Genomic DNA, 245980 nt, shown 5'->3' with positions numbered 1-245980 from the left:
CTGTCTAGTATTTGCTCCTCTCCACATACTATAGTTAACTTAATGAAGCAAGCTGCCAGCCCAGAGGTGACAAGTGTTTTGTATATTAGACAATACAAAAGACTATTTTCTTCCTTTTCTAGTGTCCCCTCTTGCCTTTGAGTATCTGCTTGTGAAGTGCAGAAGTCTCTATGTGGGATTTCAAAGTAGTCAGTGGGTTTAGATACCAACGACCTTTTACTCTTTACTTCTCTCTGCAAGTTTCAAGGAAACCATGGTGCTTTTCCTATTAGGGGGTTCTTGAAAGTCATTCACATGTGCTTTTTAGAGCACTCAGCCCCATGGGGTTAGAGACTTGGCCAATCTGACAAACACCGAAATAAAAGGGAATTTGCTTTAAACTAGCAATGTAGGCATCTTCCCTGCTGATGTCAAGAGGAGACAAGTCAGTGCTGTGAGCCAGTGTCTCCATGGGAGCTTCAGTTCTGCACCCACTCCTGTGGCAGGTAAGACTTTTTTTCTTTTCCTTTTGCCCATTAGCCACCTTTCTGCTGACTTCTCCCTGTCCTGAGTGGTGTTGCAAAAGGACTGGGGCAGTTTGTGCGGGGCTGGCAGCATGTAGGACGGATCCCTTGTGAGTCTGAGTTACTGACTCCTACAGGGTTAAAAGGGAGGGAGTCCCAGCCAAGAGGGTCTGTCTTTGAGGCATCAGAAAGGTGGGGAGGAAGGAAAAGTGCCCTTCAGAGGCTCCACTTCCACCTCCCAGTGTGATCCTCCTTGGGCATCTTGGCTCTGGTCCTACTCTTGGAACATGCTTTTGCCTTTGCTCTTTCCATAGGGTTGCTCTCCAGTAGGACAGTGGCAGAAGCAGCTAATTTGACTGGTTCCAGTTGTTGTAGGTTCTGGGAGATGCTGAAAAATCTGTCACTTCTTCAGAAGGACACCTGAGCTGCTGCAGAGGTGACAGAACCACCAGCTAGTGGGAGTTACTCTCTGTGCTGTGTTGGGAGAACTCATTTGAAGGCAGAAGGGAACAAGAGACCAAGAGCTTTGTGTCAGCCTGCAGTCTCTGCTCCTTCAGGCCTGTTGTGTGAAGCCTTGTCACTCTTGTCTGGCTGTGATAAATTGGTTTCTGCACATATTCCAATACTTTAGCCCAGAGAATTGTTGGTGCTCTAACCAGAAAACTACAACTGGGCATCACAATCAATCTTTGCAGCAAAATATCAGCAGAACTTTACCCATGCACTGCCCAAGAGAGAAGCCAGTCCTCAAAAGCCTCTGAAAGAGCTGGTTTTTACTAGTGTGTTTTCTCTGTTGTCATTGTGACAAATAGCACTAATTTTGATCTAGATTCTTGGACTTTCCCTGATTGCCTTGTTCCAATGGAGAGCAACCTTCTTTAGGCAGCTGTGGTGGTTCTGGGCTGGACACCTGAGCTCTGTGCCCTTCCACTTCTTGGCCTCCCCATGGAGGGCTGTGAGACAGACTTGTGTCTGCTAAAAATTGACTGAAACAGGCATTGAAAGGTGGCAGTCACAATAAATTCCATTGGGAGACTTGAAAATATGCTTAAAACAAAGTGTGTGTACTTTGCTGGATAAAAGCTGATTCTGGTCAGACTAAAGTAAGCAGACATTTATCATATTTTCTTAACCCATGCATAATACAAGTGGTCATGCACAATGCAAATGACTGTGGCAGAGGGAAAGGAAGATAGATTTGCTAATTATTATTTCTTATAAATTTTTTTAAAAGGTGTGCTTAGTCCGTGCATAGAATTGCTTAAAAACATTGATCTGTCCCTTTTTCTGGGTTCAGTGCTGGATGCATTTTGCCACTTTGTCTTGTATTAAAGTGAACGTGTTTGAAAGGTTGCTGGGCAGCTGAGGGTAATGTTCACATTCTCCTGGCATTGCTCAGTGATTAGAAGTATTCAGCATGCAAATAGCTTGTTCAACTTCAGCAAGTACATCATCTCCCTCCTGCCAGCCTTGCTTGGGGTGAGCTAATGGACTTTTAACATTATACAGCTTAGAGAGCACTGTCTCTAATAGCTCCTGATTGAGCTCTCCAGAAAGGCAAATAACCATCATGGGGCAAAGGCTAAACCAGGGGAGGGGGGGAAAAGAACACCCTGGCCAAGGGACTCTTGCTGACATGTTTTGGGTTTAGGGACATTCAGCATTATATTTAGCACATTTTGGCTTTTGAGAACTGTCAAGTGAATCCAAATTTATTTCCTCTGAATGCTTTTAGAATAGTGATAAAATAGCCCTCACTCTCTTCTCCTCCCCTTTTGCCATTTATAATCTATTATTTTAGGACTGCTCTGAGGAACTATTGTGTTTTCCTATTATCATTGTCCCTGGCTCAGCACTGTGCTTCCAGGCTGAATGTAGGCTTTTGGGGGTTATTTTTATCTTACTGGCCTTCTGTGGTAGAGGAACACACTCCCATTCAGTCTCCAGACAGCCTGATTCACCAGGCAGAGATGTGGGTGCGTATCGGGGGCATCAGGCTCTCTTCAAACTGACTCAGCCTGTCTTTCCCTCAGTTTTTGTGTGTTAGGAATATCAGTATGACAGCCACGACTGAGGTCTTGCTAAGCACACAGAAGAGATGGTGTGTGGTTCTGAAGTCAAGCAAGCTTGAGTGCAAAGTGAAAACTGAGCCCAAAAAGCCACTTTTCTCCCTGATTCTCAACCCATCTGACTCCTTTGTTTTAGCTTTATTTTGGGGAGGTGGAGAGAGATGAGCTGCTTTTGTCCACTTCAGTGGGTACAAATCACAGCTGTGGCCAAGGACGTCAGGCACTTCGCTCATTAAAGGCTTTGTCTCCAGGTCTCCATTGCTTATGCCCTACCACGACATTGACAGGAGGGGAGAGGGTTTTATGATTTGTTCAGCATTGTGCAAAGAAAGGAATGGGCATTTTTCATGAAGGGCTGCTGACCTATTGTGTCCTTCTCCTGCTCCTGCATGCCAAGACTTACGCACACAGTTTATTAATTGCCACTTCTGTGGGCTGCAGCTGACCACAGAGGGAATGCCAAGGTGTTCCTGTGCAAACCAGTCTCCAACCTTCAGCATCCCTTGCAGGGTAAGTCTGCTCCTGACTGTAGTCTGTGCTCTCAGAGCAGACTTTGGTTGTGTTTGAAGGGTACAGGCTGGGTCTGCCTACACTGATGATGGCAGGCCAGATTCTCTACAGTTGACACATAAAGAGATAAATCCACTTGTCTGATCTGAAAGAACACAGAGAAGATAATCTTTCCTGCCAGGAGGCCACTGCAAAGTCTAACCTTTCCGGCACTGTGACTTTTGCAGTGACCAGGAGCAGTCTCCATGACTTGTGCCACCACAGAGGCACCCTTGTGTCTCAGAGCTTTGTGTGTCATGTAGCAGCCACAGCTGCTGGGGCTCTTCTGCCTTCTGCCCCGTGAGGGATGGGGACCAGAGCTGTCTCTGGTGGTTTCCATGTTTAGGCTCCAGAGCTCATCTGATCCACCTCCAGACCAACACTTTTCAACACCCTGTAACTGGCAAAAGAGCTGTAATGAAAAAAATTAAAGCTGCAACTTCATTGAGCTTCTCCAAGAGGTTTCCTCTGTTTGCTAATGGTTCTGCCTGATCTTGCTTGAGGTGCATAGTGCTCCTTAGTGCTCTGATTCATTAGATTATTTTGTTAGTCAGTGGTGGCAAAACTGGGATTGGAAAGTGTTGTACTTAACCCCTGGGCTGCTGTGGGTACACACAGATGTTATCTTGTGGAATTCTTGAGCTAGTTGCTCTAACATCATCTCTGCTACTGGTGGGAAGTCATTACAGAAGGTTTCTAGGAAAGAGCACAAGCCCACCAGTTAAAGGAGATTCTAGAAATGGAACTCAGCTGTTCTGGGTCCCACCAGCCCATTGGGACTCAGTCCACCAAGGCCTATGTTACTGGGTCAGTAGCACAAAACCAGTTCCTCAGTTGTTCTTTCCCCAAGGCATGGCTCTTTTCACAAAAACCCACTGGAGGCAGAATGTGAAAGCCAGTGCAGCAGGAGGTATGGAAAGAAATATGTCTCAACTGTTTCCTCTGGTCTGTTTTGCCACTGCACCCAGCCTGCCCCATTCCTCTCTCCATCTTTAAATAAACTCTCCAGAGGTGTTCTGCTATGCAGTAATGAACTGTAATGAAATAAAATTAAATTAAATGCTGCTGAATGGAGCTGCATAAATGCCTTGTCATATTTTGTTATAATCACCTACTGTGACTTCATCGTCTGTGTCATCTGTCTCTCCAGCTTACTCATGGAGCAGCACACACCATGGTGACTGGGCAGAAAAGGAAAGAAATGCAAGTTCATGTGAGTTGGAGTAAATAATTCAGAGGCACTGGTTGTTGTTCTGATACACAGAGCTGCCCAAGCTGCCAGGGCACACGGGTCCAGCACGCACAGAAATCACGCTTTCCCAAGGAAAAGCCAAATGTGGAGGAAACTGAGCAAAGCCTCCAGCCTGTGACCTTCCAGCTCATTGGGCAGGTGGAAACTCAGCAGTGTGGCTGTGTGGAGTGAGGCTGCAGGGTGTGGAAGCAGTACCTGCACACTGGCACCTGTGATTGCAGTACCGTGCTTCATTGTGAAACTGATTGAATACAGCCAGCGCTTCAGTTTGAAAGCCATTTCTGAATAATGGTTCAAGAAAAAGAGGGTGGGGAAAAAAACCCCAAAACACCTAAGAAGCAGTACATTGTACACAGCCCTTCCACAGAGTAAAGGCAAGAGTGAAAAGGAGCTTCACATGGTCAGTTTTAATGTTGTGGTAGGCTTGGATTTCCTGCCAGCTGTCCATTTTACATGCAGTATTTCAGCAAATGTCCACATTTGCCTACCTGAATTCAAAAGATGAAGCGAGGGGCGTGAGGATAGAACAGCATCATGAATTAATGAATGTGTTTGTAAAATAATCTCCTGTATGCATAACTCACTTTTAGTACATGATTTTCAGTCTAGTCACAGAGAGGCTATGTTGGTTTGCACTTCTGCAACCCCTGAAATTCCTTTGCAGTCAGTTAGTGCCAGGGTTTTCTGTTAAATATATATAGTACTGCTCCAGGTTCATTTAAAGAGAGTGATAATATATCATTGCTCCCAGTAGGGACATAGCTGCCTCATAGCTTATGTCTGCTGTCAGGCATTAAAGCTGGGCTTGAATGGTGCCAATCGATAGTGGAAATGCAGCAGCTGAAACTGTTAAGTGCAGCTTTAATGTTCCTTATGCAAATCCTGCCTCCCACCAGAGAGTGCACCTGCTCAAACAAGCAAAGAAACAGGACTGACTCCTCCGTTCCCTAAATAATTCCCAATATTTTCCCTATTTTTTGTGGTTTGTGTATCTTATTTTGGGGGGTGGGGGGGGGGAGAGAGTTTCTGAATCTGCAGAAAGTAGTAGCAGTGAAAATTAAGAAAAGAGCATCTCTTTTCTGGGACAAATGTCTGTTGCTCACACACTTGATGAACTCTCCTGGGCTATCTGCAAGCCTGTCAGGACAGGGTTCACTGGGTTCTGCCCCCTCGTCTGCTTAGTGCCTTCCAGTTCCTGTCTTGATTCTGACCAAAGCAGGTACATGTCCCTGACTCAGCTCTAGGCAGAACTAGTGCATGGCTGTTACATCCTCCCGTGCAGCCCCTGAGCCCCCACACTGCACCCAGCATTGCCACTACCCAGCCCTCAGCCTGGAGCTGGACCCAGCTGCCCCTGGAGCCAGAACCTGCTGCTCACAGCAGCTTAGCTGGAGCTGCATGCCCTCAGGAGAGGCTGCACATGGCATGTGCTCATGCTGGAAACCTTCGGTTCATCTGCTCTGAACACACAGCTGACACGTGGAGGGAGCCCAATGTTATGACAGGCAGGCCCTGAGGGTTTGGGATCACCATTTTATTCCATCTGTAAGCTGGAGCAATTGCAGTACTGACCTCTTCTCCCTCTGTCACACACAGCAAAGTAGATTAGAAGGAGAAAAAAATCCCTCAGTTTTCTTATTTCTTTCTGCAGGGCAGCCCTGACCCTTGTGGCACACCTGGCCGTGGCTGTGCCTGGGAAGGTTGATCCTTCCCGGCTGGAGCTGGTTCCAGCACAGGGAACTGATTGCTCAGCAAGGCTGGGCACAGGTGAGGGGCATCAGCAGCCATTAGGAGGGTTATAAAGTGGGAATGAGGGGCAGTAGGGGAGCCCTGTAGGGAGAGGTCTCTGTGCTCTGGAGGGGACTGGCTGGGGGCTGCACTCAGAGGAAGGTCAGTGGTGGATGGAGAAGCAAGTGAGTTTTGTTTTTTTTTTTTTTTTGGTGAACTGGTGTGGCTCTGTGCACAGTGTAAAAAGCAGCTCTGTGTCCTGAGTCTGGCTCCTGAGCTCCAGGCACACCCTGTGGTTATAAAGGGGACAGATCTTGAGCTGTGAAATGGTGGAAAAGGTGACCTCTCATTTTGGTGGAAGTATGTGCTTGCCTTTCCTACTTCTCCATTTCCTTTTATCTGGAGATTACAGCAAAGCTGTGAGCTGGAGGAAGTGGAAGGCCAGGGTTTGCTTGTGTATACCAGGAGCTGGGATGCCCAGAGAGCCTGAGGCAATGCTCTGGGAATTTGAAGTAGTAACTGTCCTGTTGCCTGCTCTTTCCCTAGGAAAGGATCAAGGAAAAAAAACAAGAAGTTACTGTGGCTGCCTTCCAGAGGTGCTCTCTGGAGGAGTCTGGTTTGGGCAGAGCTGAGCAGGAGAGAGTTGTTTACTCTTGAGGGCAAGAAGCCTTGGAAAGCCTGCTGAGCTTGAGCTGGCTGAAGCTGCTGGCTCCCTGTGTGGTACCACTGCCCAGCCTGCAGGCTTCCCAGAGGGGAATTGTGTGGCCAGACTGGAAAGAAGGGGCACATCCAGGCACAGTCAGCTTTCACCAGTAAGTTGGATGTTACCAGGTGCTTTAAATCCTTGTGAGGTGCCATGGAGAGAAGGTGAAGGGTTCCCCTGGCTTATGTTTCCAATTGCTGTGAAGGTGCATCCTTTGGCGGTGCAGTTGAGGGAGCCTGCCAAGTGCTGTGGTCCAGGTGCTTTGTGTTTGTGCTCCAGGGCTCAGCCAAGGCAGTGTGGGTGCAGGTGTGTCTGTGAGCCCTGTTTCTGCTCTCATGGGTGTTGGGCTGAGGGGCTGTTTTTTCCCTTGCAGGGTGCCTGCTGTGAAGCCCAGAGTTTGCCCAGCTGGGCCCTAAGATCTCTTGATCAAGTGAATTCAGTAGCTTGGCTATTTCCTTATTTGAGGAGTGTGCTGCCTGCAGGTTGGCCTAGGATTCCCCTGCCTGAAATGCAGGAATGACTTCACTGACCCAAGCAGTGTGAGAGGCCTCAGCAGAGCACAGGTGTAGGTTTTAATGGCAATGCACAAGTGTCCTAGGCTGTGTTATCAGAGCCCTTACTCACTCCTTGAAGTCTTCAGATCTCTAAAAGCAGAAACTGTGCTATACAGTCTGATTTTGGCTTGTTGTGTTTTAAAGGCTGTAAGTCCTCACCATGTTAAACTACCTCATTTCTCTACCTTTCTTAAAGAAAGAAAACAATGGCCTGGGAAAGCAAAGTTCTGTTCTGGAGAAGTGTTGTTTAGATCACAATTCCTATCCTGTTGTTACAGCTCTCCTTGCCTGTGAGCACAGATAAGGGGTCTAGTTATACTGTCTATCTCAGCTGGATCTAGACATGGAGATGAGCAGCTGCTCTCATTTCTTACTGAAACCCTCATGGGACTTAGCTTGAGGGTGTGGAGCCAAGGGACAGCTTCCCTATGGGTGACTTGTTAAAAATGCAAACCAAACTCCAAAGAAGCAAATCCACCAAGTGCTGGAGAGGCTTGTTCTGCTGACCCTGAAGTAAGAATTTCAGGCAGGTGTCTCAGCCAGGTGGTAGGTTCATTGTTGTTGCTCTCTGCATAGCCTGAGTAGTACATCAGTGGAAATGGGCAGAAATCAGAGTTCTCAATTTCAGAATTGTAATCACAGAATATGAAAACAAAAGCTGCTACCTTCTTTTGCCTCTGCAAAAGAGAGCCTCACAGCCCCCTTTCCTGTGAGGCTCCAACCACTGCCTTTACCTACCATTTTCCATTACAGATGGTAGAATGGGAGTTTCTCTTTTCTGTATTCCAGCCTCTAGTTGAATGTGAAAACCGAATGAGAAGGGTGTTTCTTTATCTACTTTTGTTTTACCTGGTGGGTATAAGTGCACGGTGAACACTGTCACCATAACTGTGCTCCCTTCTTGGTGTCTGACTCAGCCAGTTGCTGTTCTGTTTCCTATCCCTGATGCTTGGTGAATGAGGGCTGTTGATTTTTGTGTGGAGATGAGCTAAATCAGCAGTGATTCTCTAGATCTTGTGCATGTTTGTAATTGCTGGAGGATGTGGTTATCTTGGGTAAAGAGTCATCATCCCTCATGGGAGATAAGGTTGTTTCATGCAGCCATTTTTATTCTTGAAATGATAGCACCCTTTTACCTTTGAGATTTTTAACAATGCAAGGAGATAGTATTGCATGACCTTGCTTTTGGCAGTGAGTATGAACTGAAGGCAGCCAGCAATGTTTTCATTTGTTCTCAGCTCAACTTCTTCCTTCCCAGACCTCTTTTTCCTATTTGCCCTTGTAATTGGAGATAAGATGGACACACAGAGTTATGCAGCATCAGAAATGTAATCTAGGCATCTCTTCCATGAAGCACGTTTCTAATGTGCCCTTCAAACAAGTCAGATGCCTGCAGTCTATTTTCTGTGAGCTGCTTGGAAAAAATCTGAGCTGCAACTATTGAGGGATACATGTCTGAGGGACACCTGGAGGTGTCTGATATTCTCACAAAAGCAGCACAATACTTCACAGAAAAGCAGCTTTGCTCAAGGACAGCTTTATCCCCTTCCTAAAAGGAGATCAAACTCTTCATAGGAGGGCAGGCAGGGGCCACTAGGGACTTTGATAAGGTGATGAAAGGCTCTAAGTGTTTCATGTTTTGAGCAGAACAGGAGTTCAGGCTGTGCAGATCATCAGAAGAGATTTTAAAATACCCTCTCATGCTGTCTGTGAACAATGGAGGACTAGGTGAAAGATCAGGTTTGCTTTCTGTCTTTGTGCCCAATCCAGGCCATTTTGTTACTGAACAAAAGCCCTGCTTGCTGTGTGATGAGAGCTAAGCAAGATCAGATTCCCAAAGCTGGATCTTTTATTCAGAACATCACTGAGGTCCTGCCTTCTGTTCCAGATTGAGAAACTTGTAGAGCCATGGGGAGGAAAGTCTTGACTGAGAGGAAGCCGGACTGGGGATGAGCAATTACATGCTGATGATAAGCAAGAAATTTTGACAATTGTGATTTTGAAATGCTCCAAGTATAAGACCATTCTTATTTGCAGGATTTGTCCCTATCCTCAAGATCTTCCTCTTGGGAGGTTTCATGGCTGCCTACAAGCACATCTGTTATTGGGCAAGGCTAAGGCCAAGGAAATGGGAAGCCTGGAGGAGGGTGGAGGGAAGTATCCAGACCAAAAAAAGGTATTTGGGCAGTGCCATTGCTTTGAGACAAATGAAGCTGAATGTAGCTGCTCCTAACAGATGGGTTGAGAACTTGAGGTTTTATTAAAAACCCAAAGGTGTAGATTCTGAAGCCTGTAAATATATAGTGAGTTGTTCAGATAAGTGATTGCTCTGAAAATTCTGGTTGTGATGGTTCTGTGAGTTCTTGGAAACACACAAGTTATGCAAATACTACTGCATTTGATTGAAATTGTGATTATGTTCCTTAGGTTTCCCCTCTGCACAAGTCTCTAGGGTGTCTGAATCCTTTAAGTGGTGAAAACGAGATGTAAGGCTCTGGAATGCCCTGGCTGAGTGGTCAGTGAAATCCTGTGTTGTGAGGCCCAGTAATGCTGGGTTATCCAGATTAGACACTGCATCTGATTATCCTGCTGATAATCCTGCCCTCAGTAATTTAATCAGGATGGGGATTGCAAGGCCAGGATCAGGCAGAAATAATGGGTGATTGGCCCCTTGTACATCTGTAGCGGTGGGAACTCCTTGTTTGTGGCAATATCTGTAATGCATTTAAATAAATGAATATGTGTTGTTGTTGTGCTCTGTTGTCACTGGTATTGCAATGGCAGTCTCCTGGTGTTCCTCACAGTTTGTGAGAAGTTGGTTATCAAGTAGTTTGGGGACTACAGAGATTCCTGCATTTGTTCTCTTTTAATTCTCACAAAGTGCATGTGTGAGGGAGCTGTTATGTGATGCCAGCTTTAAACGATTTGGGATGGTAAAGAGAATGACCCAGTCCAGCAAGAGGAACAGATGGCTTCAGCTGAGGCAGGACTCCTTGCCTACTGCTACAGGAGAGCTGGCTGAAGTGATCCATGTCCTGATCCTGTCTCTGGCAAAGGCTCTCCCACTGTGGGTTGGGAAAGAAGCTGCCTGGACACGTGTTGGTAGTAGTGCCTAAAAGGGGGGCCGTGTGCTTGTAACTGAATTTGGGCCAAAAGGCAGGGATTTAGTTTCTGACACCTGGAGCACTAGGTCTGACAGAGGAGCTGGTACCCAGTTTGTTTAGCTCCCCAGGCAGAAATGAATTATTGTGGGAGCCACCTAAACATGTGCACATGGTAATAAGAACTGCTAAATGGAAAATAAAGAGACAACTTTTGCCATGTCCTGAATGAACCTGGCTCCAGTGGTTAAGCAGAGTCTCACTTGGGGATAATTGTGCCTTAGCATTTGGGATAATGGGTGTGCTTGGAGCAGCTCCATGCACAGCTGAGTGCCAGAATCTACACCGGGCTTTTACCGCGGTGCCTATATGGGATTTATCGGAAAGGCATTTGCGAAATGCCAATATCCATTTACGCTACTCCGAGAGGTATCAGCCCTGTATCATCCCGCGCAGCCCCGCGGCATCTCGAGGGCTGCTAAAGCGAGCCTGATGCTCGCTGGTGCGGGGCGGCCGCCGGCACCGGGAATTCCCCATCCCGCCGGGAGAGGGCGGCGGCGCCCGCGGGGAGCCCGGGGGAGCGGAGCCGGGAGCGGGGCACGGCGGGCGGGCTGCCCGGCCCGGAGCGGGGCACGGCGGGCGGGCTGCCCGGCCCGGAGCGGGGCAGCGGGGCACGGCGGGCGGGCTGCCCGGCCGGGAGCGGGCTGCCCGGCCCGGAGCGGGGCAGCGGGGCACGGCGGGCGGGCTGCCCGGCCCGGAGCGGGGCAGCGGGGCACGGCGGGCGGGCTGCCCGGCCCGGAGCGGGGCAGCGGGGCACGGCGGGCGGGCTGCCCGGCCCGGAGCGGGGCAGCGGGGCCGGGAGCGGGATGCCCGGCCCGGAGCGGGGCCGGGAGCGGGATGCCCGGCCCGGAGCGGGGCAGCCGCGGCCCCAGAGCGCTTCGCTGTGCCTGGGGACCCTGCAGCGGTGGAAAGCGCACGGGGAGCAGCAGTTGGGGAAAAAAAAACCCAAGAGGAGAGAATGGGCGTTGCGGGAAGGGGAGGGATAGCAGGTGGCAGCGGGCAGGGAGAGGAGCTTTGCCTTCGTGTGGCAAGCGTGGCTCGTGTCTGTGTGCAGCTGCCGGGATTGCAGCGCTTGGCGCACGTAGGAGGCCCGCACCGGGAGCGGGGGAAAGCTTGGCTGGGGCTCGCAGCCGGGGATCTGCTGGGAAGAGCCTGCACCACGGGCCCGGGAGCTCCGGTTCAGCGCCACTCCTACCTGGGCTGGCACCTTAGAGTGCAGCTCTGACCGCTGCACTGAGGATGCTGTTCTGTGGCTGACATACTCATGGTGTGGGAAATCTTCAGGATCAGGCATTGTTTCCAGCAAATGCTTTTAGTTTGGAGCCCTTCGACGGTGCTTTCTTGATGCTGACAGGAAAATGTCTTCCTCAGGAAAACAATTCCATTGCTTTTCTGCTTTTCCCACTTGCTGGCTTTTTTTTTTTTTTTTTTTCTCCCCCCCTGGTCCCCCCACTTGGCTGCACATCCCATCTCTTGGTGTTTCTACTGCTCTCAGCCTTGACAATGCATCTTCTTGTTTCCTTGCTGTCAGTCCTCTTGTTTGCTGCAGCTGATCTCATCCTGAACCTCTTGTCTTCTCCACTGCAATGTGGCACTTGTTGATTCCCAGTGCTTTTTCACTCTAACCTGGGCTTCTGCTCCTGTTACTTGGAGGGTCTCAGACTGTATTGCCATGCTGAGTGTGCGGAACTTTTTCAGTTTTGCCACCTTGCTGACTAAATAGTTTTCCTTCTCTAGCTTTCTTGTTGGCATGGGATTCAGTCACAACTGGCTTCCTGCCACCTTGAGTCAGTCCAAACCTTCCTCCTCTGCCTTCATTTCTTTTTCTGACCAAAATCTCTTCTACATTTAAAAAGAAATGCAAGATGATATGCTCTTCTTTCTTGTCCTTGTCTCTTGGCTGTGAGCACCAGCACCTTCTCCCATCTTCCAGACTCCCTATATCTATTCCTATCCATGCTGTTATTCTTTCCCTTCAGCCCACCCTCTCTTCTGGCAGCTCTTCCTTAAAAAACAAACTTGCTATTCAAGCCCCCACATGTTTCTCTAAATACTGCACCTTGACTTGCAAAGTGCCTTCATCAGCCAGCCCTTCTTTCCTCTCATGTCCTTACTCTTATCACTTGGGATGTTACTCCTCTGTTCTTCTCTTCTCTCCCTGGACTGTTATCCACAAAGTTCCTTGGAGGATGCTGTTTTTCCCTTTGGCCTTTTCCAATCTAAATTTGTTCAAGTGTCCTATATCACTCTGTCCTTGGGCTCTTTCTCTCCTCCCTTTACATCTTATTTGACTGATCTAATCCAAGCAGTAAATTGCCTTTGTGGCTGTCTTGTCCCCTCTCCTCAGTCTGAGAACAGGAGGGGAGAGGAAGATCTGGAAGATCCAAGTATTTGCTTCAACCATAACTCTCAGTGCCCCCTCACCTTCAGTCCATTCCTGCTTTTCCAGTGACAACTGCCATTGCTGTAAGGCCCTCAATGTGCATGTCACTTAACTTGAATATGGCACTGGATTCTCAGGTCACAGCTATTTTAATGCATGCTTCTCCCACACCACACAGATCTTCACTGGCACCTTTTTTCTTTTACTGACACAGTTTTTCTTTCTTGGTGAGAGTGATCCCAGGCTTCTTCTGTCTATGCTGAGTGTTGATTTCAAGGTGATCCCTTCCCTAGCCCAGAAGAAATATCTGGTGGAGTTGGTGTTCTACAAACCTGACCCCTAATGCAGCAAATACTGTAAACGTGCCCAAGGGATTGCTGGGTTTTTTTCCTCACCATTCAGTATCTGTGCAGCTGGTCCTCTGACACAGAGAGGAATGTCCTCTTAGCACTGTCTCCTGAAGCTGCTGCTTGGTTTTGAATTTAAGTTTTAAAGGGTAACCACTTTGACTAAGAAAGAGAAAGAAAGGGCTTTTTGCTCATCAGTCAGCTGAGAAATGCTGGGCAGAAAAGGCTAATTATGTGCAGTAGAAAATGAAATTCTGGGAAAGGGCAATAGTGATGCTATTTTGACCCTCCTGGAGCCAAAGGAGATCAGCTTTGGGCATGGCTGGGATGGGCAGGACTGTACTGCTGGGCACCCACTTAGCTGGCTAAACTGTTATGGCCAGCTCTGGTCTGCATGGCAGATGTGTGTAGCACTGACAGCTAAAAAATTCTGCTATTCCATGGCTTCTGGGCCATAGCAGGGCAAGGGTGGAAGATGGGTAGAGAAACAGGAGCCTTTCTGATCTCACCTAGGTGTTGAGTGCTTTCAGAACTTGGTTCTTGAAAATGTCTCTCAAACCCAGCTTGGACATCTCTCCTTGATGGGAAAATCAGCCCCTCACACTTGTTAAGCTCTGTAGAATAAAGGAAGACTCTTCCTAGGAGTGTGTGGCCCTTCCAAGTCAGGGCAACACTTGCTGCAGTCGATTTGAACATCTAACAGGCAGCAGGTTACAAATGCTGCCCATGATCTCAGTCTTGCTTCATCATTGCTGCAAGGCCTGCAACAGAGCAGAGATGGGGAACAGCTGTAGAGTGAACAAAATTGAAGTAACTTGCTGGCTGCACTGAGTGCAATTCCAGATTCTTTCTTGAGTCTCCACTATTTTCTACATTTGTATTTAGCTGTTACTTTGAAAATGCTGCTGCAATGTTTAGAAAGAGGAGAGTTGTACTCACTTGCTGAGCTCCTTCTAAGCAGTCATGCAAGGCTTGGGTTAAAGGCATGAGGTTTGGTTGTGCAGAACTCCCCAGTGAAGAGCTTCGCTCCTAAGGACTCTTCCTGCCATTCTTTCAGGTGACAGTGAGTTCAGTTAGGATTGCCCTCTGCTTTTGTCATTTTCCCTTCTTTGCTTGTCTTTGCCTTTTCGATTATGCATCTCACTTTTATTTGAATTTCATTTCTCATATTTGTCATGACACAGGCCAAGAGGAGTTTAAGCTCTGAACTGGTCTGGCCAAAAGGCTGTCAGTGGTGCTGGTGTCAAGCAGTGCTTATCTGTCTCTTGTATTTGAACAAACTGAGTTTCAGCCTGAAATATCACAGACATCCAAGTCCCTGAGGCATGGAAAAGCTGCACTATGAATACACTGATGATAATAGTCCTGGCTCTGCAGGTTTTATTGCATTTGTTATTTTCTAACATTCTGGAAAGCATAGCATTAAAATGAACAGGGTAAACACAGGCAAATGGAAGATGTTGGAGCTGGATAGGAGATGACTGTGCTCGAGGCTCTGTTGTCCCCTACATCAGGGTCACTGGAGCAGTCTGGCACATGCTTAGGATTTTGGGGGTTGTCAGTTGGCATTGAATAGCCATCTTAGGGGGTGTCTCAGGACTGTGGTGTCTGAGGGCAGAGATCCTTGTTCTAGAAATGGCTCTTATGGGGTAGGAATAAGGCAAAGAAATTGCTTTCTGGGCCTTGGCAGAGGTCAGCTTGCTGCGATTTTTTGAAATAGCAGATAAAGAATGTGAATGCTACTCAGCTGGTGGCTGTAGAATAGTGATGAGCTAATAGATTTTGTTTTAATTGTAGGAAATAGACATAGACAAATAGGATTTTAAGGTGAATAGTCTATTGTCTGCAAGCATTCAAGCCACCTGGCTCTTAGGAGGGCTGAGCTGAGAGCAGGAAGCTCTTTTCTGCCTCTGCCCTGTAAAGCTTTTTTATCTTGCATAAATTCCAAATGCAGGTAATTACCTCTTCCAATCAAGTCAAAAAGGGACTAGAGCTTAAGGGACTCCATTCAGCAGCTAATTTTCATGTTTTATCTACTTATATGAAATTCTTAAGCTTTTATAATGGTATTACAACCTGACTTCAGACACCTTCCTCTCTGTCCCCATCTGGTTGAGGATCTGAAGTTATTTACTCTACTGAGTAACCAGAAGCCTGCAGTGGTGCTCAGAGGGTCTGAGAGTTACCCCTGAAAACACAAAGCATTTTGCTGCAAGGACTGACAACAACATCCACCTTCTATAGGTTTTGGTGAGCTCAGGGTGCTCAATATCTCACAGAAAACTGAAATTGGCAGTTGAGCTGTCTACCATTAAAATAAACACCAATACTCTTGTAAATGGGTATATATAGATGTTTATGGAGAATAGTAGCAGAAGAAAGCTGGTGCTCAGAAGGAACTTCTGTGTAAATAACAGGATGGTTCCCCATCTAGGATTGTCTTCCACAGTAATTTTTTACTTTGTTGCAAGTAATTGCAAAACCTCTCCCTTGTATTGGTACTTTTGGGACATTAGTGTTTTTCCTTTATTAATAAAATACTGACTGATTAATCTCAACAACATTTAATGAATAATTTTATGTAATTAAACTGAGCTAGCTTGAAGGTTGTGGCTTTGGTCTTCATTTCACACATCAGCTCCTAATGCACTACTTCTGCTTCTAGCAACTACTTGTGTGATGTAAGGAGGTGACATCAGCTGATGATGTAGTAATCATTTGTGTTTTGTTCATAATCAGAACTTATGTACATCATTCTCAGGGTGACAGATTAAAGCTTGTAAAAATGTTTTTTGTATTTTACTCTAGCTATATTATTAAAGACTTATGGTCTCTGTTTACTCCTCTTTCCCTCCCTTCTGTGTTCTTTGCTTTCTCAGTGGTGTTAGAGGTCCTTCCTGCTGCTGCTGTGTCATGGCCTACTTTCTTGGAACCTGCTGCTCTGGCTTGTGCTTATCTGAGCCCAGCTCGTGGCACGTGGACATCTTCTGAGCATGATGTGGTACAGAGCTGATTTCTTTTTCTGTCCTTGAGGAATCTGCTCTGCTGGCTAATGATGGTAGCTAGCTAACAATGCCCATTGGTAGTTTTGGATGGATGCTTCAGAGGTCAAAAAAGGACTTTCAGAAGCACTTAGCTGATTCTTGCTTGCCATTGCAGCTGGCTTTGAGGTCAGACCCACTCTGAACCTCAAAGTTAGTTGTTACTTCTCCCTCTTGGCCAGAGCTCAGGGTAGTTCCTTTTTGATTGAGCTGTTCATTGCCTTAAGAAACATGGTCTTTAAACCTTGTGTAGGACAAGTGCTATTCTGCTGCCCGCAGTGAGAGCAGCTCTGTCTCTGGCTGGGAACTCTTACTTGGGTGCTGAAGTTGGCTTCTGGGCAGTTTGGGAACAGGCTGAAACATTCGTACCTCAATTTGCACTCTTGAAATGAAAGCAAAGCTGACTTGTGGCTGCTTTTGTGCAGAGCATCTAATAGAAGCCAGTAGGTCACCTGGCCCTTGAGACTGTGCCTTTTTGCCTTTGTTTCCATTTTGGATGGTCATCACCAGAAACTGGCACTGGGCAGGTGATATCCCCCCAGTGGCAATCTGCTCCCTCCTGGCACTTGCAGCCCCACGCAGAAGGAGCCCACGTCTGCATGGCAGCATGTGTGGCTATCTGCACAGCCCTGCAGGCTGGCTGGTGTCTCTGCCCCTGGAAATGGAGGTTCCCTCTTAGAGGAGGAGGCTCTGTGCCAGGGCAGCAGATGGGCAGGAGCAGCGGCAGCTGGGGCACCATGGATGGTCATCATGTGCACTTACAGCCTGCAGCAATGCCAAAATGGCCATTGCCTTTATCCTGTCTGTGGTCAGGGCTGTTTCTAAGCCAGCAGTTTATGGAAAGGTGCAAGGGCAGGCAATGAGCTCTGCCCAGCATTCACCATCAAGGTGGGGAGCAGCAGGTTCCTCAAGGGCTGAAGGCACAGGAAACATTTCTATTTCTGTGTGGAGCAGCCAAGCTGAGCCCTTGCTGTTCCCTCTCACCTGTACAGGCTGAGCTCTTTGTGAACCTTGCCTCCAGCAGTAGGACCTTGCATGTCCTGCCACCCCTGGGAAGAGGGGCACCTCTCTGCTCTTCAGAGTGAGTCAGTCTGGTGGAGAGGGCAGGCCTTCAGCAGCACAGGCTGAGCAAACAACAGGACAGGTGGCCATGAAGAAACCCCGTGTTTGCAGCCCCATAAAAACCACTCAGAACCAAGATCAAGAGGGAGCAACTCTGCCTTTCCCAAGTAGCCATGTCCTTGCCATGACAGGGGCCAAGGATATGCTGAGGCATTTTAGGAGAGCAGGGTCTGCACAAGGTGCTTTGTGCTTGGATTGAGCCACTTTGTTGACTGTACTGTGATTCCAGCTTACTCCCAAAGCTTGAGCATGTGAAGGAAGCAGCCGTGGCAGCCCTGTGGGCTCAGTACAGCACAGCAGGGCTTCAAAGGTGGCTCTGCCATCTTGGCTGAAGGGTGTGAGTAGGAAGGATTCCAGGCTCAGCACATCTGCACCTCCTGAGTGCTGCAATGCTTTCTCCTGCTGTGGTTTGGGGAAGAACTTGATGCACTACTGAGATGCCATTAATGTGTGTGGTGTTATTTGATGCTTGATACTTGCAAAGCCGGAGTAGGCTCAGACTTTCCTGAGGGACTAAAGGAGAAACAGTGATCTAACTTGAGCTGGTCCAGCTTGCTTGAAACTTTAATGCAGGATGTACTTTAATGTAGAATAAAGCACAGGCAATATCATATTTCTCTCCACTGATAAGTAATTTGAAAGATGACCTGTAAATGGCAAGGGAGGGAAAAGATTCACTGGAGTTATTCCCTTGAATTTGCTTCTTTGCATTGAGGAGAGAAGCCTTGAAGGAGCAAAGGGAGGGACTTCTCTCTTCAAGCTGGCTTTTTAAGAATGTGAATCTTAAGGCCTTGTGATGGTTTCATGATTTGGAAGAGACATCGCAATGTCCCAGATGTCACCCAGAAAGCTCTGATAAACTGTGATTGAAAATTGAATGTGTGAATTAGTGGGTTTGGATGTTCTGTTTAGATGTTCTATGTTTCTACCCTCTGTTACCTCAAAGGAAGAAAGGCTTCACCTCTCAAAAACAAAACACAATTTTGCCTTGCTCTCCAAAAGTGAGACCTCTGAGCAGCTAATTCACGTCCCCCTCCTTTGACAGCACCTCCACAAAAACCCCAAACCTCAACCTGCCTTTGCCAGTGGGGAGCATATTATGGCTGATCCTGTCAGGACTCTGGAAAAATACATTTCCTATATTTGAGAAACTTGGTCTTCATATTCTGCTGACAAGCAGTGGGGCTCAGCTTGATGCCTTCAGCTAGGAACTGTTGCCCAGCTTTCTCAGTGAAGCTGAGTTATTGATGGCTGTTAGCTTTCCAGGGAGTGCACAGCCTTGAAATGAGGCTCTTGGTTCATTGGTCCAATGCCTGCAATTACAAATGGTGCCTCAGATTGTGCTCTTGGTAAACAGCCTGGCTGTACCTTAAAAGTTACCGTGTTTCTGTGCCTTCTATCTGTTGAAAGTTGTTCTTGAACTTGGATGCCAGGAACTTCAATGTCCTTTGAGATTTTGCCTGATGTTTAAATCTGTGGGAGTTGATAATCTGAATCCAAGAGTTATAAAAAACTGGCTAAGGACTTGTGGAGCACTCTTGTGTATAATGTGATTGTATTTTGAAATGTTAGTGAGGACTAATAGACCTTGAATGAGTAATTGTTTCATTGCTTTTTCAGAAAAAGCACACAGATTGACCCTGGAAGTGTAGTTGAGTCAGTTTGGCATTGATGGTGGGTGAAGATATAGCAACAGGGAAATAGGATCCCACATCAGTCAAAGAAAGAATTGATGATTTGACTAGAAGGTCAAAGTAAATGTCTGTTGCATCTTCAGTTTCTAAGTCTGTTTCGTCAGCTCTCTATAGCACAGTTTGACTCACAGCTTGCCTACAGTACCTGACTATTCAGTCCTGAAATTAAAAAAACCCTAATGTCATTCTTCATGATAGTGTAGGACCTAACAAATGGATAGGAGCCAGTTAAAATGTGAATTTTATGTGCTGGGTCTTCATTCTGGGCTGTTTCTAACTTAAGTTCCCTGGCACATTGTGGGGTGGCACTGAGATTGGAGCAGGTGTTGCTGAACTGCCTGGGCTGTGTGCTAAGGGGGAATGATGTGTGCAGTGTTCACCTCCATAACCAAATTCAGGGTTTGGCTTTGGGGTGTGAATGCCCATAGGTAGTGTCTGCAGGATGGTTTGCAGTAGCTCAGAATGGGACCATGTAATTACTGAGTGTTTTGCCAGTCCTAGGTAAGAAGGGAAAATATAAACACCAGGATGTATACAGGAACAGCAAAAGACAGGAGTTAATGTTCCCTTATTTAGAAACTTACATTGTGCTGGAGCCATCTATCCTCTATCTGTGTAGCTCCCAGGATGCCATGAGCCGCTTTTTCAGTAGCACAAATCATAAACACAGATCTGGGGTTTACCATCCCCATTGCACAAAAGTTAAAAATTTGAAAAAAGCACTTAAGAGGTAATTCCAGTGCAGAGAAACTTTCTAACAGGGGTGAACTCTTTGTTCTCCAAAAAAAAGTGACTTGATCCTGGTATGAATGTTTTATCAACTTTATTAGCAGGGGACTGCTTATTTTATTAATGAGTTGGAGGATGAATGAAATCCAGGAGTGAAATCCAGTGGCTGGATGCAAAGGTGAAAAAGCATAAACTAGCCAAGAGGTGGATGTTCTATGAATCAGCATAATTAATCTTGAAACAACACATCCAGGGAAGGCCTGAACCGGAGACCGGGCATCTCCTGAGCGCTCCTCTCCGAGGCTGCAGGTGTGCGGGCTCAGCCTGGTGCAGGACCAGGGAGGCTGAGGGTGAGCGGAGCGCTCTCCCTGACCCGCCCGGTGTGGGAGTCGTGGTCTGGGGTTTGCGGAGCACCTGCGGGACCGGCCGCGCTCCTGCAGCAGCGGGGCTGTCGGCGCACGGCTGCGGGGTCCCGGCCCGGCCCGGCGGCTCCGCCGGCGCTGTCGGTGCCCGCGCTGAGCACCCGAGCGCTGCCGCTCTCCGTGCGCGCCCGGTGCCGGAGCCGCGCAGGGCGCGCGGCGCGGATCCCGCAGCCGGGCCCGGCGGTGCCGCGGTGCGGGGGCGGGGCGCGGGGCGCGGGCGGGGCGCGCATGCGGGCGGTGCCAGGCAGCGCGGCGGGCCGCGGAGCCACTCGCCCCCGCAGCACCGCTCGGCCAGGGACAGCTCCCGCCAGGTAACGCGCGCTCCCCCCGCGCCCAGCCCCGCTCCGCTCCCCGCGCCGCGGGGCCGGGGGGGCCCGGCCGCTCACGCCGTCCCCCCCGCCGCTTGCTTGCTTGCTTGCAGCTCCGGGGCTGTGACAGCGCCGTCCCCACCGCGGAGCGAGGCAGCGGCGGCCGGCTCTGCCCGCCGGGCTCTCGGCTGAGGAGGGTGCGCGTCTTCCCGCAACTTGCCGGCGCTCGCAAGGCTCCGCGATGGAAGGGAAAGGTGGGTCGGGCGCGGGGGGGCGGCGGCGGAAGGACCGCAGTGGCCGGGCTGGTGCGGGGCCGGGCGGCCGAGGCTGCCGCTGTGCTGGGGACATTGCAGCACCCGCGGGGAGCGTCCCTGCCGAGCCCGCGGGCTGCTCGGCCCGCTGCCGATGGAGCGAGGGGAGAGCTGGCTGGTTTTGTAAATTTATTTTCCTTTAGGGCGAGACAGATGTTAGTTAGTGATTTGTTTTCTTAATGCTAAGGATTTGCATAATAAATATGAGGTCTGTCCCATGATTTTTAGCCAGTCAGCAATGGGGAGGTTTTTAACAGATGAAAAGCATTTTATGATTAGAATGGGTTTAAAAAAATAAATCTCATTTTTCTTTTTTTCTAAAACGAGATCAGGGCTATAGAGCTCTGCCCTCGTTACATTGCATATTTAATACATCAGAACATCCTGATAGATTAGAAGAAATGCAATGAGTATTGTGCTATTGAACAGTCCACCCTAGAAAGAGAAGACAATTAAATCTTGCCTGGCTAGCTTGTGTGTTTGCATACAGAGATATCTCATCCATGTATATCCCTTCAGGTTGAGCATATGCGTTTTGTTTCCATACGTAGCTGTGTGGTCCTGCACACTTATTTACCTATCCACCTCTACAATTGCATTGGAAATCACACATTCAACTGGTACGTGAACTCAAAGCCTGTACGTGTTAATTGCCAATGAAGTACTGATGGTAAGTCAGTCCATGCAGAGGAAAGGCGAGTTGCCATTCCCACCCAACGTAGCTGCCAGCTCTCCTGTACAACACAAATCTGTGAGCAGTTTAATTGATAGTGATCAGGGCAGTGGGGCAATATGGACTATATTAATTCAAGGAAAATTATGGTAGACTTGTATAACACAATACTACATACCTTCCAGGGAGACGAGCAAGCTATATTTAAACCACAGGTTTATTTTTGTAACTATCTTGTCAATCAGGGCTATAGTTCTCCTGTGTGGGAATATCTGATTATATGCTGATTAAGGAAGGAAGCTATTTCAATCATAAGGAGGCAGTATGTCCTATAAAGTACAGTTTCTTGTGGGCAGTGATCAATAAACATACCAGGGCTTGGGGAACACGTAAGTACCTCTTAAGAAGGCGTATCTGCGAAGACTTTACTTAAATTAAAAAGCTCACAGCAGTCATGTTAGCCCTAGAGATATTTTTTGTACTCTCCATGCTGTTTTCACAGTTAACCTGAGATGGCCACCTTTGCCTTTTGAATGTCCTGTTGGTACTTGCCTTGATGAGAAACAAATGGACTGTGACTTTAGTATGACACTCTGTGTGCCTTGTCGTGCACTACAGGGGCAGGCAAAAGGCTCTCCGTGGAACTTCAGATGGAGCTCATGTAGCTGGAGGAGTTGTGCAGGGAGCAGGAAGGAAACAGCTGCCATAAAACAAGGATCCGGGTAGCTGATGGCAAAAGCACCTGCAGAAGGAGGGTTGCCCAACTCCTGTTCTGTGCAAACAGTGACTGTTATGCTGCAGTTGCTGCCTGAATTGGCTGTGAGTGTCTGCTGAGGCAGGTTTTGGGGCTGCTGGTACTTGTATTTATCAGCTCCACAGCAGTCCCTGTTTCTGGGTGCTTGGCTTTGGTGGAAGGGCTAGTGGGAATGAGGCATGGCCAAGAGTCAATACTCATTTTGATGCAAAAAAATTCTGAGCAGTTTGCTGTTACTGGAGATTTTCCTTCATGGGGTAGAGGAAGGGAACAAATACTCTCTGGGTTTCCTCTATCTATGTAAAAAGAAGGGCTGTTGAGAGCAACCCAGCAGAAATCAAGGTACTGAAATGAGACAGGTCCAAAGCAGGGATGATCTTAAAGGAAATATACAAGGAAGTTTGGCATCTCAATGAAGACGTGAGAAGGCAAAGGAAGTCTTCTCACTGCAGGGATCCAGTTGTGTTGGCACTGAAGTAGTTTTTGTGACTTGGATAGTGTTGGAGTGGCACAAGAAGGCCCGTGGTACACGGGTCTCACAGAGCAGTTTTGTGCAGGTGTACAGTGAGGCACAATGCAGGACACCTCCCCAGAGGAAAGGTATGAGCCAGACTAAACTCTTCACATCTTCAGCCTTTGAGGCTAATCCTGGATAGAATTGCAGCTGCATAGCCTGACTATGCACTGGTTTACATTTTGTTTTCATTACTAACCAGGCCTCTGCATTGCGAGTCCTCTGTTAGGAGACTGTTGCTTGCAGATGATGCTTCTCCAAAGTCATCTCTTGCTTTTTAAATGCTTCCTCCTGCAGCCTTTCTCCCACCTCTCCAGTCTTCCTCAGTGCAAATCTCAGAACATCTCCAACTCAGTGTTGTGCAGATACTGAGGAAGAGTGTGTGCTATATTAAGCAACATAAAGTCTGTTTAAGAAAACCTGCCGTCTGGTCCTTGAATTCAGCTATCCCTGATGAGTGCTGTGGACATTTCTGCACAGGATTTGCCATCAGTAGAACTTGGTTGTCTGAATATCGCTGGGGCTGGTGCTTTGCAAAGCCCGCAGTCTGCAGTAAAAAATGGGCTAAAGAACCATCTCTGGCACTGCTTAGAGCAGCCATAACTGATTTCACTGGTTGGGCTTACTCATGAGAATGAGGGGAGAAAGACATATCCTAGTTTTTGTGCAGTGGGATGTGGGACTAAGGACTTTACTGTTAGGAATGTAGCAGTAAGAGTACAAGCCAAGAGGGCTCTGTTGAGGTTTGAGGAGGTGGTGCAGCCTGTGCCATCTTCCAGCAGACAAAGCTGGCTAGAGCCAAACATCTCGATCTCCTCCGTGCCTAAAAGATAAATAACACTCCATGGAGCTGCAAAGTTACCAACACATCTTGGTGATCTAAAAGTAGCATTTGGCCTCATCTAACTTACAGCTTCTCTGACTCTGTTCTGCACATTCACTGTCTCCAAACCTTTTGCAGAAGTAAGGAGCTTAAAAGTTGTAGCTGTTCCCAAAGCTCATTAGGCAGTGGGGGATGCAGGGCACCGTGGGTGAGAGCTCTGTTTTGCATCTGCTACCTGATCCCTGTTCCCTGAATCTCGCCACTACAGCAGTTCCTGTGGGCTGCAGCAGTAAGCGATACCACACCAGGCATCCCGGGAGCTGGGCTTTGCCAAAGCTAACAATAGTTAATGTGGAGGTTAAAGAATACTTGGTCACTTGCCAGATTCTTCAGTCACAGTTAGAAAGATGCTTAGCAGAGGAAGGAACGTCATGCAGTGATGTTCAGACTGAGAGGCTGGAAAAGAAATCAGCTGAACAAGAGTCAAGCTGCACAGTGTGGAATCTCTGGGCTTCTGGATGGAGTAGAGAGGGACTGCAGGCTGGCCTTGCTGCAGGGACAGCTCCCCTCCTCTGAAGGTGCAGTATCCTTTTCTGTACTCCTGAAAACACAGAAATCACGTTCTCCCTCACTGCTAGAAAACGCAGATTACTAGTTTTATCTTGCCTGAAGATGGGGATTGGGGTCTTGATGTGTCAATGTTGTATGAGAGGCAGGGCCAGGCTGCCTGCCTGAGCCTTCCTTAGAGGCTCAGCCAGTTCTTGGTGCTCTCTGCTATCCCTGGAAGTCAGTGCTGGGCACTGGTGGCTCTGGGGTGGCTGGGCAGAATGCTGTTAGCTAGGAAATACAGCAGGACTTCTTCTTGTCAGCTGGTCTATGGGGACAGCAAAGCTAAGGCATGTTAGCTGAGATGTGGAGATGCTCTTGTCAGTCCCCTGAGCCATGGTCCTGCCCTGCTGGAGAGACATTCTCCATGCAGTAGGTCTGCCCACAGGACCCCTAGACTCGTGCTCAGGAGGCTGTGTGGGAGAAGCCAGGGAACCTGTCCTTCCAGCTCTCTTCTGCTCAGGGTCCCAAAGCAGCAGGGCTTTGAGGAGATGTCTGCAGAGGACATCTCTGCAGTGTGATTGTCCTAGGCAGATGCTGCCACAGTAGTGCTACCTGAGTCATGTTCTCTTCCCAGTCACAAAACTGGGAGCAGTATTTTTTCCTTTTTGTAGAAAAGCCACAATGCTGCTGTTCATAGACATGGGATGTTCAGGCCTTTAAGTGGAAGGCCTTAAGCAGTAAGATCCCATTTACTCAGGGCACGGAGTTCCCCTTCCTGGGACTGGCAAACAGGTTTGAGCTCTTTGCATTGTGCTGTCTTGTGGATATGAGAATGGGCAGAGTGGTTTGAACCATCTTGTCCCACCAGAGGTGGTCTGAAGCCTCCTTGTCCAGCCCCAGCGTTGTGGGCCTGATTCCTCTGTGCAGCTGCCTGCGTGCTATGCCTGTAAAGGACAGAATCTTCACCTTGAAGAACTTGCGATCAAAACCCAACAAGAGCCAGTGAATGTTAGGATTGAAGACAGACTTTGTGGACAAGGTGAGAGATGGTGGCAAGTGAGAACATGCAGTTCTGGAGGTTACTGTGCAATGTTCCCACCTCTGTGGCTTTCTTCAACAATCAAAGGAGAGATCTTAAAGATCCAAGACATAGTTCATGTCCTGACGCTGTCTGAGATGCCCACATCAAACTGTACCCCATAATACACCTTCCTGACCTGTCCTGTGTTTGTTGGAGGTGAGTCTGCAGCACATACTGTCATGTGTGTTGCAGTAGTGCAGATTGCTTTGGGAAAGTCTGTGTCCCACAAGACACCTTAGGAGCTTGTTTGTAATGCAAACAAAACAGTGGCACTGTTGCTTTTGTTACAAAAATGTTTTCTTTTTCGGGGAGTGCTTGCATCTCTGTCAAGATGGTCAGAGGCTTCTCTGAGCAGTGCATTTTGCACGGAGGAGGCAGCTCCATGTTCTCAGCCTTTGCAGTGATGTGCTGTGTGAGATCCAGGGCGTGTCACTGAGGCCAGCAGTTCTCAAACTGGCTGCTTGAAGTTTGACACAGGGAAGCATATTTGGGGAGGTAAATAAATGGCCTGATCTTTTTTTGCTCTCTCCCCCATGCCCCAGGCTGTGCATTTCAATGTAGGTACCAGCTTTGTGTATAGCAGGGGAGCACTTTGATTGCCTGGCCTTATCACCTTAGCCCTGAGGCTGGAGTGGGGTGCTGTGAAAGATTACTTTGGTGCTGTGCTTCAGACTCCACCAAAAGAGGAGTGGAATGTCAGGCACTAAGTTAGCACTGCAGTCTTGCTTTTCTGAAAGGGGAGAAGAAATGTCTGTTCCCTTTGCTTCAGAAATTACATTAAACTCAACACAAATATGACTTGTCCTGGGAGGGCTCAAAGATAATAGCTTGGGTTGCTGTGTGGCTCTGGCAAAATGAGCCAACCTTGGCTATTTGCTGCCACCTAGAAGAGCAGGTAGGAGTCCAATACCTTTATTAACCATCATGTAATAGCTGCTGAAATACTGTGGGTGGGCATCTGCAGCTTCTGAATGAGAAGGGTCATCCAAGCCAATCTGATGCTGAGGGAAGTATATGTGGTACCCCAGGAAGCATCTGTGCTCTAACAGACCTCTAACATGCTCAAGCAGGTAATTGGCAGGAAAAGTAAGGGCCATGCTCATGGTCCTCCATACCAACAAACCCACCATGTTACTAAACAAAGGTTTAGGAGGACCCTAATAATAGTCTTAAATCTTATAAAAATTGATGCAAGACTCGGTCATCAGTCTCTTATGAAAATACCCAAATCCTTCAACCCTTTTCCACAAGCTACGTGGGAACTGTGGATGTTGCTTTTGGACTGAATGAAATGCAAGAGTAATTGAAAGTAATTTTTTTTAAAGCATTCAGTTGTTCTGACATACCATTTATACCCAGAGTGGCTGGAAGCATAATCTGTGGGTACTTTGAGTAATGACCTGCATACAGCTGTTTCATCCCTAGGTCACACAGGGTCCAGAAATTTAAAAAAAATGTGATTTTTTTTTGGTGAGTTTTTTTTTTTGAGGCTTAGCTTACCAGAAGATTTTCCTTATTTGCTCTTATCTTTCCCTCTCTATCTACTCAGCTATTCAAATCTTGTCTGAATTGCACTCATTTTTAATGTGCCATAAAACTTGATATGCAAGAGCTAGTTATTTAGGGAGAATTGCAGAAACTATTTTAGTCTGTGTATTTTGACCTATAAATGAGGTAACATTATTAATTTTTACATGCAAATCGTGGTGTTTATTAGCATGGTAAAAGGCAATTTGACAATGAAAAATATTCCTGATGGGTATAGTAATTAATGCTTTCACTCAAATTGTAAAGACTTTAATAATGCTGTTATGCTTAAAATGATTGAAGAAAAAGTTGACTATTTTCCTGTCAGCGATACAAGGATGTTTCCTTTTAATATAACTCCTGTATCCCTGCCTTTTCAAAGAGTTCTTTATAGTCAATAAGACTACAAATCACCAGGCTAATTCATTGAGTTTCTTCTCCCAGGTCTCGGGTTTGGATGAACCTTATGATTCGATACTTCTGTGGGGGATGCACATTGAAAGCTCTGGCTTTTCTCTTCAGATTGAATTAAGCCATTTCTGGTGTCATCATGTTTCAGTAGGGATCTTGTGGCTGGAGATGATGGCTGCTCCGTGGAGCGCTCCTGCGGCGCGTCGCGGCCGAGGGAGGCTGCGTGTGCATCAGGATGTGCACTTGGAGAGGAGAACTAAGGCGTTTCTGCTTGCTATTTTTAATAGCATGTGCAAAGCAAGAAATCAGGGAAGCATGGAACAGCATTTCTAATTTGGAAAGCTGTGGTTTTTTTTTTTTCCTTGAGCTGTGCTTCTTCCTTCTGTGTTTCATCCCCCCACTGGAGGCTGGCTTAAGGCTGGCTTTATCTGCCATCAGCCTTCAATGGGTAAGGTTAATTTGCTGAATGTAGCTACTTGGATTTTCTTCATAAATCCTCCAGAAGTGCTGAATTTCTTATTGGTATAATGAGGGAAAGTTGCCTTCCTTCTCAGTCACTGGGAATGCATTATTAATGCGAAAACACTTTCCTGGCATTTAATGCTATTTCCAAAAGAGGCTGACAAGCAGGAAGACCTCTTCATGTTGACTGAGGCCCATCTGGCCACTGAGAGTTGTATGCAATGCTTACTCCAATGCAAAGGGCTATCATTGGTTATTTTTCTCTTCAAGTCCGGGCAGACAAGTTTATTGGGAGGAAGGGTGTGCTTAAGTGTGGTGATCCCACTATGCAAGCAAATATGGAACTAGAGACCCTGAGGGATCTTCACTTGATGTTGGTCTCTAACAAGACCCAACTGAGGAGCTTGAACTCTTTGGTTTCAGATTGTGGACCTTGCCTCTTCGCTCTGTCATTGACACTCTGGTCTCTACTTCTTATTTCTGTGTTTATCATTACTTGGGGTATTGAGGAGCAGGATCCAGATGTGGTGGTGGTTGTTTGGCTGTGATTTGTTTGGGGTGGAGTGGAATTACAGGTGTCTGTGCAGCTTGAAAGATCAAACCTGTATGAAATTGAGCAGAGTGAAATAAAGTTCTTTGAAGGACAGCCCTCAGAGCCTCATCCTTTATTGATGTGTAGTCCTGAATATATATTTTGGGGGAGCACTTCATTGAGTATGAAATTTGTTACGAATATTTTGCAGCAGTGGCTTTAAAAAGATAAGAAGCAAACTCCAACATATTCCAGATATGCAGAATTATCATTCCATCATAGATATTATTTTAAGATTCAGTTTAGTTTTCTGAATTTTTTCAAGGAGAGCACATAGAGTATGAGTTAATTCTCTGCTTGAGAATCTTTGCACACACTGTGCATGCTGTGATGCAGAAATGTTCATTTCTCTGCCCCTTTAGAATGGCTCTGAAGTCAGTCTTATACATGCTAGTGGCTCTACCATACTGTAAGTGACAGGGGAACAGCAGTAATGCCAAAATGAGGAAAAATGTAGAATCCAGCACCTTCCAGTAAATGGAGGGGGAAAAAAAGTTAATTATACATGAAGAGAGACTTGGATTTCCTAATTTGATACTTACAAGCCATTGCGGCATAACTGGGTTGACAGTAGAATAAGCTTCCTCAGCAAGACCTGCTTTTTATAGTATTTCCAGCTTATTTGATCTCTTTGAAGGCTGAATCTGAGCTTTTAAGATATTTTCTGGCCTTGAATTCACATTCCCTTTTAGTATTGACCAGCGCTCCTGGTATTCTGAGACTGCCCGTTAGCGGGTGCCATACATTATCAAATAATTGCATTGACAAAGTCATCTGTTAATTTTTAAACTTGTTATTCCTATCAGTGTGCCCCAGTGGAGAAATATCATACTGCAAATTATAACCATTTTGTTGCAATATGAGAAGTGCTGGGGGAGTCAGCAGAGAAGTTTAAAAATTACTGTCCTGAGTCTTCTCTTCCAGTCAAGATTTTAAATGAAGTACGTGGAGCTGTTCTTGGTTTGCAGTGGTGAGGTAAATGCCTCATTTGGTCAGTAGGTAAAGGCCAGGTCTCTAATGCCTTACTGAACTGAAAACAAAGAAATAACACTGATGATATGGTGTAAGACCTATTTAACTGCCTTTAGACCTCGACTATTAACTATTGAAGAAGTAAAGGCTTGAAGAAGTCATTTTGTGTGGTTCAAGAGGATGGTGAACTAACAAACATTTGTGGCTTATTTACCTTTTACTTTTTTCCAGCCACTTGGAAGGCAATTTACTTTATTGGTACAAATTATATAGCCTTGAGGCATTTGTGTTAGCAGCTGCTATTAAAATTGCTATGTGGTATCACTGAAGGGGTATTGGGGACAGCTAAAGGTGATACAGAGACTTTATCATCAGAAGGCATGAAAAGACACTTTATTATTAGAAATCTACAGTTTTTATAGAAACAATGGTGGACCTGAGACCTGATTGGCCTTTAGGAATCTTCTGTTACACTATTGGTGAACTGTGAATAGTACACTCTGGAGAACCATATCTGTAAACAATGGTTACAGAGATAATTGTTTGAATTATTTTTCTCTGTTTCCTACAGCTTCTACACAGCTTCCCAGGATTTTCCTGGGAGAACCATGTCTCTCCCCGTTCAGAGGATGTCATTACTACAATGTGGTATCTTCAAAAGTCAGATTATCCACCCCATCTTAAAAATGACTATGAATTGCACTTACAACAAGTGGCTCTGTGCTGAGACATGTCTCTGCCATTGCTACTAAACATAGTGCTGGATATCTAGATTTACCTGTCAGTTTTATTTGCATGATTCATCTCTCAGTAACATGCATTGCAGGCTCTCAAACCTAAATGGTGCTTTTAGTGCATTCCCCTCTCAAAAAATATCAACATCCAGGAACAGGAAGACTTTGTGGGGTTTTTTTTTGTTTGTTTCTTTCTTTAAAAAAGGGAAAATAAAGGCATTAGGGATGAATTTCTCACCCCCTTTGATTAGAAGGTTCCCAGAAATAGTGAGGACAAGCTGACATACTAAAGCATACAGCCGTGGGCAGTATACAGAGACAAAGAACAGAGCGTGTTTAAAATCTTAATTATTTATAGTAAGAAAATACTGGTTTTGGTTAAATTGTCCCTTCTGTGGCACCGCCCTAAGGTTGATGACAGCAGATCTGAGTGCAGAATTTAACCTCGTGCTCTTCTGTCTGTGAAATTGAGACCAGGGCATTGAGGCTGATGCTGAGCTTTGCATTCAGGGAGATCTTCTAGTGCAAGCAGTGCTCTGTGCTGTGCTAGTCAGCCAAACAGTGGGGACTTTTGGGTGGATGGCCCATTATAGACATTCTGCTGTATATATCAAAACACAGGCAGGTCCTTTTTTATTGAAAGGTTTTCAGGAGCAGTGAATCCAGAAGAGTCTTGCTGAGTCTCAGCGCTGTTAAAGCTGTCATTGCCACCACTGAAATGCATTTATGCTCATGTGAAGCATGAGTTTATGCTCAGTAATCTCCAAGGCAGGGCTGTTACTGTATTTCTGGAGTCAGCTTTATTACCCAGAAGCTGCATGGTGATTTGGTAATCCAAACCAAACAGAGCATGTCCTGACTGTGGCTCCAGCTGATTTTGAAAGTAGCTGTGGTGGGCAATTGGCTTTGAGAAAATTGAGACTGTGTAGGTGGATGTCTCCCACCTCAGTCCCTCCCTGGTACCTTCAGATCAGTTCTGTCAGTGTTCTAGCAAAGCCTAAGGCAGGACATTTGGGGCTGTTGTCTGTCTGTCAGGAACACTGAAGTTAAGCATCTACCTCTTCTCCCTTCTGTTTGCAATGGAGCTGCCTAAAAATCAGATCTATTTTGCAGAAAATCCAATTTTCTGAAATTTCTGTGCTGAACTGGATGAGACCCAATAGTTCCCTTACTATCCAAGCCAGTCAAGGGTTTCCTGGACTCTGCACTTTCTGGTGGATCTTGCCTGAGAGTCACAAGAGTTTGTCAGCACCTGTGGCAGTATCAACAGCACAAATGACAGTGAACTCATGTTTGCAAGATAAACAATTTTACTGTGTGCTGTTTTTGGAAGGAGGTATCACAATAGCCAGCTCTTACAGATTTCTGGGGGATTGGGGATTTCATGGGATGCTTTTAAGGCCTTTCCAGGTGGAGGTACATATGGACCATAAAGCTTTATCACTGTTTTTAGCTTTTGTACTATTTCCCTAATCAACTTTACACATCTTCTCTCTGTTGAAGTATGGAGCTTAAGTTTTTGGGAAAAATGGTTGTTTCCAGGTTTCCATTTCATCTTCCTTTGTAAAACAGACACAGTGCTATTTGCCAGAAAGGAGAGATACATCATCAGAAAAGCCTGTGTATTCTTCTCTTCAAAAATACTGATTTTAAGTTCTAAATAGCATGTTGGTTTGAAGTTGTTTGGAAATTACTTCCTTGGGGGAAAAATATTATTAATTACTGTTATATTACTGTTATTAATACTATGAACAAACAGTAATGAGTTATTGAAAGCTTTAAAACTTAGGTTTCCCAGGACAGTTAAACAGAACTGATCTCTAAATTTCAAGAGTTACAATTGACTATATCACATATTTCAGTGCAGAAGGTCCCTGCTGCAAATGTTCTGCCCATTGTTTGCCAATTGTTATTGGCTCAAATGTCATGCAAGGCCATGTGAAGTGGTTCGTTCCATGAAGATGTGACCTCATCTGGATAGATTGTCTTGTAGCTTTACCCGAAAAAGCACCATTCAAACCACATTGTGCTCTCTTGGTTTATGAACTATGTGGCTTTCACCCCATGTCCCAGAATAGCCCCAGCTGGCACTGATGGCTATGGACTCCATATATTTATAGTGATGCTGCTTGGCCCCAGAAATGGTGACCAAGGTGGCTATCAGCCAATGGCTGCTGCATGCCCTGAGTGTAATGAATTGAAAATCTCATGTACCTCCTTGAGGGGAAAATACAATCAGCTTGTCTCTAATTCTGACCCCAGATAATGATGGAGCAATCCAGAAATATCACAGCATGGGCAGTGAACTCAGTGAACTTGCTTGATATAAGACAAACCTGGATGGGTCTGATATTGGATCCTTCTTTTTTGCTGAAAGACATATTGGACTGTCAGTTCTGTTCCTGGAAGGGCTAATTACAGCTACATGAGGCAATAAATCAGCTCGTGCTCCTCTGAAAAGAAACCCCTTGGCTCTCAGCTCAACCCATGCTGGCAAAAAAGTGTGGGGATGGAGAGCCAGAGTTTTACACAGCTGTGCCAAGTTCAGTACACCAGTTTTTAAATCACTTGGGTTCAGCCCCTTATGTCTGTATTTCATAAAGAAAGAATGACTACAGAACTCTGGTTAGTGTGCATGGGGACTGACTTTGGCTCTGGACTTGGTCGCAGGCTGTCTGGACAGTACGTGTTGATGTGTGCTCTGCGGTTGAAGTCTTCATTTTCTTATGTAGGAGTAATGTCAGGAACCCAATGTGGCTTTAGTGCTAGATCAGTGCTGATCTGAGACCTTGCCTGGGCAGCATTTACAATTTGGGAGTGACTGGATCCAGCTCTTGATGTTGTGTTGTTGGCCAGAGAGCTCAGGGGGCTTTGGGAAAATCATCTTTATGGTCATAAGGAAGAGGATGGTACAGAGCAGCAGGACTCCTGGGTTAAATCCTGCCTCTGAATTGTAAAAATTGTTGAAATTGCTTTTAAATCTTCAGTGCTGCTCAGTGGAATGAAGATTGGTGCATAATGCAGCCCTGAAACCAGGGCACTGATGTTTTGTTTTCTCCTGCTAATCCAAGAGGCTTTGAGCCATTATACCACTAAAGCCCATGTTCACCCCCAGCCTGGTGGGGTGATGTTAGCTTCCCTCTGCACCTTTTTCTGAAGTTCATAGCTCACATCTGTTCTCTGAAACATCTCAGATGAGTTTAAACTGGAGAGATGCATCCCATGCCAGCTGCCATCATGACTAGCCAAGTTGAAGTTTACTAGTTATTTCTTAGATGATGAATCCCAATAGGTTTTCACCAGTTCAGCAACAGAGAGAGCAGTGTTCAGTAACTGTGGGTAAGATCATAGTGTTGGGCCTGGAGGCATTGCATAGGGCTGCAGCAGCCTACATGGTGGTTGAAGATTGTAGAAGAACCTGTTTTAGACAAGGAAACCTCTGTTCTGTTTTTTGGTTTTTGTTTTTTTGTCCTTCCAGGTGTTCACTATTGTAACATCTTGTATTCTGTGGGGTTTTTTTCTTACCTGTTATCAAGGGCTGTATGTTTAGGCAGTGCCCTGACGTGGGTCTCATAGGGTGGTAATGTCCCTGCTGTGCGTCAGCCCTAACCTTGTCCCTAGTAAAGATGGTGGTGCAGAGGCCCTAGGAAAACATGGGGTCTGAGAAGTGTTCCTGTAAGTTTGCTGTGTTCTCTAGGCTGATCTGGGCTCTCACAGAAGGACATCATTACAGAAACGCAGATGAAGGGACAGAAGTAGCAGTCCTCATAGTTGTCCCATTTCTGTTACAATTGCTAATCACCTGGTATTTCATAACATCTTTTTCTCCTCCTGTGCTGTCAACTCCAATACTTGCTGTACAGTCTTGCAGTCATTGGGATGGCAGAAGATTGCAGTCCCATAATTGTATTATAGCTGGTTTGCTGTGAGCCTGGCACATGAAAATTCCCTTGACTGGTAAATGAAGTTAGGAGTGCATGTGACCAAACGCTGAGTGCGTCACGTTTTATCCTCTTCGTGGTTTGTCCTGCACGCGTAACGTTTCCATTAACCAGGACTGAAGGACTTGTTCATTTGTTTGCACCATTTTTCAGGGTACACCAGACTTCTGTGTAAAAGACATTGCTAATATTTTTCCTACTAGAAAGAGCCAATTGATAGGCTCTTCCTGGTGGGACTGAAATCCTTGGGATAAGAGAGAGCTCCTCTAGCATAAAACATTTAATACTTTAAAATATCAGAGAATTTTTATAGAGCCATGAAAATGTTATGGATTGTGGATATAATCACTCTTAATTTTAAGATCTACATGTTTTATGAAATTATTATAGTGACCATATTTTAAGTTTTAAATAGTGTAGTTGGTTTGGCTTAATAATCTGTAAAGGTTCTGTGCACAGTAAATCTAATTTTTCATGCAGAAAAAGATTTTCAAAGACAAATATTTGAAGTAATAGAAAAGTTAACATAGAGAAATGATGTGGAAGAACATTATTCTTTGGGTAATTGTTTCCTTTCTTTTTCTTATGGCTCTTTGCTGGAGGTAAATACCCAGGGCTCTCTGTGGGTCTGTTCTAACAGGTGGCTATTTTTAATCACCTTTCTATGAAGGCAGGAGAAGAAGAGTTGTGCTGTTTTAATTTGAGGTGTCTCAGGTACTAGTTGGCTGTTTCTGTGGGTGATGGATGTATTTGGGACTGTTCAGAGAGGTCAGGGAGTCCATCTCACCAAACCCTGACAGGGCACACCACTCATAGTTACATAAAAGTGTAAAATGGCCATTGAGAGGCCCAAATCAATAAGCACTTGTATTGATGGGTGGTTTTCCTGTATTTTTGTCATGTTCCCTTTGACTTTTGCTGTCACCCCTGTCCTGGCACTCCCACCTGTGCCTGCAATAGAATTGGCACATCTCAAGTCAACATCTCAGGCTCTCATGCTTTTTATGCTGCTGGTGCTTAAGCCAAGGTACTGTAATGCTCCATTCCTGATACTGTCTGTTTGAATTATGTGGCTATTCAACACCAATACAGGGTAGAACCCAAAGAACCCAAAATCTTTTTCTGAAAATGATCCACTTTGTTCTGTTGCAAAGCCCGGTTAGGAACAAGCAAGGGCAGCTCCTTATGGTGGTGGTGCTGCTGCTCACCAAGTAACTGTCCTGGGAGTTAAGCAGAAACATTGGCAAAAGCAAAGCCTTTCAGCTCTGGTAGAGACTTGAATAACTTTTGAAATACCTATTTCCTAAAAAATTGAAATATTTCAATACTAGCAGTTGTCCAGACTAAGAAAAGATGGAATGGGGGATTTGTGGGACTTGAAGCCACTTCATCAGCACGGAATTGCTTTGTTTTGATTCTTCTGTTTAAACCTAGATCAGCATCTCAAGGGTGTTCAGGTGGCACGTGTTCATGTGACATTTCATGTTTTGTCAAAGGAGCCCAAAACTTCATTCTCATAGCTTTCAATATTTCTCCTAATGCCACATGGCTTCTGGAGCTGAGTCTGGCAGCTGGACTCCAATCTTTCCTCCCCTGAAATCAGCCTGCCTGGTGAAATGCCAGCCTTTGTGACTTACAACACTAAATTGTTGCATAGCTCTTTGCGTTTATGGGTATCAGTGCTACAAAAAGGAAGCCAAGAGCTTCATCAGTGTTACAAAGGAAAATGAGGCACAGAGTAGAGCCACTTACTCAAGGTCACCCTTGAAAGTGCTAGGAAAAGTCTCATTCTAGCACAGTTAGGAGTAAAACACCTTTTCCATGACACTCTGAGCTAGAACATCAGAAAATTCATATCTCTAATGAACGGCAGGGAGACTCCTTATTGCAATATGAAAGATGTAGTTCTCCAGGGACTTTCCCTTAATAAGAGAATGGGGGTGTGAACCACAAGTTTGAAGCAGTGTGTTAGTAGGGAAAGGCAGCTGAACTTACTAAAAATATTCTTCAGCTATTTTTGGGTTAGTTGAAGATGGCAGAACATTTTATTTGGCCCTGTATGATACTTCACTGCAGTCACCCAGATGAGACTGTCTCATTGTTGGAAATGCAGAGTTGTTCTTGCATAATTGGAGGGGTGGGGGTAGAAATCCAAAAGACAATTCTCAATAGTGGTAATAAAGAAAGTCGGGGGCTTGTTGAGGAAGCACCTGTGGCCCTGGTTCATATGCAGATGACCTCTCTGAGTGAGGATATTATCGCCCCTTTGGCATAAAGAAATGGAGCTGCAGTAAGTCAGCACAGTAATTATGCTTGCTTTTAGCACATATGATTCCTGGTTTAGGGAATCATTTAAGGAAATGTGATGTTTTCTGCTATTTACCCATATGTAAATATCTCAGTGGATATACAGAGATTAAAGGATGTGGTTTTTAGTCTTAAATGAAGGTTTTTGTGGAGTTCAGGGAAAGCTAGATCTCTAGGGTGTTCACTTTCTTTTTCTACCTGCCTGAGCATTCCCATAGGAGTACTGTGGTCCTTATAAATTGGAGTTCAGTGCCTGCAAGGGTTTTGATTTTCCTCCAAGCATCAGGCTTCCTGAAGGAGTAACACAAACTCAGAAGAGGGCTGCTCTGAGGACAGAGCAATGCCTTTGCTCAGGGTGGCGAGCATGGAGGCTGGGCTTTTGGAGGCATGGCCCATCCTTCAAAGATAGATAGCCTTTGAACTGCAACTTCAAAAACAAGTTACCTGCTGGAAAATCAGGGAGTACAGGGAAATGGTTACATAATGCAGATTTAAAGGTGTGTTTTTGCCAGAGGTGGGTGTGAACTGCTCAGAGATTGAGAGGTGAGTACACATTCATTAAGGTGTGCCTTTCAGTAAGGAGGGCCTTGGATCCTGAGAAATTAGTAGAAATGGAAATATGCAGAATTATCTATGTGTAGGTGATACTCCTGCCTGTTATAGAAAAGGAGATTTCAAATCACAGTGTTTATTTCTGTAGCCTACATGTAAGGATACTTTGTGAAAAGATAATACAGCTTTGCTGGTCCCCAGTTATTATGAAGTGTAATTTATTTGAAAGCCTACACTTAATTTAGAAAATAACAGATATATCTGAGCAGATTTAGTTTTTGCTTTTACTCTAAATTGAAACTGTTCACTCTCAGTGGTTCAGTGTCTCATGGTTGATTGCTCTGTATGGAAGATGGATATTTCTCAAAGATGTATGCACAGTGTTCACAACATCAGCTGCTGTCTAATCTCTGCTCAGATAGTATTGAAAAGCAACAAACAAATACTAAGACCCTTCTCAGAACTTGAAGGAAAAGGCTCAAGATAAGAACTGTTTTATAGTGTGTGCTTTCTTCAAAAAGCAATGTATGCCATAAGAAATTATTTCTTAGATTTGTGTAGATCTGTGCTGCTGGCTAGTTATCTTCAGTGCTTTTACCTGGGTGACAGGCTACTTCTTGTATAAGCCAGAAAAACCCTGGTTTTGTTAAATTCCACCTAGAAACCAGTCAGAAGCTTAGGGTAGACATGAGAGTGTTATTGTAGTACATTCCTGCATGGACTGTAGGTTGTCAGGACCATGGATAGAGTGTTAGGTTAAACCCTGGATACTTTCTCCATGGTGGTGTCTTAAAAGCAAAGGGTTGAGCTCCAGTCTGAGTGTGGGCAGTGGCCCTTTCTTCATGGGGGCAGCAGAAAAGCAAGTTTATTCTGGGCTACAAACTGAGCTACCTGAGTCAGTGCAGAGCTCCTGGGAGCTCCTGCTGCTGCAAAACCAGTCATGCAGCTGGTGCAATCTCACGTTTATTGTGGGCTTTTCCTAGCCCAGGGTCTCATGGGACAGTGGTCTGTACTGAGCTGCCCTGGAGGTGTTGCCCTGTGGCAGCTCCCCATTGCTCGTGGGAATGCCTGGTCAGGAGCCCCTGAGCAGAGGTTGGGGTGTGCAGGTGGGGCTGGGATGCTGGCCTGGTTGTGGAGTTTTTCTCCCTCCTGGCTGTGTGAGAGCCGCATGTGGGGCTGTGCTGGCAGGGTTTGCCTTCTCCCAGATCTGCAGTCCTGGTGGGACAAACCTGCTGCACAGAGCTGTGAGAGAAAAGCTATCAAAAGTGTCAGCTCTGTGACATGTGCTGTGGGACAGCAGAGTCTACTCCCACGGCTGCCTTGCCCTGTGCCAGCTCTACTTCTGGAAAGCTGTTTAACCATGTAGACACTGACTTTGTATCTGGCCCTGTGTGAATGACAGAAAAGTGTGCCAGCACTCCGAGTCACTGGGCACCAGCCTTACTGATTAATTTGCCTTCCCACTTTATTCTTGTTTTTGGATAGGAAACACTATGTATAGCTATTTATAGATTTGCCAGGCCTTTTCTGAAGCTCAACCAACAAGACAATTATGGATGTTTCTGTCATCAAGAAATTCCTTTCTCTGTTGGTTACTTGGGTTTATTGATTTATTTTGAACTATGCTTATTAGCATATTACACAGAAGGATTATATTGAAAAGTATCTGATGGATCTAGAGTTTCTTTCCTTTTAGTCTTTGCATAGTTACTTGAGAAAACAGGTGACAACCCAGACCTTCACTCCTCTGTAGGCCATCCTGCTTGCCAGGCAGTAACAGGGATGCCCAGTGGGACGCAGACACAGACATTTGGTATCCTTATCTGTCCCGTGCAGGATGGTTTCTTCCCAATTCCATCTTTATCAAAGTGTGGGGACAGCCAGAGATGGATGTTTGAGGGACCTGCAAATCACTGACCAAAGCCAAGCTGAGCTGAGGGCTGTAGTCAGTAGAAGGGACATTTCCTTTTGCTGAGCCTCTGCAGCCCCTCAGAGTAGCAGTGCCTTGTGTGTGTGTGTGTGGCTTTCCTTCCTATCCCTGCCTAAGAGAGGAGAAGGAACCACAGCAGATGCACCTGAGTGTCCCAAGGCATTCCCAGTGAGCTGCTGTTAAAATGCACTTGGTTTGAATGAAGAGAAGGGTCAAGTTTGGTTGTAAGGAGCACAAATTACTGCAATTTTATCGTAGGGATTTAGAGTGAGAAGGTCAAGCAGATGAGCACACAAGTCACTGCAGTTAATGGCACACTGGAAAAATTAAAAACCCCCATGCATTTGTGCTGTGCAGCTTGAGCACTCACGAGCTGCTCTTGGGTGCCTTTGGCCAGCAGAGTTTTACTGGAGAGCGAGAACAGCATCAGATCCCTGCCCTGAGTTTGAATTGCCCATAACATTTGTACGTCTTGGATCCTCCTTGGGTGCCTCAGAGCAGCTAAATGAATAATGTACAACCTTGAGGAGAGTAGCACTAATTGTTTAGGAATAACCCTTGCTAAAGCAAATATATTTTAAGTGGAGTCTCAAATGTCTGCCTCAGCAAGCAGTTTGCCTAAGACACCCTGATGGGCAGGTGCTGAGCTCCAGCAATTCTTCTGTGTGGTTATCATGAGATTGCTTAGGTCTGCTAAAATATGCAATATGGTGTGGTCAAAGAAATTACAAAATCATTGTTTGTCCTACAGAATATGGATCTGTGAAAGCCTATTTTCCAGCTAGGCACTTTGGAGAAGTTTTAATGTGGATCTAAGCACTGCCTTGGCATTGTATGTGTGTTTGTGTTTTTGCCCCCCACCGAGTCTCATTTGTCAAACAAATTAGTGTCCCACAGGTGACTCTTTAGAAAGTGAAGTCATCCTTGAGTGGTCAATACCAGCCAAATCTGCCCTGAAATAGGAAAAAAAAATGCCTTCCTTCTTGGATGCTTCAGAGTTGCTTCTCCTCAAGCCTTTTATGCTCTTTTGGAAAGTCCTAGAGACTAGGATACAACATTGTTGATGATGACAGCTTGTTTCTTGTCAGAAGAAGGGAAAATAATTTTTTAATTGATTTGTTAATTGCAGATCAGTGTCAAACACTGTGGAAAGTAATGGGCTTACGTTGATCTGATTCCATATTGGATAAGTGTCTCTCTTCTAGCATTATTGGCTCTGGCACCCCTGTGCTATGCAATGGAGCAGTGGCTTGGGGGAATGAAACAGGAGTTTCAGGCTGGGAGAGTGTGTGTGGGCAGTGCCCATTGCTGGGGGAGCACATGGTTCCTGCCCTGGAGGAAGGTCATGCACTTCAGTCAGGCAGGCTTTGGCAGCACAGGGTTCACAGGTTTCCAAGGTGTTGGTGGAGTTTGATTATCAGGCATAGGTGTTTGCTAAGCCTGGGCTGCTCTGATGTCAGGACAGGCAGTAGCTGTAGAGAGAAATATCAGGGGGATGGGGAGAGGTGATCAACTGATTCCCTGGTCTGAACTCCCAAAATAACCCTGAAATCTATTTTATTCCGCTCTGAAAGAATAATTTCCTTGCCTGGGAATTAACATAGCTGTGATGCTATTCTAGCACCATAAATGGGATTGAGAATGTGATGTTCCCTGCCCTGAAGAGTCACTGCCTCAGAAATTTGCTGGGGCTCTGCAATTGTCACTTGCACATTGTATCAGCATCCTCAGCCTCATCAGCGTTTCAGTTTGAAGCAGCATGGGCTTTTGATCGTAAACCATTTTACTTTTGGGACAGCATGAAGGAAAGTGTGTTATGCTTTGCCCAGAGAAGGGGAGGGAGGGGTCTGTGCCTGTGTGTATTTTTGCAGCACACTGAGCCAAAACCTTCTAATTTAATGGGACAGATTTGCAAATTCACACCTGCAGAGTTTGCCTTTGCAGGGTTTTCATGCACAAGCTTTTTATTCGTGCCCTAAGAGCAGCCTGCACCTGCTTCAGCTCGCCTGTGAGACCAGCAGCTCACATCTATTGACAGTTCACTCTCTCTGGTAATAAATAAATGCCTCATCCTGCAGCATGGACCCCCTTTAGAGGGTAGTAAGGCTCTCCCAGGTGAGCAAGGGCCAGAAACACAGCCCTGCCCATCTGTGCTGCAGATACTGCCCCAGCACAAGTGCAGAGGAACGTGGATGACACTGCTGCTGTCTAAGCCTGCAGATCTCCAGGCTGTCAAGAAACTTGTTTTTTTTTTTTGTGCTGGTGCCTGCATGTAAAACATCCAGAAGCTGTTCTACACAGCTGCCCAGAAGCCTGGCCTTGTTTCTGCTGCTTCCTAACAGTGGTTCATGCATTGCATTTTTCCCTGAGATGAGTAGCTCAGGCTCCCATAACCATGGAAACCTGGTTTGCCTTCCCTAATAGCTTCAGCTGAGCTCAACATCTGTCTGCCTGGGAGAAGGAAAGCTGCAAGCTACAGGTTAGTTGTGCACACCTCTGGGGTTGCTAAAAAACCCTTGAGCACCTCCAGCAGCACCCTGGTGCAGCAGGATGAAGCAAAAATGCTGAGCTAATGCTTGAGGGGCTTAGAAAAAATGTGCCAGGCAGGAGGGGAAAACAGGGAGTGAAAGAAGGCTCTCCTGAGGCAGGAAGGTGTTAGGAAGCTGCTTAAGAAGATACTGCATTATGGTTGTCTTGCTCTGTGTGTGTTGGCTTGACATGCTGGGTGTGTGGAGCATTCTGTTGTGACTTTTAAGCTTTAAAAAAGCCATTTTCCATTTTAAGTTAGAAACCCTTTAAACAGCTTGCTTGTAGCAGAGAAGGAAATCTGGGTATAAGCTCATGAGCATAAAATAAGCTTTGAGATGGGGTAAGTGCCTCTCTGTGGTAACAGCAGGGTTCCATGCAGCTTTTCACTTAGTTATTGGAAGAATGGTTGTTGATAAATGTGTCTCAGCTCTAACTTGGTGCTGGCAGTGTTGCTGGGCTAGTTAACATGGGGAGAAGTGGGGAGGAGTGTTTTTAAAAAAAGCTTAAACACTAATTCAGGAGGGTTCATTCTGCTGCATTTCTGCATAGATACACATGAATCTCCTAGGGGCTGCAATTTGAACTTTGAAGCACAGTTGCAGCCCTGAACTTCAGGCTTCCAGGAGCAGCCCTGATGGTTGCCAGCCTCTCAGAAAAGTCATTGTGGGAGCTGCCAAAGCTCCTTTCCTGATGTGCTGATCCTGTGTCTTTGTTAAATTAGGAGCAGGCCTGGTGCAAGCTTTTGGAAGTGTGTGGAGAAGTTCTGCCCACACCAGGGAGGTGCTTGGTGCAGGGACCTGTGCCAGGATGCTCTGTAAGCTGGAGCCAGAAGCAGAAACAGAATTAACATTGTCCACTGGCAAGTCACAGCCTCAGTGTGTCCATCTGTGAAAGGGAGGTCATAATGTTTCACTGTGGATGCCTTAAGGCTCAGTTAGTGTTTATGAAATGTTCTGAACTTTGGGACGGTGCCTGCTGTAGAGGGCACTTACAATGGTTCCCAGATGTCTGTGTTGACACAGCACATGCATAAAAACACTGGCATCTTCCTAGTGCATAGAACGAAGGCGCTGGAATTACTCTCAAGAAAGAAATCAGACACTTCTGAACCAAACATTTAATATTAATCTGACAGTTATCACCTGCAGGTGTTGTGAGAATGAAAAAGACAATACCAAGTAATGCCTAGTAAAATTCTGTGTTGAGATTAGTGCCTGAACAATAAAAGCTGTTTGGAAAATTCTTAATATATATATATTCTTAATATATAAATAGATATAGATATATATAGCTATTCTTTATACATAGATATTATTTATAGATTTCTTAATATATATATTCTTAATATATATTTTTTTCTTTCTTTCTGAATATATACTTAATATATATATATTCTTCCTATAGCTGTTGATGTTTTGCATCTAAGCACAGAGCCATCACACTTTCTCTGTGGACATGACAAGCATAAGTGTCTGCTTTCTCCATAGCAGCCTGGCAGGAGGGTTTTCATGCCAGTTGCTGCAGTGTTGGAAGCCCGGGCCAGATCAGGGAGCCAGTTCTCCAAAGCCCCCTCTCAGTGGGGACTCTGGCCAGCACAGCTATGCAAGATGCAGCCTGGCAATAACAATATGCTTCACAGAAACTGTTCTTGGATTTCTGGCTCCTTGGGTGTTTGGTGAGCAGGGAATCAAAAGCTGGTCTCTTGTCTGCTAAATTCAAGTTAAGATCTTGGGAATTATCTTGTGTTTCTGCAGCCATGTATACAGCAACTGCTGCAGGTTATGTTACTGGCAGTTTAAATTGAGTATTTTTTTTCCTCTGCTGCTTTTTCTTGCTAATAGATGCTTTCCCACTCCTTATTTACACAGGGAGAAATGGTCTGGATATCTGGATATAATCCATCTGTTCAGAGTACAAGTCTCTCTTTCTAACCTAGACCTGAGAAAACTTTTCCTCAAGTAAATTTAATCAAGATTGCTTCTTCTAATTAAGCTTCAATTAAAATGCATTTATGACCAAAAAACTTCTTTAAGAGCTGCCTGGGAGCATTTTTTTTCCCTTGGAGTCCTAGGAGCCAGCAGTTCCACATGTTGTCTGTGTCAAATGGCAGAAGTGCACCAGAAGTACACTGAGCTGCTTCAGTACTGTTGGCTGGTACCAGGTGTGCAGTTTTTTCCTCTTGTGTTATTAGGGTTTTCTCTGGTAGTACCAAACAGCAGCTCTCTTTGGCCAGTGACTATGGACAAGAACATACACACTCTGCATTTTTATGTTTGTGTCTATGCACAAGTACAAGAAATACCCATGCTTATTAACTGCAACAGCAGCTGTTTGTCACACTGTGTGCCGCTGATAGGAAGTAGTGATGGCAAATGTTACCTTAACTCTGGTAGCAAATTAGCTTATTTAGAGCTACACTGCAAATATTGGGTTTTGGCTTTTTTCTAAGTTGCTTCTAAAGTTCCACAAGTAAATTCAAAGCTAATCTCTCTATCAGCACTTTGGAACTGAGAGTGCAGCTCCAACAACATTCAGTTGATCTAGCATAGACATTGTGGGGTGTGAGAAATAACCTGACCTGGAAGCAGAAACAAAGTTGGAACTTCTGAGTTGTTCTAGAAAATAACTGTTCTGTCTACACTTGGGAGTTGGACAATGGCTTTAAGTTGGGTCTCAGCAATGGAGATGGGAAAATGAATGGAAGCATGTTGATGATGAACAAGTTGACATCAGGAGCTGGGCTGGTTATTCTTGTGCACTCATTGATTTGAAGTTGCCAGGGGTGACTTTGGTTTGCTGGGGGTAGTGATAGCTGCTGATTCTGTCTGCTGAATTACATTTTCCTGGTGACCTGTTTCTTGCCAACCCAAGTCTATTTTTGGATCAAATGGTGAATGAATGACTACTGTTTGGACTGTTTGTGGAGCTGAGCACCCAAAATGAATGTTGATGCAGAAGTGACAAATCATCCCATGGCTGCTGAGAAGAATATCTGATGATGACTGCAGCTGTGGTGCAGCTCCACTTATTGTTTACATTTCTGCATCAGTTAGATAGGTCTACAGAAATTACAGCCAAGGGTCATGTTCCGCAGGTAGGCAGCTGGTCAGGGAAGGAGAAAAAGCTCCTGGAAGGGTTTCAGGGCATGGTGGTAATAGTCTTGTCTGTCCACTTATTTGCTGTGACTCTTGATCAAGTTTTGTCCCTTTACCATACTTTTGATGTGCAGTCAGCTTTTTTTTATTTACCTGTTAAACTGCAAATGCTTGACAAGAGCTGTCCCTTTCGTATCTGTGTCTAATATGTGGTGCTTTCAGTCCAGGTTCCAGTCATCCCTTCAGGGCATTCCTGCTGAAGAGGATCAAGTGGCAGTTAGGGTCCATCAAGAAGCTGAATGTGACCATCTAGGGAAATTTTTCCCCTTTCAGGGAATATGTCTTTAGAGAGTTCAAAAATGGTTTATATGTTTCTGCAGTGTCTAATAATGAGCTCTCTAAAGCTGAGGGAAATCTGGAGGTGGTGGTTTGGTCTTACTGATGCATGAAATAGGGGAGCATACAAAACAATGGGGACAACTTAAACACCTTTAACTTCCAGAAGTGCTGCACGCTCTGTCCTCTTCATCCCTGTAGGCTGAGGCCAGGCAGAGGTGGCTGTGGCTCATTCAAAGCAGCTGGAAGCAGAAGTGGTTTGTAAAGCTCTGCACGTGGCCCAGCTCCTCCTTGCAGATGTGCAGCCTCCCTTCAGTGCCTCAGAGCTGCAGCACACCACTACACTGTGGCAGCCTCACAGCCTGGGCTCACTGGTCAGGTGTTTCTGGCTGTACTGAGTGACGGCCTCCTAAATCTTATGGAGAGCTTCTGGTGTAGTTACAGATGCTAAAGCAGGTGTGCCACATCTGAGCCACCTGCAGAGGGAGGTAAACTTGGTGCTGTCCCCATTGGAGGGTGAGGACTGCAGAGAGCTAAGCAGGCATTAACTTTGTAGGGGAGAAGGTAGTGCTGATCTCAGGATAATGAGATCAAAACACAGCTTTGCTTCAATATGGCCAACCCAGACATGCAGTGCTGTGCTTTGTGTGGTGCAGGTTAAACCCAATTACTGCAGCAGCTTCTCTTGGACTCTCAGGCTGAGAACTGACTGGCTTGGCTTCTGGTGTGTCATGGTATGCCCTGTCAGAGCAGCATGTGTGCAGGAATTACTGTGTCATCATGCTGTGATAAAGGAGCATCTCTGGTTTACCAGGAGCCCTTTAGCTGGATTCAGGATCTAGGTTTTCAAATGATGATGTAATCTTGATTCCAAACAAACCAGGGACAGACAGCTTAGCTGGTACAGCACACACGGAGAAAAGGCAAAGAGCTTCTCTACTCTTGCTGTTGGCTCTCTGCTCCCCCCTGGTTTGGAGCTCAGCTGGGCCTGAAGCTGTGCCTTTCCCAGGAGGGAGATGCCACCCATGGGCTCCTTGCCACTGGCAGGGGCGTGTGGCTCCTGGCTCTGGCAGCATGGCAAGGTTACATGCGCTGAGCAGATGCAAAAAAACTGCTTGTCTGAGCAGAGGGAGTCAGGGAGGGGACCAAATGGATCTGAGCTGTAATGCCAAATTTTTAGCTGTTCTCAGGTTTGAATTGTGCATAGATTCCAAATGTGGAGATCCTTTTTGTAAGGAAGGAGTCTGATGTGTCCTGTTTTTAAAAGTATTATGGATATCCCAATGGGATTACTTCTGGCATTGCTGCCCTGGGTGTGAAAATGTACATTGAAAAGCTGGCAAGGTATGGGCAGGAATTTTTTGGTGGTTGGGAAGTGTAGTGCCTCTTTGAAGAAATGAAGTTGACGATGCTTTGAAAGGTAACAGATTTGATAAATGATTGCACACTCTTTTAAATGCAATTAGAAGCCATATGAAGAGTCTCAAAGTCTCAATTTAAGGCATCCTCAATCACCAATCATTTCTGGAAAGTAAGTAATGTTTAATTTCTTTAGAAGTGCATACAGAGCTAGAGCTATGTAACTGAATCTGGAAAAGAGTCTGATAAAATCTCTATCACTCCCTCCCCAAATTCAAAAAAGACAGAAAAGCATCTCTAATTAAAAATTTAAAAGGTTTCTTGGCTGGCTGACTGCTTGTATGTTCTTTAAAATAATGCATTATTTTCATCTTCTTTTCTGAAAGATCTCTCACTGAATGCTCTGAGTACCTCCCTTGCTTTATGCTCCAAGATTCTTGATATAGGAGAGCCAAACCCTCATTTTCTTGTTTGACAAGGCTTCTACAGCAGCTGAAGTTAATAGAAGCGAAGATGATGTAAACCTAAGCCTATAGAGCTTCCACAGCTGGATAGAAGCTTTGAGCCTGTGCATTCTGAAGTCTGTTTTGATCATGTGCTTTTAGCTTCCAGTAGTTACACTGCACAAGGCAAAGCAGGCGCTGCCAGCCCTGGATGTGCATGGTTGGTGTGGAGGGCTCTGCTCAGAGCAGCACCCTGAGGTGCCAAGCATGCCTTGCAGGAAGGTCTCTCCTGTTCTCTGCAGCCCTGTGGGATGTGATAAGGTGTTGCTGACCTGCATGGGCACTGGGGTCAGTAGCAGGTGGAGTTGGGCTCCTCACTGCAGCTCTGTCCCTCATTTAATTTCTTCAGCTCAGGCTGGGACTAGGATCTGGTCTTTACTCCAATATAGAGGAGGGAAAGAATTGGCTCCAGCTGATCCAGCACAGTTTTCCTTGTCCATGGAGAGCTGAGGGTTGTGCTGTTTCAGATGACTAAAGGCTCACATGGACTGACTGCAGAAGCCAGAGCTCATGTGAGCATCTAGTGATGATGCTCCAGTTTTGTTTCCAGTTATTTATGTCTGCTCGTGCTTTGGAAACTTCTTTGTGGGTCTCAGCTACTATGGAGCCCTATCAAGGAGACAGGTTTAAGTCTAAAAATTCAAGGGCTCTAGAGACTGAAATCAACCTCTAAGGGGAAATGCAGTTTTCCTCAGCTTAAAATAACTTTGTAATGTCCTTTACTCTCCAAGGTCTCTTTGAAGGCTCTGCCTGGGTTTGATTTTTGACTTGTGCGGAGTCAGGCTCCTGTGAGAAAGGAGGGCCAGGAAATTCAGAAAAGGCAGCTGGGGAGGAGAAGGAAGGGGGAAATGCTGATAAGGGTGACGAACACTTTCACCTTCAGGAGTGATGAACTGTGGGAGAGTTGGCTGCATTGAGGGTCTGGCACAGCTTCAGCACATGCACGTGGGGATGGATCAGCTGAGAGAAATGACTGCATTTATTCAATGAATTTACATGAGGTGCCTGCCTTGCCAGAAAGGGATGGGCTCCCACCCCCTCCAAAACATCAGTGGCTCCATGCAGGAACGAGGAGTGGAGCAGCAGGCTCAGCAGAGGGACAGGGCTGGGAATTTTTCAGCAAAGCCTTTGCTGTGAAGGCTTCTTCATGATGCAGTTACATTCAGAAAGGAGTTCAGCTGTGCCCTGGGCTGCAGCTCTTATGAACTGAATTAATAAATAGTTAATTAATAAATGGCTACACACTGCCAGCCTGCTGCTGTTTGTTCTACAGGCTGCTTTTGCCTCTGGACAAACTCTCTCCCCTTCTCCCCTAGGCCCTCATTCCTAGAAATCCACCAGCAGCTTTTTGTACTTCTGATTTGAGGTATTAGGTTCTGTTCCGTAGTTGTTTCCCTTAAAAACAGTGCCTGAATGCTGTTTGTAGGGCAGGAAACACTGATTTGTACTTAGATGTAAGGGACAGAAGAGGAGGAATAGATTTGTACCAAAAGGTTGGAGCTGCAAATGCTTTCATAGAATGTGGTGACAGAACTGGGGCTTAATGTGGGGAGTCCAAGACCCCTCATGCATCCTTAGGGTTTCTCAGAGTGTAGGGCACTGCAGTGTAAGCCCTGAGGGTACAAACTCCTGGCACCCAGGAGTCAAAGAGCTTCTTAAGAAAACTGAAGAGCTTAAATTACCAGAGAGGTGGTGGAATGCCCATCCATGGATGTGTTCAAGATCAGGCTGGATTGGGTTCTGAGTAAGCTGCTCTAGAGGAAGGTGTTGCTTGGAACATCTTCCCCTGAACTAGATGGTCTTTGAGGTCCCTTACAACCCAAGCCCATTCCTCAGTGCTGCTGGGTTATTAACAAGGTGACTGTTGAACAGGCTGCCAGGCCTGTGGCTGGGGTGTTTTTATACTAAAGGCTCTCCTCAGTAAAACCAGCAGCAGCTGGGGGTCCTGCAGCTGATGCTCTGCTCCCTCAGCTTCCAGAGCCAAAGAACATTTGAAAGAATGGCACATCCCCCAGTCCTTCTAAAAACAACCCACAGTAAGCAATGAATATTTAATTTTAAAATGGGATGAAATAAGGATTGGATTCTTCACTTTATGCCTGTGTTATAGCTGTTACCTTACTGCATGGCTCAGGGGGCTGCAGGATGTGACCTGGGCTGAAGGTTCATGGACTTGAGGCTCCATGTGAATGTGCATGTTCTCTCCCAAACAGTCACATTTGTGGGAGATGCTGAGGGATGAGGTACTGTAATAAATACCAGCTTGGTGTGGGAATATTGGCCAGCTCATGGTACAGCAGAGAAGCTTCAGTCTTAAAACTTTAATTCCTGATAGATGCCAGAATGACAGAGCCTGTCCCTGGTGCACATCACAGTCCCTACCTTGGAGTGATGCTCCTGCTGTGGGGGCCTCAAGAGACACACAGGGCTGCTCATGTAAAGTCTGTGCTGTAAAATTCCCTGGCTTCTCTGACTTAATTCTTTTTTAGCTAGAAAGCTGCCTCTGAGTAGGGGGGAAAAAATCATGCCATCATGTTTTTCATGTGTGATTAAAAATCCATGACAGCTTTTACTGTTCTGCATTCAGTCTTACTGACAGGTATCCATACTGGTAATACTGTCAGCATCAGCTTTAACTGGTTAACCATCATAAACATATCTTGGTTTGGGCCTGAGTTTGTCTGAATTTTGTATTACCTCTTGTTAGACCAGATTTGCTAAAGGACAGAGCTCTTTGATCAAATTTCTGTTCCTTATGTAGGTACTTGCAAACTGTGATCAGATTGTCCTATTAACCTTCTCCCTTCATTAAGGAGAACAGATGGTGCTTCTGGAGCCTTTTTCTAAGCTGCCCTTTTGGTCCTTTAATCATCCTCTTGGAGGTTCTTTGCACTGGATTCAGTTTTTTCAATATTCCTCTTGAATTGCATGCATTAAAACTTACTATAATTTTGACAGTGCTAATGCCACATGCTGATTTATTTTTTTATTTTGAGCATCCCACATCCGAAGTTCTCTGAGCTTCCCTTGAGCAGAGGGCCATTCCAGCACAGTGTGCTCAGCTTCCCTAACTGCATGTTGACCATGAAGTTCCTGCCAAAATCAATGGCTCCACAGGAGGCTGCCCCACTGTTTGTGTTGCTGTGTGTGTGGGTGGCAGTACTGAAGTCTCTGCTGTGTTCTTTGGTGGAGGTTATTTAGCCATGTGGATCTGTTGTTCCCTTCTCAGTTATTTAGCAGTCCTACAATGTTTGCCATCCTCAGGCTTGCTAAGTAATGATTTTAGATTCTCTTCCACTCATGTACACCACGGAGCCAAGGAGCAGCCTCTGCCAAGTCCTCAATGGGAACATGCATGTATACCTGTGACTCTTCAGTCACCACTGCATGAAATGATTTTCATCCATTAATACACGTCATATTATTTCCTCATCTCAATCAAGTAATACTGTAGCATGAAGCTAAATTCTGTATGGACAGTCCACAATGTCGTTTTATTGGCTAAAATCACGTTGAAGTGTATTTTGTACTTTTAAAAAAATCTATAACACTAGGTACTGTGCATTCTGGAGAATTTCCAATTTATACAGATTAATTTTATCACACCCATTTATTGGAGATCATTCTTAGGCTTTTCTATTTAATTCTTAAAATACTTGGCACATCAGCGTGTTTTTTCGCAGCTACTGTGACTTCCATGTACCCATCATATTTAAAATTGATATCAATAATAGAGTGTTTCAGGATGTTCTTTTAAAACTGTGGTGCAAGTCATCCAAACCTGCTGAATTTAGGTTCTGTTTAATTAGCTGAACTTTCAGATTCTGCTTAGTTGGTAGTAGAATAAGGAGTGTGGAACTGATGATGTAACACATGCAGGCGCCACTTAACTGCTGCCACTCTGCAATGAAAAGCATTAAAAATATCTTATAATTTTTTTGACCCCTACCATGTGGAACTGATTGAAACAGCAGTGGAATAATCTTCAATTGCCTTAAACTCCACCTATATGGTTCTTAATTTTTCTAGCTAAATTTGCCTCTGAGCCTTCCTTTATTAAGCTTACAGTTGGTAGTTTTTGGTCCCCTGTCATCACCTTTCCCTTTCTCCAGGGAGTTTAATCCTGTGCTTCCAAGTGGCTGATTGTTGGATACAGCAATTTTGAATTAGTGCATTGTCATCTGGGTGGTGGTGATAATGTTTGGAGGGCATTTTGGTGGCAGCCATGTGGGACCTCCAGGTTTTCTATGCTGAAATCCCCTGCAGTATCTCAGGTTTTATTCTCTATCCATTCCTGATGATTGTTAAAGAACAAGAGTAAAATCTCAGCTTTATCTTTTATCTGAGCTATCATTGACTCAAGGAGAGTTGTTCCATTTCTTCTGTATTTGCCATTCAGAAATACATTAAGGCCATTTATGGCACTGCTGACGAGTGGAGTTTCAGAAATGAGCAATTCTGGCTTCTCTGGTATGTTGTAGTCTTCTGCTGCCTAGACAGATGAAACTGATTAATTTTAACCATATGAGAGACAGAGAGGAAACAATTCTGAGGTTTATTTACTTCATTCTATGCTTTGCTGTTGTTTTCCAGTGAGAAATCAAAAAAACCCTTTCCTGTACCAAATTGTACATCAGACTCTAACAGCTGGTGGAGCATCATTGCACAAAGTGGATGTTCTCTGTGCCCCACAGGGTTCCCTGGTGGAGCACTTGTTAGCTGAGAAAGATAGATATGTTTGAAAAAGAGAGATGTTACCTTCCAGTGAACTGCTCAGATGTGGCTGTATGCAGTGAAGCACTATTAGGCCCTTGGGATATTTGCCAGCAAGCTTCAGAAGCCCTGAAATTTTCCTCTTGTCCTGGATCTGACAGGACAGCAGGCTGTCCTGTTGTCTTGCCATCCTAAAGAACACTCCATGCAAGGTTTGAAAGCTGTTAGTGCAGAGGGCTTGTGGGGGTGAAAATTCCTCCCAAGTACATGCATTATGAAAGCACCATGCATAGTTAATAGCTAAAGACAGATTTCACATGGACAGAATAGTGTATTATTCCCAAAATATGTAGCTTGAGCTCACCTGTATGCACAAGTCAGTGCAGTGCATAGTGAGAAAATCAGCTAATCCACAGCATCTGAGTGCAGAGCATTGGGGCAGGGGAGCAAATGCAAAGCAACTCGGGCATGCTTAGCTTCCTTTCACTGAAAGATTAAATTATTCAAGTTTTTTTTTGTGTTGGGCTTGAGTTTAGGGCTTCCTCAGCTTAGTGTAAACAGGGTTCCTTGTTTGTCTTGTGCCTCATTTGTCTTATTCTTTAAACTGTGAAGGAATTCTTTGATGATTTGTGTGGCACTCAATTAATGGGATTTTTATAACTAGAGTCAGCTGATTTGCAGAAACAAATAAAGGAAATATTTTTAAAAGGCTTCCTTTGTGAAAACCACGTCTAAGGGTTGTGGATGACCTTGATATCGAAACAACAGACGCATCACACAGCTTCTAAGTTAGTCTTTCTGAAATCTCATCCATACTCTACCTTTGAAGCAGTTCTTATAAGGATTATCTCCTCTACCCTCAGCCTCTATCCTCCATAATTGAAAGTTTATACAGCAGCCATGTGATTTCAATAAGGGCTGCTGGCAAATGTGACTTCTTTAATTCTCTCCCTGTGCCACGATGTGATGGGAATGATGATGGGAGTTGTTACACTTGATAAAACTGCAAATACTGTTAATGTTGTTGCCAGACCAAACAAGTGTTCAAAATTGTATGGATTTTTTTTCCCCTTTTAATTTTGACCCTCCCATCTCAATTGAGATGTGATGAGCTCGGATCTACCAGCTTGATGCTGCAGAAGATGCTCTGTAAGTCCATGCCCCACACTGGGCAGGTTTGTTAGGTCTGTATTATTGGTATGTTCTGTGTTACTGGATATCCTGTATTATAGGTATGTCTGCCTTCTGCACTCTGCTGTAATGTAGCTGTTAGTCACTAAAAACACACAGAATGAAATGTGGGCCTTGTCAATGCTACTACTGAGGTGCACTCGCAAGTCAGAACCCTTGAGAGCAGCTGCAGGTGTTGCCAAGCACACACTGTACCTGCAAGAGGGAAGATGTCCTTTGGAGAACACAGTCTCAGGTTGTGGGTGGTTAGGAACTAATGCTTTAAATTGTAGCTTTGTGCAGATGGCAATAACAAACAGCATTTTTTACCCTTTTGCTTTACAGTGGTTTTTTTCCTGTGCTGTAAGTCTGCTTCATCTGAATGTACCCTAAATTTCCAAAGCAGTAGTTGGAGAGGGCAGCCTCAATTGTCCGGCTGGCCATGAGCTGGAGATACTGAGCCTCTATTAATTAGAGAAGTGTGGCAGGACCTTTTCATTCCCTGAATAGTGGCATGCACAGTACTACGCTGCTGGAAAATTTTCTTCTACCAAAGACACATCTATATGCTTTAAACTTAATGTAGCAAGCCCAAGACTTTAAAGATGCCTCAGAGGTCTCATTTGTTATTGCAGATGGTGCGTCTGCTGTGTAATGATTTATGAGAGATGGCTCCTGTCTGCTTTGGAGAAAGTACTCTGTGCCCATAAGCAAGTCTCTCTGACACCCTGTTGGCAGTGGGGTGTGAATTCATTGCAGGGGAGATGTTATTTGAGTCACCTCCGAAGTGACTTATGGTAAATGATCCAGGTTGCCTTCAAGAGCTGTATTTTTGCTATGCTTAATGTTCAAGGCTTGAGATCAGATTTTTGGGATGTTTCCTGCTGGAGCAGGATGGAGGCTGAGTGTTGTGTACAAGACATGGTCAGGGGCAGATCAGACACAGTTGACACTGGGATTCTGCCCATCTTCAGCAGGAAGCTGGAGCGTTTGTTCCTGGGGCTCGGTCCCAAAGCCACTGTGTGCTTGATGTCACAAAGCCACCCAGCAGTAGGTTCAAGGAACTCTTGTTGCTAGAGCAGCTGTTGGCTCCAAGGCTGTGGATCCTGTCAGCAGAGCAGGTGACTTTGGGTGGTGCAGGTCTGTAGTCCCCCAGACAGAGTGGGTGTCTCTGAGCATCACCAGGCTCTTGCTGCAGACCTGTGCTGACTGTGGCCAGAACCTTCACTCCCACATCTCCTCTGTGCTTCTAAATCCTTGATACTACAGGTGGCTTTGGAGATGAGATCCTGGCCTGAGGTTGTTCTGGGAAATGGTTCAGGGAGGAAATTCCTCTGAGATACCCTGCTTGGGGTGTGGGCTCCCCTGTGGGGGTGATGTGGTGGTGGCTGCATCCATCCCAGGGCAGCTGCACTTGTCAAAGGAGAGGTGAATGGGATTAGTGAACACTGAGCTCCCTGAGTGTTATCAAAGCACAGAATCAGTGGTTCAGGACACGCTAAAAAGTGTAAAATCATCAGTGAATATAAGATTATGTGGCAGTAGCTAATATGTGGTGTGTACCTAGATCCCTCTCCCTGCTAGTACCCTGTAGAAACAGGATACTGATCTATCTGCCCATCTTTATGCTGAGAATGGAGAAATCTAAACAAACTGGAGCTGTTTGTGACAGTTCATGTTAAATTTCAAGTTCCTCATGTGCTAAACATTAAATCAAATACCATGATGCCAACAATGTATTTTTATTTTAAGCATTTTAATATCTCAGCTGCTTCTTTGCTGTTCTCTCTTGTTCAGAAAGACAGTTCTTGGCATAGAAGATAAAATGTATTTGTTTTCACTGTTAATAAACATCCAGTTAGATTCATTGACAGGACAATGAATCAGTGCAGCAATATGCCAAGTCTGCTGAGGCCGCTTCAGGAATGTGGTGCTGCAGTTCCCTGCAGACCAGGCACGAGGTTCTCATGGGTCTGTTGTTTTCTGCTGTCCACCTCAGAGAAAATTAATTGCAGAACATGGGAACTTTTTCACATGCTGCATATGCTGTGAGCAGAGATGAATGGAAAAGGATTTTGAAAATACCTGAGTCCTCATTTTGGAAAAGGTGGAAAAATGATCTATTCATCCCTGGTGGGATTCTGCCAGTGTGGAGTAAATCACAAGACAGATTTGTTGTCCCTATAGTGTTATCTTTCTGTAACAGCACAAACTTGCTTATTTGGTGGATAGAAAAGGTTTTACAGCTTAGTTATTAAAGAAGTGAGAACCCATCTGGCTGCACTATGAAAGAGATGTGCTAATGTGATTTCAGTGTGAAATGGTCCCAGACACTGTGCTCCTTGAAAAGCTTTTAATGTTTGGAAATAGTTTCTAGTTTTAGAGTTTGGGAGGAAAAAGTGATTTGATTTTTTTTTCCCCCACTTAGCTTTTTCTTTCTTTTTTTTTTTTTTCACTTTACATTTGAACTAGAATGTAGGAGAAATTAAACTGTTTTGCTTTAGTTGACAAAGGCAAAATTTTCCCTTCTGTTTTGTAATAGATTTTGTTTTTTGTTTCTAGTAATTATATTCATTTATTTTTGTCTCCAAGCTAAAAATATTTTCCTGTCCTCATCCCTGTAGTTGAACATAGGTCTTGGAGTCTGTCTCTTGTGTTTTTCAGCTTTTTCCACGTGAGCAGGCTTTAGCATCAATAGGGCTTTTTTCCACCGAGCTACTTTGATCTACAACACAGGTAATGATATCCAGGGCTCACTCCCTTCTAAACTGGAGCATCTCTCTTCACAGGAAAGAATCTAAAGAATTACTTGTAGCAAGGAAATAAATTCAGCATGGAGTTTCATATCTGATTTCAGCCATGAGAACTGTTATCTTGGCTAAAGGGAATATACTTTGTTCTTAAAAACAATTACTTCAATTATTTTTGCTATGCTGCACTCTGCTGATGGCATGTGTGGCCACTGGGACTTACTTAAAATATGTAAGTTCTTAATATCAGCTCAGAAAGAAAGCTATCTCAGCTGGAAAAAAGTTAATGTAATGGAAAAAATTAGATTATTTTTCCATCTGACCTTGCCTCTACTTAGTTATCGCACATTTTGATGTTGAATTTACAGATTAATAATTGTAGCTGCTTGAGCAAAGTCAGGGCAGAGAACAATTACAACTGTAAACAAATCCCTCTTCAACTCTGCCTTTTCCTCATTTGGAGAGCAGTGTCTACAGCAGTGCTGTAACTGTGCATACAATTACTCACTTTCCTAATAACTCTGGGAAAACTAATTACTTTTTCAGAGCCATTTCTGGCCAAAGGAGAGTTTTCTGCTGCTGGTGCAGCGGAGGGTCTGGGTTTATCCTGCATCATCATGATGCTCCATCACCATGTAGCAGCAGCAGCTCAGAGCCTGCTTAGGGCCACAAAGGGTTTTTCAGGCTGGTTTTGTTAAGTCTGTGCTGAGCTTTACTCAGTCCTTGCTGAACCTGCTGTGTCCCTAGTTCAGTGCTTTGAGGCTCACTTGCCTGGCTCTGATGCATCCCCAGGCAGGCTCTTGGTGCTGTGTGGGGCACATCTTGCTGTGCCTGGGCTGCTCCAGCTGTGGTCAGTCACTGAGCTTTGCTTTGGTCCTTCACAGGTAACCTTTAGAGCCTGGAGTCAGAGATGCTGCAGTGCCTGTGGCTGTGTCAGAGCTGTAAGGGTCAGGGCCACCTGCCCCCCAGCAGCTGTGGCGTGTGACTGCAGGTGTGGCTTCCTGAAGGTGCTGTGGCAGGCACGCCTTGCAGTGTCTTCAGAGCACACTCTGTTCTTGGAAACCAGACCTGAAACTGGCTGTGCCTTCAGGGGTTTGTAGTGGAACAGCCTGTTACAGCTTAACTACCTGAATTTTGGACTTGGAAAGACTCTTAATCATCTCATAAATCTAATCAGTGCTGTAATTTTTGGAAAACTCGGGATTCAGCTTGGAGTTGAAGCCAAGTGTTCTTGGAGAAGATCTAAATCTGTTGGGGAAGGTGGATCCTTGAGTTAGGAGCGTGATATAGAACAGACACCTGTCCTCACTGCTGCTGACAGAATTGAAGAGCTGCTGGTGTCCATGCTAAGCAGGTTTTATTTTGCATCTGTAGGTTTGATGGTGCTTTTAACCCAGAGCAGTGCTCACCAGATCAAAAACATGATTAGAAAATTAAATGTTTAATTATTGTCTCATTAGATATACGGACCTGCTGTACAGAGCTTCCCTGTCCTGCCTCTGAAGTTGTTTCTAAAGCTTAAATCTTTAAATGTAGGGGCTTTCTGTCTACTCTAAGGCTTTTTTTAGGATTAAAGACCAACTGATTTGCCTGTAATTTGTAGCCCAGCTCTCTGTTGGATGCTAGCGGAGTTTGAGAGCTGACTTAGTGCTCTGTCCAAGTGAGAATGAGCCCCTCTCTGGGAAAGGGGAGCTCTCATGAGTCTTTCATGCCTCCCTCACTTCATCTCTGCCTGGATTTCCATGACTGTGAAATGACTGATGAACTGTGGAGCTGTGAAGGTGCAAATAACTGCAGTGCTCTGGGAACCTTTCCTGTGAAGTGGTAGTGAGAAGCAGTTTTATGGCTATTGCTCCTTTTGTGCTTCGTGCACACCAGCCACAATCACCACGACACCACAGGTAGCTGCAGTGCTTCTATAACTAGCTGATGGCATGGGGAGCACTGCTGAAGTAAACTTTCCTTGGGAATACACCAGCCACTTACCCAATCATATACTGGAAGGGGCCCTTTGAGTCACAACTAGCACTATTTCACATGTTCTGTATGTGAAAGGAATTAGGTTTTCTAATCTAATGTTACAGCCAACTGACTGCCTCACTAAGAGAGCAGAAGGGCATTAAAGTGCTGAATTTAAAGCAGCATTTAAAAATATTTTTGACTAATAAATCATTCCAGGAGCTGGATTTTGCCATATGCCCATGTTCCTGTTCCCACCAGCAGCCTGTTTGATCTCACATGTGGTTTTGCACCATGTCATATCCTGTCACAAAGTTCTCCCCTCTCCCTACCCAGTCCTATCACTGACTTCAATGTTGCTCCATTCAAGTGTGAATGACTCAACATGGAGGAAGTCTGGGATCTGGGGACAAAGCCTGAGCAGAAGGATCCTCCCTCTCCTCTCCCTACTGCTAGCCAAGCCATCAGAGGAGCTAAATCCATTTTTCTTTCCCTCCCTATTTGCTGTGAGTTTGCCTGCAGTGTTTCATAGGCTGAGCACTGCCTGCATCTCACCTTGTGCTGTTGGCTGTGTGGGGTTTTGGGGCAGTAGAAATAAGCAAGCTTGGAGGCTGGAGGGAGGCTGGTGGTTCAGGAGGCTACAAAGGTGATGTCAGCCCTGAGCATCCCAGCTCTGTGCTCCTTGGGGCCTGAAGGCTTCCCCACAGCCCTGTCCTCTTGACCAAAATGGGCCCTAGGCAGGGCAGCAGGAGATGTGCCAGCCCCTTGACTGAGGGTCTGAGGGCAGAAGTAAGTGTGAGATTTTGGTGGGGAATCCCACAAGTGCTCACAGGGCAGTTAGTGTGGCAACTTGCACCCAAAAAAACCCTTAATATTCATTTTGGTTTGCTTCAAAAGTTGCATCAGGATATCTTCTGACATGAAACTGGGGATTGAATTCCATCTCTGTCAGGAGCTGCTCAGTTCTGAGGTACCTGTTTGTGTAGCTTCCAGAAGCCCCAGCAAAGGCAGGAGTGTGGGATGCAGGAGAGGTCCTTGTGTTGACAAGCTGGTGAAACACTTGAGTAAACACTTGTTCCTTTGTATGGTCCAGGGGAATCTCTAATTTAAATGCTGGTGGATGCAGAAAAGATGCTAATGAAGCAAACCTAGCAGCCTCATTTACCCACATGAAATCACTATCAGTGGATAACTCGTTCTCCTGGAAAACACAATAATAGTAATGTAGTATACAGAACACAATGCTGCCCTCTAATAAGTCTGACAGGCAGATTGCAGTGTATATTTAGACTGTATCAGCCAGCCAGAGATTTCAAATGCTTTTATGTGCAGACCCTTTTGTTCCTCAACTCCTGCTCTTTGCTGGTTGAGCTAAACTAAGGAAAGAAAAATGTACTATAGCTGAGAAGTCTGGAAAAGCTAAAAGCAGGCTTTCTAAACAAAATAAGCCTCCTAAATGAACAGCTTTCAGTACTTTTTGCAGATATGAAAGTTTATTTGTTGTTCTTTGGGAATGGACAAGGATATGATGCTGTGTTTTGTTCAGTATCTTGGGTTCATCAATATGTACCTATTTTTGCAGACTGTAAGCACTCATAAAGACCTGCACTACCTGGCTCTTTTGCTCTTACAACGTGAAGTGACAGTTCTGTTGAGACAAAAGTCATGTAGTGGTGCATGATATATGGCCTGCAGCCTCTGAGCAGCAGCACTTCTGGTGTGTGTTTAAAGGTTTAGAGCTCATTGTGACTGAAGTGTGCAGTGCCTGAGGGCTGCCTGCATACGCTCCTTAGGGCCTGTGAGCTGTGCAGGGCTCTCCTGCTCCTCCCTCGGTGTGCGTGCAAAGCGCTGCCCCTCTGCTTCGGCTGCCACAGGACATCTGTGTCCTTGGGGGCTGCAGTGCGAATAGCTCCCACCTCAGGGCTGGAGTGCTGCTTGGGATCTGCTGAGTAAATGTGTCAGGGCTTTTGTGAGGGGGGTGTTACAGTAAAATAGCTGCCAGGTGCTGTGGAGCTGCATTTAAAGGGTGCTGGTGGGTTTGAAGGCCTTACAGCTATGGGAGATAAGTTCCACAGGACATCCTCTCCTCACTTGCACAGCTCCACGGCACCAGATATAGTTGAGTTTGGGGTCTGTGCATTGAATTGCTCAGTAAAAGGCACCATCTGGATCAGTCTATTGGTGAAAGATGGTCATGGTCTCACTGGTGTACCCACATACCTCAAGGAGTCCTTTCCATGTCCTGTGCTATTCCATGGGTTGGAACAGAATCCAAAAATCCCAATTTCATCTGTTTTTATGAAGATAGCTTGTTTCTTTCTGGAATATTTTCTTCTGAAGAGCAGATTAGCTTTCTGAAGCAGTGAACTTATGCATTTGTCTCTCCAGACTGCAGACACTGCATGTAGCCAGGACTGGCCTGATGTTTGTTCATCTGGGTTAAACTCTGCAGAGAGACTTGGGCAGGCTCAGGCTCCCTCCTGGCCTGTCTGAATTTAACTTGAGTAGCCTGTTCTTATCTTCCTGATGGTGAAAATTGGCCCAGAGTAGGAAAACTTGATCTGTGCATGTAATGTAGAGGCAGTATCTGCCTTGAAGTAGAAATGTAGGAGCTGCAGTGCTCAGCCTGTTCCCTCTGCTGCCGGAGTTTGGAGGATGCGCTTGGCGTTCGAAGAAATACTGGCACACTGTGCTGTTGAACACTGGCCCACTTCAGCTGCTGATGGAAAGATAAAATACATTTTGCTCTTGGCTGGCTTCCTTGCTTGCTGATGCTAATAACATCACGAGCTAAGCATTTCAGGGGTCATCTTGAGAGAAGCACAGACCTGAATCCCCCGATCACACCTTCCTGATGTTGTTGCCATTTCAGGGAAACGTTGTCGGGTCAGAGATCAGTGTTTGCACGTCAGCACAGTGGGTGCCAGGTGACTCCAAGGGCTGCTGTGCAATTGGAGTCTTGATCCAAAGCAGGATGGTGGTGATTCTCCCGACTGGCAGGTTTCTCCATGCCCACCTCTTAATTTTTGCACTTGTACAAAGGTCAGACTGAAGACCTGCAGGACTGCAGCTTTCACAACCACCTTTATGGGATGCAAGGCTGAGGAATACCTGGTCATGTATGTACATCTTTATTGTCCTCTAGGAAGTTTTCTAATCTCTTCAACATTTTGTAGCACCCCAGGGAGCTTTTCTGTCTCTGCCAATTAATTTGCTGTGGTTATTTCAATTTTGTTCACAACCTGCTCAACAAAAACTCCTTAAAGCTAGACTCTTCACATCGAGGGAGGAAAAACACAGAGCTGGTCTGGATCACAAGTAACAGTAGGAGACATAATGCTTAGCCATAAAAATTGCATACATGCTTATAAGCTGATGCCTTGAAAATGCAAGTGCTTCCTCAGCTGCCTGCCACTATGAATTTTAAAGATGATAGAAATAAACTTTAATTTGTTCATTAGTGTGAAAATCAAACAACTGCAAAGCCAGCTTTTATTATGCCTCACTCAGAGGGGTTTTGTGACAACTACTTAGTGCCTGTTATTTCTTGATCTGTCATTGTCCCAGACAGTCATCACTTTTCTTTCTTCTAGACTGATAGTGGGAATTTATGCTTTTGGCACCTGATTATGGAGACTTTGGCTTCGCCTGGACACCCAAGAAAGATGGAAGAGAAGAGGAAGCACATGGTGTCATCAGTCACTAGTTCTAGAAACATTTAATTGTGAAATGAACATTCAGAGTATTGTTTAAATGTTCCACTAGATATGTCCACTGTCTCCCTTTTCCCCACAAAAGGAGAGAAGGATTTTCCAGGATTGCTTGTGATTTCCATGTGCATGCTGCTTCAGTGCAGAGCTTGGCAGGTAGTGGAGGGCTGCTGTGCAGTGCTCTGGCTTAACTCAGGGAGGCTGTGCCATCTCCCCTGCTCATGCTGTCAGGCAAGCTTTGACTCATGGATGTTAATTAACCCCAAATAGTTTTTCAGCCTCTACTGTGGAATTTTTCTTCTCAGCACTGAGGCTTCTGCATGAAATTGGCTTATTTATCCCACATTCCCCCAGAGTGGAGAATTGTAATTCTGTAAGCACCAAATGTCTCTTTCTTCCTCTACACAAGACTTTTTATTGGCCTGCTGCTGCAGATCAGTTATTAGCTACAGAAGGGATGTTTGCAATACTATTTTCTACCTGGGAATGTTGCAGGAGGTGCAGGGTGGCAGGAGCTCAGCCAGTCCATAAGGAGACGCCTGATTGCCAGCCCTGCTCCTGTTTGTGCTCCATCTCCTGGCAGCTTTCTCTAAGGGTGCTGCATAATTGCTCTGCTGGAGGTATTTTCATTAATAATGGAATTTAAGTTTTTAATGTGCCATTAACTAGATTTCCCTCCCTTAGGCTGATGTTAGCTGTGGTGGTTTATGGGGCTTTTCATGTGCACACAGATGGAATTGTGTGCACAATTTGGACCTGTCACTCAGGGTGATGGGTCCCAGGGCTGTCAGTGAAATTTGCCAAATGACCTGAGGTGAGGCACTCGGATCCTGTGAATGTGAGTTTTTCAGGAAGGCTTCATGTTACTGAACTTATAAATGCTGGAGGCTGCTCTGGGACAGGGAGGATGTCCTGTGCCTCAGTTTTCTCTAGTAATTTTAGTCTAGCTGATAAAATAACTCTGATTGCCCGGAGCCTTGATGCTTCAAGCAGTTTAAAATGGTGTTGCCTCTGTTGAGGATTTACTGCCGTACAAACATCAGGAAGCTCATGTGCCCTCAAGAAAGATGGCTTGATAGAGCTTCCCCTTGCAGATGTGAGGATGCCCACAGAATCCAGAGGTACTTCATGCCCCTTCCTGGAACAGTGGCAATAGGGACTGTCCATGTCCCATCTCAGCTGCTTGGCACAATCCCATGAGGAACTTGGTGTTTTCTTGAAGAGCTGAAAGCCAAGTCAGATATGCTTATCTGGAAAGGAATTTTGACTGGTTTCAGGTTCCTTATATTTATTAAAGTCTTTTTTTCTTCTCCTGGTTATAAATTAAGGCAGTGCTTTCAAAACTCTTTAACTGGGACTGTAACAAGGCTCATCATATCTGGCAATGATGAATAAAGGGTTTGACTGGAGCATATGTTAATGCACAGAGAACAATGACGCTTAAGATAAATGTCCCCAAAGTGCCATATTTGGCAGTGGCTGCAGGAAATCTGTAGTAAATGATGCAGTGCTGCTGTTGTGGTAGTGAAGGGACCACAGCAGTTTCTGGCTGGTTCAAGGATTTCATTCTGCTGAGCTCCTGTTTGGCCAACAACCTGCAGTGAGTGTCTTGCAAGGAGGTTTTCAAAAGTAGCCCCTGGTCTGAGCTGTGTAAGAGGTTTGTTGTCATTCCCTCTGCAAAAGGCTGTGAGAATGCAAGGCACCTCCAGCACCAGCTGCAGGGACTTTGGTGTTCTGGGGGCTCAGTGGGTTTGAAATATGGGCTGGAATTTGATTATTTATTTAAGGTTTCTAGGCTGCATGTAGTCAAGGTGCTGAGTGTCTACTTCTGGAATACAGATCTCTCTGCCTCTGTTACAAGATGCCATCTACCAAAAGGTGGCCCTGCATGTTTATTTGCATTTGTGCTATGTAGCCTAAATCACTTGGATGTAAGAGCAAAGTGCCATTTGCTCTAAGACACAGCTTTTGCACTGCTCTGGTGTTTGTGTCTCAAGCAGAGCTATTTAAGCATAATATAAGCCACTTTCTTTTGCAAAATTGATCTTTTTCCTCTTTTACTCTTATGCTTACTGCCTTAGCATGTAACTGAAACGAAAAAAGCACCTCTTATTTATCACTTACAAGGGTTTTAGTGGTGGCAGTATGATGGCCCTGGAAAGGCACGTATTAAAAAGCTTGGGGGGGTTGTAAGCTTTCTGATTAGTAAGAGATTTATTTCTCATCTGTGGGCACAAAATTTCTGTTACACATCAATTCATTAAGCAGATTAAATAAAGCCAACCAAGTTGGCTGTGAGCTGTGAGCATAGTGGCATTCTCACATGAAACAAGAAGGGATGCACAGACAATTAATTTATCGTATATTAGGCAGTAAAGTTCAGATCAAGCTTAATGCCTCCCACCACTGCTTTCATTTTAGGGGACAGAAAATCTGAAAGCAAAGTCTGTAACCCTGTGTTTCCAGAAAGGGGGTTAATGCAGAGGAAAGGGCAGCACAAGGTAGAGAATGGGGCTGATTGAAGGGTTCTGCTCCAAGAGGCTGCAGCCACCTTGGAGGCTTCCCAGGAATTCATCTGGAAGCTGAGCAAGGTGAGGGGAAGGAGAGGGAAGCACTTGAGTGGGGGTCAGTGTTTGCAGTCAGTTCTGCTGTTCCAGAAGGGTTCCATAAGTGTTTGCACCTGACCCAGGCTTGTGCTGGGCTGGCCACGGGCGCTGGAGCAGCTCCAGCACCCCATGGGATGTGGGACAGCGTGTCCCTGGGTGCTGCGGCTGGGCCAGGGTCCCATCCTGCCAGGGAAATAAATGCTGCAAACTGCCTGCCTGGCTTAAACCCAGCCTGCCCAGAGCCTGGGACTATAGGCAGGTTTTTCACCTGACCCTGCAGGGCCAGCTGCATTTTTCAAGCAGGCATCTCCAAGCCCTGTGGCAGGAGCAAAAAGTGTGGCAATGTTTTTTTCTCTCTGACAAAGTAGGGCTGCTGCAGATGCCACAGAGAAGATCAGTGTTAGACAGCTTGTAGCAACACCCTTGTCACAGCTAGGAGTGGACTAGGGAAAGCTGAGTGGGAGAATTATCTGCATGCCTGTGCCAGGACGATCTTTTGCTTTAAAGATTCAGGAGACTTTTTAGCTGCAATGGCTACAGATATAAACTTGGAGTTATGGAAGCAATTTGTATCATTGCCCTAAAGAACTGTGGTTGAGAGTAATGGGGATGTAGGATACTGTGAATAATAGAAAGAAAGAAACCCCATTAAATAAAAAACAACAAAAATCCCCCAGAACCCCCCTCTCCAAGCAAAATAAAAGACCCTGGCTGCTAGAGGGCTTCCAAACCTCAGCTGGTTGCTTTTGCACTGTGTTTCTTGTTGTTCCATGTTCTGGGAGGGCTTATTAAATCAGCACAGTACTGAGGATCTGGCTGACAGATCAGATTTTCCTGGACCTGCTAAGTCAGGGCAGAAGTCCTGGCAGTTGTGACAAACCCTGCTAGGTGTGAACCAAGCCTCCCAAAAAGGAGTTTTGGGGATTGTGGTGCCACTGATCTGCACTGGGGAACCGGCCCAGGGCAGAGTTTGGGCTCCTCTGGCAGAGCTGTGCAGACACCAAGGAGACAGAGGTGCTCTCACTAACAATGATCTAGAAAAAGAGAGTTGTTTTCCTCTTTTCTGAAAATAGATATTGCCTAAATAAACTCCCAGGTCTTTAAAGAACACCTGACAACCAGCCTGGCTTTTACAGCACGCTGGGATTCGATGCTGAGTGAAGGCTTGGTTCACTTTCAGTGGTTGCTTTCTCATTAGGATTGTGCTAGGGAAATGCACTGTCAGTTCAGCAGGGAGGGAAATTAGACTAATCCTTTGGGGATTTTCTTGTTCTTACTCCAGATATTGCTTCATTAATGAAACAGAGGAAAATAGGGGATTTCAGACTTTTTTCCTTCACCAAAAAAAAGTGATAAAATGAGCTTGTAACAACTTGTAACTTTGAATGAAGAGCTGATATGAATTAACCAAAGTATTTGTTAAATTGTCTTGATTTTTTGATCACTGTGGGAAAAGTAACAAGCATGGATCTACACTAAGACCAGAAACCTGAGCTGGAAAATCACCTTAAGGCAAACCCAATTTGCTGCCCAAGTTACAGCTTCCAACCCACCAAGGCTACTTACACAGAAACATGAATTTGTGTTTGTCCTCACCCACCCAGTTGCCACTGATCTGTAGGTATGACATCTGCTCCCAGTCACTGGAAGCCAAAATCTCTGCTTTTCCTCATGCTGTTTCTGTCATGTAGCTCTAAGCAGGCTTCACTGGAGATTAACATGTTTAAAAGCTTGTCCTGTAAATTATCTTCAGCTGTATTAATTGACAAGTTCTTTAGTTCTTGCTAGTGTTTCACTGAGCCTGAGCTGCCTAAGAGGGAAATAAATGTCACTGCCTTCTCTAGGACAGCAGGACTTCGTGAGCTTGCAGTTGAACTGAGCCATCCCTTGGGATTGCCTTACAGGCAGAAAAAGTCCTGCAGACTGCATATTAAACTTCCTATTTTTAACTTTATGTCAGGTTTAGAGAGCATAGCAAGACAACCCGATTTTCCCCTGAGGATTCAAGCAGAAATATCACTGTCATTTCAGTTCATTTCTTGGGGATAATTAATTACCGCTGAGGACAGCTAATCGTTTTAAGGATTTTTTTTTTTTCTTGAGAAGGGCAGGAACAAAAACGGGGTAGAAGTCTCTGGCTGACCCCACATTAGGCCAAGCCAAGGCACATGATATATAAAATATAGTAATCATTTGCAGCCCTGAGCCCTGGGGATTCAGAGCAGGTTTGGTGGAGTTTGGGTTCCTTGGTCCTGTCCTTGATGGGTGAAACCACAACTCAGTTGACCTGGACAGTTTGTTCAGTAGTGGTTCTTGATTTCAGGGGACTGTGGAGAAAGTTCTGCCTGTGGCAAGGGCCAGAAGGGCTCAAAACTATATAAATGAGTTGTTCATTGGGCTGCTTGGGCAGTTGAGGATGTAAAGGGCCTTGAGCTTCCTGGCTTTCTTTTCCATCAGGCCAGCACCACAAGCCCATCCCGGAGATGTGACAGCAGCTGAAAATCTTTTGCTGTGGGTGTGATGGCCCAGGACTGAAAGATCTCAGAGTGCTTAAACCTCTCTGATACCAGCTGGTGCTCTCCTACCTATCATCCCATCTCATACTGATTGCTGGATACTCTCTGTGTTGCAGAGCCAGCCTCCTAAGGACATGGTAAAAAAGGAGCTTGATATGAGCTGCCTTTTGCCAAGTTCAGCTGTGTTCACTCTGTGGTCCTGGCAGGCCTCATTGCTGTGATAAACATATCCACAACTTCATGAAAAACAAGGTGATTCTTCTTCCAGGACTCTCAGGCGTGTCACAGGTTTACTGGATGGAAACACCAATGTTCAGAGACCCTGTCCCTTCCCCACACCATCCCTGAATGTATCTTGACAAAAGCATCTTTCTGCTGGTGCTACTGGTACCAGTTTGCAGGCTTGTGGTGGCAGAGTCCTTGTAATCTGATGGTGGTTTTGAACCCTGACAATCCTCCTAAATGTCACATGTGAACTTTAGATCATGTTGGCAGAGCAGGGGCACGCTGAACCAGAGGGAACACGTGTTCTTGGCTTCAGACTCTTTCCTGTGAGCTCAGGACCACCTGCTCAGGTCCTGATGCTGTTGGGCATCAGCAAAGTTTTCTCCCAGTTGTTCTTTCAAATACCTACCAGGGTTTTTGAACATGCTTGCCATTGCTTCTGTACTGACAGCTAGGGAAGTTTGGAAAAATTTTCTGAAGGAGGAGAAGCAAAAGTCCGTTCCTAATGCAGCCAAAGAGACTTACGTTTCAAGAGGTAAAAGTAGAAACAGATGGAAGGTTTTCCTGAACTCTGATAACTCTAGCTCTCCAACAGGATGTTAGAAGACATCTATTTTCCTGTTTAATTGTTGCATTTTATGAGCCCATAAAAACCACAAAAGCATTTAGGGTTTCTCAAGCTCTGTTTCACAAAACGCTGTAACCACCAGAGGTGGTGCAGTGGCAGATGTTGGGGGACTGTTGCTGAGACAATCCTTTCCTGCCAGTACAGGTAGCCAGCACTAGCACTGCTGGTGAGCCTGGGGATGAGGAAAGGGGGTGATAGACATGTTTAGTGTGCCCAAAGAGACCTGTCAGGGTCAGATACTGCCCTTGAGTCATCATGGTGCACATCCTAGGCAATCTCACTGGCTTAATGGAGGATTTATTCAAGGGGTGATGTAAACCCAGACTTTTTTCTTCATTGCACATCTGTCTTCTCTGACCTACTTGTTCTTACAGCATCAAGAGCTATGGTGTGTCCATAGGACAAAGGGGAAAAGCAAAGGGTCAGTGAAGCCAATTGTATAAAGACTTGTTTTGTAAAGTAATACTGTAATTATATAATGTTTAGATAACTGGCCCAGTTGAGGATGGGTCTGATCCAGCACTGCATGTGCAGCCTTTCAGTGCATGGCTGAACCATCATATTGTGAGCTCATCCCAGGGCTCCTGCTGAGGAAACATAATGCCCTTCAGGTGGGAGAAACCAGGTACAGCTGGTGCTTACTCAACAGGCTTATCATGCCCGTGGTTACTTCTCTTTTTCTCCTTAGGCCATGATGTAGGTGTTAATGTAAAGCCACGAATCTCTCGATGTGTTTGATATTGTGACTTCCATAGATATGTACAGGGCAATTACATGGATTGATTTCCAATAAACAGACACTTCAGAGCTAAGTGGAACATATTCTGGTAATGTCATATCAAGAATGCTTTATAAATAAGTCATAGCTGTGATACGTGGTGTGAGAGTATCTTATGAATAAGTTAGACTGCCTGGGGTCAAGCATGCTTTCTTTTGGTCCTTGTAAATGTGACAGAAAAGTCAGTTTTCTGCCTGTACTGTGACTTGCCCAGGGAAGTGGGACAGACTGGATGGTGGGAAGAAACACAAGCTAATGGTAGAAAAACCAAATAATGTTGCCTGGACACTTTTCCAGAAAAAATCTCTCTCCATACTGAATAAGTGATACTTTAATTTCTCAGCAGAAATCCTAAATACACTTCTTTCTTGGTTTACTCTGTCCCCAGTTAACCTGGCTTTGTCCCAGTCTGACTTCTCTGAAGGAGAGTCATGATGGAGTAACCCCGTGGTTTTCAATGTTCAGCCCCTTGTGCAGCAAGCTCATCTGCAATGGATTTTGAGATCCAGGCATTTGGAATCATTTCCCAAGGAAGCACAGAGAATAATCCTATTATGAAATTGTGTCTCCAAGTGGAAGATTCCTTATTTTGCAAGCACTTAAGTAGAAAATATGACCACGTGTGTACCTAGCCTTTGGTCACGTACCATCCCGCTTGGGGTCCTCTCCTGCCTGGGGAGTTCTTGCTAGACTAAAGTGGTACTTTAGAATTTGACCTGAGTTAGAGGTAATTGCTCCATGGGCAGGGACTGTGTCATGGCTGGGTCTCTGCTTCATTCTTGCAGCAAAAGGTTGTTGCAGGTGCTTTTGCTGCAGATGAGTTCCTCAGTCGTGGCTGCTTTGCTGCTGGCTGCCTGAATTTTGTCCAGAGTCTGCAAATACTGCCAACAGATGCAGTAGCTATTTTTTTCCCCTGCATAGGATTGAGGACAGCAGAGCTTTTACATAAGTCAGGTTTATTCCTGCATGCATGTCTCCAGTACTGGCTTGTACTTGCAGCTGGTTCTAGCCCTCCATTAAACAAATTCCTGAGTTCCTTGTTTGTTCTTATTCCTGTCAAACCTGTGCTGAGCTGATTGAGCATTTAGCAAGAGTAAATCTGTAAGAAACACTAATTGAGAGCAGCTGTTATTATCTTGAGAAAAACATCAATGTGAATCTTCCCTCAAGGTATTTGTATTTCAAAACCAAGAGAAAATGTTTAGACAGTGTCTGGGCCATAGGGGGGGAAAAGGAAACACATTAATAAAGAGGGGTCTGATTAAAATCCCCCTACATCTTCACAACCTGCCATTATGCCAGCCAAGGAGGGGCAAAGACCTTCCTGGCCAGCTGCCCTTTCTTTCTCCACTTGCTGAAAACCTCATTGTACACCATGTTCATGAACTTCAAGTGCCCTCTTAAAATCCATATTCCTGCTGGGAACCTGCTTTGAAGCCATCTTGTGCTGATCAAACCTTGCTTATTTCTAGGTTATGTGTATTCTTGGCCATATTTATCTGCACTGGGCTCCAGTGCTGTCCTATAAATACCTCAGGGAGGATGATATTCCCTCTTGCATTCTTCTTTGCTGAGTTTAAGTGGGCCAAGCTGCTTTAGTCTCTGTTGTGCAGAGCTCTGCTTGCAGCTGACCCTGCTCTGCTCCTGCTCCAGATGGGCTCTATCTCACCCCAATGCTGCAATGCAAGAAAGCCACTTCTTTAAATATAAAAGTCTTTCAGGTTGATAGGCTTAAAGATCAACATCTTGTCTGGCATAAGGCTGGAGTCTGCAACTTCAGCATTTGGACTTAAATAGTTTTTCATTTTTCACACATTTTAAAAAAATTGCAGTATACACAGTAAACAGATGATGCTCAGCAGGGCACTGCATAAGCAGCTTTCTGTTGTGTATTGCTCTCATAGATGGATGAAATTAGGCTTCAAGAGTTACTGGCAACCCTTTCCCAGATCTGTAGCAGGGGATGTTTTTTGGTGATTTCATTTTCGACTCTTGCGCCATCACTTCTTGAAGTGCTTGTTTAGCTCTGCCAACCTTCACAGAGGCTGAGGAATGTAGGAACACTTGGATCCAAATGCCTTAAAGGGTTTATGAAGTTCAGATCCAGCTATGAGTCTGGCAAGTGCCAACTAATGGAAGCTGTCACAGTAGCTGAGATTTATGGTTGGTTTTGTCCATTATCTCTCTGGCCGTGTCCAAGGGCCAGTGCCTCACCAGACCTCTCACAAAGCAGCCACAGCTCAACGGTTCTGTAGGAAAAGTGTCTTCCCAACCTCCAATACTTGGCTTATTCCCTAAAGCAGGAGTGTTATTCTTCATAAAATGTGTCAGCCAGTACCTTTGGATGTTTTTTCTTATAAATAGATGATCCTTTGTGGATTCATGCCAGTCTCTTCCAATATAAGGCACTATTACACTGAGTTTCAAAGGTTGTTATAGGTGAATCGTGCAAGGAGAAAATAGAGTGAATTTTGGAAATGCTGTGATCCAGTTATAAGTCAGACTTCTTTAAATTTATGAATTTTTATTGAAAAACATAGTTGCACATAGTATTGTGCAAAACATTCAATGAAGGCTGAGATTTTTGTAATATGACTTTTTCTTTTGTCGTTTAATATACAACCAGAATTACATGAATTTATTAAGACTTATGTTAATATCCTTAGTTCCACTTTGTTACTGAACCTTAAATTAAGCTTAAATAATTGGTAGAATAAAAGATTTGCTAGGAACACGGGAGTTAAATGATTTCTGATACTTGTGTGGAATGAGTGAATGTGAACGAAGCAGCAGAGCAGCAGATTTGAGGTGACTGCTTTCCCAAGCTGGTGTAAGCATGCTGTTAATTAACATTTTGCAGTGCTTTGAAAATGTAAATTGCTCCAGGAATGTTAAGTATCATTATTATGGCAGGCTTGAAAAGTAATAGCTTAATCTATGAAATTGAGTCCATTCTTTAGAATTACAAGTGGGACCATGATGTGGCTGCTAGAGTAGCAAGCTCCAATTCAGGACATTTGGTTCAGCTCTTGGGGCTTCTTGTGGGGTCTGTCTGAGGTCAGTTTGTGACTGTTTACTGCTCAGTATGAGTGACCTGGAGGAAGGGTAAGGAGGATGAGGACAGGTCTCTGATGGAGAGCCATGGAGTTGCTCAGAGAATTAGCACAAGGAGTGGTATGAAGAGTGTTACTTGCAAAAGCAGGATTTGGACGCAGAGAGCTGAGAGGGTGGCCTGTTTATGGGAGCAGAAAGTATGCAAAGGCACAGAGGGCTCTGCTTCACCTGACTTCACTCACTAGTCAGGTGAGGCAGAGCCCTCAGGACTTGACCTGAAGGCTGTGTTCCCATCCCTTGTGCCTGTGGTAGGGCAGTGATGCTGCTGCCCCAGCAGCCGAGTCCAGCCCAGGGAGCTCTGTGCTGGGAGCTGAGCACAGCAAATGCTGTCTGTGGGAGGGCAGGCACAGAAATCTGGAGAAGTAGGAAGGTGAATATGTTTTCTCCGAAATTAGCACTGGTGAGATCTCTTGTAAAATACCTGAGGCAGTTTCTGATACCTGTAATTAGAAAAAAAGATACTGAGGGAAAAAACATACCAGAGAGAAGTCAGAGAATAGCATGTGAATGATCATAAGGCATGACTTATAATGAGAAGCTGCAGCAATTTGATTAATTGAAGACTGATTTGATCTGTCTGGTATCTAGATGGAGAATAGTTTTTAATGTACTGCAAGATCCAGTGGTTGAAATGAAAGGTGGGCACATTCTGACCAGAAATAAAATGAGGTTTAACTGTGCACCTAATTAGCCATGGGAACTGTATCTGATGCTGAGGATTATGGTGACATCTTCATCTCTAGAAATGTTAAAATGAAGATTGTATGCTTTTCTAATCCAGCTTTCATCAAAATTGATTCAGGACTATGTGTAAGGTACATGACCCAAACAGATAACAACAATGGCTTTATTCATTCACTGTTTTGGGCAGGTTTAATGGGGGGTGTTGTAATTTTAAGTGCTATCAATGAAGTTGAAGCTCATGGGGTTGTTCAAAGGCAAAATTATGACCGAAATTGCCAGGGTTAAGGTTTCTCTGATGCTGACTTTTAAGAATGTTGAATCCTCCAAAGTCTCTTCATTTCAACTGGAGTTTGCTCAGCAGCTGTGAAAATACAGCAGTCAGCTGGAAAAATTAGTGTCTCCAAAACAGGAGGTCAAGAAGAACCGTGCCTCCAAACCCACATCTACAAATTTTGCCTTCCCCTTGCTGTGAGGACAAGTTTAGGTTCCTGTGAAATGAGAGTTCATGTTGACTATGATCTCCCAAGGACTCCTGTGTGACCTCATGAGCTTTTGGAACAAGTCTCACGGGAGGGTGGCTGCGTTGTGCCCGTCCCCTGGTGCTGCCGGTGTCTGACGCTCGCAGTGCTGCCTGACACTGGCAGAGCTGCTGAGCTGATCTGCTCTCTGCCCAGGGAACACCAGGGCTGTCTTGCAAAAAGGAAAAAAAACCCCAAACACTCAGGATCTGGTGTGTGTTGTCTGTAAATGCTTCTGTGTAAAAACCTGAGGAGAGGATGTGTGAGTGCTGCATCCGAGCACTTCTCCAAGCTGGGCAGAGCAGGACTCTGAACACGCAATGCTGCAGAAGGAGACTCAAGCATCACTTCTTCCTATTTTCTTGGAATTTTTTTTTTTTTTTTTTTTTTTGGTTTGGTTGTTGTTGTTGTTGTGGGTTTTTGTTGTTTTTTTTTTTTTTCTTCTTTGTGGCTTTTTGTTTTTGTCTGTGTGTTTTGTTTAAAATGTGAGCTCTGTTTCTAACAGCAATTCCACTGAAACAGCTTAGTGTGAATGAGCTAGTGTTTTGCAACAGGGACATTTTTACCTAAGTGAGTCTTGGCAGCACCAGAATGGTCCCTGGTCCAGGAGGGAGACCCTTTGGAGTCTGCAGCCTCTGACAGGGAGGGAGAGGGTTTGAGGCAGGCCAGCTGTGTAGGGATGGGAAGGTGTTCCTTGCTTTAGTGTGTTCCCCAGTGCACAGTGAGAGGATAAAGGGGATTTGTGTTCTGGAGGTTCTTCTGGTTTGCCTGAACTCGCCTCTCTCATCAGGGTGTCTGCTAAGTGAGGGACAGGGCTGTTAGTGCTCTCTGCTGTGGTGCAGCAGACAAAGAGCTAGTTGTCACCAAAAGGTGACAGTATCAAAATGAGACCCCGTGTGCACAAAGTGCTTTTATTTGCATACAAAATGCCTAACCCAATATTAATGGATACATCTTGCATATATGGGAACCTAAGCATGACCAGTCACTCCAAATGCACAGGCATCAAAATTTGACCTATTCAAAGTCACACGTTGAAGCAGGAAGCAAAAGCCAAGAATAGATTCAGGGTCCTGAACTTCCCCAACCTCTAGAATGGGAGCCAAATTTCATCTCTCACTTGTAATTATGGTCAAAGCCTGGGCTGGAAATGAGAGGCACTGATTTCTGTTTCTGCTCTGCAGTAGATTTACTGTATGACCTTGGAGGAAAATGTGTCCTTCTGTGTCTCAGTTTACCTCCCACTAATGGCAACAACTACACAGTAAGCTTTAATGGACTCTGTTGCTGCACCTACTGAATTTAATGGCTCTTCTTGCAGTGGGAGGAAGACCAGATGCACTGTTTGAAGTGTCTGGATGAAGGGATGTTGCAGAAGGGAGACAGATACTCTTTGTTTAAACATATGGGCCCAGGTACAAGCCACATATGCTCAAGAGTGGATGGCTCACGTGGACAGTCAGGGATCACAATTCAGCTGCAGCACAGCAGCTGTCTTGACCCTCCTTGAGCTGCTGCTGTGTGTGTGTATATGGTCTCACCTGGTCCAGGTGCTGCTGGAGCACCCCATCAAGGTGGGAGTAGGGGAGTGGAATTTGTAAGAAATCCAAGACCCAAATTCATCAAAAATTCACTGAGACAGGTGAGTGCTACACCTTGATGCGATGTGTGTTTGAGCAAATATAGTATGTGGAGAGTTCCTGGCTGAGCAGGGTTCTGTCCTGTGCCTTGTTTCCCTCATGCATTCCTCCAAGCTAGCTGTTTTTTAAGTATGTAGAAACTACTTGCAAAGATAAAGCTGAACACTGACTCACCATGGTTCATAACGCTGAGCTAGAGGAGTTATCAGTCTCAGCACCATGGAAATGAGTGCAGCACCTCTGGCTGCTCTGCATTGCCTCCTGTGCATTGCAGTGGTCTGGCTGGCTCTTCTGGAAAGGTAAGCTAATGTTGCAAAGTTTATCTGATGTGTTTTGTGGTAACTGGTGTCACCAAGTGGAGTATTTCTGGCAAGTGGAATCACGTTTCTCTATTCTGTTAGTAGATTAGGTCTAAGCACTACTATCAGCTTACACCTTTTGTGCTGATTCTTTGTTTCCTAGGCCAAGGGGTAATAAATCACCATCTGATCTGCTGACCAACCAAAAGTCTGTTCAAGTAAATTATCCCACAAAGACTATTGCTGTGCATTTTACTTTCCAGTTTTTCTAAACCTGATTAGGAAGTCCCTGTTTTGGAGTATCGAGGTTGGTCAGGTCTCAGTGCATCAATACCTCCTCACTTCTAGCATTGAGGTCTCTAGAGCCTTCACTTATTGATGAATTGTTGGTCTCCATGCTCAGCAGGGGACTTGTGGTGCCTGATAGAGACATGCAGCTACATCCAAACCTGTGTTACTGCTCAGGTTTGTCAGAAACTGAAATAGATTCCATTGATTTTACCAGGTGCATAATTGCATGCTAAAGACATCCTTCATCCCAAAAAGCTTATGACTTGGAGAGGGCAAAGGGAGGTTTAAGCCTCCAAAGTTCATGTGTCAGGTGGCAGTTAATGTGTTCCTCTCCTCCTATCCAGGAGGAAGGATGGGATTGTTCCTTTGCCATTATGAGGCTTTACACATTCCCATACACCCTCACCATCACTTTTTTTAAATTCTAAAATGATTTTCTTATAAAATTGCCCTTGATCTCCAGCCTTGAGACACTGATGCATATTTATAACCTGTCCTCTGTACTTTCTCCTCCCTTGACTTAACCAAATCCCAGTCCTTGCCTGAGCTGGGGATACAAAGCACAAGCTGCAGCCTAAGTGGGCTTGAGGACTGGAAGGCCTCTCTTGCTCTGCTTTTACTCTGTTCTGCTTTGAGTTCCAGATGTATAAAGGGGCACTGTTTTGCTGCCTGCTAAGGAAGGCATTCAGTGGGATGAAACCTGTTCTTGTTCAAATCCCTCCGGCTCCAGGACACCTGGCTGTCACTGCACAGTTATCTGAGGTCTTCTGTGAGCAAACAAGTGCATGGCTAAGTCCCCCAACAGGAGGGGGGCTGCCTCCACATTCTTTCCAGAGGTCTACTCTTAAGAGACTCCAGAGCAGAGGCCAACTCTCAGCCAGTGTTGACTGTCACAGCTCCATCATCCCCTGGCTCAGTTGCCCTCACAAAGGGCTCATGCTCACTGTTTGGCAAGGAACGAGAACCTGGGGTTTGTCAGACAGTTCCCAGTGTCTGGATCACACTGGAGAAATTGCAATCGTGCACCCCCAGTCAGTGAGCAAAGCCTGCACAATGTCTGAGGCTCAGGCTGTGGCAGTGAGGGTGCTGACAGCCTCACAGCTTCCTTTGGAAAGGTCTCTCTTCTCTCTGAGAAGCCGAGCACAGAGCAGGACAGCATCTCAATGCCAAGCCTTGGGTTATAATTCAGCAATTCCTGCACCATAATCCCAGGGGCTACAAAAACTGTGCATTGGGTTGGTGGGAGGCTGTTAGGAAGAGCTGTAAAAGCATGTTTTACACTCTGCCCTTGGATGCAAAATCCGTATTCTAAGGGTAGTGAGCATTTGTATTCAGATGATTTCCCAAGCTCTGGTGTTGAACGCTGTGGAAGAAAGTGATTGCTGTTGTTTTTTCAGACAGAGATGAAGTGCAGGGTGGTCTAGTGAGCTGCTTGCTGAAGGCTTCTCTTAGAGATGTGTTTATTGGGTTCTTTTGCTTGTTCTCTGCTTGTATAGAGACAGTCCGAGTATTCTGCTTTCTTTCACCTGCTGTTGGTGCAAGATAAAACCCAATTCCCTGCACAGGTCTCAGTGAAAGGCCTGGTTATGATTTGGCAGGTGGATTTCTGCCTGCTGGTCTTTGTAAATTCTTCTGGTGTCTACTAGATATGAAGCATATTCACACAGAGAAACACTGCCTGCCTTCAAGAGTGTCTGGGTTTTGAGGTTTTTTTGGTGGTGTTTTTTGCTGCTGTTCATTTTGGGTTTTCTCACTGCAAAACAGGGCTTTGCTGTGGCTTGGACAGGGGCATGCCTTTTTCTTTTCTGTCTGACCTGTCCATGTCAGGGCCTTGGCTTCCTCTCTGGTGGGGATGAAAGAAAAACGTCCCTCATGAGCTGTGCTGCAGAGCTGTCAGCCAAGAGTTGCTACATGGGTGTCCTCTGCTCTGCATCTTTGCATTGCACTGTGATGGTGCTTCAGTGGAGCTTCTCATCCTGGCAAGGCTTCTCAGGAGATGCTGAAAGGGCAGGGTGGCCTCTGAAGGCATGGAGGGCTCTGCATCGTGGGCTTCATCCACTGACACAACACACCTTTTGATGGTGCAGGGGGAGTTCAGACCTGGTGCTGAATGGGACACTCCAGCTGGTGCCAGGGATCAGCTGCAGAGTGCTGGCTGAGCACACTTAGGGCCATCCCACTGAGTTCACCAGCTGTGCCAGCTGAATGCTGGCTGCACGCTTCATCAGGTGCCACAGCCTTCTGGAAGCCACAGAAGTGATCATCTCCACTGGGAAGGCAATTTCTGAGCTGCTCCTGTGGAGCAGGTGTGAACTGTGTAGAAGTGGGGTCATCTTTAGTTAAGTGCCCTCAGCATCAATCAGTTACCAATATTTCATCTCCCTTCCCTGGTGCCTTTGGAGGCATCCGACATCCATCAGATGAAGCAGTCTCCAGATGGCCCCAGCATATGGCCCATGTCTCGGAATAGCTGAAATCTAAATGCTTGCCTCCTTGGGAAGCTGCAGCCCCTTGCTGAGTCTCAGCATCCAAGGGAGATGCCTGCTGCTTTAATCAATGTGTGTTCCATTTTTTTTTCTGCTTTGTCATAGTCATAATAATAAGCAAGTCTCACTTCAGCATCCCTGGCTGCAAGAGCCTTTCTGTGCTTGAAATAATAAATGCGTGTCAGTCTCTTTCTTTCTTCTTGTCTTTTCCCTCCTCACTAGGACCCTACTGATCTTCTGAATCCTCACAGCACTAATTACCCTCCTCTTCCCTCCTGCTACTGCTGCTCTTCTTGCCTTCCTTCTTCTAATCTCTTATTTGTATAAATCACCAAGGGTGAAGGCAGAGTAAATATCAATAAAGCAATTCAAGCCACTCATGATGTTTCTAAGGCTGCCCAAGGGGAATGGCAATTAGTGACAGCTGTTATTGGTCTGTCCCACTTCATACCCAAGTTTGTCTCAGTCTGTCATCTCTTCATTCCTTTGTCCTCACTCTGCTAAGCATTGTGAAAGAGCAAACCAATTCCTGAGCCTCCTGGGGTAGGCCTCCAAATTTGTACTCCTTTATATATTCTGTCTGATTTGATGCTGTAGTCCTACTGTGTCTAGGAGTACTACCAGCATAAGTACTGGGAGTTGGGCAGCACCCAAGGAAAAGTAGTCTTGAGCCTATAATGACCATTTCCCTTGTCCCTGTTGAAATCTGTTTGGAGGGAGAGCCTCCAGGGGAAGACACACTTGCTCCCCATCAAAGCAACAAGTCTTTCAAAAATAATTCTGAAAAATAAGTTAAATTATTGGAGTTGGACAGAAAAAAAAAGTCTCTGCACAAGAACTTCAGGTGGAAATCTTCCACTAATTCAGTAAATATATCAGGAAAAAATGTGTGCCTTTAAAAGTGGCACATATGACTAAACACATCACATATCACTGCATTTAGGGAATGTAAGTAGTTATGTCATGATATTACTGCATTTAGGGAATGTAAGTAGTTATGATTTGTACATATTTGCTTTGTGTGCGGAAGTATTTGGTCAAGACTTACCTAAATGAAAACTGCAGTTAAAATTCTCATTGAAAATGGCCCATCTCTGCCAGTCCAAACCCTGAAGAGTTGTTTGTGCTGCAATAGATCTCTCTAAACTTCATAAAGTTTACCTTGTGAGTGATGTAACTCTGGCAGATATCAGAGGCTGAACAACCTGAGACTCGTGTCCTGGTCCATAATGGCCTCGACCTGCTGAGCTCTGCACAGATTTGTTATTGCTGAATTCACACACCCTCCAGATGCTGATACTGCCCCTTCAATGGTGCAATCTGCTGGGATGAGATCTGGCCTCGTGTACTTACTTGTCTGTGTAATCTGTGGCTCAATTAATTTAGCTAGTGGCATCCACTCAGAAGCCCATTGCTGTTTATCTGGCTTGTGATAGTTCTCTGCCCTGTGTTTGAAATCAAGGCAACTGCTCCCTAGACTGTACCTGAGATTTTAAAGGTTTTCAAAGTGGAGAGCAGAATGAGATTCTGCAATGTGAGAAGGAGTTACTGATACCTTGGTTTCTCTTTAATTTTCCATGAAACTTCATGCTTTTTGGAGCCACAAAGTCAAGGAAAAATGTCTCACTTATTACAATCCAGGCTAGTCATGGCTGCACAGAGACATGGGATTGAAAGTCCTGATGCTTCATGTTCCACCACTGTGACACCAGACTGCCAGAGGTGATGTGCAGCCTTTGTCTGGGCTGTCTTTTGGGGTGAGACCTTGCTTTTTTATACCTGTTTGCTGATGCTTGTCCTCTCTGCTGCAGCTGCCAGCAGGGACTCCTGTTAGCACCCACTGCTCTGGTTGGTTTAGCTGGATATATCCAGTTTGTTACCTAAGTCACCAAAGAGCCACCACATAGCAGCAGCTTCCCAGCATGACCCTAGAGCTGTTCCCATCTCACCTTCTCCCTTCCCCAGAGGTGCCAATACATTCATGAGTGCTGTGGAGTGAGCAGTTCCCTTGTGTGCAGATGGCAGCCTATTCATGTCTCTTGTAAATTATTTACAAGTCTTGATAATTATGTGCAGGAAGTATTGTGTCAGTGTTGGGATTACATTAAGGAATTTAGTCTTGAAGTTACAAAAGAGTTCACGATGAGAGAAAGGGCAGGGCAGCCTCCTCCTTGGCTGTGTGAGGCGGAGAGGATTGGTGGGGCAGCAGCTGAAACAGGCCAGGAAAGTGTCTGCAGAGTCTCTGCATCCCCAGTCCCCTGTTTTTCCTCTGCCTAAATCCCTGCTCAATTCCCTCTGCTGCTCCCAAAATCCCCATCCCTTCCATTTCCCCCCTTCCCTACCCCAGTCACCTGTCCCTCCCCACATCTCACTGCCTGCAGCAGAGTTGTTTAAATAGATCCCTTGCCATGTGCTGGTGTCCTCAGTGAGCAATGGGAATTGCAGGAAGCACCATCAGCCTGGAGCCTTCCCTGCACCCCAGCACAGCAGTTCCAGCTCTTTTTGTCACCAAGGGCCTTTTATAATTGCTGCTGATAATGGCTGTAAGGCACGTCCTCTACAAGATGTGAGGGGGTACTTAGCAGAAGGAGAGAAAACTTTTCCAAACCATATGGTTGTATCAGCACTTGTTTGATGCCAAGCTTGGCTCTTGGTTAAATTGGGATCCCACTTTGCATGCCTACGTCTGCTGAAGGAAAAAAAGTTTGAGTTGGGGCCATGAGATGATTAACTTTTTTCATGTTTATTCCCATGCTTTCTTTCTACATGTAAAGCATACAGCTTACAAAAACAACTAGAGGTGTAGGATTTTGGACTGTGGTATTGTACTAAGGTGAGTCAATTCTGTCTCCACTGAGAAGTAGGAAGAAAATCTCTGTGGCTGTCATGCTCTATCACCTTTCCTAATTGCTTTGCACATACATTTCTGAAGATGCCCTCCCCATTGTCTCACACACCAAATGATTTATACTGTGCTTTGAAGACCACCACTGGTGTAAGGGAGTGCACCACATCTCTGGAAGGCACTTAGGAAGGTTTCAAGGGTGGCAAGCTCCTTATTTCTGTGGCTACTCTCTGTGCATTTATATGGTATGTTGATGGGTACAAATAAAAGCTTGTGGTTTTTCATTGAGACCTTGTTTGGTCTGCTCAGGAAGATGAAAGAGCAACCTTTGTTCTTTTAAGATCACCCTTGAATAAGAAAACACAATAAAATTGTTGCTTGTACAAACAGATACTGAAAAAAAAAAACCTGTTCTGGAAAACCTCCTGAAGTAAAACTGAGACCTAGGGAAAAGGAGGGGTGGGAGGTGTGAAGGGAATGTTAACACAGTTTGTTCATGTAGATGTGGGGTCTGGGACTGTGAATACAGGAGGTGTTTTCTATGGGTGCTCTGGGTCAGTTTTATGCCCACCATGTGGTTTGCCAGGCTGACTTAGTGGCTTGAGGGGTCAGAGGTTAAACTGTGAGTCACATTTCAAGTGTTGCAGAGCCTTGTGCCTGTGTTTGAGACTGTGTTCAACTGTATGGATGTAGCTGGTGCGTTTTGTCCCCAGAATTTTGATTTAAGTCTTTCTCTATCCCACTTTCTCTTTAAAATGCTCATTTACAAAGCTTCATATCATAGTTTTTACCAGTTTGAAAGTTATAATTAAATCAGCCAGAAAAAGAAGAGACTGAACACTCAGCATATCTGAGATGGGATCAATTTAAGACAAAAAGGTTTTTAATGCATTAGAAGAGCTTTGGGTGTCATCTCTCTCAGCCTGTGCCTTCCCCACTGCCTGATGTGAATGCATTGGAGCTGCTGTTGAAAGCACACTCACAGCATGATGTTATTGTGGAACCTGGAGTGTGCACACTAAACTCGACAGATAGAATTGTGAATTGGATTTTTTTTTCCTTCTGATGTTTTATATCTTCATTAAAAACTAGAATCATACCTAATATCCCCAAATAGCAAATGTGTGAATCAGAAGCTTATAGATACGACATTTTGAGGATACTGCATTTCTTATGCAGCATTTAATCTGAAATACCATAAGAAAATCCTGTATTATCTCCTCTCAGAATTTGCAAGCAGGGCTTTGAACAGAAATAGAGTTTTAGTAGAGGCAAGTATCAGTTCTCCAGGTAATCTGATCAGTCCTTTCTTGTTACACCACATGCTCTGCAAATGCTTTTTTTTCTCACACAGTTTTTTTTTTTTCCTCTAGTAGGGAATGTGAACATTTTTCCCTATCCAACCAAACTACTGTACTTCTTCCAAGCTGGTGGGGAGGAACCCAGGCCCAATGGCATATTTTTGTAGGGAGTGGCATAATGAAACAAAGATTGTGAAGTCCTTAGCACTTCACTGTTAGCCTGACACAAGGCTTTTAGTAGGAGCACAAGTGTATGCTGGCAAAATGGCTTCAGTTGCATGTGGACTGCCTGAAGGCAAGAACAGGCCTGTCCAGAAAGACCTTCATGGTGAAGTTCAGTTGCCAAGCACTGATGTTTTGTGCCATTTCACTCTCCCCAAGAAATGCAGGATGTTTGTGTGGGCAGATGGAGCACCAGTGGAAGCAGGGCTAGTACAGCCTGCAGACCAACCAACATGAGTGAAACCTGAGTCTAGGACTGGATATTAAGTTGGTGGTAAGAATTTTACTTGGAGAATCTTTATTTGCACAGTGGTGCAAAAGTGCAAGGGCTAAAATAGCTGTAAAGGCTCTCTTCTTGCTGTGTGTTTTGTGACTTTTCTGGCTGGGTAACTTCCATTATGATGAGATTTTAGTTTTAGAGGACTCCCAAAGAGCTCACAGTGCCAGTCTCTGGCTGTGTGATTTGTCCATGGCTGCTGGTCCACATGGGCAGGTGTGCTTAGCTGTGTGTGCCAATGTTTGCAGGACAAGACAAGGGGTGTATAGGACAGGTATGATGTCCAAGAGTTCCGTGTACTGTACTGCTGCTGGGTTTTATCTTTACTAAGGCTTGTTCTAAACCCTTTTTGTGTAAAATCCTGCTGTCTGAGTCACCCAGACAGGCTCCATGAGAACACGATCTAACCACCGTTAGCAGACTTTTGCTTTTATTATCCTGTGGTCCAGATTTCACATAGCTCTCACTAATTCAGATCTGAATATGAATGCCTTTGTCTTCCCACAGCACTTCTGTGCAACTTCTGTCATGCAAACTTGAGTTTAACTCTTGACTTTCTGTTGATTTGATCATCTTTCCATGCTTACTATTGATTATCCACTTTCACCCTGCAAGAACTAAAAGACTAGGAAAAACCAGGCTTCTAAGGGTGGATGTTTCTTGAGTGAGAAACCACAGATAGCTTTTGTCTTTGTAATTTTTTGTTTGCTTATTAGGACATTGTCAATATCTCTCTTGTCTCATGTCTCTGTGCCCCCAGAAATCTGGTCCAAGCTTGTTCTGTAAAATTGCCAGTCAGTTGTGCAATAACACGTGCTCCATCTTCTATAGAAAGGGAGAATTTTGCCAAGAAAGGGCGTCTGCTGGGCAAGGAGGACTTATTAATGTACAAGCACCTTCTGGCCCCTGTCCCTGCCTTCAGGGCTTGACGCAATGTCGTGAAGAAGTCAGGAGCAGCAAGGCTGGGAAAGGCTCGGGACCTCCTAGCTGGCTTTCTTGTTCCCGGGGCAAAATGTTTGTCAGGCTGCTTTCCATCTCTGTGGTAATTGTATGTTTGTGTAGACATGTCAGTATGGGGAAGGTCGTTACCTTAATTGCATTCAGTCATTACAAGACTGTCAATGAGGAGCTGTAACTACTCAGGAGTTTTAATTATGCCCTGACGTGACGATATTGTCCTGGCCTTGCACACTTCTGTGGGTGTATTTCTGAAGGAGGTGGCTTTTGTTGCTCCAAGCAGATGACTCCTCTCAAGAAGTTGTTCTCTCCATCAAGGTGACATTCTGGAATGACAGGGTGACACGTCACTGAGGAGGAGGAGAAGTGCTTAACAAGGAACTGCGACTTCAATGTGATGTTTCCCCATATTGCCAGTCTTTTGCAAAGGGGAATGTTTGTGATTCTCCAGGGTTTCCTGTGGCATCACTCCTAATAACCATCCTTTTAATCATGAAGAGAAGTTGTATCCTCATAACAGCTGTACCTTCAAACAGACTGAGAAAGGGCCTGTTTTAGCTCCTTGTCTTGTCCCAGGATGTCTCAGACTGCAGGTCAAGGAGAACTTGGTTGAATGATCTGTAATAACAGATTAATTTATATTAAATGTCCAGACATATTGGACAGACGGGGAATCTCAAACTGAGATACCTATGCTCTGACTACCCCATCAAGGATGCTCAATGCTTCCAAAATATGTTGTCCCTTTGAGGTCTTCTGACCCTGCTCCAAGATAATGCAAATACCTTTATATATTGGGTACTTTCTTTAGGAAGGTCTGTAAACAGATCTTGCCCAGACTGTGCTCTTGTGCTGAGCGTCTGCTGCTTCACATTTGTAATTCGTGCAGAGGCTGTAATGGAGGAGTGAGCTGCTGGGCTGGATTTAAAGGATGCCACAGATTTTTCATAGCACTACAAGAGGGTGATGTTTCTGGCACGTTTAGCTTTGGTGTCTGTTTTGAGGAGCCTGTGAACAAAGGTGTCTACTGTTGGTGGGGCAGGACTGATAAACAAGTGCTGTACAGAGGCAGAAGCTTTTCCCCAGAATGGGAAGTCTGCAAGAACCTTTCCTCTACCTCCCATTGCTTCCTGACAATGTGGCTGGTCTTCAGGTCTGGCACAGCACCTGGGCAGAGCAAGTGGGATAGTCCAATTAGGAGTACAGTTTGTGGGAAATGTATTTAGTGACTTTCACCTATCTGTTATAGGGACTGAAAGCAGCTGCACTGAACAGATACAACTTAATCAGTGCTAAGTGTCAGCTGCACTACAGTGTTAACCTACAGGGTAAGACATCCCTGTAATAAATAAATAGGATGGATCAGGGAAGGTTAGTTTGTTGTATATTTTAGCAATAGGCAGATACCAAAGGCTTTGTCGTTTAGGGGCTGGAGGATTTCTTTGCGCTTAGGTCTAAGTGAACGGAAATTTTCAACTCTGCAAGTGCAGCTGGATGAATAATTTGTAGTGAATAATATATCTCAAGGCTTTCACTGCATTTGGGATTGACAGAAAACACATCAAAATTTTAATTATTGGGAATGATTTGCTGAAATATTCAGGAGTTATTTTTGGTTCCTGCAGACTGTTCATGAAAAAGTTAGCTATTTAAAAGCCAGACTCTTGTCCCCCCCACCTCCTCCCCTGTGCTACTGTCTGGTGTCCTTTCCCCATATAAGCTTCCCAGAGCAGGGCAGCAGGACTCTCTGCATCCTGGCTTGAGACTTAACACACAGGAACCCTAAAATAATAATAAAAAAGTTATTGGAAATCTTCCTACTCTTAGACTCAGCAGAGGGCATGAGGAGGGATCAGGATGAGGTTGGTTTATTGGCTGCTTGAGGTACTTGTGGAGCTGAGAGCTTTCAGTGTGACTGGAGTGGGAATCTGCAAAGTGCAGAATGGAGACTTTTGGAGAGGCAAGGAAGGCATTACGAAAATATTATGTCTCTTCCTCTCCTGTACTTGTAACAGCTTTGAAACAACCAAAACCTCAGGACTGGCCATCAGCAATGGCCAGAGTGTTATCTGAACACTGTACTAGCAAGGATGTTGGGGTAATCCAGACTCCTGATGTGGGGAGCTACTGGTGTAACCAGTTTCCTGAAACTGCTGGAAACAGCTTTTTGCCCTCCTGACCCTCCTCCCCTCCTCTTGCCTCCCCAAGGGTGGTACCCCACTGCTGAACCATAGGCCATCCCCACAGGACACGGCTTGCTGCCCACTACTGCAGGGGAGAGCTGGCTGGGGAGGGATGCAGACACTATGAAGAAAATCAGGGAGAAACCAGCTTCTTTCAGGGAGAAGGGTAGGAATAATTGAAATATAAATTTGCCTTCTCATCTGTGAAGAAAGCAAGGCAGCAATTGAAAATGGAATGGATAGGCATGAATTAAATTGTAATTTTCCTGAATAACTGAAATAGCAACCAGAAAGTGAGGAGGGAGAAGCAGGTACAGATCAGGCTGCTTTGCCTGGGCCTCTGTCAGCTGCTCTCTAAAATGCTTTGCTACCCTCTGGTGGCTTCCTGAGGATCTGTGCAGTCTCGTTTCTGTTCCTTGTACAGTCCCCTGCCAACTTTTTGAGCTGCATTGAGGAATCCAGATCTGCTGATGGAGGTTTATATTTTCTCTGATTCCAAAGCAGCAGTACAATAATAATGAAACAGCAGTTTTGTGGTTTGGTGTTTTTTTGTTGGATTTCTAGTTTGGGTTGTGTGGGTTTTTTTCCCCTGTTGTTTGTATGCGCTCTCTTTTGGTCTGCAGTTATAATCTCAAAGGTAGCTTGGTTGGGATGTTCAAATGAAAGAATAATAGCTTTGTAGCTTGGTTGTCTGTGTAGTGGGGCTGTTCAGAGTTTGGGAGTGACATGGGTTTTGTAGTCCTGCAGAATGCCAACCCTTGTCCTCTATTACGGGCAGAGGACACGAGTACCAGTGGAATCAGTAACAGCCAACATCCCATGATCTCCAGGAGTTCAGAACAGGTCCTGCTCAGCTGGTGCAGGAGCAGTGTTCAAACCTCCATCATCCTTCACTGTGCCTTCACCAGTCAGTAGCTTCTTGGTTTTTTTTTTTTCCTTTTCCCTGTTCTTTAATTGATTTTCCATTTGGCTTCATAGCAGAGAAGCTGTAGGTAGGGATTTAAAGGGCAGTGGTTTGACAGATTTTACAAGAAACTCCTCCCAGGTATTAATTCCTGGGTTATGGGGTCAGAGAGGCTCTTGTGATCTTTCAGTCTGACCTCCTGTAGAGTGCAGGTCACAGGACTGCCCTCAATTGACTCCTGCTTGAAGTGCAGTGCTGAATAAAGAAAACATCATCCCCTCTTGCTTTAGAACTTTCCAGTGATGGAAGACTCACCTTAAATTGTTCCAATGCTTTATCACCTTCAACATTAGATACTTCTGAACTTTGCTTTGTTTAGTTTCAGCTTCTAGCTTTGGGCTTCTTTCTTTTTTTTTTTTTTTTTTTTTTTTTTTTTTTTTTTTGGTTGCTTTGTGCATTTGGGAAGCCATGTGTTGCCATAACTCTGTCCTGTGTGGGACTCATGGTCTTGATAGAGTTGCAACCAGGTGCAGCTCTGGGAGGCACCTTGGTTGTAAGAAGTGAAAAGCTGTTACTGTTATTGACTGGGTAGGTGTGGGGTGGGATGTGAAATCACAGACTCATCACCCAGAATGAAAAAAGCAATACAAGGGCATGAGGTGTGTGTGCTTTTCCCCAGTGTTTGTCTGCACTGGGTGTTTCTAGTGTTTACATACTTAAAGCAAACACTTAAGAATGATTTATGCAAGTTTTCAAATGAGATCTTATAGAAAAAGTCTTGCAGAGGTTTAGTTTTATGGGAAATTTCTTGAATTACAAAAACATTTGTTGTTTTGAGTGCATTTTTTTTTTTGTAAATCAGCTGTGCTGAGGTCCTTTGGGACATGAGCTGCTATGTTCAGCACAACAATTGCTGTTAGCTTCTTACACTGTTCCAATTTATGATACATTTTATAAGCAGCTCCATCTATCTCACAACTTGGCAGAGGTTTGGAGTGGAGAGCAGCCAGTGCCTTTTGTGCTGGATTAGCCTGAGAGAGAGCATGACCACAAGCCTGGCGGGCAGTAAGCCCAGCTATAAGGCCATCTTCAAGCAAAACAGCTTCTTGTGGTTCAGGCACAGGACAGGGATGCAGTAGATTTGGGATACTTCAACCACAGAATGTGCTGTGACAGCAGATAACCAAACTTTTTCTGTGGCTTGACCTCCATCAAGCACAACTTGCTGTTTTTAAAGCCACTGGACACCCCACAGGAGATGGTGGGAAGTCAGAGGTGTGGGACAGCCTTTTAGGTTTCAGAGTGTTGCCTCTTGGCAGGGCACTGAACCCAGCACATGGCACCAACGTCAAGTCCTCAGTGCAAAGCCTCTTGTAATACAGCTCCTTCCAGGCCTTGTGGGCTGCTTGTGTGAGGCTCTGGGAGCTGCTCATTGCAGTCCTGCTGCAATATCCGTGCCTGTGAAGTGGGGACAGAAATGCCAACCTCAGCGTCTGTGCCAAGGCGGGCTGTGAGGATTTGTGAACGTACACAGCTGCTGTGGGAACAGCTCTGCTGCTGATGTTCAGCACACCCAGTCTATCTTCTGGCATTGATGCTTTCTAAACCAAAGAAGTGTTTTGAGCTGATGCCAGTAGTCATGGGTATGTCTTACAAGATCTTTTGCAGCCAGATGCAAACTTGTCTGGGCTGTGTTTTGGGCTGGCTGGACTCAGTCTGCTTCAAGACTGCAGGCTGTGTAATTACACAGCTGGGGTGTCTGAGCTGATAAATCCAGCCTCCCAGCAGACCTAAGTGGCCAAGTGTGGTTCTTTGCTGACATGGTTACAAGGCTTTGGGCTGGAGACAGTTTACATCCCTCCCTCTTAGGGAAACTTGTCACTTGACAGTAAAAGAGTTGAACACTTTTGAAAAGAAAGCATGTGCCCCAGCTTTTGAAAGCCCTGTACCCCCTTCCCAGGAAGACTAAGGGGATGGTATGGAGTATGAAACTGAGAAGGCTTCAACTGAAGTGTCTTACACTTCAAAATCACTTTTCAATGTCCATCTTGATCTTGTCAGACCACAGCTAGTTCTGAGGAAGACAAGATGCAGACTGACAGCCTCTAAATCAGGCAGTAAGGGAGGTCACAAGGTATGAATGTGATCATCTCTGCAGAGGAGACCCCAGACTGCTGCATTCCCCCTGATACAGCCTCTCTGTGTAGTGACAGATGATTTTCCTGCAGGACATCATGAGTATTTCAGGAAATCAGTATTTCTGGCAGTTCAGCAAGAAAGCACTCTGCAAGCTGAGGATGAGGGTATATCTGTGATCACTGGGACTTCCTGAAAGCTGTTTCTTCCCCAGCTGCCTGTATAAGACAGCATCAATAATGGAGGTGTGAAAAAGTAGAGACAGAAGCAATGAATCACCCACCACTTCAAAAGGATAGGGAAAGAGACAAAGGGAGAAGAGCCTTCCCAGGTCCTTAAAAACCAGTCTTTCCCATCAGTTTTAGAAACAAAACTGGCAATGGTTAGGAAAGAACAATCTCATCTACAAAATTCACCAGTGGGGTTTGGCTTCTTAGTGTTGAGGGAAAAAATGCACTTTGCAAGCTGGATTCCTCTGTTTTCCAGGGCACTGCACCCTCTGGCTGCAAGTGCATCAGACAACTTTCCCAAAAAGGCACTTTGGGGATGTAGCCTACATCTCTGGAAGGAATTGAATGGGGAGTGTGTCTCTGCTAATGAAAGCTGCAGCCAGAAATAAGAGTTCTGGAGGTTGAAAACTAGGTTAAAAGCAGTCAGCAATGGAAAGCAGCTGAAGATGGAGTGGGTTAAAGAGCTCTTGAGCATTAGACAGTGGATGGTTTAGCTTCACTCCCAACTCCTGGGTAATGCAGTCCTGGCAGATTGACAGGGCTTCTGGGGTGAGTTGTCACTAGATGCTTCAGCTTGTTGGATTTTTCCCCTTAGATTTTTATTTTTAGTTGAATTCTCCCACTTAACACACACTAGAGTGACCCCTACTGCTGGCAATAGTCAAGGACCATTTCAGTACAACCATGAAACTATGGGAAGGTATTGCTTGTAGTCCTAAAAACAGATAGTATGCAGAAAGGCTGCTGCTAAACTCCACACCACCAAAGAGGAAAGCTTCTGTAAACCCTTGTGATGCTTAGACTGTGTATACAGTGTTTGTGTAAAGAATACAAATCAGCCAAAGCCTTCAGAATAAACCTATTCTCCCTTTTCCAAAAAAGACTGGGGAGGCATACTGACTAGTTAAGCCTCCCACGTGGCAAAACTGCTGTACTGCAGCACACGCAGAAACAGCGTCCTTGCGTTCCTGCTTGGTCCCAGCCACCAGGAATCTCCTATTTTTCAAAAGCAGTTGTGGGGTAGGAAAATCCTGACAGCAATAAGAATATGAAGGGTTGTTCAAGGCTACTGCCCTTAGGAAAGTGGATGGCAGCTGCTCTGTCTTCTGTAATGCCTTGTGATGTGTTAAGAGAAGAGCCTCATACTGGTCTGCACACAGCATTTCATGTCTGTGTTAGCTACCCTGACCCTGGGCTGAACCATTTGAGCTCTCTTTCCAGCAGGATTTTTCTGGTGTGTAAAATCTTAGTAGAGACATAAGGATCTTAACAGGACTTACAAAGAGATGGTGAGGAAATATGAAACTTGTAACCTAGAATAAAAGGAAGTTTGAAAAGTTGGAGTATTAGATGTAAAATAGCAGGGTCTCAGTGAAGTGCAGTGCAAACACAGCTGCTATGTGGCAGGATGGCCAAGTGCCCATTTCCATCAATCCTAATTTGTGTAAACACCCATAGGGAAAATTATAATTGGCCTCAGCACGCATCTTCCATGAAACCTTCTTTGGTGAGAGTGCCACTGTGGAAGAAAAATTATGGGGTACCAGAGACATGGCCCAACAGTTTCTAGAAGGCGAGTACCTAACTGGTAAAGCAAGTTGTGGAAGAGCAGAACAATACTTTAAAATGAGAGTATCCAAGCACTGTTGCCAGCATCCCTGACAGACCAGAGCAGGCTTTCCCCTATGAGTTGTTTCCCAGGAATTGCTTTGTTCCAGTTTTAGCAGCTCAGACTATGCCATAGGCTGGAGCAGATGTCAGCTCTGAGGTTGTACCTGATTGTTAATTTACTTTGTGTTAATGTAGCCCATTTCCAGCTGCTTGCCCCAGTGGTGTACAAGTAAAGCTGTTGTCTGTTCTAGCTCATCAAAAGCACTGCAAGTTTTACCTGGAGACTGGGCCTGCCAGGTCTTCTGTGCTCATTGAGAATTGGGCTGGATAAATGGGCAGAGAGACAGTCCAGGTGCCCTGCCTGAGCCCAGGGGAGCTCTGCCAAGGGGCAGGGGGGAGAGGGTGGAGGTGGCCAAGCACCAGGAGGGATCCCTGGCTCTCCCTGTGAGTGAGGCCTGCTCCTCTGCATGGACAGTCTGACCCATGGCCATGCTGTGTCCAGTGCACATCCATGGGCTCTGGCAGCAAAGCTCTTCTCCCCAGCTGCCAGATTTAGTGATGCCTCGGGCCTGGGGAAAGGCAGCTGAGTTACTGCAGCTGTGTGGAGAGCCAGGAGTCCCACTTATGCACTCTTTCAGAAGTTATCTTTGACCATCTGTCCTCTGAGAGCATCATCCTGAGATGGATCCTTCCGCCTGCTTGCCTTCGTGCAGCTGGCTGCTGACATGAACCACCTTGGGCATTTGTGGCCTTGCCTGACAGCTCTTGCTGCACCCAGGGTGGTGACTGAGGGAGCAGGCTGAGGAGCAAGGCTTTTCTGTGCCCTGCCTTGCTCTCACTTGCTACTGCTGCAGTTCTGGGAGCTAAGTGTATAAAAATGGGGAGCATTTTGGTATCAGACTCTCCTTCTTCCTGCAACACTGCACACTATGGCATACAGCTCTGCAGAGCTGAGCCAGAGTGCCTTTGTGCACTGCTGAGTGGTGCTGGATTCCTTATGGCTTCATTATGGCTTGACACTGAGCACTGGGGAATGAAAAATAGATGATGTGGCTGTGACACTTGCTGTAACTCAGCAGGGAAAAGGAAAAGACACCACCTTGGGAGCCCCCCTTCCCATTCCTCACAGCTTCCAGTGTCGTGTGCTGCTCACAGAGTGCCTGGCGCTGACCTCAGGAGCTCTGGGGCTCTGCTGTCATGAAAAGCAAATAGCTAAACTTGTGTTTTACAACAAGCTGCTCCTGTGAGACTTAAGCAAGGACAAGTTGGGGCTGTGACAGAGGGAAGCAGCAGGAGGTCCCACAGAGTTGGGTCTGTTTTTCCTCAGAAAGCAGCCATTGCTTCCCTTTCCCTTGTGCAGAACCTCCAATCCTGACCCAAGGACCTTCTGGAGACAGGCAGTGATTGCTCTATAGCAGGAAAATGTTGAGCTGTCATTCCCTGGTTCTGAGTCATCCTGCTAAATCTGTGCACAGCAGCTGGCTGAGAAGGGGAGTGGGAGATGGAAAATCCCCTTTGGGATCAGGATAACAGTCAAGGAACCAAAGTGATGGAGAAAAAATAAGTCAAGCCTCTGAGTGTAGGGATTTGAAAGTGGGGCTGGCCTTCAAGATATCTAGATAGTGCAAATGAAATCCTCACTGCTGGGATGTAACATCTAAGGAGGGTTTATGTGAAACTGAATGCTGCATAGTTGAGGTTGCCTCTCTGTTGGGAGTTTAAGCAAATGCCAGCTGAAAGGAAATAATTTTGTCAGTGGACTGAGGATGTGGATGCATGACACATGAGAACTGGCTCAGAACAGCTGTGCTTTAATTGGACATTTTTCCCCATTGTAACTACTGTTCCACTGCTGAGTTGCAGGATGCAGCTTTTTGGGAGTGAAAAAGAATGGCTGTGGTTCCATTCACTTGTGAGCCCCCTGTACCTGGTAGGATCCTTTGTGCAGGGACAGAAATGGTGTGTGGGGCTAAGGCAGCACTGGGGACTTGGGACAACTCAAGCCTGCAGTTGTGTTTTTTGATTCTTCAGAGGCTTTCTCATTTGAGGGAAATTCCCAAAATTTATTGCTGCCATTGGGTGACACTTGTTTAGATAATATTTGTGACTGTCCCAGTGTAAACAGGCAGAGGGCTAATGCAGGTCTGGCTGGAGGTCAAACATGTCCTGTAGCAGAGCCAGTGCAGTGGCTCTGCCAACAGCCTGGCACACAACACTCTGTAGTGACTTTTCTCAAGTAGCTGGAAAAGGCATCCTGGCCACATGCCATTCACAAGTTAAGGTGAGAATTAGAAAAGGTGTGTTTTAGTGACTCATAAATAGCTCAGCACATGCTGACAGAGCAGCAGCTCAGCTTTATGATTTCAGCTTTGCATCCCTAAAGTGCCTGTTGGGAAAAAAATAAAGTATCAGTGCCTGAAATGTATGGGCTAAACTCAGACCTCCTGGAGCAGTATCAGTTATAGCAGATAGGAATCTAGCCCCATCTCTCTAACATTATTGGAAAATCCTCTGCACCCACCCCTGTCTCCTCTAACCCCTCCTCAGTCCATTCTGTGGTTGCAGTTACAGCTTTAGCTTGTGCTGAGCTGCATTTTGTGCTGTGCCAGGTCCATCACATGTGCCATGTGTGGTGTGGTCCAGGTTTTAAGCTTTGCCTTAAGGTAGTGGGAAGTAGACAATCAGTGCAGTGCTTCACCTTCAAGGCCTCTGGTAATGCCTGATAAAGAAATGCCTAGTTGATTTATCTGCTCACACACAGAAGCATTTTCCTCCTGTATTTTACTCCTCTTTTGAAATTCCACCCATTGCTCATCCATCTTTTGTGATTTCCTCTTTCTTGCCGTGCTCCACAGCAATAATCACATAAATAGTGCTTCATCTTTGACTAGAATACTTCTTATTCCTCCCTGATTTGCCAGATTATGCATGTTTTGGAATGGGATTTGCTAGAATCTTTATTCCATCTTAAGTGAAATATCTTCAGCTGCTGAGGAAAGCAGGATTTTTATGTTCTTATAGGGGAGCAGAGTTCTCCAGAGGCTGATCATCACTCTGAGCTGCCTGTGGGCTGGCACTGCTGTGCTTTCAGCAAAAGCAGGGTAAGGCCATTACTGAGTATGTCACATGTCAGCAATGATTCCTGTCCCTGGGAGCCAGCCATGTTACCTGTCACTGATGTGGTTATTGCAAACTGGTGTTGCTAACTTTTAGAAGATTTGGGGCCTTTCTTGAATCCCTGAGCCATTATGTAAGAATGGTAACTTGGCATATTTAGATTTCCTGGTTCTAATGGCTGCAGAGAAAAGCTAACAATAGAAACCTTTAAACATGCTGGTCTATGAGTCAAATGCAAAAAAAGAACCTAAAATGTGTTACGCAGGTTTGGATTTTCTCTTACAACAGAGGGTAGAGAAAGTTATTCTGCCTTGTAGCTCATAGGGTCTGATCCTGGTCATACCAACTGCCTTCACCATTTGTCCTGAAACTTTGAATAGCAAAAAATCTTCTCTATCCCATGAAGCTGGTGTATGGTATATGGATATCCATGTGCAGGGGGCTGCAGAGCAGAGGGGGACTCGTGGGCTAATGGGGAACAAGTCAAGTTCTTCTCTGTTCACACCACTGTCAGCCAAGCACTCCTGGTATTCCTCAGTTGTCTGACGGTTGAGAATCTTACAGAAATGTTTTATTTTGATGAGGTCAAAGCCATTCCTTGCAATTTTGTTTTCATAATATTGCTAAAATACTACAGCAAAGTTGAGATACTTTAGAAAAATGTCATTTTAAGGAAAATAACCTGTTAATTTTTTTTTTACAACTTCCCCAAAGTAATAGTGTACTCTTAGAAAGAGACAGATTTTTTTTCTTAGCTCTCTTGCATTCTGGTGAGGACTACATGATATGAGTCTCAGAGAAGGAAATTTTCCAGACAGGAAGTCTTAACTTCACCTGGAAAAAAAAACGTATCCAGTAGGAAGTCCTGTCCTAACAACCCAGGATTTCAAGGGTGGCTCTTATAAAGGTCTTGTAAATCCTGTCTTCAAATCTCTTGAAACATTAATTTTCTTTTGCCTACATAGACCCTTTATAACTGTGCTGTAATATTATTATTTAATACCTGGCTTTTGTCATTTTCTTCCTTTCAGAACCAGCAGGGTCAAGACTGTGTGTAGGTCTGATAAAGAGCCGTAGCTGTGGTACACTGCAGGCACTGGGAATTGCATGTTCCAGAATAGTGGTCTTTCTAGAGAAATCTGTTTCAGATATCTCTCTGTGTACTCTTTAGCCATGGTGGCCACTTAATGAGTGAGGGTCTGATCTGTGTTGTCCTGATAGTGGCTTTTCTGTCATTGGAGCAGCTGTGAATTGGAGCAGAAAGCATTTCTTGTACCGTCATTCCCAAGGCAGGCAGTTAGGCAAGTACTTGCTTGTCTTGATGAGGCTGTGCCACATGTGTTGTATTAGCATGCCAGAATAAATACACTTCAGGTCTAGACAACAGTAAAAGGCTCTGTAAGTGTCACTGAAAGTAGGCAGATGGGGAGGCTTGTGCTTCTACAGATGCTGCTCCCAACCTCAGATGCCCTCTGGAACATTAGGAGTGAGTTTGCTGGAGGGGAAGGGGAGATGGCTTTTTGCATGGTTGGTCTATTGTACTTTTACCCTTAGAAAATCCCCTTTATTAAGCCTGACAACTTTTCCCTGTGAGGTGGATGGATTGGTTGCACTCCTAGATGAGGAAAGCAGCCTGCCAGTTGTTCATGTTTCACGCAGGTTGCTGGGGGGAAAGCCAAGAGCACATCCTGAATTTGGAAGCTGCACCTATTCCAGCTCTGGCTTTGCCTTGGTGGCTGCCTGCTGAAAGCAGAGGAGCCAAGGGGCTGTTGGTGGGCAGAGCCCAGGAGCACTGCTGGCCAGCAGGCTGGCTTGCTGCCTGCCTCCAAACCCTGGCTCAGCTGTGATCTGCTGCCCTCACAACTTGGGTCATGCCTCAGGCAAAGCCATCATTACCTACTGTGGATTAATAACCTCAATTACTGGAGCCCTGTGGGTCAGATCTTCCTGTGCTGGCTGCATTACAGCCCTTTAATCTGCTTTCCTCTCTCATAACCTCTGAGCCTGGAGGGACTGGCAGGCGGGCGAGATCTTCTGCCTTCCAGCGTGTTTTACCTTGGAAGGGCTGCAGATGTGGAACAGCAACCACAGCTGGCAGGGGACTTGAACCCAATAGAGAGGTGCACTTAGAAGGTGCTTCTGCAGCTCTTGGGTTTAAAGGACAAATGTGGCAATATCTGGAGGTTTGCCATGAACTACATCTGCAAAAAATCACAGCAGCCATCCTGTGGGGAGTCAATTTTGGTCTTCTGGGTAAGGGGCTGCATGCCTCTTGGGGGAGGAACATCCCCCTAAATTCCTTAATGTTCCCTGAGCAGCTGGGTAAAGGTGAGACACAAGTCTGGATTTCTAAGATGACTCCTCACTGGGTGTTTTCCCTAAAGAAAAAAGGGCAGGTCTCATCAGTGGGGAAATTGCCAGTGAAGATGGACTGAGCTGTGCAGTCCTGGCCATGCTCTTAAATGATCTTGAAGAGTGAGGGGATGAAGAAGAGACAAAATCTTTGAAGTAAGATAAACAGAAGTGGACATAAAAGAGCTGCAGAAGGAGCATCTGATATGGAGCATCTGCTGGACTAACAACAGTAGAAACTGGGGAGGAGTGCTGCATAATTCACCCATTGATGAAACCCAAATATATGGGGTGTGTATATATCTATTATGGTAAGGGTAAGGGGTGCTACTGGGGTCCATTTCCTCACTGGAAAAAGACCACAGAGAAAGTCAATCTCTCTAGAAGTGCTAGCTCAGCAGATGCAAGTAGAAATGATTGGAAAAGGTACAGAAAGCAAATAGGAGCTATCATCCTGCTGTGCTAAAAATCTCTGGAGCACTCGCACCTTGAGTACTGTGTGCAGCTCCAGTTATCCTGTCTCAGAAAAGATGTGATAGAACTAGAAAGGTACAGGAAACAATGACAAGGTCAGTGGAGCGTGAAGAGTAGCTGCTGCCCAGGGAATGATGGAACAGATTAGGCATTTTCAGGTGCCTTCAGAAATGAAACAATTGAAGAAGGAAATACGACAGAAGTGTATAAAACCATGACTGTTATGGAGAACATAAAATTACTATTTCACAATATAATCTTATAATGCTCACCTTAACTTATAAGGTGAGCATTAAATGATTAAATGGAGCTATTGAGAAGGAGTTTTAAACTAATAAAAGCTTTTCCCTGCCACATGATTAACCTGTGGAACTCCTTGCCAAAAGATGGTTAGGAGGCCAGTGGTATTACTGGTTTTCAAAAATGAGTATAAAAAGTAGTTGGGGAGAAACCCATCAAGGGTTCTTAAACATGTCGTGAGACATCCTGTAGATGAGGGCATCTGCTGGGCAGTGGAAGTGGGTGGAAGGAACAGTGTCTGGCTGCCTCTTTTTCCAGAGTATCTGTTCTGTACTGCTCATACTACTGCCAAAATGTTTGGAGATGCCCTAGAAGTTCAGGTTCTGAGGAAGTGTCACTGTACTGAAAAATATTCAGAACAACCACTTCTCCCTAATTCAGACTGGAGACACAAAGCCTTCTTTACATGTAATATTAGATTTCTTCTTAATGTCAGGAAATTCAGCTCCTGAGTGCTCATTACTATAAGCTCTTTATGTGTCTAAGGATAAACCTATTAAATGATCAAGGCTGTGGGACATCTTTTCTTTTGCTCTGGAACCCACTTTGGTGAGCTCAGAAAGGGCTGAGATTTCACCAAGCCAGTCTCTCCAGCAAGACTTGGAGTTGGTGGTTTCTGTTCACTCTTGTTCAGAAAAGCAACCAAGAAATTAATCTTTCTTGTCTAATGTATGAAATCAAGCTCTTTTTTTTTTTTGCACCTTCTATTTGCTCTCAGAAGGTGTGTGATATATATACTTTATCCATGGTAGAGTTTTCAGAAGAATCTTTCTTTGCCTTAGTGCAGGTTTATACTGATAAGGAAGAGGCTAATTCTCTCATTAAATCACCAGAATGAGGACTGACAGATGATTCCCTACTTGTCCACAAATTTCTTGTGTGACGTTCAGCAAACCTCTCAACTTTGTGCTGCAGTTCCCACTGTCCCTGGTGTGATTGTGCTGTGCTTTGGTAGAGCTGAGTGCAGTAGGAGCTGTATGTGGCTGTTATGTCCCTTGCCAGCTTCATCAAGAAGGGGAAAAGGGTAAGCAGAAATAGCCAGAGAGCACAATGATGACAGTGGTTTGCACGGAAAAGAGCTTGGCCCGTTTTGCTAGATTTTGCTCTTGCAAGGAGAGGTCTTGTGGAGTGTTTCTCTGCCACCACTGAAGAATATGCAGTCACTGGTCACATATCAACCCGTGGAGTGAGCTTGGAGAAATGAGCACCAAGTGCCAGGAGTTTTGTAAATTTACAGAGAGAGGGACAAGGTGCAAGCTCTGCGTCAGCACCAGCTTGGACAAAGCTGTTAAGGTTAATGGGCCCTTTCTCATCATATCCGCCCGTGTTTGGCCAGAAAATGCAACAAGGGCAGAGACTTGCAACAAAACCCAAACCAACCAACCAGAAATAACACACCTGCACAAGCTGTTTGTCTGTGCACCCATCACAATGTTCAAAGAATGACCAGTCAGTGTGGCTGACAACAGAACAGCATAGACCCAGCACCCTGAAAGATTATTACTGCCTGTGGATGAACACAAGGAAATTAGCTTTTCTGGCTAGTCTCTTCTTGGAGCTTTTGTAGATTTTCTTTCAGCTTTTGTAACTGGTGAACTCATACACATTATGCTATTTTAATACCTAGCAAAGAGCCTTGTCGGCTAAATCACCTTCTTTTTCTCTGATCAGAGTGCAGTACATTCCTCTTTTTAGCAGAAGGTATTAATTTAAATTCCATAATCCTAAACATATTCTCGTTTCTGTTCGGTGCTTCAGAAGGCCAATGGCAATTTAATTTAATAAGGGAGAAACACACATGACACTGTGTTCCCTGTAAATGTCTTCTGACCTCAATGAGGCTTTCACAGCTTTCTTTGTGTTCCAGCAAATGCAATTGCTGCTTTTATTCAAGCACACTATCGTTTCTAACACCTGTGTTCTACCAGTGGCTAAAAATTTAAATATCTCTAGCATTTTCACAGTAACTTTTGAGATGTTATTAGCATTATTATTTAGTAGTGTGAGCTCATCAATGGAGCCATAGTGAGATTTATGCACCACTGTATCCCATTGAAGTATTGTTTGGGTACATGCTGTCTCTCTGCACTGAAGTAAATTTTATTTTGGTTTACCTTGTTTTCAGATTAAAATGAGTTAACACATCTAGCAATGTCTTGATTTATGTCAGCTCCATTTATCTTTTCAAATTCTTTAAGCTTTGTTTAGTGGGCTAAGATTTACCTAATTGGGTACATGATATTACTGAGTATTTTGTAGCATGTAAACACTTGAGTCATATGCATCACAGTTCTTCCTTTACCATTTTTATGCTTCCATTTTGCTGTCTAAACTTACTTAAACCTACTCAGTTTGAAAGAGCATGTGCTTGTTGCAGTCCTTAAGGCCCTTCTTTGGAAATGTGAGGTAGTAGTCATTCTTTTCACTGGTTTGAGTCTGCCCTCTTTTCCTCTAATGTGACTCAGGAACTGACCCCTTAGAGTGTGCCCCACAAAGGCTGGATTATCATCCTTGCTGCAAGGTGATGGAAATTCCCCAAAGAAATGGGGGTTGTTTTATTAGTAGATTTTATGGGTTATTTTGAGTAGATTTTCCAGGAACAACTCTATTTAGTTTAATGAACAGTGGTCTCAAAATTCAGCTACCTGTTGCATTTTCAGTTTTTATTCTAACAAACATCTGTATCATGTTCAAGACACTTGGCCTTGCATGTTCATGGGATAAATCTGCCCATTTCTATGCTAGGTTGATACATACAACATCTAAGTGCAACTCTTCCCTCTTACCTAGTGCTGCACTTCAGTCCTGGCCTCCCTAAATGAGAGCCCCTCATTTACAGCTCCATGTTGGCTGCTAAGCAAGGAGGGCACCTTGACTCTGGATCTCACTGTACTGTCCTTCATCAGGCAGATCCAGAATTGTTCTCATCTCAAACATGCTGCTGAAGCATTTGCAGAAAGAGGACTATTATTTTTTTATGTTATTACTGAAGTACTGGAGAACCACCAGTTCTGTTTTAGGGCTTCACTGTGCACACTCCTTCTGGCCTTGTTCCAGCAGGGCTGCAGGCTTGTTGTCTGGTGATCAGAAGTAGCAGAGGACTGAAGGACAGCTCTGGGAGAAGGGTGAGGTAACCACTGTAGTCTCAGTTGGGTATGTGCCCTGACATGGCACCGTAGCCTTTCATGATGGCTGTGGAGCAGGAATTGCTGAGGAGTGTGATGGAGCAATGATCCTGGGTAAATGGGGGCATGGGGAAGGGCAGTTTCATTCAGCTTTTTGCTATGACTTGGTGCATGTGCATGGTCCTGTCTAAAATAGCTTATAAATTAAGACAGAGTGATGATTTTTCAGCCTAAGTCATAGCAGACAACAAAAACTGAGTTTAGCATGAATCCCAGGGATGTTCATAACATCTTCCATCCTTCTAACAGTCCTGAACTGTATGCTACTGGCTTTGCTTCGAGATAAGTGCTGTTTTTCAGCATATGAAATGGAAAATAAGAGCTACCATTTCATGTTTAGCATTTTAACTGGTTTTTTTTCCCCTCTTCTACTCAAGAGTAAAACTGAAACTGTGGAGTATTTTATTGAGGGCATGAAAGACTCCAGATGTGTGTCCAGATGCTCTCAAAAATATTCAGTTTTGCCACACGTGCTTGATAGATTCTCACATCTAAAAAGCATTTATTTTGTTATGCCTGGTCTATGTGCCTTAGTACTCTGATCTAGATGTTAACATCTAAGTTTGTATCCCCACTCTTTCATCCTGCTGAAGTGCTGGCCAGAAGCTTGTTACATCCTAGAGTGCAATCTCTGGAAAAATATCCATCTCATGGTCTGGTTAGAGACACCTGGTCACTTCTTCCAGGTATAAAGGGAAACAAAAGCAGAGAAGGCTTTGAAAGCTGGTGTGTGAGTAGGTAACCCTTCTTGAGCACAAGGTAACTCAGTTGAATGTTCACCCTTTTGCTGGGTTCCTATTTGTCCCAGAGGGAGCTGCTTTTTAGTGCACTATTAGAGTTCATTCAGGTGAAAGAGTTCTTTTGAACAGCTTTTATATATGACAGTACTGTTTTGTCGAAGGAGTTTTTCTGTGCTCCTGTCCTTTCTAGCCTTGTATTGTGGGGTTTGTGTAATTTCATGGATTGGAGACAGTTCTGGTTAGTTTCCCTTACCATCTTTGCATGTGAAATATGTGCCCTACCTTTCTCTGTGCAGCGCCAACACTGAGACTTGAGTCTGCAGCGCTCTAACAGCGACAGTTTAAAAACGGGTAAAAAAGAAGGTACTTTGAGTTTCAATGGAGCACCCTTTGCAGGAGGCTGGTGCCTTGGGGCAGGCGGAAAGACGGGGAGGCTCCCTCGTTTACAGCGTGCTCATCAGGGAGCCCTCCGGTCTGGGCATCCGCAAGCACCGGAGCTTTAAGACCAGAGGTGTCTCTTCTTCCCGGCCCCGCTGCCGGCCCGTGGTTCGAGCCCCGGGAGCCCCGGCAGGGCCGCGCTCGGTGCCCCCGCGCTCGGTGCCTTCTGTGGCTGGGGCACCGCGGGCACGAGCCCTGCCAGGCCCCGCACGGCGGCCCGGCGCTGCTGGGGCGGGCGGCGGGGCTGTCTCCTCCCTTCCTCCCTCCCCGCCGGGACTGGCAGAACTCGAGCACGGCGGGACTGGGTCCCCGGTGGCGGGGGAAAGCGGCAGAGCCCCCGCCCGAGGAGCGGAGCGGAGCGGCCGAGCCCGGCGGCGGGGAGGTCCCGGCGGCGCGGCCCGGCCCGGCCCGGCCCGGCGGGGGCTGTGCCGGCAGGGGGCAGGGCTGGGAGCCGGCCGCGCGTGTTTCTAGGGCTTGACGTCCTTCCAGCCAGCCCGCCCCGCTTCCCGGCACGGCCGGCCCTCCGCCGGCGGACAAGTCCTGAGAAGTGGCGGCGGGGTCCCCCTTCCTCTCCGGGGCGCGGCGGGGCCGCGGCGATGGGCCGGGAAGTTTGGCGGCGAGGGGGCCCGGCGCCCCGCCGCTGAGAGCCGGCCGCTCCGGGGCCGGTCCCTTTTCCGAGGAGCGGGAGGGCGCCACAAAGTGAAATCCATGAGGATTCTCGGGCTTCTCCTGGAGAAAGGCTCGCATATGCTGCAGTGTCTCTGTGGAAGGCGCCTGAGATCCAGCCACAGCCCAGGTGGGGAGCGCGCGTCCTTGTCCCCGCCGCCCTCGCCTCCCCGCCCGGGCGCTGCTCGGCCCGGGCTGGCCCCGTTTCCTCGCCGCCCTGCCTCCCTCCCCTGCGCCTCCGTCTCGCCGGCGCCGCGCACAGGTGGCCGGGATGGGCCGGGCGCTGTCCGCGGTGCTGACCCCGCCGCGCATCCCAGGACCGAGTCCCCTTAATTCGGCATCCCCACACCCGGGTCCCCTCCGCATCCCCACCCGCTGATTCCGAACCCGGCCCCTCTCTACCTGGTCTGGCCCCCACCCCACCCTGTGCGTAATCCCGCCTGGAGCCCCCACCCACACAGAGCCCCCACGTGTGTCCTTTGTCCTCACAGAGATTCCTGCCTCACACATGACCCTCATTATTGTTCCCCGTCCCACCTGCAGCCCACTCAGGTCCTTTTTCTTCATATGGGACCCCTGTATTTCTCACCTCACCTGGAACCCCCAACTGTGCTTTCTGTTACTACCTGGCCAATATTGGGGATAACCTTCCCCAGAGTGCCAGTGGCCCCACACAAATCTAGGGCTGGCCCCTGTGTGAGAGCTCTCTACACTTTGTGCTTCTGGTAGTAGTAATGTCGCAGTGGTTTTCTGGTGGAAGGTGCTGAATGAGTTTTTGAATGGCAGTATACTTACAAGCAAAGAGAAATCCCTGCCTGCTCCTGATGGGGGGCCTGAGGAAACTCCCAACTCCTCTCTCAGCTCTTAGCCTGATGGAGAGAGAGCATTTCACTGGGATGGGAAGGAAGTGCAGTGGGGTGAATTTCTGAACAGTATTTGTGATCCCTAAACACTTCCCCATAGCACTTCTTGAAGGGGGGAATAAGTGCATGAGTGCCTTGGTTTGGTGTGGTACTACCCCTGAGTTTTAGGATCATCTTGTTGAAGCTTTTAAAGTGGAGTTTCTACAATTTCTTCTCTGCTACATGTGTTTCTTCCATGAATCTGACTTTCCCTCTCTAGAACACTGAGTAAATGCCTCTGGAATGAAATCCTGTGTTATTGTTATTATTAACATCTGTAGGAACTACTAGTTGGATGCTTATGAGGGTGTCTCTTAGAGTATTCTTTCCTAATGCTTGTGTCAGGGTTTTTTGTGGGATCTTGGTCCTAGAAGAAAAAAACGTCCATGCCTCCAGTGCAAATTCTTGGTGCTCTCTTGAAGAGAAAGGCAGTTCTTAGGGGAACAGTGTTGCTGAGGTAGCCTGGATTCCCTTATGGCCTTGCTAAGGAAAAGCTGTTAATGGTTATAGCCACCTGTTTATGCCTCAGTAGCCTCTTCCCTCCCATGCCACTCTTGTGTGCAAGTTGCTGTCTGTGACAAGCTCACGGCAACAGGGGAATCTTTGGGAGAGAACGCTGGACTCCCTTCAAAGCACGTTCTGCCTTTCTTTGAAGAATATGATAAATAAATAGAATAAATTGTGGCTGCATGTGGAAGCCATACACACTCTAGTTTCTTTTCAGTGAAAAGCTATAGTGGAGTTTTCACTGTGGTGCTATGTGTGAATGTTTGGTTTGTGTCTTTTGGAAGAGCAGTAAAGAGAACAATAAGCTACTGGTAGAAGTGAGGTGGACTCAAGCCATGAAGGATGCTAGGCTGTAACTTTAGAGAACTAGAAGTCAATGATAGTGTCCTAATAGTTTCCTGGCTGAGCTGGTTTGGCTTTACAGGTGGATCCTATACTGGAGTGTGCTTGATGCATATATGGTGCTTGAATCTTTTCTTACATTCCCTGTTCTGAGAAATGATACTGAACATTGAGTATTCTTTGTATTTCCTGATGTTGTGCTGTAAGGAGACAGACTATGGGAATGATGTCCTATTGTTATCTCCAACTGGGCTTATTTTCCAGGTACTAGCCCCATGCCACCATGAGCCTGACCACTCCAGATGGGATCTGTTGCTTTGAATCAGCATGCTAAAATACATTCTCTCTCCTTGGCTGTGCTTTTTCATTTTCTGTTAAGGTTGGGGATTATGTTCTTGAACAATGCACAATAAAAAGGAAAACTTCCACTCATAAAAGAGTCAGTGTGGGGTGGGCCTGCTGGGGGATAAATCTCCTTGCTAACTTCTTCAAAAGCTGAGCATGCCCCAGGAGACAGGTGTATACTCTGGCAACAACCCTAAAGGTGTAGTGCTGTGCCCAGTGTGGCACTGTGGGGCCAAGCCAGTCAGTGATGTAAACCAGCAAAAGGATTATAAAATTATGGGAGTGGAAGGACTGTAGAAACATCAACTACAACAGCGGTGGCACAGAATGTTGTGAGCTACCTCGGTGTCCTTGATCCTCTGATCTGAAGTTATTCTGACGGATTGGCCAAGCCTTTTGCCTTCCTCATATCTGTGTTTTCTTTAATGCAAACAGCTCATAAGGATGTAAGCACACGTTTAAAGTCAGATTCATATTTGTGTGTTGTGCTGACTCAGAGCCTTAGACCACTCCTGATTCATACAGAAGTTAATGCATGACACTTCAAAGAGAAACAGTGAAATATTGAAGGTAGTTGTATAGTACTGTACAGCTCTATTGTGATGTTTGCAAAAATATTAGCAAGATATTTTTATTGTTATGCAAAGACCTCTCACCTCTTTACTTCAGCTAACTCTAGCCTGTTGTTTTCTTATGCTCCACTTCCAAGGTGTGCAGATCTAGTCTTAAGGGCAGGCTGTGGTTGTTTGAATAGTACCTTACAAAATGGGGCTTAATGGGTCTCCAGGCCTCCACAAAAGTGCAAGTAATTCATAGCAATGCAGAGTAAGAGATATATCCTCTTCCTTTGTGAATTTCTTTACAAGTGTTTTAGCACAGCAACATCCTGTATCATCTTTCAGGTGCTTCACTTGTTATCTTAGTTTCAGACTTTGCAAGCTGATTATATTGCATGGGCAGAGATATTTCCCATTGCAATGGTGCAACCACAGTTAATTTTGTTAAGTGTTTTTTCCTTTAATTTATTTTCTCTGCTAACACTCTTTTCCCCTTTGCTTAGGAGATGTGGTTTGCCAGTCCAGATTTTTTTTTGTTTTGCTTTTGTCTTCCTAGCCAAAATGATGAAATAGATAGCTACTACACTGTTAAGTTCAAGGTAAACATTAAATAATGACTGCATTGTTGTTGTAGCTGTGAATAGAGTTGTCAAAAACTATTTTGGTGACCTGTACCTGGTTTGTAGCCACTTTGATGTAAAAGGCCCTGTACCCATAGACTGCATGTCTGTTAGTGAATGTGTTTTAGTCTTCCTCCATAAGGATTTCTTACTTGGCTCTATGAGTGGTTCTGTCTCGTGCCTGTCCTCCCCTTGGCTCTGGCCAGACTCTCCTGTGGGATGCATCATTGCTAAAACCACAGATACTTCTCACATCAACCAGCAACAGCATTCAGCATCAGTGCATTTTCAGCTTGTATTTTCAGTAGTAGAGGTTTAGTTGTATCCAGAGACTGATCTATTCTCAAACATTCACAAGAGTACTTCTCAGTTTAAGTCCCTATTTTTCAAATTGATGCCTTCAGTACAAATTAAACTCATATTGAAAGTAAATCCTGAACTTGGCTTCCATGGGAGTCTCACACTGGTGAAATTTGGAGATGCTCCTGGAAATATATTGATTGATGCTGGCTTTATGGCGAATTAAAATGATGTCTGGCACACAGTAGGTCTTCATATTTCTCCAGGCATCACAACACTAAGTTTGATATTTGGGGCAACAGGAACAAGCATTCTGTCTAGGTAGGCAGGGTCAGGCTGTGCCTCTGCCATTAATTAGCCAGTCTGTTGCTGCCCATATACATCTTTGCATTTTCCCTGAGACTATTTAGGGCACTGTCATAACGTGTCTGCATGTGCAAGACATCTTCAGATGCAAATGGAATCACACACATAGGAGGTACAATTGCATATTCAGGAATAGCATTTGGCTTATGAGCAGAACAGGCGCTCCTTTGTTTGCTTGTGCAGTCATCTGTGCATCCATCTACATTTTATTTACATACACTAGTTCTTGAAAATTTTCCCACTGCTGCTTATTCAAGTAAACAGCAAGTTACAGTGTGCAGCAAATATTGCACAGTTCAGCTTCAAATTACTGGAAGCAGCAGCTCTGTGTATGTAAGTGACAGATAGTGGAACCTGCAGTTCCTTGCTGAGTTCAGGGAGCACAGAGAGGCTTTGATCTGTGGCAGCTCAGAGTGTGGATATGCAGTGCTGCTGGGAGATGGGAATGTTGGCTTAGTGGGGCTGAGCTGGAGCTGGGAGTGGGTCACAAGGCTGAGAAGGACCGGCATCTGGCTGGGAGTCATCAGTACATTTTCCTTCTCACACCAAGTGTCTTGCCTGCCATTCTCTGCCACTGTTGTGGCACATATTTTGTTCAGGCTCCCTCTTCCTGTTTTGTGTTTTTGGAAAAGTAACACTTGCTGACCAGTGGAAGTTAAGTACATGTGCTGTTCTGGGATAATGCCTATTGTTGACACTCATATGCTAGTGGAAAGAATACCTTTGTCTGATTTAGTTTAATTCACCTGGGAAATGAATTAAACAAAACTCTGAAAAGTCATCTTTATTATAACAGGAGCACTCCTCTGGGGTATTATTCAAGAATAGCTATAGCATTTTAAATCCACACTTTCCTTTATTCTGAAGTAACCCTCTCAAGCAGATACTGGCTAAGCATCTCTCCTGGAAGCCCACAGTGCTTGTGCATCTCTGTAAAAAAATCTGTTCTAGAAATGACTAATTTTTTAGCATTTTTTTTTGGTGAAATGACTTGGTTTCTATCATACAAGAATTCCAGAGATACAAATGATAATGAACTTAGTTATATGCATATAACTTTTTTAAGCGCTTGCAGCCAGTTCTGTGTAGTTATGCAAAGGAAAGTCTTTGATATTATGCAGGATTTTAGTTTTCAGTTTGCAATAAAGTATTTCATAAATCTTCAAAAGAAATGCAGGTCCAGGAACTCTCTGGGTGTAAAGTGGCTTAGCAATGCAGAGCTGTCAGCCAGCTGTCTGAGGTTACAGAGCTGGGCGTCTGGAATTGCTGTATCTTAACTCAGTCCCCTGAGTATTGAAACTTGTCTGGGTCCTACCAGAGTGTCACTGATATTGAATCATATTTGAAAAACGTTTTACTTTCTGTGAATGAGCAAATGTAAGCAAAATAAGAGTCATTTGAATTTTCTTAAGTACCTGTAATCAGGATGATAAACAGTACTTTGAAGCAGAGGTTGGCTGGTTTATGGCACTTCTCACCTAAAGGTTTGCATGGTTTTGCAGAGGAATTAAGCTTAACTTCCTTCATTTCCCTGTCTTGGCCAAGAAAAGAGGTGTCTGAGGTGTACAATTGTGATGCATTATAAACGGAAACATTTATGGGAAATCTTAGCTAACAAGATAATGAAATTTTTTTTCAGCTTTTCCATTTGTTTTCCTGAATGACTGTGTGTATAAAATTCTGTATTCCTGTTTTTCCACTTGAAGTGTAACTAAAGAATGCAGGGTCAAAGGGAGATATTTAAAGTTGATGACTTTCAGAGCAGATGCTTTCAGCTTAAGAGCTGTGTGACTGTCATTAGGTCGTGTCCATCGAAGACCAAGGAGCATTTCCGGAGACAAGTCTCAGCTCACTGAACCATCTGAGTGCATATTTAACTCTATTCATGCACCTAGTCCCAACCAGAGCCATAATTGAACCATTTGATTAGCGGTATGTATCATCCCTAAAATTCTTCTTATTTGCCCTGTCCACAGAGCATTGACAGTAGGCTTGTTTTCTGCCTCCAGCAGATCCCTCTGGAGGTATTTCACAGCCATCAGTTCCCAGATGGAAAGCCCTGTTCATTAAAGAAATTGAAATCTTCCTACTTTGTTTGTGAGAGTGATCTGCTTCTGGCTCACTGAACTTTGTCTCAAGCCGCTTTTCTTGCCATAGCCCTTTCTGTTGCTTTCCAGAAGTAACCTGTTTAATTTTTTACCAAACTGATGATAGTTTTAAATTTTTTAGTCCAGGTTGTACATTTATCATCAAAAGTGCAGCATGGTTTGGAAACTAGATAAGATTTCTTGTAGGATATAGAATTTTTCAGTTGTAAAAGACCTCTAAGATTATTGAGTACAACTGTTAACCCAGCACTACAAAATCCACCACTAAGTGCCACATCTGCGTGTCTTAAATACCTCAAGGGATGGTGACTCCACCACTTCCCTGGGCAGCCTTTTCTAATGCTTAGCAACTCTTGCAGTGAAGAAATTTTTCCTAATATACAACGTAAAGCTCCCCTGATGCAATTTGAGCCCATTTCCTCTTGTCCTGTCACTTGCTGCTTAAAGAGACTGACCCTTACCTTGCCACGGCCTTCTGTCAGGGAGTTGTAGAGAGCAATAAGGTCCCCTCTGATTCTCCCTTTCTCCAGGTTAAACACTCCCAGTTCCCTCAGCCACTCCTCATAGGACTTGTTCTCTAGACTCTTCCCCAACTCTTTTCTGGAGCTGGACGTATCGCCTCAGTGTCTTTCTTGAAGTTAGGTGCCCAAAACTGGATACAGGAATTGAGCTGTGGCCTCATAAGATGATTGTAATGGATACCGGATGCATTGGTAGTGTGCAAAGCTTTCAATTATGTGAATAAATGTTTGATTAATAGGCCTTTAAATAATTCTTCTTCCCCTTGGAGGAAAAGAGATGTGTAATATTTAATAATAAAAATAGTGTTTCTTCCCATAGCCTGAAATGGCATGGAAGGAGGTAATCATGTTTTGTATGGCAAAGCATTTTTCTAAATGGCATGTTTATGCCTTTCTAGCATGGTGGCTGCAATTGGCTGCTGGGCTGATTTGCATGTGCTAAATTGCAGTCCTGGGGATCTGTGAAAACAACCCAGCAAAGCCAATCTCAGCTGGGAGCATGGAAGCTGCTGCTAAATTTGTGATGAGCCACCCCCAGGCCCAGCGTGAGTCATTATCATTGTTTTGTTTTCCAGAAGTTGGTACCAAGGATCCAAAGCATGGATTATCTCTGGATTGTATTTGTTCCCTCAAAGCTTTGTTTGTTCCAGATAAGAGGAAAGAATAGGAAAGAAATCTGTTTTCAAAAAAATGGAATAATTGTTTCCTTATTAGTGTTCTCTTCCTGCTTTTAATGTGCACTCACAGCCATTTGTTCACTTGCAAACCCACTTGTGCATGGCCCAGCAGTTGCTGCTTGGTCCTGATCAGTTTGCTTTGTGCTGCCAAGGCGATGTGGGGGCAAGAGTAAGTACAGTAGGATGAGGCAATTTGACTGAAGTCATTGTTCGGCTCTGGCAGAGCTGAGGTGGGGAGTTTTTGCTGTCCCTTCTTCTATTTGCCTTGCTGGTTTCTCAGTGAGTGTTTTTATGAAGCCACGGCTATGTTTGGGACCAGCTGGGGCATCCATTTGCTGTAGGTCAGGAGTCTTTGATCTGTGGAGTGCACTGGCCTGATCCCCAGGGTCTTACCCCTGATACCCACTTGCTGTAGTTGCTGATCCTTGGGCAGGTGGGACGAGGTGTTGAGAGAACAAAAGCCCCTGCCCTGTGCTAGGACTGGGACAAACAGTCCATTTGTTCCCAATTTTTAACCCTTGTTTCAGGTTGTCTTCTGAAATAGACTTCTTTGATGTGCTGTGGACCATGCAAGTGTACCTGCAGGGACTGTGGGTGGGATGCAGAGGAAATGGTGGGTCCTGCAGAGGAAAGGTCCAGGAGTAGGAAAATGCATGTGTGTGGGCATACAGAAGCATATAGAAGTGATTAAAATTCAAAACTTCAACATACAGTGGGTGGAAAAGACATGGACACAGTGGGAGGCCTACATGAGCATGGGAGTGGAATAAGGAGCTGAGAGCACTGAAAAAGAGGAAGAGACAAAGGGGAACTTCTAGTGAAACTGGTTTTAAAATGTACTTAAACATGCTGTGCTTGCTTTGTGGACAGGAGTACCCAATCTGGTGTTCCCTCCTCTGCATTACTGATTTTCAGGGTGGGGAAGTCTGCTGGGAGGTTCCAAAGTATGTTTGGAGGGAGGGGCAGGCGAAGCAATCTTCCTTATGGGGCTGAGGGTGAAGCTGGACGCACTTGCACAGAGCATTCAAACTGGAAAAGCACAAGGATCAAAAGTGTCCATGACACTTCACAAGGCTCAAGCCTCTCTATGATGTTGCTGTGTCTACAGAGAACCCTTGGAATGGTATTGCACTTTCCTCCATGCTGCAAGTTCCTTCTCAAGCTCTGGATTTCTTCTTTTGTTGAAATGTGACATGAAAACCAAACCAAAGAAAATAATGATTCTAATGCTGATGGGACTGGACAGCCAACGTGCTGCCACTGCTTTTCTGAGATCCTGTGACTTAGTGTTGCCATTGTGTATCCTCTTCTGTGGCTTTTTGGTGGTGGAGAGAGGGGCACGTGAGCCTATGCTGAATCGCAGCAGTGAAATTCAAGCGCAGACTCCTTTCCTGTGTCCCAGTGTGTTGTGCTCCCCTTGCCCTCAGTTCTGTGGGCCCAAGCCCTTTATTTCCCTGCTGCTTCAGTTTAGCAATAGCATGGGTGTATCCTGGGTGGTGTATTTGTGAGGCTGGAGGGAGTCTTAGGTGGTGTTTTTGAAAGGCTGATTTCCCCAGGTATTTATGCTCAGTGCAAGCAGGGTATAATCTCTTAAATATTCAGTTGGTTGATCAGACAAACATGTATATAATTATTCACATATGGCTTAATGTTCTGTGGCTGTGCTTGGCTGTTCCTCTCCAATAACTCTAATTTACCTTTAACAGATAAGACAAAGAAACCTGGTTTGCTTTTTCGTCCGTTTCTGCATTTGCGGGAGTTTCTGTGATGAATCCTTTACTGTGCTCACCCTTAACCTGAAGAGGCAGTTGTGGGAATATAAATCATGCTCCCAGATGCTTGCAGGCTGCTCAGCAACGAAATGCACTTTCCCTGCCCCACCTTTCCTGCTAAATGGCTGACACACATCTTAAAGCATCTTGCTGGAGATCTGTTTCTGCCCTGCAGCTCGTTTACAGCACCTTGGCTGAGAAGGTGATGCGACTGTGTTTTAGGGTTGGTTTGGGGCTTTGTTTTTGAGGTTAGAAAAGGTTAGAGTTAGAACAATGAAATTTGCTCAGATGGTGTGTGAATCATGAATAAGGAGGGCAATTAAATGGGAGCATGTCCTTTCCTGAGGAAACACTTTAGTGAATGAATTTCACACTTGTTTGGCACTTCGGCAAGTGGTGGGTCTTGCTGAGAGTGCTCCCATGAGAGCTTCTCTCCTACTCATCCACAGCTCATGCCCTTTGGGTCAATACTTCTCTGTCTAACATGCTGTTTGGCAGGGAATGCCTCCACTTCCCAGAGAAGGTCAGGCAATACACGTTCTAAGTGATAGTCTGCTAAGTATAAAAATCCAAACCAGAGGCTTTTCTTTGTTAGTTGTGAGAAAAAAACTAACTCCAAATTGGCAGAAAGATCCAGACAGACACACTGCTTTGTGAAATAGCCATGGATACCTCTTGGGGACTATGCTAAGGGCTGTCCTGGTATAAGGCTGTGTCTACTCAATGGGAAGAGTTTATTGCTTATGTGCATGACCACTGAAGAAAAGTGTTTCAATGAGAAAGTCAAGTTTTGACAAAGGACTGGCAGGGTGCAGAAAGACAAATGCAGAGCCTGGAAGTGTTCTGGCAAGATACTTACGGGTCTAATCCCCACCCAGAGCAGGGACCAAGGACTTGTAAATCCTGCTCACTCAGCCCAAAGGCATCACTTCTCTTTCTCTCCTGTCACCCTGTTCACTCATGTGAGCTCCAGACTCACTGCAAGTTTCAGACTCAACAGATTTTCCCTGATGCTTCTTTGCTCCTGGTGTGTAGAAGGGGAGGACAGCACAGTGCTGGGGAGGAGAGAAGCATTGAATCTCTATTATTTATGGGAATGTTGTTCATTTGGCTGGTAAAACGCTGCTGGGATTAAATGTTAGAGGAATGATGTGCTTGTTACTCAGTGAGCACATGTTGCCCCCTGAACTGCCAAAGGACAATCGTCTGTTTTAGCACTTCTATAATCGCTTCTTAAGCTTTGAGACTAAGAGTGAATATGTCTTGCTCCCTACTTCATTTCTGCTTTATCCACAATGGTGTTGTGTTATAGAGGCAGATCTTCACTGGGTTTAGTCTAGCCTGGAAAGAATTGTTTGGAAAAAAATGAAGGAAACCTCTGAAAAAGTCACCAATAGAAAGATATAGGGAAGTAGCATCAATTAACAGAAAAATATGAGAGCAATTAATCTGGGCCAGAATAAAGCGTCCATCTAGTCCAATAGCCTTCCTCCATCCACATCAAACAGGAAAAAGTAAGAAAATATTATCTGTCCCCCAAATGCTCTCCCAGCTGCTAGCTATTTTCAGCTTAGAAAATTATCTGAGTCAGACGTGGTTCAATGTATGTAAGAGTTCTCAGTGGATGTTTCTCTGTTGTACTTGACCAGTCTCCTCTTGAGTTCATGTATATTTTTAGCATCATAGTGTCCTGTGGAAAGGATTTCCCCTGACCTGTTACATGAAGAAGCCTGTCTTTCATTTGTTTTCAACTTGATTCCTGCTAGCTTGGGTTAATGCTTTCCAGAGACCAGTACTGAATGAGATAGCGAATAACAGACCCCATCCTCCTCTCATGCTACTTGTGATTGCAGAGACCACAAGCATACTCCTGCTAAGCTGTTTCTCACAGTTTGAAGTGTCTTGGATCTTACTGCTGCCTCTCTAAACCATTCCCAGTTCTAATAAATGCTTGTTGCAATGAGAGGAGCACAACATCACAGGCTTGCCTCAAGTAAGGCATTGCTTTTCTTTATGCCCAAGGGTTCAAAACCAATGGGGTCAATTCAGCTGGAGAGACAGTAGTTGTCATGTGGGGTACAGAAAGGAAAGCAGGCTGGTGAGTAGGCTGTTATGGCCAAATGATGAGTTCTGTAGCTGTCAGTCCCTACAAGCTTGTGATCAAAGTGGCATCTCAAGCTGTGGGTGGACACAGCCTCGGCGAGCCGTTGAGCCGCGTCAGGAGATGAGGATGGCCGTGCCGGAAGCTCTGTGTGTGACAAAGCGTGGGGGATCACCTTGAGACACGACTTCAGCTCTGGGACGCTTTGAGCTCCGTTCTGCCTGGTGAGCTGTGCTGGCAGCTGCTGCCCATGGACCAGAGCAAGAGGGGGGAGCTGGTTCCACTCTGATATGAGATGCTGCCCCTCATATCCAGAGGAGAGAAACCAGGATACCTGGGGTGGAACTGAGCTCTGTTCGTAGCATATCCTGATTTGGAAGGGACCCACAAGGACCGTGGAAGTCCAACTTCTGTTTTAGTATACATCTGCATGGTAAGATGAGCTGCAGCTTAAACCCCATTGATTGTGTTGGCAAGATCTCCACCAAGTGTAGGTGAAGCCAGGGAGAGTTGCTTAGTCTGACATTTAGGCTGTGGGTACCTGCACATAACTCCACCCTGGGTTCCAACACACCTTCTTCTGCCTTATTGCATGTTTGTATGTGGAGACAATGCTGCCTTCTTTGCAAAGTACCTGTGTGACTAACCTAGGATCTGTGTGACAACAGAAGGACTCTGAGTCTCAAAGCTCTTTAATATTACTCTGTCTGTACACTGGAACTAGAGAAAGGGGGTAGGATTTTAGTTATTTAAAACAAAATGCACCATGAGAATTTTAGAGTACAGTTGAAATTCCTCATTTGTGCTTTAAGAGGCATTTGAGACTTCCAGCCATTCAGTAAACTTGCATTAAAAGGACATGCATTACAAATTTCTCATGTAAAAGTATTTAATGTTCAGTAGGAGTGCAGCTTGCCGGGAGAATATGCTGGCTGCCTATTAAGAGAAACAGATGAAGGCAATTGCTTTCTAAGGGTTAAGTATGACCTGGTAAGCCAAGGCCTGCAGCGTTAGCAAGTGCCAGCCAGCAGCTGGAATAGCTCTGTGATGGATAACAAGTGCCCTGTCCTTCCATTCCTCCAAAGAAAGCCTTGCTCAGTGAAGGTTTCTAACACTGAATCAGCAACAGCCCTGGCTCTCTGAAGGGCTCAGAGTTAATGGCTTCTGCATACTAAAGGTTAATGGTGCTATCTCAGGAGGTAGATTTCAGAGGAAAAAGGTTTTTTTCATTGTTGTTTGGGGTTTGCTTATCCTCTCCATATTACCTGCAGCAGTGTCCTAATGCATAGGCAAAGTGGGCTGTGACCTCAATCAGCTAGTTAATTTTAAGCCCATGCTTAAGTGATTTGCTAAAACTGTGCTTATTCAGAGAAAGAAAGCTGATTGTATTTTCATTGCTCAAGCTAGGTGAATTATAACATCTAAGTGATTTTAATGATGAAGGGGCATGTTATGCTTTGAAACAATTGTTTACGTTCCCATGAAGAACATTAGTATCAGTCAGTATGTCTGATGATTGATAGCCATGCTCATACTTGCTAACAACCCCCTCAAAGCTATTTGAAATACTGAATTGTGCACTCACATTTTTATCTCTGTAATTTTAAGATGAGCAGAGCTCATTAAACCAAAGTATTTTTATGTCTTATGTCAGTAGAAAATCTTCTTTTAAATGTTCAGAAGGAATTGGTTACAGAAGTATGGGAAAGAGAGGGAAGAGATTGTTTTCCTTTCGTGTTCAGTACATTCTTCATCCTTTTGCTTTTTGATGACTAAACTGTTCTGTATTTGCAATTGAAAACTGTTGATTGGAAATTCTTGTGAGACTAACATAAATGGGGCTTGATTTTGAAAAATACATTCATGATCATTTGCCTAATTTGTGTGTGCAATTAGTGTGATTGCCACTGGAAATGGCCATCTGAGAACAGACTGTTGGAGACTTACATCTTTTTCTGATCTGTTTTCTCTCTCTCCTCCTTAAGGTGCCAACTCCTATGATGTCTAAATATTACCCATGGAAGTTTAATTTGGTAATATGTTTATTGATATCCTTTCATCTCTTACCTCTCCACTTTCGGGTGTTTGTTAAAAGGCTGAGAATGATTATTGCCTTCTGCTTCCTTCTCGAGTCCGCTTGACACAATGTAGAAGAGGTTCTTTCATCTAAGTTGTTGATCTTGCAACTTGGAGAGTCAGATCTCACTGGCAACTCTGTAGACTCTTACATGGCCATTTAACTAGTTTCCAGATGTGCGCAAAAGATTACAGCTCTCATCTGTCAGGTCTCTTATACCCTCCTGAGGAAAACTGCTCACAAGGGACATTTATTGGTGACAGGGTGGAATTGTTTCATTTTGCTTTGTTTTAAGCATGTGATGAATTAAAAGTGTAAGATAAATGAGTCTCTATAGTATTCCTTTCAGTGAAGCTGCGAAACCTGGTTCGGTTTAGGGATTTGAAGAGCATATCAGCTCAATACATCTTTGAGCTGACTTGGAGTCCTTTTTGTAGGAGCATGGTATCAAGGCTGCAGTTCCTCAGTGGTTTCACTGATGGGTAAGAGAAAGGAATGAGCTTGTGAACCCAACCTCTGGGGGCAGTACTCTTATTCCCTCCAATGCTGGTGCTGGGGATTAAACCAGTGGGAAATTACCCTGTTCTTACTATTGGTATTTTAAAAATGTATTGCTTTTAATCAAACCAGCCTTACTTGAATCATCGTGGCTACACAAGTGCTGCTGCTATCGGGAGGGAATCAGCAAGAAAGGTGTAGCCTGAGGAAGGGAGAGGAATGGGTGGAATTGCCCCTGTTTGCAGCTACTCCCACGTACCTGGGTTTGAAGCAATGGGCACAGCCCCACTGCTGGTGACGTTCACATTGCATTCATTGCTCCTGAAATGTTCTCCATCCTGAGGTACAACTAAGATCTAAAGATTAGGTGTACCTTTCAGTCTGGGGTGTGACTCAGCCCTACAGCTGCAGAGGTGGGAGAGCTGTGGCAGTGTGCAGAAAGACAAATATCCCCTGGCTCATTAATGATGGGATGGAGAGCACATACTGCCTGATTGCTTATTGCCTGTGGCCTTTCATTAAGAGTAAACTCAATTTTCCCAGTATTGACAGCTGCCTGGTGGAGGGGTCATGCTACGTGGCAGACACTGAACTGTCAAGAACAAGCACCCAGATACAACAGTATGTCAGGAATTATACAGACAGTGTGTATTTTGTTCTTGTCTCCTGTGCTCTATCTTCTTGTTGAGAAGAAACAGTTTCTAGGGATGAGACATTAAATATGTCAATCCTGGCCTGTCTGCTAGCTAGGAAATGCTGGAAAGCTAATGAATTTAAGTGGGGAAGATGGTTCTTGTTTGTACTTGCTTGTTCCTGGCCTGGGTTGAGACTCATTTAATTAAAGGAGTGTAGTATCCTTTCCAAAAAGGCCCCCAAGCCAATCAAAACCTTTGGTTTTTTTCCTGCACAGTCTTTCTGATCCTTCCCAAAGCACATTTATTGTGCTGTGAGGGAGAACTTTGGAAAGGAAAAAGCAGACCATGTTTTGCCAGGGAGCATCAGTTTCTGCTGGCCCTAGCACTGCTCTGCCCCCCTGCTCTGTCCAACCAAAGGCCCTCTCCATTAGCACAGCTCACTCAAGCATCTTCCCTCCTCATTCTGAGAGCTGCTCCAGCCCCTTCCAAACATATAATTATAGGCATGAAAAAAATAAATTTGTTCTTATTCAGCACCTGATAAAATGGTGACTCAGGCATTTTCATTTTCCATTGGAAATGCAAGTTCTCACGCATTGGACGCGCTCACCCACACGCAGCCTGAATCTTAAAGCAAACTCTGTCTGCCCCCTAGAAGGGCAAAATAGTTACAAATGCAGAATGCCAGGTGGAGGCTCTCTCAAGTAGCTTCATCTGGCCACATGGTGAAGCAAACCAAGGTCACTTACTTGTCTCTGCCCTTACCCCTGCAGTGTAGTTATCCCTGCAAAACCCCAACCTACACCCAGCAGTGGGCTATGGAGACCTGGCCAGCCTGGTAGCCTGGAGCTTTCTGGCCACTGGGACTGCATGATCAGCCTGGCATTTGAGACAAATGGTGGAGTAAAGGCATCTGATCAGGTTTAGGATGGCCCTTGTGGAAAGGGTGACGACACTCTGTTCCTAAAATAAACATGTTTCTGTGCTGTGTCAGGAGATGGCTCATACACAGGCTGGAAGGAAGCAAGATACTTGCTGAAAGGCATAAATCTTTCTAACCACCTTCAGTGGTTATTTTTAAGCTCAGGGCATGCAGTGCTATGAATCCCATCCCATTAAGGCTGGAAAAGTGTTAGTCAGGAAGATGGGTGCTCTGGAGCATGAGAGTCCTCTTCCTCCTGCCCACATGACCCTGTGCCTTCCAAAGCAAACTCCTGGATTTGTGACAAGACTGAAAGCATGTTGTTTGATTTTAGTTTAAAGTGAATTCATTCAATGGTGTTTTATTGTATTCTTCCAGAGCAGCCAGAGTTGTAGGATAAATATTTATATGGAACAGCTGCTGAGTTAAGAAAAGGTGCATCAGAAGTACAAATATATGTTTTTGCCTTTGCTTCTACCTGAAGGTCCCTGAGGACTTAATTCAATGATTCCTGTGGGTCCCTTCCAACTCAAAATACTCTACACTTTTATGGCTTTCTTGGAATCAATTATTTCTTATACCCCTTCTGGACATGGTTTTTTGTTTTTTTTTTTGTTTTTGTTTTCATGTTGTTCAGGAAACAAATGCAAATGAGGTAAAATACAAGTCCATGAGTGCTTCTCCTTTTTTTTGTGGCCAACCTATGCCCAAACTCACCATGGCCTGGCAGCTTTTCACAGGAGTATACTGGACCAAACCCAAATTAGTGTCTAGTCCCTCTTTCTCCAAGCATTTACACTTGCATCAGTTACTGATATAGCTTAGTAAACAGGACCCCTTGTGGGAAGGACTGCAACATCTCTGAACATGAGCCAAAATCCTTTAATCATAAAGAGATAATCCACTAAATAATTTGAGCCCAGCAGTCTGCAGGGCATGGGGGCTGTTTTCTGGCTTTGCTTCCAAAGATTCAAAAAGTTCTTCAGAAATGGCTGCCCTAGCGCACGATGCAGCAAGGAGAGCTGGGAGAAGACAACATTTCGATTTCTGTTTGGTTTTTTTTTCCCCATGACAACATAACTTCCTAAATGAAAAAAATAAAAAAGGATCAACATCTTGGTGTGTTTGGGAAAAGGTGTCATTTCTTCTGAAAAAAGAAGGATCTTTCCACGGGGTATTTTTAACATCTAATTCTCCTCTGGCAAAATGTGGGTGCATTTTTACTCATGGAAAAAGCTTCTCCATAAATGTTTGAGGATGTAGAAGCAGTGGTGCTTTACAAATTGCACTCTGTCAGGAAATGAATGGCAGGTGAGTGTGCATGTATTTGTTCATGTGTTCCCAGTGCCTGGGGTGAGCTCTCTGGCTGTGTCATAAGCCTGGTAGCATCAGCAGAAAGGCCTCCCCAGCTTGGGCAGGGGTGGGATATGCTTTGGAAAGACAGGAGTGCAGGATATCTGTTGAGAGGTGCAGTCCTTTGAGCAGCACACAGAACACAGGAGAGGTTTGTCAGTGCCCCAGGAGCAGCATGTTTGTCAGACCTGCAGCTCTTGGCGACTGTCTGGAGTCCTTTGAACCATGGACAAGGGGCTGATAATGGGAGAACAGACCTGGGATGGTGCTGTGGTGGGGTAGGAACTCCCCTGACCCTGAGTGGTCCCGTTAGGAGGGCAGGGCATGTTTGTTGCCTGAGGGCTACCTGGGAGTTTTGGCCCCTTGTGGTTGCAAGAGAGACTTTGCTGTTGCCTCGTCAGTTGTGGTGATTGCACCTCTCTCTGTTTAAGTCTTGTTGCATTATGCTGCTTTGGGTGATCGTAGGTCAGCAGTTACAGCCTCCTTGGAGTCTCAGACCTGACAAGTCCCTCATACTGCAGAGCTTGGAGCTCCAGCTTAGGGCTCTGTGTCACCTCTGTCCCCTCCTTGGGTGAGTCACCTTTGTGAGTAACATCTCTTAGTGATGCTGCCTCTTGGAGTGGGCATTAGCAATCACTGGACTGGTAACTCTCCCCACCTTTCTTGTAGTAGTAGTCTTCTTTTTTCCCTTTAGGATGCTTGTAGTGAACCTGAGGATTTGAAGAGCAGAGATTTGCATATTTTCTTTAATCTAGCTAGGTCCAGCAGCAGTAACAGTGTTGGTATGTTCATCACATAAGCACATACCCAGAGCAGCCAGTGTGCTGGTATAAATGATTCTGCAGTTCAAGCATTTTGATTTTTTTTCTGCTATTTTTGTCATTCACAATAAATAGATCATTGTTAGGTTTGCCTGCTAATAGCTCAAATATACCTTCAGTGAGGTTCAGTAACATTCCATCTCAAACCATACCCCATGGGACTTTGCAGGTAAACTTACATACCATAAGAAACACAAGGATTACTCCTGACTTGGACTATAGTTAGTATTCTTCCAGTTAATGTGATCATCCCTAGAATAGAAAAATTTTGAGCACCCTGCTATTTTCAGCCAAGCCCCTGACGTGCCCAGCTTCTACCACTTGAAGGGAATGTCAGATATTTTCACATGACAGAAAAGCGTGGCCAAATTCTGTTCTGTAAAATATTCTTAACTTTGGGGTTACTGTTTCTTTACTGGATTTCAATTTCTGTTTATTCTTGGAACTTGCAAGAGATACATAACCAAATCTGCTAGATAGTTTTACAAATTACAGCCTAGTTTAGATGCATGTGTAGGCCTTTTCCTTTAATGATAACCTTCAGCTAGCTTGAAAATTAGTGATACAGACTGACAGATACACCTGGAGGCATCCACAGCCTTAAAATATCAGCCCATGTTTCCACCTTTTATTTACTTGCTGGTTTTTGCTTGTACTGTAATATTCATGGAGTGAAACAAAATAAGGAACTGAAAAGAGCATTTTTATGTAATTTTGTGATCCCTGTTAAAGTGCTTTGTGTGTTTTATCAAAATGAATCACTTGTGCAAAATTCTGTGTCCTTTTTGCTTCTCCTGACACTGTGAAATATCTACATATCAGTGTAGGGAATGAAAGTACATGCAATATGGATAGCAGAGATGCAGGTGGGGAGTATTTGTGGTGAATTCCTGTGATGATCAGGAAAAGAGAAGCCCATGAAGCCAGCTTTGAAGAATGTCCTGTGACAGCCAGACTGAACTGGAATGTGTCCTGGTATATTTCCATAATGAAACAGAAAATCCTGCAGCGAGGCAGTCGATCAAATGCCGCCAGCTCAGTCCATGCAGGAGCAGCCTCCTCACCTCCCGCCAGCAAACGGGGTCTGAGCAGGGTGGCAGCAGCCGTGGCTTTAAAACATTCCTTGCCATATGTCACAGTGCTACCTGAGCTCGCCAGCCTGACCTGCAGCCATGTGCAACACAAACAAAATCCGTGTCCAAAAGAGGTGTGCCAGGCAGAGCAGGTGTTCCTTTTCTCTCTGCTCTCCAGAATAGTCACTGTGCTTTTTTCCTCTGTAGCTTGCAGTTTTTCATCACCTGCAAGTCACTGGTGTTTTCTGAAGGCTGGAAATTGAAAAAGAAATGCACCATTCACCTTCTGACTGCTGTCTGTGCTGTGTCTGCCAGCACCACGCAGGTCCCCCGTAGGCATTAAGGCCAATGCCACCCACATCATTACCCAGCTGGGAGGCAGCTGCTGGCAGAGACAGCCACTTTCTGTGGAAGCAGGGAAAGACTGAGGCTTTTCACAGAGTGCACAGATGCTTTCCACGAACATATGCTTAATTAAGAGGCAAACTCACCACCTGCTCTGCAGCGTGGGTATCCAGGCTCCTTTCAGGCAGGTATTTGCTTTGTTGTGTGCTTATGCTTTTACAGGGGTCTGGAAGTGCTTTTGGTAGTGTTTGTGCAGCTGTGCCTGAAACCCCAGGCATCAGGTGCTGTTAGCATGCAGAGCTGCCAGCTTCATTAAGGTAATTGTGCCCAAGGCCTTTCCTTCCTTCTCCTGGTTTGATGAGGAGCCACAGCATCCCCTCGATGCTTCCAGTGGCTGCAGGGAGCTGCACGTGGGTGGGAACTGGAGTGGGTTTGCCCTCTGCCCCTACAGCCTCTGGGGCTCCTGCCATCACCCACAAAGCCCAGCACTGGGCAGGGAAGGTGAGCTCCTAAAGGCAGATTTTGATGCTTAAATTAGAATCTTATATTTTAAAGATGCAAAGAAATTCATTGCTCCTGTTAGAACACTTGCTTCTGCTAGAATGTTGCACAGGTTTGGAGCCCCTCATGAGCCCTTGCCTAAGCCTCAGACTCTGAGTCTGCAGCCAAATCCCCAGCAGAGCTGGCAGCGCTGCAGCAGCCCAGGCAGGGATAAATGGGCCATGCACTCTGCAGCCTTGGTGGCAGGGACAGATTAACCCTCTTTTGCAGAACCAGTGCAGTGATGGCAGCTGGTGGGTGGCTGAGAGTCCCCTCTCCCTGGGGTGCCCTGAAAATGGGTGTGTGGCTCAGCACAAATACCTGTGCTGAAACAGAAGTCAATATATCTGCTAAGCTCGGCCTGTTTTCTTTCTTTGGACTGTTCTCTCTTCACCCATCTCAAAAATGCCTTTTCCACAGGTAAATGCATTTTCTGTGCCTAGTTTGTGCTGCATATGGCATCTTCAGTGAAAATGAACATTTCTTCTGCAGCATTTTCAGGCTTCTGAGTCCCAAAAGGAGATAATGCACAGGGATTTCAACCTGCAGCCACAGAATCTCTACCAAGGAGCATGTGCAGAAATGCAAAATGCACATCTGTGCTCCAATCACGGAGTCATGTTCTTGTGCCCAGCAGGTTTCCAGCCTTTTCATTCATTAAAGATGATTCAGGATGAGGACAATTAATTATTCACTAAGAGTCATTTTGAATTTTCACTGGCTGCAAGAAAGTGCCTGTGGGACAGCAGGAAAACAAATATGGCAGATGAGACAGGGGCTTGCTCCATGCTGGAGCACGGGGTCAGAGCCCCCCAAGAGCCTGTCAGAGTGGCAGCTCCTGCCAGGCCAGGTACCCCACTCACCACGGAGGAGGCAGCACTGGAGGGAGCTGGAGCACTGTGCCAGCCTGCCATGAGCTCACAGAGGCAAGGAGCACAGAGCATGAACCTCCAGGGACCCCCAGAGCCTGCCTGGGTTGCTGCACTGTGTTGCAAAAAGCTCTCCTGGACCCATGTTTTTCCAGCTGTGCAGACATACAGATGAACCAAGGGTTTATTGCTCTGCAGGATACGTTTTTCCCTGCTGTGAGACAGAAACCATCAGCTCAGGTATTGTAAGGTGAGAGGAGGAGCGGGAAGCCCACAGCCAGGTTGTATTCAAGATACTGCTGTGGTTCCTACCTGAATGAGTCCTAGGAAGGCTGGTTTGAGCTACGCCTGCAGTCCTGCTGCTGAGGTGACACTGGCACAGGGGGCCATGCCCAGCTGCAGGCTGGGTGCTGGGGCTGTCACTGGTCCCTGGTGAGTGCACAGGAGCTCACAGCACTGGGGCTGTCAGCCCCAGACACAGCAGCAGCAGCAGAAGTGTGAGTGGGGGTTGGCTTGCTGCTGGCAGCCCCTCTCCAAGCCCGAGGTGATTGCCCAGATTGCTGTGTGAGTAGGAACAGCATTTGCACCTCTTGCTTTTGGTGGGGTATCGTGTGCCTGAGCCAGGGTCTAGCTCCAGGCAAAAGTGGCTGTACTTCATGTTGTTCACGGTGTAAAAGGCATTGCCTGGGAATGCTTTGTAATTAGTACCAAGAAAATGGGAAGAATCTTCTAAAATGTAGCTATCCCATAGAAAGCTTTTTCTTCTCCTAGCATAAGTAACAAGGTGGAATGCTAGCGATGTTCTTTTGGAGTCTTTTTTTCCAAATGGAGTCAGTCTTACACCTGTGCTGTGCCTGGGGCTGTGCTGCAGATGCATAGGAGGCTGTTCTGGCTGTTCTGCCACCTTGTTTAAAGCAAAACCTACTGGAACAATTGCTAAGAGGAGAGCTTGGTGTTGGCCCACTGAGACTTTGTAGCATCCTGTGTGTACTTATTATTTGCTGTGATCAATGGCACTGCAAAGGCTGTTTCCCAGGGTAGGAAATGCCTTATTATATAAACAGGCTATACTGGGAAGGAAAATAGTACCCAGGAGAGAAAGCAGTGATGCATTAGAAGTAATGGGCTCTATCAGTATGATTTTGTTGGGCAAGGTAACCTCAAAGATTTATTTAAATAGGGCAGAGATATGAGTGACTGTTACATTCTCACTTTGTAATGCATTTGCCAGTCAGAGAGCAGATAGCAGTAAAGGCATTGCTTTTTACAACACAAGTTCATTTAAATTGAAGCTGTGCAGTACCTGTTCCGTGGTGAGCTAAAGCAATACCTAACACCTTTCTCTGAGTAGGAAAAGTGGGTATTCAGACAGGAATAGCTGCACTTGTGAGTTTTAAAGATCATCTTTAAATACTGAAGAAACTAATACTGACTAGATCTGTTTCCTGAGGGGAAAAAAAATAACAACTTCAGAGATTTTCACCTGTGATCTATTCTCAGTTCTTGCTGTGGGGTCAGGATGTGGGACCAAGGGAACCATGGAAATTTCCTTTTCCTAGGTGAGCAACTAGCCAGTACAGCAAAACCCATTTTATTCCGTTAAAATGGAATACAGTGCTTGACATAAATGCTGTGGTGGAAAGCTGTATGCAGCCTCTTTCCTACGTTAATTTCCTATTTTATAGGAGAGATTACAAATGTTGGGCTTGCATGACTGGCAGAGCAAGAACTGCTCAAGGCAACATAAACAAATAGCTAGGAATAACAGATCTAGGAGTAGACAAATGAACACAACTTGCTTGCAGACAAATGAACAAGCAGTACTGCTAAGGCCAAGCTAGTTAGCTAATGTTTTTCTTTGTAATCTGTGCACCTACATTACCCTGCAGGTGGTAATATCCAGAGCTGATGTGTTAGTACATTGGTGTGATTGGTGTCCCTTACAGCTTGGCTGTATATGCAGAGATGCTCCCCGGATTTTGCTGGATGTACATTCAGGCAGCTTAAGTGCAGAACCTAAGCTTCCCCTCTCTCATCTTTGTATAGGATGACTGTGCTAAAACAGATGGGAAAGGGGTAAAACCTGCCTCCCTTGTAAATTTTGTGTGTGAAAAAACTGCAGGTCCAGGTTTAGGCAGCTGCCTCCTGCTTCTGAGTGAGTTCTGGCTTGCAGTGACCAGGACCGGTCAGGAAAGGAAGGAAGTTTGTAAGGGGTGGAAAAAAGCATTGAACCCATTTGTCCTCTCACATTATCTGTGGACCAAAGCCAAGGTGTTTAATGATGCCCACTCCAAGGCTCTGGTCAGTTTCTGACTTGGCTGCCTCTGGCTGCTCCAAAGTCCCCATCTCCTTCGCACTGCTGTCCCCTGGCCAGTGTGGCAGGCACTCTGCAGGGTGCTGCTCTGTGCTGTTACACAGGTGATTTGTTCTGCCTGTTGCTGGTTGCATTTTCAGCAGGGAGTGAAGGTGACCTTAATGTGCACTCAAATTTTTGAGATCTGTAAAGCAGAGCAAGATATGTGGAAGCAAGTGGGCATTTACAGTGTCAGCTATAGACCTTTACATTTATCAGCAAGCAATTCTAGCACTTGGATTTGCTAGGTACAGAGCACAAAGGCTGCATGGTACAAAGGGGAATGCCAGTTTAATTTGGCTCCGGGAGAACAACATATCTGGGGGTTTGTGCGGTGCCAAAAAGTTTGGAGAAAAGGCATGAGATTTGTCACACTTAGTCCAAAACTCCAACAGAAAAAAATACACTAGGTTTTTAACTTGTTGAAAAGACTTAGAATAAAGCTTTGTGAATAAAAGAACAGGCAGACTTTTGACTTGCAGAGAAATAAATTTCCTTTCTTTTCAGTTTTTCCAAGTTTTTTTTTTTTAACTAGCACTGTAAATTATCACAAATGCAACAGACTGGTCAAACCACATGCAGGTGTGGGTTTTTTTTTTTGTTTTGTTTTTGTTTTGTTTTTTTTTTTAACGTGGAGATAATGAAACAGGTAATTTCATTGACCTGTCACCTGCAGCACAGGGCACCTGCGCTTCTTTGGCAGAGCTTCCGCGAGTGCAAAGGCTTGTGACATGAAGGGGAAGGCCCTACGAAGGGCTGTCACATTTCACTGGGAGCAAGCGGCGCCCCCCCTGGAGAAACCCTTGTCTTTGAGAAGGGTTTGGGCACGGATGGGTGCGGGCCCGGGCCGGTACCGGCCGCAGACGGGAGGCAGGCCGGGCTGCTGTGGCCCGGGCGGCTGTGAGCGTGTCCCTGAGCGCCAGGTGGCACTGCTGCCGCGGGTACACAGTGCTGCCGCGGGGACAGGGCGCTGCCGCGGGGACACAGGGCGGCCGCGGGGACAGGGCGCTGCCGGGGACACAGAGCGCTGCCGCGGGGACACAGCGCTGCCGCGGGGATACAGCGCTGCCGCGGGGATACAGGGCGTTGCCGGGAGGACAGGGCGCTGCCGCGGGGACACAGGGCGCTGCCGCGGGGACACAGGGCGCTGCCGCGGGGACACAGGGCGCTGCCGCGGGGATACAGGGCGCTGCCGGGGACACAGGGCGCTGCCGCGGGGACACAGGGCGCTGCCGCGGGGATACAGGGCGCTGCCGCGGGGACACAGCGCTGCCGCGGGGACACAGTGCGGCCGCGGGGATACAGGGCGCTGCCGCGGGGACACAGTGCGGCCGCAGGGACACAGTGCTGCCGCGGGGACACAGTGCTGCCGCGGGGACAGGGCGCTGCCGGGGGACACAGGGCGCTGCCGCGGGGACACAGCGCTGCCGCGGGAGCACAGGGCGCTGCTGGGGACACAGGGCGCTGCTGGGGACACAGGGCGCTGCCGCGGGGATACAGGGCGCTGCCGCGGGGATACAGGGCGCTGCCGCGGGGGCACAGGGCGCTGCCGCGGGGACAGGGCACTGCTGGGGGGACAGAGCGCTGCCGCGGGGACCCAGGGCGCTGCCGCCTGCGGAGCGCTGGGGCGCTGGCAGCGCCCTGCGCGGCCAAACCCCTCCGCCCCTCTTCTCTGAGCGCTGAGCATCCTTCTTTCACCCGTTTCTAGGCCACGCGTATTTTCCAAGTGTGAGCCGAAATAACGTATTCCAAATTTCTGTTGAGCAGAGAGCCTCACCCTGGAGCCCTGTTTGTCCCTGTTTTATCGCACAGAGGCGTCTGAGGCTGCGGATCTGCGGGTGGGAGCTGGTCCGGCCCGCTGCCTCTAGACGCTGGTGTTCAGAGGAGCATCTCGGGCTGCCAGCAGCTGCATTTCCCTCCAGCTGAGCCTGCAGCAGGTCCCGGCCCCGGTACAATCTCCCGGGGCAGCTTTGGTGCATCCGGGAGCCCCAGCTCCCTGCCCTGCCGGCGCGGAGGGATGCCCGGCTCAGCACAAGGGGAGCGCTCCCACTGTGCCTTCTGAGAGGGCTGGTGTGTGCAGAAGTCCTGCTTTATTAATGCAGGCCTTTCAGGTCCTTGTAAAAAAAAAAATCCTCTGTGTTTATACTCTAAGGTTTGAGTTTTCATTTATTTTCCTTCTCTTTTCCTTACTCCACTTTTATCACTCTTTTCCCCCTTCCCCCTTGTTCTTCCCCCTTTATTTCTTCCCCCTTCCCCTCATATTTCTTCTTTTCCTTCCTATTTTTTTCTTCTTTTTCCATTCCTTTTTCTTCCCTCCCCCCTCCTTTTTCTCCCTTTTTCCCCCCTTTCCCCCCCTTTTCCCCTTTTTCTCCCTTCCCTGCCTCTTTTCCTTTTTTCTTCCCTTTTGCTTCTCTTTTCCTCTTCTTTGTTTCTCCCTTTTTTCTTCCTTTTTTTTTCTTCCTTTTTTTCTTCCTTCCTTTTATATATTTTCGTTTCCGTCCTTACCTTTCTTTAATTTCTTTTTCTTTTGGGTTTTCCCCCCGTTTTTCCCGCTCCCTGCTCTCCGGAGCCGGGGGTCGGTGCCGGTGCCGTGCCCGCGGTGAGCGCGCTGCTCGGGCACCGCTGGGCGGCGCTGCCGCTCCGCCGCCGCCGGCCCGTGCGGGGAGCGCCTGCCCGGGGCTCGCCTGTGCTGCTCGGGGATCGGGGCCTTGGGGCGAGCGCTCGCAGGCCTTCAAAATGAAAAGGAAATACAGAAAGGGAGGCAGAGCGGCGCTAAAGAAAGGCCTAGGTTAAGATAAGAGTCGGTAGCGGTGTCCTTCCCATGTAAATTCAGGGGTGCACACCCAGTCTGGACTGATTTAAGTAGGCAGTGAATTTCATCCTAATTTTCTTAATTCCCTATGGGTTTGGATGAGAACCTCCTGCGTCTCTTACAGCACAAAGAGTGCACGTTCCTGCATAGGGTATGGCTACCTGTGCCTCAAGGTAGATGGCCAGCCCCAGAGGGGGACTGCATTGTAACTTGATGAAAAGAAACTCAAAGTTGGTTTTTTTTCTCATTTCATTGGTGATTCTTGTATTGTGTCTCAGTTTCAGCAGCAGTTCAGGTATGGTCACCTTGCATGGCAGTGCTCTCCCTTTCTAGTTCCCATACTCGGCTGCTGTCCCCCTCTGCTGTGGGTCAGTCTGGGGATCCTTGTGCCCTGGGATTGTTCCCCTTCATTATAACAGGGGTTAATTGAGTCCCTTCCAATCCCAGTTGTAAGCACCTCGTCCAAACTATTCCACATGCAAAAATAAAAGAATTGGCTTGCTCTAATCCACAGGCCTTTGGAAACAAAACTGGGAAAGCTTTGGCCTAGGTGCAGCAGTGACCAGGATACCCTCAAACAAAAATCAGTGTTGGATTTAAAGGCAAATTGAGGTATTTTTCCAATGTTAGAACCACTCCCACCTTCCCCCAAAAATAAATTAATAGTCTAGGGAGCTTTACCTTCTTCCAAGTCGTTATCTAATTGCATTTCCAATTTTTCCATGAGAGACATATTCCAAGACATTTTGTAATTCCCCCACCCCTCAAAAAGAGGGGAAAGTTTACAACCTTCTGAGGTTTCCTCAAGACTAATTATTCAATGGTTAAATAATGTAGGAAAGAAACAAGATTAATTTAACATAAAATAAAATAGTCCTGTGACCTCAGTATTGTTTTCCATTTTTTAAAAATTCATTGTAGGAAACGAGGAAACTTGGTGCAATACTGTATTTTACTATTTTTCACTCTACTCACAGGCATAAAAAAAGCCTGGAAATTTTCTGAAATTGCGTGCACTGAGAGCTGTAATCCCATAACCCTGTGAGGCACAGTCACTCTAGTCATGCTGCTGTAGCTGGATTCCTCCCTTATTTACTCAGGATGGAAAAGGATCTGAGTGGGAAACATCCTTGTGAAGCTCTGATGTTTCCCCAGAGCAGGATGGAGGCTGCAGGACTAATCTCTGTTTTGCACACTGGAAAGACAGGGCTTCTGTCATGCCTATGAGTCTCTTACCAGTGAAAATGGTTTTGTTGGTGCAGCCCTGGGGAAGTGTGGGCTTGGCTGGGATTAGTGGGTCCCTACTGCTTCCCCGGTGGCACCTCCATCTCCCCTGCCTCTGGGCTGCTGAGCTCATGGTTCTAGGGGCAGAAGGATTGTGGGTTTGAAAAATAAAGTCCTGGTGAAGCAAGGTGACAACCTTGTCATTTATTGCAGTGCAAATACAGGGATTCTGTTAACATGCTGGAAGAGCTGCTGAGGGGGGCAAGAGTGGCTGGGGGGCCAAGGCTGCTCTGCAGCAGCTGTGCCCAGCTCTCTCTCTATGGCCTCACAGGGGGGAGTGAGGGCTGGTGGGGTCTCTGCTCGAGCTGTGGAGAAGTTGAGCTGGAGGCAGAGGGGATGCTGGCAGAGGTGTCAGCTGAAGAGTGTCAGTCCCTTCCGAAAGGGGAGCCCTTCCTGACAGCTCCATCTGTGCAAGCATGGGGAAAGCTGGGACCCCTCCATCAGCATCTCTTGCCTGCACTGCGTGAAAAATCCCACCCTGAAATCCATCTGCCCCCCAGGGACGTGTGTTTGCGAGCTTTCCCTTGGAGGAGGCTCACAAAAGCAGTATCATCACCCTGATTTCATGGATGGAGGCAGGGTGGGGAGGAGGGCACGCACCTGCGGTCACTCCATGGTCTGGTGGCAGGCAGAGAGAAGTTGGTCAGGCTGGTGCTTTCTCTTGGCATTGAGGGTGATCTGCAGTGTTTGTGTCTCAAATGCTTCAGTGCTGTGCTTGTGAATCAAGCAGAAAGGCTGCTTTAAAAGCAGGCAGTCTAGTTTTAGAGCCGGCATAATGATAATTCCTACACCACTAGGAGCAGGGAGGAGGAGCAGATAAAAATCAGAAAATTAGAATTTTTTTACAATAAAAGCCAAAGTGCTAGAAGCCAAAACTGTCATTGTAATGTGAGCTCTTTTTTGATAGTGTCCTATTACATCATGTAAGAGGTTGAACACGCGTACAAATATCTTGGTTGGTAATTATCTGATTTGTGATATGTAGCTAATGTGAATTTGTTGTTCTGTACATTATGCAGCAGCAATTCATTTCTGAACAACATTAACTGGCACTATGGCAGTTCAGTGCAGAAATTACAGGCATAAACATATGTTTCACTTAGGCTGAGTAGTGGCTAAGTCGAGACACCAGCCATCTTGGTCAGGGGAGATGTGGGGTGAAGAGCTGAGAGTACATCTGTTCCTAACTCACCTTGGCAACAGAATCCTCCTCTCCCAGATGATGCTGGGTATCCTCAAATTATCCAGCAAGCAGAAAAGATCTGTACAGACAGATGTGGGTACCAGCTGGCTAGGGGACCCCACAAGTGGGAGATAACATCTTCCCTATTCTGGAATGAGTTTGTGGAGAGTGGTGTCTCTGCAGGCTGCACCAATCAATAGCAAAGATCTGCAGGAGTGGCTTTCAAATTAGATAAGCTTTGGAGCTGATGTCTGAATGATGGTAACAATATAAACACTTAACTGAATGCACTCCTGTCACTGCATCCCTAACTACTCTTAGATAAGACCATTTGTATTTTATGGGATCTTATTTGCTTTCACTTTATTTAATGACACCACTAAATAAAAACACTCAATAATTGTTGTTGCTTACTTTAATTCATCAATTAAATGTGCAAGGCTATTAGTATAGATATATTTTAAGATGGGTCAATGAGCAAAGGTTAAATAAAACACCCTACTGAATGTACATCAACTGTCTCCCCATTCTTAGAGTATTAAAAAAGACATTTTTTGAAAGACTGAAAGTATTAGTGCTACAGATCAGAGAAAGGGTCTCTTGGCTCATGTTATTGCAGACTGTGTCACATAATTTTTTCACAAATGTGTACAAAAAGCCTCCTTGGAACAGAAGGAACAGAATGAGAGCAGCAATGTGCCCACTGGTCCTGTTGGAAGTGTCTTACTCCTCTGATTGCTAGAAACCATGTCTAATTTCTAGTCTAAATTTATTCTTGGCCGGTTTCTACCCATTTCCTCTTGTGCCAGCATTGTCCTTCAGCTTATCTGTCCTCTGACTGCTGTTATTTATGCCCTGTTTACATTTCTTTCTGCCTGGGCAATGAAGATCTATGAAACATGTGCATTCTGCTTTAGTTTGTAGGCAGTTTCACTTGCTTAATTGCTCTAGTGCCAGGGTTTCAAACAACACAAGGGAGCATCCTTTGTTTTAAGAAGAAAAGCTTTCATTGAAGCTGCACAATATTGTGGGCATATTTCCTGTTTGACCAAGGGTTTATGAATTCTCTATAAGCTTTTCAATTTTTATTTTCCCCATAAAACTGCAAAGCTGTGGTCAAATTTAAGCTGACAGAGTCCATATCAAATGATAAATAAAAAAAAGAAAGACTTTTCAGACCCTACATTGTGCCAGGAGTCAAGGAAGAAAAGTGAGAGAATTGCAATGAATGCTGGAGCTATCCATGTGCAAATAATAATAAGGCTGGGAGTAGCATGTATCCTTTTCTAGAACAAATGCCTGGTGTCTACCTCTTATGTCAGCTGTTTTTTGGCAAGATGAACTTTGCGGGAGTCAGTCTGGCATGTTTAACTGGGGTGAGAGCTGGTGCCTGCTGCACAGGGATTTCTTACACACCCCACACAGAGCATTGGTAGTGTAAGGGGTGGATGGTGGAGCTTATGGGGAGCATCAGTGAGATCTGTCAGTTTGTTTCATTTATGTAGACTTTGATAATCCCAGCTTACGTTCTTTTTGGCTCATGACAGCTAAGACTTGCTGATGAATAAGCAAGGACCTCAAAGTTATTGAAGGTAATGAAGTGTCCATGAATTATGCTCTTTCACAAGGACATGTTTGTGTTGCATATGCTCCTTTTACTGCTACTGTCTTCAAGCTTCTTTACCTGCATCTGTAATGAGGAGACAGACACTGCCCTGGTAGCTACAGATCTACACACTTAATTTCCTAAGTGCCCGACTTCAGCAGTGCACACTTAAAAGTAGCTCTGAGTCACTGCCCTGTCAAATCTGTTCTTTGATCTGAGGGCACCTTCTTGCACCCCACATTTACAGCATTTGAGGTGGGCTGAAGTGGATATTAGAGGTACTAGAAGTATCTAGTTTAGTATCTGAGTTTCTAGAAGTATCTACAGTAATGGACTGAAGAAATAATAGATTTGCTTCTTAACACTAAGAAGGGAACTTGTATTATTTGCATTCTTCAGTAAACAGAAGGGTTCCCAAAGCCAAGCAAATGAGTGACAGAGCTTGCATTGGGCTTATGAAAATGAGTTAGGGGAGAGAGAGCATCCTTGCAACAAGATCAGAACTACCCTGCCCATAAGTCAAGCATAAGTTAACGCTCCTCCAGGCTGGAACTGCCCAGCATGTTTTGCTTCACTTCCTTTGTATGGGGAGGTTGCCCAGGAACACAGAACCTCTGAAGGTGAAACAGAGCCTCTGGAAGACAGAAACACCAGTGGGGCCTAACTCTGCAGAGGAAGAGCTACCTCAGGAACTAGGCAGTTCCATGAAAATAATTTTGTGCCTCCTTTTCCCTGGTGCAGAAAATCTGAGACTGTGAGAATATTAGGATTTCAGCCCCTTTGGTGCTCTGGCCCTCTTTCAAGACTGAAGGATGCTTTTTGGGCAGAAAATCCTAACATGCCTCTGCAGCTACTTGGTCACCTCTCCATGGAGTGCTGAGGATCTCTGTTGCCATATTGCTACCTGTACCCAGCATAAAGCCATGTTCTCCTTAATTACTGACAAAAATGTCTCTTCAGAAGCCTCCCAATAATTACTCAAGTACCCACTTAAGTGGCTTTTAATTCAGGCTCCTCACCCCCACACGTGTGCATTTTCCAATTGCCAAGCACAGCTAGTCTTATGTATAAGCATCTGCCAAAAGAAAATGCTAATACTCTGCCCCCTGGTTTATACTACCTTGCATGAGCTTCAGTGAGCCCATAGCATCTCAGGAGATGGTCTTTCCAACAGGCTAGAGCAGGAGCATTCAATCATAATGAAAGATGAAAGCTTTTATTGTGAGTTACCCTACATCTGACAACACTTGGCAGATCTACAGCATCTTTTGTTGGACTGCTGCTGGCTGCTTTGCCAGCTCCTCTCGTTATTGGAGGCTGCCCCTTTCCCCTGCTCTGGGGCAGGAGTGCCCATGGGCTCCTGTAAAAGCTCTGGGGGCAGGTGGCAAGGATGAGCCATAGACATCGTGCTGGGTGCCACAGCTGGCAGCTGACACTGCCCATAGGGTGGTGGTAGGGCAGCATTTCCAACTTTGCTGTCTTCTTTGTGGGAATAGAAAGGGAAGCTCAGGGGATCCTGTCCTCTCATCCTATAGGACCCAGCAGCATTCAACAGGGAATGCTTTAGATCATGACTATATGGGTAAGCAGGGTCTGTAGCCTGTTTCTCCATGACTCACAGAAGGAATTGCTCTCTCTGCTTAATTCCACTGTTTTACTGCGGTAGTCTCCAGACACCAGGTCCAATCAGTGACCTGTTTGTAGCAGGCTCCAGCAGCCTTTTAGCAGAATGTTTTTTTCCTGTTTGTGATGGAGACCAAAGGAACACTAACTCTGTCCCTGAAGTGAGAAAAGGAATGTGCATGTGAAGGGGGAGGGCAGGCAAGCATGGCCAGAGAGGAAGATCAGAATTCCTTGTATAGGAATTCCATGTCCAAGATAGAAGCTGTAGAGGGGTCATGAATAAAGGATGCAAGGAAAAAGGGTTGTCCATGTCCAAAAGCTGTTCTTGCAAAGTCCTAGAAGAGCCATAGAAAGTGGTCAGAACAGCTATTGGATCTTCTGCTTTAGGCATTTCAGGAGTTCAGCAGTCTGAGAGCAGAAAAGGCAAGAACTGTAATTCATGTCAGAGAGACACATGTGAGCAGTATAGGCTGGAAGGCTGTGATGGATGCATCAAGAAGGAGTAGCCAAACAATCAGTAGAGGTGCTTTTTTCCATTGAAAAATGCCACTTTGTCAACACTGTGCAATGGAGAAAGGAAATAGTCATTTCAGAAGAGCATGTTGTGCAGGGATTTCAGTGCCAAGTTTCATGCTACTGCTCTGCCTACTGCAGAGGCAGAGACTGGGTCTGAACAGTGGTGAGACCACCACTTCTACCACATCAGTGTGCTTTCCTCTCTTCTAGCATTTCATAATGAGCTCCAAAAGGTCTCATTTTCATTTCATGTGGGGAAGAAACACAACTTTGAATGCAAGATTTTCTGCAGAGTAGATTTCTGTTCATCTTAGCTCTAATACTGACTGATGCTGGATGAGTGTCAGAAGCCAGGGAGAAGGGACCAGTTGTGATTATGAGTCTGGTCTCCACCATGACTCAAATCAGGACTGCACCAGGCAAGCCCAGTAAGTCTTGTGTGGCAGGCATAATGAATAGGGCAAGAAACTTGTAGCTAAGTGGGATTTGGACTAGATGTTAGAAGTAGCCTTTCTCAGCTGATGGTGGTAGAGCCACATTCCCACGGGAGCTGTGGGGTTTATAGCGCTGCAGGTGCCTGATCAGAGACCAGACCATCGGACAAGCCTTGTCAGGGATGATGGAGGTACTGCTGGCTCAGTACATGGGTGACTTCTCCAGAGTCCTTTGTGCCCTGTGCCCTGTGATATCAGCTCATCTATTTTTGAAAGAGGTTGGCTTTTAGGGTGAAATGATAGCAAATCCATCACAACTCTTGCCATGTTGTTCTCTTGATGGATTACCTTTGATGTTAACAATAAACATGAGCCTTGCCTTGACTTACTGCCTCCAGATTTCACTCTGACTTTGCTGGATTGAGACAGTCCCTCCTTTCAAAAATGTTCTTACTGAGACATGAGAGATTTATCAGTCAGGGCTAAGTTTTCTCTGTCGTTTACTTGGATATCAAGGCTCTCAACCATTTATCTTTTGTGGCCAGATTTTCAGCAACACCAAACTATTAGTGGGCACAGTATTAACAGGCTAAATACAGGTGATTACCAAGAGCATTTTCAAGCGTGGCCCCATGTAGAATGCCTGTGGATGTGCTATTACTGCAATCAAGAGACCAAACTGCTCATGTCTTTCACTATATCCATATTCTTTGTTGTCCTCAGACCATCTTTTTTTTGCCACTTCTGAAGTGTGGTAACCAGACTTCATGACTTGTGATACTGGTGTTTGCTGCACTGGTACAAGTGTATTTGTACAAATTTGGTAAAATGAGCATTGCTCATTTTTCTCCCTATTGGTCCATCCATGTGTGCATGGGCTTGGGCTCTCCTAGCTGCAGTTCTGTGCAGAAAGCTCCTCTTAGCTGTATCTCTCTCATGGTTCCCAATTCTCAGAGTCACTGCTTTCTGAGGAAAAAAATTGCCCAGTCTTGAAGTAATACAGACTGCACAATTTATCCCCAGAGATTTGATCTGTCTGTGTTAAAAGGAAACTTGTTTCTATGAACTCAGTTTCTGTGTCAGTTCAGTTTATTCTCTTCACCAGACTTACTGCGATCATTAATTACTACTGCATTAGTCTTTGTATCCTTGGCAAACTTAGATTTCCTTCCAGACCACTGATATCTTTATTGGTGTCTGGATTGCAGCAGCTCTCAGAGTCCAGGGAAAGAGGACATGGGATTTCATTTTGCTGGAGAGATAGAGGAGTTGATTTATTGCTGGAGAGGGAAATAAATTACAATGCAAATAGCAAGAGGTGTGCTTGTAAGCCAGGGGTTTGTGGGAGAACCAATGCATTCACCCAGATCCTTTTTACCCAGCACTTTAGGTCATCAGGGGATGCGGGAGTCTTCAAACCTTGTCCTGGCTGCATGACAGCTGTAATCTCACCTTTCCTTTTAGTGTTGAATATGCTCTTGCAGTATGCAGGAGAAATAAGCAAGTTTTGTTAAGTAAGATACAATCTGAATGTATGTAACTTCAGAGGCATCCTTAGGGCAGGATTAATGTCCCAGCACTCCTGGACTGCAGAGCTGGATGGTAGTGGGAGTACCAGGTCTTGGCAGAGACTTGCTGCTTTTCTTTCAAGCTCTCCAGACTGGAAGAGCAGAGTGGCAGAGGAGTGGGCTGCCCCAGTGAAGCATTGCTCTGCTGACCCAGCAAGATTTGAGATTTGATCTAGCTCAGGCTGCAAATCCTGGCCTTGTGGATTTGGAGGCTGGATGAAGGGACAAGCAAAGTTTGGGTTTAGGGAACTTTCCATGGCTTTTTTAGGTCTGTCAGAATCCATTGTGTGCATATAGACAGATTTACAGGTCTGGAGGAAGTTTGATATTTCTCTTGACAGCTTCTGGCCCTTCGTCCCCCTCCTGACCTATGCCAGTGCTACAAAGGTGCATTAAGGAGGTGGATCTTCAGTCTCCAAGCTTTGACTTGCTGTGGAGCAGATGGTCCCACAGCCCTGCTGGAGGAGCACAATAGGGGTTTCACTCTCCCTCCCTCCTTTTTAACATTCTCAATCACATAATCGGGTTGGTTTGCCTCAGCCAAGATCTAATCAGGAAGGATCTCTTTGACTTTCAGCAAAGTCAGCTTGATGGAAACTTTAAATTGAAAGGCTTTTCCTGACATACTTGAAAATGGTTTTGGTTGAAATTGGTGTCTGGCTGCATGGTTATATGAGGAGTTTTCCTTCCTCCCAGGGAGAGAGAAATGTTTGGGCAGCCTCTCAAACCTCCTGAACCCAGGGGCTTGGGGGCCCTGGGCCTGGAGCTGCACTGTGGGGTTTCACCCCCCTCTCTACCCAGACCACACCACCTTCATGCAGGCAACATGTAAATCCAGTCACAACCATGTTCAGTGTCCATGGGACCTGGGCATCTCTGGCATTATTGAAACTGTAGGCCAAAGTGAGCTACAGGTTGTCATCAAATAGGATGTACAGAGAACAGGGGGGATGGCTGACCTCTCCTAGGGAGAAGAGTGGGAATTGTCTGTTCCTAAAAGCGCTGCTATCTTGAGGTGGGGACTGAGTCTCTGCTCTAGATAGTGTGTGTCTTCAGGCTCACAAGTGGGGTTGTTCAGTGGTGGCTATTCCACCTATTTCACTTCAAGCTTCTGCTCTGCATTGAAAGCACAAGGGATGTGGTCTTTTTCTAACACACTGTGAATGCAGATGCAAGACCTGGAGTGAAAAGTCAAGTCCACACTTTCCCCTTCTGGGTTCCTGTGGCTTAAGGCTATTTGACAGGTAGGCATAGGTGAAAAATTCCTAAGGATGTGGATGGGAGAACCCCAGTGAGGAAGAGGAGGTAGAGGGAGGAAGAAAGGAAGAGAGGCAGCTGTCTGTCATGTCTTTTAAATTCTCCAGCACAGGCAAGAAGATACTTGAGTTTTCTTTCCAGATGCGTAGGTGGGTGTTTCTAAGCCTGCAGCAGCTGCTTGTCTGTGTGCCAATGGCTCAGCAAGGGTGGGCTCTTGGCTCTGCCTTGCACAAGGTGACCTGCAAGCAGAGTGTCCACCCTTCATTACTCCTTGATGGGAGATCCTTCAGCAAGGCCTCATTCCTGCACTGCCCTGCACTGCACTGACTGAAGTGCTGTGTGGGAGCTGTCACTGGGCAGGTGTTTGCAGGCCTTTTCTCTTGGACTCCTGCCACTTAGGAAGGCACAACTGAAGTGTATCACTGCAAGGACAACAGTTTTTCATGTCCCGATCCCATTGGGGAAGGCAATGACAGAATTGTTGATGAACAGGACTGTTGGGCTGAGGTGATAAAAACAGATTTGTGATGAGCCCACCTTGAACAAGCCCCAGGTCTGGCTCTGGCATGTGGGACAGGCACTGACCTGTCTGCAGGGAGGTCTCTGTATGTGGGAACAGTTTGAGATGCTCCCTGCTACTGCTCCTTTTCAGGCTTCATTTCAGGGAAATGATCCCAGCAGGTTTTTCCAGAACCCTGGAGACAAAAGTCTATTCATCCATACAGGAGGCTTCTTAAAGAAAAATGCTTCACAACACTTTCATTTCTAGACAGCCACAGTTCCCTTCAGTGAGGTGGAGCTTTCTTGTGTTGCCCTGCTGGCATCTCATATAGGCAACCAGTCAACAAGGAGAAATAAAAGCTTCTGCTAAGTAGAAAACCTTCTCTTAAAAGGGGGGAAAAATGAATTTATAAAATCCTAGTAGAATTATTTATTTTTCTAGCTACAGTTGGTTTTGTTGTATTGGTACTGCTTGTGGCCTGCTTTTTGCAGTAGTGGTTTCATTCTGCAGTGTGTACCTGCCCCTCGCTTTAACACCTAGACAGGCCCAACTTCTCCCCAGGCTGGAGCTGGATTGAAAGACACCAGCTAAACTAATAAATACTTCTTGTGATGAGTTGCAAATTTTGTTTAATTGAATCTTTGAAGGCAAAAAAGGGAGTGAAGGGCCCATTAAATGAATTATTTCAATATAGCAATCAGGTGATGCAGGCTTTTTTGTGTTTATTAAAAGGCCAAGTCAGCTCTAAGCTCAGCTGTGCGAGAACAGCCCAGAAAGCTGGCCAGTTCTTGTACTCTGCTGCTGTTTAAGGGCCAGATCTCTCTCCCTGAATAGCATATTTAAAGTGGCCATGTGAATTCTTATTAGGCATCCAAACATAGATACAAACTCATGCATTGTAAACAGAATTACCCTGCACAGAAACCGAGCAAAATGCAGTAAGGTCTTGTCTTTTCTTTATCAGGTTACCCAGGCATGTTTTTTTTTCAAAAAGTCCGCCCACGCAGAGAGACTGGGGAATGCCAAAGCTGCATGAATTTTAATTATGCTAGACATGCAACAAGGGGCTACCTTATAAAGAATAAAGTTAATAAAACATGGATATGGGCTTAATTCTGCTTAATAAGCAGCCCTGGCAATGCACATTTTAGATGTAATTTACACAGCGTGGAAATTTGGTACAATTCTTAAGAGGTGTCTGCATGCAGACTTTCAAACTCAACAGTGCCTTCCTATTGGAAGAGATTTGTTGCTATGCTGCTGTAAAATGGTGAATTAGGCCATTCATAATTATTGGCCAGAGATGGGAGTCTTTCTTTTTTTCCCATTCAACTACAGCAACGTGCACACACATTTTAAAGTGGTATTAAATGTAAATCTCTTCCTTAATTTTCATTTATGCATTTTCAGTAGCTCTGCAGATAAAATAGCAAAAATAACCCTGCATATGTTTGTATCTGTAGTTAGCTCTATATGTACAGAATTAGTAAAGCAGAGATATGCCTAATGACTGAATCTACAGAACACAGCCCATGGCTTTTGAAGGCTCTATGAAAAATAAACAGGATATTCGGTTAGCAACCCTGCGGGAATTATTGCACTTCACTAAGGAAAGATGCCAATAACCTCCGTTTTGACCTAGATAGATCATTCTGTTTAGGAAGGTAAGGGAATGCAATTCTAGATCTCTTCTCTGCTCAAGTCACCTAAGCCCTGAAATTCATCCAGGCTTTCATGATAAACCTCAGCATTAAGGACAGAAGAGTTTATTTATCAAGAGAGTGAAACCTCAAAAATGGTAGTGTCTTGAAATATTGATATTGGTCATGCAGAGGCTCCTATATGTTTGGGGTGGGGATATTTGGTGAGCACAGTGAGTCTGACCCTCTGCCCGTTCCTCTGTGCCAGATGGGGTCCTTCTCCACTGCAGGAGGAGCACCGGCATATCTCTCTAATGTCATCAAAACAGTCTGTCTTGGTTATTTGATGAATTGATGCTACTCTTGCATTCTGTTTTTCATAAGGTGCACTGTGCAGCTTTGCAGACCAGTACTGAAGTGAGGAGGAAGCCAAAGAGAAGGGGCATGCCAGAAAAATTGCCATAACTATATAATATAGATATTATTTTATATAAAAATATGTTTTAAAATTATGTTCCTTAAGGAAAAATGCCATATTGGCCCAGTTTGCTCAAACAATTCAGCTTCCATTGGTAGTAATGAGGGAGACAGCCTGTGGATCTCACAGGGGCGAGTTGGTTTGGAACAGTGTAGGCTGCACAACCCTCAAAGAGGAGTAGGTGATACAGATGAAAATGGAAGATGTTTTGAGCCCTGTTTACCCAAATGGAAGTTGAAGGAGAGACCTTTCACTGTTAGAGATGAAAGCAACATGGAGGCTTTTCTGTTTCACTGGGCAGCCCACTAAAGGTAATGTTTCACTAGTGAGAATGACAGTGGAGGAGCATGATAAGACTGGCCTTCCATTCTCCAGCTCAAGACCACTCTGGGCTTCCTTGGTGTTTATAAAAGCTTGGGCTCTTCAGAAAGTTTTGTGAAGCTGGGGCATGATTTGACCAGTGCAGATGTACATGTCAGTAATGTCACCAGGAGCTCATGGCACTGTGCCCATGTTCAGAACCAAACCCTATGGACTCTTTGGCCATCTGTAGATAAAGGCAGACCTGCGTGTTGGCAAATGCAACACTACATTCAGTTTCACAAGCTTTGGCTTAATTTTATTCAGTCACTGCAGAAGCAGGACAGACCTGGGAGAAGCCTTTCTTCCTAAGAGTTGCAGCAACTCTCTTTTCAGATCCACAAATCATCAGGAAAAAGAATACTGTGACCGACTTTATCACTGATTAGGATCATTTTTAAGTGCAGAGCTGCTGCTCTGAGTTTACAGCTACACAACAAAACAAATTAGTTGCACATCAAAATATCTGGAACTTATATAACGTGGGGTGGATAAACTGGCATTTTTTCACCAGACTTGAAGACTATAGGCAAAAAAAGTATCTTTATATATGGATGGAAAATCTCTTTCTTGAGAAGATATGAAGATATGCTCATATCCTTTGAAGATGAAGCTTTGGATAATTCACTGGCATTTCAGACAGTGATTCTCTGATTGCAAACAGCTTTCTTTAGGCCATGCCTGTACCTTGTACTGCAATAATTCTTTGATGTCAAGTGAAATAATCCAATAGAGAAAATTAAAATCTGAAGCATTTTAGCTACCAGAAAGGGAAGAAAAATCTTTATTGATTGGGATGGTGAAATCTGCTTAAAAAAAGTTGGCAGTAGTTAAAAAGAGATCAACAGCCTGGAGAACCTGATTCCACCTTGTTTTGGTATGCATAGAGACTAAGAGTAAAAATCAGGAGGTAATGCCAGAGTTTAGTTAATCATTATGGACATAGTGGGTGGTTGTTTCAGTAGTCTTTTCCTCCCAATACATTAAAATAATTTAGAGCTGAAGTCTAGAGGTGAAGAATTCAGCAAATTTTTAGAACTTAGAAGTGAAGTAGTTAAAAAGATTATTTTGCTAAATCTGGTAATTCCTAGGGTGTGTCACCAACTGGTCTAAAATGCTCTTGTCAGCTGCAAACATGCATCACCCGTACACCTTCAGGGCTGGCTTAATCCTGTCCTGCCATTGTTACTCGCCAAAGGGTAGCAGTGTCCTCTCTTCCCAGCCGAGATCCCCTCTCCCTCCACCCCGATGACTGTGCGCTCCCCTAGGGGTCCTGCTCGTCACCTAACTAACCTGACAGCTACCATCGCTACCTGTTACTTGAACCTGAAATCTGGAGAGCACCGTCCTTGTGCAGCAGCAGTTACTTCTCTGGATAACCGGAGATATCTCTCCACCTTCAGTTTTTTTCGGTGCGGTTTTGTGGCTGGAGACGTGCGGGAGCCTGCCCAGCACCTGCTGATGGCGGTGTGTGGTGGGACCGCTGTGGCAGGGGCAGCCCAGCAGTGCCCACGGCCGCTGGAGCCGCCCGCCCGCTCCCCGGCCGAGGGACCGGCCCCCGGCAGGGCAGCCCTCGGGATGCCGGGGTTGCCCCTTCTCTCTGCTTCCACGGAGAGGCAGGAAAAGGCACGGACACGCTCGGCTGCCGAGGCTGGGTGCTCGGGCGTCGACAGCAGTGGCCAGGGAGGCAGCCGGGGTGGCTGCACGAGTGGCAGGCGGCTCCGCCGGGGGGCTGCGGTCCCGGGGAAGCCCGGCTGCCGGCGGGGGCGGCGGGTCTGCCCGGGCGGAGGGGCAGAGCCGCCGCGGAGCTGCAATCGCCTCGCTTTGCCTGCGCGATATTTCTCATCCAAACCTCGATCACGTAGGATTGCGTAGAAGAGGGCGAGCGGGAGCAGCTGCAATTCTCTCTGAGCCCGAAGCCCGGAGCCCGGCTCCTGCCCCGCCACCGCGGAGCTGCGGGGCTCCCCGCCGCCTTGGCAACAGCCCTGCGCAGCGTGGGCGTCCGGGGGGGCTTCCCCGGCCCCTCCCTCCCCTCGCCTCCCCCCTCCTCTCCTCGCCTCCCCCCTCCCAGCTCGGGCAGGAGGATGCAGGCGGGAAGCGGGCGCGGCTCGGCTCCTCCTCGCCCCGCCGCCGTCGGGCGGCACCGCGGAGCATCCTGAGCCCCGCACGGAGCAGCAGCAGCAGTGGCAGCCGCACCCCCCCGCCCTTCTCCTCCTCCACCTCCTCCCCGCCTTGCATCGCTCCTCCCGCCGCCGTCCCCGCCGCGGCAGCCGGGCCCGGGGCCGCCCCGGTGCCGAGTGCTCGGCGGCCGCCCGGTCGGCCGGACGATGTGGGTTGCTGCCGTCGGGGAGAGCCGGTGCCGGGGCAGAGGCGGCGAGCAGGGCAGGAGAAGCTGCGCCAGCCATGGCGCTGTGAGCCCGGGGCGCCGAGCTGCGGCGATGTGAGCCCGCACTCGCGGCCGGGCGCTTTTTTTTTTAAGAATTTAATTTTTTCGCCTTCTTTTTAATTTGTTTGTTGGCCTGCTGCTTTTTCCCGTGGCTGCTTTTTCCTTCCCCTCCCGCCCTCTCTGAGAGCAGAGTGGGTAGGGGGGGAGAGGAGAAAGAGGAGGAGTGCGAACAGAAATGCAGCGCGGCTCTCCCTGAGCCCGGCCGCGGAGCCGCGTCCATGTGCGCGCCCTGCCGCGCAGCGCCTCGGAGCCACCGCGCCGGGGCCGGGGCTGCCCGCGGCCCGAGGGGTCTCTGACTCATCCCGCAGCCCCTCGCCGGAGGGCGGCCGGAGGGAGGAAGCGCCGCCGCCTGCGCCCGGGCGGAGCGGAGCGGCACAGCGCCGCAGGGACCCGCGGATCGTCCGCGTCCCCCTATCCTTTGGACACAGCGGACCTTGGCCAGCGGGGCGGCCGCTCCCGGATCTACGCGGCGCTACCAGCCCGGCCGGGGGTCTCGCCGGCGGCCGCCCGCGCCGGGATTTGCGCTCCCCGGGGACAGACCCATGGGCGGCGGGGTCCGGCGTCCAGCCATGGTTGTTAGCCCGGGCGCCCTGCTCCGCCTGGCCGGCTGAGCCCTCCCCGGCGCCGGGACTCGGGGCTGCAGCGCGTTCAGCGGGTCGTTCCCGTCCCCGGTCCCCGCGGGGCGCGGCGGCGGCTCGGCCCCAGCGCGCCCGGGCGGCGCACCCCGGAGCGGAGCGGCGCGGGGGGCCCATGAGCGGCGATGGCAGCGGCTATCGCCAGCTCGCTGATCCGGCAGAAGCGGCAAGCGAGGGAGTCCAACAGCGACCGGGTGTCCGCCTCCAAGCGCCGCTCCAGCCCCAGCAAGGACGGGCGCTCCCTATGCGAGAGGCATGTCCTGGGGGTCTTCAGCAAAGTGCGCTTCTGCAGCGGCAGGAAAAGGCCGGTGAGGAGGAGACCGGGTGAGTACGGCGGGCCGGGGCCGTGGGAACCCGCTTCGCGGGGAGAGCAGCCCCGCACCCGCCGGGATGGCTGCCCCGGGGCGCTCCGGCACCGCCGGCTACCGCCTGGGGACGAGGCTTGCTCCGAGCTGAACTTTGGCCTGGGTCCTGGCCGATCTCCCCTGGTCTGATGGGATGGGTGGGCAGTGACCTGCTGCCAGCATCCCTTCACGACTGTCCGAAAAGTGTGAGCACAGAGGGTCCTCTGGTAAGAGTGGCCCAGCGGTTTCATCTGTCGAAGCTTCACCCAGAATTGTATTTTTCCACTTCCTCGTAGATAAGTTTTTTAAATAGTCTCTCATTTTCTGCATGGAGACAAGGAAATCGATAAACTGAGGATCAGTTAAAATTGTGGCCATTTGATTACTAAATCCATCAAGTGCTACTTCAAGAGCTGAGTTGTACAGGGAATTTCATTAGCTTAGAAAGCTTTCTTGATGGCAGCTGCACGATGGTTACACCTGATACTGAGTTTGTGAGGACCTAGAAATGCTCTTTAGGATAGTTCTTTTTGACTTGTTTCTTTTCATACTTTTATCCTTGTGTGTGCTCAGTCTTGGTTCCTTGTGAAGAACTTCACCCTAGTGTACACCCTGGTGCTCGCATTCCCACGATGAAGTCCCACCACCCACAGTTTCAGTTCTGAGCATTGCTTTGGGCTCTCAGCTGTCCTTGGTAGGCGTGAGAACTCAGCACCTGACAAGAATAGGCCCTCCATAATTTCTGAGTGGAATTACGAGTTTTTTTTTTACTGCTATAAGTCACCATAAAGGTAAGAAAACAGAGATTGGTTTGAGAAGCTGTGGTGAAGATGCAGTTTTCTCAGATGTTCTTCAGTATAATGGTTAAAAAAGAGGGGAACTCATTCACTTAGCCATTCAGGATGTACCATTAACCTGTGTAACCCTCTTATGTTTTCCATAAACATTAGTATTGTGTTTATTTATCAGTCTCTTCATGAAACCCCTTCTCCACAACTGAGTTCTGTTGGTAATGACTTTCCACCAAGGTTTTGGAGGTAGCTAAGGCTGCTGTTCTTGTCTATAGGCTGATGTACATGACCTGGACTCATCTGAGCAAGGAAAGGAAATGGGACAAAGCCTCTCGCCATAGAAGGCCACTTCTGTCAGCACTGTTGTCAAACAAAGGGGAAAGAATATTTACTCTGGATTGCTGTCAGTGCTCCAGATTCACAGGCTGTGAGGCAGGGACCATACTTAGTTACAGGAATGTTTGAAGACTCAATGCATGAGTTAGGCTGTACAAACCCATTTCTTTAATGGTCTGCTTTAAAGCAGGTATCACAAGAGGCTGTAAAATACTTAAAATATAGCGTGACTTGAAATATTCAAAGGGGAAAAGTTACCTATCATTTTTTTCCTACTCATGATGAGTAGTGGCTTGCTGGACTATCCTATATATTAGTTAATCTGGGAGCCAAGACCAGAACACAGCTCTTGCCCAAAAAATGTTGGCGTTTTGTCTCGGGAATCACTCTTTGCAGGATCAAGAATGGGAACTGGGAGTCTTACTGGTGTAATTTTTTATATTCCTCTTTTCTCTCCATCTTACTCTGCTATTAAGTGCAGCTTCCTAAGGATTGAAAGGGCTGGGAAGTGTAGATCTGTTAGCTAGATTTCAAGATGCTTTGTCTCATGAAAGTTTTAGTGACTTCCAGCAGGATGTGGTTGGGAAGGCTTTTTATTGGTCCTACCCCAGTGCTCCCAGCTACAGAGGTCCAATTCTGCTTCCTTGGACTCGGTAAATGCCTATGAATAATCAATGAATTTTAAGAATTCCCTCAACTTTCATGGCCTTTCATGCTGAGGAACATTTTTGATAACTTACAGGCAAGAGTGATTTTAGGGAATCTTTTTATTGACTTAGAAGGAGGATCAGTGCAACTCAGTGTTGTAAAAATAGAGCTGCTCAATCTTCAGAGCTGTCAGTCAATCGCTTGTAACCAGTACTGTATTCGTCTTATAAAATCAAAGAACTAGAGGAATTAAGTTGCTATGAAAAAAAAATCTTGTGTCTTTTCCTAGGCTATGGACTGGGTCTTCTTTAGTTCCCAGCATCCATCTCTTAACTAGGGATTTATTCCACTGATACATTGTATTCCTGGTCTTGGGCTCTCTACAGACAGTCTGCTGCTGGCATTGTTTATTCAGGGGAGTGTATTGTGCCCAGATAACTTGCTCATTTCAGGATCCAGGTTCTGCGCAGAAAATGACATGCAAATGAATTGAAAGTGGTTTAAAGAAATGTGCATACATTGTGCAGTGACCCACAACCCCAGTGATTATGTGTACTTAATGATATGCTGGTTCAGTAGTTTGCAAGTCACTGAAGGGAATGAGAGAAACATCCCTGTTCAAGAGGTACAGTTGTATTTGGAGATGATACAGTGCCAGGGGATCTCTCCTTACCTTTTTAAACATAACCTTGTCCTATGACTATGGGGAGTAACTGTCAAAATACTTCGAATTTACAGAGTGGTTTTCATCTATAGCACTCAACAAGCTCTACCAAATGGAGAGGATTCTTCCCATGTTACAGAAGATGAGACCAACTCCAGCTATGGAGCAGTTACCTGACACAGAGACCTAATTCCCAATGCTGGGACCAGCAAGCCCCACTTTGGGCCCTGCTGCCACTGAGCTCAGGATGCAGCAGCGGTGGAGCTGCAGCTTGCACATTACACAGATACAACTCTGGTGGAGGTTCATGTTCCCTTTGCTCTTTGCTTCTGCAAAGTAACTGTGTGAGCTTACATTGATTAAGCTGTTTAATACATGTTTTAATATGCAAACAGTGCTGTAACTAAAATATTCAGTAAAGACGTGAGTGAGCTGAGTTACTTGGCACTGGTTGGCACCTTGTGCTCCACTTTGCAGCCTGTGTGAAGTGAGAGTGACATACTCCTGCTCTTGTATGGGAAGGGAGAATTTGCACCCCAGAGCAGCTGAGTCTCGCATACTGGGCTTGAGTAGTCAGAGGTTTTGGCAAGCTATGGGGAACCAGATCCATGCAGAGATATCTTGTGTAATCAAAGCTATCTGCTCCTGGGGAAAACAGACTGCAGAAGCATCTCATTTGTTGGTTGCAATAGGGACTGTGTTGTAAAATGAGAACTAATTTTGTCTGTCTTTTCAATGGGCAAAAGCAGCTGTCTCACATACACACTGTGTTCTTTTAGAGCTCTTGGATGTGTTTTGCTCCAAGATGACTTACTAGTTTAAGATAGGCCAAATAAGGACACTGAGTGCTGTGGACTAAGCTGAACATTTGGACACATGGGCTTAATCCCATTATTGTGAGTTAATACAGGTCATTTGCTGCAATTGTGCATCTATAAATTATATATTTTGCTCTAAACCATAGTGACTTGATAGAGGATTCAAAAGAAATTATTGTACGGTATGGCTTGTCAGTGCAGGTTCAAGAGGTGGATTCTTCCTCAGGGACTGATGGATCCAAGAGTTGAATGCAGGAGATGAGACAAGGAGCTCTCTCCATATGACTTCCCTGCCAACAAGGAGTTGAACCATGTACTTTCATTCCCTTTGCATCTGAATTAAAGCATCCAAGTGTATCCCTCCTTCAGCTGTTTTATAGCAGAATGGAAAGCCTGGGCTGGTGGGTTCAGCTTGTTTGTGAAAGCTGTCACTGTTGCTTCACCAGCCATCTTCTCAGACAGAGCTCACCCCAGAGGTGGCCTTCCATCATGCCATGGCCACTGAACAGCAAAGCTGAGCAGTTTGGCAGCCTTGCATGAAGGGAAACAGGCTAGAGCATCAGGTACAATATCTGTGGGGATTGCTAGAAATGTTATCCAAGTGAAGCCTGCTGAAAGTGTGTTATTGCTTGGGGAAATCATGTTTGAATGGTTTGGGTCAGGCGATGCCAGGCACTGTGTAGCATTGTCTCAGTCCTCTCAGATGTTGCTTTTATAAGCGAGTTACCAGCTCAGAATGCAGAGCTCATTCTCAAACAGGTTTTTCACCCCAGGGAAAAAAAAAGAAGTGTTTTTTTAATTCCCTTTTTTCCCTATCTGGTACATATTTTGTGCTCTTCTAGGGAAAGATGCTTTTCCTTAAGGATATATAAAGGCTTCTTCCAAAGTGAAGGAAATGGCTTGCACATAGGAAAAAAGCAGTAACTTATACCATGTTTTCCATTTGCTGTATTTCTCATTTTGAATAATAAATAGAGATTTGGAACTTAAAATATATGGATGTAGATATTTTTGCAGCAGTATAAGTAAAATATAAGGGCAACTTTAGTTGAAGGACACAGAAGGACTTTGTTCATTCAGAGATTCATTTAAAGCATTTGAGAAGTCTGTCATCTGCAAGCTGTTAAATTCCCCGACTTAAATCCTAAAGTCCTTTCTGATTTCATGCGGAGTGAAAATGATGATTGAAGCTCAGGGTAAAAACCACCTTTTTAGCTCATAGTCCGTGCTTGCTTTTGTGGAATAGTGCTTCTCAGAACAGCTGTAATACCTGCCCAACCTGTGGGATTTGTCCATTTTGTTGCTACTGTCCGAATGCTGGCTGCATTACCCAGGGCATAGCTGCTCCCTGCAGGAGAGAACTCCATCTGGATCCCAGCCCTCCTCTGTGTGTCCATGCATGTCTGGGTGTGTGCCCAACCAAGGGGGGTCCATCACATTCTTCTGCCTGCTCCTCTGCAGAATTTCGTGCTAGGTTCTCTAAGAAGTGGCTGACATGAATGGAAATGGCTGGAAATGTGACATCATGTGGACAGCAAGAGCTCCTAGAAGTGCTAGCTGAGATAAGGGCATGGATGCCAAGTCTCCAGCCAGACACGAGCCTGGATAACACCAAGGGGAAGGGCACAGCCGGGAGGGCATGCATCTTCCTTGGTGGGGCAGTGCTGTAAGCTCCTTCTGCACCACCCATGCTAATGAATGCCAGCATAACCAGGAGGGAGGAAGTGGCTCCCTGCTGCTGATGACAGCTCGGCTGATGGGTTTCATTTTACCCAGTTGATCCCTGGGGGTGGTGTCGCACACATTGGTCACTTGTGGATGTGATGGTGTCAGGGTGCGTGGCTGTGCTCCGTTACTGTGGTCAGATAGCAACTCTGAGCTCTCAGTGCCTAAAATCTGGGCAAGAGCTGCAGGTTCCTGGCTTTCTCCAGAGCATGGAAAACTGAGCTGCTAGCCTGCTTCCCAACACAGCTTATGGGCGAGCATGTCAGTCAGTAAGCCGCTTTGGACTAGTTCTGGACTGAGTATGGATGATGCCAAGAAAATCCGTGGAAGTTATCCAAGCTCTGAGAGGGATGGATATCTTCTGTCCCCATGGCCTCAGGGGTAGCTGTGCTTGTGAGAGCAGTGGAAATTGTTAGCCAGTAGAAGCTCACCATTAGATCAATACAAATGATTGATTCCTCCGTCACCAGCCAAATGGGAGAGTCAGGGCAAAAAGTGGTTTGTGAGTGATTATTTCCCTTCACCATAAAAGATCCATATAAATCAATTTATCGTTGACTGATGCAACTGTCGGGGTTTTTTGGGGGCCGAGATAATGGTGCTATTTCATTTAGAAGATTCTGATATGTGTATTTTTCTTTAACTTTCAGGTATTCTTCTAAATGAAACATTCCTTTGAAATATAAACCCAAAAGCTTGAGTTCCAAAAAAATACCAAAGTGGAGACAAGGTTTTCTTTCTTCCTTACTTGCTTGCTTTGCTGAATTCAACGCGAATTTAGAATAATTCCAGTAGACCAGATACTTCATATTTTAACAGATAAATTACCTATTAACCAAAACAGTCATCAGCTTGACTTGGGCAGTGAGGAGAGCAGAGCTGCCATGGGAGCTGATGAGGCTGTTTGAGAGACAAATATAATCCTGAGTCTCACTGTGGTGGGGAGCAAGTGCAAATGCAGTTGGGCTTATCTGCTTTTCTTCCTTCCCCTCCCCAAAAAGGACTACCATGAACCACAGCGCCCAGGTAGGTGTTTGTTTCATCCCCATTTGTGTCATTTTATCTATCCTTCTGAACAGTCGTGTGCATATTGCTTCTGAGATTTTTCTGCTCCTGCAGTTGAAACCAAGCTGTGATTTGTTATTAAAATCAAAGGAAGAATTTTCTCAAGCAAAACATGTAAGAGATTGATATCCCTTTCATATTTGCAAGCTCCATGGCTTGGCAGAAGGTGACCAAGAACACAGACAAGAACAGGTCAGAGAAAGCAGCTCCAAAGAACTAACTTTTAAATAAAGACTAATCATTGAATACAGATACGTTTCCATATGTTCTGTCATAGTGTCATTGCCATGACTGCATTATTGTTGTGTCTTGATCTTGGAAATGTCTTGAGAAGTGACCTGTACTGAAGTCATCTACTCTGCGCCTGGGCTGTACTTGCTGCAGTCTACTCTGTTACCCTGTTTTAATACATGGTTCATCTCTGTTCCCCAGCTAACACAAGATTCTTCATGTTAATGTATTATCCTTTCTGAGCATGGACTAAGCTACTACACCTATTTTATCTTCACCGTCTTCTTACATGTAGCAGAATCCTGAAATAACTAAGCCTTTCCAGAGGCTGGTTTTACTTTGCATCTCTCTTAGAAGCTGTGGGAGAACCATGGATGCACTCATGGGTGCCTCTCATCCAGCTTGCAGGAACTGGGGTTTTGTGCTTTGGGGGAGTCAATGCGGAAACTGAGTTTGTGCAGCATGGTCACAGGGCTGTAGGGCTACAGCTTCTTAACAGTACCTCTGAAAATAGCAGCTACAACACATTTCTAAAATGGTAAAGCAGAAGGCATCTTTCTTGAGAGCTGTGGAACACGACTGTGGGATTCACTGTTCAGGCAGACCACTCACTTTGGCTTTTCCAGCCCCCACGCTGCAGCTCAGACAAGTAACTTGTTCCTAGCACTGAAATGAGGCTTTCTGACACTCTGATGGAGCTTATGTGGCTGCTGAGAAAATGCACCTGGATGCAAGCTGGCACTTGTCAAACACCTCTTCTGTCCTGTGTTCATTGTAGAATGCCCTGGCTAAAGGTGACAGAGAGACAAGGCCACGAACCTGGAGGCAGGTGGTGACCTGAGTCCTGAGCCTTTCCAGGCTTCTGGGAGGAGCTGTGGCTGGTTGCTGCTGTGATGAAGCTCCATGCAGCACCTCCAGGCATTTCTGCTCTCTGCCCTTTCCCTGTGGAGTGGGCTGCACTGGGAGATGAAGGTTAATGCTGGAAGCAGCAGCATCACAGAAGGGGTCTGTGCAGCTGTGTTGCTGCATCTGCTCTGTGCTTTGGGTTTGTCATGAGGAGCTGACTGTTCCTCTGTGCTGGGGTACCACTGAGGAGATGCTGCTTGGACTTCTGCAGCTCTAGGCAGAACTCTGAGTTTGGAAGACTGTTGAGCTCTTGTGCTCATTAGCACGGGGGGAGGTAGCAGTAGCAGCTCCTCTCTTGTCTTGGCAGCATGTGCACCTGTTGTACCTGAAGTTTTGTGTGGAAGGTGGAATTTTGTGCAATCCTGTCTGACTTGCATCAGTGCCTCCTCCTCCCTCAGTGTTACCAAGCACAAAAACAAACTCAATTTCCAATGGTACTTGGCTGGCCCTGCTGTGTTCCTGAAGAGGAACCCTCAGCTATGGACCTCTGGCACTTCACTGGCAAGAAGGTGGGCAGCTGTGGTAAAAGGAGATGAGCAGGTATGCTGTAATCTGCCTGTGTTCCCCGTCTTTCTTCCTGGGACCTTTCCAGCACAATAGTTCTTGTTTGAAGTGTGCACCTTCAGTGATAGATGTCAGAAAATGGCTGGTTGCCTCTCATGGAGGGGGCTGTACGTGAGGGTGAAGATCCAGGGCTGGGTACAGCCATTACAGTGGTGGAGAGCGCAGAGTTTCTCTCACTTCCCACAGCAGCATCTGTGGAGTGCTCTGTGCGCTCCTGTCTCACCTTCCCTCCAGCAGCCTGCTCTGTTAAGGGCATGTGTTACATCCAGTGGACAGCTACATGCTGTGAACTGGCAAAATAACCACAGAGAGGCAATGTAATTCTGTTACTTGTGCCTCTTCCCCGGCTGAAACCTGATTGCAGTTATGATAAAGATAAAATCTCCCTCAAATGTTCTTTCTTGAGATACTTAAGCATTTTGGATTGGAATGAAGGAAGAAAAGAGAGGTCTTGGGGTTAATAGAACATGCTCACTTAATTGATATTTATCTAGAATAGCATCGTTGGCTGTCTGCTCCCTTGTTGGCTGCACAGATAGTTTCTTTGCTTAGCAGTTGCCACCCATGTTTCCTCAGCTGCCAAATAAATACATTTCATTCATCCCCCAAAGCAAAACTGTTTGCAAAAGGTCAAGTGGATGGGTCTGCTGCAAATGAAGCCAGGCTGCAAAAAGCCAGTCCACATTTTCCAGAACATTGAGAAGCAGTAGAAATTAGCAAAAAGACAGCTGGTTTTGGCTTCCAGCACCCAGCTTAGGGTTGGGTTGCTGAAGGGTTCCCTGGGGTCTTGGGAGCCACTGGGCTGCTGGAGATGCAGGGATCAGATGCTGGCAGGTGAGGGGCCTGGACCATCCACCTGCCCTGTAGCTGGTGGTTTTCTTGCACAGCTCCTGTAACTGGAGCTGGGGTGTGTCACTGGCTGTGTCTGGTATCGATCTGCAGCCGTCCCTGCGCTCATTCTGTGGTGATCAGCATCACACTCTGGCAGGGATTGTCTGTTACTGGGGCTGAAAGGGCTGGCAGAGCGTGGGGTGTAACCAGTAATTCTCTGCTGACCTTTACAGTTAGTGGTGCTCATCAGTATGGGCTCTGGCAGGTGCACAGCATCAGTACTGAAATATTTCTAAATGTTTCTTTTGGCTTTCATTTAATTTCATTCCGTGCCACTCCTACCCTCGTTGCTTCCATAAACATTTCTTCTTCTATTTTTCTTCCCGTTTCTTCTTCCACTCTCTATTAAATAAATTCTAAGATTTTAGAGCCACAGCCCCATAGCAGCTCTCGAATGATTAGCAAGCACCAAGTGAAGTTTTAAAGCTTTCTAAGCACTCCTGGGCAGCTGGGGGAGCAGGAGCTTTGTTCAGAAACCTGTTGGAGAGGCAGATTTTCTGTTTTCACTCCATCTGCACTGTGTCATCCTCAGCACACACATCCCTGGGGAGGGAGCTCACTGATTTCAGCTCTCTTCTGAGATGGCAGTTGGGTGGCAGGTGAACCTGCCTGTCTCACTGGAGTCCTGAGAGCTGCTTGATACCAGACATGAGGTGTTGGTAAAACATCGTTATTTAAAACAGAGCTTTAGACTGAACAAAGTGGATGATCACTTTCTCACACCCGGAGCGTTTTCATTAGTTTGAAGGAAACCTTTGGCTCTAATGGGAAATTAAAATCATTATGCAGATTAAAAAAGGTATATTTTCACAAAGCAAAAGGAAAGAACTTCAAGTCGTATGGTGGAATTTTGGCCATTTTTAGCGTGATCTTGCTCTTTGAAGTATAATGTTTCAGAATGGCACAAGCAGCACATTTTCATTATGCATTTGGGTGTTGTATAAGATTTGTTGAAATTTATCATGGTTTTGAGTTAAAAATGCTTCCAGAGTGCTACAGACATGCTTAAGCTGCACTAGTGCAATGAGCAAAAAATATTCTTGTAATACAACCCCACTGATTCAAGCTTTAATTTCTTCCACATCACAGGCTCATTACCTGTTAAATAAAGGAGTTTCACGTGCTCATCCCATTGGAAAATGCTGTCAGATTGCTTGAGGAATACTGTAGCAAAAGAGGATGTTATCACTTGGCACTATTTAAAGCTTGCAGAATGACACTGGGACCCAGATTTTTCCCTGAGTTGTTATCCAGTGATTATCCGGGGCTGTAGGGAGATAGAATATAAGAAAATAAAGATAGTGTAGAAAGTAATCTTACCCCTAAGGAGTTGCAGCTGGGCCAGTTATCAAAGATTAGGAACAGGCCTGACTTTAACAGGCCACAGCTGTAACCAATGAGAAGAAGAGTGCTATAAAAGAGTGGGGTGGCTGGTTAAGTAGGGAACTGGAGTCAGTTGGCTGCTTTATGAAGAAGAAAGAGTCAGTGCTCTGAGGGGCTGCCCATGAGAAACACCAAGGAGGTATGAAACTTCTGTGATAAGGAGACAACAGTATGGAGCCCCTGCAATCAGATGACAACATAGGGCACTTCTGTGAGCTGGTGTTGGTAGGACCAGGTACCTTCCCCAAGACTGATAGCATCTGAAGTGATTAATTTCTCCTCAGTGCTTGTTGGTAGTATGTTCTGTCCATTTTCTATTTTAATGAATTTACTATTCTAGGCATTCAGAGCAGAGTGGAATTTTGATGTGGTTGTTTCCATAATATGTTTTGTTTGTGTGAGGGACTTCTTGGTGTTTCTGCAGTATTTCAGTCCTGCTGGATTGATGGGGGAAGTGAAGAGATTTAGCATCTGAGAATAGCATAAATCTCAGCACTGTGGCAGGCCTGAACAGCAGGGATGGTGTCTGCCCTGCTCATGTGACCACTGTTAGTGATGAGGTGCCTTGCATTGGGCACTTCAAGGTGAGCAGAGATGGGGACTCTATCGTGGAGTCAGTCAAAAACTTGGAGTACAGAATGTGCTGATGCCACCAAGTCATGGTCACCCAGCAGCAGGGCTGAAAGGGACCCTTACTGTTGATTAGTCCAGCTTCAGTCCTATGCTGGTTCCAGATGTGCATTCCTTAGAAGGATATTCTTAAACTTGTTTTTTGCATCCTCCCACAGAGAAAATTCTGGGTAGGATGTCCTAATATCCAAACCACATCTCTGCAGGAAACCAGGAAGAAATCTGATAAATAGTGACAAAGTTTTATATTGCATTTTGGAGTCCAGAGAACAAAATAAAATCTTTCGAACTGTACACGTGGCAGAGCACTGCCACAACATTCCCCAGGATTTCTGAGCCATCAAACACGTCCTTAGGGTGGGTCTGCCGCATAGCTCTGTAGGAAACCTTCTCTCTGGGAAGCTGCAGGCCAAGAGGTGCTGCAAGCATGGCAAAGATGACATTGCTGCTTTTCAGTTTCTCCTCTTGTCAGCTTGAAGCAGCAAAGCAAGCAGCTTCTGCAGACATCTTCTGAGCTCTCCTTTCCACCTCTCTTAGCATAACATATGTGGGAATATACCCCTTCTTCTCTGGTATGAGCTTTGGGCTCAGTCATCCTGAAAGCTCTGCAGTGTGGGTGTTCCCATTTGTTAAATCCTCACGCAGCACTTGAGCTCCCATTGCTGGCATGGGGAGAATCAGGATTTTACTCCCCGTGTTTCCCCTTTGTGGGTGTTGGCTCAGGAGCTGGCACAGCCCAGGGGGCCAGGGAGAACCACACTTGGGTGGTTCCTGAGACACATCTGCACCCAGATGAAATGTGCTCGGTGGCTGTGGGCTCACACATAATATTTATGCTATCCTCTGTTTCACTCTTGGTGAATATGCTGTAATTTTGGCTAATTACACAATATGTCAGGAATAATTGCAGGGTGTTCCTCAAAATAAATAATACATTTTGTATGCTCTGCTAGCCATACTTATGAGCAGGCTTTAACCTTCAGTAGCCAAGGCATTGACTGTGCTGGAAAATGACAGCTTAGGAGCTGTAGCTACAACTTATTTTGCATTAAATTTCTAATTTTTTGAATTCCCTTACCTGAAAAACCTTATCCTGCATAAATTCTGGAACAGCACTACATCTCTTCTGTATGCCTTTTGTTCCTGCCTGGCTTTGGTTTTATCATCAGTGCTGGAGTCAATACAGGTGTAGAAAATTGCTCTTGAAAGGGAAATGTTTTGAAGTTTTGTCTGCTGCTAAAACACACTGGATCAACAAAGCAACATAAACCACATCCTGGGGGAGGCAAAGACAAATGTGGCAGTGAACTGTATGAAGAATTGGGTTTTTTTAGTTCTCTGGTCAAAGAAAAGAAGTTTCTGGGGAGAAGAGGATTCAGACTCAATGCAGTATTTCATTGTACTTAAAATGAAACTTTGGATTTAATCTCTGGCTCTGTTAACATTTTTTTCATTACATTTCCAAATAAAATACGAGGTCTAATGAAAAAAATGAAAACTTGCACTCTTTTCAGGTCTCTCTTTTTTTCTTGCACTCTTTTCAGGTCTCTCTTTTTTTCTTAGTGGGATGGAGTTTGTATATAGCTTTGCCTACTCCTACTCTGAACTTTTCAGTGAAATATTCAGCTAGACAGTTTTACTCAGAAGCAGTCAGCAATTCTGTGCCAAAATGCTTGGTCGCAGGTGGGCCATTGGTTCTCATCCACTTTTTGTCCCACTGTTTCACTTGCAGTGGTCTTTTGGTTCCTCTTTGGTCCTGCAGTGCTGTGATGGCTGTTTTGTCCTTGGTGTTTGTGCAGAGTGGATAGCTCATGTGTCGTGTACATTAGTTTGGTGTTTGTCTTCTGGGAAAATTCATCCACATCTTCATACCTCATTATCCTTGAGCTGTTGACCTTAGGTGGCTGTCACATGGGATCCAGATCTTGGAGAGTGGGTGGGCTGCAGGGTGACTTCTTTACTTTCTAACATCCATAGGCTGTCCTAAGACCATCCACAGAGATGTAGCAGTGATTCCATGTGGCACCCCTAGTTTTCAATGCTTTATATGACTAATTTCTCTGCCCCTTACCTCAGACTTGTATTAACATCCCTGTAAAGCTGATTCCTGGATATGGGAGGGCCTGCATAAATGCCATGGATGTGCAATCACATAATTTCCACCTACTCTACAAGTGAGAAATAAGACTTCCCTGGAGGGACTCAGCTTGGTTAGAGCAAAGCAGGCATCGTGAAGGGATGCAGGCGGGCAGCTGTGCTCCATGCTGGAGAGATAATTACTATTCCTCCTGGCAGGCTCCAGCACAGGAAAGGAAATCACTTCCGTGGATGCTCTTTTTGCCTACAAGGTGCCATTCTGCTCTAGTGGCTCAGTGACGGTGACAGGAGGCAATTGCACTGATGGTGCTGTCATCAACTTGAGCCCATCATCCCTCTGAGTTAGGGAAATGTCATTTTTGGAAGCATGTCCTTCAAACAGAGAGGCCATCCCTGCCAGCACAGCCCATTATTACATGTAATGCATCCTGGAAACACCAGTTGTTTCTCTGTAGTTACTAGCCCTGGGTGGGGATTCACACTTGAGATGAGTAAATACACGAGTGACCCATGCAGCTCTGTTGTCCCAGAGCCATCTTCTCCAGATGAATGCTTTGTAATTGGAGGGTGGCATTATCCCTGTAATCATGTTAAACTGAGGCTGGATATGGCCTTTGTTCTGCATCATTGGGAAAGGAGCTGGGATTGACTGTTTGATGCCCCCGTAGCCATGGACCTCATGAGTAAATCTTGATGTCAGTAAGTCTGTTTCCGTCTCTCCATCCTACTCACAGGCTCAGTGATGTGCCAGTGTGTTAAGCCAAATGACTGCATCTAAACTAGAGGGGTTCATGGCAGCTTTGCAAGGTGGGGCTGGATGCCTGGCTTTGCTACACAGCTCCCTCATGTTTGGGCAGCTGTTGTTACCCACCGTGACTGGACCTGTGTGCAGGTAACCTGAGGAGACATCCAGATAAACACAAATGCTCCCCTGTGTCACTCACTTCCCTTGGCTCTGCAGTTCTTTTGCTCTCTCCCTGCCTGTTACTCAGGATGCTACAGGCAGCATTGCCCAGGCCATCCTGGCCACCTGCTTGTAGGCTTCCTCAAGGAATACACGTCCTTCAGCTCCAAACAATTTTGCTGAGTTTAGTGACAGAAACTGGAAAGTACTGTGACACTGGGAAATAAACGTCTTGCCTCTGCCCGTGCACTTCTGTGCACTGAGTGACTCCCGAGGGAGCTGAAAACGCTCAGCACTTTGCAGCAGGATTTCCCACCTCCACACCTGCGTGACACAGTTGGAGTGTCCTCCAGGATCCCGCGTGTGGCTCACGATGCTCCGACCTGCTCCATGCGTGACTCACTGCAGGTGCAGCCGCAGCCAGCCATGTGCAGCATCTGCTGAACACCTACAGCCACAGTCACTGCATGGCAGAGTTAGGGTGTTTGGCCAGAGGAAACACTCTGGGTCTTCAAGGGCAGTAGCTCCTTTCACAGTTGCAAGTGATGTTATTCCTGAGCTTCCCAGTTTGGGTGGATTCAGTGAATCACTGTAGTGTGTTGAGCTATTAAACTTATGTCGATAGTGATGCATTTAATTTGAGACAGTCAAATTACTTCATCTTAACTCCAAACACCCTGGAGAATTTGGCAACTCCTGGCTGGGAAAACAACCCCAACATTTGTCTCCCTCAGCTTTTCATGCCCGAGTTCTGTGCTGATGCCTGTCACCATAGTAATCTGCATGGAGCTTGCTGATTCTTGTGCAGATTTATTACAAGCCTTTATTAATTCTGTACTTCTGAAGGAGGGATTTTGGTGCCCTTCTCTGTCTACAAAATTTGTGTTTGCAAAATTTGGCTTATCGAGTATTCTGGAACCCATCCTTTTTAGGGGAGGGGAACTGCGGTTTCTGCAGTGGCACTTAAAATGCAGAGTTAATCTAAGTAAATTAGGAGCAGTTTATGCTCTGACTTGCATGCTGGGCTTGGTGTGCTAAGGATTTGAGTGCTGGTTAGGTGAGTCATAAATCAGCCTCCCATTATGACAGCTGCAGCCTGAATGGGGGAAAATAAGAATAATGGAATGTGTAAATTCCAGGCTAAAATGTTTAATTGCAATAAACAAATGTTTGAAGAACATTTAGGTGAAATATGCTCCTGAGATGTATTACATTTCCCGTGTTTGCAGTCACATCCTCAGCAAAACTGTTGCACAGGCACAGAAGGGAATCAGCAGTGTGCTGGGTTGGTTCAGAGGAGAGCTGGAGATGCTTCCTCCCTCAGCAGACCAATGTCCTTAGGAGGTGCCAGAGGGACTGTTCTGGGAGCCTGCTGCTGGCATCTCTCACAGCCTTGCTCTGCTCAGACCAGACAGAGGCACTGAGCTGCAGTGAAAGAGGGCAAACAAATGGGCAAGTCTCCTGTGGAAATTCTGCAGTAGGTGCCTTCCTTGTACCTTATTGCAGGTTGCTGGATAGAAAATCGCTGCTTCCCATCTGAGCTTGCAGAGTCATCTGTTGTTTGACAGCTCGTTGTGCAGAGAGCAGTAAGCCCCTGAGCTTCAGAGTTTATGCCATAACCCACACTGAGTACCACTGGCACCCAGCACAGTAACTTCTGAAGTAGATTTAGAAGCAGTTCTGCACCAGTAACCTCAAGTGGAGGCTTGCGTGCCAACCAAGAGCATTGCTGTGCATTGCAAGAATCCTTGGAGCCAGTGGCTCAAATCCCTCAAAGGTCACTAAGCCCTTCATCTTTTTTAAGAGTTCATTGAAAAGTGGCTCCTCTGAGTTCTGTGCCATTGACTTGGAGAATTCAGATTGAGGTGACTTCTGTGAGTGTGGTTGTGTTGAGTCCTTTCATAATTCCCAGCCCGAGGCAAAGTGGGGACTGGCTTGCTGCAGCCCCAGGTCATGTGTTGCTGTAAGAAGGGGCATTCTGAGAGTCGAAAGAAATGAGACCATATCAGACTGCCTTCCATAGCAGAGCTGCAGCTGGAAGTTGGTGTTGTGCCCTGTTCTTTGCTGCTTCAGAGCAGGGTTTGGAGCAAATTGAGCTACCCTACAGCGATGATAAGAGAGTAGGGGTCCTCCCCCGGGGGTTTAGTGCTGCTGCTTTGCTGATGGAAATAAGCAGGAGTTGGTGCCTTCAGTGGGGCTTTGCTAAATGCTGCATTGATGCATAACTTCATAGCTCCTCTCTGCATTAAGGGGAGTTATTATACTTCTGTGTTCTCCATTTTCCATTTAAGGGGTGAGTTCCTTATTTACCTAAAATAGGAGAGCTAAATGAAAAGGTCATTAAAGAGTGATATTTCTGTCAGTGCTCTTGCTCTTTTCCCCATAGCACACAGCAGATATCTTCAGCAATGCCTGCAGCTTGAGGGTGAGGGACATGACTCTGCAGAGGAGCTGATTTAGCCATGATCCTTTGGCCTTCAGTGAGCATGCCCCTGGAGATCAAGCGAAGTGCATGTGAGCACCCTGCAACTATCATGTCCTTGGCAAGCCCCAGGAGGATGAAGATCACTGTGTAGCTGCATAATAAGGCAGGAAGCACAGCAGCTCATGGTGAACTGAGATGACTTTAAGGCTCAGCAGCAGGACAGCAGAAGTGAATAATGGCAGCATCACATTACCATTTAAGTAGAGACAGGAAGATTAGCAGTCAGATCATGATTTAGTTGGCCTCAGCTGTGCCAGAGGGCTCAGAAAGTTAAAAGCAGGGCAGGCAGAAGTGGTGAGTTTGGCCTGTGGAAAGGGTAACCAAGCAAGATGCCCTTCAGGGGATGTTCAGTGAGTTGTCAGTGGATGACTGCTCTAAGAAGGGGCATTAGGTGACAACTGTGTCTTCACTGAAGGTAAAGTGCCCAGTCTGACAGACGCTACACACTAGGAGAGTTAAAGCTTAGCTACTGCTCTGTGTTATTGTTCTGTTCTGCCCTCTGATGTTCCCATTGTGGTGCTTCCTGAGCATGATCTTCCTTTGCATCTTCCAGAATTGCCACATTGGAAGGAACTGAGCTTACTGCATCTGTATAAAGAGAGTCCACTGAGTTTTCTCCAGTACTCCCCAGCCCTCAACAGCTGTATATGAGCAGCTGGAGCAAGATCTTTAAAGTAAACATCCTGAAGTATAGTAGTATTGCTTATAAAGTGGGGATAAAAATATCCTTTTACATATTGCATGGGAAACCTGGTAGCATAGGGTCATGCACTGGGAGTAGAAGCTGCATGGAAATCTCTTCTGTTCAGTCAGTAGTTTGGGATTAAGGCAGCAAGAACATCTTTCTTAAATCCATTCTGAAGTGCTTGACTTTGTGTTTAGGGAGACACTAAGTTGGTGCTGAAGTCTTGTCCATGTTAGTTCAGTTCCATTTCTGCAGGGAAAGCTGCTTCTGTAGCAGAAGGGAAGTGCACATGGAGGAGCCTGAGGGGGAGGAATAGGTTTATCCCAAGTGTGTTATGCAGTATTGCACCTTTAAAAGCAAGAGGATTTGAGTCCCATTTGCTTTACAAGGCTGAGGCTAGAGAGTAGGTTTGTTTTGCGATAAATTCTAAGAATTACAGAAAAAAAAATGCTCATAGCAGAGTTTTTGCTTATCTGTGCTGCATTTTTCCCCTTTATTTTACCGTTTGATTCTTTCTCTTATTGACTATAGCCTGGAGCAGTACCACTGAAGGAAATACAGACAAAAGTATAGAGATTGTGGGGTTTTATTGTATTTTTCCCCCCAGTACTCCAGTAAGCACTGTCAATAATATCTGCTGGGAAGGGTGGTTCTCTTTTTATTGCAAACCTGGAAAGTTCTCAGTCTATTTCATTGTCTTTCTGTTCTGAGTTACCAGGGTGTCTCAGCATCCTTAATTGACAAGGAGACTTACTGGTTTTGAGGGTTTTTTTCTATAAACTGAGGTTTTCAGCACAAATGCTGCAGCATAAGGGTTAGCAGTGCTGGAAGACTGATAGATTTGCTCTGTAGATGAAAAGAAGTGATGTTAAAATATATGATATGACAAAAGTAGGTCTCTTAAAAGTCGCATGCAGCATTTTACCTCTGGGCTAGCAGCAAAATTCCTGTCCTCTGATGATACAATTTTCTCTTCTGGTAATAGTTCCACACTGAGAGGGGAAGATGAGTAAATCCTTGCTCCTTGTTAGAAGTTGTCTCCACCTAAAATTTTGTCTGTAGTCCTTCAGCCACACTGCTTACTGTATGAATGGCAAATCCCAGTACCTCACTTTATGCTCAGACATAAGACAAGATGTTCCCTGGTGGGAAGCAGCTACTCCAGCAGCTGTTGTCACCTGTGCCCCTGTTTGTGTTTGAGCTGCTTCCTTTGCAGGCACTGGAGAGATACTGGTGGTTTGGGGACCCTTTGAACCTGGCCTGGCCAGCCTGTGGGGGTTTGGGGATGTGAAGAGAGATCAGTTCAGGTGGAGAGAGGGTTGTACTGTGTGAGACAAATCACCCATTGCTCAGGCAACTCCTCAGCCCTCCTTGTGCTAGAGGAGAGAAATCAGTGCTGGTGTGCACCTCCTGGCTGCTTCTGTGTTTTGTTAAGGTTGCTAAAGGTACCTGAAAGTGCAGCTTCACTGCTGTAGAAAGAGACCCAAGGAAATGAACAAACCAGGGAAGGAGAGACCTGTGTGTCTCCAAAAGGCTCTCCAATCCTTTGGTGTCTGGAAGAGGCATTTTTTTGCTACAGGATATCCTAAATGAGTGTGGGCAGGGATGTTCCTGCAGAAGAGGATCTGTGCAGTGAGGAGAGACAGGAGCTCTGCTGCTTTCAGACTGTGTTAGGGCCAAGAGGAATGTGTTTTTTTGTATGGCTGAGAACTCTGCTTCACTCCCGTTGAGTTGTACTTTTGAGTTTTGGTGTGAGCTTCAAAGTTCAGCAAAACCAGGTCATGTAACACAAGATCTCCCCTCCACCTTGTCCCTAGGTAGGCAATGACTCAGAAACAGCTGGCATTATGAAGAGGGCAGTTGTTAAAGCTGATCAGGTGTCTGTCAGGTCAATAAGAGAAAGGAACCTGAAAGGGTTTATCCTGTATTTGCTATGGTGATACAGCCTTCTGGTGCAAGTGTTTGCATCTGTAGAAAGGAGGCATCAGGGGATCTTGGGTGCTATTCTGATAAACTCTGAAAATGTCATAAGTTATTAACAGCAAGCAGATTTGGTCAGTGTTTTACAGTGTATTTTGTAGAAGTGGGAGAGATTTTCCTGTTCCAAAATTATTTGCATGGTTGAAATATAGTTTGCATCCCTAAGAAGGAGGAAAAGTTGCTGTTCTAATTCTATCCTGTAGCTAAGTCATCTTCCAAAGTAAAGAGATAAGGTCAGGGTTGTTTTCTCTCCCCTCTTCAGAGAACTTTAAGACAAGACCTCCCCACTTCTCCAGCACACAGAAAACCTCAGACTGCAGGAGCATCTTGTAAATCTCTCCTTCTGGGAGCTCTTCCATTTCATGCAAAGTACTTCAACATTAAAATTTAACCAGTGAGTAAAATGAAGGCTAAGATTCATTCAGGGACTCAAATGTAGGTGTCTCATATCAAAGAGTGCCTATTAGTGCCTTTACTATTGTGGTATTAGATAAAAGGGAGGAAGGGGACAGACTTGAGGAGGATGATGCAGGCATCTGTGCCTGAGAATGCAGCTTTTCATTTCCTCTAGCTTTGATCTGCTTTTCTAACGAAGAGCAAGTTAAATCAAGCTTCTATATTCACCAAAACAGGTAATTCATTTAGGTAAGAAGAATGAGCTAAGTGTTTTGCTAGGTGTCATTTTGACCTATGTTGGCTTGACCAACACTAGCTCTTAGTAGATGACCAGTACAATTGTACTAATTTACTGTCCCAGCATTGAGAGTTGCTGGGAGAAAGCCTGACTGCAGCCTACGACACTCACTGCGCTGAAATCACTTCTTTTTTAAGGCAGCACAGAAACCATCTGATGTGATTTATTCAGTGGCTTTTGTAGCTGTGAGAAAGTACCTGACATTCCCCTGGCTAGGGTAGGGATTGCTGAAACTAAAATCCTTTGCACCTGCAGCCTATCTTCTTGTGAGATGCCTGCTGCTGTCAGTGCAGGAGAGCAGGGTGAGGGTTCCCCAAAGGGGAGTCGTGCAGGGATGCAGCGCGAGCGGGGCTCGGGATGGGAACATCAACACACAACGTGACCACGGTTATGTAACAACCATGGCTTATTAAACAGCCTCACCAGAGGCATGAAAGGCAGGAGCCTGACGAGATTTTGGTATGCTACGCTGGATTCTTTCCTGCCCATTGAGCCAGCAATAATTGGGGCTTATTTATTTACTTTTGGAGGGTGGTCACGTAAAACCACAAAGTCCTGTCGCACAAGGAGGATCTCCTCCATGCAGTGAGTGTGTCTGCTCACATGCAGTCAGCTCACTTGTGTTCCAGCAGCAATGCCTGTGACAAATTTTTAAACGTGCATGATTACAACTGAATTTGGTTTTGGCCACTTAGTTTGTGTTTGATTGGTAGGGTGACAAGGAGGCAGGTGGTAAAGCTGCACACCTCTGTCATGTGAAGTTCAAGCTGGTTTTACTTTTGTTCATGTTTTCTTTTTACCCTTCAGCAGGAAGGTATAAAATGTGGTAGAGGCAATAGGGAAGAGCCAGCTAGGGCATGGCTGGCTCCCGACACACAGGGACTGGGAAAGGTCCCTGTTGGAGACAAAGATTCTAATCTGCCAGAGTGTGTGGCACATGTTTTAGGAGGGGGGAAAACATGCAGGATTTTAAAACAGAGGTGGTCTGAGGTGCCCATAAATGTTTCAGAGGTCAGTTTTGGTAATGTCTTGTGTCTGTTCCTTTCCAAATTTTTCTCCCCAAATCCCACAGAGTTGCACTCACATGCAGCTCTGATTCAGCACTCAGTTGCTCTGGGTCTACACCACTGTAATACCAGTGATTTTAGTAGCTTTTCATTGGCATAAAACTGGCACTGCATGATAATGACTCAAGCATACAAAAAGCAAGGTGGTTGGCTTCAGAAGCAGAATAAGAAACAATGGGCACATTCTTTGCAACAGTGCTAGCAAATGCTCTTCTGAACAAGTGGCATATTCTAAATACATCAACTGTCTAAATACTTCCATTTGGTAGGTAACTTTCAGAGAATTGATGTTCCATAATCTGTTTCTACTGCACCAAGTATGCATTTCATTTTACCTGCTCATCTGATCTCAATTGTATTTGCCTGTCTGTGTATTATATGTGAATATTTTACAGCCATGCTTGAAAGGAATCACTGAAAGCAGTCTTACCTGCCAAGCACTTCTACATTTACTCAGGGCTTAATGGGGGACAAGCAAATTGGGTCTTGTGCTACTCAGTATATCTGGTAATAATTATTATTTTTATTTTGCAGAACCCCAGCTGAAAGGAATTGTGACAAGGTTATTCAGCCAGCAGGAATACTTCCTGCAGATGCACCCAGATGGTACAATTGATGGGACCAAGGACGAAAACAGTGACTACAGTAAGAAAAATTAGCCTGTTTTGCAACCCAATTACAATCAAATGCATCACCTAGTGGGTCTCACTTGTGCAACTTCATTTTTGAAAGGATCAAATTAGGAGGAAGACAGCTGTTTTCTGCATATTTTTTTCTCTCTATCTGTCCCCTTTAAATCTTGCCAGTATAATTTCATATGTTTCCTCTCCGATCTTCTTCCCTCCTGCCCCGATTCTGTAACTGCCATCTGGGTGGGGTGGAGAATAAAACCCATGATTTGAATTGCTGCCAGAAGAGAAAGGAGATTATATTTATACACATGCCACGTGGGTAAAGGATACGGGGAATTCTCTCTCCAAGGAGAAGAGGAGAAAATCGTTTTCACTATTTTAGCCTCAAAAATTCAGCAAGCATCAGGAATTTCTAGGCTGGAGAAAAGCAGCTGTTCACTGAAGTCTCGTGCTTTGAGGCTGGTGTAAGGGCTGAGGGTATCAAACGACCTTGTCAAAGGAGGTCATCTTCCAAAACTCTGTTCAAAAGGATTGGGTTTGTGCGGATGACAAAGGGCAGCAGAGCCACACAGTTTAAAAGCCATGGCCATGTGCAGGAGCCATACTGGTTTAAATGCATGCAAAGCAGTAGTCAATTTTCCTTTTGAAGAGGAAGTTTTGTCAATGCCAAAGCTCTTTAAAAGGTTTAAAAGGGTGTAGAATATTTTCTGCAGCATCTCTGCATTTCATAGGCATCAGAGTGCTGTCCATGAGTGGGCAGTTAAGCTCAGATCCTTGCTGCCACAAATTGCATCAACAGGGTAGGATTCAAGTCTTGCTTTTTCTTATCTGTGTTGGTTTGGAGCTCCCTGCACCACTGCTAAAGGGGTATTTAACCTGGCCAGCTTGGAATTTGGCTTCCCTGTCATTATTAGAGGTGAACAAATGTTAATCTGTGTGGTAGGGTTGATGGAAGCAGACTTCATGTGCTTTGTGAAAGGAGGAGCCTGCTCGATTTGCAGACAAATTTTGGTCTAATTCAAAGAAGCTCCTGGCTGGATTGAAGATGGCATTCCTCCAGGAAGGCAGGGCCTGGGCTGCAGGTGAGGGATATCTGTAGGGGTGCAGCATTGACATTGTGCTGTGGAGGTGCAGGGTGGCTGCAGCCCCACATCCTGGTGTGTACCCCATCCCCAGGAAACTTCAGGGTGCTGTAGTGAGGAGCATGCTGTGTTCTGGGGCTGCCCTGCTGCAGGCAGCTCAGGGCTGGGGGTCCATACAGGAGAGAGGAGCTGTGGGAAGATGGTGACTGAAATTGCAGGTGACTGGCAAAGCCCTTGTGGAATGACCCAAGAGGCTTCATCCACCAGAAATATGGCCTGTATCAAATGCAAATGCCAGGTTTTGGGCCTTTTTCATACACTCATATTGAACAAATTAAATATTGCAAATTGCAGTAAGACAACTTCTGACGTATGTGTGGAGCAGGAGAATCTGTGGACTTAGACACACACACACTTCTATGCTCAGAGACTCAGGAGGTCTCCTTCAAAAGAGTCTGGCCTTGAGATAATCTCAGACAGACACCAACACATGGGGTGAGTTCAGTGGGCTGTATTAGCTGCTTTTTAAAGGAAGAAGACCTGGGGTGTTCTTAAACTGCAGAAAATCCCATTGGAGGCCTATTTGTCAAAAACATGGGAAGATATGCTAGAGATGACAGAGATTAATTGCCCTCATCTATCATGGAGGACTGAACAACAAAGTAATGGGCTTAAATGGGAGCAGGGATGAATTAAGGTAAACAGCAGAGAAATGTAAGAGCAGTTCCGCAATATTTCAGAGTGACAGGGGAGATGAGGGAAGCTGCTGCACTCTCAGTGGTTGCAGGGAAACCTCCTGAGTTCCAGTGTCTGGGGTTGGGTCCCCATTGCCCAAAGAGCTGTGATTTATTTATCCCCCAGAAATGTCAGAGAGGAGTTTGGCCAGGTGCTGAGTACTTGAGAGCTGCTTCCACCCAGTGTTCTTAACTGGAAATAGATGGGCTGAAGTACAGTTCTAGAGTGTAAATTTATCTGGTGAGATGGCAGCCTTGCCTCAGCAGCTTGGTGGGACAGGAGGCATCTGACTGAAGTGTGCCAAGCCACTGGCTCAAAGTCAGAGACTATGCTGGAAAGTTTAGGCAAGTTTTTGAGAGAAGACTGAAGCCAAAGAATTCCCCATCTTCTGATCTCAGGGGATCTCAGGGAAAGAATCCAACCTGATAATATTTGGCTTCTGAAAATGAAATAAGGACTATGCTTTATTCAATTTTACATAACTTTTTACCACATGATCTCATCAATAAAGCTTCCGTGTGAATGAACATCTTAGAATATATAAAGCTTCCAGTTACAGCTTTGAAACGAAATCGCATTTTGCACTTTGGAAGTGCCAAAATAAAGCTGATTTCCTTGTTTCTTTTCTCTTCCTCCAAAAAAATCTCAAATTTTGACCAGAAGAATGTCCAAAGTTACTTGTCTAAGTGAACAGCTTACAGACTTGCTTCACTGCAGTTTTCTGTTTTAAAGTGCTTCTGCACAAGATTCCTGACCAGCCAGTCAGAAGTGTGTGCAAGAGTAGAACTCATCCAAGACTAGATAAATAATGTTTTCCCATCCCTGAAAAGCGCTTGGTTAACTTGCATCCACGGCAGGGAAGAGCACTCTGAAGGGCCACAAGAGGATCCTTCCCACCCTAGATGACCATCTATTCTCCACACAGAAGTCATCTTAGCACAGTTAAACAGCTGGTGAACACTGTGTTCCATACATTGCTTTGTGTTCTGTATCCCCACACTGATTATTCAAATTAGCATTGTGAAAGAATGCATAATTTTCATGGAATACATTAAGTTGGTTTACTCTGACAAAATAAATGTTTAAAATGAGACACGCCATGTCCCTCAGATACATCTGATGGAATTAAAAGTTCTAATAAAAATCCAGTTATTTATGCTAGAGGAACTGCTAATATTTAAGCAATTTTAAAATTAATTATCTGTTGCCCATTTTATGTATGTTCTTGAAGCTGATGGCATTTATTTTCCACCTCCTCTCACTTAAAGAAAAAAAAAAACCCAGAAGCCAAATTCTAATGGCATTTGAATGGGCATCCAGCCAGCTTCCCAGGAGCCAGCACTTGGGACATCTGTTCCTTCTGCCATGCTGTTAGAGACGTGCCATCTCAGTGTAAGCAAGGGGGCACATTCCCTGGCTACTGCCATTGGCATATGTGAAGAGTTCTCTTCCCACTGGATTGTATTTTCATGGTGTATGGCCCCTGTTTGTGCTCCTCCTGTGATGTATGAGCCCCAGCTTGGGGCAGTATCTTTTCCTTCCAGCTCCAGTGATCTCAAGTGGCCTTTCAGGGCTCACTGCTGCTGTCAGTGCTTGCATTGTTACTGCTCTCCCTGGGCTGAGCAGGGTAATGCCCCTCCATAGAGCAAATGGACTTCCTTGTCTGCCCACACAATCCTGCTGAACATCTGAGAAATTTTGGCAAATGAACAGTACAGCAAGGATAGGTGAACTGGACTGACCAGGTGGAAACAGCCCAGCATATCTAGGATATTTTTTGGGGCTTTCCAGCCAGAAACACCAAAAGGTTAAAGAGGCTTGCATTCCAGCATCCCACTTGGGTTATCTTCAGCTGTACAGAGCCTTGTTGAGTTCTTTCAAACATTTCTAGCAATGAGCTATTTCATAACCTCTCAGATTCCAGTGCTGCACTATTTTCCTTGTAGACGATTTTCTTCATATTCAGTCCTCATTTCTATTTGAGGCTTTTGTCTAGTGCCTCTTGTCCTTTCATTGTGTTCCTCTGAGAAAAATCTTTGCCTTCTTTGAGAAAAGCAAATGCAGTTCACTCTGTTTCTTCTTTCATTATGTGTTGCACCAGAGCCTCTTGATCATCTCAGCAGCCTTCCTCACTCCCTTCAGGACCTTAATCCTCACCACCTCATGCACTGAGGCTGCTCTGGCCCATTGTATCCTCCATCAGTTCTTTGTTATTCACCTGCAGCACAAATGTCTTGCTCAAGAACAAATCACCTGTTATAAATTACTTTAGCTCCTCTGACTTGCTGCTGTTTAAAGCTGAGCATATGGAGCACACCTTGTATATGGCAGGTCTTGCCTGACTCTTCCATTTCCGTAGATAACTTAGACCCATAGGGAATCATGCATTCAGAATTTAGCTGATAAATTACCATAACATAACAGTGACAATATACTCATGCATTTAGGACTGGAGTGTGCTAGAAGTAGTAGGGTCAAGGTGTAAATACCACTGGTTGAAGATGGTAAGATATAATGAAAAAAAAAGGAACAAATATTCAACATTTTCAAGTTTTTCCCTTTTGCCTATGAAGTAAAAGAGCATGTTCCTTCCATGAAGCTGCAGATGGCATAGAATATGTGCCATCTGCAGAAGAGAAACAATTTTAAAAGCATTTTTTAAATTTTCTGTTTCTCACATCAACACACCCAGTGTGCAGTTCTATTCTACCATAGCTAGTCCTCTTTCCTGTTTTCAAATCTGCTGTTTCAAATGAATCAGATTTTTTTTGAGACAAGAAATGATACATCTTGGTTTTGAGGTTAATTGAGGGGTTTCCCTCCATTTTTACATTCTTACTTTTAAGCTTTTAAATCTGTTCAAAATATGAAATACTTATTTGGAAGCATGATAGTAAAAGGCATCAACTTCTACAAAGGTATTTCTAGATTTGAGTGCAGACATTGCTCTGGGAATTTACAGAATCTTGATTGACCCAAACTACTGGGTTTTTTAATAGAGGAAGATAATTTGCTTCCTAAAACTTCTTTTGGCTGCCAGTTACCCCTGTCAGCGTTCTGTCCTTATGCTTGCCTACCCACTTGCTCCCCTTCATTAGAGGAGGAGATGCTCTGCCATGGGTGCAGCAGGGTCTCAGGGGGTTTGGGAACTGGCCACGGTCCTCCTGCTGTAGCACAGCACAATAGGACTGTTCCTTTGCTTCCTTTGCATGTAGAGGTGGAAAGAGATTTGGAAACACGTGGGTGCTTCCAAGTGGAACTTCTCAACCACTAATTCTGGGTGTTATCACCTTGCTGCCTAATGAATGCTTTGAATGGTCTGTCACAAATTTCCTATGCAAGACAAATTGGCTGTAGGAAATGAATGATGATGCCCATTTTGTTTCATTATTAGCAGTAATATGCTCCATTTTTCAGTAGGAGGAAGAAATAGGGAAGGGGAATTGCTTATAGACTTGTTAATTGCAGAAGGTTTTAGACCTTCATGGTAGGGAGAAAGGGATAGGCAACACTTTTAGTGCTGAGTAGTTACTCTGGGATGTGTTTGTCTTGTCTAGGGACAGTACCAAAGTAGCACTGTCCTTGACTCCAGTTATTCACAGACCAATACCCAGCCTGGACTGCATTTTCTGTATACATCTATTGACATTCTCCCCCAAAAACACACATACAGGCACTGGATTTGGTAAGACTTCAGCACATGCTTTGATGTTTTATGGAATATGGTGCATAAAAGCACAAGAAGAGGCTGAGATGAAGGTTTTTTCACTGGACTTGAGGTGCCTCCTCAGTTTTAGGCAGCTCATTGAGGGGAGTCATCCACTCTTCCTTGGGAATTAAGTGAAGAAAAAATTATATTAATGTGCACTGGAATTTATTGATCTTCTTTTGGAGGCAACCCTGAAACCAGCCCAGCCAAGGCGCCTGGTAGATGTCCTGTGCAAAGTGGCATTGCATATTCTTGTTTCAGGACTGTTGTGTAGGAAGAGACCTTGAGTGAAGTATTTCCACTGTGTTTGTGCTTATACTTCTGCCTGACCCTCTGCCCATCTTTCCCTATCTTCAGCTTCCTGGGATGAGTTCTAATTAGCTCTTTGTGAGCTGAAGCACAAGGGATCCTGCAACATCTAAATACTCTTGTCCTATAAAGCTCAGTAGAAACAAAGCCATGCTAATGCTTCAGTGCTCAGTCTATCAGTGCTGATAATAGTCTCCTCTTAGAGCCCATGCTGTTAGAAATGTAGCAAAAGCCTGACAGTACATTAATGTATATACTCATGGGGAGAGTCTTTCAATGAGATACAGGGTCTGCTGGGTGGGAATCAAGCAATAAAGTAATTAACTGAGAGGAAGTGCTTGCAATGCTTTAATCAATAAGACTGCAGTAAAACTGAATAATGGAAGATCTTGACCTCTTCTGTCCTCTCCAGTGCTGGTCCTGAATGGGGAGCCGTGCTGATGTCCCAGAGTGAAACACTATCTTTTCTTGAGTTTCTTCGTTCCCTTGACAGCCCAGGATCACATGGGCAAACACACAGTCAAGTTAATTTGCATTCTTCTGGCCATGGTCGCTGTCTGTGCACTCTTTTACCATATGGCAAATGCAGGAAAGTGTGACTAGGCTCAAATGTGTTTCAAGGGGAGCTAAACTGAGTTGTGGTGTTGCATTTGCCACAGGCAAAGTCTATGTGCAGTTGCCCTGTCTCAGCTGGCCCTCAGAAATCCATCACGATGCTCTTGCTTGGGAGCAGGGATGAGCCCTTGGAATTGCAAAGGCAGTGATCAGACAGACTGATGGGTGTGTTAAGGCATTTGGGAGGCAGCCAAACTCAGTACTTTTAAAAATTTCCTTTCACTATCAGCTCCATGGCTGCAGTCCTTCCCTGTAACTGGAAGCAGGATGCTTGATCCTAGTGCAGTCACTTTTGTGAAGAGGCCGGAGTGGGGTGGGCTGGCCCTGGGGCAAAAGCAGCAGTGGCCGTGTAGGGTGACGTGTCCATAACATTTGCTTTTCTTTTCTTTCCACAGCCCTTTTCAATCTAATTCCTGTGGGTCTTCGCGTGGTGGCAATCCAAGGGGTGAAGGCAGGTCTGTACGTTGCCATGAACGCTGAGGGATATCTCTACAGCTCAGTGAGTACTTTGCACTGTTGGGCTCCTGGAGTTTTGTAGGTGGGAGGAAGCAGACTGCGCTGGGACTTCCAGCTTTTGCTGAAAACAGTCATGTATCAGCAAACCTTAAAAAGCGGCAGCGTGGGGAGCTGCTGCAAGGCCGTGCAATATTCACTTAGTAGTGTCTCCATGGAGATTCATGGCAATATTTCCTGACCTGTGAAGATACATTTTCGGTTCCTTTAAGTGTGTATTTAATGTAGGTCACGTTGTTGAGGCGTTGTATAGAGTTGGCTGGTCATATTCTGATTTCTCATTTGTGAAATGGCATGGACTCACTGGGATTGCTTCTGAATTGCACCCAGATAACTGATCATAGGTGGTACCCCAATGGGTCATACTCTGCTTTTGACTGCAGTGTAAATCCTCAGCAATACCCTGACTCTCTTAAAAGGGTTCTGGACTGTTCTGTTGGCAGAAATTCCCTGTATTTGTGTGGTCTTTTTAATGCACATAAAAGATAAGTGCAGCAATTTTTGCCGACTAATTCCTGTATAACTTTCTTAGATGGCATGAAAGGGCATGAGGTTATTCGTAAGATTCTCATTTAAAGTAAGTAATTGATTTTCACAGTGAATAATTGATTCAGTGATTTATGAAATATGGCAACCCTTTGCCAGAATTTTTATGCTTCAAATAACTTTGTTCTAGTTCTACATAGTAAAAAGGGATAGTTAATAATACACTTCTCATTTCTGTAGTTATGATAGCTTTACAGTGCATAGCCAGATTCTAATCTCATCTGCCTTTGTGTAAATTTGCAGTGCAGTAGTTCTGCTCTTGTCTGGGCACTTACTTTTGCTTCAGAAGTGTTGTGAGCATGACGATGGGACCACTGAAAGGACAGCAGTTTGGGTTGCTCTATGCAATTTTTCCTAACTTTTATCTTCCATCTTTGTTCCTGGTCAGTTTTATACTGGTCACATGATTGAGATTTCCCCTTTTCCCTTGGGATGTGACAAGGCTCTGTCTCCCCAGCAGCTCAGAGTAGGAAGCAAGTGGAGGTGTTAGTATGCCTGGCGAGGTAGGTCTCAAAACTGGCTGCTTGTCAAGAAGAGACAGAGAGATCAGTCTGGATCTCTGTGCATGCCAGACGCTTCCTGCTCTTTCATAGCCCAGTAAACATAATTGACTGCTTCTAAATAAATTAAATTGGTTTACTAACAATGAAAACTTCCTCTCTTTGTAAAGCTATCAGAGTCTTAAAGGTAATACCAAGCACAGCGTGATGCTGCATTATTGCGTGTGTGTCCCTCTGGGCACATTGTCAGGGGCTCAGGACTGATGCTTTGCCCTGTTTTTGCAGTGCAGAACACGGTTCTGGCCCAGTGCTGAGGCTCTTTGTACCATCAGTATCCTGTAAAGGAGGATTGCAGGAAATCAGAGGGTATCATAGGACCACAGCCAGCCAACGGGGTCCTCTTGGGCCAATGAGTAGTCATTGTTTTCTGAATAAGTAGTGTAGGGGAGGGAAAGGTGTGGGTCTTGGGAAAAAGAAGAAGTAGAGAGTTGAAAAAATGATGTTTGACAACTGAGAGACTAGAAGAGATGCAGAGAAAAATCTTCTCTCTCTAGTAATAGTGAGATATGGTATAAAGGGTGGGAGGGACACACCAAGAGGTGGTAGACAGCAGGAGGACCATGCTGTCCAGGAAACACATCTGTTAGTCATTTCAAGTATCCTAAAAGGCACCAGATCACACATGTATTCAAGTGAGGGAGATTTAATGGGCCTGCTTATTTGCAGCAAGTGTGCCTGTCTTGAGCAGGAAGGTTAATCAGGGAAGGCTGATGGGGAAGGATGCACTGTGATGGCCGGTGGTTAATGGAGTGAACCTCATTACATGCCATAGCTTGATGGCACTGAGCTCTGTCTGAGCTAATAAGAGTGAAACTGTTCATTTTATCAATGTGATCCAAGGTTTCTGTTTGCAGTAAATGTGTGATGCTCTACTCCAGGGTGATGGACCTTTTTTGGATAATCTCCTTGTGATGACTGGTAGCTCTGTCTTTGTCTTACAGCAGTAAATTAATGAATTCACTGTGCTTGGGAGCAAACCCCAAAGCAAGAAAATAGAAAATTTGTGGATGAAGTGTGTTAGGAGCAGGGAGTGTGGGTCAGGCTCATCTTAAAGGACAAGGGATGAGATCAGGATGCCATGAAAGAAGATATGTCCTAGAAGAGCTCAACCAGTTTAGGCAGTCTCTTTTGGATGCTGCAGGTTTCCTTGTGGGGTGATGGTCCCCAGGCCATGCTGCCTGGACCTCATTGCTGACCACACCAAGGGACACATTGTCCCTGGTCTTTGCTTAGCAGACCCTAAACTACAACTTTGTACTCTCTATGTGTGTACCTTGTTTTTTTCACTAGCCTTTTTTGGGGGATTCCTAAAAAAAAATGGGTCAGCACAGGTATTCTTCACTTACATGAGCCAATTGATAAATGAATTGCTTGGCTGCCTTCCATGCTGCGTGGAAGCTCTGTAAGGAATTCTTAGAACACCCTCAAGTCCAGGACTAGTTTCAAATAAAATTGTCCAGAGTAATGGTTTTTTTCCTGTTTGTTTGGTTGGTTTTGGTTTGGGTTGGGGTCTTTTCGCTCCTCTTGAACCCAGATTGATGCTGCAACTGCACACATCATCACTGTGGGTTTGTTTTGGGTTTGTTTTGTGGGGTTTGTAGTGATGTTTAATCTCTGCGTAACAGCTGAGGTCTTGGCTGACATCCTCTGCCCTGGATCAAACCAGAGGCTGTTATCAGCCTGGTCTTAAGGATGGCTCGTGCCAGCTCCTTCTGAGTTTGGGCCAATGGGCTCTTGAATGAATGGGCTTAGAATTACCAGACCCTGGAAAAGGTCTTCCTTGTGTTGATTAGCACAAAAGTAGGGCTGAGTAGAGTCCTCTAAAGCCAAATGTGGTGAGACAGCATTTCCTAGAAACTAGCAAGACCTTCTGATGGCTTGGCCACATCGCTGCTTTTAGCGATGAGTTTCCTCATCCCTGCCTCATCTGTTCAGGCAGGGATAGTGTCAGGCTGGGTTGAAGCCAACCATATATTCCTAGCCAGCTTTAGAGGCCTAAATTTATTGGAGGCTAAACCTTCTTTGTTTGGGAAGCAGCTGTTTGGGACTTGTGCATTGCTTACTCACACTAGATACCTGATTTAGTTTCCCCCAGACTAGGTTATTGCTATCTCTGAGGTTGACATGGGAATTAGGTGATAAGCAGACAAGAAAATCATGCTTTGGTTGGAGGCATTCTGCTTTGCAGAAAGTAGGGTGCAAGCCACTGTCTGCATAGCAAGCTTGAAGAGTCATTGATGTGTTCTGTTTGGATTTCCTGGAATGGACAGCAGCTGTAAATTCCCTAAGGGTGCACAAAGGTTTCAATCAGCACCTGTTCTGGGGAGGGTTTGCAGATCCACTAGTAGCATTTGAAGCCAAAGTAAAATGCATAGGATGAGTGAAGGGCAGTGGGTATAACTTAGAGTGCCTCAACACTTGGGAAGAATCTGAGACCCGGGGCTGGTTGTTGTACAGGATTCAGAAACATGGAATAAAGAGGTCTGTCCTGCTCCTGTGAGTTTACAGAATAGTCCTAACAGGAGAAGACTCAGAACATGCTCCCGTGTCTGTCTGGAGTTAATAGTTTCACACCAAATTAATTTCTACTCCTGTGTAACTTTGTGAAGTTTCTCCCCTTGGTTCCCAGCTTTCCCTCTGTTATTCCCTACACAGGGGCATGGGAAAGGGACTGCTTGTGAAGTATTTTGCCTGGGAGGCAAACGTGGTTCTCCTGGAGCAGATCTTCGCCATGGGGCTGTAGAGTCTCCACAGGTCCACCCAATCACTCCAAGTACACTAAAAGTGCATCTCTCAATATGATGATATCTATAATTCAGTGGCATTGCAGCTGGGATTGGTTTTGCCCCAAGTGCAAAAGACTTCTCTTTTAAAATGTATTCTCTCAGATATTCCTTGTTGTTTAACTTGGAGTTCTAATTATTTTTGAAATGGCAAATTGTGATGCATAATTTATTGGGAAGACGTAGAAAACCCTAGCAGAGATAGAGAATACAGAGAAAAAAAATGGGTCACTTACAGGAGCTCACTATGGTTTTTCAGTAAAAACCTATGAGTTTGAAATGCTGAAATTAGAGCCTGAATCACTTCAAAGATTCCTGCTAATAAGGGAATGATTATGCACAATAAAAAAAAAAACAACTCTAAGCAGCATTGAGAAAACCCCAGTCATGCTAAAAGCTCAGTGTGTCTTTGCATTTTCTTTTCCTCTCCTTTTTTTCTGCTTTATCATTTTGCATAATAAACATGTCTTGAATAATAATGAACAAGCATCTGGGGAAGCATGTATATTAACTGTATTTTTAATCTGCTTGCAATGCTATAACTATTTTGCTACAACTCCTCTAGGGTTGCTGCACTCCTGTTTACATCGCTCCAAGGTCAGGGGCTGGAATCAATAATACTGCATTCTCTCCCCTAATAGGCTTGGGGTGTTAAACCTGCTGCTGACAATGCCATTTCTTTAATTCCCGTTTGATCTCCAGTGGTGCTAGTTGATTTGGTCAGAAGTACAGACAGGCCAGGCAGGTATCCTGGACATTTTGCAAACCTTGTAAGAAAGCACACTTGTTGGGGGGATTCCCTAGTTTACAGGCCTCATTAGGAAGCCAGGTCAGTGGAGGGGGAGAGAAATGTCTCAAAGGCAAAGCACAGCATGAGACCGATGTCATGTGCCTTTAATTTCTCTCCAGAGTACCTACTCTTCTTCACTGGCTGTTTAAAGGGACTCACTGAATGAAGGCATTAACTGGGAGATAAAAAGCTCCTCCTGTCCCCTGAATTTTTCATAAATATGGGAACAAAATTAATATTCAAGGAAGCAGCAGTCCTGAGAAGAGCCAGCCCCTGGGAACAGATTCCTGCCCTGCATCGAATGTTCCTAAGATACAGCTCCTGGCAGGCACCCTGGCCATGCCAGCCTTGTAGCATGGAAACTTGTAAATACAGCTCTCATTAATATAGTGGGCCCTTTTCCCCTGGTGAGATGCTGCCATCCATGTTGTTCAGCTTGTCAGGTGGAGGAGAGCAGCGTGGTGCATTTCTGTGGCTCTTTGGGGGCGGGTTTTTCATCTGGCATCCTGCTGAGGGACTGTATTCCCTGAACTTCCCAGCACAGCACTGTGGTACAACTCCCAAAGGGAGGATGGGGCTTTGCACCTTGAATTCACATCTGGAATGAGTTTGATCAGACTTTACTGTTCAAGCAAGAGACCTTCAGAGGAAAAAATCAGTAACAGCAGGGCCTAATCCTGCTTTCCTAGCTGCTGTTGCCTCGTCTTATATGATAGCAATACAAATTATAAAGGGTAAGTAAGCTTCAATAACAATATTCTTCTTTTAGCCTTTGTTGCACAGGATATTTAGGAACATGCAATGGTCTACCTAACACCAGCTGAGGAGCGGGGATGGGCCATTCCCCTTGTGAGCAGTGGTCTGTCAGTGTAGGAATGAATTATGATCTTTTGTTGAAATTTCATTTTGCAAGAAGATTGGGGGAAAATGCTCCAGAGGTGCTGACTCATCTCATTTTGATACTTCCCCAAAGAAACATTACAGATTCCCATTTTGAAAGAACTTCAGAGTTGTTTATATTGCCTTATCATTCCTAATAAAATCAGAACACAATGTTTAGATTTTGGTGGAGCATTTTAATCCCACATGATTCCCTTGAAATGTGGAGGGAGGGTAAAACACCATCAGGGAGGGGTTGCTGTAAATTGAAGGGAATGCAAGAGTAGAAACCAGAGAGATGAACCAGTGGAGGCTGGAATCTCCTGCACAGTGTTTGTTTTGCTGATTTCCTTGAGGCCAGACAGGCCTAGCCCTGGATAAGCAGGTAGGCAAAGCCTATGGAGCAGGTGCAGAGCAGCAGTAATGCTGCATAGAGCTTACCTGTTTTTGTCCTATGTGTTGGGTGTGATCAATTAATCACTGTAGGGGATATGATGAGGTTAAAGCAGAACAGTCAATGGCAATGCAACATCTGAGTTGGATTTTGGAAGGAAACTGTCACGCATGTCTAGACTGAGGACAGCACAGTGTGCAGTGAAGCCCTTGTTTAGCAGAAGTTATGTGCAGGTGGAGCACTTATCCCAGCAGGCAAAAACCAAAAGATGACTGTCAAAGTGTCCTTCTGGAGAGGTGTTTACAGCAGAAGTCCCTTTTGTTGCCATTCTTTTGCATCTTGCTAGCTGGGGGATGCAGGACTGGCTGGTAACTGAGCTCCTTTCTCCACTACCTGATTAATATTTGGCTTTTCCTAAAATTCTCTGGCCTCCTTTCCTTGTTTTTAATGCTATTTATCCAATAAATTATCATCAATTAATTTGTCTATTGTCTGTTTTCCAGAAGTGAAACCTAGACAAAACTCCAGGAATATCCTGGGTTACAGTGAGACTATCATTAACATTTTATTTTGTAGTGAAGGGAGGACAAATACTGTCCTTCCTGAGTCTAGGCCACTGATAAGAAAAGAAGCAAGGAAAGTTTTGAGTGAGGATATGTTTGACTGAAGTCAGGTGTGTGTTAATGAAATGATTTAGATCTCTTTTCCAATAATACCAAACTCAAATACAGAATGCATAAAACTAGGAAATGGTGTGCCTTTTCCAAACAGTGATTAACAGTTCTGGAGGTGAAAGTGGGAGGCTAAAAAGTCCAAGGAAAAAACTTTACTGTGTGCATGTAATTATAACAGTGAGCCAAGTGATAGAAAACTTCAGGAATGGGGAACATTGAATTGTAATGCTATTTTCTAAGGAAAAGGATGAGAGACTAAGTCCCTGGGCTATTTCAGGACAGACTGGCTGAAACAGTGGGGAATGTAGGGTACTGTAGCAGAAAGACCCGGATGGGGAACTTAAACTGTCCCTGCTTTGCTGTCAAAGGGTAATGTCCTGACTAAGCATCTGCAAAACAAAAATAATTTTATTGGGGTCTCTGGATCACTGGAACTCAGTTCAGGTACTAGAGACTTTTGTTACCATGGATCCCAAGACACAGGGCTGGCTTCTGGCACAGGAACCTCCTGGAATTGTTGAAGTAGATGTGCACAGCAGGAGTTAGGAGCCTGGCCTAAAACATGTGTGTGCAATTCAGTGAAGTGCTAGAATTGCACCTTGGTGCTTTTGTGAATCTGTGTTCCCTGGTCACCCCTGTGGCAGAGACACAGGCTGTGAGGAACACCAGCCTCCTCCAAATGCTTCTTCTGGCATCTTTCTGAATGTGACACTCCGTGCTGCAAGGAAAACTCCAAATCTACCCATCTTCTCTTGCAGTGCATGCATCCTTGAAAGGGACCGTGGGCTGGAAGGGGATCTGTGTGTGCTGCTGTCCCTGCTGCCATGTGTTGGGAGGTGCTGTGTGTTGACAGTGTGCTGGGCTCTGCAGAGGCACAAGGATGGCCGGCGGGGCTGTGCCAGAGCCGTGAGCTGTGTGCAAGCAGGGAGGAGCTCAGGGGCACCTTGCCAGCAGCATTGCCCAGAGGCAGCCTGGCAGCAGAGCAGGCAGGCAGGACACACATGGCTCTGTGTCTGCTCCAGGGCCTCCTGAGCCTCGCCTGGTCCCTGCATCTGGCCTCATGGCTCTGAGGTGTGCCAGGCAGCACTGCAAAGGCTGTGTCCTGTGCATGCTGGCCCTGGGACAGGGCTTGGAGGGCACAGCCTGCAGCAGAGGCAGAGCCTGTCCTGCTCACCCACCACAGCCACTGCCACAGGGACTGACTTCTGTAAAAATATGCCCAACCCTCCTGGGAGACTAAAAATGTCAGCCTCCAGGGGAAATGGCTGAGTGTGTCAGATCTGCTGGTTGTTTATTTCTAGGGCATTTAATTGTACTAGTCAACTTGTAAATTGTGAATGAATTCGTATCTGCTGAAACACTTGGGGTTTTTCCATGGGTTTTTTTGCCTCTGAAATGGTTCTAGGGTGGGGTCCACAGGGTTTTGAGATTATGCCATCCAACACCATGAGGACAGGCACATTCAGAGATCATTGGTTCTTCAGGGCACAAAGATGACACAAGACAGTCATTATTACAGTAGAGACTTTACTTCACCCTGGACCTTCTGCAGAGCAGGTCAGTTTAGTAATCATCCCATTCCCTCTGCAGCCAGTTAGTGTAACCAACATTCTACAGAGTAGATTGTTTTACACATTAACCTTAATGTGAGCTCAAACACTCACAAAGCTCTCTCATCCACCTGCTGGTCCTTGTCCTGCCCTGGAAGTTGTGATAGTGCAGGGTATTGAGCAGGGCACTGCATGTGCTTGCACATTGCTGTCTGTGCTGTCAGGAATTCTCATCAGCCTGTGGGCTCAGGACCCCTTCAGAGAAGTGCCTAGTGACCCAATGGCCATGGCTGATGGCCACCAGCCCCACACAGTGGTGAGGTGCAGGAGGGAGTAGAGGGTGTAATCATACAGATGCAGGATTATGAGAAATTTGGGATTTTGAGAATTCCAGTACTAAAGTTGTGGCCTCTTTGCATCAGGAATAGGAGGAGAAAAATCCTCACTTCGCTGGAGGCTGAGCGCAGACAGGATGATTCAGAACAGTGTGGACTTGCAGCTTGGTCCTTCTTTAGCAAACTGAAATGAAACATTCTCTGCTGCACCAGCAGTTGTTTTTAGACTGCTTGCAGAACTGGAGAACCAAGTAATCATAGTTGGACTGGTATCCATTAGGCCCTTTATGGTGTATCATCACCTTTCTGCCTGCAATTAGGTTACATGCTTAATCTTTCGTGACTAATTTCATTTGCTTGCAGCAGTTTTGCTGTTCTTTAGTTACACTTCCCAGCAGCTTCTGCTGCTCACCTTAGTTCTGTCATCCTCTCTCCTGTTCCTTTACCACGTCTTACTCTCACATCACTGTGTTTTGGACAACATACCCAAACCAGCAGATTTATCTTAGCAGATGGAAACTATGTATTCTTATGCCTGTGGCCTTCTCAACAGCTGTTGCTTGATTAACAAACGAACCTTCTTCACTGCTGATGAACTAAGGTTTGAATACTTTGTTGTGTGGAGGTTTCTGCTCTTCTGTGGAAAAGCCTGACAAGCCCTAAAATGTTTAAATGCTACTAAATTAATCATTCCTCTGTGAAATCAATAAATCCCTCTCACACACAGACGTAAGTCACAGGTTAATAAGGTGTTTAAACGTCTCAGCCATTGAGAAGGCAGTAAGGAGACTTTGAGGGCGCCCTGCCACCTCCCACATACTGATGGTATCTGAGGTGCAGAGGAGCTGTGCTTTTGAAGCAGTGGTAGCCCTTCATGCAGCTCTTCCCTATAAGTTAGGGGATTGCAGAAAGCTGAAAGTATTTTGGTATTCACAATATGCTCCCTGATCCTCCAAATCCATACCTACGCACCAGCCCCATGCTAAAAGCTTTCTGAAACGTGAACAACCTCTTGACATAAATTAGACATGGCACAATGATGGTAAGTCTTTGTCTCCTCACCACTTTTCTCCTGAGAAGACCAAAGGATTTCCTTCTCTTTATAAGACACTTCCTTGGTCAGCTGCTGAAGGCTATGCATCAAATGCATTATTGATAACAGCCCTTGGAAGTTGCATGCACACCTTACAGACTCCCAGCTGCTGTCTGGAACACTGCAGAAGAGTGACTGCAGCTGGACAAAGATTATCTGCTTCTTCCTAAAACCCCCTGAGACAGAAATCAGTATGAATCTCCTGCACAGCCTTTTCTCTCCCACCACTAAATCATTGTAAGCATGAAGTAGAAGAGAAGAAAATAGAACCTCAGGATTTTGAACAAGAATATTGGATGAGGAGGCACCAAAAAAGATAACATCCAACTTTGTAGACACATGCAGAGTGAGATGAGGAGAGAGATTTAGTTTAATTCTGACATTCCCTCAAGCTCAGTGGCTGTGCTGGGCTGTTTCTTCCCACAGCAGGAATCTGAAGCAAGCAGGGGTTGAGAAGAGCAGTTCTTGGTATTCCTGCTCAGTATTCAAAGCCCATGCACTCATGCCAGACATGCCTTTAAAGTGACTTTTCTTTTTCTGGTGGCTTGAGTCCCCACATTGTCCCATGTTGCTCTCAGTTGATTCATGTGCACTGCAGAGAGGTTCCCCTTTTCTTCCCAAGGCTGGATAACTGCTGGTGGTGGAGCTGGGGCAGCTGATGGATTTTGAGCATTGGACTGTACTTGGTGCCAAGGAGAACCATCACCCTCTGCAGCTGGTGCCTGCTGTCTGTTCCCTGCAGCCCATTCCTCTGTACTGTGTCTATTCCCATGCCAGGTCGGGGGCTGCACTGAGCCCCTTCCTTCCCAGCAGGGCAGGGCACACTGCTGGAAGCAGGACCTTTGCCAGGGATCCAGCCAGCTCAGGAGGAGAGTACTGTGCACATGCACAAGTGGGTTCCAAAATGTTGGTTGTTGCCCTCCTGGTTCTAAGGAGACAAGGTCTCACAGCTGTCACACTGGCTTGTCCAAAGGAACTTCTGTCTTCATGCACCTCTTCCTACTGCTCTGGGCATTTTGGCTGGACAAAGCCCTTCTCCTTGATTCTCCTGGCATGCTGCAGAAGCTGTTGCTAAACAGCACTGGCTATGCTGTCCTTAGAGATACCCTGTGTCTTTTTTTTACCTCCTGCTTGTCTATCTTCATAGAGGCTCACCACAGTCTTGTCCACAGGAAGTGTCTGTGGATGTCCTGTCAATTCCTCATGGGCTCTCCCATGCTCTCTGATAATTTTCCACTCAAACTGGGAAACTTCATCACAGAGCTAAGGAAACTGAGAGTGATGTGATATGCCCAAGGTCACGTGTAGAGACTGGATTAGGCCTTCTGTTCTCCCTGATGCTAATACTTTACCTTAATCACAAGCTTTCTTTTGTATCACTGTGATCATTTAGGGAACTGGTGCATCGGCAGCAGCACAACTTGTTTGTGTAGTATCCTGTGTCTGAGAAAATCAGTTTGCTTTCAAAGCTGTGCACTGTGTAGGCTGGAATTGCTTTCCCTCTGTCTTCCCATTGCATTTCTTTTCTGGCTCCTCAGCATTTATGTCCCTAGCAATCATCATTGAGGATAATGGGAGCAGGCAAAAGAACCACAGGAGAGTCGTGCTTTGCCAGCCATCTTCCCTTGCACATCTTAATACCATATGTCAAGTGCAGTTGCTCAGGGCTCCACAGATATCTCTTTTTCAGCCACCCGAGGAGCTGGGGCTGTTTACGGTGTCAGCTTCACAAGATGGCAGGTGGAGAATTAGAAACTGCTCCTGAGAAGCTGAGGAAAAGAAGCACTTGGTAATTGCTGATGCCCCCAGGAGCTGAACAGCTGGGTCTTGCAAGAAAACTGTTTGCAGTAACAAAAGCAGGCATGGGTTTTCAGATAGCTTAAAGCCCTGCTTTCAGAGGTATTGAGCACCCAGTACATCCCCTTGCTCTCACTGAGATGAATGTAAGGGTGGCCTTTGTGGGTGCATTTAACTCAGTGTCCACCTTCAGTAAGTGCCACTCCCAGTGACAGCTGGAAGAAACCAGTAACAGAGACAGTACCAGAGTGAGCTTTCTGACCACTGAGAAAACATCTTGGACTGTGCTGAAATACTTGGTTTTTCAGAGCTAGGTTGAGTTCTAGAAACCATCCAGGTGGATTGCTGGGCATTCTGTCTGGAATTCACAGAGCTTCAGTAGTGCTTTGCAGTGCTGGTATAGTGCCATGCACCGTGTCATCCCCTCTCTAGGGCATCTCGTGCCATCCAGGCATGACCAGAGACTTAATGAGAGCTGTGGGACAGCTCTAAACTGTTGGTTTTGCTTGGAGGTGGACTGGGTGGGACTCAACAGAAAATTCTATTCCATAGGGTTTTTTCAGTGGTGGAAGCATGGCTGTAAAGCATCACATATCAAGGCAATCAATGGGGGAAGGACCTGTGTAATTTCTGGGATATTGAAGGATGTATTTTAGTGTCTGCTGTCACTGCCACTGGGTTGTACCTGGAGCAAACCAACTGGTATTCATGGTATTCATTAGAAAACTGAGATGTGTGTATTTATTCCAGCATCCCTGAGACTCCTGCTCAGTCTCTGGGTAATGTCCAGTGAATGGGTGCATGCTCATGTCACTGCATGTGTGGAAGACCAACTCCTTTTTGAGGCTTTGGAGTATGAATTTTCTGTGAATGTTCTTTGTTAATAGTGATTGATGATTTTGGTGAAAAAATTGTAATTCATTAGAAGTAGTGCCTGATTTGGAAACTGGAAATTATCATGTCTTTCTGGGATGTGATAGCAAGATTGGCCTGTCTACTGGAAAGCTCAAAGTGATTGCCAGAAGCAGGAGAGAATTATCCACCTTTTACACAAGAAAGGAGAGGTGTAGAAAAGGGAAAGGTGCCTGTTGACCACGCTTATCTTTGGCTTGTAACTCCTTAATGACAAAGCACCCAGGCTCCAATAGCCTCAGCTTCTTGCATGACCCAGACTAACTTCAAGTAGTTTGTAAAATATTTCTGCATCCCCATAGAAGCCTTTCCCTCTGGATTCCAAGTGTGAATGTCTCAGACTTGCACTGTGCAACAATCTCTGGTTTTGTAAGGAGCTCTGAGAGACAATTTATTAAAGGTTTAGCAGAGTATTTTATAGTTTCTTGCATCTCCAGGAGTTTTGTGCAAAGAAGGTCTTTGTGAAAGTTTATTATTCAAATTTGAAGGGATGGAAGGAAATCAATTTCCTTCTTCAAAACTGCAATTTTTCACCTACTCCATTTGCTTATCAGTCTTGCCTTGCCAGGATTATTCTAATCAGATTTCACATACAAAAAAATAATAACATAAAAATAATTCTCCTCTTTCAAGTCTTTGTGAGGCTTAAGTAAATTAAGACGTTGATCAGATTCTGCTCACTGTTGAAGCTGTGAATACAATGGAGGGTACCTGTTGTGGCTGGGGATTGTGTCTGATGTGGTTTTTTATCTTCAGAGGGGGGGGCAGAAGGAAGGACTGAAACCAGACTCGTCCCTGGGGGTTCCTTGGTTAACCTGTGTTTCAGGTAGCAGCTGGGATGTGGACCTGCAGGACACACGGCCACAGTCCAACCCAAAGGGGACAAAAGGCAGAGAAGGGATGCCTGTGTGGCTGCAGGAAGCTGCTCCAGCAAGCAGGGCTGCCAGGCTGTGCTTCGCCACCACCTCATGCACTGAGCTGCTGCAAAGGGGAGCCCAGTGTCCAAATTGCTGGCGTGGTTTTGCAAGTCTGTCCTCAGCCTAATGCACCAAAATGCCAGCCTGTAGCAAAGCCAGCACAGCTTCTCTGCATACAGGTTATTCCTGATTTGGCAGCTGTTTGGGAACCTTATTTGCTGTTCATGTCAAGACTGATAGCACTCCTATGGGTGCTGTGACCTTGAGCATCCTTTCATTCTTCCTGAATAAGCTCATTATGAGCTCCTAAATTGTCATCAGGGATTTGCCATGACCTAAAATGAAAGTGTCTTTCTGTAAATACTGCCACAATGAAGTATGTTCACTTCAGCATGAGGTCTGGGCTTGGTGGACAAAGGCCACTCTGATACTGATTCTGGCCCCTTGTATGACAATCTGTGTTTTTATTGAGTTTGACAAATAACTCCATATTCCATAGATCCACAGGGATCTTCTTGATAGTGGCTAAAAGGTATGGGTGGGTGCTCATACTCAGCCCAGAAGACAATTCACAGCAGTAGTTTTTTTTTAAGACCCAAGCACACAAAGCTTGGTAGTACTATTTAGTTATAAAACAGGCCTGCAGTCAACGTTTTTTAAAAAAATGTTGTGTCCCTCTTTGCAGATGGGACTTTTGTACTTAAGGGTGCTCTTAGGACAATTTGTAGGGCTCAGCTCCCTGCTCTCACAGAAATGCCTTGCCTTGACTCAATGATTCAGTTCAGTGTCTAAACCTGGACGTTCCTCTCTCTCTCTCTGCAATGTGCCAGCATCCCCCGCCTGCCTGCCACAAGACCATGGATCTCCCTTGGGACCTGTGTCCTATCTGCCAGCCCTGTGCATGTCTTGCATGCCCCAGGACATCTCAGATGGCACTGGGAACCTGTGCTGAGGTAACCAGATCGAGCCCTTAATCTCTGCGCCTCAGCTGCTCCTCTATGTGGTGGAGATAAGATTCCTTTCTTGCTCCCACGGAGACAGAGGGGAGATAAGCGTGCTGGTGATTGACAGGCACTGGATGCTGTGGTAAGGGCACTGTGCAAGAGCTTGAGTAGATAAGAGTGACTACATGACAGCATGAGGTTTTTTCCCGTTGTTCTTTACCTCAGAAGATTTTCTCCTTCACATGTCCTTTTCCTATCAGGTTGTTAGTGCACTGAAAGAGATGAACTCACATGAGTCTCTCACACGTGAAGCTTGCATTGACATTGCTCCAAACCTAACTAGGTTTCTCTCTAAGTTCAGCCGTCCTGTCCCTATTTGACCTATTTGCCCCACATTGCTCAACTAAGGAAGTGTTCCAATACCTCAGCAGTGTTTGGAAGCAGCTTCTATTCGAGATAGCTCTATTATTCATTAAAAGAAATGGCAAAAAGAATCACTTGGTTTTCAGGTTTGTCAAGTTGGAATGATGCAGGGAAGTAGGGAAATCACTGTCTGACTTCAAAATGGAATAAATTGGCCTGACACCACCTGAAAGAATAAACCCAGAAGCTAGATACCATCTTTTTCAGCTAAATCACTGTTCTGACACCTAGTTACTTCATTACCAGTGGTGCTGTATATACTTGCAGCTCCCTGTGGTTTCAGTGGGATTTCAAAGTAATCACCAGCCCTGCAGTTCTTTCCCATTTTATTTACAGACTTCAAAAGCTCAGTTTTGTGCTCATCATGTAGGACTCTCTTTCTTGTCATTTGTTTGGAGACTGTCCGAAAGAAATTTTCTATAGCCAGGAGATGTTTTCAAGGTTTTTTGTAAAGGTACTGAATACTGGAAGTCTCTAGAACACGAGAGACCAAGACAGTCAAACTGTAAGACCCCACCGAAATCTGTGGCAGGGTATGAGCTCATCTCCATCCTAGGCTCTTCCCTGGGAAAGATCAAACCATTATCCTCTCCAGCAGAGGACTGCCGTGCTCAGCAGGGGTGGTGGGTGTGTTGAGGGCAGCAGGAGGAAGCTGTGAAGGGCTGTGTGTTCTGCAACAAAAGCTTCAGGCACACAGTTCTCAGAGAAGCCTTTCCAAAGACCCCACAAGAGAGTCTGCAGCATGTACTTCTTAGGTCATTATGTCCTTTTATTTATCTTCACTTTCACAGTGTCCCCTTTCTTTGTGCTTGTAGTCATCAATCATATCTTCAATTACTTGGGTATAATCTGCTCACAGTAGTGTCACTTCAAATTGTAAAATACTTTATAGTTAACAGTTTCACAGCTTCTGTGAACATTGATGTAACTATCAATGATGGACTTTCCCTCCTGCAACTCTTGAATCTTGAGTCATTGAAACCTGCATGAAGTGAGCAAAAGCTGACAGGCATTCTGAGTGTGTTTTAAAGTTGGTGGCCTTGTGTAGATTCTCCATTCACTTTTATTCTTTGGGTTTTTTACTGAAAATGCTCCTAAGAGAAGGCTACAGTGGCCATTGCTCTGTTTCCATGCGTTGCCAGCACTGGGAGCCAGGAGCTGTTCATATCCATCTCATGCGAGCTGGTTATCTCTGGGGCGTATACAGTAACTAAATCATAAGGGACACGAGCACATCCTCAATTCACCAGGAAATCTTGTATCTGTGGTTACTCCTCTGGTCAAGTTCTTGGCTGAACTGAGGAAGTGTTTTTCTTCAGAAGATCCTGGGGGACTAGCTTTTGATCTAGACCTCAGGGCACCTCTTGTGCTCTGCAAAACTTGGCAGCATCCATGTGGTGAAAATATCCCTCCCTGCATCTTTCTAACTCATCTCTCTGTAGGAGCCATCTGTCTGTCTAATCTTCCCAGGGCTAACGGATGGCTGTGCTTAAGAGTTTGACCATCCAAATAGAGTCCTCGAGTGATGGAGCCAATGATGCAATGATTGCTGGGGCACGGTGAGCTCTGTGCAGCCTGGCTACAGCTGCTTCCCTGCATTCTTTCCACCACTCAAATCTGTAGTGTAATTTTTAAAACTGCCATCGCAGATGACCCTATTCTTGTGGTTCTAATGCAAATATTGACCACATTTCCTTTCAAAAATGTTTGGAGAGAGGAAGGAGGAATAGCTCAGAGGAGCTACATTGTCATCTGTACAAAGTTAAATCCACACTGAGTAGGACAAAGATGAATTTCCATACTCAGAATGTGTAATTGCATAGCAAGTACAGTGTGCATGCTTGGTAGGTAAATTGTAACACTGAGGCTGTTGTAACAAAAATGTTGAGGGCACAAACCAGATTTATGTATTTGAAAAAGTGGGCTTACATATGACTCTTGCCCATTCAGATAAATCAGCTAATGTATGAATGTATTAGCTTAATACATGACGGACACAATAGCCTTGACTTCTCAAATATACATATTCAGAGAAAAATAAAGATTTAGAAGCAATTTTTTCAATAAATAGGGGGATTAGTCACAAATCCAATAAAGAATTGCAGATTTTGCTTCCCCTTCTACAGTCTTTTATGGTTTGAAAGCATCTGAAATGATGCTATTTCCTGATTAGATACCTTTTTAAAATTTCCTACCAGTCATTTTCGTGGGTTTGGGGTTTTTTTGTGTTCCTTTTCTGTTTTTTTTTTTTGTAATAAAAGCCAATGAATAGTTCTTTAGTGTGTGGCAGCAGAGTCAGCAGAAAGTAACTGTCCAAACTGCAAAAGAGGACTAATTTAACCTGGTCTGTAGATTACAGTGAATAAATGAGAAGGGGAAATGTGTTGCTGGATGTTTTCAGCCTTCAGCAATTCAGTGACCATGCTCTTTTCAACCTCAGCGAAATGAAATATACACTCCTAATGAAGTTCTGATGTTCAATTATTTTCATGTTTTCGTGGTTTTTTTGGTTTTTTTTAGATCATCTTCATTGCCCAGACAAATGGCACCTCTGTAGCGTTGTCAGTCTGTCCCTTTTCTCCTGAGGATATCTCATCGCCTTTAGTGTTGGAATACCTGCAGATGTATTTGAGAAAGCAGTTGCAAGATGGAAAATGTGACTGAACCCTCCTGTTCCGGGAAAGCAAGCTATGAGGCCCCTGTCAAAATTGGTTGAGTCATTTTTACCTAGAGCAATATTTTAATGAAGCGATTGAGCCAGGACTGGAGGGTTTTCATCCATCCTGCACAGAGGATGGTGGATCCTGAGTGACTGTTTGTCTCTCACAGCAGTTTGGAAGGGACCTGCAAAGTTTCATGTGATGTGACAGAGCCGAGCAAATAGGGAACTAATTAGGTGTAGGCACATAGTGGGGCAAAGCAGGTCCTAGAGACAGTGAAAGTGTCATAAAGGTTGGTGTGCAGACAAGAGAGAGGAGATGAGCTCAAGCATCAAGGTGAGTCCTTGAAAGCACAGCCCCACTGAGAAGTCTCATAGGAGGGTGAACCTCGCTGTCTGAGTATCTGTGACATTTTCCAGGAGAGTATTAGCAAGTTTAGAACAGAGAAAAAAGATATTCTTCACATAATATGTGATGGCTGTAAAGGATACCACAGATTGCTGGAGATTCAGGGCTGCCAGCAGTGTTCTTAAACTTTGTACCAGTATAGCCAGCACTGATCCCTACCTGCAACAAAATACTCATCTAGATGGACCCCCAACAGAAAGAAACCTATATTCAAGAGGGTCTAGGAGCAGTGGGATAGAAAAGGTTTTTGGAAGACCTGAGAATTTACTTTGAATCATGGTGAAAAGTCATTGCTCTCCTGCTTTTGCTATTGAACTCTCTTTCCTATCTCATCATGTTTCATACAGATTTTTCTCTCAATGGCACATGTGCTGGGGGCATTAGCCCAGTGGCCTAGGAAGCAATGGCGTAAACTTTATGGGCAGAGCTGGATTTTTCAGCTGGCTCCAGGTCTGGAGGCAGTGGGCACAAAATTAAACCCAAGAGATTCTGTCTGAACACCAGAAAATGTTATTTTACTGTGAGGGTGGCTGAGCACAGGCACAGGCTGCTCAGGGAGGTTGTGGAATTTCCCTTCTTCGAGGGATTTCCTCCCTTCTTGATTCCTGGCATTCCTGGTATATATCAGTGGTCTCTGCAGATGTCTCTGGAGATGGTTTGGAAGACTCAGCTGAAGTGGCTTCCTGGCTCTGGAAGCTAGGGGACCACGGAGTAGAATAAAGCCATCCAATGTCTTTAGATGTCTTTAAAGTGCAAATGCAAATGTGTTGCTGAGATCAGACTTGGGGAAAGAAGTGCAGCAGCAAAGCAAGCTGCTACAATAAGCTAGTGCATAAATATTCCAGCAGAAAGGTTCAGAGCCATCTGCAAAGACTACTAAAACTTAGCAGGGAAGCCAGAAATCAAAAAGAGAGTTAATAATCAGTCCTCAGTGTCTCAGGAGCATACGGGCCTCTTTCCGCATTATGCTACATGAATGTCTTTTGTATTGCAGTAGCAGCCTTTAGGTGAAAAAAGAGGGAGGCACAGTAATTTTAATAAAGCACTCAAATATAGACTGGAGCTATTAACTTGCTGGAAGTCCTGGTTGTTTTGAAGGTACAATCTGGTTGCCATTAAAAAACAACAATAAAAAAATATCCTGCCGCCGAAAATTTTGCATGCTTGCATTTGTATGTTAATAGTTTCCTTTGTGAGAAGTGGGAGGAAAGTGACAGGAAGGACAGAGAAGACTTGGGCATGAGAAAGTGGGTTGTGGAGGAGATTTGTTATGTCATGCAAAACCTATCACCTCCACGTCCAGATTCCTCTCTGTCCAACTCAATACCACCCTAATAAATCTCCACCTCTTGGCTGATGTCTGCATCCAGGACATGTTATCAGTCACTGCTGACAAGGACTATTAGTCATTATTGCCAGGACAGAAACTCAGTCTGAACAGACTGAATGGCAGAGAAACCAGTTTCTTTGTGCTAAGAAATGTTTGCTGCCAGGGGTGTGTGGTCTAGGAGTTGGTACAGCTCCTGCTGCCCAACTCAGTCCATGCAGCATTCCCATTTCTAGGACAATACTCAGTGTTTTAGTGAGTGACATGTTCCATGCATTGCTTCCCTTGGTGTGCACCAGCCCTCCTCCCAGGCACTCCAGAAGCTCTGAGATGATCCTGCAACCATGGATAATAAAAGTGTTGCCACTTAATTTGCACTCTTGTTTCAGAAGGAGGTGATAACATTCCCGATGATCTGCCTTTAAAGAGAGCTCGTTTGTTGCTCTTACTCAGTGAGAAGGGAGAGAAATTGTCATGTTCATTTGGAAACTGCAGTGTTAATTAAAAGGTTTCCAGAAACCATCTGTGAGTTTTTATTACAACTTGAGGTTTGTTCCCGCTTGTTCACATAGTTGGAGGGGAGCAGGGGTCACAGGCTGAGGGCTTGCAATTGTTTAACTTCTGTGTATAGACCTGTGACCACATACAAAGCAGAAGTTATTAAAGGCAATAGTGCTGTCTCCCTGCTCTTCCTCTGACAGGTTCTCCCAGTCGCCCAAGTTCTCTGTATGGTTGTTCCCTCTCATTTTGTATCTGACATTTTTGCTACTGTGAGTTTTTTCAGCAGAATTCCTCCAGACATGCTGTCATGGATTGTTCCAAGCCACAATCCAACAGGACAGAAGGTGCCTGAGTTAGCTTCAGCAGTGAAATTATACAGCAGAAGGCATTATTAAAAGTGGATCTTTTGTCCAATAAATCCTCCTTTATGACTCAGAGATTGGAAGGAATTCAGAGAAGGGCAACAGAAACAATTCTGGGGCTGATGGTTGAGTTAGAGGGGATATGTTAAGAGAGGAAAAGGTGTTGGCATTTGTTAAGGGAGAAAATTGAGCATGTAATATGCTGTACTGGCTAAGAAGGGGGATGTTTTCAGGAAACTAGCAATGAACATAAAACGCTGCAGATTACATAGGAAGTTCCAGCCTGGTGATGGAAGTGCACTGGTTCAGTGACTTTAGCTGGAAAAGGGAGCTTTCCAGGTGTGTAGTGAATGTAAATACAGGTAGGTGATGGAAATCACTGTCCTTGCACTGCTAGGGATGTGTCCCTCTGACCTGGTCCATAAGCAAGGGTGGGAAGACAGGGCTTAGTAGTACCCTCTCTTTTGATACCCCTGTAAAAGGGACTTCTTTGCTGTGACAGAAGAAAAAGCCCTCTCATTTGCAAATAACTAGTAATTTGGAATCTGGAGAAAGCTTTTATTATCCACCAAGTGTGTGTTAATTAACTGTCTGTCTCACAAATTAACTATTAGTAGAAGGTGCTTAAGTGAAATGCCCTGAAGCTTCTTAAGCATCTTCTCTGGAAAAAGATGTTGGGATTTGCTGTAAAGTCCAGTCACGGATCTGATGAGAGCCTGCAGCAATCCTGCAAGAAGGATGCTGGCAGCATTTCCATCCTAGCTCCATTCTCTGATCTCTTGGCAGCTTTTCACTTCAGCAATGACAGTATTCTTTTAACCCAGCTTTTTTACCTGTTGGCTTTTCCTGGAAGCACTGTCTCTGGTTTGTGCTGCATGTATTGTAGTCTGCTGGATTTTGGATTAATTGTAGATGTCTAAGACAGGTGCAGCTGATCTTAAAAGCTACTAGTTAAAGGAGCTTGTAGACGAGCCATGTTTATGTTTTCCCAGCTCATTAGAGGAACAGCATGTGCTGCATTCCTGACTTTTGACACTTGGACTTCATTGTGGGAGGGAGGGGAATGCGGTTGTTTTCCTTTTGCTTTGTTTGTGGCTGGAGGTCGAGAGCATCTCCTTGTGCCCGCTCTGTATGCAGGCTCTGTGGCCTCTATTTATTAGCATTAACTCTTCCCCTCCGTTGCTGTTACTTGCCTCCTCTGCCACTTTTCTTGGGAAAGCATCATGGTGCTTGAGGCAGCAGTGACTGCTCTGTGAACACCCCCTGCTCCCTTTTAGGGGACAGGGCTTCTCTGTTTAGGGCACACGGGAACCTGAGAAAAGCAGCAGGGATGTGCGCAAGGACTTGTCCCAGCCTGTCAGCAGCCCATCAGCACAGATGCAGCAGCGTGTTTCAGGCTGATGCCTCAGCACCTCCTTTCTTCATCTCCCTGGGAAGGCAGAACGGACAAGCCCAGCTCTATTTTCACCAGGGAAAAGTGAGAATTACTCACCGCAGCTCCGGGCGAGGCAGTCTGAATCTCTGTGGTTTGATGGGAGTGGCTGTGCAGAACATGGGGGAGAAGGGGATGCTGGATTGCTTTGCTGCAGCACCAGTGCCCTGCCATGGAGCAGGAATCCTTGCCCTGAGCCTCAGAGCAGGTTTCCAGCTGCAGGAGAACACGGGGGTTTGGTTTTGGTCTGTCCTGGGGTGGGCACCTCTCCCTCTGCTCCCGGCAGCGCTGTTCCATTCCCAGTTTTAGCAGCCAAAGGTACCAGTAACACTTCTGCATACAGAACTTTGCTAGGGCATAACAGCTTGCATGATTTAATTATTTTAATTGGAATTAACTGGGAAAATAATTCCCTCTTTCAGCAGGAATAAGCAGGATACAGCCTGTCAGAATTTTTTCAAATGAGCTCTGCTGAAGGCAGAGGTGCAGAGATATGTAGTCAGCCTGCTTTAATGAGATTTGGCTGTAATTTTGTGATGAAATTATTCTAGGTTAAACTCAATCACACACAAAAAGTGTTTCATTGTATTAAGGCATATTTGAGACCCACAAATCTCAGTCACATTATTGGTGAGATAAAAACTATCAGAAATTATGTCATTTTGAAAGATTTTCATTTTCTGAATAGATGTTGGAGAACAAATACTGCTCGTAATGCTGGGCAAAGATTTACCAGGATGTGATAATTCATGGATTTCTTTCCCAAATAGTTATTAAACTAAGAAAAAACAGTGCAGATTTGCAAAATATTGAGATTATTATAGAAGTCTTAGACATAGAAAGTGACCTTCAGCTGAGAAACTGTGAGTTGTTTCAATTTAAATTAGATGGGAGGCTAAACATTCAACTGTAACTAAGATTTATTATTTTATAAAAGTGCAGAAAACTGGTTATAAAGGCAAACTAGGCTGTAAAACTCTGGGCTTGAATACAAAAGTGGTCTGGATTTTTTTTTCTTTGTGAGAGAGGTAAAAAGCTGTATAATTACTATACCAGACCTAAGGAAAGTCTGCTAGGGAAGGCATTTAGTCTAAGAGATTTTTTTTTAAAAAGCAACAATCCGTAATAATAACAATGATGATAATAATATAAAACAACCCAGAAAAACCCACAAAGAAAAAAAATGAAATATTTGCAGGCAGGAAGTCCATAAAAATGCAAAATGTGATTGAGCATGGAAAGGTACTGCTCTTTGGTCAGAAAGCATAGGGGAGAACTGAGAATTACCAATATGGAGAGGAGTGAGATGACCATCAAAAAAAAAGTGAGAGAAAAAAGAACAAAGAAAGGAAAACAGTTAGTGGAATGCTGTTTAGCCGCTGGTATATAAAGAGAAGGAATGGTGCTCTTCATCACTTAATCTGTTGCCAGAGAGGATGGAGACAGTGAGTGTTTAAGAAGCAGAATGTAGCAATTGCATCTAAGTAGGAAATGGTGCCCCAGACTGCTGAAGGATGTGACATCCCAAATCCTGAGTCTGTTGACACACAGACATCTGCTCATTTTATGAAGGCTATGTGGAAAAATCCTTCATACTGGGGAATATGGGAAATTTTGTTTAAAAATGAGCAAAACAAACATTATGGACATGTAGAGGCTCATCCTTTTGGCTTCAGTGTAATGTAGAAAGTGAAGAATTGTTTCAAACGATGGAGATAATGAGATACAATGTAACCCGAGTTTAATAAAGCTAGATTGTGCAGATTATTCTGTTACTGGTCTCCTAGACAGGGGGAATGCAGCAAATCTGATTTGTCTGGATTTCAGTGAGCATTTGCTGTCATGCCACACGTGTTACTGGTGCAGTTGGGAAGGGCAGGATTAGCAGAAGAGAGGGCTGCAAAGGGAGGGAGGGAGGATCCCTGCAGCGGAGCTGACAACAAGTTGTGCTGCAGGGTGAGCCTGTCCTGGCTGCAAAGCTGCTGAAGTTTGACTGAGGGAAGCACGTGGAAAGCCAGGTCTGGGAGATGCTGTCACTGCCCTGGGCAGCTGGAGCATTGTGTAGGAAAACCACTGGAGTAATTCTGGGGGGCTGGAGTTGGTGAAGCATCAGTGACACAAGAAGTTGTTGTGTTATATAAATATTAAAGAATTTGGCCTAGTAATAAGAATTTGCAGTCTTAAGTTTGCTGTAAAACTGTGAACCAATAAGGGAATGCAACCCAGAAAATGCCAAATAACCACACAAGTTGTAATAGGCACAAATCAGGCACAGAGAGTTGAACACATACTGAAATGCTAAAAGAATCACCCCACACACTCAGTCTTATTTGTGTGTGAATTAGTTGTATTTAAAAAGGTTGAGCTGAGCAAGTTCAGAGAGTCTTTTCATTTGATCTCTGCTTTCAACAGATTTGTTTAGCCCCAGCAAAATGGAAGATGAAAATGCATTATAATTACTGTGTAAATTACCACGAGGGGGTAAATACCAGCAGTGTTTATGCTGAGGGCCAAAGCTGGCACAAGAACAAATGGTCATTGCCTGGCAGTGAATCCAATCCAATAACTCATTTAAAAGTGAAACTTGATGAACTTGTGAAAGAAATGATGAGATATTGCCAGGAACAGGGCAGTGGTGAACTCAGAGGGTACTTTCCCTCTAGTAATTTACCTCTGTCTTAGAACAGTCATTTTTTATTGCCAAAAGTCCAGTTATGGTGAGATTGGTTTTTAAATGGAAGTAATTTATTAATGACATTGAGAGAAGCAAATTATAAATGACCAAAACCCTGTAAGTATTCCTTGGAAGATTGCAGAAGTGTTTATAAATGTGCCTCTGTAGGATGCAGCCTGTGAATTAGAACAGGCAAAAGCAAGGAAATTATAAACCATGGATCATGGTGCTACCAAAGGCCACTGCAATGGAATGTAAATGGCTGAAGCTGTTTTCCTGTGGTTAAACACATGTATCACTAAGGGGCTTTCTCCAGCCCTGGCTGTCTCCTGGACACACCTGGGTGCCCAGTGAGTGCCCTTTGTGCCCATGGCACACCTTTGGCAAGAGCAGTGCTTCATTTTTCCCAAAGCTAGATGTAGTTAATCGCCTGCTCATCTCTTTGCATCTTCTGTGGCTCCCTCACTCTTTGCTGATAAATGCAGATGTTTATGATGTTTTTGTCTCACTTGTGGCTTGGTGATTAATATTCTGCAAGTTGCTGAGCTTATGGGTACCGATTTCCTGCTCTACTTACTGTACGTAAGTCAGCTTGGTTTGTTTTTCTTCCTCTTGCTAATATATCCACCTGGTGAGTTAATTGTGTAGGAAAAGAGCCAGGGAAGACAGAAAATGCAGAAAACATGATGTTGAGCTCAGCTGGGAGTATTCTGCAGTTCATTTCTGTGTTGGGAGTGTGTAAGGGGCTGGATGGCAAAGTTTGCTGTGCCAGAGGAAGCTGTTTGTAGTGATGTTCCCTTGGTAAGGTCCTGAATTGTGAGCAGGAGTGATGGTCTCTGTCCTGGCTAGCTTTTATGGGTGGACAGACAGTGTGTGGATTCTGCACTTCCTCCCCAGAAGCTTGTGTAAGGGTTCACTGTCATTCTTGAAGGTGAATAGATATTAATTTGAAAGACATGCTGCTCTCGTCTTCGATATCTGTTGCTGTTCTGTGAATTGATGAGAATTCACACTGCATTTCTTATTTTACCTGACATGGAAAAAGATTTTACAAGGCTAGATTAAAACCAAAATATTGAGGAGAAGCATATGAAAGTGTTCCCCTACTTGCTGGGTTGCTCATTACCAGGATAAGGTGGATCTTTGTTTACTGAGAGCATCCAGATGCTCCAGACTTGCATCTCCAAGCAGATCCTGTGAAACAACAGAGTTTGGGACCTGATACTTAGGTTGCATGCTTCCATTTTATGTAAATAAATATCCAATGAATCATGAGTTGGAACAAGTCCCCAGGACAACCAGGCAGAAAGAAGGGTGTATTGGGATGGGGTTGTTTGGGTGTCTCCTGGGGAGAGTGCTCCAGTTCATGGAAAGCATCAGTGGTCCATGGAGTAAGGGAGACAGTGATCTTCCCTTCCAGCACAGCTCTGCCTGCCCACTGGTCTGATGTCTGGTCCTTAGGAGCCTGTACTAATTCTTCCTTCAGTTTACTCTCTGAAATTGATTAATCTTAGTCTCCTTTTATTGATCAGTGCCCATTCAGTCCCAGATTGCCTCCTGCCTTCTTCCTTTTCTCACATATCCTTTTGGCTCTCTGGTTGGTGGTCCAGCTTTCTCTCATTTGTATTCAAATTGGCCAACTCATCCATTTTGTCAGGATCCAGCAGAGAAGATAGATGAAAAGAAATCTCTCTGCTGTCAATTCAAAGCAGTCCTGGCACAGCCTGTAACCATCCAGAGTTGAAATTGCCAGGAATTTGTTCACTGGAATGCATTCAGTTTGGACAGAATCAGTAGGAAATAACAGCTCTTGAACTATAGCACATCTCCCCTGTACTCATGTGTGAACTGCTCATTTTCACAGATCATCAGCTTAGCTAAAGCTTGGGTGAATATTCTTTACTCTGAAGAATGAGGATGAGGGATGTTTCTGCAGGAAAACTTCCCCAGAATTAACATATTTTTCTTATATTTTTCCCGTAAATGTCTGAGCTGTCATTGCTGAAAGTTTCCAGGTGAATTCATCTTGAAATAGTTGAAATTATCAGTTTAATGGTTAAAACTTGGCAAAGTTAGAAGCGTGTGAAAACGGTGTTATCACGGGATTTGTCAGACAACCTTAATAATAGTTTCACCTACAACAGCAAAATTCAGTAATGCAATGTAATTCTGAGGCATCAGCACTGCACGGATGAGCACCATTAGATAAATGGGACCTAAGAGAGTGCAGAACACCAGGAGTACCCTGGTACTTAGTGCCCTGGGTCTGTTCTGTATTCAGAAGGGTCTGAAGGTAATCACAGAGTGGGAAGCAGCTCCCAAGATGTGTGTGCAGCAAAACCCGTGCTGTGTGCGGGTAGTCCCAGCACTGTCACACCTCAGCCTCGTCGCCTGGCCCACTCTTCCACCTCCCAGCTCGGATTTGAGCAAAATTTGTGGCAGTGCCAAACTGATGGATCACCATCCCATTTTCTAAAATGTCCTCCCTGACAGCATAGGCTGTGCCAGCAAATCTGAGAACATCCAGGATAGCAACTCCAGGCCATTTATCAAGTCCATCTAAGGCTTGCAAGATAGAATTTCTCACTTCTCTCAGTGATGATGCCAGGAGTAGAATAAATCCATCCCCAGCAGGTGTCCTCCTGCATACCTCTGTCCTCTTCTCAAGTGTATTGAACCAATCAGTCCTGGAGCCCATATGTCAGTTTAGCCTGTCCTTGCTCAATAGATAGAAGAGAAAGTGTGGGACAAAACAAGTTTACCCCTCCTAGTCATGTACATGTACTTCCTTGCTCAGTTTCTTGACAGTTTATTGAGTTGCCTTTGTTCTGCCTTGATATAGGAAACATTGACTTAATATGAGTTTTGGTCTTCCAATAGCATCTGTGTGAAAATGTGATAGTAGAAGAGGGGCAATGGCTGTAGCAAAGAGAAGGGACTGTGAGATTTCAGCAGTTGAGGAGCTGCCTAAGGCTGCAGGGAGACTATTTCAGGCTCTCTACAAGTCCATCTTCAGTTTATGGGCTGGAGTAAGAAAGAGCTATGGACTTCTCAGTGACTTATCGCAAGATACTGTGAAAATTATTTGAGCTTTAAGGCATTCACTAACTGCTAGAGATCAAGATGAGACCTAATATAGGGTATTTCCCCATTTCCAATTACTGTCGAGAGACCTTGGTCCTGGCCTGCTCCCATATTTTCGAAAACATTCTGCAAGAAGGAGATTCCATGAGTCATCCTGGTCATGGTGATAAGCCGAACTAAGGCTGCACAGAAGTGTTGGAAGTGCTTTGCTGTGACAGTAGCTCATGACTTGCTTCTTGCCACAGGGACCCAGTGTTGCAGTGGGGTAACATCAGTGGGAAAAGCAGAGCAATTTCCACTCACTTTCCTCGTTAAATGGGTTGAGGTGTGCAGGGCATTTTGGGGAGCTCAGCCTGGGCTCTCCTTCCTTCTTGGTCTCCACTTTGGGAACATCGCTGCCAAGACAACCAGACAGCTTCTGCATATGTCTGATAGTTTGGGCAGGCAGTTGTCATGGTTATGAGTGCTGCATAAGAACCAAAATAGATGTATAGAAAGATGGTGATGGAAGCTGGCACATATCCTGTCTTTTCTGTACATGAGCTGACAGGATGTGGCATGGAGGAACCACCTGTGCCCTGGCTCCCTCCTGCTCCCTCAGAGTCAGGACTAGCCATGCATTTGGCCTTCCCTGCTGCAGGTGGCAAAAGGAGCCAAGCTGTCTGAAAAAGGCAAAGTGAAGTTTTTCTGGGGGGAAAAATAGACAAGTGAAGATGTTAATTTGTGAGAAGAAGCTCATTTCTTGAGTTTTAGATTGCAGGGTATGAAAAATCTCAGTGTCTGAGAGTGTCAAGCTTTTTCTCTCCTTATTTGTTTTTTCCTTCTTGAAGGGAAATATCAACCCATAACACTTGTCTTTCATCCTCTAAAACTGATTGTAAAATGCTAATTTTTTTTTTAGCAATATCTTTTTTACTGCTTCTCATCATCACAAAACTCTTCCTTGGGTTTTGCTGTTCAAATGCATCAAAACTGAATGGCATGGGGAGTTCCATTGAAGAACGGTGAGGTGCCCCTTCATGGATGACTGCTTCTGATGGCCAGCTGAGCACGCAGGGGAAGCAGAGTTTTTCCTTTGCTCCTGCTGCAAAGGTCCATCAGGCCCCTGGAGAAACCAGCCCAGCCTGTGCAGCTGCACTACCTTGTGAATCTCAGTCACACTGAGAACTACAAGGCAGAATGGTTTATCTGTGCAGCAGGCCGGTGAGCAGCAGAGAGGTTGCCTAAGTCCATTTTCTGCTCTGGGTTTGCAGTTGGCCTAGAGGGCAAGGGAAGTCAGAAGACAAAAGACAAAAGCATTGGGAGGAGGTGGTGGAGAGCTTTAGTCAAAGATGTTGCAGGGTTCTGGACAGAACCTTGGTCAAACTCTGCAGCCAGGTCCTCACAGGATCCTGAGCAACAGAATTTTGATTGAATTCAGGCTGCCAGCATCAGGGCCTGCATTAATATACCTTGTTTTACTGCCTTTCCTCTGCCCTCTTTCTGCTACAGAACCTAAAGCTACCTGGACTCTGTTTGTAACACATGGGATGAAGGGTGAAAGCAGAGGGGTTATTCTGCATGCTTTTAGCCCAGATCTCCGTTTTGAAAGCCTCTTATGGCAGGGTTTTAAATTGGTTTAGGGACAGAGCCTGAGTGTGATAAGATGTTAGTTAACACGATGGGATAATCAAGTCACTTTGATTTCTCCCCAGGCAAACCTCTCTGCAGTCTATTAAAATGAAATATGATGCCACTGCTGTTTCCCTCAGCTGTAGTCAAGGAGATATTTGTTTTAATTCAGTAGAAGATTGCCCCACAGGCTCCGATTTCTACTATCCATATTGATGTTTGTAATTTATTGCCCTTTTACAATACACACTAAAAGGATGTTGTGTTTGCTAGAGTGGCTTTTGAGAACTTTATCTCCGAATCAGTCTGTATAGGATACACTGAAATTGTTCTCTCTGTCGTTAATGTTCTGTGTCATACAATTTTAACACAGGCTCCATTCGTTTTACAGGCAGCCTTGGGTTTAGTAAGGGACACAAATAGAATACAACATATTCACAGATTATAATTCTGTTATCCTGAGTATGATGAAAACTGATGCCCTGTTGTCCCAGCTTACATAAATGTTCAACATGCTTCTGGTCAGCTGGCGCTTCAACTGGAAATGGCCTGAGAAGGTACAAGTGACCACACCATAGATGAAAGTATGTGTTACTGTCATGTTCCATGCAGCAGGGATGCATTTCAGTGCGTAATTTATGAGGAATGTTGGGACAAAAGCTGCTGCAAAAGTGCAAGAGCCTATTTTAAGCTCTCCGTTTAAGCAGACCCATGAGAACTGAAACAATCTGAAGGGTACAGGCACCAGTGCTGTGGAAGCTGTGCTCAGGGCAAGCCACAGGTCTGAGTAGTGGTGCAGGCAGCTACTTCAACACTTTTATCTAATACATTTTCTAGTTGGCAAATCTGAGTTTCACAGAACCAGACTTTTTCAAAGGGAGGATGACAAATTGATGAGATGTTACAATATTTCAATTAGATGAAGTGAAACAAAGTTTTCATTTTGACATTGATATGTCATAACATTATGATTTGATTGAAAATGTCCTTTCTGCTATGACAGATTCCACTTTCATTTCTCCCCTTCCTGATTTCTTTTTGACTGCTTAATACATCAATATCTCACCCTACTTTGAACTGAGAACATTCCAGATATTTCCAGAAGAAGAAACTTTACCTAGCAAAGCTGTTGGTTCAGTCCCACTGTCTTGTGTCTTGATTGTTTAGCATCCACCACCTCTTTGGATCCAAAGAATTACTGCAACTAAATCTTGTGCAACATTTTATATTTCTTAAGGCGGAAGAGAAAGGTGAAAGAAAGGTAGAAGCAAAATTTTTGGATGCAAAAAGAGCTGCTAAACTAATTTAGATCATACTCCTTTGAGATGTGGCTGAGGATTTATAGTTGGATCTCATTGTACCTCTGTTTGAGATACTTTAGTAAAGCATTTGAAGCATAAAACTCCTTCATCTTTTCTATCCATCACCTCTTCCTCTTGCTGGACTCAAAGGCTTGGCTTATTAGAAAAATACAATAAAAGACTAACTACAATGAACAGGAGATTTTAATTACTTCATTTACATATAGAGAATTAGTCTAAAATCAATTTTAGGCTGTCAGTAAAGAAAACTAGCTCAATGGGTTTTTTTCTGGGTTTTCACATCAAGGAAATGTAAGTTTAAACAATGCAGTTTGGAATACTCTTTGGGGTTACTTTCCTCTTCTTCCCTTAGCTACTCATCCTTGGCTATTTCAAGACCTTTTTTTTTCTCCCCCAGGAAAACTGGAGAATAAAGGGAACTTCCTATATTTTCACTGTACTTGTGGCAAAAAGATAGCCAGTTTTATCTGCAGATCCAGTTGTCAGATGGTATTAGGAAGGGACAGTGTTGTGCACTGAGACTCTAAAGTCAAGGCTGAGATAGAAGCACTGAAAAACAAAAACCTGTTGACTGTTCTGGAGGAACTGTGTCATCTTCCCTAGTTATGGCCACTGCTGGTGCCTGGAGAGGCAAATAAACACATCCTGAAGTCTGGCCTCAATAAACTGGAGCTGTTAATCTTTCATCACCCTGTGAGCAGTACCTGGTGTAAATTACCAAGCAGAGCATCACTGAAGTGGCACACAATTTCTAGATGTTATTTATTATTTGAAATTACCTTTCTTTACTGCAGAAGCTGTTGCAATAGATTTTTCTCTCTTCAGCATGGGGCTCCCTCTCCCTCCAAGGTTAAACTGAGTGGCAGAGTGAAGTGCTGTCCCAGCAGCAGGACACTTGCCATGTCCTGGGGTGGTGGGCTGACCATGCCTTTGGCACACAGCAGGTGTTGGCAAGGGTCTCCACCACCACACCAGTCCCTCTTGCTGATCTTGGAGGGCAGCCAGCTCCCCTCCCTGCCTTGGGGCAGGATAAACTGTGGATTGGGTCCTGTGTCTCTGTGTGCATGTGTGTAATGCCATACATGTTAATGCCACTGCCCAAATAACAGCAGATTTCATGTAATATTCATAGAGGTCTCAGGAGACATTTTACTACTCCTGAAGTCCCCAGAATTACTGCCAGTGATTGATCCTTTGGGATGAGACATGTGCTTGCTCCCTGCATTGCCATCTTAGCAGCCCCTCTGGGTGCTCTATTCCTTCTCATCCACTGCTAACCCAGAATCCCAGTTCTCCATTAAAACTACTTTCCTATTTAAAACACGAGATTAAAAAGAAGTCATAAAGAGCCTAGAACTCCCACTTGGTGAAAATGAGAGTTATATAAAACATTCAAGTGAATGGACAAAGTGGAAGAGAAAAAAGGTTTGATGACCTCAAATGGGTAAAAGAAGTTAGTTTGGATAATCAGTGATTCAGTTCTCGTCCTGAGGCTTGATCCAGTCCTTGGATTTAGAGTCTCCTTGTTAAAGGAGACATTCAGAGCACAAGGAGTGTATCAAACTGCTATGGACTTCTGAATAAAGAGGCGTGAAGAGCTTGTTTTACTTAGTATGTGGGAAAAATCTTACCCCAAACGATCTTAGTAGGGACCCACTACCTGTCCTGGTTGTGTCCCTGCTCTGTGCTGTGCCGGACTCCACTTGCCCTTCACACCATCTCTGTCCCCCAACACAGTGGGGTGGGGCCTCCTGTGGAGCTACTGTGGCTTTTGCACTGTGGTCAGATAGGAAGGGCCCTCCTGCTTCTCCCTTCGGTGTGAGCTCCACTTGCACTTCTGAGAGATGGAAATCCACATTTCACTGGGTCATCCTTCAACACCTCCCAAAACTGGAGCAGCTGGCTTGCACACATCCCTCTGTACTCAGCTCATGCTCCTGCATTTGAAATGTAAGGAGGAAGTGAGCAGACAGGAGTGAAATGTGAGTTCTTGGAGAATGTAAAAGCTGTTTAAAGAGTTGCTATTCCATTCTAGTGATAGTGATCAAGTGTAAACTGAGAGTGATGTTGTGGCTCTGCAGAGCTGCTGCTATACAGGATTTGTATAGTTCTTACTTGTAGTATGTGATTGTGGACTCTCCCCCTATACTGAACCCTGAGATTTCTGCAGCCTTTTGGCCCAGATGTGTAGCACCTGTTTTTGCAGGTCTCTCTTGAAGCCCCCGCTAAAATTCTGGCAATTGGACATGCACAATGTTGTTTTAGATTCATCACGCATTGCAGGAACATTTTCCAGTCGTGATACACTCTGGCTAGTTTTAAATTGTCCAAGGTTAAAGGCATAAAGAAAACAAAAACTTCTTAAACACAAAGATATTTATTTAGTTGTATGTCAATAAGAATAATTTTTCATCCTGCATTTTCCCCTCATACGTACATAATAAAGGTCAGCAAAACAGAACAGTATCTCTTTTCATGGCTGATTCATTACTGACATGAACATTGTTCCTCTTCCTGCCCAGGGAAGAGATAGCTCAGCCTTTAATCTTCAGAGTGGCTGGGGATGGAAAAGCCCTCAGAAGTCCATAATCTCTCTTATTTTTAGCCCTGTGTGCATTGTCAGAAGGGTCCTGCAGGTTTTTCTGTACCAGGCTGCCTGTTAAGGTTTGTTGAAGGTCATGATTTCTGTTCCACTTCTCCTAGAGGCCTTTCTGCTCTTTGGTGGATCTACAGCTATCTGCATTTAGGTGTTGGTGTTCCCTGTCAGGGTGAAACTTGGCATGCGTGAAGTCTTCAAGAATGATAGCCACAAATCTAAGAAAAGCCATCTGGTTCCCCTTGTCATCTGACCTCTGGTTGATGGAGACTGTGGATTACCCACCGACCACCACAGTGTTTTAACTAGGCAGAAATGAGTAAGAAGGAGCGTGTCTCAGAGTGGGGAATGCAGACATAATGTGCTTTGATCTCACCTCTAATGAGGCATCAGTGTCCTAGAAACAAATGGTGGGTCAGGGTACACATCATGTTCTTCATGTCTGCTTTTCATGATTACAAACAACTATGTCATTGACTTTTATTAGATACAGATTCACAGAATATCCGCTCAGAGTCCCACAAAATGTTTCTGTAAAAGATGAAACTTAAAGGACATAACAGAAGATGCCAAAAGCTACAATAACAGTGTTAATTTTATGACTATAGAGGATAGAAATGAGACATCACGTTCAAACTTTGCATAAAGAAACAATATTTTTATATAAATGCAAACCAAAGCTGAGAACATTTTGACTGAATATTATTTAGTGGCTCTTGTTCTCTCCCAGACAGGATATTCCAAACACAGACAGATCCTTTATCTAGAAAAATACATCCGCCTCTTCTGTTCATAAAATACACAATTCCTCAGTCACCATTCACATACATTCTATATTACATTGATTTCCTTGTCTGTGTTGATGAAAATGGTTCTATTCAGGCTGTATTTGAGAGGAGAAACAAGGACAGGCATATGCAAGTGAGCAGAACTGAGTTCATAAAGCAAGCCATAATCCACACTAATGCCCAGAATTTTGTAGAAGTGCAGCTCAACTATGTGTATGTGGACTAACACAATAGCAGTAGTTTTCTTAATTAAACCAATGACAGCCTCCTGTTGTTACAATATTTATTAATCCCTAATAAAATATAGCTGAATGTATCCAGACACTGCAAACATTTTAATGAATTGTGAATTAATTAACTCTCAACCTACCCTATATTGCTGGAGGGAAATGATTACTTCATCTATTCTATATCACATATGTTTTGAGTCCTGGTCTTCCTGAGTGTCAGTGGGCAGGTAACCACTTCTTATTTGCTGGTGACAGGTTTGTAATAGAACATGAAAGGGTAAGTAAAGCTGGGAAAAGCCTCTTAATAGGTACTGCCAGCAGCTGTTTGCTAAATGGAAAAAAAAAAGAAGGAAAAGTAACCAAAAATATAATCTCAGTTAACAGTCTGTGTTGAGAAGGAGCTGTGTGGTACATTAGGACAATACTTTGGCACTGATTTCCAGTTACTCTCATGGTCAGGACTGTTTTCATCTCCCGTTTTTCTCTCGCCATCTTCCAGGCAGTAGGTCAGATTAGGCCTTTGCCCAGAGCATCTCCATGGTCCCCTCCCTGTGTGGGGTTGTCCTGCCTGTCATGGAGCTGATTTCCAGACTTCAAATAGCAATGTGGTAAGGGGTGGCAGGAAAATCATTCTGTTCCATGGAGCTCTTGGTGTCACATGAGCATGAGAGTTTGGGGACAGCTGATGAGATTGGGGTGGCCAGTCTCTGCTGAGAACACAAACCTGGGAGAGCATGGAGGCCCAGACCCACACCGGAACCCTGCACAATGCACAGATATTTTCGTTTTCATTAAGCACTTCTCAATGGTAGAAGTTGCTTTTAAGCTTTAGAATTTTTTTAGGCTATGCTACACTTTGCTTATTTATCGTTCTTTAGATTTACCAAAGAACTGTTTGAGAACATGAGGTGTGAATGTACTGTGGAGGTCCCCAGGTCAGACACAAATCCTCCTTTCTCAGGCAGGCAGGGCTGGCCGTAGCTGTGGTGAGGATGGGCACAGGAGGGCAGGTGCACAGTCACAGAGAATGCTCTTCAGGCCTTCCCATGTATGACCTCCCTCCTTGGCAAGTTAATCCATCCTGGCTGCTTCCAACCTGGAGAGCACGTCTGGGGACCTGCCCTTGGCCTGTCCTCAACTGCTGATGGAAAGGCTACAAAGGAATGGAGAATCTTCCTCGCACAGCCCCTGTGCAACTCATGGAGGGCCAGAGGTGGAGAGTTGAAGGCACTGTGAATAAACACAGTGCCCTGCTAGTATGTGTAGGTGTTTTCCAGGGAGGATTTTGGAAGATTTCTCATGGGAGGCATTCAGCCACCTGTGCAGGCTGTGATTTTGAAACCCTTCCTGTTAGCCCTCAGATGGGAGAGATCACAGTCAGTTCATTTGATGTTAGAGTCAAATGAAACTACATTTAATAAAGCAGATTCAGGGAGTGTTGCAGGCCCCCTTCTGCTGCTGCCGCCTCTGGGTTTGTTGTCAAGGTTGTTTAACAACCTTGACAAATGTTCTTAATAAGTGACAGGCTGCCTTGGCAGGGTTTCCATGCACATCAAACGTGCTGCTCGAGGTTAATCCAGCCGTCCCACTCCTGCTCGGGAGAACCTCCCAGACACAGCCTCATGGTTTGCAGGATCAGGGCTGCCTTGAAGAGGGATATCCACATGGAGCCATGTCACAGTCCTGTGGACACAAATGGCAGGGTCTGATGGAGTGGTAACATTTCTTCCCTTTTTTTGTTGGTTTTTTTTGTCCTTGCAGCTGCAACATGTCAGGGCAGACATGCCAGTGTCATTTTCCGTCCTTGATCAGTGTGTGGCATTTTTTATGATGGCCCTTTATAGGCCACATTATCTTCCCTTCTATTACTTAAAAGTCTATTACCTTTTTATGCATCAGTTCAATCTCCTTTTCTGCAATGAGCTGCTTTGTGGTAGGACATGGAGGTTCAAAAATGCTACGGCTGTGGATTTGGCTTCCCCAGGAGGTGAATTGATTCAGTGACTTTTTATTTAATCCAATCTTTAAATTTTGGGGCTACAGAGGTAATTTTCATCGAGGCAAGTTACACCTTTAATGCCTTGGTGGTAGCACTTACACAGTCTCTGAAGCAGCTTGTGCTGCTCTGAGAGGGGAGATTTTATTGGAAACCCCTCGGTCATATCTGATGTGGCAACTCAGTAATATATAGTAAAATATGTACAGTAAAAGAACTTGCATGCAAAAAAAATAATCTGTATCTGGATTTGTCTATATCCAATACAGATATTAACTGGGAATCCCTGTCGGCAAATAAAAATGGGGAAATACAGTCTGAAGAAGTCCTTGATGGTATTGACAGTTTGTGCCCTTTTAGACATGAAAAGAATTTTCTGGTCTGTCAGGATCAATACTGAGCTGAGCTCTGCACAGCTGGTTGCACCATCTTTCATTAGCACAGCTCCCAGTGGAAGTGATTTGAAATGATCATGTCACTAGATTTTTGAAATTATTTTTCCCTTTCTCTCCTGCCCTTGATTCAGTAATCAATATCCTCTTGATCTCAATAGAACCCAAATATTAGTTGCAAATAATGATAAAAATCATCAAAAGCTCAAAGAGCATGCTTTTCCTTCTGTTCTGCCCAGACAGTCAGTGCCTGGCAGCAGGCACTGTTGGCCCAGCTGAAGACTCAGATTGGTGTTAAGTGAGAAGCAGGATCCCTGCTCTCCTCTCTAACTGCAGGGCCCTCAGCTTGCAGCACTGCCATCTTAGGTTTATTGGTATAATTCATCCACTGCTTGTCTGCAAGACTTCTGTTGAGCAGAGACATTGTAATATTTGTTTGCCTGTGCAAACACGTTTTAGTGCATTTGAAAAGGGAAAATTTTAGTGGCTGAAGTTGTTTTGATCAATTAATTGGATTGACAGCCCTTGTGACTAATAGGTAGCTCACTGTGTAAGAGCACATGTGAGCACCATGTAGCACCTGTATGTGTTTCCCTGACTTCCACAGAGCCTGTCCACTTGCATGCCAGTGATAGTTCCTGTTGCAGTCTCAAAATGAGGATTTAGCAGCTGTAGCAGAGAAGCAGTGAGGATTCCTGTTACTGAGAATTAAATTACTTTCCAGAATAAGCTGTGGTGAAATGATCCCCAGCACCCTGTGAGGCAGTGGCATGCATAATTAAAAACCAAACTACTCGTGGCAAGTAAATGAACAGAGCTTGTCTTGTCAGCTTCCTCTTTTGTCTTTTTATTTTTTGTTACTGTATATCAATCTTTGCTTTGGAGTTCACAAAACTCAGTCATTTGTGGTGCCTCTCTCATCATTAGTATGGCAAACACAGCCAGAATCAGCTTTCTTGTGTTAGTAAAAAACCAAAGCACAGCAACTACCAGACTGGGTCAACTCCCAGTATTCCCATCTCATCTTGTAGCTTGTCCATTCAGAGTAGACAAAAAAATATTCTCCAGCAGATAGGACTGAGGTGATCTGCCAACCCTTCCCTTTTGTGTGTTGCTGAATTTTGCTCTCTGTGGCATTCCCTGTCCCAGTTTCCCCAGCTGTTTGCTCTGGATGCATGGTAACTTACTGCCAGGCTATTTTCTGGAGTCAACAATCTGATTCCCCTGAGGTTGTTAGGGTAGTGACAGCTCTCCAGGAGGCAGAACAGAGGAAGGAGCAAGACAGGTGTGGTTTCTTTCAATCCTTGTGCAGTCCTCCAAAATTATCCTGGCAGGCCTTGTATCCTCTTAAATCCCTGATCTATAACCCAGGGCAGGCAGTGCTTGATCCCATGCTCTAAAGCCATCCCCCCTGGGCTTCACTGTGACACTCGGGTTAGTTCAAGGACTGTGACCTGAGGAAACACACAGCTAATTGTGATGGTGTGACAGAGCCACAGGAGCACCTTTCACATTCCAGGAGAGGGGGCCAGGGGCTCTGCAGGCTCAGCAGCCTGACTTTGCTACAGCAATTTGGGTATGAGTGCATCTACAGACCTGGATGGACTGGGCACAGGAGCATCCTGCCTGTTGCATGGGCTCGAAACTCACCCAGACTCCTCTTACACAGCTCTCAAGTGCAAGGTCTCTCTCTGCTGTCTCCAGTCATTCTGCTTGCCACCTGTGCCTTCAACCCTGGAAAAATGTGAAACTTGAGCCAAGGAGAGAAAAAAAAATGCAAATAGAGGAATCTTAGGTGATGGGTGGGGAAGAATCCAAATTTCTCATCAGTCTAGCATGTTCCCTAAAATTGCTCAGAATCTCACAGAAATTTTTCTTATCCTGAAAATCAATAGAAGCTAATTAAGTAGAGGTGAGAAAGGGTCCTTGCTGATAAGCCAAATAAGCTTTTGGCTCCTTCCATTTACCTGTCAGGCTCATTAACAAAGTCTGAACTGGTTCCAAAGACCTGCTTGCTGCTTCCCCTCTGGGCTTGCCCTTCCTCCCAGCTCTCATAGCCCACCTCTGTCAAACAGAGCACTTTGAGCAAATCACTTAGCTAGGCAGCTTTCAAACCTTCTCTCAAAGGAGAGCTGAATTGGGAAGATTTAACTGAAGATGGGTTAGAAAAAAGCAAGAGAAAGCAAGGACACAAAGGGTCTGTTCCAAGGGGAAATAGCAGCAGCTGAAGAGCAGAGGAAAAAAAGCGCTGTATAAAGAATTAGCTGCATGAAAGTCTATCCAATTTTTATAGACTTACCCTGATTTTTCCACATTCCAGTTACCATTATTAACTGCCTAAACCTGTATTTCTGAACAGAAGGGAGTTGTATATCTGAAAAGCTTGTAAGTTTGGAAAACCCTGGCCTCAGGCTCTCTTGGACCCTCTGCATCTATGCAGTGACTGCTGTCAGGGTGGAGGGTGATGATGCTTCTTCCAGGACTGTGGTTTTGCACTAGTAAAGCATGGGAGATGCTACAGCATTTCATTTCAAACCTGCTGAGCCAGAGCAGCTGTCTGACCTACAGGCCAGAGTGAAGGAATGGGAATGCCATGACCTGTGGTATCAGTGAACCCTGTGAGAATTCTCCACAAGGAACTCCCAACCCACCTACCCTCGGACCAAGGGGGCCTGGTTTAACTTAACAGAAGGTGGGAGGACATATAATTAAAGAAGTTGCTCTGCACAGAAGTGTGTTGCAGTTAAATGGGGGACAGACTCTGAGGAGTCTTGAGCAGTTTGTGTTGAGTTTGATTTAAGCCAACATTTTCATTAATGGTGTATGCAATAGGAGACTGTAGTCCTAGAAGAAATATGTGGTTTGGGCCAAATTTGGCTTCACTTTGAAGGATATAGCCTGAATTAAAGTATCATCTTAATACATTGGACAAGTACTCAAAATCAATAGAGAAGAATTCAGTAAAGAGGAGTTTCTTAGGAGTTACACTCTAGAAAGAAGACTTGAGTGCACAGATAAAGCATGAAAAACATGGGAGGCAGCAACACTGCAGGAAAGAAACAGGAACTTACAGCGGACCACAAATTGAACATGAGTCAAGATTGCTTGGGAATGTTTTTATTAAAAAGTGCTTTTCAGTTTGCCTCTGAATGGATGTCATTGGGAGGAAGGGTTGTTATTCTGCTTCTCAGGTGAAAGACTGGAGCCAGTTCTGGGTACTGTACTTAGGAAAATGACAGGAAAGCTTGGGAAAAAAAAAAGAAGGCTAGGAGGAAAAAAGAGATGGGAGGAAAACAATATTGTTTAGAGACAAAAAAAATATGAAATACTGGGAGGATGGAGTGCATTTACTTTGGTTTTTTTGTAGAAGAGAGAAGGTTAAGTGTGGCACAAATGCATCAAGACCATGTCAGTCAAGTATCTATAAGTGCTGGGTTTGGTATATTTGCTGCTACCTCAGAGCAGATCAATAGATTTGAGATCTCTAGAGATACTCCTGGCCCTGAAGTCAGTGATTTACATGACAGCAGTATTTCCACATTAAAATGATGCTTGACTGCTTGAGTGTCTTCTAAGCGAAGACATTTGGAATGGTATTCCATCCTTATCTTGTGCATCTGCAGTCAGTGAATTAATTTCTATATATACATAGCAGGCTGTAGGCGCAGGCACGTCACTGACCTGGGATGGCAGGCTGTAGGCACTCTGTGTATTTTAATTCTGTTCAATTCCTCTTCTTCCACTTTTTGAGACCTGTTTGATTACCAATGGCATTACAAGTCATTGAGCACTGTTAATAACCCCAGTTAATCACAGCAGCACATTTCCCCTTGAAAGAGTTCAAATGGTGAGAGCGAGCACAGCCAAGTTTAATGTCTCCACTGCAGAGATGATGTGCTCCCAGCTCTTGCTGCAGGGCCATCAGGACCAGGCAAAAAGAGAGCTGCAAATGTTTAGTGCTTCTGTGAGCTGGCTCTCCTGGAGTCTTATTGGTTTCTCAGGTGAGGCTGAAGATTTTCCTATGGTTTGGGCCAGGATAATAATTACAGTCCAGTTTTGCATACAGAAATTTGTTTGCTGTATGTTTTTTGTTGCATTAGAACTCAAGCCTCATCCCACATCCTGTTATTTTTAATGAGCCCTGTGTATAGAGCAGCATAGCCACTTGTAAGTCTTAATGTAAGTCTTAATAGCACTAATAGTTAAGAGTACTTACAGATCTTAATGCATCCTTTACTTTGCATCTGTATTACAACACAGATTTCCAATAGTATTTGGATGGGGAAAGATGCTTACAGAAGCTTTGTAGGATTTACAGACATGCTTAAATGACTTAGGTGCCTAATTCCCTTTTGATGCTCAGCTGGAGCTAAGGTGCCAGAGCTGTTTCATCTCCTGAGCAAGTGAGTGAAGTGCATGTTGAAACTGCTAAATATCTACTTTGGGAGATGGGTATCCAAGCATGTACTGTGCTCTGGTACAGTCTGGCTGTGACAGTAATTAAAGTACAAAAGACAGATGATTTTAAGTTTAAAAATGCAGGGCCAAGTTTCCACTTGTGACCATCCACTGTGATACGACACATACAGATCTGAAGCCATTAAACCTCAGGCTTATTACTGATGACAAAATTCAAAGAGCCACTCAAAGTCAATTAATTTTAATGCAAAAGGCCTCTGACCCTCAAACCTGAAAGCACATCTGGCACAGAAAAAGGCATTCATTGGTTTGAGGCCAACCTTAGAAAGGTGCTGCTCTGCAAAGTAGCTGTGAAGCAAAAGAAACAAAAATGTTGTGTAAAAAATGAAATTATTAATATTCATGCAGGTGCTAAGGAATGACATTTTGGTTTCCTAACACCAGTATTAGCATTTTGCTTTTTGTCAGCAAACCTGAATTGATTTTTGGCTCAGTTTTGCCCTTTGAGGTAAGTCCATGGTAATAAAGTTGTACTTTCATAGCTTACTGAGTGTGCATGCATGCATTGGAAAGGTGGCTGTTTCAATGTAAAATGAGAGTCTGTAGAAAAAGTAATGTAGCAAGAAACCTTTCAGTAATAACCATTTCTGTTAGCCACTGGTTTGTATTTCCATGGTGCTGGATTGCCTGGAGCCAGGAACATGCAGGATAAAGAAAAGTCCATCTTCCCAAACCCAGATGAAACTCAGACAGGTGGAGATACCCTGGGAAGTAGCTGGAAAGGAGCAGCAGGGATACTCAGACAGGCAGGGCCAGGCTCCATCCCTCAGGAGAAACCAGCTGCAAGGGCTGTGCCTGAGCGGGGCTGTCACAGCACAGAGGTCCCTGGAGTAATTACTTCAGAGCCACAGTTGTGAGAGGTTTTTTACCCTGCTGTTAATGTTATTTGTCTCAGTTTAAAGAGCCACACAGTGAAAATATTGTTGCTGGCAGAAGATCCTGGAGGAATGAAAATCTTGCAGTGCAGCTGGGCGTTCACTGCCTGCTGAGCACTTGTGGGACCTTTGCGCTCTGATTAGAAGCTGTATGTGACACCTTTTGTTTTCAGAAACTCTCAATTTGAATTAATCAAGTGCCAGAGCACATTTGGGCTGGCAGGACACTGAGGAAATCAGCTGGGAGCCAGGCTGATATCTCCAGCTCTCATCTTGTTTCACTCTTACTGCCATTGCTTGGTGACTCTTGATTTGAAAATTATTGGCTTAGGAGAAATGGACTTGTCACCTGTCCAAACAGCCAATCTTCAATCCTCTGAGTGCCTAAAGGATTTTCACTAGGTGGAAGGGAAGGGTTCACCAATATAAAAGCAGCATTTGAAATACAGAGCAAAGTTTCCACAAGGGATCTTAAAGGTCAGAGGAGATCAGAAAAGTTTTAGCAATCTGTGGGTGGTGTATTTGTCTTCTTTGAAGACACAGAAGATTGAAATTAATATTATATCTGTATTGACAGAACAGCAGGGAGATCCTGCTGCCAGGCACAACCAGTCCTCTCCCTGGTAGAAGTGAAAGCCTTCCAAGAGCAACCTCTGCTGTCTTCATCCAACACCAGAGACTGCAACTTTGCATAGGCACCATCAGACCAAGGTGAACATTCCAAATCCCATGTGGTCCCTGATGGCCCTTCCAATTCACATCAATGTTTTTTCCATAATGTGAATAAAATATTCAGACCCTGGATCATTGCCCTAAGTACTGCCTCACATGCAGGAGGGATGGCTGACATTGTAAATTCCTGGAGAGTCTGGTCCTGGTTTCTGTGCCTCCAAGTGACGAGGAGCCAAGCACGCTGCAATGAAATCTCACAGGCAGAACAAGCTGCAGCACCACTTTAGTCCTCTCAATGAGTACATGGATTTGGACAAAATCAAACCTAGAAAGCACAAACCATGTAACCCACTGACACCAAATTGCTGTCTGTGCAGATAGCCTCTTTTAAAAACATACCTTTCTCCCTGAGCTGTCAGGGCCCCTGTTTTGTCACAGACCCACCCTGCTGTGACATGAGGCTCTCTCTACCAGCCAAACTCCTTCCTCTCTTGTGTATTCCAGGCCCTGCACATATTTTTTTTTTCCACTACATGGCTATATCTGTTTTAATAGAGAGGAGAGATGTCAAACAAGAATCTGAATGCATTTGCTGGACCCCAAACTCTGTTAGGGGTTTTTTCTCTCTTCCTTTCTCTCAACAGTGGTAATGTTGTCATTGCTGAGGCCAGACTGAGGTCTAGTCTCAGTGTGGCTGTCTTGGAGAGAGTGCTGTTTGGATAAGGTAGGGATTGATGAGCAAAAGTTACTGAAATTCTCTGCTCTTAAATAGGAGAAATAAACAGAAGGGAGGAGATAGCTCTGCTGCCTAGAGTGTTTCAAGCACATTTCGTGTATCTGTTGTTGCATTTTTAGGCTAAAGACATCATAAAGCCAGTAGCTAAGGGAGTGATTATATGACAGCAGTTTCCTACTAAGAGAAAAAAATGCTTTTGCTGCTCCCTGTGTACAGTTGCTGTGGGGCTGTGTATGCAATTCCACATGGCCGAACCAGAGGGATTATCTTCTAGCAGAAGGGAGGCTTGAGGTTTGTTTGTGTTTCAGTTTCTGATTGTCTTCTCCTTGTGAGCATGAGACTGCCCACAGTGCTCTCCCAGCTCTGGGATTGCCATCAGGGCACGCTGCAGAGGAGAGCAGCCAGGCCACAGCATGTGAGCTCTGCTCCCCTCCTCTTTCCTTTTCTCCTCATAGCAGTGACAGCTCCTTGCACTGGGGCAGTTCTGTGCAAACCCCTTCCAGTCCTGGTGACACACTCGGGGATGAATTTCTGCCTATGGCTGCTCCCAACCATCAGTCACTGAGTGCTGCCTCTGCTCCTTCCATGGAAACAGCTTTTTCATGGAAATTAACCTGTTTGGCCAAGGTTGCTTGCTGTTGCTGTTTGGATTATTTTCAAGAGTGAGTTGACAGCAACAGCAATAAACTGTCGTGTGTTTGGACAGGAGCCACATCTCTGCACCACTTCCCAGCTGCTGCCAGCATTGCATACAGAAGGTTTGGAAAAGTTGAGGGGTGGACCCAGAGGTTCTTGGATGCAGAAGTGAGGCAGCAGGACAAGACACTCCTTTTCTGCACTAAAATTTCTCCCCGGAAGAAAGAGAGAGGTTTGACCAATGCTGAGGTTTCATCCAGGGTAGCAGAAATCCCAAGCAAGCAGCAGCTGCACATGTGCAGGCAGCACAATATATACAAATCAGCTTAGAATATTTAAAATACAGCATGTGTTGAACTCACTGAGCCTTTTTCTGCAGAACCTGTACTGATGCACTAGGACATGCTGAGTGTCTGTGCCTGCTGTGTGTGTTCCTGTTTCCCATGGGGGAGTGACAGGAATGGATGAGCCTTAGCACAGTGTGACAAGCACTCCCACATCCCACAGGGCAGCCGGGATGGCATCGCTGCAGGGCCACCCTGCTGGCCTGCAGGGGGATCAGGGCTGTGGAAGATCCCCGGGAAGATCCCTGCTGGCTCTCAAGGTGCCTTGAGCAGAGCCTGAATATCTGTTTCTGCAGAGGCTCTTTCCCAAATTTCTGCTATTATCACAAATAATTTTGTGGTAAGGTGTGGTGATAAAGTCTGTTTATGTGCCATGAACTACACAAGTGAGAGCAAGGGAGGGACAGGAGACCTCTGTGCCATCCCGTGGTGAGCACAAGATGCCCTGTTAGCCCAGACTGGACCAGTTCACAGCTCCTAGTTCTAGTGTTGTGATCTGGGATTAGGCTGCCAGCCAAGGGGCCTTTATCTGTCATTGCTCAGTGCCATGATTCAGGATTGCAGCAGAGAGAGGGCAGTCCGTGTGCTGAAATCAGTTGCATGGAACTTGAATTTCAAGTGTGCAGTACCTCAAGATGGCTTGCTGACTGCTGGGCTCAGGCTCTCTGTGCTGGGTTGAGATGCTGACAGAGGCCTTGGTGCTGTTATGTTCTTGCTCTATCATGCCAGCAACGTTTCCCATGGGAGAACAATATGTCTCTTTCTCATTATGCTTGAAAAGCCCTGTTCCTATCTCACGTTTCTGTAGGTTGGAAGTTGCCAAAAAGAAGTTGCTTCTTTCAGTCAGTTGAAGTCGAAATGGAGGGGGATCATGTCTAAATGTTTATAGGGCATAGTGCCTGTGACTTGTGCCTGAAGGACCCATCAGAGTAGCTGGATTTCTAGATTATCTCAGTTATCTAAAACGGTGTCTCGGAAAAAAAAGCTTACTGTGGTGAAATAAAACATTGGAGAAAAAAGAAGGAGGAGTGGGAAGAGGAAGAAAAATATTTTAAGATATGAATTAAAGGAAAGGGAAGAAGTAGGTATGATGTGGCATTGTCCATATTGTGAGACTAAAGGAGACAAGTTGTTTGGGGATTTTAGGGTAAACTGGCATCCTGAAAAGCATCGAGAAGAGCACATCCCTTTTTCAATCCAGACTGCCCTAAGAAATGCTCTGCAGGGTCATTCCTGAAAGGGCTGTTGTCAGATATGATGAAAATGAAATCCCTGTGCTTCCCTGCTGTCCCAGCATATTTCTCCCAAGAGTGCAGTCAGTGCAGTTGTTCTGCATGGCCTGTGAATGCCAACACATCTCCCCAGTACTCTGTCCCTGAGTGCACACCTTCAGCTTTCAAATGGCTTCTGGAGCTGAGGGATTGCCTGATACACTTCAGGAATCCTCAGCTTCTCCCTGGTCATCAGATTTGCATCAATTCTTTGCTTTCAGCAATATCTGAGTATCTGGCCACAAATTTTCCTAATCCCGCAGTATTCTAGTCACTATCTGCACAGATCTGACCTTTGTCCTAGCAGTGCAAAGGGGTGGTGAGCAGTTTAGTACTGGGGGAATTTGCTTCATGAATGATTCATGCTGGGATGGCCCTGGTCCTATTCAATTCAAAATGAACAGTGAGAAATTGCACAGTTAGAGCTCTTAACTGGAAGAGCCCCTTGAAGCACGGTGGCCACCCCACCTGCCATCACTTCTTCTGGTTTCTTCACATGAAGTCAGTGTGTGTCACAGCATCCCATCTCAGAGCCTTTTGAGGATCCACAGGTTAGAGGGATTGTGCTGGTGGAGCTGTGAGCTGCATCTGGCTCTGTTTTGGCTTTTGATCACCAAGAGAAGCATGTGTCAGAGTGCAGCAGCAAGCATGGCAGTGTGCTTCATTGTGCTGCCTGCAGGGACAGCAGCCCACTGCTTGGAGCACACGGTGTTCAGGAGTTTGCCACAGTGATAAAGGGAAAGCAGATCAGGCTTTGACAAGTTACACTGGAGGCTGAACATTGTCAGCTGGAGAGTACATGCTAGCACATATACTGCATGCATAAAAAGCTATTTATCTCTGCAAAGGGAGAAGCTGCTGCTGCTGCCGTTAGGGAATTCCTTTCCAGAGACCTTTTTGGGGCTTTTTGATGTGAATTCATTTCCAGAGACCTTTTGGCGCTTTTTGATGTGCGTGTGCTCGGCATCACTGCTGAGTGACTTTCACTTCCCCAAATGTTGTGCTAGTCCTGCTAGAGAGAGAGAAAAGATGGGGCACAGCAATGTAGTGCCTCTGTGCCAGGGATCTTGGGCTGAGGTGATGTAGAGTGCAGCTCTTGGGTAGTGGATCCTGCTCTGTCTGAATGCAGTAGAGGAGAGCTCTTACAGTGAAAGCTAGGATTCAGAAAATTCAGATCCTGACTCTGACACAGCCTTTTCAAGGATCTTATGCAACTGACCTAATTTCTCTTAGTCCATTACCTCTTCACCACGGTGGGACTTTCTTGTTGGATCCTTGTGTCAGTGGGATAAATGGAAATACTCAGTTGCTCTACTGGTAGGCACCATTTGTTTACCTACAGGGATAGACCTCCACCCTTGCTTTATAGCATTATGGATTTCATTATGGATTTCTTCTGTGACCTGCCTGTGTAAATGTGAGTATGGCATGACACAGACAACTGTGATGGTCAGAATTGGTTTTGGCAGTTTCTGATCTCCTTAAAATATCAGGTTTTCTTTTGCCGATTTCTCCCAAACACCTTGTAATATCAACAATAATGACTTCTCCATGGGCTGAGACTGACAGGCACTGAGCTGGGCAGCAAAGTGCAATCCTGGAGCTGGTCTTCCAAGCCGAGCCCCACCAGGAATCCTCCATCCTGTAATGTTTCACTGAAGCCTCTCCTGGCTCAGGTACTTCTTGTCTCTCCTTGGAGACCTGCATCAGCTCCCACACCCAGCTCTGAACACAGAGTGCCTGCCACACTTCTGCAGTCCCACAGGAGGCCGGGTGCTTTGCCTACGCACCAGGACACCCTTGCTGGACCCAGCAGGCACAAGCGCCCCACTGCCAAGAGCAAGGAGGAGCTTTCACTGCATTTTCCCTGTTTTACACCTTCCCCTTGGTGCTATTGCTGGCCACTGCCAGACTGCCGATCTGTCAGTGGCCAGCAGTGCAGCAGTTCTTTAGTCAGTTTTAGTAAGCGCGTTTGAAAGAGGCTGCTGGCTGCAGAGGTGCGGAGGGCTGGCACACAGCGTGCCTGTCGTGAGCATATGTCTGGTGTCGGGATGAAACCCATGCCTCTGGCTGTGAGGCTGCAGCACAGGGGAGGGTTTCAGCTGCCCATTAAAAGCAGCTGATGGATCAATGTTGCCAGCAGACATTGTCCCCTGCATCATGACCAGTAATTAGTACATGGGGCTGTGCTGTCCTTTAACAATAATCTCTTCTTTCATCGCCCTCTTCAAAGGTGGCTTTGCATACAAGACCAAGAGTGAAACCATAGCTCATTACTTGATTGCATAATTACATTCTGCTACAGTGTAATTTGGTTATGGATATAATTAAATGGATCAAGGTCAGCAGTAGGGCTCAGGACATAAGTGGGGGTGAAAAAAGGCTGAGAACTTCTTGAGTGCAGAGTACCACCTTGTTGGCAACTTCAGCAGCTCAGGTCAATGTTTTTGTGGCCCTGCTGCTTGTCCCTCTGCCCTCACAAGATGTATGTGATGCTTTTCAGATGGCTTTTCCCATGGTTGTGAGGTAGCCAGCAGTGAGGTTGTGGCTGGCTGGAGGGCTGCAGGCACTTGGATCATTTGAAGAGCCCCCTTGCCTTCCTGGCAGAGCTTTTCCACAGGAGCCCCTCAAGACCCCTGACCCCTGAACTGGATGGCCTGTGTCCATAGGGACTTAGGGCTAGATTTTGGCTGGAAAACAGAAAATGACAACTATTGAAGCAGGTATATTTCAAAACAGCTTTGTAGTATTTTTTGGATCACACAATTTGTGAGGGAAAGAAATGGGAAGGTCATAGATGGAGCTTTGTTGAGAGCTGTTGTTTTATAGTAAGGAGAGAAAAAAATTCAGGGAGCCTCTTCCACACTGCACCCTGTCTGTCCTGCTGCATTGGAGCATGGATTGTGCTGCACTATGGCAATCTGCTTCGTGGATATGGACATTACTTGGTGCACAGACTTTTCTCCCCATTCACAAAATCATGGAAAGGAACCAAAGGCATCAATGTGTGCCAAAACTTGTAATAATGAATTTATGTTCCTTAAAAAGGTAAGTAAGTCATGCAACAAAGTTTATGGGAGTTGAGCCCTTCAGAACAACCTAGTCTATCTACTGCCTTCCAGAGCCTGATATGAATAAATAATTTAATGGCTATTAATGTGAATGCTACTGATTTTGAGTCTCAGTTCTTACAATATTAAACCCTACAGCCAGTTCTGCCCTTAAGGAACATTCTTTCAGCAAAGGCTTTGTATCCATGCAAATGTTATCTGCACCCTCTGAAGAGGCTGCAGCTAAAGAATTGCTTTTGAAAATGTGTAGCGCCAGGATTATCACGCCTTGGTTTTTTATCAAATGTATGCTAACGAAAAAAACAAAAGAACAAAACCCAAGACTTTTTAATATTGAAGTTAAATTTAGAAAGCAGACTTTTTAAAGCATCTTTGTCAGTTGAAAGTTTATTTTTTTAATGACCAGCTTAAAAAGCAAAATCTCATAACTCTCATTATTTTTCTTTTGTGCTTTAGTTGCCTCATATTTTTTACTGCCCTCTTCTAAGTAAAATGATCCCCATGGTGCACTTACTTCCTGTGTGTTCCTCTAAGTGCAGTTGCATGTATTTGTGAATTAGCAGTTTGCTAATATGCTTTGCTCAGGTCAGTTGAGATGCAGTAGTGTGGGACTAGTAAATAAAACCCAGTGGTTTGATAAGCATTCTACCACTTGCCTGATTGAATTTTTGCTTCACGGGTTTTCACCTTCCAGATCCTTTCTTGTTGTGCTATATGGTGATGGTTCTTCATGGCTACACTGTTTGTGACTGGACAGGCTGGGACACCTTTCCTGTTGTTGACCCCAAATGATTGTGTGGGCAGAAGTGACTGTTCAGGTCCATTAGTATGAACAGATTGTCATAGTTTTGCCAGATCATTCTGCTCGCATGAAGTCCCTGCCTTTGGCTGAGTTAAATCAGACACTTAACACAGGTTATCTTTGTGGGTTTCTGCCAGCACCAGAAGTTATTTTTCCACAGGACTTCTCATCTTCGCCTTCATCTCTGTTGTTATGGAAGTGATCATCTCAATTTTAATACAAACATTCATGAATCAGTACTTATTCCTAGAACAGAATATTTAGTCCAGCTTTAGTGATTCTTAGACGATCCAATTGTGCTCATGTTGCTGTACTAATGATTCAGGGCTTAGTACTGATGAAAACAGATGGAAACTAAGAAATATTGCAAATGGTAAGAAAGGACTGTTATGCCCATGAGCAAATGGTTTCTCTTTTGTGGGGCTTTTTTGGTTCAGTGGGGCCTTTTTCCCTCCCCCAGTTCTGTAATAACACAGAAGAAAACAGGAATAACATGTTTCTTCTCTAGTGATATAGTGAGAACAGCTCTGAGATTTCTTTCCCCTTCAGCTTGTTTACTGAAACATATAAATAAGATTTCTTTAAAATGTATCATGCTAAGGAAAATATTTTCACACCTGAGAAGAGTCCAGCTGTGACATGTAATAAACTCCAGGCTTTCTGCAGGCCAGGTACTGATTTCAGATAAGCAGGCTTAGCAACTGCTTTGTTGGTACTATGGCCAGTGTAGCTCTTTGTGGATGTTGGTAGTAAGTGCTGTTTGGAAGGCTTTGAGTTACTACATCCAGTGTGGCTGAGGCATTTGAGATCATAAAGGAACAATCTGAAATGCAAACTCCATATGGCAGAAGAGGACCTTGTGTACAGCCCCCACCCAGGTTACAGCAGGCTGCTCACATCTCTGTTTTCCAGAGGGCATACAGGACCCTCAGCTCCTTTTAGGAGCACTGACATTTCACATCATCACATGCCTGCTTTATTATACCCCACTGCAGTAAGCCAACTATCCCAGCTATCTCTGGGATTAGTGCTTTAGTTAGACCAGGATTGCACTTTTGGAAAAATCCCTCCAGTCACCTTCACGTGCAGCTCTTTGGTTTGCACCACAGAGTGGCTCAGGCTGTGCAAACTGGCTTCCCTTCTAGGTGAAGCTAAACTGAACTAGCTTCACTTTTAGATGAAACTAAACTGAAGGGTTCTCTTTGGGAGTGTCCCTAAAATATTAGATAGTCAGACCATGGGACCAGGTGGCAGCTAGACCAGACTGTACCCATCCTGAAATGTCTACAGCGCCAGCATCCAGCCCTTGGCACCAACACCTTCACTCTATGCATTTGGTCCTGCAGTGTAAACACAGTCTGTGTAAAACATAATCAAATGCCTTCACATCTAAGTGTAAAACCTGAATCTTACTGAGCCTGTATGCTGCAATAAGTAGCTACAAAGAAAAAGTAGTAATTTTTAATTCTGGATTGCTCTGTTGATTTTGAGTCATATAATTTAAAGACATTTGCACAGTCTTCTGTATACTAGTCCCACAATAAAATGGTCTCCTGCTTTATTGTGCATTGTGCCAAATAGAGTTAGTGTGTTATATTACTCTCTCTAGAGTGACTATATTATCTTAGTTTGGAAGTTGAAGTCATTAGTTGGCTTCTGAACAGGATCAGATGCCAAAGCTAATCTGTGTTCTCTAGCAAAGTGTGCAATAGAGTGAAAAATTTCACTAAAGCCACTGCTGCAAAATCCCTTATGATATACTTCCATCTGTCTGATTCCTGGGAAGCAGAGCATCAGCCACGATGGGTCAGCTGGCTGCATACACTGGAACAGTCAGATCTGAGCTGTGCCATAGTGTGGGTCCATTCAAAATGTTTGTGCATTGTCCACGGGTTATTTCACATCAAAAGGAAACTAACAGAAAAAGAACAAGTCAGATTGTCAGCACATACATACCATGGAAATCCATTCAAGGTACTAACAAGCCCAGTATTGTCTGTGAAGTTGTTTTGGCTGTGAGATTTGTCAGCTCCTTCAAGCTGTGCAGAGATATTGTGGTCAGTATGTGGATGGAAATTCTGTCACAGCAGAGTTGGTTGATTTTCTTAATTCTCAGAAAACCAGTGAATAAATGTCTAAAAGCTACAGAAATGTGCCTGCACACCCTCCACAGTCTTCCTTTATAGCACCTACCTACCTACCTTCACTGGGGGTTGGGATGATGAGCAGAGGGGTGTGATGTGTCACCTGAGTGTCACCCTGGCAGATCTTAAGGGAGCACCATGGACCTTTTTTGCTGGCTTTGTCAGCAGAAATTTTGCTGGGGCCCAGGCTTCAAGGCACAGATGTCAGAGGGTTCCCTTTGGCTCTCCCAGTGGGCAGCAGAGCTGGCCTCCTCCCAAGAATATTCTGTGAACCTTTCCTTCTCGCTGTGTAGGCGCTGCAGCCGTGGGTACAGGGGGTGGGAAAAGCCACATGAATTGTCACACTTGGTAACATTTCATCTTGGTTGTGAGAACCTGCTGGTCCAACACCAGCTCACCCCAGCTTCAGTTGATGCTTTAGACCACAGGACTTTCTGTTAATTGCCCAGTTGTAGCCAATCTGTCAGTAAGCTGTCAAAATATTAATAATCTGGCCCCACTCATTTTCAAAATGGATGTTTCAACAGCCAAGAAATTGAATTTCCAGCCCTGGTCATGACAGCTCTGAAACTGGTTTAATGCAGGAGAGATCTTTCCAGCATTAAGAAAGATAGAGTGTGTTTCCAGCGAGTCTCACAGTTTGAATTTAAGAGTCAAAGCAGAGAGGCTATCTCAGCACATCAGCATCTCAGGGCTGTAATAGGCCTGGTGAGCTCCTTGGCAAGTCCTCTTATCTTCTGCCCACATGACGATGACTTACACAGAAAAAATGAGATACACAGAAAATTGGGTTGAGGCCATTTTCTTCCCTCAGACCTGCACTCTGTGCAGGCTGTACCACGGAATGAGAACAGGGCAGTTTTGTCTGTGTGTTAAAAAACAGAAAACTTTTCTAAGACTATTCTTTACAAGGACTGGGGCTCATTCTCAGTCCTTTTCTTGCTGACATTGTTATAATTGCATCATTTCATTTATGTCAGAAAGAGAGTGTGTTTGCCTAAGAAACTGAACTGGAACTTGGTGGAAATTTGTTTTTCCACTCACTGACACCTCCTGTTTGCAGACCACGTAGCCAGCTGTCTGGTCTTTCAGTGCTCAGGACCTCAGCACAAAAATGTAGGAATGATGAGGTCTGCCCTGTCCTCCTGTCATTGTGAGGGCATTTTATTGAATGCCCGAGGCATTTATACTCTGTTGTGAACCTTTGAGGATGATTTTCATATCAATAATGACATGATAAACCCATTATTGACTACTTATTTTCCAGTAAAAGTTTTCTTTGACTATCAGAAGAAAATAATCTCATGTTTATAAATGTGTAACCAATACTTTAGTTTATCCATTGTAATTATTATCAACAATAATAAAAATAGGATCACAAACATAACCAAAGGCAATAAATCAATTTATTTTGCCCTGTGCTCAAACTCAGATGGATGCCAAGAAACAGAGCTCATAGGTTCAGAGCATCCCATCTGGCTGTGTTTCTAGGGTTCTTACATTATTATTTTTCTTTATAGTTATTTCAGGCTGTAGCAGATGAGGCAGTACGATGCTAATTTAGGAAATCTGTTCTTCTTGTATGCAACTAACATATCTTCATCTAGTGCCATCTTGTCTCATGATCATTATGTCTGAAAGCAAAAATGTATTTCTGGATGGTGTTTTGGAGTAAGCAGAGTTGATAACATTGTTAGCAATTTCAGACACTTTGTCAGGAAAACAGAATGTAGAGGAGACAATAGATGAGTTGGGATTCCCCGGTTAGAAATTATCCTGGGGTGTCACCAGATCCCCAGGCTGCCAGGAATGCAATTCCAGGGACGGTGGTGTTAGGAAACACCCCTTTTGTGGGAAGCAGTTGCTTTCCTGGAAGAGCAGCGCTGCTCTGGATGGGCCAAGTGCCACGCGAGTGAGCTGTACTGTGATCACTACTCCAGTTCATAGCAGTCCCAAGCTTTCAGAGGCTTTAAAATTCCAGCTTGAGATTAAATCCAAAATTAAAAACCAAATCAATCAAGTAAATTCCAAATATACCTTATATTTTAAAAAGAAGGGATGAAAATTTACTCTGTCCAACCATGAATTTGAATTTGGGGTCCATCATTAAGAAAAAGTGAAGCAATGGGCAGAATATGTGCTTTGCTCAGTGTGTCACATGGGTGAGCAGCTCAATGTGCTGCCTTCTGCAGGTCACACTGCCCACGGAGCTGTGCAGTCATTGGTACCCAGAGCTGACTGACAGAGCCTGTTCTCTCATCCAGTCCCCCTGGGCTCTCCAGGGAAACATGGAAGTGAGCAGCCTGGCTGGAAGAGTCATCCCCAGTTATGTTCTTGTCAGCAATCATTAGGCTGAAAGCCGTGTTCCTGTGAGGATTGCGTGAGCAGCTCACCAAAGGCCAGTGCAGTGAATTTGGGCACTTTATGAGGTATTTGGTGAAAATATGCCTGCACAATGGGCAGGCCAGGAGCTGAAAGCAAAAGAACACAATACTGAGCTGTGGTGGGATGGACAGGTCTGGATTAGGATCCCCAAAACTCATTTGTTTTGTAGCCAAAGGGAGACCATGGCTTGTGTGGGTCTGTGTGTGCTCACTGGTCGAGGTAACTGGTTTATCTGGGGTGAAACAGAGCTCAGTGTCTGGCAGAACCTACCATGGGGTTTGGTCAATACTCTGCTGTGTGCTCTGCTCTGTGGGCAGATGTCCTTGCTGCTTCAGGACACCTTGGGCATATCCATGCTGCAATCACACCTTTGTCTCCAGCATTCCTCAGTGGTGGTGACGTGAATCATTTAATCAGTCCTTGAACACTAAAAGGTGCTTGAGGACAACCTTTGTCTGCATATAAAGACTGCCAGCCTAATTACAGAGGCTTGTCCAGCACTTGGGGTTTTTTTGCCAGCTGAATATTGGGTCAGCTTACAAGACTTAGCAGATCTGCACTCCACTTCTTGTGTGGGTGTTTTAAAGGGAAGTCAGCTGAACAATTATTTACCTTGAGCACAGAGAGTTCCCACAAAAGTGAGGGCAGATAGCCCTCTAGTTAAATTTTCAGAGGCAGTAAGTTAGGTGACTTGCTAATGCTGCTTCCCAGCTCCAGGAACTGAAGAACAGACCTGCATGGATGATGATTTATTTGAAAATGTGTTCCCTCCAGCCCACAGATGGTCCAGGCGGAGTCAGAATGCTTTCAGATACCATATTGCTTCGCTGTACACTCCCATGTAGCAGTTTGTTATTTTAAAATGTATCTGCTCTCTCCTGCTTCTAAAAGGCCACCAAGAAGACTTGTCACCAATCTCTTACAGAGCTAGGAGGGGGAGGAAGAGCGGAGTGTGAAGAGTAGAATATCACCTGCCATCTGGACAAAGATGTGATGAGATGTAAAGTTTGGATGCACATTTGCGGTTCTTGATCACATGCCAAGAGAGAGCTCAGCTACAATTATTTTAAAGCATTTCCAGACAGATGCAACCCTAGGTCAGGGGAGAAGCTACACAGAGGCAGGTGGGCACTGAACTGCATTGGACTCTGTGCAAGCCATTTCTGCCTGTGGCAGTGCTGCTGGGATCTGCTCAGGGCTTATCCTGCAAATGGAACCTCTGTGGTTAAAGACCTGTCCTGGCAATCAGAGTATGCCAGGATCAAGTGCTGTCCTATGAGGTTTGTGGTCACAAATTCCCAGATATTCAAAAATACAGTCTCTGAGCTTTCAGGGGTTTAAATGGGAGTTGGGCATTTTCATTTCATCTTGAAGCCCAAATGTCTTCAAGAATCCGGTGTCTTGCACATCCATATTGATTTCAATGCTGAATTTCTCAGTGCTCTTAGCATCAGAGGAGTGTTGATGAAACCCTGCCTTAACTGAGGTCGGTGGTGGATGTAGAATGGGCTTTACTGGGTAAAGAGCACCATAAAACAGATGCTCTTCTCTAGTGTCATCCTTTTCCCTGGGATGGAACAGTGCTTACACAGACAAGTGAACACAATCCAATCATTCCATGCTCTGCCCCCACAACAACAGTGAAGTGCCACTGCTGATAGCTGTGTTGATACCTATGATTCCTACTTAATATGTTTTAAATGAGCTGATGACCTCTTAAGTATTAACACTAACATCAGTAAGCATCCTGAGCCAGATTCTCTGGGAGGGAAGCCTTGCCATGCCACAGACTATGGTGCAGTTTTGTGCTTTTATCCCATCTGAAGGTCTGGCTCAGTAATTGTGCAGAATGTAAAAGAGAAACCCATAAGTGCTGTAAACAAAGGAAAACTGTTACTCTGGGAGTGTGTTAGTTAGATATTTCAACACTCATAATTAACATCCCTTTCCTAAACTGTGGCACAAACTACTTGAGAATGGGTTTTTTCTTTTATTGCTGCTAGTTTCAGTGACTAAATTTATTAAGTCATTAGGTTTGCTTGTGGATGTGTGTATTTGCTGTTCTCCTTTGGGTTATAATAAAAGGAGATCTTAAAAAAAAAGATATCTTTATTTATCTGGCAATTTTGGGAATGTTTGTAGGGAAATGGTGAGCAATACGAACAAAGCTGCCCAGTCTGGGGGGATGCTGAGTGAGCAGCTGGGTTTGAATACAACAGCAGCCTGTGACAGTTTCCTGCTGGCTTTCCCTGAACATTGCATATGGAAACCTGTCACCATTTCTGCCATGATCTGGAGGCACCAGGGGCTTCTGGGGAGCAGATTGCTGGCTTTCATGTTCAGAACCCAGATGCTCCATGCTGTTGCTTACTGGGGACCCTTTTTTTTGCCCCTCCTGGCTGAGGATGCTCAGTGGCAGGGATGCTCCCAGGCTGGTATGGCAGGGGCTGGCGCTGTTTTCTTGAGCAGCACCAGAGCTGTCCACTGCCCTGGCAGCACTGTGATTGCCCCAGGGCTACAGCACTGTTGGGTTGGCATTTTTGAAGAAGCTGAGATCTCTGAGGCTGTCAGTGCATGGCTGAATGCCCTGCAGCTTCATGCCCACAGGTCAGACAGCAGGGCTTCTGCACTGATGTCTGTGGAACTTCTCCAGCTTTACAGAAATGCAAAGGAGGGCCCAGTCAAACTCACTGTGTTCAAACAGTTTGGGTTAGATCTACCTGACCAGACCAGGTGAAAGCTGAGGTGGATTAGAAAAAAAATCTGCCCTCTCACAAACCACCACCAGTCTATGCTGTGGTGAGGGATAGGTGGGCCCACACATTCCCAACATCTCCCATGAGGAACCAAACCAGCTCAAGTGATGCACAGACTGGCTTGTGCCTGGAAGTCACATCTCCATCTACAGATGGCAAGAGACACTACTGGGATCAAGGATAAATTAAACATGTTGGTTTTCTAACCCAGAAATAACTTCTGGGGCAATCCGTGGTACCTCAGACCCTCCCTGAGCAGGTCTGACACACCAAATCCCCCCAATGGCAGATGCATCCATTTAGCTCCTCTTGGTTCCAGCTGTCATTGAATGTGATCTCCCTTTTTTTTTTCTGTATGATAGCTACTGTGTTGGGGTTTTTTTTAGACTGTGAAATTTCCAGTAAAACTACAGTTAGCACAAACCAGACCTATGTTTGTTTTTTCAAAGCAAATCTAATTACTCTTCTTAATACAATTGCCTTTTGTTTAAAGGGACCAGATTGAGATGCAAAATACAAGTTGCAAGCAGATGCTAATAATTTTGCATATAAATAACTAATGGGTTTTTTTGCAAATATTTCATACAAGTTTTAATTTAATAATTTAAAAAAGAATTGCTTTTCCAAGCCGCTTTCAGTAATATCTGTAGACACTTAACAAAATACCTCAAGCTCTAAATCTCCAACTGGTAAAAAAATAAATGTATTTGTTTACTTTGTATGCAAAAATAATTCAGTCAAAGACATATTTCACATTCAATTAAATTGAGAGAATAATTTTTTTCTACAAATCACAAGCATACTCTTTAATGAGAAGAACTGATGGGCTTTCTGAATGAGCTGAATTCATGACAGTCCTGACAGGGGACCTCTGTGGACTTTGTGCAGAAAATGGAGTCACTGTTTATTTCTTTATTTCTGAAAATGACTGGTGATTAAAAGATAGAAGCCATCTGACCTCTCACTGTCTTATACCTGTTCATGCTATTTCAATCAAGGAGAAAGTTGGAAAATTAATTGAGTGGGACTTGTTGTAACCCTGTTTTCAAAGGTCCCTGCAGCAAGTGAGGAAGTGAGGTGGTGCTCATGACCCCAGGGCTTTACCAGAGCATTACTTCTGGGGCGGGATGTCTTTATGACCTTTCAGAAGTACATGGGGGGGCACAGCCTGAGGATCCCTTTGTTGTGTTTACCCACTCTTTATCTGAGATGAAGAGAAAGTATTGGACTCCAGTTCTGCCCATCTAGCACATTTCATCAACAGTGAATTTATCTTATAAACAAAGCCAAACAAATAAAAAACTCCTAAATTGTGCATGACCCAGAGGTCTGGTGAATAGATCAGTGATTTTTTAAAAATACCTTTTGTTATCTCAGATTTCTGTCTATGCAGCAGCAGCTGCTACAAACTTTGTTATTGCACAATCTGTTGTGCTCACCTGCTCCCCTGTCTTTCTTCTCAGCTCATCTCAGCCTAAGACAACTGAAACAGTAGTTCCCACCTGATTCAGCAAAATTGCACAAATAATTTTGACAGTGAAGCTTGTGGAGAGGTTCTGCCATTAATATCTCAGTAGCCTTTTGTTATTGGTAGCCCCAAAGCTGACAGCAAAAGGCGTGTGATGAAACGAAATGATCCAGTGTAGCTGAAGGCTGGCCATGGGGCACCAAGAAGACACCAGTGAAGAAAAACATAAGGGTTTGCATGTTAATGAGATTTAGAGGACACTCTAAGAATCCTCAGGCAGTTCTTGGGAGAGTGGCCCAAGTCCTGCTCCTCTGCCCTGTCTCCTCTCCAGTCATCTGGTTCTTTCTTCATCCTCTTGCTCTTTGTGTCAAGTCCATGGTAGTGCCCACAGAGATTTCTGCTGCTCAGACCTGTGAGGACCCTGGGACATGTCAGTTTTTGGCAGGATGAGCAGTGTCCCATGGGTGTCTGTCTCCACTTGGCACAGTTGTTGCAGGTGACATGATGTGCATAAAAAGGGTAATAGTGGATAACCCCTGTATTATTTAACAAGAACTTAGCTGTCAAGTCTGTGGGTTTTCTAGGCTGCTGAATGGACAGAGCTGGGGTGTTTCATTGTAGTGTTGCCATGGTTCAAATCCTGAAGTGCTTTTTCCACTGACTTATGGGAGATGAGGAATCAACCAGCCAGCTCACAAAACAAATGGGATGGTTTTGTTTGCTTGTGGGGGAGCGTAAACATTTAAAGGAAATCAATAGATTTTTCTTTATTTTCTTAAAATCTTCATTACTTTGATGTCTTTACATGCATTTGCTTTAAAATAATATAAGAATTTTGTGAGGTAATTGGTACAAGTGGGTATACAATACAGCATCTGCTTTTATGAACTACTGCTGCATGTCATAAAATATTACACTGCAGTAATTTTAAAATAGATATTGAACCGAAACTTAACTTGCAATAACTTCTAATTAAAATACCTTTTTTCTTTTCTTTGTGGAACTACATTTTTGAAATGCATTAGCTTTTATATTTCTTCTTCATTGAAAATAGTCTTAGTTCCATGTTTTAAGTCAAGTTGGGAGCTATCTTTCACAGCCCGCCAACTTTGTAGTCCCCCTAAAGGGAATTTTCATGATCAGCTTTTGCTGATGGGGTAATGAAGGCATGGCAAAGGGGATTGAGTTGTCCAGTTTGGTTTGAGAGCTGCTGCCTGCCTGGGCCTGGTGCCAGGGAGTGCCCCCGAGCCAGCAGTTCAGAGGCAGCTCCTGCAAACCCAGCTCCCAGGTGAGCTGTGCCTTCCCAAGCAAGCCAAAGCCTGGAGATAAAGGGCAGATTAAGGAACACTTAAACACTGTTCTTTTGGGAAGCTACTTCAAACACCATTTTATAGTGCTCTAAGTCATCTAGATCTCTCTTAACTTGTTTCACTTTCTTTTAAAAATATTTATTTCTCTGCCACAAAGGACTCCCTCAGATAAGGCAAAATGGCCCGTTTTGCTGATGGTATTTTTACCTGCGTGGTGCTAATGATTGATGCAAAATTCACGTGTGCAGCACAGCTCTGTGCTTTCTGCTGTGCTTTATCTTCTGTAGCTTCAAGCCTGCCAGTCTCTGCGGGTCTGTTGCACACTGGATTTATTGTCACACCAGCATCACTTTATATAACCCTCAGATCGCTTGGGAACACGTTCCTGAGGTTTGCTGAATGTTCGGAATGTTTGCTCTTAAACAAGGTCTGCAGTAAACACGTGGCATTACTCCAGATGCTTTGCTCAGTGTTGGTCATGGGTTTTGCATTGGCAAGGCTGGAGAAGCTCCCAAAGACTTGGGAGTGGCTAAGGTTTGGGAGGGATCATCCCTTGCCTGTAGAAGCATCTGCCTTCACTCACAGGCCTCAGAAATGCCTTGTCTGCGACCTGTAAGAAGGGATTTTTTTGCAATAATAGTTTTTAGAAAATTAGTGGGAGAATTTGTTTGGCCAGGATAGGTTTTCTGCTCAATCTCAAAGTCTGGGAACAAAACCCAACCCACTAACAACCACATATGACTCCCTGAAGGTTGGGGAGCCCACTGTTACAGAATCCCCTGGCCAGCCAGATCTTTTAAAAGAGGTTAAATGTTTCTCTGTTCTGAAAATCTTGAATACTGGGACATAACAAGTACTAGTCCATAGCTGAGTGTAGTTTCATCCTGGAGACTTCATGCAAAGCCAGGGTAAGTGGCAATGGCACAGCCACTCCCACAGCTGTCATGGGCTTAGGGGATGTCCTGGACAGATCCATATGTGCTCTGCTCCAGGGCAGGTGTGGAAATGCTTCTAGGTACCTGCAGAAATACTTATGCCAGAAATCTTGAAAATTACTTCTTTCTCTTTATTGAAAGATTTCCAGGCTTTGTGCCAGCATTTCCTCACACCGCTTTTGAAATTAAGTGGTTTACTTGCTTTTGTACTTTCATTTCTTTGAATCCTCTTAAATGGTTCAATAAACTGCCTTTTGCCTCTAAGAATTTGAAGAAACCTCAATATTTTAGACAACAAGCATTGTACATTTGCCCATCAGAGCAGGCATGAGCAAAGCCAGGGGAAGGCAGCAGGAACAGCAAAGCTGTCTCTGCTTCTCAGCTCTCTTTTTCTTTCTTTTGCTTTGTATTAAAGTCTAAATCCTGGCAAATTTCTGACTTTTCCTGCTCATTTTTCATGCCTGTTCACTGTAGGCTGTTTTGCAGACCACAGCTCTGCCAGGGAAGGACAGCCTTGCCTTTCAGCTGGGAGTTGTCTAGATGGGTGTTACTGCTGGAGCCGGCATTGCTGATGCCCGTTGTTTTCTGTTGCTAACTGCAATGCGTGACTGTTGTGTATCACTCACGGATGCCTAATTTAGAAGATCAGTGATTATTAATTCTTCCATTGCTTTTTCTTCTTCTCTCTCTCTCTCTCTCTCTTAACCGCAGGATGTTTTCACACCAGAGTGCAAATTTAAAGAATCTGTCTTTGAAAACTACTACGTTATTTATTCTTCCACGCTGTACCGGCAGCAGGAATCGGGTAGACGAGCGTGGTTCCTGGGACTCAATAAAGAAGGTCAAATTATGAAGGGAAACCGAGTGAAAAAAACCAAACCCTCATCACATTTTGTACCCAAACCCATTGAAGGTATGGAATCTGCCCACTTTTTCCCTCAGTGGGGTTTGGGTAGGGGGAGGTAACAACTTCAGTTAAGGTTTCCTGGGTGGGGGTGTCAGGCTTCGAGACCAGAAAGCAAGAAGAAATGTTTGTAGCGCTCAGGTAAGTGCTGGGTGCACTGTTAGCTTTCCTTTTCAAAGGGGTTTCTTAGCTTTGGGGTGCTAAAGGATGAATTTAAAAGCCCAGCAACACAAGAAATTACTGGTAAAGAAAAGCAGCCAGCAGTTCCAAAGGAATGTGATGCAGCAGTGGTCATAATGTTGTCTTCTCAGAGGATTTTGCCACTGTATTTCAGTAAATTTCCAGTCCCATATAGCGTCAGTAGAGACAGGATTCATCTCACCTGATTTTAGACTTTTGCACTCCATCCATAGTAACAGAAGAAAAATGGGTCCTACCAGCACAGCTGTGGATGTTCTTTTTCTGTCTACCCTGAGATTAAATCTGTTTTCCCTCATCTGTAAAGACATCCTAGTTAGTCACTGGGGGGTAGAGTTGTTGTCCAAAGTTAGATGGGATGCTGTCATGCCATGTGTCTTTGTCACAGTGTGAAGCTTCAGTGAAAGTCATGGAGCTGAAGTTCTGCTCTCCTGCTGACGCCTGTACACTCTCTGAAGTGTGCCTCAGGCCATTTTGCTTTTTGTGGGCTGGCCCCTAATAAATGGAGAGATGATGTGGTAAGCCTAGTACTTAACAGGTACTAACTTGATTCTGAAAACAGCACTTTTATCTCTTGCTTGGGAAAAGCACTACTTTCTGATCCTTAAACTAGGTATGCTTTTCTGACCCCATCTTTGTCCTGCCATTTGTCTCCTTCAGGGACACAGTAGCCTGGAGCTGACCTTGGCTGCACAGCTCTGTGCTCCCTCTCACTACCCCATGTTGGCTGTGGGAGAAGGTTTGAACTGATGTTCCCCTAACAGGTACCACTCACAAGCCACAGCTCACTCCACAGAGCAGTGGCCTTTTTAAAAGCTTCCCAGCTCAGGGGTGGGAAGTTGTGAGTGTAAGGAAAAGGCCATCTGGAGCAAAGCATTAGAGAAATTCAGTGCACGATTCCCAGAGTATCTGTGGGCTTTGCACAGGAAATGGAAATGTTGAAAGAGCAGAGAATGGCCTGGAGCTGCTTGTCCTGTGCTTGTTTTCAACAGCTTCTCTGCAGCCAGGAGCCCCTTTGTTGTTTATCTGAGGCATTAGTGGCATTGGTACCCTAAGCCCTCGTGTGTTGCTAAGGAACAGGGCCTGCTTCAGGGATGGGGTTGGTCACGAGGTTCTCTCTTGCTTTGACCACGAGGAGAGTCTTTTACAAGCACCAGCTTTCACAGCTGGGTTTCCACCTCCTTCTGGTATTTCTTCTCTGCCTGGCTGGGCGTTGGCACTGATCAGTGGGATCCTTTTAATCAGGCTTCTTTTTTAACCTAGCTTGCATGGTGTCTGCTGAACAGCTCAATAGTTTCCTTCTGCATTCATTAAACTAGGCCATTCCTGTGGCTCTCCTCCTGGAAAGCCTTGCCTTAACAGAGCTGCCTGACCCACAGCAGAGATCTCATTTCAGCAAATGCCACTCTGGCTTTCATTTTGAATAACCCAGCCCAGCCCGAGAGCTTCCCTTTCCCGCAGTTGCATCCTCCCACACTTGCCTCAATCACAGCTGTCACATAACCTCCCGAGCAGCGAGCGCTTTGGAACTTGGCAGCCAAATTAAGGGCTCCTCCACTCCTTCCCTCCTCCACATGCTTTGCAGTCAGGCTTTGTGAGCGCTGCTGCATCAAAGAGCTGGCAGTCTCCCAAGCCAAGGCACGTGTCAGCTTCCCAAAGCATTCAGCTGTCTGGGACTGGGACTCCAGACGGAGGACTCTGTTCCCAAGCCTGAGATTCATTGTAGGTAGCAGAGGCTTGTGGGGAGGGTTGGAGTAAAACCTGCTCATCTCCACGTGACTTCTCTGCACCGCATCCATCAAAGTCCCCAGGAGCAGAGCTTGCAAGCAGAGATGTTACAGAAAAGGGGCAATTCCTACCCAGCTTCTTTCTCTTTGTTATGACTCCAAAGAAATACTCAAAGCACTCTCCTGCTGTATTTGCACGTCGGTTCTGCAGAATGCTGTGGCTTGCCCCAGTGTGTGGGCTTTGCTGCTTATTCAGGACACGGCTTCCATCCACAGTCACACCCCCAAGTTTCCTGTTGCTGGATACCACCACCAGCATCAGCCCTGTCCCGTGATGGCTGACACAGGAATGTGTGCAAGGAGGAATCTGCTCCCCCTGGGAAGGAGAAGTGCCACATCCATTGCTAGGAATCACTTCACCTACCACTCCATAGCAGTTATATCTGAGATGAAACTTCTCTGTTGTTTCTGATATACAGAAAAATTGTGCATCAGTTTAGTGAAGAAAGGGTTCACAGGGAAGGGAAACAGAAAAAAGCCCAGATTGCTCCCTAAGCTCATTGGATTCCCATTGCTTCATCCTGCTATCTGAATTCAGAAGTCTCCTTGAAATTGCAAATGGACAGTAAACTTTTACATAAATAAGAAACATCCTCCCAGATAATTTCTAAATACTCATGGGAGCACATATGCATATATACACAGTGGTGTCTATGTATGGATGTGTGTTATCTATGCCTTTTAGCAGCTACAGCTTTCTACTGTGCTAAACACTCACAGTGTTTTGACTCACGTAGATTGGCAGGATGCTGGAGGTAGTTTGTACAAAATTCAGTAGATACCAACTGGAAAAGTTTTGGGTTTTGGTCGGTAGGAGTTTTTTTTTAGTTTAGTGTAGGTAGGATTTGTTTGTTTTTGGAAATAAGATTAAGCTTAATCAATATGAAAGCACAAAAAACTTACTAAGTAATAACAGGGGAGACATTAAGTTCTTCTCCCATCTGTGCACAGGCAAAGCCAAGGCAAACAGCCTGGTAGGCAGCAGTTGATGTACTGTGTGGTGCCAGTTTTACTTCAAAACACACATATGCAACACATTTCTTTTGATATTTTTATTTTTGATCGCTGATTATTCAAGCTAAATGAACCCTAAAGGGAAGACATCAAGATTGAACTAGACTGCACAAGAAATGAGCTTGAGTATAATTGTCACGTGGTCAACAAGCAATCTTTTAGAGAAATTTCAGTCTCTTTAAGTGTCTGCAATGATTAGTGCTGGAACAGTCCTACCATCCGTAGTGCCTTTTGTTCTTCTAAATATCCAAATCCATCTCAATGTGAGAAGTTTCCAGTCATTTAAGTAGGAATATTATCAGATGCTTACTGTTGAGGTGCTCTGTTATTCATATTTCCTTCTTCTTGAAGACATATTTTCCAAATGTAACTCTCCCAAAGAGTTACATTTCCTCTCTCTCCCGGCCCAAACTAGAAAACATTTAGGGTGCCAAATCTGGCCACAGAAGCAGAAAACTTCTTCCAAGTCAGCAGAGCAGTCCCTAACTCTGAATTTATGGCGCTTCAGCCCTCATGATGTGAGCATGTCTCAGATACAAAGGTGACCTGTTAATGACTAGTCTGGATCCATTTATTACCACTGATGAGTATCCAAGCAGACAGATCCTTCCCAGTGTCATTCCTCAGGGAAATAACATCCAAATTTTGCTAAGGCAGTCCTCAGATGTTGTAAAGAAGTACAAGACTGTTGACTAGGAAAATGCAGTAGGCCTTGTGAAAATGCTTCAAAGGTATCACCTTAATACATAAAGCATAGAGTCAAGGGAAGTCTTGGGTTGGAAGGGACCTTAAACAACAGCCAGTCCCAACCCCCTGCTGTGGGGAGAGATGCCACCCTCCCCAGATCAGGCTGTTCAGGACCTCATCCAGCCTTGCCTTGGGCACTTCCAGGAATGGGGCAACAACAACTTCTCTGGGCAGCTTGTGGGAGTGCCTCACTGCCCTCACAGAGAAGAATTTTTTCCTAATGTCCAACCTAAATATCTCATTTTTTAATTTAAAATTGTTCTCCCTTGTCCTGTTACTACCTGCCCATATGAAATGTTAGTTTCCCAACATCCTAAAAAGTATTCTTAAAAAATCAAACTTCAGAATCTCCACGCTCTCCAAGTCTTTGCTTACGCAGCTCCTCTCTTGGGTCTGTCTTCCAGGTGGGCAGACTTTGGTATGTTTTCTATGCCACACTAACTCACTTCTTCATCTGTCAGACTCTTGATCATCTTATTAGATGGAAAATGTGATGTATTTTAACCATGATTTTGCTTGGCTCTTTGCCATCCTGTGTTGTCTTTCTTATCTGAACAAAGTGTGATTCCACCTGGCAACATCCTTCACATTTTATGTGTCTATCTTCACACCAGATAGACACAAGCTCACATGCCTTGAAATGCATCAGTTGGGATTTAGAATGCAGTAATTAGAGGCAGAAAACAAGGGTGCCTAATCACTCACTCCCTGGTGCCCCGAGTGCTGCTGCTGCTCAGGCAGTTAATTCCCTGCACCAATGCATTGGCAAATCCCACCCCTCTGGCAGATACCAACACCCAGAGCTGTGGTATCTGTGCAGGCAAGGAGCCTGCAGGGCTGCTACCAGAGGATGTGCTTCCAGCCCTGCCCAGATGCAGCCTGGCACCACTGGACACATGTGATCCTGCAGGGCTGCCCACCTGCTGAACAGCAGCTTAGAAAAGTTTTGGTTCCTCCTGACTCGCAAGGGTCTGAGACAAGGAAACACACAGAGTGAAGATGGATAGATGGGAAATATCTCATGTGCTTAATAAGCTTTTTGCCATATTCCAGAGAAAGGAAAGGGAGTTTGTTGCATCCCCTGAACCTCCTCAACTTGCAGTGATGCCAAGTGAGAAATGCTGGGGTCAGGACACAAAACGATGCTTCCCAAACTCAGGCAGTCCCTGATGCCCAGGGTGACTTCAGTGTCATCATGTGGGTGATGTGCCAGTGCTGTGTCTGGGAAGCAGAAATGAGAGTGTGATCCTGTGCCAGCATGTAGGCAAGAGTTTGAGCTGTTCTGGGTGACAGGCAGCCCCTTCCACGCCTTTGCCTTCAGGAAGTATGGTCCCTGCCGCCCCCGTCCTCCTCACTTGTACCCTCAGTCTCCTTCCTAATTTTGATTTGATCTTTGTGCAGATTTTTCCCTTGTGCCTGTGAGTGGCAGGCACTGCTGCTTCACAGGAGAGCAGGGAATCAAAAGCCACAAGAACTAGACATGGGCACAGCTCCACTGAGTTCACCCCCTTCCATTAATGCTTGCAGCTCTTCAGCAGATCAAGCTAACAGCACTTTCCAATTAAAGCATGAATATGGATGTGTTGATTGGAATCTGGGGCATAGGAGCTGATTATCTGATTGAAACTCCAAAGCATTAGCTTGGTTTCTAGACATTAAGGGCTGTATTTGGCTAGGTGTGTGGGTGTGGGTGGGTGGGAGAAGCAAGGCAAAGCAGGGAGGGAACTCTTGTTCTAGCTGAATTGCTCATCCTTCCAAAGCTCCTTGTGCTGTGTGCTCCAGCAGACCTCCCAGGTATCCGAGCATGACTGTCACACTGCTGCTGCTTTACCTCAGTGCAGCTGACAGGGATGTGTGTCTACACACAGAGGGATCCCAAAGAGACCTGCCAGGGAGTGCTGCAAGTCCTGGAGGCCAGTGATGTACTTTCAAAGCTGTGAAGATCTGGGCACTCACACGGGTCCGTTTGCAAACACCCCCTCCCCAGTCCATGACTAACATCTCCCTGCGTGAGTCACGCTCAGACTTCCTCAGTGCAAAGAGGAACAAGCTGCAGTCCAAGAGCCTGTGTTGCACAACATGTTGGGCTGTCCTTGAAGCCCTGTGCCTGTGCAGATGCAGGTGTGCACACCTGTGTGCCACAGTGCAGGGGGTTTACAGCCCCTGCTGAGCCATGGCCACAGCTCAGCACATGTGCAAAGCCTCTTGAGTAGGAGAATGTCCAGGCATCTCTTGTGCATGATGCCATGTAAGTACTGCATGCACTGATCCTATAGGTGTATCTAAATACTGAAATATGCTTGTCCTATACTGCCACAGATTTTCTGGCATGGGCTGTTGGGACAGCCTGTCTGGTACAGAGGCTTTGACAGCTCTGTCTGAAAAGCTCAGTGTGAGCAGTCTCCAGCCATGCCCCACATCAGTATTTGTATCCTGCTCCAGACTGGAAGATAAAACTTATAATTCCTGCCCTATTTGCTTGTCAGGTACAGAGTTTCCTTCATTTGTAGCTGCAAATGTTGTTTACTTCAGTAGCCTGGTTTATATTCTTTATTCTGTGGGCCTTGTTGGCAGCTCAAGGTTTTTGCCAAAGGCCGTGGTGAGAGGCAGGGAGTTGAGGAAAGGCAGCATGCCATGGTGCTGCTGAAGCATTCACCTGGGCTCAGTCCTTGTGGTTCAGCATCTGACCCAGCCTGATGGGTTATTGGGGATGGGTGTGAGTGAGATGAGCTTGGTTCTTGGGGAAGAACTCATGGAGGTCCATCCAGCTCCAGCTTGGGACCAGAGAGGTCAGGATGAAGGTAACAGTGCACTTGAGACAAAACTTTGTGTATGGAATGTCAGGGGCACTGGGACAACACTGGCACAAATACATAATTCTGCTGGGCAAACATCACATCCGAGAATAAGGTGAGTCACAGCAGTGAAGCACACCCTCAGTGCTATCCAAAGACACTGTAGCTCAGGGTAAGAAATCACAAGGGCACGGGTTTTCCTCTGTTGTTAACCATTTCATACTTTGAGATTTTATTTGCTACTTCACCACAACAGGCAAATTCACCATCACCACATTGTTGAGTGATGCTCCCCAAGGTGTGAGGGGCAGCTCAGGACTAAAAGGGGATGTGAGAGCCCTTTTCCATCTGTTGCTGCCATGTTACACATTGTCCTTGCAGCATGCAGACAGCATCCATGGTCTGGATCTGATGGGCACTCCTGGCTCGGCTCATCCTGGCCCAGACCCATGGGACAACTCCTTCATTTTCTCTTTTTTTTTTTTTTTTCTCTAATTTTCATGAACAGTTTGCAGAGCAGTGCCTTCTTTCAGCCTTGCTGGGAGGACCAGTGTGTGTGTGTGTGTGTGTGTGTGTGTTTTTAAACTGCTTTGAAAGCCTTGCATGAAAAATATGCTATGGGAAAAGTAATATTTTTTCACTGCTCATATATTCAATTCAATTTCCCTCCTATTAATACACAGTTGACTGCACTTTATCTTTGTCCTGTATTGTTGCACAGTGCTGTAACTGTTTATCTAGTCAGGAGTAAAAGCAAAGAGGAATAATGTCATTTTCAGCCTGCCTCTAATTGCTGGGATTTATTTGCAAATCAAGGGAGATTATAGATACAAACACTTACATTGCCATTTTGTACATGAGGTGGTTTTCTTTCATTTCTTCAGACAATTTTTAAAGTTTTACTCTTGTTGATTACCCAGAACCAAACCCTGATAGGCTCTATCCTGTGTTGGAGCTCTGTGCCATTATTTGTGATGTGATGACTTCACAAAATGAAGCAGTACATAATCATTTCTTCACTTCCTAATTTTTGCAAAGATCTGGACATGACATTTGCAGTCTGGACCTGCCTTATGTTCTTAACTCCACTGTGCCTGCCCTTGAGATGCCTCACTCTTTCAATCTCATTTGCACCCTGCCACATTTGCAGTGAGCTCATCAGAGATGCTCTCCTTGGTGTGAACAGCTCGTGCCCCTGCTCTGGCACACCTCACATGGCACGAGGACAGCCATGAGGACTTAGTCCACGTGGTGAGCTGGATAAATGCTTTGTCCTGCCCAGGACGTGGGGATGAGCCATGCCTTGGACAGACATTGCCTCCTCCGGCTGTCTGGGCTCCAGCAAGTGCATTTTTATAGGACACACACTGCACAGCCAGGGTCTGGAGAGAAGGTGCCCTCCAGCCACCCTGCTCTCAGGTGCTGCCAGACAACCACGGAAAGCTGGGACAGCTCCTGACTTGCTGTCACTGAACTCATCCCATGTGTCTGCTCACAGCCCTGACCTTGGCTGGCTGGCTTGATTTACTGAGGAATAAATAGGAAGTGCCGAGAGCAGATCTTGGCTCTTGGCTGATGGAGCCAATTGGGCTTGAGTCACCACTTCAGATCCACAGCTCAACACCCAGAAAACCTTCATGGCTCAGCTGCAGGTGTCGTTTTGATTCAGGTCTCTCAAGGGCTTTGGTTGCAGATCAAGGGCTGGGAACCGGGTCATTCTTGAACCTGTTATTAGATCATAATCAGCATCTCAAGGCAGTACATGGCTCTGTGAGCTAAAATGTTTATTTTATATATATGAATATAACATGAAAAAGCTATAAAGCACATAAAACCTAGAAAGATTTATCTGTGAGCAGTCAATCTGCTGTTTCTCTCTGCCTTTGAAAGAATACAGAGACAGAAGCAAATGGCAGCAAGGGCAAGTAAACAGTTCCTGCTTGGTAACACGATCTGCTGCTGGGTCAGTTGGGGTTTTGTAAGTGTGGGTGTGTGTGTGTGTTTACAATGGGGCTGGAACCCAGCATCATGTACAAAGAAATAATTTGTTATGGTCATGACTGTCTGTGACTTCAGGGCTGTTAACAGGTGTGTCTTGTGTTTGCAGTGTGCATGTACAGAGAGCCATCGCTGCATGAAATTGGAGAAAAACAAGGACGCTCAAGGAAAAGTTCAGGGACACCAACCATGAATGGAGGCAAAGTTGTTAACCAAGACTCGACATAGCTGACAAATACCCTCCCTTCTTCCAACTCCTTCCCTCCCACCCACCTACCCACCCCACCTGGCGAAACCACACTGAGATGATGACAACTGGGCAAGGCAGGACCTACCGGTAGTGGCTTGGAGTGTGAACTCCAGAATCTTTCTTTGTGTAGGACGAGAAAATCGAAACCCAGATCCTGCCTGTTGCAACGTTTTAAAAAACAACAACAACAAAAAAAAAAAAGTGAAGAAAAAATGTTTTAAATCAGGACTCCATTAACATTTTCAAAAGCAAACTGTTTGCTCTGTGATCAAAGGGGGAAAAATCTCATCTCTGCATAATAATAATAATAATAACTAATAAATATAATAATAATAATAATAAAGATGTTACCTTTAAAAATAAAACAAAGCTTTTGGAAAATTGAACTTAGCATATGATGTGCAACAAACACATGGGAATTGCATCCTGTGACTGCTTTCTGTCTTATCCTTTCACCTCACGTTCACACCGCTATTTTTTACATCCTTGCTTCCCTGGGGATGGATGGGATTTTTCACAAAGCAGGAAAGGTAGGGGTACATTATGACTGTGTTTGCTCTGCTATCAGTAAAATATGGCCTGCCCAAATTAGGAGCCTGGCAGTTATGGGCAATGAAGTAGCTACTCTCTATTCAGCCTTTTCCATCTACATTCAAACCCTGCGTAGTTATTTGTTGCTAATGTCACTCCATGAGTATATTTGACCCAAGTCTGGCATTTTATGCCTTTTTATCATAATTATTTATATGCTTGTTTTACTGTATTAGTTGCCAGGGGAATTTCAGAAATGGGTTTTCAGGTCTCACAGGATGAAGCAATCATATTTATTAGGGTAGAGTTAGGAGATAAAAGGGCAGGAGGGATAGCTGCTTGCTTTAAAATATGAAACAGATCAAGAAATGCTGCTGAAATCCTTGCTGTCAGATGGAAATAGTAAGGCATGTGCTGTAGGAGAGGGTAACAGGACTTGAGCAATGGAAAGAGGGATGTGGGGATGGAGTGTGCCTAGGAGGGAGCAGGTGTAGAGGAACATGGGTGGTTGTGCCTGTCCAGTTGTGCCAGGGTGAGGACATTTCCTTCTAGCAGCTGGGGTCTCCCTAAATGGTCTGGCTCCACACATACCACAGATGTTCAAAGCAGAGGCTGCAAACCCCTCCAGTCCCCAGCCTTACCACTGTGAAGGTCCCTGAGGTGCTGCAGCAGCCTGGATTTGGGTGTGGGCACGAGTCTTGCCAGTGCCAGGGCTGCAGATGCTGGAGCAGCACTTCAGAGGTAGTGAGTTACCAAGTGGGAAAAGGCCAGCAGCAGGGCAGTGGGGTGAGGGATGCCCAGTGCTGAGCCCAGGCAGCAACCAGGGCTTTAGTGGGGACTGGCAAGGCTCTCCATGTCTGGTGCTTTCTCTCTGTGTGGGTGGGGGCTCAGCAGTGAACCCTCGCTGCTGGGTGGGCCTGAAGCACAGCAGGGTGGGCAGTGGGTGCCCTGTTACAGATCACACACATTGACTCATCTCTGAACACTTTGGGCACAAGCAGCAGCAGCAGCAGTGCTGGAGCTGCTGTGACAAAAAAAGGCGCTGCCCTGGATGAGGGGCCTGGGAAGCCTTTGCTGCTCAGCCATGGGCACTGGTCCTGCAAGGGGTGAAAACAAAAGGAAAAAGCAATCACCCAAGGGCCTGGAGAGAGAACAGAACAGTTCTTTATACACAGGGAACCAGCCTAAAGCCTTGCAGTTACAGGCTGGGTGGGCATTTGCATAGCTCATAATGGGCACCTGTGAAATTCCAAATACCACCTGAATTGTGGAGACACCTGTGCCATCCCAGCCAGTGCCTCAGCTGGCTGGCAGCCACACAGGCAGAGCTGCTGCTGGCAGTGCCAGGGAGAGGGCAGTGCCAGGGCTGGCCACAGTGCTCCTGCAAAGCCACTTCTGCCCCGGTGCCTCCCTCCGTCCCCACACACGAGGCAATGTTGGGGCGCGTCAGGGCTCGGTGAGCAAAGAGACAGCCAAAGCTCAAGGTTATGGAAGATTCCCAGGACCAGCATGAAGGAATGGATTTCAAACATGTCCTTTTGCATTTTGGAAAAGCTGGAAACATTGAAATAAAAGCCTCTTGCCACGGCTCTGCTGCCCAATGCTGCACCTACAGCAGGCACCCCCCTGTGCTACACATCACGTCAGAGTGAGTTCCTGCTGCCCTCCAGCCCCACAGCACTGCAGCAAGGCCACTAACACATGTTCAGCTTGGGAGCACACACCCAGCCCCATCTGATGTAATTCACTGCCTACATTTCATCTGCCTCACAAACTAGAGGGCACCCCAAATTAAAGGATCACTGGAGACATGCACACTCAAAGAAATGGAGTCTCAAGGCTCAAATTAAAGGATCAATAGAGACATGCACACTCAAAGAAATGGAGTCTCAAGGCCATTATGTTGAGCTAGCAGGTTCCTGAACTGTGCAAGTCACCAAACACCAGGCCATGGTTTAGTCACTGAGTCACAGGTTTTCCAGCTGCCCTAGTGGAGGGAAAGCTCAGCACCAGCACAGAATAGAACACCCCAACACACCTTGATACCACCAGCCTCTTCTGCACCCTGCCATGGCAGCTAGCCAAGAGCATTGATGTCAGCTAGAGCAGCTCCAGCATGAGACTAAAAATTACTGTGGCCTTATGTGCAAAAACTGTGGGCAACAGCAGACCCAGTCCTACCATGTGCTAATTTTTCCATTGTGGGACTCACTTGCTACTTCCCCCACTGGGCTTTTGCCTTGTTAATAGTCTTTGGCCAAATCATTCATCACAAGAATCCCTGGAAGTGCCATATTCAGGCCTAAATGTCAGAATAATCTGCTCCTTTGTTCCATGGTGTTTGAGCTAATCACTTTCATGTGACACTCACTGAGTTTGCCCACAGGGAGAGCCAATTGCTCCTGCTCTCACCCAGTGTCTGGACCACCTTGGAACAGGTCTTCTGCCACGTGCTGAAATTAAGTGCTGGCTCTCCTTGCTCCCTTCTTAACCATGAGCCACATACTATGGCATAAACCATGACAAAAACCCTGAGGAAATATTGGGGTTTTTCCTGACCTCTAGGAAGCTGCAAAAGTCAGCTTGTGGTGTAATGCAGGGACTCCTGACATCAGGATAGCGCAAACACCAGTGAGGCTGTACAGCCCAGCTGCACAGTGTGGGGAACTGCTGGCTGGGAACTGCTTGGCTCCAGGTGCTCTAACACTCGCCAGGTGCCTGGGAAAATCCAGGGGATCCACAGCTTGTAGATCCATGTAGAGCTTCCTGCATTTTTTTACTCAAGTGCCTTGAAAGCTCTGTCCCCAGGCCTTATCTCAAAGAGGTGATGTGGGTTTTGTTGATTATCCATCTGCTGCTTCCCAATTTTCAGGGGAAAAGGGAATCCACAGAGAATTTTTGGCTTACTTTGAAGTTCTTACAGTCTCTTCATTGCTTCTCGCTCTTCTTGCTTGGTGTTAAAGTCTTGATGAGTGATGTTTCTTTTTTTTTCTTTCTTTAGCCACACATACAGCAACCATTTAGGAAGTTTTGTGACTCAGTTTAACATCATAGTGACCACAAACCTTGTCTGGCTCTATGTGATACTAGCAGGACAGATTTCCTTGCCATAATGGCATGGCTTTGGGCAAACACCTAGCACAGAAAAGTAAATGATAAAAAAGAAGGATGTTTTCTTCTAACCTGACCCATAACTACTGTTAACTCTGGTAAGGCTGCAGCAAACCTTTGCTCTCTGAGTAACAGATGCTCCTATAAAAGATTTTGAGCATTAGAAATCCAGCAGCAGAAAATACATCACAGAAATATGAGTACACTTAAAGCATTCATTTTATTTCACCCCGTTTTTAACGGTGATGTTGGCATGGGTCTGGCTGCACATGCTGTGCAAAACATCCTCCCTCACCCATGCATCAAGGACAAAACCCGATGAAATGGCTCCAGTTTGGACCATAAGGATTTTCCTAACAAGAAAATGCAGAAAAAGCTACAGATGAGCATGCCATACTGCGCCAGCAAGTTCTGCCACAAGTGTCAGCACTGGCATGTGACAATGTGCTGTGAAGTGAAGCTGACACTCAACAAAGCAATTTATGAAAGTTGTCTGTCAACAACATTTCTGTGTTTGCGCTCAGAGAGGTTCTGGCTGATAAAGGCCCACGCAATCCCTCAAGCTGTCACGGGCTTCACTTTACACCTTTATATCTTAAACTGCACTGGTTGTGCAGCAGGAGAGCTCCTGCCCCAGCAAGGTATCATTGCCACACCCTGAGCAACGCTGGGAGGAGATGGTGTGAGTGCCCAAGGGTGAGCAGGACTAGCAGGAACCAAGGAGTGCCATCCTGCCTGGTTCCATGCCAGCCAGGCTGCAGCCTGCGTGCATGACAGGCATGAAAAAACATCTTGAGGATGACACTTCCTAAAACAAAGGAGGCATAGAATTTTCATTAGTTAAAGCACACAAATCCAACCTTTACTAATGGGTGTGCAACAAAATACATTACTTTTAACATGGGGGAGATGTTGGCCCCAAAACATGTCCAGCACTAAAACTCTATTAATTGGGGCATAGTGTAGCCTTGGTCCTAGATGGCAAGGATCAGTTTGTATGTCACTGCATCAACAAAATAAAAACCAAGAAAAGACACAAGTGAGTGTCTTCAGGGACAGATTTCTCTCCCAAAACTGAAACAAAATGTTTAGTTGCTGCTGTGGGATGACCCACTGCACACACCTAGGAGTAAAACCAAAAGAAGCGGCACTGCGCTTCCTTAGTGAAGCAGAGATGTTTCCATGGCATTCCTGTTTTCCCTCTCCCACCACCAATGCTTCAGCCTTCAAGTGGATGGAAGGCTGTTTCCATGGAGCAGAAGGCATTAAGGCTCCCATCCTCTTCACCTGCACCGAGTTAAGCTTGACTGCTCTGCTTCAGCTGCTGAGCTACAGTCATGGGCATCCTCCATTTTCCCCATGTTCTTCTTACACACCTTTATTAAGGGAAAAAAAAACAAAAATCCCATAGCCAGGCTGATACATTTTTAGCATCATGTTTAAGAGCATGAAGATCTCAAAACTGCTGATACATTTGTGACCACAAAGTTAAAGCTTAATAATTCCCATTCCAGGACAGAGGATTTCTATTCATGATAGTTGCATAATGAAGTGCTGCATTCACAGAAAGTTGGACATCTTCCCAGCCTGCCTCCCTCTTGGAGTTCAGGCCCCTTCTCTATGGTAGAGGAGGTCTAGGCTAGCATAGCTCCATCTCAGCATAGCATTCACCAGGAATTGTGGTGATGACACAGGGAGCTCACACAGACTCCAGAGCATTCCCAGCTGCCACAACTGCAGTTTCAGTGCAGAAAAATTTGACCTTCCATGGTCAAGTGTCCTTTCTGGAAATGACAGGCTCTCTTATCAAACAATTGCTTGAAAAGAAACAAGGGGGTTTGTTTTATTTAAAATACTCTGGTGCAGGCACAGGGATAACCCATCTGTGGAAAATGCCATTAATGTTTACTGAGCAATACAAACGGAAAAAAACAAGGCATTATCAATTATTTAAAAAAAATAAAAATTCTGGATATGGGATCAGAGGAATAGCAGAGGATAACCCTCTCAAGAGTCTATTAAGAATACGTTATATATTGTTCCATTTTCCATGCTCATTACAATCACTGCCCCAATAACAGCTGCGTGCTGTGCCTTTCTCTATTCTAGCACAATTCTCCCGTGGGAACTAAATAACTCTGTTTAAATACTGAGCAGAGCTGGTAGAAGAAAGCAGGATGGCTCTGCTGTGCTACCCTTGTGTGCAATGTGCATCTTAGGGAGCTGGTTACAACCCTTCCTTCTCACAGCTTGATACAAAATAAAGGGGAATAAAGAACGTTCCTCCGCTGGGGAGGAGGAACATGGTCAGTCCAACTAAATGACATTGTGAAGGAAAAACTATGTCAGACTTAATACATTTCAGAAATTAAGGCTTTGGTGAATTTTAATTCCTTGAGCTCCAAAAAAATTGCAGGGAGAAAAGCAACCAGTGGGTCCATGTTAGTGCCAGTCCCTAAGCAAGGACTTTGGTGACATTTAAGTCTCTATATCCAGCTCCTGGCTTGTCTCCCACCCACAGTGATGCCTCCTTCTTTCATTTCCCAGAGCTCTGAGTTTCCCTGGGGGATCCTCCCCCCTGAGTCCCTGGCCCAAGGAAGGCAGAGCAGCTCCTGCTGGGGCAGCAGTGGGAGCCCAGACTGAGTGTCCTGCTCAGGCTTCAGCTGGGGCCCCAAGCCAGAGGGGCTCCTCACAGAGGCCTCCCCAGGGCACCTCCTGCCTCCTCCAAACATGCCAGGAAAGACAGGAAAGCAGAGCTCACTGTCCTGGGCAATTCTGCTTCCCT

The 245980-nt window shown here is 45.3% G+C and overlaps 1 protein-coding gene across 2 annotated transcripts; it reads left to right on the top strand.

Moving 5' to 3' along the window:
• The first annotated feature begins 20498 nt into the window (after window positions 1–20498).
• On the top strand, window positions 20499–239842 carry FGF12 (fibroblast growth factor 12). 2 transcript variants are annotated; one of them, XM_030954697.1, is made up of 6 exons: window positions 20499–20568; window positions 20679–20819; window positions 162936–163046; window positions 169879–169982; window positions 230572–230773; window positions 239413–239842. In XM_030954697.1, the coding sequence occupies exons 2-6, from the start codon at window positions 20807–20809 to the stop codon at window positions 239529–239531; spliced, it is 549 nt and encodes a 182-aa protein (XP_030810557.1). In that variant the 5' UTR covers window positions 20499–20568; window positions 20679–20806; the 3' UTR covers window positions 239532–239842. The 2 variants fall into 2 exon arrangements, with proteins under 2 accessions (XP_030810557.1, XP_030810556.1); XM_030954696.1 differs by lacking the exons at window positions 20499–20568; window positions 20679–20819 and adding an exon at window positions 140902–141817.
• Window positions 239843–245980: the final 6138 nt, after the last annotated feature.

The sequence above is a fragment of the Camarhynchus parvulus genome, chromosome 9 (assembly GCF_901933205.1).
Source record: "Camarhynchus parvulus chromosome 9, STF_HiC, whole genome shotgun sequence".
In the NCBI taxonomy this organism is placed as follows: domain Eukaryota; kingdom Metazoa; phylum Chordata; class Aves; order Passeriformes; family Thraupidae; genus Camarhynchus; species Camarhynchus parvulus.
The sequence above is the reverse complement of the archived record's forward strand: the minus strand, read 5'-3'. Positions and strand labels throughout refer to the sequence as shown.

Excerpts from the sequence above, each read along its gene's own strand:
- FGF12 (XM_030954696.1), top strand. The coding sequence starts at position 141,619 with ATGGCAGCGGCTATCGCCAGCTCGCTGATCCGGCAGAAGCGGCAAGCG. Across the intron at positions 163,047-169,878 it reads GGACGAAAACAGTGACTACA|CCCTTTTCAATCTAATTCCT; the intron begins GTAAGAAAAATT and ends TTCTTTCCACAG. Across the intron at positions 230,774-239,412 it reads TGTACCCAAACCCATTGAAG|TGTGCATGTACAGAGAGCCA; the intron begins GTATGGAATCTG and ends TTGTGTTTGCAG.